Here is a 288358-nt window from a genome sequence, read left to right on the forward strand (position 1 = left end):
CATAATGTCACTTGTCGGTGTCTGCACCTGCTCAACATTGCTGGGTGCCACTGATGGAACTGCTTCTATTGAAATGATGTCACTTGTTGGTGTCTGCACCTGTTCAACATTGCTGGGTGCCACTGTTGGAACTGCTTCTACTGAAATAATGTCACTTGTTGGTGTCTGCACTTGCTCAACATTGCTGGGTGCCACTGTTGAAGCTGTTCAAATACTGGTGATGAAATGTTATGAGACTGCTATTTGCACCTGTTGACCATTGCCAGGTGCTACTGTTGGAACAGTAAACTACTCTGAGGAGTGCTACTTGTTTATTGAACTATTGAAAGGATTTTATGTGAATATTTGTATAAACTGATTTTTTTGTGTATTTACTGTTCATGAAATGTTATGAGACTCTTACCTGCACCTATTCGCCATTGCTGACGCTATTGATTGAATTGTTTAACCACATGATACTTGTGTAAACTATTATGTAAAATCACAGGTATACAAGCATTTGTATTCCTTACTGTATTTTATATATTAGGTTATTGAAGGGTCAGTGCAAAGCCAAAATTTATTTGGTTATGTGACATTTACTTATTAATATTATCTTTTATTTTTACCTGTATTTTTTTTACGAATTTGGTGGTATTTTCACCACCAATGCTGGCAAAAATACCATCAAATTCTAGCCCGTGGAGGAGGGGCATATGAAAGGTGGCTACACTGAGTCACAGCGCCAGAGATGGCGCCAAAGAGTTTTATTCCGCCGCCTCCACTGGCAGTGTTTGTTCAGGAGTTGTGGTGGTTAGTGCTTTGCTGAGAGGATGTCGATAGCTGTACTATTTGAGGCCATGTCGTGTGCAGTTGTTTTGATGGGCTAGACAGCAGATGTTGTTCGAATGGGGATGTTGTAATGATCAGAGTGTATTTTTGGTCAATATATGAAGGTAAAAAACATTTTTTTTTATTTTTTTTAAATTTCATAATTAACAATGTCTCTTGGTCACAGGTTCAGTCAACAAAGCATCTGGCTTGTGTTCATGTATTAGAGTGTAATTCTGGTTCCTATGTGCAATTATAGTATTTCTGTTTTTTTAATTAATTCATTGTAAATGGTATTTAAAATATCTTGTCTTATTGAGGAAGAACCGTGCCAGATGTGTACGTTGAATCACACTTCCACACACAGAACAGTTACACTTGTGCTTTGTTGTTCCGTAGTTTTTGTTTCGTAGCTTTTATAGTTGCTGGTGACTTAATTAATTAATTGTGGTAACGGAAATTTCCTCTCATTCTTTGTTGTTATTCTATGCTGTCAGATTGCGTACTAATACTAGTCAGGGCCAACCGTTTACGAGACTTCGTAATCGGACATACAGCTACAAAACTTGAAAATATTTGCATAATATTTAAATAAGCCCCCATGCAAAGTAAAGTAGTGAAACAATACTGAGCTTTTGGGTGTTCAGCCGAGATGTTTTTTTTCCATTTTCTGCACAATATTTCGACGACCGACCCGTCCGTATTCTTCAGGTGCTACGAGTTTTGCTGTTATATGTATTCGTTACCTGGAACCCAACCAGACTGTGAGCTAATTTCATAGTCTCCTCAATTCTGCACACTGCAATTTCACTGACATCGATTTGTTGCAGAATCACGGATCATATTTTGTGTTGAGACACAATAACCTTTCTAGACTGTGGGAAGCTCATCTGCAGAAACCAGCACGGTTTTAGGAAACATCGGTTATGCGAGACACAGCTGGCCCTCTTTGTGCATGAAGTACAACAGGCTGTAGATACCGGCTTCCAGATTAATGCCATAATTCTAGACTTTCGAAAGGCGTTAGACTCAGTTCCGCACTGTCGCTTGCTAGAAAAAGTGCGCTCTTACGATCTATCCGATGACATACGCGATTGGATAGAAAGTTTTCTAACAGACAGGAAGCAGTATGTCGTCCGGAACGGGGTGACTTCAACAGTAGCAAGCGTAACTTCAGGTGTGCCCCGTGCAACGTAATAGGTCCACAGCTTTTTACGATTTACATAAACGATCTGGTTGATGGTACTGACAGTGGCATTAGACTGTTTGCCGATGATGCTGTAGTCTACAGGAAAGTAGTATCACACGAAAGTCTTGAACAAATCAATGAGGATTTGCAGAAAGTAAATGCGTGGTGTAATGACTGTTAGTTATCTCTTAATATTATTAAGTGTAACATACTGCGTATAACAAGGCGAAAATCCCCTTTGATGTACGAGTACAAAATAAATGCCCAGCCTTTCGAAGCGGTTTCATCCGTCAAGTTCAAATGGCACTGAGCACTATGGGACTTAACTTCTGAGGTCATCAGTCCCCTAGAACTTAGAACTACTTAAACCTAACTAACCTAAGGACATCATACACACCCATGCCCGAGGCAGGATTCGAACCCGCGTCCGCAGCGGTCGCGTGGTCTCAGACTGTAGCGCCTAGAACCGCTCGGCCACTCCGGCCGGCCATCCTTCAAGTATCTGGATGTGACTATTCGAAATGATCTCAAATGGAATTATCAGATTACACAAGTAACGGGCAAGGCAAACTCTAGATTGCGGTTTATTAGTAGAATCCTGAAGCGATGCAGTCCTTCAACAAAAGAAATCGCTTACAATACGTTTGTTCGTCCAGTCGTAGAGTATTGGTCGTCTGTATGGGACCCTTATCAGTTGGGTCTGATTCAAGAGATTGATAAGGTCCAAAGAAGAGCGGCAAGATTCGTGACTGGTACATTTAGCCATTGCAAGAGCGTTACAAATCTCATAGAAAGTTTGAAGTGGGCACACTTGCAGATGGACGACGCGCTAAACGGAAGGGGCTGCTCACTAACTTCCGAAATCTGATCTTCGCAGAGGATGTAGAGCACATATTATTACCACTAACTTTCAAATCGAGCAATGATCACCATTCAAAGATAAGGGAAATTAGAGCTCGTACTGAGGCGTTAAGACAGTCGTTGGTAAATACGACTTTGGCGCGAATTGTGCCCTCTGCCACACACCGCTTGGTGGCTAGCGGAGTATATAGGTAGATGCAGATGTAGAATTATGTCGTTCAAGAAACTTGGCGTTTACATCACGTTGCTGGTCTCATCGTATTTCATTTCATGATGGCTTGGTTGTTTTAGTCGGAAGGGTGGCTGATGCTCCTTGCTTCTCTCCTCGTGTGTTCTGACAGTTTGTAAGACACGGCACATTCGCACGGAATGCAAACACACCCGGCTTTCGTTCACCTACATCGTCTTTAACATTACAGTGGATACTTCTTATATTAGTTGAATGGAGCGAAATACCTGAATGCCATGTCTGCGCACGAGTTTGCCTCTCTCTTCGTGAATCGATTAATTTCTTCAATTGTTTCTCCTGTATATAACAATATAGTAAATCCAGAAATATACTCATTACTTTTTACATTCTTCTCACTATTTACAATGAGATGGTAGAAAAATAGAATGTGAAACGTAATTAATAATTATAAAGTCATTGATGCTATTGACTGAAATTGTAAGTGACAGTTTGAAGTGAATAACTAAACACACTGAAATGGATTACCTATGATGATATACAAACCCTCTGGGAAGCAATACTGTCGCAATATCTTTGCAGGCACAATTCAACAAGTCACCCTTAACGGAACACAATCGATGTATGTAAAAGTAATTTTAGGAGTACCTCAAGGAAATGTCATTGGATCATTAGTAAAATATATGCAAACGATCTAGTGCATTACGTCGGAAAATCTGTGACGCTTTATGCAGCTGATTCAATTGTCTATAAGAAGTTGGGCGACGACAGAAGTCTGCAGCGTACTGCAGGACGACCTACAGACGTACCATTCTCCAGCTCTCCTCTCCTACCATTGCGTACGAAATCGTACGGAACACATAGGAATAATCTTGAGGAAATGTAATTCATCCATGCAAGATGTGGCTTAAAACACACCTATTAGACTGATCCTTGAATAATGTGCATCAGTCTGAGTTCCTTACCTGGTTGGATTAACAGGAGAGATAGACAAAATACTCGAAGAGCGGCGCTTTTCGTCACAAGGTTATTTAATTTGTGCGAGAAGCATTACAGAAATTCTTAACTAATTCCAATTCCAGGCGCGATGTGCAGCACGGTAAGGTTTTCTAATGAAACTCTGAAATAGTATGTTCCAAGTAGAGTCGGACAACGTATTACTTCCTATGAAATGTGCCTCGCGATGTCATCAGAACGAGAAAATTCGAAAAATTTGTGCAAACAGAGGTCTACCGACAGTAATTTTCCCACGCCTAACTCGCGGAATGGAATATGGAAGAAGGGTTGGGACCCTCCGGCACACACCAACTGGTGACCTGCGGAATGTAGATGAAGATATACTACTTGTTGATTTTGTATGAACAGACAGCATGAATGATGGTTTGTGTGTGTGTGTGTGTGAATTTCTGCACAATGTAAGATACACAATATGTACATGTAGATATACAGCAAATCCTAAAATTAGCATCTTCACTACGTGGCTGTAGTGTCCACTGCTGTAGTATCCATATCCTTTTTAATTATTCATGGTATTTAAAATCTGGCTACATAATTACATGCATATAGAGTGATTTAAAAACTAGTAAAAATTATATTTGACAAATTTTGTATCACTCCCTTCACATGTAATAACTTTTTATGTCGTTCTGTAATATTCTAGTGTACATCATTTGTATTACAATGATGAACCGAAACATTACCACCCCTACTTAAAAACATATTGTCCCACTTTTGGAATTGGTTCTGCGCGGCAAAGATTCGAAAAGTACTTAGTAAGTTTTCATAGGTATGTCGCCGCAGATGTCTTTACACAAGCCACGCAATTCCCTTGAGTTATGGGACTGTGGTTTGTGGGCACGGAGGTGGCGCTCGATAGAGTCTCCCAAGGGAATGGTCCAGACCAGCACATCGAAACCTACCCTGAAATTTTTTACACAGGAAGAATACACCATAAGAAAGGCACTGTCAAAATTTTAGCTGCTAAGCCGCAATGCAAGTACACTTGTAAAAATGTTAAAGTTACCCATTTTTTCCACATGGAGAACCGCTTATAACATGTGTTTGTACAGCCCTTCCTGCATAGCACGCAAGGCCAAAGTACACAGTCAGAATTTTAGGGTAAAAACCACACCAAAAAGTCCCAAACCATGATTTTTTCTTGAATAACTTGCAGTACAGATCGACAGCTAAATTGCTGAATATGAAACTGTTACACAAGTGAATAGCAGGGGAAAGAAAATCAAGACAGTGTATGATGTTGCATAACAGATGGTTTCCCTCAATAGGTACTTTAATTTGTTGACATTAAATGTTTTATAAAAATTCTCGTAGCATAGTTTTCTTGTGATAATTTTTGAATAATGTATATTTTACTCACAATTAAACATTTCCTTGTTTGATCCCTATAGTCATCAGAAAATGCGGAGTCTCTATTGGGCGATGGAAACAAACATTTTCATTACTCCAGGCACATCTTGTAAATTAAAAATTCATTCATTCAGGCACATCACATTTGTGACTAGTTTTGTTTACACGAAAGTGGACTGGGGTAAGAAATGATCGTGGCCGCTGCCCTGCATATTGTGCTACGTACCAGGCATATTTGACCAAATTCGTAAAATGTGGAGATGCGAACTGACAATGTAGAATGGATTGAAATTTAATAACACCGTTCTGCTGATAAACCTGAAATAACAAATAGCTAGGGGAAATTACATTGTATGACAATTTTCTGAATAATGCTTCACACTGTTGAACTTTTTGATTAGTGAGACTGAATTAAGCTATTAGTCACGGGTGGAAGCCGAATTACATTAACACTGTCTTCGTCGTCCTGAAAACAGAGGTGTCGTTACGTCTAGGCCAGGAGTCCAACGAAAGCATTGCATTATTTTCTGCAAATGCTACGAAGACATTTCGGATGTTATACTGTAAATTATTCTGTCCGATTTTTCCAGATTTTTGGAAGTTGATTACAAGATTTTTGCAAAGAAATACTCCTTTCTTTAAATTTTTGGTCATCATTTGCGTTGATGATCCTGAAGAGAGACATAAAGCTGGGGAAATGGTTATCTACGAAATGGTAACCTACTGATACTTATCGCTATCAGTGTTGTGCTGGAATGTGTCATCGACTTTACTAGCGACTCTATCTTTTTTATGCTCAAAATGGTTAAGTGCTGTTTGCATGCAGTTCTTGCATGAAACCTGACTGACTGGCTTTATACACATCATTTTAGGGGATAACAAGAAGCTTAATCTTCATGTAAACTACGAGTTTCTCTCTAGTATTACCAGTGAATGACATCTCCTCTACATGTTACATGAGGTACAATTCGAATTTCATTTGGGTGCATATTTCCTATTTTGTATAAATATTGTTTTCATTTGTACAATTCATGTTTATTTTTTATGAAATGAAGCTGCCTTTGCACATTGCTTAGGTTTAAGCATTTTCTGCCTCCTTCATTTAACCAAAAATTTTACAGACTTTTCTTTATCAATGAAAGCTATTACTATACAAATTTTCTTTGGGCTTGGAAGGTGCTCTATTTCTGTTCTGGACTTGAATTAGCATAATAATTACCATTCAGACCACATTTCACCAGATCGTATGAGTGGAGCCACAACCTCACCTCTGCATGAACTGCGTCATCACTTCCCTTGTGCTTATCACACCCATAGTCCTGTGTCTATGGTACAGTGGGCTTTTCGAACAGTCTTTTGGCTGTAGTATGGCGTATCCAGACACGATTTGATGTAAAAACAAACGCCATTCATATGACCAGGCGACATGTTAGTGGTATATTTAAGAGAATTCTGGCGCCAAGAACATATTTCTTTAAAAATTCTTGAAATAAATGTAAAGTTTTAGTTTTGGTATCTCACACAATCAAAAAGTTATATAGTCCAGGAAACGAATTTTTTATTTTAAAAATCAAACATCTAATAAATTTTTTCTTAATTAAGTTCTCTAAGATAAGTGCAACTGAAATTCTCAAAAGGTACATTTCAGCTGTAAATATTTTAGTTTTTAAAACTCTAAATTTTTTCCCTATAAATAATAGAAAAACAAAATCTACTTAACAGCTGATCTATTTCAAAACTTATTGTAAAGGAAAATGTGGATTATGTTATACTGATTTAGAAAATTATGTTCATTCAAATGTAACTAGCAAGATCTACTGGAATATATTGATTACTTTAATATGAAAGAAATGAAGAAGAGGGAACTAAGATACAAAACTATTGAAGAACTCTGAGCAGTTTGTAAAATGAGAAATTAAAAAAAATATTCTTAACTTAATAAACAACAATTAACCAATCTTATCAATACATCTGGGGGTAGTATTAATACTATCGATAATGAGAATTATTTTCAAAAGCTTCTAGTAGATAAAAAAAACTGAAAAATATTTCAGGTTACAATTTTCTAGATGATAAGGGTTTTTTAACTACCTAAACAAATGAATAGAAAGCTTCTGCTTTTAAACCTAGAATAATACTTAAGAAATTAATAATGGCGATAATACAGTTGAACCACAAGAATTATTTAATCACATTAACAGAGAAGTAATCACTAATTTTAAGAATGTCTTAATACAAAGAGGAATGATTAAAACTAACAGGAAATTTTTACTGTAATATTAAAAGACAAGACAAAACACAAGAATTTAATTTTAAAGCAAATAATGAAGTGTTATTAACAACAACTAATGTAGAAGATTAATATCAAGAATAAACAAATAAATTACTAGCTGAAATGAAAGAAATGCAAAGGAAAAAGTGTGATTGTCTTTATTTTATATATATAGTTCAAAATTATGTATTAATAGACACAAACCAATTGCAGTTTCTTTTATATTTGTTTAAAAAAAATTAAAAGGAAACAAGCTGTAATTTACGTAAAAATACAGATTAAAAAAGTTCTGTTAACTGATTAAAATCAGCTTTATATCCCGTAGATTGTGATGGAAAAAGACTTAGTAAATATAAAAATGTTTGAAAAGAATTAGATGACATGTTGGAAGAAGAGATAGTTAATTTTCTTGTTCAACTAACAGATATTACAAAATTGAAGAAAAAGTCAAATATTTCACTTAATGTTTATGCATATGAATAACATTATAAAGAAGAAACATTTATTCTACATCCTCCTCAGTCCAAAAAAACTAAACTAGAAAAGTATTTTAATTTTTTTTTAATTCGACATAAAATGATTCTCAACATCATTGGATAAAAAATTTATCCCGATTATTAGTTCACAAACAAGTGAGTGCAATGGCAAAGTTTATCCATATGGTAGATGTTAAATATACTTTCATTCACAAGAAAAATTAAACAATCACGAGAAAGATTGTACAGAACATAAGAAGGTAAAAATAGATATGCCTTTAGAAGATGCAAAATTTGAATTTAAAAAATTATAATATTTCAATTATGAGTAACTTCTGTAATTTATACATATTTCGAAAGCTTCTTAAAAGCTGTTAACACTTGTCAACTACATCCTGACATAGCTTATATTAATAAGTATAAAAACCATATTCCATTTTCATTTAGTCTTAGAATAAAGATTCAAACAGTGATTATAAAGAATCTGTAACATATACTGGTAAAGATGCAGCAAAAAAGTTTGTTGAAATGTTAAAACAAGAATCTAGAGAAATTGTTGAAATGTGTGAACGAAATATCCAATGATAATGAGAAATGAAGAGAAAATAAATTTTGAAAACTGAAGAACTTGTTTTATTTGTGAAAAAGAATTTAATAAAGGAGGGAAAAAGTAAGTGATCATAGTCATTTAACAGGAAACTATCCAGGATTGCACACGTAGATTATAATCTTAATTAATAAAATTTCAATATTATTCCAGTTTATATTCATAATTTGGCAGATTACGAATTTCATTTGCTTAACAAAGAATTAGCAATAGATAATTGAGCTAATAATGCTATTCCAAATAATGAACAAAATATATTTCCTTTCATAAAAAGGTTGAAGATGGATTAACATTAAGAGTTTTAAATACATTTACATTTATAGGATTAACAACTGATGAATCATCTTCTAATCCTAGGAAAGACCAATTTAGGGAAACAACAAAATTATTAAAAATGAACAATTAGATTTAATGATTAAAAAGGGGCTTGTCATTATGAATATAATAATTGTGAAGGAAAAGTAAAGGAAACCAAATTACCTAATAAACAATATGTTTATTCTAGACTCAATAAATCAAACATTTGTGATGAAGATTGTAATCATGCAGAACTAAAGTGGAAAAAATTTAATATTAAAAAGTTAGATGAATATACATATACAAAAAAAGTTTTGCAACACCTCGGTTATCAGAGTTCCGGAACCTGTACAGAAAATTGGAATAGGAATCAACATATACATCATATCCATCCTTTTTATTGCTCCTGAATACCACACATTGGAAATTGTACCACCATACAGCGAGATCTTCAGATAGGGTGGTCCAGATTGCTGTACACACCAATACCTCTAATACCAAGTAGCACGTCCGCTTGCACTGATGCATGCCTGTATTCATCATGGCATACTATCCACAAGTTCATCAACACACTGTTAGTCTAGATTGTCCTACTCCTCAACAGCGATTTGGCATAGATCCCTCAGAGTGGTTGGTGGGTAATGTCATCCATAAACAGCCCTTTTCAATCGATCCCAGGCATGTTCGAATGGGATCATGTCTGGAGAATATGCTGAGCACTCTAGTTGAGCGATGTTGTTGTCCTCAAAGAAGTCATTCACAAGATGTGCATGACGGGGGCGCGAATTGTCGTTCATGAAGACAAATGCCTTACCAATATGCTGCCAGTGTGGCTGCACTATCGTTCAGAGGATCCATTCAGATATCATGCAGCCGTTATGGCCCCTTCCATGACCACCAACGGTGTAAGTCGGGCATCCATAACGCCACCCCAAAACAGCAGGGAACCTCCACCTTGCTGCACTCGTTGGACAGTGTGTTTAAGGCGTTCAGCCTGACCAGCAAACACGTCTCTGACGACTGTCTGGTTGAAGGCATATGCAAAGGGAACATGATGCTACTTCTGAGTAGTCCATTCGACATGTTGTTGGGCTCAACTGCATCGCGATGCATGGTGTCGTGATTGCAAAGATGGACCTCGCCATGGACGTCAGCCTATTGTGCACAGTTTGAGTCGTAACAGGATGTCCTGTGGCTGCGCAAAAAGCATTACTGAAGATAGTGGCGTTGCTGTCAGGGTTCCTCCGAGCCATAATCGACTGGTAGTGGTCATCCACTGCAATAATAGCCCCTGGGTGGCCTGTGGGTGGCATGTCATCGACAGTTCCTGTCACTCTGTCTCTCTTCCATGTCAGAAAAACATCGCTTTGGTTCATTCTGTGATGCCTGGACACTATCCTTGTTGAGAGCCCTTCCTGGCACAAAGTAACAATGCGGACCCGATTGAATTGAGTTATTGACCATCTAGGTATGGTTGAACTACAGACAACACAAGACATGTAACTCCTTCCTCGTGGAATGGCTGGAACTGATCGGCTTTCAGACCCCCACTGTCAAATGGACGCGGATCATGCATTGTTTTTTACATCTTTGGGCAGATTTAGTGACGTCTCTGAACAGTCAAAACAACTGTGTCTGTGATACAATATCCACAGTCAATGCGTGTCTTTAAGAGTTTTGGGAACTGGGGTGATGCAAAACGTTTTTGATGTGTTTACGAAATTATATAACGAACCTCACCATTTAATACTTGTAGACATTATTGAAAATTTTAGAGATCCTCATACTAAATCTTACAAACTCTACCCATCTAATAATTTTACAATTTTGGTTTATTTTCTTGTACTATGTTAAAATGACATCATTTTATTTCTTGATATGATTTTATTTCTTGAAAAAGACATTCAAAGTGGAATTTCTCAAAGTATTAAAAGATATGCTAAAGCAAATAACAAATATACAGAAAAAGAATCAAATTGTTTCACATATTTCGATATAAATAATTTATATGGTTATGTGGTGTCTCAATTTAGAGAGTTCAGTTAGTTAGAACCAAAATATATTTATTCTGAAAAATACGTAAAATATCAGATGATAATAAATATGGTTATATTTTAGAAGTCAATCTAGAAAATCCAAAAAATTACATGATTTACGAAAAGATATATTATTAGCACCAGATGGAGGAAATAAAATTATTAATAACATTAAATAATAAAGGAAAACTATGTATTACATTACAGATATCTTCCCGTGTGGAGTTGATAGTCTCCCATCGGGCACCTCCCCAGGTGGCGGATAGGGGAATGCTCTCCAGATATGGAGGGTACCAGGGAAATAAAATACTCAGGGTGGACCAAAACTATCAACCAAAATCCACTAACGTCTGCCTGGTATCCAGCGGTTAGGGGTCAGCATCTGTTCGCCTAGCTGGTGCGGCTGCAGCAACCTTCTTGATCTCAACAATCAAGTCGTATTTCTCGTGATCTTTCCTCGGAAGGATCAGCACCAAGTTAATTTTCAACTTGAAAACCAAACATGATGATAAGACAAGGAGTGAATCCACTACCCCACTCACCAGTCGCAAGGCTGGCTTTACCTGGTCATCAGATTCCAGGGGACCAGGAGCATCATGTTATGCCTAAGGTTAAGAATCAGATGACGTCCAATTTATTACACACAAAACAAAGACACTTCATTGGAACACTTAATACTAATACTCTTTTCAAACTAGGCAAGATCAAACAACTTACAGATGTGCTGCAAAAATTCCAGATCAAAATCCTTGCAATCCAGGAAACACGATTTACGGATGAAAACCATTTTGATACAGACAACTACAGGATCTACAAAGGAAAACCAGCAGTTAAAACTAATGAGAAAGGACTCAAACAGTTTGGTACTGCATTTGCAGTCCGCATATCTATCAGCGACTCTGTTATTGACTTCCAGTCTGCCTCAGAACGTATATCAACGCTCTCTGTCAAATCGGCCAACAAATCATATACCCTGATCAACGCACACACACCCACAAATAACTATAACATTAAGAACCACCAGAAAGTGGATGACTTCTGGAATGACCTTGAAGAGACGACAAACAAAATTGCCAAACAACATGTAATAATCTTGTTAGGCGACTTTAACGCACAATTGGGCAAAGAGAAAAAATACAGGAAAATCACCGGAATCCATACAGTTCACAAGAGAACTAACAAGAATGGGGAAAGATTGATAAGCTTTTGATAAAATTTTGGCCTTGTAATTATGTCAACACAATTCAAAAAACCCAACAAGAAACTGTATACTTGGAAGTCGCCCACCACAATGTTGGGTGAATTCCAGATAGACCATGTGGCCATCTCCAAGAGTAACACAGCAGAAATACTGAATGTGAAAACGAAAAGAGGATTTTTTGACTCAGGCCACCGTCTTCTACAGATAAAGACCAGATTACAACCCAACAGAAAAAAGCCAAAACTAAAGTGCTGAGACCAGACCCCGAATACATAAAACTCAACAAGGAAAACATCTTACAGGAAATTAGTCAGACAAACACCACAAACTGGACAGAACTTGTAGACATCCTCAAATCCACGATGAAATTGGGTCAACCCCCGAGAAGGAGAAAACACAGGTGGTGGAATATAATATGTGACCAAGCAATAGAAGAAAGGACCAATGCCTGGAAAAACTTCAATAGCCACAAAATATCAGAAAAATGGCAACACTTTCTAGTAATCTGAAAACAAACATCGAAAACTATTCGGAGGGAAAAAAGAAATTATGACAAATGGCGACTAGATGAGATAGAACAAGACTTTAAGAAGAAAAACACCAGGAATTTTTATAAGGCGTTTAAAGAACATATTGCGGGATACCAGCCACCCAATCTTAGATTCAAGAAATCGGATGGTTCACTAGAAACTAACATGAAGAACAACTGCCAAATCCTCGCAGACTATTTCAACAAACTTCTTAACTGCGAAAGACCTACAGAGGATATTCACTACCAGACGTATACACCAAATCCTGACGCTAAACCGCCAACCATCAACGAAATAGTAGAAATTATCAAGACACTGAAAAACAATAGAACCCCAGGAGATGATGGAATTATTGCAGAACTATGGAAACTAAATGATGAAAGATTAACAGAAAAAATTCACAAAATCATATTAAACATTTGGGAAACAGAACAGATCCCTTCTGAATGGAAATGCGCACTCATCCATCCACTCCACAAAAAAGGGGACAAAAGTGAACCAAATAATTACAGGGGTATCTCACTCGCACAGGTCACATTTAAAATCCTATCAAAAGCTCTGACGAATAGATTAGAAGAACAAGCTGACCCACAAATAAGAGAATACTAGGCTGGTTTTCGCAAGAGACGATCATGCATAGAGCAGATCTGGAATCTAAAAATGATTCTCCGGATGAGAAACACCTGAAACACGGTGGTCACTTTTGTACATTTTAAAAAGGCCTACGACTCAATAGACAGAGTAGCGCTCTGCAAGACGCTGGAATAAATCAGCATTGACAGAAAGACAAGAGCAATCATTTGGGAAACATTAACTGACACAGTCTGCAAGGTTAAATTTATGGGGGATATCTCGGAACCATTAGAAATCCAAACTGGAGTGCGACAGGGTCACGGAATTTCACCATTACTCTTTAATACCATTCTTGAAAAAATTATCAGGACATGGGAAAAAGAAGTCAAAGGAATCCAATTGGCATTAGAAAAGATAATAGATTCAATGTGAAGTGTTTAGCTTAAGTGGATGACCTTGCAATCCTCACAAATAATAGAAAAGAAGCCACTAACGCAATAGAGAAGTTACACAAAATTGCACATAGAACCGGCCTGCAAATCTCATATGAGAAAACCTAATACTTAGAAAGAGTGCCACAAGACAGATTGCCTATTGTGACAACCCATAGTAAAATCGTACAAGCACCACATTTTTGGTACCTGGGAGAAATCATCCAGCCATCAGGGATCAACCTAAAGGCCAATGAGGAAAGAATAAAAAACTACAGAAAGCATATAAACTCACATGGAACTATTATAACAAAAAGTCCATATCCATTAACGCAAAATTGAGGGACTACAACACTGTCGTACTTCCGGAGGCATTGTATGCATCTGAAACAACACAAATAGGTGGGCAAACTAAAATCAAACAAATAGAGAAACAAGAAAGGAAAATTCTCAGGAAAATTTTTGGCCTGATACAAGAGCAGGGAATCTGGAAGAAGAGACCAACATCAGAATTATATGAATACACAGACAAGATTACAGATACAATAAGGAAAAGAAGAATGCAGTTCTATGGACATATCCACAGGATGAATGAAAACAGAATTTCAAAGCGAATTCTTAAAGTCATCAACTCAGGCAGGGGAAAAACAAAATGGATAAAAGAAGTTGCAGAGGACCTCAGACAAGCACACATAACAGTAAATGATGCAGAAAATACAACTGAATTCAGGAACATCATCAAAAAACATAAATTTGACAACACATCACGGAAGAGACCAGGATGCAAATGGACAGTGGAGCGAAAGAAACAACACAGTGAACACATGAAGAAAATTTGGGCTCAGAAAAGACATAAACAATCATCATAAAGGAATTAATGTTCAAACACTCTCTTAAATGGGAATAATCGAAAATAATAATAATTACAGATATCTTTAACAATGTTTAAATCTTGGTTTAAAATCAACAAAAATTCAAACGATCTTATCATTTGAACAGTCAGTTTGGTTGAAAAAATATTGACTTTAATACAGAAATGAGAACTGAAGACAAAAATAATTTTGAATAAAATTTCTATACATTGTTGTGTAATTCAGTATTTGCTAAGCAATGGAAAATATTAGAAAAGACAAAATATTAAAATAATAACAAATGCAAGAAAATACATGCAGTACATTTCAAAACCAAATTATGAACATACTACATCACTTTCAGAAAATTAAGTTGCAGTGCATATGAAAAAAACAGTAAAATTCAGTAAAGCAATTTATATATAACTGTGTGTTCTAGATATTTCAAAAATAAAATGTATGATTTTCATTGTAATCAAGTGAAACCAACATAAAGTGTAAATATTGAATTATCTTACATGGATACAGATTCTTTCATTTATGATATAAGAACCAAAGATTTTTTGGGATATAAATGAAATGTTAAACAAATTTGACAGAAAAGATTACTGAAAAGATAATATTTATAAAATTTTGCAGGTAAACAAAGAAGATTTAGGAAAAATGAAACAAGTAATTGTGGAAACATTAAGTTGGAGATGTCAGTATCAGATCGAAAATGTATGCTGATAAAGTAGAAAATTAAGAATACAGAAAATAAAGGAGTTAAACAATCTGCTGTTGAAAAAGAAATTATATTTATGATTATAAAATTTATTTAATGATAAAATAAAACATGAAATGTCTACAGTCGAATGTAATAAAATTGTTTTAAGTTATGATGATGATAAGCATATTATACTACAAGAATGAATTATTACTTTAGCATTATAAAACAATTATGAGTGATAATTAAAAATAAGTTAAACAAGATTAACTAAAATTGATACTAAAATAAAAAAATAATTCTGATCAGTTCTCAATATTTATTCATGACATGCAAATTTTTTATGTGTTTTCAAATTTATTTTACAAACAAGTTTTCCACAAAAACATTCAACTTGCTGATAATATTTTTCTTCATGGTTTTACTAATCAAAATCTTTTTTATGTTTTTTGGTTGATAATAGTTGCAGCTATGAATATATTTAGTACAATTTTTAATTTTTTTTTACACTTTTCACAAGTAAATTTTTTTATTCCAGTTATTTGTAAGTTATTTTATATGTTCATATCTATCCTCCCAATACTCTTTTTGTTTCTTTTTTATACAATCTATACACCCAATATATGAAGGGATAACCTTATTTGTAAGTTTCTTTGGGTATAACTTTGTTTTTCTTTTTGGCACAATTATTGTATTTACACTTTGCAAATATAAAGAAAAAATTTATTATAATTTAAAAAATAGAAATTTAATAAATTTTATTATATGTATAACGATTCATTTATAGATCTGAAAAAATAAGAAACTTACATATAGCGATAAAAGAGTGTTAATGATTATTAACAGAAATTGTAGTCTGAGGTTTAAAGGCAAAGACATTCCATACATTTTGAATGTAAACACACAAAAGAAGCTATTAGAAAAAAAAGGTGAATATGATTCTACAATATTAGAAAATTTTGAAGGTGTCTTGGAGTCACCCTTACAAGAAATAAATAAAGTGACTTTATGTTTGACCTCTGCTTAAGACAGTGTTACTATTCAGGGCACATATTGGTTGAAAGCATCGATGATGGTTGTTAATCAGTTGAAATCGATTTGCAAAAGTGAATAAATAAAACAAGATTTTGCGACTGATTGCTGCTGTTTGGTAATTTTAGATTTACTTGTTATTTAGCTTATATGTTTTCAACTGTGTTACAATTATGCTGAGAAAGATGACATTTTCTGTGCTCTTACATTACATTCTCGATGTGTAACATCTTTGTGAAAGATGTTTTTCATGAGATGCTCAACGATTTCAGTGTTTCTCAGCCTTTTATGACTCACGGTACATCCAGACTGGCCGATACTCAACATGGCACACTAAAATGCCTGTCTCCTGAAAATTGTATGACTCTTAATATAGTAACGAATTATTATGTGATCATGTAATCAGTTATTATTATTATTATTGTTATTATTAAGCAGGAATAGACTCGCACATTTATTGAAAACTTATTAACTTCAGTTCTTTGTAGAAACCAGACAATTATAATACGAATTTTAAAGTAAATATCTCTATTTATTCATTCTATGTGAACTTGTGCCTGTTTAGTTGCACCAAGATGGCTTATTCATGGCGGAATCCTTGACAAAGTGTCTCATTTCTTCATTGACAGATCTTCATGTTCTCTGTTTGATGTTTTAATTTTGGTCATCGTCCAAAAGCAAAGTTTTTACAAATATGTAGTTGAAAATGGTTAACACATTAACTATTTATTGGCAACCAAAATCGGTCCAAAGGCACTTCGAAAAATAATTGTATCAATAATCTATCAGCTTTCAGACCTGCCATTTCCTCTTGTAAACCAAAACTAGAATTTAATAGATGTTTCAAATCCACAAATAGATCATGAACCTCGTTAAATCTTCAACACATTCTCCAATTTTTTTTTTGAATTCTGCTGCAAGCACTAACTGTTCTTCAGTTAAATATATCAACATCTTTTTATTGGCAGTAAGGGGCCAGACAGTTAGGAACTTCTCACGCAGTCTCTTTTCAGGTGCCTACATCCACAAATTCAACAATTTAATATATCCTTGAAAATTAGCGACACTAGTCAGGATATGTTCACTTGCACCTTTCGTTTTCCTTTTAAGTCAATTTCATTGTACGAAAATACTAGAAATGCAGTATATGCTACCTTGGATACTCATTCACCTTCTGCACATAAATCCACATATTAATGCACCTGAATGGCCAAAATGCGTCTAGTCCTCTAATCTGTAAGTTAAATCATATGCATTAACACTTTGCCTCCAGATAATCTTCGTACTTCTGTTTGTAGCTGAAGTATAGTGTGCTATGATCCATTTCTTGACACAAAACATTATAGAGTCGCATATTTAGGGTCAACGATTTAATGAAGTTCACAGCTATTACTGCTTCGTATATCACAATTTTTGGAGGAGTTGGGAAGGACTTAGCAACAATGGTTTCGCATTAAATGAGGTAATAGTCGGTTCATAAATTAGGATTTACTTCGCATACTTCACCCATGAATCCTTTCAGAAAGCCTGTCATAGAAGTGGCTCTGTCTGTACAAACACTAAGGCAATTCTCCCACTTTAATTCATTGTGGAGCGAACATTGATTAACTGCACGAAATATTTCTCTACTGATTGCTCCTTCGGAAAGGACTCGCCAAAGTGAGAACTTGAGACTGTTCTTCATTTTCTGCTTCAAAATGTCTTCGATGCAAATGGACATGTCACTAACTCGACGGCTGATTGTGTTAGCAGGGAGAGGAATTTTTGAAATTTCGGTAGCAGCGTCTGAATCGAGCATTATTTACTGTTACTTTACATCCGGCAATTAACAACGTTTTTTGTTGTTGTGTGTGGTTGTTTGACCTTTACGACAAGTTCAGCTATCTGTACTTTTTGAGGAACACATACTGACTTAGTTAGCAGCTTCACTTGCTTCTTGTTTTGTTCCAGTAACCGACGAAAATAATTCATATCTTTCCGTAACAGAGAGAAATGTTGTGTTGATGAACATCGTTTCAGTCTACTAGCAACAATAGCAGCATGACCAAGATTTTCACTACACACAACACACTTGGGGACTGGGCACTTTTTGTCACCACAGAAAAAGGAAAGACATTCTGTAAGATAAATAATTATCACTTTATGGCCTTTGAACAACTTCCTGCCTCTTTTTCTTTTTCGGGCTCGATAGTTTCGTTATTTGCCCTCGTGACGAACCACTCAGGACAATGAACTTGACCACACTAACATTTTTATGAAAATACTGGTGTAGCAATAACAATATTCGCACTATTGCAGAGCACAGCTGTGATAAAACTGAGCTGAAATACTCAAACAATGTGAATTCCAGGATAGAATAGAAACACTATTGTCGAACTAGAGTACTGTATTGTTGTCAGACAAAGTGTGGGTCCTTTAGCGGCGAACTAAAAGAGCAATAAAGTTTAAAAAGCAGCTATTAACTGGAAAAAACATCAAAACAAGTCAATAAACATACTGAGAGACAGACATTTTTGCTAATCTCTGGAATTTTAGTGAATAGCCTGTACGGCCAACCGTACACAGTGGAAGCGATGTTAAAAAGTAGCCTTCGCCTAGTGGAGTAACCGGTACAGTGAGATGGGTGAAAATACAATGTACTAAAGATGCCGAAGTATAACAACAATGTTGAGTACATAAATTATATTTAATTTCTACGAAAACATAACGGTTATCAGTATGTAGTAAATAATTAAAGAATAAACATGTATGTCCTTACTCAAAATCAAAGGAAGTAAGTTGCAATTTTTCTTTAAAAAAATAAAAATTCGCTATCTGTCTAAAATCGGAATCCCTTAATTTATTACAATAATTTGTAAATGTCTGCGTCACACCCTTCATTTTATAGAGGGACACCGGCACACCTGTCACGGTACACAGAACTGTTGTCTAGCGACTGCTTAGTAATTCAGAAAACCGCGTGATGAAATAAGTTAATACTCTACAGCATCTATAATTTGTGTTTATCACTGATTAAAAAAAAACGGAAACGTAAGTGTTGACATTTCTACAATGCAGTGCAACTGCATGAAGAAATGTCAGTGGAAATGGTATCCGAGTGGGAGGAAGTGTGTCGTGCTGTGTTTTTGCGGGAGGACTCTGCTGGTTGGACCCGTGAGATAATGTGAGACTGAGCTGGCATCCAGCTGACAGGCGGCAATGTTGTTGCTGGCTGTCCAAACAAACAAACGGCCACGTAATCTGCTGAATAGCGGAGCAGAGACGCCTGCGTCCTGCACAGCGAGTGGGACCGAGGGACCGAGCGAGGAAACTCGTGGACACGTCGTGGCAACCTGCGACACTATTTCATCGCAACACACGATTCAAGCCGCTCCGGAGTTTCTTTGCGCGTGTAGTTGCTTGACTAAATCCAAAGTACTGGATCCGTCCCACTCTAAACCTTGCTTGTAATAGAGCATGCGGATTAAAGTTAATAATTTTGCTCTGCTCTTTTTCTTTCCAGTGACAATGGTCGTAACTGTAAAGTTGTAAAGAAACGATGTACACCGACAAAGGGACAGAATGAATAGATCAGTTGAAACATATACTTAAATCCTTCCTACATCTAAATACATAGTCCACAAGCCACCATACGGTGCATGGCGGAGCGTACCTTGTACCGCTACTAGTCATTCCCTTTTCTGTTCCACTCGCAAACGAGGGAAAACGAGGGAAAACAACTGTATATATGACTCCGCAAGAGCCCTAATTTCCGTTGTCTCTTCTCAACGGTCCTTACGCGAAATGTACATTGGCAGCAGTAGAGTCGTTATGCAAACAGCGCAAATGGCGGTTCTCTAAATTGTCTCAGTTGTGTTTCACCAAAGGAACTTCATCTGCCCTCGAGGGATTCCTATTTGAGATCATGAGACATCTCTGCAACGCTGACTGGGCTGATCGAACCTACCGGTAACAAGTCTAGCAGCACGTGTCCAAATCGCTTCCATGTCTTCCTTAACTGAACTGGATCCCAAAACCTCGAGCAGTACTCGAGACTAGGCCTACTTGTTCTCAATCGCGGGAGTTGGCGCAGTTCAGAGCACAATGAACTCGAGTCCGAGAGAACGACGGTTCAAATCCCAGTCCGTGGTTTTCCTAAATTGCGTAAGGAAAATGCCGGTTTGTTCCTCTGAATAGGAAGACTTCCTTCTCCGTTCTTTCCTAATCCGTGCGCGTGCATGTGTATATGTGTTTCTGTTTTTCAGACGTTCAACAGCAGGGTTATCAGCGCCCTGACATATGTTAAAAAAGACGAATGTGGATACAATCGTTAAAATTGTTGCGCACAGTGAGGATGAAACGTACAAAATGACATTCATGTACTCACATCCACCTCACTCGTGCTGACCCACACAATCACTTAGTCTCACAAGCACCAAGATAATGGAGAATGGGTGAAAGGTGCTGGACTAGGGTTTAAAACACAGCGACAGAGGAGCTAAAACAATGACACAGGGAAACGTGATCGGTTGACCAGTTACAAAAAAGCATGGGTGAGCCAGTCAATCCGTTAACACATTGAGACCATCTCCTTAAAATCCTTAGGAAACGTTGGAAATTCACAGAACTTTAAAACACCAACCACTACGGTTTGAAAGGGACTTTGTGAGGGATCCACTTGTACGTGGAGAACGATTTTGTACTATTTCCATGAAAAATGACATGAAATGGTTATCACATGTAGAAGAGATGGCCTTGAAAATCTCTTCGGGTTTGCTACCGGATCCTAAAATCAACTTGACTCGATATTTCGGCGACCCAACTGGTCGCCATCTTCAGGAGAATGCTGCTTCTGCTGATGAGTCCCGCTGAGAACTGTTCAGCGGGACTCATCGGCAGAAGCAGCACTCTCCTGAAGATGGCGACCAGTTGGGTCGCCGAAATATCGAGTCAAGTTGATTTTAGGATCCGGCAGCAAACCTGAAGAGACTTCCAAGACTTATTACGACAGGAAAGCCAACGTAATCACAGGAGAGATTGTATCTTTGATACCACGGAACCAAAGATGTTGCCTGAGTGGCAGAATCTATTGTAAGTAGGTGCGCTCAGTTCGCAGTAGTAGTTGCCGTTGTACTCTCTTAAAGGTAGGATGTAAGACTTAAGCTAGTGGCTAGCTGTGAGAATTTAGCTGTTGGCCTACGAACGCAGCATAATACAGATTTGTAAGTTAATGAAATTTTGTATATTTAGTTTTAAGTAGGCAGCAGCGCAATGTGAATTTTGCTAATTCTAACAGTATTGTCCCTTGAGTGTAGAAGAGAAGTATTTGCCATCATATTTAATGTATATGTTGATTAGGTATACCTAATTTGTAATATTTGGTGTGTTTTGTAATCCTGATACGGACAAGTTCAATTTTGGACTCTATTTTGTCAAACGATGTAAGACGTTTTGTCATGTGACTATCCAAGTACTGTTAACTACATCAGTAAGTGAGAATTGTATAACAGTTGAGAAGTTCACTGATTTTGAAGTTAATGTAAAATGTTTCACATCAGGTTTTGTGAAGGAGAAACTTTATTTTGAATACAATTTTTGAACTAATGAATTCGGTATTTGCATATCCCCTTATCAGTACCTCATCCTCCTCCACATCGTATTTATTTAAATCCAATGCATTTTCTTAAAAGAAATGATGTCTTAGTCGGAGTAAACAAAATTTAATGTGCCAGAATCAGAAAAGTATTAATTTTTGTAACAGTTTCAATGCGGGTAGCATCGCACAGCGCTGAGCCAATATCCAAAGTTATCCCTGAACATTTGAAAGGTTATTCATTTATCAACCAATATACTGCCATTATTTGTATGAAGCTATTTTACGGCCGGCATTGCACTTCGCTGAGCCAAGATTGAATATTTTATATTCCTATTGTGGAGGGAACAGACTACCAAGATTACATCCGTTGCTACTCAAGAACTAAAAAAAGTAATTCATTGTTTATTTGCATTAGGAAGTTTATCAGTTTATTGCATAGGGCCATAGAACTCGGTGCTCACGAGACTGAGTAAATTTCAGAGGGATTGATTTCATTATAGGCGTTACATACTGGTTTTCCAGATTAAGTTGTTTAACTTTTCTTTGGATTACAGTAAAACTGATTAAGCACACCCTTTGCTCAACAACACATTACAGAGTAGATTTCTGTAACACAAACATTATGCATTGTATATCCATTAACAAACATGAATAAATATTTTTTAAACAACGTTACACTAAAATATATTTATAAAAGGACGTTAAAAACTGAAAATAGAGGGCAGGCCTATCAGCAAATCTGCCGCTGCTCTCTGATATGAAAATGTAACACAGTGTAATAAACGTGGCGAACATTGATTTTTACGCCACAAGCACCACACATTGAAGTGTTCTATCTCCGGGGCAAGAAGCCATGTGTCATAGGGCTATGGCCTATATGTAGAAGAGTATGAAGATGAGTAAGAAGTACCTCGTCTTGTGCTCCGTCTTTAGCGACCTCTTACTCGGCGGTATGTTAAACTCTAATCTTTCTTCCTTCCTTGGGTCCCTAATGGAAAAATCTGAAATAAATAATACAGTGGCGTCGCCAAAGTTATGAATCACCTAAAAAGATACCACTAAGAAATGTTTGTAAAAAGGTAACCTTACCTGTCACGTGAAGAATACATCATGTCAGGATGGCAGTTTTGCGCATATCGGTTTGGAGACTATCGAAGCGATACCACCTATACCTGTATAACAGAAAATTAAGTACAGTACATAAACAGATAAGTCGGCCTTAGCAGCATAATTGACTAAAAGTCTTTCAGAAACATCTACTTGGTCAATGAACAGACACTGCCGACCTTTGAAACGCCAAGTCTCCTGTACATATGTATGTAACATGCACTGGCAACCCTGACATTGCCTGGGCATTCATTTGACTAACTTTCTGTTAGAAACGAAAACAAAAATTAACTGTGTTTGCAGGTTAAATATAGAAAAAAATCTCATGTCCATGTGTTCTCGGAACTACTTCTGAAATTATGAAACAGTTATTATACGCTGGGTGTAGTTGCTTTGGCTGTCTACAACGCGATTTTCTAAACGTCGCTATTGCAACACTTCTCCATAACTTTAGAGACGGTTATTGGTTTCGCCTCAAGCCATTTACGCATCGCAGTTGAAATCTGTCAAACTGCCAGGTGTCAAGGATTCCCTTAAAAGTCCTCGACTCTATGACAGTAAGGAATAAATGCATTAAATTTTCGTGCCTGATGTTGCATTTTTCACGCTTCTCAGTGATTATGTCGTCATATCTCTTGAATTATGTGTCGTACAATGGTATAATTTTGTAGGAACATTCTGCGGCATATGTGCATACTGTCTGCAAAATGTGTTGCGAATAGAGTCAGTAGCAAAGATGTAATAAATTAATTTAAAAGTCATCCACAGAAGAGGCAGTCTTTCACGCCTTTCAGTGTTTATGATGCCATATCTGCTGAACTCTGATAGGGAGGTGGTTATTAATGTGCAGCAAGTTTGGGTGAAATCTCTCGATTTGGTTTAGGTGGAGGAGACCTGGAACATACATACACACACACACACACACACACATATATATATATATATATATATATATATATATATATATATATATATATATATATATAGGGTGAGTCACCTAACATTACCGCTGGATATATTTCGTAAACCACATAAAATACTGACGAATCGATTCCACAGACCGAACGTGAGGAGAGGGGCTAGTGTAATTGGTTAATACAAACCATAAAAAAAAGCACGGAAGTATGTTTTTTAACACAAACCTACGTTTTTTTAAATGGAACCCCGTTAGTTTTGTTAGCACATCTGAACATGCAAACAAATACGTAATCAGTGCCGTTTGTTGCATTGTAAAATGTTAATTACATCCGGAGATATTGTAACCTAAAGTTGACGCTTGAGTACCACTCCTCCGCTGTTCGATCGTGTCTATCGGAGAGCACCGAATTACGTAGGGATCCAAAGGGAACGGTGATGGACCTTAGGTACAGAAGAGACTGGAACAGCACATTACGTCCACATGCTAACACCTTTTTATTGGTCTTTTACACTGACGCACATGTACATTACCATGAGGGGTGAGGTACACGTACACACGTGGTTTCCGTTTTTAATTACGGAGTAGAATAGAGTGTGTCGCGACATGTCAGGTCAATAGATGTTCAATGTGGTGGCCATCATTTGCTGCATACAATTGCAATCTCTGGCGAAATGAATGTCGCACACGCCGCAGTACATCTGGTGTAATATCGCCGCAGGCTGCCACAATACGTTGTTTCATATCCTCTGGGGTTGTAGGCACATCACGGTACACATTCTCCTTTAACGTACCCCACAGAAAGAAGTCCAGAGGCGCAAGATCAGGAGAATGGGCTGGCCAATTTATGCGTCCTCCACGTCCTATGAAACGCCCGTCGAACATCCTGTCAAGGGTCAGCCTAGTGTTAATTGCGGAATGTGCAGGTGCACCACCATGCTGATACCACATACGTCGACACGTTTCCAGTGGGACATTTTCGGGCAACGTTGGCAGATCATTCTGTAGAAACGCGATGCATGTTGCAGCTGTTTGGGCCCCTGCAATGAAGTGAGGACCAATAAGGTGGTCGCCAATTATTCCGAACCATACATTTACAGTCCACGGTCGCTGTCACTCCACCTGCCTGAGCCAGCGAGGATTGTCCACGGACCAGTAATGCATGTTCCGTAGATTCACTGCCCCGTGGTTTGTGAAACCCGCTTCATCGGTAAACAGGTAGAACTGCAATGCATTCTCTGTTAATGCCCATTGACAGAATTGCACTCGATGAGTAAAGTCATCACCATGTAATTGCTGATGCAGCGACACATGAAACTGGTGAAAGCGGCGACGATGCAGTATGCGCATGACACTACTTTGACTCAGTCCACCGGCTCTCGCAATGTCCCGTGTACTCATGTATGGGTTCATGGCAACAGCAGCTAACACACCAACTGCACCCGCTTCTCCTGTGACGGGCCTGTTACGGACCCATTTGCGTGCCACGACCATACCTGTTGCATACAGTTAGCGGTAGATGTTTTGCAATGTGTGGCACGTTGGATGCTCTCTGTCCGGGTACCGTTCCGCATACACCCTGCAGGCTTCACCTGCATTTCGTCGACACTCGCCATAGATGAGTATCATCTCCGCCTTTTCAGAGTTCGAATACACCATGGTCACAGTTCCTACAACACTACACTATCACAGACGTCTGATAACACGGTGTACTACAGTTGGTCTGCGTGCGGAGACGAATGCAGAATAACAATAGCAGCAAGCGCTACATGCGGACACTGCGACAGCTAGACCAAACCACAACAGTGCACTACAGCTACACTCGTAAACACGGTCGTCATCGTAAACATGTCCCTGCAGATGCTGCTCGCCGACAGTGGCCCGTGTTTGTTACAACACGCAACTGAACGTCGGAGGTTTCAAGCGTCAACTTTAGGTTACAATATCTCCGGATGTAATTAACATTTTACAATGCAACAAACGGCACTGATTACGTATTTGTTTATATGTTCAGATGTGCTAACAAAACTAACGTGGTTCCATTTAAAAAAACGTAGGTTTTGTGTTAAAAAACATACTTCCGTGCATTTTTGTATGGTTTGTATTAAACAATTACACTAGCCCCTCTCCTCACGTTCGGTCTGTGGAATCGGTTCGTCAGTATTTGATGTGGTTTACGAAATATATCCAGCGGTAACGTTAGGTGACTCACCCTGTATATATATATATATATATATATATATATCCAACCGTTAGATGGACTGACTCACAAGGAGGATTTCTGTGTAGTATCATTTATTTTCAATACCTCTGACAAGCAGACCACTTCTAAATATTTAGAGCTGCCGTCTCGAATTCGGGGCCGGTAGCAACGTCTGATAGCGATTGAGGGCACTGATAAACTTCTAGTTGAGCCTAATAATAGCAAATCTTCTTCGGTAACAACTTCAATATAAATAAATTTAAAAAAAGATATAACCGATTTAATGATACTTGCAGTAGAATACAGATATTTTGCGAGCAGTGTCGAGATGCAGTGAAAATTTCCACACGGTGCGACTTCTATTAAAAGAAAAAAAGGAAGCACGTTGGTCTTTTCTGGACTGATTGTCATTTTTCTTTCCTTTCTTTTATTCAATTTTCGCATCTAAGGCGTTGTCGTACCAGTTAAATATGTCAGAGCCGATTGTGAGTGATTGCAGCGATTAAGCCGTCAGTTCCCATTTTAAAATTCCCTCCATTTTGGGCAACTATTGCATGTCGAATTTTTCTGTAGCTGCATTTCTCTGCATTTCTGGGTCGCGTAATGAGCTGAGGAAGGAGTAAGTGATTTTCTGTGACTCCTGGTTAGGGGTCGTTTCTGTTCCTAAGAGAAGAGGCACAAAGAGTCAGAGGGATGTGCATACTGCTTTTCAATATATACGCTGTGAAAAGCAGTGTGTGACGAAATAGTTATATCGAGTTTTCAAAATAACAATAGTATACCACAAAAAGAAAGAGAAACATGGTGAACAGTGTGAAGAAGGTCAGAACGCAAAGTTGTGCTTATATGTCAGTAATAAAGTGGTAGTGCGACCTCCAAACCAGATGAGAGGAAACGAAGATCAGCAAATCACCACACTGATGATGACTTAGAATAAGAAAAAGGCGACACACGCCTGGGAGAAATAAATTAAGTGGCAGCAGGAAAAGGCGGTTTTATTTACAAAAGAAGTATAATCGTAAACATTTTTTTCAAATAAGAGATGACAATAAACTTGTCGCAAAATATATAAACGTACAATACATTAAGTTGCATATTATAAGTCTTAGGCTAGTTTAGCCATGCATCGTCGAAGAGAAAATCAATTTACAACATTGATCGCATTACTGCGCCAAGGATATGCAGAAATCAGATTTTATGTAGCACTGACGTTATTTGATGTTATTAACGGTATGTACGCATAAATACACCTGAGTCGATTCTACTAGGAAATTAGTTATTGGTGTAAAGGGAGTTTAGGCTCCTTTCCAAATGAATTTTAAGAGTAGTTAAACCTTTTATGACTGCCGGCAAGTTAATGAAAACATGTGTTCCTGAATAACACGCTTTTGGACTCGGAAAACCTTAGCTTCGCTTGTTTGGGTTGCCTCAGAAATAAATCACAAATGGGATTATGAAATGAAATTAAGGGAAGTACGCTTGCTTTTTTTATTCTTAAATCGTCGTTCTCTAACAACATAAGCATTGCAAGAAAAGCTTTGTTTAGGGGCTTCAGCGGATCCGTAGTATGCTCATCCCATTTGAATTTGCTGTCAAGCTCCTATCGCACGAATTTAACACCGTCAGTCTTTCCCATGTGCTTTATGCGGGTACTGGGGAGGGGGGTAAGAGTCCATTACAAGTTCTGAACAGCACATACCGTGTCTTTTTCGAAATTAAAAGATGAAGTGCACTTAACCAGCCCCATTGACATGATGAAATGATATAATTCAGCAATCTATGTTAGGTCATTACATACGTTGCCATCTATCATTAAGCTCGTGTGTTACTAGTAAGGTTATCTGTTGCGCACAGAATCAATTTTAACGACCAGGTTTAATTGTATAGGTTCAGGCCATTTATAGACTCAGATGTCTCACACAAGCCGAGGGGCACGCAAATAAAGTGATACGAATGTAAATTTTGTTATAGTATCCTGCTTCATCTTGTACCCTATACTACGCATCACTCTTACAATTACAAATAATATTGCAGTTAATCTTTATAGAAGATAGGATTTTATGTGGATGAACATGAACAAAAAGAGTGGAACTGTCTGAGACAAATGAGAAGTTAACTGCTAGATAAATGGAAAATGAACACTTTCCGCAAAACGTAGCCTCTAATATTCATTGTCCTTGGGCCAATGGGGAACAAAGCTATACTTTCAGAGAGAACAAGACATACACACAGAGGGAATAGAATGAAATAATTATATAAATGAAAGTAAATTTCTAATATAACACGTTTTTATGTGGAAAAAAAGTATAAAATAATTTCTCGTAGCCTCACAAAGGTTTCTAACATCATAGAAATAGTTATGAAAATTTGTGATGATGAATTTTTAGTATTTAAGAAAATGCTTGTAACATTGAAACGAAAAATGGTGGAGGGATGTAACAGACAACTGTTGGGAGGAGAACTTTTCATGCATCAGTTATGTACTGCATGCACCACATGGTTTCAGTTTCCGTTATAAATCTTATAACTATTTAAATGAATGGAGTCCAATCATTTATAGAGCTCAAATGATTCATCCAAGTCCAGCGGCAAGTAAATAATGTAATACGGCTGTAAATTTTGTTTAAATATTCTAGCCCTAAACAAGTTCCTAATTCCATACAGATAGTTCTGAAAATTTGTGACTGGGAACTTTATATGGCCACGAAAAACATGGGGTGCTTGCAACAGAGAAAGGTAGGAAGTGAACTATTCATGCAGCAGTTATGTACTGCATGCACCCCACGGCTTTTATCGTAAATTTTACAAGAATTTTCGTAATCATTAATGATTCACACTCACAAATTTGCAGTACTATCTGGATATGGTACGAATCTGTATAGCACTAGACGACTTCATTTCACACTTTTTAGTGCTGTATAAAACGTTTCATATTACTAAATTATTTTCATTTAAATTATTTTTTGCTTTTTAGTCTTGCTTATTTTTAGCTTCTTAGTCTATTCTTTCAGCGACTCATTTGCGACTGCATTGCACCTTGCGGCATACGCAGCAACAGATTGTTTCTGACGAACAAATTTAGAGTTCATTGTCTATCTTTACCTGCTGTGTCTGCTGATTTGTATTTGCTTTCGAGAACGTCAGTACTCCAGACACAAAAACTTTTATTTCAGGGCAGATCTCACCTTCCATTCTCAGGTAAACAGTGTGTAGTCATGATAACAGGTTCGTGCTAGCAAGTGCATTAAATTTAAGGGTTACCTTCTTCCGTGTAGAGCGGAAATTTATTTTTTATCGATTTTCCAAATCTGACATTGCACTTGATATCACGCAACATTCATAATGTACTTCGCTACTGAGATTCAGTTAAATAGTTTTCATTGAGCACACAGTTACTTTTGAAATTTAATTTGATTCATTTTCTATATATCAAATTTTGCATTTCATGAAGCGTAATGTATTATTTCACGACACTTTTCGGATGTGCAACACAGACCTACCAACAGACAGTTTAGCTCAGCAGTTAAATACGATACTTAACGTAAACATTACACGAGGAGAAAGTTTTTGGAATCAATTTATTCATTTTTCTCACACACAGAGTATATTTTTCTACAAAGCTTACAACGTATATACCGGATTAGGATGAAACTACTCCAGTCGTCTCTGAATTATATCATCCATTTTCACCCTCACAGTCAGCTGTAGGGTTATACTGTCACGTTAGTTTTTTTTCCAGGCTGCAAGTGATATGTGTGCCAGGTTCGGTAGAAATCGCTTCAGACGTTACAGAAGTTCACTGCCAACCGAATGAGTGTCGCAGACTGTTTCTGCAGCGGATGATTTACGCAGCTAAAGCAGTGGTTCCCAACATGTGGGTAAAATTAAATTTTCTGAGGGGTAAAAACTAAACGATACAATTCTGTTTCAGTCACGAAACTAAATTATTTTCAAAAGATCATTAATATTATCGAAGTTTTCTAAGACTCTAATACTGATTATATAAGTTATTAATAATTACTTTTTCTCAATTAGTAGCATTAATATGATGGAGGTTAAAGGTTCCTCACATAGTCCACCCACAACACACATATGTCGTGGTTTGTCCCGTACATTTCTGATGACAAAAGTGAGACATTTACGTAACAAATGCTAAATCTCTCAAGAAAATGTCTTCTCCAAGTTGTAGTTAGTAACTGTAGTAGTCGAGAAATTGCTTCAGCGCTCGCTTCGAGACAGATAAATGAATTAATTGACAGCACGACACAGAAGTAACTACGTAATGGCTACTACAGTGCTGTACACAGTGTATTATTATTATTAGAGTGGTTAGACACAAAGCATTAACAGCCTTAGTCACCCAATTTCTGACAGTTCGAAATCAAAGAGTGCAGAAATTAACTGATTTTATAAACAGTAAAGTATAGTGCACACATCTGAACCTATTGGATTTTAAATGGGGTTACGGTGTGCAGGTCAGACAAGTGCAGCAATGGAGAGGAGTACTGCAGGGGAAGTACGTTTTGTAACAAGTGTCTACCATCTCTGTGGATAGTAAGCTTGATTTTCTGAGAAGAACTTATAGGTAGCACTTGCGACAAACCACGAATTTCTTCATTATTCATTCTGACACACACCCAAACACACAAAACACACGCACACACAAACACGAACACAGACACAGATACACACACACACACACACACACACACACATACACACACACACACACACACACACCGTGCGCGCTCGCGCGCATACACAGAAAAATTAGATATCATTAATCTTCCATCATTTTAAAAACAAACATGTTCCAAAGAAGTCTTTGACTCTACAGTTCAGTTAGGTGGTGAAGTTGGTGATAATGTGCGGCTGGGGGCGACAGACAAAGGCGGTGGGATGGAAGAGTGCAGGAATGAAGTGATTTATAAACAGTAAAGTAGAGTGCACACATCCGAACCTGTTGATTTTAAACGGGGTACTAGCTTATGTCTAATTGCACTCAGGGGTAACGGTCTAAGAAAGGCTGGGAACCACTGCTGTAGGAGCTGTGGCAAAGACTGCTAAGCACAGCCATCGTGCAGAAACTCCAATTGGACAGGCGGTGCCTGGCGTTATGCTTTTTTGTCACTCCGTTTTCGTCTCGACCTTTTCTATCGCACGTAGTAGTTCTTCCGTCTGCACTACTGCAAGTATTGCAATGTCATCCACTTCTGAGCTTCGTTTAAAATTCGGGTCTCTAGTTCATCGGCAGGTTAGTTTAAAATAAATTGCAAAACTTGTACCAAGCAGACAGACGGATAAGAAATCGACCTAATAAAAACGTGGTAAAAAAGTATGTGCGATCTTGCAGTATCTGTTTTGCTAAGAAGAAGGATGAAATGTTCCTTCGATCATGCATGCGTGTCCGAAAGAACAGGCATTGTAGCGACTACAGCCGTTATGAAATACATGAAATGTATTCGAAACTACGATTGTGAACAACCATCTGCTGTATAAGGGAATGACGACAGTGATATTGGTCCCGGATGGGACTCGAACCAGGATTTCTCGCACACACAACCTGCACTCGTACATCCATTATGTAATTCATCTGTGGGGGAGGACATTTTATTTGAAAGTTGATGTCTGGTGTAGGTGGATAAATACGATATTGCAGCGCCTGCATTGTTGAGAAGAAAGAGGCAATGTTCATTTGGACGTGCATGCTTGGGTCGCATTCACTGTCTTGTGGTATATTTCAAGGCATAAACCGTGTTCATAATATTATACGAAGTCTCAGGACTACTTTTAAATGAAGTGACCGCTATCAACTTTATGTGTATCCCTCGTACATACGCCACATGAACAGACACACTAACATGCAATATGCAATTTCGTTGTCCACATAATAGAGTCTTTAAATAGTAAAATGTCACGAGTAGGAATATTCTCTGACTTATCCAAAGCATTTGATTGTGTGAACATTATGTTAGAGAAATTACAATTCTATGATATAAATGGAACAGCATATGAGTGGTTTAAGTCATATCTACAGAACAGGAAGCAAAAAATCTCTTTATATGCTTCAAGTGATTCAAAGGAATTTGCCACTTCATCTAACTGGGGTGAAATTAAATTAGGTGCTCCACAAGGTTCGATAATGTGTCCGCTCCTGTTCTTGATATATGTGAATGACCTCCCTTCTTATGTGAAACAAGATGCTGAACTGACACTGTTTGCTGATGATACACGCATAATTATTAATCCAGTAAAAGAAAGTCCGATAGAAAATGATACAAATAAGGTCTTTGGAAAAGTTATTAATTGATTTTCTGCGAATGGGTTTGCTCTGAACTTTGAAAAAACACAGTACATCCAATTTTCTGCTGCAAAAAGTATAATTCCTTCAATAAACATAAAACATCAAAAGAAGTCAGTAGCCAGGGTAGAGCATACTAAATTATTGGGTGTACATATAGATGAGGATCTTAACTGGACAATTCATATTTTGGATCTCCAAAAGCGACTAGGTTCAGCAACTTTTGCGATCAGAATAACTGAGAATTTTGAGGATATAGAAATACTTTGCATACTTTCAGTCTCTGATGTCATACGGAATGATATTAGGGGGTAACTCAACATTTAGACAAAAAGTATTCACTGCTCAAAAGAAAGTGGTTAGAATAATGTATGGGGTTCATTGAAGCACATCTTGTAGGCATCTTTGTAAAAGATTGGGAGTTCTTACTACAGCCTCACAATACATCTACTCACTAATGAAATTTGTTCTCAACAACATGGACCAGTTTGAAAACAACAGTGACATTCATGATTATAATACCAGAAAAAAGGAAGACTTACACTATCCTTTGCTCAACCTATCTTTGGCACAGAAAGGGGTAAAATATGCTGCTATAAAAATTTTCGACAAATTACCAGATGAAATAAGATGTCTGACAGAGAGAAGTAATAGCTTCAAAAATAAATTGAAATCATGTCTTTGTCAACTCCTTCTATACCATAGATGAATTCTTGAATGGAAATAAATAAATCTATAAATATTTTGTGCCATTTAATGAAATGGGGTAAATAATAGAAGTATTAATCTTTGTATTTCATATGTGCATTTCTTGTGCACTTGACACATTCCACATCATTACGGATACCGTGCGATTGATCAACGGAACACGCAACCAACTAACTAGCTACTAACTAACTTCGTAGGTACAACGGCACAACAATGAAAATAGAATGGAAGAAGCAGCAGCCGTCCTTGAAGCGCGAGCACGCTGGGCAGCGCGACTTTTCTCCACAAAGAGCTCTGGTCCTTCCCTCTGGGAGAGCGGGCCACGTGCGGTGACCACGTGGTGGGCGGCGAGCGGAGGGCCAGGTGCGGATAATAGAATATCGACGCGGCGCGTGGGCGCTGGGCGAGGGCCGGCTGGCTCTGATTTACGGGCTGGGCCGGCAGCAGGTGCGGCCCGCCTGTATTCCAGTAAGGGGCGGCAAAGCAGGCGGCCACGGGCTGCAGCCAGATTCAGCCTCTGCGGTGTCGAAGAGTCCAGCCGTATGCTACTTGCAGTGTGGCACGGTAAAGTGGTGCGAGGCCGATGCCTCTATATCATGTGCCCTGAGATCAAACGTAATGGACCACAAATACATACACTGACGAAAAAAACCACATCACAAAAAATAATTAATGTAGAATAATAAAAATTTCGTGAATACCAGCCAGGGTAGCCGAGAGCGCTGACGCGCTGCTTCCTGGTCTCGGGTAGGCACGCCGGCCCCGTATCGAATCCGCCTGGCGGACTAACGACGAGGGCCAGTGTGTCAGCCAGCCTGGATGTGGTTTTTAGGCGGTTTTCCCTATCCCGCTAGGTGAATACAGGGGTGGTCCCCACGTTTCGCCTCAGTTCCACGACTTGCAGACTTTAGTGACACATTCGCACTATTCCATGGACTACACGAGACGCAGACAGTCGGGGTACACACATTCCGTCCCAGGTGGGGGGGGGGGGGGGGGGAGAGGAGGAGGGTAAGGGGTGGCGCCAGGAAGGGCATCCGGCCACCCCTTAAAATTAACATGCCAAATTCGGTTACCCATAACAGCAGACCCGCCAATCGGGATAATTGCTTGAAAAGAGAGAATAAAATTTCGTGAATACATATGTCTACATAACATATTTAACATTGTAAGATCACATATCACTGTAAGAGCGAGATGAACCATTACAAATGTGAAAGGCTGGTGTAACATCCACGAGATAAATTTTAGCTACAGTGCGACGAGAGGAAATGATGCCTCTAACAGTTATAAACATTATCTATTCGACATATAAAAAAAACAGTGAAAACGATGATAAATATTAATTATTTATATAATATTTTATGATGTAATTGGACATATCGATGTGTATCACACAAAGACAATGATAATTGTAAATTCCTTTTATGAGCTGCGTTTGTCTTCCTTTGTTTTTACCTTTTGTTGGATGGCTTTTGTAGGTTGCGGACGCACATCAAACTGAGGTCTGTTAAGAAATTGTAATTATTTGTTAATTATTACTTGAGAATAGAGTTCATTATTATTATAAATATGAGTGAATAATTATTTGTAACTTTAATTCCTCTCTCAGTAAGCATTATCTGTGTTAATTATTTCTTTCCGCTGCAAGGAGCGCAGCCATTGATGATAGCGATTTGTATCGCGTTTTTGTCTGTGTTTTCCTTAGAAAAAAATCAAATGTTTGCTTGATGAAGTCTAAATAGTGCACAATACGAAAGTAAAGTTTAATAAGCATTTCAAATACTTATCGTATTTGCAACTAACAATAGAAAGTCTCTATCAATTGTCTGCCGCCATCTTATCAATTATCTCAGCCGCAAATTCAAATTACGCAACTCTGCAGACATAAATGCCGAAGGTAATACAAATGTATAAAAATGAATGTGCACCAGTGGGTCCGAACTCATTTTAATGAAAATAATTCGAATCAGATTGGTTCTTTAAAAACAGTGCTCACAGCACGATCGTTATAACAAACTTTTCTAGCTGATGTATGGAGCCGAAATTAATTACGCACGAGTTGCGAAGAACATTGTTTCAGGTAACATACGTCAGTGTTGTGCGCGGCTGATATTCGGTGGTTTTAATGATCATTCTGCTGAAGATAACTGTTTCCATCACAATCCATAGTTGTATAGAATATGTTGTATCAACTGTGATTTAGTGACGCTTACACAACTTACAGACAACACTTTAACACGACGTTAACTTGGAGTTCTTTAGCAACTTCACCAAATCTTTAGCCGGGAGAAAAATTATTTACTAATTACTCAATGTAATAAAGTAAGATTATCATTTTCGTTTACAAATTAGTTAAATACCAAACCACTGAATAACTCAGCGAACGCCACACTGGTACATTAATAATCGCTGTAATCTACAATGTGTCGAATGCAAGCGTGCAAAATGCATGCATTGTGTTGTACAGGTACCGTATGTTTGTGGGATGGAGTTCCATGTCTGCCGTAGTTGGTCGGTCAGTATCGGGGCGGTTAATGCTGTTTGAGGACGACGCTAGAGTTGCCGTCCAATGATGTCCTGTTTGTGTTCGACCAGAGACAAATGTCATCGAATAGGCCAAGGCAACATGTCGGCAACCTGTAGAGCATGTCGGGTCACAACATCGGTATGTGGGTGAGCGTTATCCTGTTGGAAAAGACCCCCTGGTATGCTGTTCGCGAATGGCGGCATAGCAGGTCGAATCATCGGACTGACATACAGTTTTGCAATCAAGGTGCATGGGATAACGACGAGAGTGCTCCTGCTATTGTACAAAATCGCACGCAAGACCATGATTCCAGGTGAAGGTCCAGTGTATCTAACACACAGACAGGTTGTTCGCAGTCTCTCAACTGGTCTCATTCTAACCAACACACAGCCATCGCTGGTACCGAGGCAGAACAAGCTTTCGTCATAAAACACAGCAGACCTTCACCCTGCCTTGCAATGAGCTCTCTCTTGACACCACTGAAGGCACAAATGGCGGTGGGCTGGGGTCAGTGGAACCCACGCTACAGGGCGTCTGGCTTGGAGATGTCTTTGAAGTAACCGATTTGTAACAGTCCATTGTGTCACTGACAAGGGGAGGCCGCCAATTGTGAAATTCAGATTCGATTCATACTGCGCATAATAAAAGCTCATGGCCAGAGGTTTAATGTGGAAAAGCACCAATATGCACTTCTCAGCCGTTGTCGAGAAAATCGACAGTTAAAAGAAACCGTTGCGGTGAAATACTCTCTACGATTAATAATTTTCTACAGCGTCGTGGTGCAGCGGTAAGCGCTAGGGTTCGTAATCCGAAAGTCACCGGATCGAATCTCGCGCTATGCAACCTTTTTTTCTAGCATTTGTTTTTTGTAATTCAAATATATATATATATATATATACTCGTGGAAATTGAAATAAGAACACCGTGAATTCATTGTCCCAGGAAGGGGAAACTTTATTGACACATTCCTGGGGTCAGATACATCACATGATCACACTGACAGAACCACAGGCACATACACACAGGCAACAGAGCATGCACAATGTCGGCACTAGTACAGTGTATATCCACCTTTCGCAGCAATGCAGGCTGCTATTCTCCCATGGAGACGATCGTAGAGATGCTGGATGTAGTCCTGTGGAACGGCTTGCCATGCCATTTCCACCTGGCGCCTCAGTTGGACCAGCGTTCGTGCTGGACGTGCAGACCGCGTGAGACGACGCTTCATCCAGTCCCAAACATGCTCAATGGGGGACAGATCCGGAGATCTTGCTGGCCAGGGTAGTTGACTTACACATTCCAGAGCACGTTGGGTGGCACGTGATACATGCGGACGTGCATTGTCCTGTTGAAACAGCAACAGCATTCTTGGCTAACATCAGCTCACAACGTTGAATCTTCGGGGTAACTAACGCTCACGACAGTTACGGCGTGTATTTAAAGCAATCCTGATTTGCTTCCTCGTAGTCGCGCTACTAGCACCACTCTTGTGCGAAGGGCACAAGATCTGAATAGACATCACCTTTCAGACGTAGAAACACGCCTACCAGCTTTTCGTTTACGGCCCACAAATGCTTGTTGCGATTTTGTTTCGCTCAGTGTGTACAACGTACAAAAGTTTTCTGCGTAAATATGGAAATTTCTTGATCGACTTACTTCAAATTTTTACACGATGGTGTAATACGAGGGTCACTTCAAAAGAAATGCACACTATTTTTGCAAAATTACAGTTTTCATTCTGCATGTGTGAAAGTTTTACAGTGTGTAGATACATCCTTCCCGCTTGTTTTTAAACTTAGTTAAAGCTGTTCCCGTGAGTGGCACCATCACAGCATGCCTTCAAGGTGGCTGCTACACTTGACGTTCGTCAGAAGCAACGTGCCGTCAGAGAATTCCTGTGCAGTGAAATATGAGACAGTGGGAAACAGCCACAAGAGGTTGAAAAAGGTGTATGGAGATGCTGCTGTCGATCGCAGTACAGTTAGTCGGTGTGCAAGCAGGTTACGTGATGAAAGCAGGCACGGCAATGTTGAGGATTGTCCTCGCAGTGGCAGGCCTCGTACTGCACACACTCCAGACAGTGTGCAGAGAGTTAACGAACTGGTCACTACTGACAGACGCATCACAGTGAACGAATTGTCACGCTACGTTGGGATAGGGGAAGGAAGTATTTGCAGAATACTGAAAGTGTTGCCCTTAAAAACGGTTTGTGCCAGGTTGGTTCCCAGGATGTTGACAGTGGCTCACAAAGAAACAAGAAAAACGATGTGCAGCGAACTTTTGACCTGGCTCCATGTGGAAACTGCAAGACTCTCTTCGTGGAACAAGGTTTGAAGATAATCACTCCCTTGTGCACGCTGCCAAACAGTGGCTCAAAAAAAATGGTTCAAATGGCTCTGACCACTATGGGACTTAACATCTATGGTCATCAGTCTCCTAGAACTACTTAAACCTAACTAACCTAAAGACATCACACAACACCCAGTCATCACGAGGCAGAGAAAATCCCTGACCCCGCCGGGAATCGAAACCGGGAACCCGGGCGTGGGAAGCCAGAACGCTACCGCACGACCACGAGCTGCGGACAGTGGCTCCAACAGGTTGGTCCAGAGTTTTACCTCGCGGATATACAGGTGCTGGTTCCAAGATGGCGTAAGGCAGTTGAGAGGGATGGAAATTATGCAGATAAATGAAAACCTTTTTCCTAAAGGCTGTATTTACACACTGTAAAACTTTCAAACATGGATTTTAAAAATAATGGTGTGAATTTCTTTTGGAGTGACCCTCATATACTCAGACATTTATACACTTTTAAACAACAATGTCCAGCTTTTCTGTTAAAACTGACTGTGAGAAAGAAAATGCTCTGCTGAAAAAAACTGCGTTTTCATTTTCTTTCTCGCAGTCAGCTTTACCTGTGACAGCAGCGCACTTACACATTAGACAAATTGCTTCTCTCGTATATATGCTTTCTCGTACGTATAATGTTAAACAAGAATTGTGTAATGAGCTTGGTACTGTGTTTTTCTTCCTCGCAATCTGTTTTGGAAGTAATCAGAAAAGTTGTATTTACCACTTATCGGCTTATGATTGTTAATTTTAAGATGATATTCCTAATAATTTCAATATTTGTGCAATAATGTCACAAAAAATATACCTTCACCCATTTTGCTCCATGAGTGGGGCAGAGCGAGAAATACGCACGCATTCTTTCGAAAAGATGTAAAAGACACATAACATACAGTTTTATTTTCTCCGCGTTGGGTTTTGTGAACTCGGCAGTCGATAATGAATGTTGGTGAATAACGTCACAAAAGACCAGTCACAAAAGATTCTAAACGGTTTCTATTTTAGGACCATAATCAGTATCGAACATTCAAGCTCATCTACAGATGGCTGATGTTTCCAGTTACGTGATTGATATCAGCAGCAACATTTCGGCAGCTACGGCGTCGCACGAGAACATTAGAATATTTAGTGCCACTTTTACTTTGTTTGGATGGTAAAAAACACGGTATTACGTCTCCATTTACTTAGATATAAGGTGATACAGTAATATGTAGTTACATATGGTTCAAATGGCTCTGAGCACTATGCGACTTAACTTCTGAGGTCATCAGTCACCTAGAACTTAGAACTACACTGCTGGCCACCGTAAATGCAACACCAAGAAAGACAAGAGGTAGCACAACAAAATTTATTTTGTAGATAACATGTTGACCAAGTATCAAATGATTACGTTTACAGACGTCTGTGACATGTGGTTCCTGCCAGAATCAGTAGCCAGAGTAGCCGCCATTGTTGGAGATCACCGCTGCCACACGTCTCGGCATTGAGTCAAAGAGACGTTGGATGTGTTCCTGGGGTACAGCAGCCCAAGCAGCTTCCACACGTTGCCAAAGATCATCTGGTGTGGCAGCTGGGGATGTAATCTGGGTAACTCGTTGAGCAACCATGGACCACATGTTTTCTATCGGCGAAAGATCTGGAGAGCGAGCCGGCCAGGGAAGCACTTCAATCTGGTTATTGACGAAGAATCTTTGGACAATGCGTGCCACGTGTGGTCGCGCATTATCCTGTTGAAATACGGCTGTGGGTGAGCCCTGAAGGTAAGGAAGGACAACTGGCTCCAGCACCTCGGATATGTAGCGCCGGCTATTTAAAGTACCGGCAATGCGTACTAGAGGCGTGCGAGAGTAATATCCAATACCGCCCCATACCATAATACCCGGTCCAAGACCAGTGTGGCGGTGCATAATGCAGCTGTCCAGCATCCTCTCTCCACGGTGTCTCCACACTCGAATCCGACCATCGTGGTGCTGCAGAAAGAAGCGTGCCTCGTCAGTAAAGACAACGTCATTCCATTCTGCCGTCCACATCCGTCTGTCATCACACCATTGGCGACGGAGACGTCTGTGGTTCTGCGTCAATGGTAGACGAAGCAATGGACGTCTTGCGGACAGACCACTCTGCTGTAAACGGCGTCGAATGGTACGCGCAGACACTGGATGATGCGTTACAGACGCAATGTGCTGTGCTATGGTTCGGGATGTCACTGAGCGATCCGTCACTGACATGCGCACAATTTGCCTGTCAGCACGTGCAGTGGTGCACCGAGGTGAATGCGATCGACCACGTCGGTCCGTCGTACCCTCCTGCATCCAACGGTCACATATCCGCATTACAGTTGTTTGGTTTCGTCCAACACGACTAGCGATTTCTCTGTATGATAATCCACAATCTCGGTAAGCCACTATCCTTCCTCTGTCGAACTCGGATACTTGATCAAACGATGTTCGCTGTTGTCTACGAGGCATAACTGATCGTCTTGTGAAACAACCACAAGGTAAACACACGTGCCGAACGTACACTCGTCGAAATCGCCAAGCCTTAAATGGCGCTATGAGGTGGTGCCACAGGCGCGCATGATGTGCATCTGTGCTGAAATTCTAATCAGTTGCATATCTCATCGCTGCAAACCCATGGTGTAAATATCACTTGATTCGGATGCTTCCTTCAGGGTGTTGCATTTACGGTGGCCAGCAGTGTAATTAAACCTAACTAACCTAAGGACATCACACACATCCATGCCCGAGGCAGGATTCGAACCTGCGACCGTAGCGGTCACGCGGTTCCAGACTGAAGCGCCTTTAACCGCGCGGCCACACCGGCCGGCTAGTTACATATATTCTGGTGGATGGTGTTTGGTCTTGCCATGGTGCCTGTACTCTTGCAGGGTACTTTATGGAGTAGGGGCCATGCAAGACGAAACATCGTCCACTGGAGCATATGTAAGTGTATACTACTGTATCACTCTACGTCTAAATAAATGCGGACATAATAGCGTGTATTTGACCATCAAAACATCATGAAAGTGGCACTAAATATACAAATATTCTACTGCAGTGCTGGACCTGACGACATGCTGCTGCTGGCAACACTTGCCTAACTAGGAACATTAGACACCTGAAGATTGGCCTGGATACTCGAAACCGGTTGTAGCTCTAAAAAAAGAGAAAAAAAGGCATTTTAAAATTATCTCAGTCTTGAACCTGACTTGACCGCGATTAGTTTTATGTGGCCGTTCCACTTTAAATCGTTCTATGTGAATACTCATAGATATTTGGTGGATATGACTGCTTCCAATAATTCTTCTACAATTTTGTAATCATCCAGTGATGGATCTTTCTGCCTATGTATTGTCAACACGTTACATCTCTTTATGTTGAGTGATAATTGCCCATTCCGGCACAAGGTTCTACCCTTTTCAACTTTTCCCGCACTTCACAAAAGTTATATAGCGTTAGCGAAAAGCTCATGCAAATTCCGACGTTATCCAGTAGCTCATTAATATACACTGAAGAGTCAAAGAAACTGGTACACCTGCCTTATATCTTGCAGCCTCCCGCGAGCACGCAGAAGTGTCGCAACACGACGTGGCATGGATTCGACTAATGTCTAAGTAGTGCTGGAGGGAGTTGACACCATGGATCCTGCAGGGCTGTCCATAAATACGTAAGAGTAAGAGGGGGTGGAGATCTCATGTCAACAGCACACTGCGAGGCATACCAGATATGCGCAATAATGTTCATATTCAAAATTTCAAATCTTATGGGACGAAACTGCCAAGGTCAACTGTCCCTAAGCTTACTCACTACTTAGCCGTGCTGTTAAAGGCGCTGCAGTCTGGAACCGCAAGACCGCTACGGTCGCAGGTTCGAATCCTGCCTCGGGCATGGATGTTTGTGATGTCCTTCGGTTAGTTAGGTTTAACTAGTTCTAAGTTCTAGGGGACTAATGACCTCAGCAGTTGAGTCCCATAGTGCTCAGAGCCATTTGAACCATTTTTTTTACTCACTACTTAACCTAAATTATCCTGAGGACAAACACACACACCGATGCCCGAGGGAGGACTCGAACCTCCGCCGGGACGAGCAGCACAGTCCATGACTGCAGCGCCCAGACCGCTCGGCTAATCCCGCGCAGCTAACGTTCATGTCTGAGGAGTTTGGTGGCCAGCGGAAATGTTTAAACTCAGAAGAATGTACATGTACATGTAGATCAATTATGAGACATTAAACAAGCAAATATTATTGGCACTTAGAGATTAAGCAATTTTGATAAGTGCAACAGCGCTCCATTAATTTACGGCGAAAAGTGGGATTGTAATATTAACTCAAGTTCACGACTCAAAATTTAGCAATAATGAATTTTTATGTTTCTGAAGCTGTTGCCGAGTGCAACGAGTGCAGGCTCTTACAGTTCTAATTGAAGCCCGTTGAACCGGAGCTGCTTCTACTTCGCAGTGAAGTGAAGATCATTGCGTGGCTCTTCCCCCATCCAATTAAGCTCATCATTCCTTCCCCGCAGTTTTAGCCGATTAATTAACGCAGTCGCAACTCCGGCTTTGTACTAGTAGGCAGTCTACGTACCCACTAGTCCCAGACATCTGGATACTTCAACTGCTGGATAACAGCAGACAAATTTGATTCGACAGTATGACGTGTTTCGCAGAATACATGCTGACAAATTAAATCTGAGGTTGTCGAACTGGAGCATGCAATCCATTTGAATACATTTTCTTGTGCACAAATGTCCTGACTGTCTTTGGTGTATTTATGGCCGTTCAAGTATAATGTATGATCATCAGAACCAGTGTCTTGTTAAAGCAACACGTCAAGTCGTCGTCGTGGTTAATCCCATTCTAAATATCAAATCCATATGGGTCACTTTCACTTCCGTACACTGCTTCTAATGATGGTCACTAAACTGGAAGTGTGATCAGAACACTTCTAACATCAGAGGGTATGCATAGAAATGTCCATGAGAAATTTTACAGCTATAGTGCTGAAAGCTTTTAAAATACAGTGTAATATCTTGCATGTACATTGGGTTGTACTATCCAAGTGTGTTCATCAAGTTCTATATTGCATATACACTTGAAATGACGAAAGTCATGGGATAGCTATATACACATATACAGATGACAGTAGTACATCTACATTTATACTCCGCAAGCCACCCAACGGTGTGTGGTGGAGGTTACTTTACGTGCCACTGTCATTAACTCTCTTTCCCGTTCCAGTCGCGTATGGTTCGCGGGAAGAACAACTGCTGGAAAGCCTCCGTGCACGCTCAAATCTCTCTAATTTTAAATTCGTGATCTCCTCGAGAGGTATAAGTAGGGGGAAACAATCTATTCGATACCTCATCCAGAAACGCACCCTCTCGAAACCTGGACAGCAAGCTACACTGCGATGCAGAGCGCCTCTCTTGCAGAGTCTGCCACTTGAGTTTGCTAAACATCTCCGTAACGCTATCATGCTTACCAAATAGCCCTGTGACGAAACGCACCGCTCTTCTTTGGATCTTCTCTATCTCCTCTATCAACCCGACCTGGTACGGACCCCACATTGATGAGCAATACTAGAGTATAGGTCGAACGAGTGTTTTGTAAGCCACTCTCCCAATGAATCTCAACCTGGCACCCGCCATACCAACAATTAATTTTATATGATCATTCCACTTCTAATCGTTCCGTACGCATACTTCCAGATATTTTACAGAAGTAACTGCTATTAGTGTTTGTTCCGCTATCATATAACCATACAATAAAGGATTCTTCTTTCTATGTATTCGCAATACATTATATTTGTCTATGTTAAGAGTCAATTGCCACTCCCTGCACCAAGTGCCTATCCGCTTCAGATCTTCCTGCATTTTGCTGCAATTTTCTAATGCTGAAACTTCTCTGTATACTACAGCATCATCCGCGAAAAGCCGCATGGAACTTCCGACACTATCTACTAGGTCTATTATATACATTGTGAAAAGCAATGGTCCCATAACATTGCCCTGTGGCACGCCAGAGGTTACTTTAACGTCTGTAGACGTCTCTCCATTGAGAACAACATGCTGTGTTCTGTTTGCTAAAAACTCTTCAATCCAGCCACACAGCTGGTCTGATATTCCGTAGGCTCTTACTTTGTTTATAAGGCGACAGTGCGGAACTGTATATCGAACGCCTTCCGGAAGTCAAGGAAAATGGTATCTACCTGGGAGCCTGTATATTTTCTGGGTCTCATGAACAAATAAAGCGAGTTGGGTCTTACACGATCACTGTTTCCGGAATTCATGTTGATTTCTACAGAGTAGATTCTGGGTTTCCAGAAATGACATGATACGCGAGCAAAAAACATGTTCTAAAATTCTACAACAGATCGATGTCAGAGATATAGGCCTATAGTTTTGTGCATCTGCTCGACGACCCTTCTTGAAAACTGGAACTACCTGTGCTCTTTTCCAATCATTTGGAACCTTCCGTTCCTCTAGAGACTTGCGGTACACGGCTGTGAGAAGCAGGTTATTTCGCGTATTTTGTGTAGAATCGAATTGGTATCCCGTCAGGCCCAGTGGACTTTCCTCTGTTGAGTCATTTCAGTTGCTTTTCTATTCCTTGGACACTTTTTTAAATGTCAGCCATTTTTTCGTTCGTGCGAGGATTAGGGAAGGAGCTGCAGTGCGGTCTTCCTCTGTGAAACAGCTTTGGAAAAAGGTGTTTAGTATTTCAGCTTTACGCGTGTCATCCTCTGTTTCAATGCCATTATCATCCCAGAGTGTCTGGATACGCTGTTTCGATCCACTTGCTGATTTAACGTAAGACCAGAACTTCCTAGGATTTTCTGTCAAGTCAGTACATAGAATTTTGCTTTCGAATTCACTGAACGCTTCACGCATAGCCCTCCTTACGCTAACTTTGACATCGTTTAGCTTCTGTTTGTCTGAGAGGTTTTGGCTGCGTTTAAATTTGCAGTGAAGCTCTCTTTGCTTTCGCAGTAGTTTCCTAACTTTGTTGTTGAACCACGGTGGGTTTTCCCGTCCCTCACAGTTTTACTCGGCACGTACCTGTCTAAAACGCATTTTACGATTGCGCCGCGTGCACAAGATATGAAAGGGCAGTGCATTAACGAAGCTGTCATTTGTACTCGGGTGATTCGTGTGGAAATGTTTCCTACGTGATTATAGCCGCACGACGGAAATTAACAGACTTTGGGGCGAAAAGGTAGTTGGAGCCAGAAGCAGAGGATATTTAATTTCGGAAACCATTAGCGAATTCATCCTTCCGAGATCCACAGTATCAGGAATGTGCCGATAATATCAGATTTCAGCCATTAACTCTCACGGACAAAACGGTGACCGACGTCCTTCACTTAACAACCGAGAGCAGCCGCGTTTGGGTAGAATTGTCAGTGCTAACAGACAAGCAACACTGTGCCAATTAACCGCAGGTATCAATATAGGATATATGACGAACGTGTCCGTTAGCACAGTGCGGCGAAATGTGGCGTTAATGGGCTGTGGCAGCAGACGACGGACACGAGTGCCTTTATTAACAGTACGACATCGCCTGCAGCGCCTCTCTTGGGCTCGTGACCATATCGGTTGGACCATAGACGACTGTAAAACTGTGGCCTGGTCAAATGAGTCCTGATTTCAGCTGGTGAGAACTGATGGTAGAGTTTGAATGTGGTGCAGACCCCAAGACGCCATGGAGGTGGTGGTTGCTCCATAACGGTGTGGACTGTATTTACATGGAACGGGCTGGGTCCTCTGGTCAGACTGAACTGATCATGGACTGTTCAGTTTCTTGTTTCCAAACAACGATGGAATTTTTCTGGATCACAATGCGTCGTGTCATCGGGCCACAGTTGTAAGCGGCTGCTTTGAAGAACTCTCTGGACAGTTCGAGCAACTGATCTGGCTACCCAGGTCGCCCGACATGAATCCCTTTGAACATTTATAAGACACAATCGAGACGTCGATTCGTGCACAAAATTCTGCACTGGCAACACTTCCGCAATTGCGGATGGCTATAGAGGCAGCAGGATACAATATTTCTGCAGGGGACTTGCAACGATTTGTTGAGTCCATGATATGTCAAGCTGCTTTGCTATGCCAGATAAAAAGACGACCGACACGATATTAGGAGAAATCCCACGACTTTTGTCACCTCGGTGTATACTACCTGACAAAAAAGTAAAATATCCTGAAGACATGGTCGGACGTCTATGCAACGTCTTACAAGTACACATCAGCACGTTTGTAAATGATGAGAGTTGCAGTTCTCTGTGACCTATAGAACAACTACCACGGTGCATTAATGTTGTTCGTATTCTGGATTGTTATCAGGTTTGGTAGGGTTATGCCCCTTATTCGTGTGAGGCAGCTTTACCTGCTGCTGACAGCCTTTGAAAGGGGATTCATTGTGGGTCTCTATTTGGAGGACTTGTTGAATAGTACGATATCTAGATTCGTGGGGCATTCGGATGTAACGGTGGTCTGATGTTGGGCTTATGGAAGTGTGAGGGCATGCATACTCGTCATCATGTCTCTGATGGACCACGGCTGACCCCACAATTGAGGATGGTCATATTGTGCACCAAGAACATCGTAGCTATTCACATCTGCGTCTCCTGACTGTTAACAAGTAAGAGACTGTATGCAATATTCTGTGTCATCCCACAGCATCAGTCACAGATTAGCTGCATCCAGATAGGGAATTACTGTCCCATGAGCATGTACTTAAATACCAAAGGCAGGTCTGAAATGGTACCATGACCAGCAAACATGAACTGCTGCAAATGGCGTTACATTGTATTCAGCAATGTATTGAAGTTTAGCACTATCCCTGCGCTGTCCCTATCCATTGGCGAGTATGACAGCGGCCAGGGTAGTGGTCAGATTCTTCTAATGTTTGGAAGAGGCACACCATTGTTACTCCTGGCGTCATGGTATGGGGAGCCATCGGGTACAACTTGAGATCATGACAGATAATGATTGATGGAACACTGACGGCACAACTGAATGTCATGAACATTCTGCATCCTCATGTGGTATCTCTCATGTGACAGTATTGTGGTGCAATTTTTCAACTGGACATTGCTTGTACAAACAAGGCATGTATCTCTTCACGGTGGTGAGGTACTTCCAAGGCTAACAAGCTCGCCATATTGAGAGATTGCAGGGGACTCTCACTACTGATTTGGTGTAGAGAATACGATCTAAGAAGATTTGACATCATACATTGTGATGAAATGGCGGGGAGCAGTTATGGTCTTGTTTGCGTGCTCTAGGGAAAGAAATATAGTAAGCTTTACCTGCATTCAAAGGAACAGGGTGCCGACTTAAACGACTGTAGTAAAAGCACGGCATTGGTGAGGTGACAAAGCGCGTTTTTCTGGGGAACGATGAAGAGACATTTCCAGACGGCTACATGCAGCGGTCGCATTGTGCAAAACGCACTGGCTTTGGTGCCAGACGTCCAGGTATATGGCCTAGAGCCGAAAAGTCGCCGACAGCGCATTGTAGGCCTTGTTATCTAGCAGGTCTCCAAAAGAATGCAGACTGTTTCAAAACGTCTTTTGTCAATGCGAGTTTATGGCCGTTTCATGCAAACTTTGAAATGGACGCAACAGGGGAGATAATAAGCTGTTTATGGAGGGCGTGCTTCCACTCTTTATTGTGTTAGCAAAAGGCTCGGAAAACCTGTGGGAAAGAGGCCGCGAAGCTGAATTTTTTTCCGTTTTCTGCCAATTAACTTTAAGTCTCTGATTGGTCAAATTGGTTTGCAGTGCAAAGACCATTCATCGAGCTTATAATGCCGGGCTCCAGCTCGTGATTGATTGGCTTGTACGAAACTGGGGGAAGTCATAAAAGAGAAATGGGCTTTTGGAACTGAGCTGAGGAGGCAACACACAGAGAAAGGGAGATCGTCACTCTTGAACAGGTCTCCTGTACTGGCGCTTCACTAGTAAAGAATTGCAGGTCTCTACCTAAACGGTGAGACTTGTGTCCTTTACTAGGGTGCGAGTTAGAACCTGTGCCAGTCACCTTCTGAACCATCAGAGGTCCTGCTTATATCATCACGGTCACAACGAGTGACGTGTGGGTGTACTTATTTGTCTTGAGTCGGCCGTCTAAACATTAGACATATTCCGACATGTACAGTCGTGGCACGGAGTCAAATTGGTTTGGCAGACCAGCAAACAGGTCCACCTGCACACTGGAATCAGTCGGAGTTTCAGAGGCTCTTAGGGAAGTACCTGCATTCTCAATTAACCGAACGCGAGACCGCGTACTTGCATTTTTCGGGAACGCGCATTTAATAACAGATTTCCGCCATCCATGACTTCAGTCGCTGAACGCATCGTAGTGTGCCGCCTTGACCAGTAGGATGGTAAAGTATTCGCTGCTGCGAAGTAGGGCTATAATATCTACTTCTCAGCACCCTTTTCTTTCAAACCATATTTTTCCTTTTTTTTTGTATGGTAGAATAAAGATGCTTGGTGGTGGCGTAGTTTGATGCCATAACCTGGATTCACGTGTATGAAGTGAGATAGAGCGAGTAGTGTTCTGGTTAGTGTCGTGTGTCGATCCCCAGCAGATCACTTCGTCCACCATAGATCCCATTTTAGTAAGGCTTTTGTTAAATAAGTATTTTTTGTATGATGTTCCTTTAATAATTTTGTTGTCTTGTCTTGTTTAATATCAATAAATCTATTGTGAATTAGACTACAACTTCTCCCTGACTTCTGATTATCAGATCCTTCGCATTTTTATGGCTAAGGAGTAGCTTTTTCATTTGGTGTCCACTGCGTTGATCTTTTACTTCATTAACCGTAATCTTCTTTCAATATCTATCCTGGATAGGACATGTGTTGGACCAGGGTTTAAACGAATTGTAAGCCTAACAGGCGTCACAAACTTATGATGCCTTCGAAAATAATGAATCAGTAAACGTATGAGTACTAAATGAGACATGACTTACAATCACTTTTATTTATTCAGAGAAAATTATTCAGATAACAACTGATATAGCTACAGTGGCAACATTAATATGGTAAGACTCTGGCATATCTAACACAGGGGTCAGGGGGATGATGCTAATAAATCATGAAAGTTAATTAATTGTAATTGTGAAGCGCCCAGTGGTCGCTGTGATTTTGACTGAAAACATATTGTGCAACAGAAGGGAATACGTCACACCTGTGGTTGGAGTTGAAAGCAGATAGTGGATTGATTCGAAATACAAATGTTCAGAGCAGAGCTTGAAGTGATCGAGATGTTATAAAATACGGCTCAGTCTCACCAGGTTGTTGTAAGTGGAGGCTAAAGTGGCTGCAAAATCATTTGTTAATGGGAAAATCAACCAATGGCGAAGTGCAACTCAGCCTGAAATTTCTTTAGGTCCCTCGATCCATCAGCTCTGGTGGCAATACTCTGTGACGACCAAGTGGAATATCCAGGCTCGAATGAAGGAAACTTTGCATTGCCATGTTTTGCATTTCTTACTAAACTAAAATTGGCTGAGCTCTGGATCTTCTGGATTCCAACCAATAAAAAAGCCCTTTAGAACACAATGGTGCCCTCCTTGTTCTCTTCTTTTGGTTAACCAATAACGTTTGTCCTGTCGTCTTACAAAGAAAAAAGTCGCTTCACTCTGTCTCTGTCTCTTTCCGTCTCCAATGAGGCGGTCTTTGTCTGCACAGCCGTACTGCTCCTTCTAAACTGTAGTTTAGTTCAGTGAGCCAGTTCTTGCGATTCTGACATTGTATAAAGGTTTTTTTTTTTTTGTGGAATGAACATGTACAGGCAGAAAACTGCTGATATCTATTCCATTTTAGAGCTGTTTATCTGTAGCATCCGGTGCTGTCTAGAGAATACACTTCCTGCTTTTATGCACAGTACTGTATTTTGTTAAAACATTTCTCTCTTTCCAGTATGTAAAATTATGGTGGCTGAAACTTGCACCACGGGAGATCCTATCCGTGCGTGCCCACAAAGCTTTATACACCCCAGGGTGGCGTCACAAAGAACTGCCTGATAATGGGCTAATGGTCCTTGCCTGTCCCTCGAGACACCTTTTGCAAAATGACCCTAAGGGTGGTGGCCAACTCTTACTGACCCTGGCAGTCCACGTTCTTTTTGCACCGTACAGAATGCTTACAACATTCTCTCACATCTACGAGGTATGCAAATCCAAAGCGAGGGTAAAAGAAGAATAAGGCTAGATTAGGCAGGTACCGACAATAACTGTTGCTGCTGTTTATCTTATTCCTTGTTGTCAATTCAGTATTCCAATAAAACAGGTTTTTCTTTATGAATTTGCATACGTTACGTAATTGTTTCCGAAAAATGGTCGCACAGAACCAGTCTGGATATAAAGACCATCCCAGTGACAGTAACCAGGATTCCAAGGTCCAGTTACAACAGCTGTGGACCAGTTTGCCTTAGGAGATATGACACTTCCCAGTCGAATCAATCCATGCATCCAGAGAGGGTGCAACGTCACATTGATAAAGTGGCCTCTTACTGCCAAGTTCTTTGAAATTTTTACTCGGTTTTGTAATCACTGAAAGGACATCACACACTCTCTCAACCTGTGAATTTTCATTTCGTTTCCTCCTCCCCTTCTGTCCGCAGCTCGTGGTCTCGCTGTCGCCTTCTCGCTTCCCGAGCACAGGGTCCCGGGTTCGACTCCCGGCGAGGTCAGGGATTTTCCCCTGCCTCGAGATGACTGGGTGTTTGTGTTGTCCTTATCATTCATGCAAGTGGCAAGATTGGGATTTTGTACGGGCGCTGATAACCGCGCAGTTGAGTGTCCCAGAATTCAAACATCATCATCATCATCATCATCATCCTCTCCTGGATGCTTCACATTTTTGTCGGGATGTGTAAATAAGAAGTACGTACAGAAGTAAATATCGTTATCCCATTATAGGCTAAGGCCACTTCGTTATTCATATTCGGCGTGATATGTGACAATTATTTCAGATTGCCTAGCTCCTTCAAAAATAACTTCATAGCTTATACTGTTCATACATTTACGTATTTATTTGTTTCAAGAAATTTGTCCTTAGAGGGTTGGCATACAATAACGAAGCACACTCCATAACTAAGAAACGTACCTACCAGATTAAGTTTGCAAGGCTATGTTTTTCAGAGGATATCGTGCCATTTCTTATGCATTAGGACATTTCTCGCATCTCAAACGCCAAACTAGTGCTTAGTGAGATAGATAGGAACTGCAACAGCTATACTCATGGTATTTGCTACTACGTTCAATGGAACACTTCATCGAGTACAATGGATCCATATTTGAGCTATCACTTGCAACTAGGACTTTGACAGTTTGTGATCTTGGCATTGTACTGCATGTTTTAAATGTGCTATACGGTCTCAGCGACACATATAATCTTCTTGTTGACTGTTTCTGACAGTATTATTACGTCGATAGGCTGTACGTAATAATGACCAAGCCGTATATAACGCTCCTGCTCTCACCAAAATGTGAGTAATAGATCTATGTAGGAAATATGCGGCAGTCCAAAGTTGAACTTAAAATCAAAGCTCGTGATGTGTATTATTGAACGGTAACACTTTCAGTGAAGTTCAAGGAAATTTCGATTTTGTTGGTGCTTTGGTAGAGATCTTTTATTTTTATTTGCTAAATACGCAAAGGAACAAAGTACTTGTGACTATCCACTATAATTAAGAGAAATCTACATAATTTTGTTTCAGTCTCTTGCCATCAAGATGAAAATTAGAGCGACTGTCGAAATTTCATGACAATCGTCAAGCATTAAACGCGAGGGGTAATATAGACCATTGGATTCTAGTTTTTAGAAACAGTTGGCCAAAGCGTTGACTGTGATCTCAAAGATACCTTAAAATGAGGGGTAGCAAACAGGAAGCGGTAAATCCTATGAGGCAGCAGGTAAGGTGTGACTTATGTTACGTCACAGCAACTTCCAAATTATTCGCTTTTGATAGCAAATAGGTCACTTTATTCTGATCGGAAATTTAAGGTCTCTTATTTATATGTAGTCGTGATGCAAAAAATACTTGCAGACTTTTTAATGCGTACCGGTACTTGATCTATACTCGAAAATAAGACTCACCTCACATCCCTGTACTACATCGTTTGTTATTATCAGGGAAGATTGACTCTAGTGAGTAATCACATCAAATCTTCTTCTGTATCGTTTGCTCGATACCTATTGTTGCTGAGCTGTTGTTTTGCGTAAGAATCATATTCAAAGAAAATTTCCTCGTTATCCAGATGAATATCTATGCAAATATTGTGTTAAGTACTTGCCGTGAAAATGTAATAATTAATTGCGGAAGCTTTCCGTTTGGGTCATGACCATTTAAAACGCAATTTTTCTTATAATTATCATTTTATGATGACTTTTATTAGAATGTGCAGTCATTTATTTCCACGAGGTCCAATAGCATTTCCAAGTACAGTTCTTCCGAAAGGAAACTTAAGTGATAGTCATGCCTTTTTATTACTAGATTCTGAATTTAAAGTCAGTTTCACTACAAAAGTTATGGTGGGATTAGGGATAGGCGAAACTGGGTTGGAGACCACACCATAGTCTAGACGAGGAAAGTGTAGGAGGGTGCAAATGGTTCAAATGGCTCTGAGCACTATGCGACTTAACTTCTGAGGTCATCAGTCGCCTAGAACTTAGAACTAATTAAACCTAACTAACCTAAGGACATCACACACATCCATGCGCGAGACAGGATTCGTACCTGCGACTGTAGCGGTCGCTCGGCTCCAGACTGTAGCGCCTAGAACCGCACGACCACTCCGGCCGGCAGTGTAGGAGGGAAGGGAAGGATGAGAGCTATTGTGGGGGAGGAAAGATTGTGGTTTAGGTCTGGTAGGAATGGTAAACATCAGAGAGAATTTCGTTGTCTGAGTTCGGGAGCCCGTTAAACGTACGTAGGGAAAGGATATGGAGTGAACGTAGGTGTAGTTTTGGTATGATAAAAGTGTGGAATCATACTAGGCTTTGAAATACGAGGGGAAACAATGAGTTATTGGGGTTGAGTCCACGGCATGTAATGTATAGACAGAGGTGTTCAATATGTGTGAGGAGGGCTGAGGAAAGTGATGAGCTTGTATATTCTTACAGGGGAGGGTAAATGGATGCAGAATTCAAGATGGAGTGGGTGGTGTTGAAGGATTTGGAAGAAATGACAGAATTTTGATGCAAAGAGTAAGTAGGCTGCAATGGTAGAGCGGAGAAATGGACAGATCAATGTTTGGTAGTTGTAGCGGCAGGACAAAAATCTCCATATTCTTATTAAAATGCCTGTTAGTAAATCGAAATCACAGGCCTTTCTGAATACCTGAACGACGTGTGTGTTTGTACCGTGCCGATTTGTACTCATAGCGAAAATGTAATGCTTATATATTTACGTCCATATGCTTGAAAACCACCGTGGAGTGCTTGGCAGAGGGTACTTCCCATTGTACCACGTTTGGGGGTTTATTCCCTTTCCAACCGCGTATGGACCGACAAGAATGTTCCAGTTCTCTCTGCGCGCCGTAGCTAGTTCCATCTGGTCTCCTGGTCCCTAAAGCAGAGATACGTAACAGACAATAGTATATTCCTGGATTCTTCGCTTATATTGATCCTGAAATTTTGTACAGGAGCCCCTATTAGTTCTATATTGTATGAGTCTAACACACGTGGGCAATATTCTAAGATGGATCGAAGGAGTATTTTGTAAGCAATCTCCTTCGTAAACGCAGTGTATTTCCCACTATCCTACAAAAACAACTGAAGTCAGTCACTTGCTTCATCTACACTTGAGCCTACGAAATCTGAGCCGTGGCGGCTGGCGCTAGGGTGTTCGACTTGCATCGCTGGTATCGATATTCGGCTGTCCTGATATCTTTGACTGCTCACACGGTGGGTTTTCCGGTCGGCGTTCAACGAGCCAACTTATGTTGAAAACAATCACGCGTCCCTAACCGTGGTGCATGGGACTCGCCGTGCTCGCCGCCCTTGTCGTTTGGCGCGCACCGGATGTACGGTGCCGACCATTTGACGCCTTGACGTGCAAAATTGTGGTGGGTTCATCGTCTCACGCTGAACAACTTCCTAGCTCGTAATTTGCAAGCTACAAGTTACGTATGACTTTTATTCTGTGTTTAACTAAGAAGATTGTTGACACTTATTGTGGCATGGGTAGTTGCCGGAGATGGTTCTGAACTTGGTTCAACAGTGGCTATTCTAAGGAGGCTGATGTTCCTGATTTCGTTTATCATCATCTGTGGAGTTTGTGTTTTAAGTGGTTTTCACGCAAATTTTGTTTTAGGACATATTGTCCGCTTTGGGACTGGCAGCAGTTGTTTACGTGCCCAGCAGACATGGAGTTAATGGTGTAATCCTTTGTCACGGCAGCATTTGGTATGTTTATTTAATGTTGAAAGTGCCTTAAGGCAACTGGAAGTGATCTCTAAGTTTCCTGCCAATTTACTGGGAGACTGGTCATGTTACAGTATTGCACCTTAAGAATTTGGCGGCGTGCTTATTATATATTCGAGTGTGGCGGTGATTTGACCTTGTTTTCATTGCAATCTATTTGTGCTGCAGGCCATTTGTTAAGACTGCTAGTTCCCTGGCGTCGAAGCGGTTATGGATTCTTGTCAGGACCGCTCATTGTGGGGCCGGTCGGATTATATTAAATATATACCGCCTGCTATGTGGCCCTGTGCACAAGCCGTGCGGAGTGAACGCTCTTATTGCCTGCCCGACGTAGCGTTATTGCTTCCTAACACTGCTATGGGCCTTAACGCTGTTCTCTAAAGTTAAGTGCTATTTGGGAATCACCTTGTTAATATTAGCGTTTCTGTAGGTCATTTTATTGGTTGAGTTATTAACAGCCCTTCTTATTTAACACTTACGTTATACATTTGTGTATTTTTAATGAAATTGCAACTTGTTATTATTCCTGGGTGCAAGTTTTGCGATCTTGGTTGGCCCACTTTGTATTTTTAGTAAAGCATGCTTCATTGTGGACCTTTATGTGGGCAGTTCAGTTTTAAGATCTCTATGTTGTTGATGAAGTTGTGGTATTATGTAGCTGTGTAACTTTGGTTGGAAGTGTATAGTGTTATTAGTCTCTTGAGATATGGTTAAACAAGAATGAATGTTTGTGATTGATTATTCACCGTGCCTACTATCAATGATTTTGGTTGCGGACGCAAAATAATGATTCTTATTCGTGTTTATGTGATTCAGTCAAAGTGTAGATTTGTGTATTGCATCAGTTAAGAGGGCAAATGTCCAAATTGAAGTTTTTTTATAAAGTCTGCTTTGAGTCACATTAAAACTGTAAAAGAGTCACAAGCTTGTCCACCACCAGTGATCCCGGACTTCCTATTTCCTTTAAATAACTGTGGAGAGATTGTAATTTTGATTTTCTAAAGAATTTGGTAGTGCCACGGTTCAAAATCATTACATTTTACGTCCCCACAAATTGTTGCATCCAGGTATTTGGATGAATTGATTGATTCCGGTTCTGGCCAAAATTGAAGACATAGATGTTTACGTTTCCTGAAGTGCACATGTATTCATTACTGATATTTAAAGTAAATTTTCGGTCTTTGCGCTACTTTGAAATCTTATCGAGAACAGCCGGAAAATTTGTGCAGCTTTTTTTTACAGATAGCTCTTCATTACATGCAGCTGCATCATCCATAAAGGGTCTTGAGGCTACTGTTAGTATTCTGTTGTCTGTCAAGTTGTTAACATTGAACGTGAACAGCAAGGGTCCCAACACACGTTCCTGGAGCACGCCTGAAATTGTTAATCGTAGACTCGTCACCCAAGATAACGGTCTGTACGGTCTTTTCAGCTGGTTCTCAACGCCACTGACACTAATAGCTATATCACTGGCTTCTCAATAGTAAGTTGGGGCAAGTTTTTCGTATGTTCCTCAGCGAAAGAACATTTGAAAACGAAGTTCACCAATTCTGCTTTTGCTTTTATACTCTCACGCTATGTTAGTGTCTCGCCCATGAGTATGTGAACACTAAATTTTGTGGACTTAAAATTTCCGCCTCAGTATTTCACTGATTACCAATAGCCGCCTTAGAAACGAATGTCGAAAGAGGTAACAGGCAGAGATTTTGTTCGGCGATGACTGGTCGTGCCCCCAGCTAACACTGGGAAGGGGACAAGCGTATCAGAGACCGAAGTGGCGAACCTTAGCGGAAAGGATACCGTTTGCTGGGTCAGTGGAGCTTGTGTGCTCTCCGCGGACTTCCCAGCGCTAGTGACGTCACCGTCTTCCCAGGAAGCCTGCCTTAAGTAAACACAGTTGCAGCGGTTGCGAGGGAATTTTTCTGAGCTGTCTTCTTTTCTCAGTTGCGGCACGTGTTTGATACGAATTGCGGGAATCACGCATTTGCTGACAACAGGCTTGGGTGATGTCAGCGCCCACCTCGGAGCTTGCACCATCATCGAAAACAACACAACTTTCTGTAAATCTCATACCACGTCGCAGAAATTTAAGAAACTGCGACCAAAGGTGGAGAAGCCGAAGAAAGGAAAGATAGAAATGGAAAGACCAACTGTTCGTATCCCCAAATTTTTCTGTTTGTAGCAGCTGCAGATGCTTTTCTTCGGAGCTGATCATGGCTATTTCACACTATTTGGTAGCTTATAAAAAGCGTTAGACAATGTAAAATAATGCAAAATGTACGAAATTTTCGGAAAAAATAAGTGTAATCTATAGAGAAAGACTGGTAATATTCAAAATGCATAATACCGAAGAGGGAGTAACAGGACCAAGACAGAAATAAACACTATAATAAAAATGGCATAAACAATTTATGCAGGCTTTCTGCGTTACTGTTGAAACGTAGATTGAAGAAGGATGGAGCAAGGATTGAAAAGATGTTAACTATAAGATTCTCTGATAAAATTACTGAGGAAATAAACTGAAACTGACAAAGAATTATAAGATCTACTGTTCGCCCCGATAGCAGCCGGCACAGTAGCTCAACGTGTTCAGTCAGAGGGTTAGTTGCCCTCTGTAATAAAAAAAACTGATTTAATCGATCAACGACGCACTTCAATGGGTGTCTTACGACGACCGCCCCGAGCAGATGCAACGAACAAAAGCGAACAAAATGAGATTTAACAAAAAAAAAATAGCTGAGTGGTCAGCGTGAAGGAGCGCCGTCCTACAGGCCCGGGTTCGATTCCCAACTGGGTCGGGGATTTTCTCCTCTCAGGGACTTGGTGTTGTGCTGTCTTCATCATCATTTCATCCCCATCCGGCGCGCAGGTCGCCCAATGTGGCGTCGAATGTAATAAGACCTGCACCAAGGCGGCCGAACCTGCCCCGCAAGGGGCCTCCCGGGCAATGGCGCCAAACGCTCATTTCCATTTTTCATAGGATCTATTGAATGGAATGAATAGTCTAATGAACACACACTACAAAAAAGAGTAAGTCAGAGAAAGACGAAAGTAATGAGGACTAGCAGAATTGAGATCAGCGATAAGTTGGCCCCATGTAGTAGATGAAGTGAAAGAATTGTTCTAACATGGAAGCAAAATAACGCCTGATGGAGGAAGCAAGGAGGTCTAAAAAGCACACCAGCACAGACAAAGAGGACATTCCTCGTTAAAGCAAGTCTGCCAGTACCAAATGCAGGAACTAATTTCTGAAAGTGTACGTCTGGAGCACAGCACTGTACGAAAGTAAATCATGTGGACTGTGGCAAAAATCGGAGAAGTAGAGAATCGATGTGGTGCTGCAGAAGGATGTAAAAAATTAAATGGAGTGCTAAGAAATGAAACGAGGAGGTCCTCCGCAGAATCTGTGAGGAAATCAATATAAGAAAACCACTGACTAGAAAAAGGAACAGGATGATAGGACCTGTGTTAATAAAGCGGAGAATAACTTCCATAGCACGAGAGCGAGCCATATCAGGAAAAGCTGTACGGGTACACTGAGCTTTGAGCACACTCTAAGACAAAATAAGATGTGGAACGAAGGAATTATCCAAATGGGACGCAAATCGATAGATGTTACGTACATGCGCAGACAAAGAAACGACTGCAGTTTCGGAAAAATTTAAGAAAAAGAGCTTCACAAACTGAGCATGTCAGTTACAAGTCAGTCCACCTCTGACCTTTATGCATGCAGTTATTCGGATTGGCGTTGACTGACACAGTTTTTGGATGATCCCTGAGGCATATCGTGCCGATTTCGGTCCGATGGCCGTTAAATCATCAAAATTCCGAACTGGTTGGAGGGCCCTGCCCATAATGCTCCAAACGTTCTCAATTGGGAAGAGATCCGGCGACCTTGCTGGCCAAGGAAGGGTTTGGCAAGCACGAAGACAAGCTGTGGAAACTCTCCTCACGTGCAGACTGGCGTTATCTTGTTGAAATGGGACCACTGTATGACTTACCATGATGGGCAACAAAATGGGGCGTAAAGTATTGTCGACGTGCCGCTGTGCTGTATGGGTGCACCGGATAACAACCAAGGAGGCTCCCTACGAAAAGAAATGGCGCTCCTAAAACTATCACTCCTGGCTGTCGGGCCGTATGACGGGCGACAATCAGGTTGGTATCTCACTGCTGCCCGGAGCATCCCCAGACGTACTGGGCCTGGTTCTCATTGAACGGAGTAGAGCTGATGAGTCCAGCTTCCAACTGAGCCCCGATGCCCAGCGAAGACGCGTCTGGAGACGTCCCAGAAAGCAATGGGATACCACCTTGACTATGACTCGCCAAGCGCCAGACAACCAGGAGTGATGGGCTAGGATGTCATTTGTTTTCATATCAGAACCCCTTCGGTTATCATCTGTGGTACATTTACAGCATTGCGGTACGTCGACGAAGTTCTACGCCCCATTTTGTTGCCCTTCAGGGCCAGCCATTCTGGGCTTGCATACTCGTATCAGCAAGATAACACCCACCCACAAACAGTGACAGTTTCTACTGCTTGTCTCCGTGATGGCTATACCCTACCTTGACCAGCAAATTCCCCGGATCTCTCTGTAGCTGAGAACGTTTGGAGCATTATGGGTAGGGCCTTCCAACCAGATCTTGATGTTGACGCTTTCACTCGCCAGTTGGATAGAATTTGGCACGATATCCTTGAGAAGAACATCCAAAAACTCTACCGATCAGTCCCAAGCCGAAGGCCAGGGGTGAACCAACACGTTACTGACTTGCTCAATTTGTGACGCTCTAAAAATGGTTCAAATGCCTCTAAGCACTATGGGACTTAACATCTGAGATAAGCAGTCCCCTAGACTTAGAACTACTTAAACCTAACTAACGAAAGGACAACACATGCATCCATGCCCGAGGCAGGATTCGAACCTGCGACTGTAGCAGCAGCGCGGTTCCGGACTGAAGCGCCTAGAACCGCTCGGCCACAGCGGCCGACCTGTGACGCTTTTTTTCTTGAATAAATCATCCGGTATTTCTGAAATTGTAAACATATCTTTGTCTATGCATGTACATCACATTCCGTCCCTTGGGATAATTCCTTCTTGGCGCGTCTTTCTTCAGTCTTAGAATTCGTGTCCACCACATAATTAATGACGTCCCATTAGGATAATTCCTTTGTGGTGCGTTTTTTTATTGTTGGAATGTATGTCCATCAAATAACTGCTGACGTTGGATGTAGGTAGTACCCTCTGATGAAGTTGTCGCAGGAGAGTAAGACGTAACGGGCAGCGTCAAGCAAGTCAGAAGACTAGAGGCCAAAAATTGATCAATAACTAAAATAAATAAACAACGACACTGGTGGTGACGGGGTGAATAAGTGTTCAGCTGAAACAGGTACGGTATTACAATAGAAACTCACGAGCTCATCTGCGAAGTCAATACCAAGTGTAGAAGGAATGGATGAATGATGGAAGGAATTTATAGAAGAGTTGTATAAGGGAAAGAAACTTGAAGTAACACTGTGAAGAGCAAACAGAAGGTAAGTGAAAATTAAATGGACGATGAAATAGGACGAGAAGAATTTACCGAATCAGTCGGTGGTTGGGGTATTGGACTGGAAAATGAAACACTAAAAGTTGTATTTGAGTTTCGCCATTTACGAAGCAAAATAACGGACGATAGTAGAAATAGAGAGGATACGGCAAGGTGGAGAAAATCTGGCAATATAAAAAAAAGCGTTTTTGAAAAAGAGGAATTTGTCAACATTGAAATTTCAATTCTGTGATGGGATGTATTTTCTCAAAGTATGTGTATGGAGTGTAACCTGATACTGAAGTGAAACGTTGCCGATAAATGGTTCAGACAAGAGCGGAAAAGAAGTTTTGAAATGTGGTGCTACTGAGGAATCCAGAAGATTAGGTGGAGAGATCGCGTAACTAATGAGGCATCGGTTGATAAGACATATACTGACGCAGCAAGAAATCAACTTGTTGATGATGGAGGGAAGTGTGGGGCTAAAAATTTGTATAGGGGCACTGAGAGTTAATTACAGTAGGCAAATTCAATGTTGAAATGGTTGTGCAGACATGAAGAGGTTTGCACAGCAGACACATGCACGGAGAGCTGCATAAAACCGTCATCGGACTAAAGACCACAACAACAACATAAATCTGAAGTTTCTTTCTGCTGGGAAACAATTCTATCTGGTTTTATCTGTGTTCTCTTAAAGTACCGTGAAAAAAAAAATAAGAGCAAAATTTTTCCCCTTTGAACACTCGTCCTATTAGGGTCCAATTTAGATAATACTTTCAGAGTCTTGCAGGAGTAAAATTAGGAAATCCTGAATTTTTGTTATGAATTTTGGCTTCAGAACTGATAACATCGTCTCTCAAACTGGTTCAAATGGCTCTGAGCACTATGGGACTTAACAGCTGTGGTCATCAGTCCCCTAGAACTTAGAACTACTTAAACCTAACTAACCTAAGGACATCACACACATCCATGCCCGAGGCAGGATTCGAACCTGCGACCGTAGCAGTCGCACGGTTCCGGACTGCGCGCCTGGAACCGCGAGACCACCGCGGCCGGCATCGTCTCTCGTTGAGGGACATATCGAGTGAGGTTTCCCACGAGATGAGACATTTTGAAGTTTGCGTTCTATTTATAAAAAAAATAGTACATTACTTCGTGATTCTAAAGCAATATTTGTTCTATCACCGTTCAAGGAGCTTGTGGTGAAGATGCAGAACTGTGCTCCAATAGCACTAGATGGTACCTATAATATGGTGCCACTCCGGGGATATACAACAAGAAGTGGCGACAATATTATCTCTATGTCTCAAAGTGCGGCCTTTTTATGTTTAATTTGGTTTCAGGCAGAGCTCATTTCACCAGCTGCAATTACTAAACGCAATGATACAAACAAGTCACTGGTGTGATTTCATTAGAAAGAATAACACATGTTGTTTGTTGTTGTGGTCTTCAGTCCTGAGACTGGTTTGATGCAGCTCTCCATGCTACTCTATCCTGTGCAAGCTTCTTCATCTCCCAGTACCTACCGCAACCTACATCCTTCTGAACCTGCTTAGTGTATTCATCTCTTGGTCTCCCTCTACGATTTTTATCCTCCACGCTGCCCTCCAATACTAAATTGGTGATCCCTTGATGCCTCGGAACATGTCCTACCAACCGATCCCTTCTTCTAGTCAAGTTGTGCCACAAACTTCTCTTCTCCCCAGTTCTATTCAATACTTCCTCATTAGTTATGTGATCTACCCATCTAATCTTCAGCATTATTCTGTAGCACCACATTTCGAAAGCTTCTATTCTCTTCTTGTCCAAACTATTTATCGTCCATGTTTCACTTCCATACATGGCTACACTCCATACAAATACTTTCAGAAATGACTTCCTGACACTTAAATCTATACTCGATGTTAACAAATTTCTCTTCTCCAGAAACGCTTTCCTTGCAATTGCCAGTCTACATTTTATAACCTCTCTACTTCGACCATCATCAGTTATTTTGCTCCCCAAATAGCAAAACTCTTTTACTACTTTAAGTGTCTCATTTCCTAATCTAATTCGAGTGAACAAAGTAGATTGTGCAGCTGGTTGCTGATTATGTCAACAAATAGAAATACGGCTGCTGCTGGTGGATAAAATAATAAAGTACGTAAATGTGACTGCTCCATTGAAATAAAAGCCACGAAATTTTAACATAAAATCCAGTTATAGAAGCACATAATGAAACACTAGTGATATCCTCAAGATTTTTAAAGTTTGAAGATATCTCTATCCTTTTCACAAAGACGAATGAAATAGCATATAAATTTGGCAATGGTCCTATTTGCCCCACCTTCAGTGCCCGAAAAGTCAGGAGTCGTGGCAACCAAGAGACCTGGTAATGGTCGTTGGTCTTCTACCAGAAATAAATACTTGACACCTGAGGTGGTCAGCAGGCTCATCAAGTTCATTCGTTTCGCTAGACCTCAGCAACTGCTCAGGAGTAGGCAGAGAGCGGCTGGTATGTTGAGCACAGACGCTCACAAGCGAGCCGACTCGGTCCTTCTCGTCGTGGAGGGGATACCGACGAAGTATGGCAATCAGCGAGGTGCAATGAAAACGGCATGTGTGACAAATACACACTTAGTGAATACGTTATCGCGTGAACGTAATATTTTGATCTTTGTGTTTTCTTACCCTCTTATTTATAAACATCAAAGTATCAGAAATCGACAATACTGTTCATGATTTGACAATATGCATAGAAGTAGATCTCTTGTTTGCCACAATTATATGCAGTTTATGACCTCCTTTCATGACTGTTCAACGAAAGAAATAATATTCTTTACGATATTTACACGAAAAATAAAATTTAAGATAAATTGAATCGCTTATTGCTAAAAGGGAATAACTCCTCGAGAACTGAAAACGCATATTTTGCTGGTTTCGTTTTAGTGAGACTTAGATGCATCGTTTGGAGCGAAACGGAACACCATCACTGCCATGCCGCTTGTAAAGAGCTAACTGAAATTTTTCATCTGTTCGTAATAGGGGACTATTTCAGGAGTTGTCACGTTTGAGAAATAAAAGTGTGGCGGGCCTGGAAACTTGCTGAATCAGCTGGTGATTTTTATTGTAAATTATGATTAACTACAGCACAGTAACGTTAAGACGAGCAGCTCAGAGTTTGAAGTTTCGGACAATAATGGGAAAAATAACAAGCCAGCGAAAGGAATATCAGCTTGATTACTTGTTAGTATGCTATATTGTTGTATTTCGTGTACCACAAAGACTTCCATTGAGTTACAGTAAGGACTGTTTGTACTGTATAAAAAGTGGACAGAATTTCCAGTGAGAATGACGTCTGTTGGGCTGTGTCACACGTAGAACCCCCACTTCCATATTTGACAGTGCAAGAAATTTGTTATATCGGGCAGCTGTTAATTTTTTATAATGAGATACAGAAACAGATGAAGGTATAATTTGATATTATCATTTAAGCCGATGTAAGAAAGGTCCTAATGAAATGTGCACGTTTCTATGCTATATGCATCGGGAACTATATCCCACAAAACATAAGAGAACTTAACTTGTTCGGCACTCCATGGAGAGGCCAAATTTGCAATCATATGATAATAAGATTTTTACTGATCTCAACGCATAGTGGCGATATGACGAAATATACCACTATTTCCCCATTACTGGGCACTGTTATCCATCTTCTGACTGCGACTCTGGTGTTGTGAAAATGAAGTTTTGAGTGCTTATTGCAGATCAGTATATGACTTGTTACTGAATCCAGCCGTCTTGGTCGCTTTACAGTTAACACAGAAAAACAGTCGAAATAGTGTATTTTAGTTCATGGATCCTCCATGCAAATAGGTTCTCAAATTAGATGAAAAGGCATTCGAAAAGGAATTTGCACCCTTCCCCGGCAGTTTCTGTAATATGAGTACGGTTCAGGAAAGAAGGGGCTAGTAATTGATAAGCCCATACCTTTATATAAGTGAAAGCCAAGACACATTTTCCCAACAAGAAAATTTTGCTTAAACAGAAGCATGTTATGAGAAAGTTCCCATAAACAAGAAAAAGAAGATACATATCAACCCACTACCTTACTACATTAATTGGTCCTAATATCACAGTCATATTACAATTACTCCAGCTTAATTGCTAACACTAACACTACAGGTATGTTAATTCTAATCGTACTATTATTTCATCACTACAGGCATTTCTATTCGACTATTACTCTGTTGTACGTGTATCTTGGTTGTTAGTTGATTGTGAGTGGCTCTCTTAAGTTGTTATTGTATGATGTATATGCAACTATCTATACCTAACTAATCTACACTACCTGCAGCGTTACAGGTGTGCTAGTGTTTAACAAACCTATGTTGTTGTTGGCCTTTGACCACCGAGTTTACCACAGTGAGCGTGCCCCTGGCACTGGGCTGGCCGGAGACGTTAATCGCTGCAGTGCTATTCTAAGGGGTTTTTCTTCCGTAGACAGTTTGCTGTTTATGTGTTTACCTGTGGTAACATTTATAAAATATATCTTTTGTGTCAGTTCACGTTAATATATATATTCCAATTAAATGGCGATGAATGTTTACTGTTCCTCATGGTGCGAAAGTATTATCAAAACGAGTAAGTTCTACCAGTTAATAATATTAGGAAAATTGAAACGCTGCTCCGAAGAAGGAATGAAAAGCAGAAGAACTTCCTTCTTAATTTTCTATGAATTGAGAGCTAATAGTGCCCTGTTATCCAAAACTTACACGTAAAAGAGGGCCTGATGGCCCTAATCGCATAAGGGTAAATAAATAAATAAATAAATGTTCTGAAGTTATCAGCTTCCTTGCATCAGGGCCTTTGTTGCATGTTATACATATAGGTGTAGTCAATTTTCAACTACGCTGTCCTGACACATTAACCTGTCAAAAGCCGAATTCCCACCTTTTGCAGCGCGGAAGGTACTTACACGTATGTGGAGCCATACCGACTTTACTGCCGTGGCCATGTGTGGAAAGCCCTATAGAGGTGGTTTAAGCCTGGTTAGTTTGGTGGTGCTCTTCGAACCACTTCTAGCTGTGTCACATGTTGCTTGTCCTGCTGGTAGAAGCCATCGTGTCAAGGAAAAACAAACTCCATGAAGGAGTGTAAGTGGTCCCCAAGAATAGATGGACACCCTTGTTGGTCGACTATACCTTCCAGAATGACGAGATCACCCAAGGAATGCAATGAAAACATACCTCAAACCGCAACGCTCCCTCCTTTCAGACTAGACCCTTCCAATAATTGTTGCAGGGTGTTTGCTCTCAGTGCAATGGAGCATAAAACGTGATTCATCCGGAAAGGCCAACTGTCACCACTCAATGTACATGTAATTGTGGTATTGGAATGTAAATGTTAACCTTCGACGGTAACTGCCATGACTGCTTGAACGAGGCGCCAGCTGCGGAGGCCCATTCGCAGCAAGATCAGCTGAGCAGTTGCTGAGGAGACACTGTTGGTACCCCTTGGTTCTCGGTTCATTGGGGCGGTCAGATGCTCAGCAGTTGCACGTCTATTCGCCTGTACACGCCTCCGCAGCCATCGTTCACCACTGTCATCTATGGCCCGTTGTCTCGGTGCCGGTTTTGAGTAACGCCATTTTGCCGTTCACGGTATTCCTAAACCACAGCGGCACGTGAACAGCTTACAGACTTAGCCGTTTTGGAAATGCTCTCATCTTAGGCACGAAAACCAACGATCAGATGGACGTCAGATAAATCGCTCCATTTCCTCAGTACGACAAGGGCCACATTGTTTTCCGTGTCCCTCTCGATATGTTTTATATACCGTCCACTGCTAGCGCGACCAGCTTCCGTCTATGAGTGGTTATTGTGCGTTGAACATGTGAGTGGATCCTCTGTATTTTTATTTTATTTCGTGAACCAATTACTGCTGAAATAATGCAAAGATGGTATACTCTCTGCCAAAAGTCGATTACAGACCGTTTGGTTAGTTAGTCTTTGACGCTCACGAGAAGCCATGTGTATGGCTTCCTGAAACTGGAGCAAATCACTGTGTTATCTACTAAAGCGAGGTATGGGTCAAGCTTTTGAAAGGGTTGTCATATGCTGTCTTGGAGCAAGTGAGACGTATTGTGTTAAATGATGGCGGTAGCTGTGCTTACTACTGGGTGTGGAGGCTCGTGTTATTGAGGTGATTCATTCGTTGCATTGCCTGTTTCAAAGTGATTCCATTAAGTGTTTGTGTGGTACTTATATTTCACAGTCAAATTGTCATTGATTTATGTAGCGAGATTCCTGTGAACACTGCGAGCGGAAACACACACAGTGTGCCGTTCCTGGATCATTCTCTTACGTGGTCAGTAGTCACGTGCCTTGATACGAAACCTGGTACAAAATCTGAAGAGTAGTTCAGTCACTCCCCCATTCTGTTTGCTTTATTAAATGTTTTATGTAATGTATGGCATTTATGTCACATATGCTTGCATATCTGGTTTACTTGCAAACAAAATTTGTTGATACGTGATGATGTCCTCCCCTATTTACTATGTTTTGAAGTACTGTACAGCGTAGAACTCGCCCATCTTTTCTCATTTAAACTTCCACGGTCATTGATTTGATATTTAAGTCTGTTTGCATAACTTTGATTCTGTCACCATCACATGACTGTCTATTAAGAAATCCAACTTTATCAGACATAAGTGAAGCATTTGCTCTTTTGTCTGACATTTCATGTCATGGATGGCATTCCCTTTTCTAAGAATTACACATTCCCGTTCTGCTGCATACATTTACAGCAAACCAGGTAAGTGATGAGCTAATGCTGCTTGGAGGGTCACTGTACATTAATATTAAAAAGGCGTATTTGTACAGTTCCATGTTTGTTATAATCACACAAACAGAGACAAACATCCCCATTATACCGCAACTGGCTACACATTGGGTTGCTAACATATGTTCACGATTACTGAAGTATTAGAATTCAAATGGTTCAAATGGCTCTGAGCACTATGGGATTTAACTTCTGAGGTCATCAGTCCCCTAGAATTTAGAACTACTTAAACCTAACTAACCTAAGAACATCACACACATCCATGCCCGAGGCAGGATTCGAACCTGCGACCGTAGCGGTCGCACGGTTCCAGACTGCAGCGCCTAGAACTGCTCGGCCACTCCGGCTGGCAGTATTGGAATTGATGTTCTTACTAATTGGTGTTCAACCTACTGGTACTATGCCTGGTACTTTTCTGTTGCGAGATAATCATTGATATGTTTTGCTTAGTTAACTTCCACTTGACTGAATCTGATTGTGTTAATCAACTTACTAGCCTTCTCCCCTCAGCTTCGCCTGGTTATATGTTTGACAAGTATATTGAATACACCTCCTCCTACTAAGTGTCCACTTCTTCCTCTCTCTGTCTGTCCACTTCTTCTGCCCATCTCTATCTGTCTGTCTCCTCCTCCTCACTTTCCCTGTCCCTTCATCTCCACCTCCCCCTGTTTGTCCATTATTTCCAACCCCTCTATCTGAGCAAATCTTCAACCCCCCTGACCCCTCTGACCCTATCCTCCAAGTTACATGTTGGAGACTAGGAAACAGTTTCTTCCTCCTGACATATAGGCTTAACTTCAAAGCAGGCAGATTCAGCATGCCAGTTCTGTTCCCACAAAATGTGCCTGTTGTGCGTGGCAGCCTATACACCAGAGACTGCAATAAACACGTTTTTGTCTGTATCTCTGCTTCTTCTGGAGGTAGGAGGTTGTAAACCCCACAATGCTGATATGAGACCTGCTGTTTCTGTGCCAAATTTCGTTGGAATCGATCCAAGGGTTTGGGAGGAGATTCAGGATATACACACATACACTCTGCTTCATATGTGTAACAGAAGACCACAGGGGTCATTACTTTATCGATTATAGGACACAGTTAGTTCTGATCAGAGCATATTGGATTTACCTTGCGCTAGAAAACCGATGATAAAACAAAGCAGAAACTTTACAGTATTAACAGGCACAAGCTGTGGTACAATGTGGAAGTGGAATGGAATTGCTAGGTTAATAAAGGAGCTCACACCATGAAGGAGAATACATGACACAAACAAAAAACGCAAAGAAAATCTCTGTAATTCCACAACTTGGTTTTCATAAAAGGTTAATTTTGAATATTTATTTTAATAGTTTGTACATGGACTATATACACGTTGTTAACAGCAGACCATGAACTATACATAGGGAGATAAAGCTTTGAAAAACGCATTTTAGTAAAAAATTAGTAGATTTCACATCTGAATGGAGTATGTGTTATGTGTAGAATAGAAAGCAGAAAAGGAAAAAGTTATTCATGTTAGGAGTGGCATTACAACAAGTGAAGTTATTCCATCTTGTTAGGTTTTATAGGGATCTATCAGACTTATTTCATACGTTTGTGTCACTTAGTGGTGCTGTTTTTTGCTTTTCGAAGCCTCTAGCAACCTGTATGTGACGAAAGCGAAACTCAGGGAAGGAAAACAGCTGTCTTCCTTTTTCTTTCGGTCACCACAGCTATGTTACGTCATCATACTTCTTGTCTCCTAGCCCTGTGCGTTGATTCTGTGTGCCTAATTTGAGTGTGTGGGACGATTTTATTTTCTCGTGGATGAAGGGGGGCAGTTTTACCAACAAGCAGAGACAAGTACTTTTGTTGGCATCAGGTAGCAGTGGTTTCTGGCTTAGCTTTCCCCCCCCCCCCCCCCTTTGGTTTCCGGAGCAGACGTTACTGGTTAGTCGAATCACCAAACGCTCTTGTTTGAGCTTTTCGTAAGTCGGATTGTGTCTCTTGTTGGTACTCGGAGATGCAGATGCAGGTATTGGAATGGTCGTGGTATACTTTAATTTTGTTATAGCGAGGTTCCAGTCTTAGAACGTTAGGAGAAATTTTATGTTATTCGTTTTGAGCATGTACGCGAGTAGTATGTTTCCATAGATCGTTTGGCTACTAAGCGGTGTGGTAAAACAAAGGAACCACGCTTAGTTAGGTATGCATCAAGCTGATTCACTCATTAGGTATGTTAATGGGTTCTTTTTGCACTTAAAACAAAATTTTGGAAGTTTAATTGGGTTTTTCTTTCAACTACTTTTCCGTGTGTTATTGTGATTGGAACGATGTCATTTTGCTTCCGTAGTCTTTCATAAAGGTTCGCACCTTCAGTGCGTGTGTAGAATGTGGGTCATTTTCATTAAGATGTTGTTCTTGTGGCTAAATAGTCGGGTTTCGTACTTCGTTTGTTCGTCAGCTTCTGCCACTTATTCTCTAAATTATACTAAGGTACTTATTTATACTCACCACTGAATTGTGCTTAATTTAGTTCCTGGAATAAATACCTGTTCATGTAATTAAATTTTGTCTGTTTTTTGATTTCCGATTAAATGTCATTTCGTGATTTTCTTGCATGGCTGTTTTCTGTAGACCCATGTGTTCTTCAATTCACGTTAGATGATATTGCTTTCAGCATTACCTTGTTCTCTTTCTATTACGTAGAATGACTATCCACGTGTGTGGCTAAATTTTGTCTGTTTTTCTGACCTCCAATTTTACGTCTTTTCATGAGTTCACATACGATTGTTTCTGTCTGCCCACCCAGTAATCAGATTATGCTGTAATCTATTGGTTTCTTTCTTTGATGCTTAATGAGTACCTACGTGTGTGCCGGGATAATATTATTCATTATTTTTCTTAATTAGGTGAATTTTTGTGGATTTTGTACTTGTTCATTGTGGTGACTTGCTTTTCTGTCCAGTCTGCAGTAGTTTCAGTAGATAGAGTGGTGCGGTAACTTTGCTCTTGCTAAATCTGTTTTTGCATGAATAACCGTGGATTTGATTCCGGGTTTGATCATTTTCCTTATGAATCCATGTGCTTCCTACCCTGCACCGATCCCAGGTTCTGGTTGAATTAAACTCGAGTACATTTCCCATAATTGATTGTTGACGGTTAGTCTTATTATGAGCGTAGATTATAGTCTTATGTGGAGTATTGGCTGCCTCATGTCGGTTTTGGTTTCAGTTGGAACAGAAAATAAATTTGATTCGTGCAACAAACGCTAAGTCTAATACTTTGTAAACTACGTCCCTACCTGGTCCATTCAGATGCTATTAATGAATAAAGCATCTGACCTAAATTTACATCTACGTCTACATCTACACGGATACTCCGCAAATCACATTTAAGTGCCTGGCAGAGGGTTCATCGAACCACCTTCACATTTCTCTGTTATTCCAATCTCGTAAATCGCGCGGAAAAAAGGATCACCTATATCTTTCCGTACAAGCTCTTGTTTCTCTATTTTATCATGGTGATCGTTTCTCCCTATGTAGGTCGGTGTCAACAAAATAGTTTCGCTTTCGGAGGAGAAAGTTGATGATTGGAATTTTGTCAGAAGATTCTTCCGCAACGCAAAACGCCTTTGTCTTAATGACGTCCATCTCAAATCTTGTATCATTTCAGTGGCACTTTCTCCCGTATTTCGCGTTGCCCTTCTTTGAACTTTTTCGATGTACTCCGTCAGTTCTAGCTGGTAAGGATCCCAGACCCCACAAAGGTATTCTAAAAGTGGACGGACAAGCGTAGTGTAGGCAATCTCGTTAGTAGATCTGTTACATTTTCTAAGTGTCCTGCCAATAAAACACAGTCTTTGGTAAGCCTTCCCCACAACATTTTCTATGTTTTCCTTCCAATTTAAGTTGTTCGTAATTGTTGTTCATAGGTATTTAATTGAATTTACGGCCTTTATATTTGACTGATTTATCGTGTAACCGAAGTTTATCTGATTCCTTTTATCACTATTGTGGGTTACCTTACACTTTTCGTTATTTAGGGTCAACTGCCAATTTTCGCACCATACAGATATCTTTTCTAAGTCGTTTTGCAATATGTTTTGATCTTCTGAAGACTCTACTAGTCGATAAATGACAGCGTCATCTGCAAACACCCTAAGACGGCTGCTCAGATTGTCTCCCAAATTGTTTATATAGATAAGGAACAGCAAAGGGCCTATAACACTACCTTGGGGAACGCCAGAAATCACTTCTGTTTCACTCGAAGACTTCCTGTCAGTTACTACAAACTGTGACCTCTCTTACTGGAAATCACGAATTCAGTCACGTAACTGTGACGATATTCCATTAGCACACAATTTCACTACAAGCTGCTTGTGTGGTAGAGTGTCAAAAGCCTTCCGGAAATCCAGAAATACCGAATCAATTTGAAATCCCTTGTCAATAGCACTCAGCACTTCATGTGAATAAAGAGCTAGTTGTGTTTTACAGGAACGATGTTTTCTAGGCCCATGTTGACTGTGTGTCAATAGACCGTTTTCTTCGAGGTAATTCATTATGTTCGAACACAATATATGTTCTAAAATCCTCCTGGATATCGACGTTAACGGTATGGGCCTGTAATTTAGTGGATTATTCGTACTACCTTTATTGAACATTGGTGTGACCTGTGTAACTTTCCAGTCTTTGGGTAAGGATCTTTCGTCGAGCGAATGGTTGTATATGTTTGTTAAGTATGGAGCTAATGCATCAGCATACTCCGAAAGGAACCTAATTGGTATACAGTCTGGACCAGAAGACTTGCTTTTATTGAGTGATTTAAGTTGCTTTACTATTTCGAGGATATTTACTTGTACGTTATTCATGTTGGCAGCTGTTCTCAATTCGAATTCTGGAATATTTACTTCGTCTTCTTTTGTGAAGGCATTTTGGAAGTCTGTGTTACTAACTCTGCTTTGGCAGCAATGTCTTCGTTAGTATCTCCATTGCTATCGCTCAGAGAATGTACTGATTGTGTCTTGCCGCTAGCATACTTCACATACGACCATAATCTCTTTGGATTTTCTGCCAGATTTCGAGACAAAGTTTCGTTGTGGAAACGATTATAAACATCTCGCAATGAAGTCCGCGCTAAATTTCGAGCTGCTGCAAAAGATCGCCAATCTTGGAGATTTTGCATCTGTTTAAATTTGGCATGTTTGTTTCGTTGTTTCTGCAATAGTGTTCTAACCCCTTTTGTGTACCAAGGAGGATCAGCTGCATCGTTTGTTAATCTAGTTCGTATAAATCCCTTAATTTGCTGCTTTTTATTTATTTAATCGTGTCAGAAACACACACTATAGTGATAGTATTTCTTTGAATTTAAACCACATCTGGTCTTCACTTACATTTGGAAGGAGTGGACATTGTCACTCAGGAAGGCGGCAAGTGAATTTTTATCTGCATTTTTTCGTTTATTATTGTAGGTTTTTGGGGTTGAAGTATTCAGTCTCGCTACGAAAATCCTGTGTTCACTAATCCCTGCATCCACTTTGATGCTCGTTATTATCTCAGGATTATTCGTTGCTCAGAGGTCAAGTGTGTTTTCACTACCGTTTACTATTCACGTGGGCTCATGAACTAACTGCTCGAAATAATTTTCAGAGCACAATTTCGGATGATGTTTTATGCGTTACCTCTGTATTTAAGTATGAATTTTCGCCAACATATCGACGGTAAATTAAAGTCACCGCCAACTATAACTGTATGAGTCAAGTACATGTTTGAAATCAAACTCAAGTTTTCTTTGAACCTTTCAGCAATTGTATCATATGAATTGGTAGGTCTGTAGAAGGATCCAATTGTTATTTTATCCCGGTTGCCAACAATGACCTCTGCCCATACTAACTCACAGGAACTATCTACTTCGATTTCGCGACAAATAAACTACTTTTAACAACAAACACGCCACCGCCAAATATGTTTAGATTATCCTTTCGGAACACCGTTAGGTTCTTCGCAAAAATTTCTGCTGAACTTACTCTCCGGCTTTGCCCAGCTTTCACTGCCTATAACGATTTGAGCATCAGTGCTTTCTATTAGCGCTTGGAGCTACGACAATTTACAACTGATATACGGATGGTTCCTGTATCTGCGTCCTTCCTTTGTTTGGCTTGCACCCTTTGTGAGTGAAGCCCTTTTTGTGTTTTTCAGAGCTACTCTAACCTAAAAAACCGCCCAGTCTATCACAAACAGACCCATGTAGTCGCCTCGTGCATATATTGGACTCCTGACCTATTCAGTGGAATCCGAATCCCTACCACCCTATGGCGCAGGTCGAGGAATCTGCAGCCTAAACGGTCGCAGAACCATCTGAGTCTCAGATTCAGACCCTCCACTCAGCTCTGTACCAGAGGTCTGCAATCGGTCCTATCGACTATGCTGCAAATGTTCAGCTCTGCTTTCATCACACAAGCAAGACTGGCAGCCTTTACCACTTCTTTCAGCCGCTCGAAATTAGAGAAAATCTCTTATGACCCAAAGTGACAAACAGCATTGGTACCAACGTGAGCCACCACTGGGAGTTGGCTGCACCCTGTGCTCTTCATGGCATCTGGAAGGACCCGTTCTACATCTGTAATGACTCCACCGGGTATGCACATGAAGTGCACATTGGATTTCTCCCTAATTTAAGTTGATAAAGTTGCGTTTCTGTCGCCTAAATTGAATTTGAATACTGATAAAACTTGATTAATGGCCAAAGAGAGTGAGTTTGTCTCCCAATAGTCACAGGAGATCTTACATAGCTCAGAAATAAACTTTCAATTGAATGGGAATAGGCAAACGGTAGCGTTGAGGCAAGGGGGGGTGCAGCACCACTCTGCATTGTTGTCAGATGTATCCAAGATGGTGGCGATGACGTCATCCAAGATGTCGGTGTGTAGACTTGGCAACAGTGCATGATGTCATCCAACATGGCTGCCATGACGTCATCCAAGTTGGTGGATTTTGGTGGGACGTTTGAATTTTGGTGGGAAGAAGGTCAATTGAGCTACCTCCTCTAACCTAACCCCTAAAATGGGAAAGACGTTACTTGGCTTGTAAATTGTAAGGATGATTTGGAATCTTTTATATCACAGACATCGGTATTCGAGAGTGGAAATATCACTCTCCTCTATTTGTTTCTAGTAATTCAGTGGTTTACAGCATACTGCACCTCGCTAAAGTTTGGGGTTCGTAGAGAAATAGTTTCCAGTCTACTTGTATATCTTGGGAATTATGTTGCGCCAGCGATCGGTAGGATGCTACCTAGTTCTTGATATAGAGAAGTACCGTGAAAATATGTCTGTTCTTAGCATGGAAACATCCCCCAGGCTGTGGCTAAGCCATGTCTCCGCAATATCCTTTCTTTCAGGAGTGCTGGTTCTGCAGGGTTCGCAGGAGAACTTCTGTAAAGTTTGCAAGGTAGGAGACGAGATACTGGCAGAAGTAAAGCTATGAGGACGGGGCGTGTCTTGTGCTTGGGAAGCTCAGTTGGTGGAGCACTTGCCCGCGAAAGGTAAAGTTCCCGAGTTCGAGTCTCGGTCCCGCACACAGTTTTAATCTGCCAGGAAGTTTCATGTGTGTTCTTGTAATCCCCGAGCATGGAGATGTCTGTAGAAAAGCGATCAGGTTCGGATCAGAAACAGTAACGCATTTGTGGCAAGGGGAAACGATCTCGAGTTTGTAGAACAGTTCTGAGAGTGACTTGGGTCGGCTGACGGTGCTGTGATGTAAAATTGATGTTTTGTATGGTGGGGGATATGCATTGCATGTTTACTAGATCGTGGTGCTATATTGCTCTGTTGGGTTTCGTGGACTAATATTCAAGCTCCTGTTCTCGGTGGGAGAGTAGTGTAAATGAGTAAGAGTCTTTCTGTATTTGACGATATGTATAACACTTTGGGAGGTTTAGTTGTCGGTGCAAACGGTGCTTCTCTAGGACTGGGGAGCATCGGGACATATAGTCGATGTGAGTGTAGGCATAACATATTTCCGGTGCTGTACAGATATAAAAGATAACTGCACTGTTTGTGTAAAATGTGTATGTATTATATTGTAAAGTTACTGTGGCGTACAGTATGAGATTTTCACTCTACAGCGGAGTGTAGATATGAAACTTCCTGCAGATTAAAACTGTGTGCCGGACCGAGACTCGAACTCGGGACTTCTGCCTTTTGCAGGCAAGTGCTCTACCAACTGAGCTACCCAAGCACGACTCACGACCCGCCATCACAGCTTTATTTCTGCCAGTATCTCGTCTCCTACCTTCCAAACATTACAGAAGATCTCCTGCGAACCTTGCAGCACTAGCACTCCTGAAAGAAAGGATATTGCGGAGACATGGCTTAGCCACAGCCTGGGGGATGTTTTTAGAATGAGATTTTCACTCTGCAGCGGAGTGTGCGCTGATATGAAACTCCCTGGCAGATTAAAGCTGTGTACCGGACCGAGACTCGAACTCGGGACCTTTGCCTTTCGCGGGCAAGTGCTCTACCAACTGAGCTACCCAAGCATGACTCACAACCCGCCATCACAGCTTTACTTCTGCCAATATCTCGTCTCCTACATTCCAAACTTTACAGAAAATCTCCTGCGAGTTTGGAAGCGAGTTTGAGAGCAGAAAGGGTAATACGTGATGGACTGAGTTATACTGCGTTATTTTCATAAATAGGTTCTGTTAGGGTAAGAATTTTCATGCAGACAAGCTGAGATATCAAGAAAGCGGGCCTTAACTATTTCTGGCACACTATATAATTCCCGAGAGGTCGATTTGGCTCTTATTTTTTACAAAGCCATGTGACGTAAGAATAACATTGAGAACCTTTTAGATGGCGAGTCACCATGGAAGTGTTTTGCAGCAAGGTGTCAGTGACGCAGCTTGTATGTTCCGTTAGGGTGAAAGCAATCTGTCTTATTGTCATCAACAGTAAAAGCAAGTGCTGCTCGGAGGTGTTTGCGTAAGAGTCCGATGTGACTTCACCTTGGAATTCTGTGACATCCCTTTCACATGCGTCCAGCGTCAGCTCGTGGCTGTGTGCAACCCCTGGAGCGTCTGCGCTCTTGCCCATTCACGTCGGCCGCAGTGTCTAGGTGAATACGTATTTAGATAGGGATTTCTCAGGTACCAAGTATGAATGGGATGTTGCCGCCTCATGATTGCGGGACCTGAGTGAGGGCCTGTGCGTGGTTTGACAGCTGAAGGACACGTCACTTAGCAGGGGCTGCCGCTACTTCCTGTGTGCTCTCCTGGATGGGGGGTGGCGGAGGGTGCTTGCGTGCATTGATTGCATTATTTTCCAAGTAGGTCTGTAGGCTGTGCTATGTGTTATTTCCACAGTTTATGAGTACTGAGTATGTCTATACATCACTGTGCTGCATTATTTAGGAGTCTGCAAGTGTGAACTGTAAATATTTCGTTAATTTAGGAGTGGTTTGCGTGTCTGCAGAGTGTTATTTAGGGGTAGTTTACAGGTCTGTGGGCTGTGTGGCATGGCGCCAGCATGTGTTTCGTACCACTGTGATAAATATACTCCATCCGTAAATAAAATGTCCCAAAATAAATAGAGTACACTCCTTCCTTACTCTCCCCAGGCGCCCTGCTCAGGCTGAGTCATTCTCGCGCCATTTTCCCCCTACATATCATCATCTCAGATTATTCCCCCCCCCCCCCCCCCCCACACACACACACACACACACACCATCTTGGGTTATGTCACGAAATGGATGACGTGCTCTCTGGTTCTGGAACTGAGTACTGGGTCCAGACCTTGTGGTGAACACACTGATTGAATCCATCTTGGATAACTGTACATGGCTGCCAACTGGGACGAAAGCCCCCTCTAGTGCCTGGAATGTGTACTAGGTCAGTTGGAGTATGGACCTCAGGGCGAGCACACTGGATGGTGGTGCTGCCTCTAATTGTTTAAATAAAGACTGATGCATGATTTTGACAGTTGAAAATTAGCAAGTATGTTTGCAGAGTCTTTTAGATGGATTATTATTTTGAGAATTTAAGAGTTGTTTGGCTCTCTGGACGTAAATGTATTGCGTTATTTAAGAGTGGTTTGCATGTCTGTATGCTGTGCAATGCGTTATTTTAACAGTTTACAATTAGCAGGCATGTGTGTGTAGAGCATTATACACCAGTTATTTAGGAGTAGTTTGCAGGTCTGTATGCTGTGGGGTATGTCAGAGCATTTGTTCTGTATCACTGTGATAAATATACTCCATCCCTAAATAAATTGCTCCAAAATAAATAAAGTACACCCCTTCCTCTCTCCACCACCCCAGTGCAGGCTGAGTCCTTTTCCCACCAATCCCTAGGAAAATGTGGTGGCCGGGTGACTTAGGTTAGTGGAGGTGAGCTTTGTTTCCCGCAATTTTCTTGGTAGCGAAACCTCAAGTGACCTTTCTTTACTGGCAAAATTCAAACTTGGCGCCAGTTCGTAGGCGGAGCTGGCGGTCGGGTGAGTGAGGTTAGTACAAGTGTCCTTTCTTTAGCGCCATTTTCTTAGCTTAGCAGTGAAACCACAAGTAACTTTGTTTACCATCATAATTCATACATGGCGCCAGTTCATAGGAGGAAGCGGCAGTCAGGTGACTTAGGTTAGTGGAGGTAGCCCAAGTGACCTATCTTCCCGCGATTTTCTTTGCTTCGTAGAGATAATTGGGGTGTGATGCATTATCCTGTTGGAATTTTAACTTGACGCCATTTTTCTGGGGAAGGTGAAGGGGTTAGGATAGTGAAGGTAGGTCAATTGACTTTCCTACCGCCAAAATTCGAACTTCCCGCCAAAATCCGCCATCTTGAATGATGTCATGGCAGTCATGTTGGGCAACATCATGCACTGTTGCCAAGGCTACACACTGCCATCTTGGATGACGGCATCGCCCCCATCTTGGATACATCTGGCAACAATGCAGAGTGGCGCCGTACCCCCTTGCCCCAATATTAACGATATGTTTCACTAAGCCATAGAACACAGGATCCACTAAATTCTATAACCAGTAGAAAACAGCTATCTTTCACTTTTCGCGTATAGACCCAGACTCAACAGTGGGTTAGAACTGGACCAGTCCTGTTATTAAGATAAATGAATGAAAAGTAATACAACATTTAGGAGTGAGTCCAACTTATTTCATAATGAAGCCTTAGTTACGACGACACACGAAAGCAGCTTCTGTACACGGAACTTGATTTTGGAACCCTCTTGTAAGATATATCTTTACGCAGGACTGCTTTGTAAATCATTTATCAGTACTGACTGAGGTTCATAATACTTGTAATTCAAATGTACAGTTTACAGCTATCGCGTGGAACTTGGAAGTAGCCTGTGTAATTTACTGTCAGGTTACGAAACGTTAGAATCTATTTAGTGCGCATAAATATGATGTAGAAGACGACGACTTACTCGGAAGTCTCTCTCGACTCTGACTTCTTTAACATGATTTTATTAGGTCGCTATCTTTTTGGTTTTTCTGATCGTCAAAATTTTAACAATTGATTTTAAACTAACTTCCAGATGAGCCATAGGCTAGAAACGTTCAGAGCTGGATGTAAATGCAATATTAACTTGCTCTTCTGTCAGGTGTGTGGCGGAGGATAACTAGTTTTTCTGTCTGTCTGTCTTTTCAGTACAGATTTTGCAGTTGATTTTCAACCAACTTCTCGATGAGCTAGAGATCTGAACCTTTCAACGTAGCTGTGGAGTGGATGACAATGCAGTGTTAACTCGATTTCTTGTCTGAAGTGTGGCACAGGATGCTTTGTGTGCCACTGCTATTTCTTCAAAAAAATGGTTCAAATGGCTCTGAGCACTATGGGACTTAACATCTGAGGTCATCAGCCCCTAGAACTTAGATCTACTTAAACCTAACTAACCTATGGACATCACACACATCCATGCCTGAGGCAGGATTCGAACCTGCGACCGTAGCGGTCGCGCGGTTCCAGACTGAAGCGCCTAGAACCGCTCGGGTAGGGAAGACATAGCAGACGCGGTGTACACGTGTGGCCGTGAGGTCATATCGAAAGACAAAGGCGCCAGTCTTCAGCCTGGCGTACTTCTTTGAGTAAGTGTAGCTTTTTAGCGGTTGCGCTGCCTTTGCTGTGAGCAATTTGCGAAGTCTATTCCGCAGCTGGTCCTGGCGGAGGTTCGTGTCCTCCCTCGGGCATGGGTGTGTGTGTGTTTGTCCTTAGGATAACTTGTGTTAAGTAGTGTGTAAGTTTAGGGACTGATGACATTAGAAGTTAAGTCCCATAAGATTTCACACACATTTGAACATTTTTTTCTATTCCGCAACATGAGTTGCTTCTTCAGTAATTTGGCTTATTTCGATCTTCTATCCGTTCTTAATTTGCATTTGCGAGCTGCGCAGATTTGGAAAGCGAATCACAATTCCGTGCCAGACTTCCATAGCGTTTGAAATATCAACCTGTTGTTAACACTAATCGCTGTACCTGAATGAGCTCGACTAAGCAATAATTTATTTTACTTATGAACACATTAGCGTGCATGTTTGGTTTTGCAAAACTTTCTACAGATTTTTCCAAAACGAACTTTGGTTGTTGTATTTATTTCGTTCTATTTAAGCTTTCAACGAATGATTGTTTCTATTACGAAGCAGCAACATTCTCCTGTTGATTGTACAGAATGCTTATCTGATTTAAGGTGTTTCTCAACATTATTTTTCTTTCTCGACCCAATTCGGTATTTGCAAAATCGCAAAATTTTGTTTTTGACTCATCTTGGACATTCATAGCCATGTGATGCATACTTGACAACTGCAAAGATAGAACTGACGAGGTACATAGCATAGATGTCGAACCAAAAATAACTCTATTCTTACATCAGGGGAAGACTTGCGCTGGGGTAAAATAAGTTGACAGGTTTTATTTTCTGGTCACTGTAGTGCAGAGAGCAGACACTGTAAACTGGCAGTTAGCTAAGAGTGTAGGCAAACTAGAATTATGACAGCCAGAGGGGAGAGAAAAGCTACGTCCTTCAAGCAGGGCAAGCAGCCTGCATCCATGTTCTGTATTTCTGCCAAAGTGGAAATCATATATTGTCATAGGGATTGCCTACCGCTTCTGGTGTTGTGTGGGTCGTAATCGAACGCCATGTTGGGATAGGATTAGTCTCTTCACTCATTGCAAAATAATAAAAGAAAACAATAAGCAACACACAACACTAATGCTAGGTATCGGTCAGCGCACTGGAGTCATATTCCGGAGAACGACGGTTCAAATCTGTGTCAAAGCATCTAGATTTAAGTTTTTCATTATTTATTTAAATCGCTTAAGGCAAATGCCAGATTGATTCCTTTGAATGACCACAGTGAATACATTTTCCCATTCTTAACCAATCCACCCTTGCAGTTAGTCTCTTATGATCTCATTGTCTACAGAACTTAAAATCATAATCTTACTTCGTTAATGGCACTGCACAATTGCTTGCTGAGGTTTACAATGTCACAGACGATGTAGTTGATGCAACCAAATTTCAAAACATCCACCATTATGAACTGCCAAATTAAAATGTCCATGTAATACCAACTTTTGAGCTTGGTCTAGCAGATGAACCCAAGCGTTTCTTTGTTGTAATATGCTAGGTTGCACATCTAAGCCCTACGTTACATTACATAGCACTTGTTTCATATAGACCATTCAGCCACCCACATCCACAATCGGCATGGCACCAGGGCATCGATGGAACTAAGACGTCACTGCCTATAGCAGTCTTTATTTTACAAACACGTTCTTATGAACATTGTGTTTCCAAGTTGGTTGTCGCCAGTTGATGTCCAGTACCAGTAATCGAAAACGTTTATACGCTGAAGATAAAGGTGTTTAAAACTCTCTCTGATGAAGTTGTGTACGACTACGTACACAACAGTAAGGAGATGTGGGCTACAGAGTGGTGTAGCAACTATCTTTGTAGGAAAGCTGGTCAGGACAGAAATGGTTAGCGAACAGGTTAACACAGTAAAGAGAAGATTTATTTAACTTGTATTTCTCGAAACGTACGAAGACCCATTACTGTAATGCAGCAAGAAGAGTCTGTCTCTCAGTGTCAACAAAGGAAGAGAGTCTGTGAACAAAGCACGAACGAGGGTATCGTAGCGAAGAGACTTCAAGAGCAAGTGGAATATCTGACATCTGCCGGCCGTTCTACAGTCATGCTCATAAATTAATGATAATTTCAGAATGTGGTGCCACACAACGTGGCACTACACAAAACTGGCGCTAATAGCATAGCCCCATGGGGAACACACACGATACAGATCTTTAAGTCCAGGGTATTGGTGATAAGTTGAGAAAACTGCCTGAAACACATGTGTTACAAAACGCCACTGTTTCATGTGCATGCACCCCGACATCAGTATGGGATATGATCACCATGCACACATACACAGGCCGCACGACGGGTTGGCATACTCTGGACCAGGTGGTCGAACAGCTGCTGGGGTATAGCCTCCCATTCTTGTACCAGTGCCTGTCGGAGCTCCTGAAGTGACCTAGGGGTTTGAAGACGTGCAGCGGTACGTCGTCTAAGAGCATCCCAGATGTGCTCGATGGGGTTTAGGTCTGGAGAACAGGCAGGCCACTACATTCGCCTGATACCTTCTGTTTCAAGGTACTCCTCCACAATGGCAGCTCGGTGGGGCCGTGCGTTATCATCCATTAGGAGGAAGTTGGGACCAACTGCACCCCTGAAAAGGCGGAAATACTGGTGCAAAGTGACGTCCCAATACACCTGACCTGTTATGGCCCCTCTGTCAAAGACATGCAGGGGTGTGCGTGCACCAATGATAATCCCACCCCACACCATCAAACTACGACCTCTACACAGGTCCCTTTCAAGGACATTAAGGGGTTGGTATCTGGTTTCTGGTTCACGCGAGAAGAAAATCCAGCGAGAATCACTGTTCAGACTATACCTGGACTCGTCTGTGAACATAACCTGGGACCACTGTTCCAACGACCATGTACTGTGTTCTTGACACCAGGCTTTACAGGCTCTCCTGTGACGTGGGGTCAGTGGAATGCTCCTTACAGGTTTCCGGGCAGATAAACCAGCTCTGTTCAGGCATCTGTAGACTGTGAGTCTGGAGACAACTCCTCCAGTGGCTGTGATAAGGTCCCGAGCAAGGCTACCTTCAGTACTCCATGGCCGTCTGCGGGCACTGATGGTGAGATATCGGTCTTCTTGTGGTGTTGTACACTGCCTCCAGTCGACCTAGTATTCTACATCTCATAACGTCATCAATATGTGTTCTTTGAGCCATTATCAACACACAGTCACCATTACCAGATCTGAAAACGTCTGCACACTTACTCGCTGCACCATACTCTGACATGCACCAACATACGTCTGCTAATGTAGACTGCTGCCAGCGCCTCCGTGCGACGACCGCAGGTCAAATGCACCGCATGGTCATACCCCAAGGTGATTTAAACCCACAAACCGCCCACCAGAGCGTTGTTTCAGCATGTATCAGCATTATCCTCAATTTATGAGTATGATTGTATATTGCAGCAACAGCGGGCGCTTGTGGTACGCAGCCCATGGAGGGGTGACTCAACAGACGAGCACCATTATGTCCACCCAAGCCCGCACGATCGCTATTGGCGTGTGACGGAGTTTTGCAATTCAGCTGCCAGCTGTGACACTCGTGGGTTGGTATCGATATGTGATACCACAAATGGAATAGTGTATGAAACAGCATTTATTAGATGCCTCACCTTTCGCATTTTGAGGTAGAATTGGCATTTATATTCGATTTATCACAAATGTGGAAGTTTTAGATCCCTATAATAAATTAACATCCTCTGCTGCTCATTCATTTTGGTTCAAGATGCAGGTTATATCAATTCGCCTCGTGAAATGACTAGTATTCCCACAAGCCTCAATACTAGGTTCCGTATAAACATGTAGTCCGCTAATAATGGAGAGAAGTAGGTGGAAGGGGAGACCATATTTCTCATACAACTTGTATGTTAATAAACATGAGACCTCTCCTGCCCATACGTTTAGGTTCAGGATGTATATTATAGCTACTCATCTTGATGAAACAGGAAACATTTACATTGTTAAAACACTCCAAGCGAATGCACTAGCTCACTGCCTGCTTTAAGCTAATGCAGACAGAATTCTAAATAGCTTTGAAAAGCTGAGCAGTACAATAGGTAAGACTAACAGGTTTCAGGAACTGACAGTTGAAGCTCGGAGTCGTGTCAGATAACGCTGCTGCGCAAACAGCAGTTCCCCTGCAGTATCGCATCGCGTGCATTGTTTAATCCCTATTGCGGCAGCAGCAGCAGCATCAGCGGGTATGTACACTTGGTCTAGCGGGTCCGCTAATCCCCTGCGACTGCTGAAGCGGAGCGGCTGTTGAATGGGCCTTGCTTGCCCCAGCCGACCGTCTGCAGTTCAACGGCGCTAGCTAGCGTCACACAAGTGCGCCGCTGATGGAAAACCGCGGGGAGCCCGCCGCGGCCGTGATTAATTATTGAGCGACTAATTAGTTGGCTGTGTGGGGTGCGACTGCGGGAGCGTGGCGCTTGTTAAAACTTTCACTGCGGACGGGTCGGGGGCTGTAGGATCCGGCCGGGTTGCCTCCACAGAACGACGCGTTCTGGTTTATTTGTCGTGTTAGGTTATGAAGGACGGGTGTGAACTTTATCTACGAACTACGTGACGTTCTTTGGGTGTACACACATACTGTCAAAGTCATCAGAAGGTGAATGTTCGAGGGTACCTTGTACTACTGCCAGTCATTCCCTTTTCCGTACCATCCGCAAATGGAGCGAGTGAAAAACGACTTTCTGCAAGGTCCAGTCACATTAACGTGACCACCTGTCAAAAGCCTCAATAATCACCTTTCGCAGCGCCATCGTACAGAAAGAGAGTCACCAAGATTCTGGAAAGTACCGACAGGGATAGGGAGCCATGCTGACTCCAATACCGTGTCTAACTGCGCTAAGTTTCTCCGCCGAGGATCTATGGCGTCAACATCCCGATCGAGGTGATACCACAGATACTCGACCGGGTTTAAATCCTGGGAGCTTGGTGGCCAAAGGAGTACAGTAAACTCATTCAGGTGCTCTTAGAACCACGCACGTACACTGAAAACGTGTGACATGTTACACTGTACTGCTATTAGATGCTATCGTGCCGAAGAAAAACAGTATTCATGTACACTACTGGCCATTAAAATTGCTACACGACGAAGATGACGTGCTACAGACGTGAAATTTAACCGACAGGAAGAAGATGCTGTGATATGCAAATGATTAGCTTTTCAGAGCATTCACACAAGGCTGGCGCCTGTGGCTACACCTACTACGTGCTGACATGAGGAAAGTTTCACACCGATTTCTCATACACAAACAGCAGTTGACCGGCGTTGCCTGGTGAAACGTTGTTGTGATGCCTCGTGTAGGGAGGAGAAATGCGTACCATCACGTTTCCGACTTTGATAGAGGTCGGATTGTAGCCTATAGCAATTGCAGTTTATTGTATCGCGACATTGCTGCTCGCGTTGGTCGAGATCCAACGACTGTTAGCGGAATATGGAATCGGTGGGTTTAGGAGGGTAATACGGAACGCCGTGCTGGATCACAACGGCCTCGTAACACTAGCAGTCGAGTGACAGGCATTTTATCCGCATGGCTGTAACGGATCGTGCAGCCACGTCTCGATCCTTGAGTCATCAGATGGGGACGTTTGCAAGACAACAACCATCTGCACGAACAGTTCGACGACGTTTGCAGCAGCGTGCACTACCAACTCGGAGACAATGGCTGCGGTTACCCTTGACGCTGGATCACAGATAGGAGCGCCTGCGATGGTGTATTCAACGACGAACCCGGGTGCACGAATGGCAAAATGTCATTTTTTTCGGATGAATCCAGGTTCTGTTTACAGCATCATGATGGTCGCATCCGTGTTTGGCGACATTGCGGTGAACGCACATTGGAAGCATGTATTCGTCATCGCCATACTAGCGTATCACCCGGCGTGATGGTATGGGGTGCCATTGTTTACACGTCTCGGCCACCTCTTGTTCGCGTTGACGGCACTTTCAACAGTGGACGTTACATTTCAGATGTGTTACGACCCGTGGCTGTACCCTTGATTCGATCCCTGCGAAACCCTACATGTCAGCAGGATAATGCACGATCGCATGTTGCAGGTCCTGTACGGGCGTTTCTGGATACAGAAAATGTTCGACTGCTGCCCTGGCCAGCGTATTCTCCAGATATATCACCAACTGAAAACGTCTGGTCTTCGGTGGCCGAGCAACTGGCTCGTCACAATACGCCAGTCACTACTCTTGATGAACTGTGGTATCGTGTTGAAGCTGCATGGGCAGCTGTACCTGTACACGCCATTCAAACTCTGTTTGACTCAATGCCCAGGCGTATGAAGGCCGTTATTACGGCCAGAGGTGGTTGTTCTGGGTACTGATTTCTCAGGATCTATGCAACCAAATAGCGTGAAAATGTAATCACATGTCAAATCTAGTATAGTATATTTGTCCAATGAGTACCCGTTTAACATCTGTATTTCTTCTTGGTGTAGCAATTTTAATGACCAGTAGTGTAGCAATGAACATGGTCCCCAGGGATAGATGCATACTTATGTTCATACGTTGTGCGTTTCCAAATGACGGGATCACCAAGGGAATGCCATAAACATTTCCCAGGCCGTAACACTGCCACCTCTAGCCCGGAGTCTTTGCTTTCAGACGTAAACGCCAACGGCCTTCTGTCCGATGGAGCATAAAACGGTACTCCACTGAAAAGTCGACCTGTCGCCAATCATCAGAGGTCCAATTGAGGTATTGGCGTGCAAATTCCAGCCTTCGTCACCGATAAACAGCAGTCAACATGGGTGCATGAACCAGGTGTGTGCTTCACAGGCACATAAACAGCAACGATTACTGAATGGTCGTTGAGGAGACACTGTTAGTAGCCCCTTGGTTCATTCGGGCGGTCATCTGCTCAACAAGTCCACGTCTGTTCGCCTGTTCACCATAGCCGTCATTCATTCCTGTCATCTGTGGCCCGTGGCGCACCACAGTTGCCTTGGAGCTGGTATTGGACAGCGCCATTTTGCAACTTTAACCACAGCAGCATACAAGCAGTTTACAAACTTCCTGTAGTCCTCAGCTCTCCTCATGCAATTATCACGCCTTGAGTCCCTTAAAACACACCTTAAAGTTTCGAGGATTCCTGTAGGATAAGTATGTGCAACAGGCAGTTGCGGACTGCTTGACGAAGCAGAACGCGGTGTTTATCTTCAAACAGGTTCGTCGGTTGGATGATTATCTCAGTGCCCACGGCGATTTTGCCTGAGTAGCATACCGATTCTGGACTGTAGACCTTCGAACGAAAACTTTTGATCGCCTCTCACGTTTTGATTCAATAGCACAACGAAAAAGAGATATTCTCTATCGACATTTAACAATGCTATCGATAGGTTTAATAGATTTAAGGGGCTGCGGAAAGGCTCAAAATCATGAAAAGTTCAATTTTTACTTTTTTGCGTTTTCTGAATCTGCAGACTATTACCTTTTAATAGATATATAATTTATTCAATTCCGAAGACTACAACTATTTTTAAATTTTTTTTGAAATGTGTTCTACATGGGCGTGACCCACTGTGGCGCTGTTAAACTGCTGTCAAATGGTGTTATTATTAACGTCCGTGTTTATCAGGTACATTTTAGTGATGTGAGATAAAGTATGTGTTGTGGCTAGCCTGTGATGGTTCAATATATATCGCTGGTGTGATTGTCGATTGTTTCATGTTTATTTACTCTGTCGTTGTCTCGAAAATATTCGTAATTAATTCTGTTTCTTGAGTCTCTGTTTTGTTGAAGTATAATAATGAGTAAAAGTAAAGTTATTAGAAATCCTCTGAAGGCTTTTAAGAAAAGGAGAAATGTTGGAAAGCCAAAGGTATGTGTTATTACTGTAAACAATAAAGACGATAACCAAGTGAGTGAACCTAACCTCTCAAGTACTCCTGCCCATAGCAGTCAAAGTGGGAAAGAAAATACTTCACAGAAGAAGCTTAGTTCAATGAGTGAAAACTATGAATGTTTTATGGGCGAATCGGATGTGAATGAAATATTTGATATGTCGGTTCTCAAAGGAATTTTTTCAAACTGTGTAAGATGTATTCATTGTAGTGAAGTTGGTCTGGAACTCTCCATAATAAAGCACGTAGGACTTGCTAGTGAAATACAACTGAAATGTGATAAGTGTTCATACATGACCACCTTTTGGAACAGTGTTGCAGTAACTGCAACTGAAGAAAATGGTAGCAAAATCTACGACCACAACAACGAGCGATGCTTGCTTTAGACAAGGAACGCCTTCGGGCTGCAGACAGGGCTGTAAAGAGTCTAGAAATACAAGCAAGAGTAAACAGGAGGAGGAACAAGAGGAAGCTGGAGGAGAAGTTTGCAGAGGATGAAGATAATCCATCCTATGGACCTGGAATGCACTAAAAAGTTAATCCAATCTTTTTCGCTCGATTCCCAAAACTTTTATTTTCTCATACTAATTACATGTTTTCTAAGGATCTTCCAAACATATTTGTTTCAAACATTCAGTAAATGTTACACAGTACCTTCTGCATAATTTAACACAGCCTTTTTCCAAAAAACTGTATATTTTTGAATATATAAATAAAAAAATTGCAAAAAAATGTTGTGAATTTTCATTACAATTGAAAAAAAATCATCTTTAATAACTGAACTAAAATTTCGTAAAATCCCTGTGTTAAGCTGTAGCCCATATTCCAATAAATAATCTGTAAAAAGTTCAACTTCCTACCTCAAATACTTTGTGAGGAAAGATGTAATTTATAAGCGTTATTTTAACATTGCAAGTATAGGGCGTTCCGGAGCCCCTTAAACTATCGATAGCACTGTCGGCTTCTGTCCGTCCCTACTTAAGACAAGAAAAAATATTGTACAATGTTGCCCTTACCCGAGTGCAGACACGAAGCATTGGATTCAAGACAGCGGTTAGGCTAATTACAGGACAACGCGTACCACAATAACAGTGGTAAAGGGAACCGAGCCGAAACCAATGCAGGAACGGTAACGGTAGTGGGAGTGGAAATATCCGAAATACATCCCATCAAGGTTATGGAAGTAGCCATGCACGGGAAGGTAATAACCGACAGCATTTCGGAAAGAAAAGAAGGTATAACAATCGGTTACCGGAATGACAACCACAGAAATAATCAAGGTAACATCATTATTCCACAAACATGGCCAAACAACGAACAAACGAACTGGGAATCGAATACTACACCTCGAAACAGTGGGCAACACCATTCGATGCAGAACATCAACCCGAACCAAAGAAATAAGAATAACAGTTATAATACTGCGAACTGGCGGGTACAAAACCATCCCGTGAGGCTAAATGAAGTGATTGAAAGTAATCACCTTTCAAATAGCTGCCAAAAAACTAATAGTGATCGGGAACAGTGTAGGGATCAATAAGCGAAAACAGATCAATCTGATTCATTACAATAACTGTGCTGTTATATGTGATGAATTGTTCTGTGAGGAAAATACAGTACAGTAATACACGGTACCTTTGAAGCGGAAGTAGCTAGAGTACCTACAGTAGTAATAACTGACAACAGTGCGCCGCGCGGGATTAGCCGAGCGGTCTCAGGCGCTGCAGTCATGGACTGTGCGGCTGGTCCCGGCGGAGGTTCGAGTCCTCCCTCGGGCATGGGTGTGTGTGTTTGTCCTTACGATAGTTTAGGATAAGTAGTGTTAGGGACTGATGACCTTAGCAGTTAAGTCCCATAAGACTTGACATACATTTGAACGTTTGATTTGACAACAGTGCATCGGTGAACGTTATTTCTTTTAATCTGTTTAAACAAATATGTGAGAAGGGTGCACCACCCACATTTATAGTTCAGAATTGTAGAATTATTGATGTGATAGGCACCAGGGCGAAGAACATTAGTTGGCAGACTAAGTTGGAAATATTGACAGGAAATGGAACCTTACACTGCACGTTCCTGGTGGTTGAGAATCTGCCAGCCGACTGTATTATTGGCGTAGGGTATCTGCAAGAGAGGGACGCAAAAATCGTCTTCTCAGTAGAAAAATGCTACACCTATAGTACAGCTGATGGAAAAAATATATAATTCTGGATTTGCTCAACACAAAAGCTCGCCATGGCAAATTCTGCAAGCCAGTGAAAATCAAGTTTGTAGGTACTGAACCTCCACTGACAGGCGTAGTTCAGTTGCTATAGCCGATGTAACCAAGTATGCTAATGTTGACAACAAGAAGCAAGATCCAGGGGCAATAATTTAGAATCAGATTACTTAAGTGAGCAGCAGAGAAATCAATTATGCAATATCTTGTATAGATATCTACATGTCTCTGCAGAAAAACCAGGCATAATAAAAGGATATATCACATGCATGTTAAGCCCCATGAAATGTTTTAGCACTCAACTTACTCGATTCCCTGGACCAAGAGAGTCTGTAAACAAAGAAATCAAGAAAATGCTAGAACTGGGAATAGTACAATCATCCTTACCTTCATGTAGTAGTCCTCTATTACCTGTAGCCAAGTCAGTGGTTTACACTTAGTACTGGATGCACGAGCAGTCAATAAGATTATAATACCCGTCAAACAAGGCCAGAAAACCTAGAACAACGAATACAGACATTTTATGGTGTGCAATATCTATCTTCAATATATTTACGAAGTCCGTACTTGCAGATTTACTATCTGAGGAATCAAGAATATATACCGCATTCACTTCCAACAGCAGAAGTTACCAATTTCGTGTAAATTAGGGGTTTATACCCATATTAACATATCGAAAAATTTAATTCATAAATATGACATTTGTATTGTATATATCTGGGTAAATATTTCATTTCAGTTTTCATGTACGTAGTAGAGCAAGTTGTGAGACGAAAAAAACCTCAAAGCAGTTTCATGGATATTGTAAAGAGAAGCTGAAATGCATTTAAAGGACACTAAATATTGACTTAGGCAGAACTCCATTTTTCTTGTGAAGCCGAAACGTTTGTGAAGACAGCTTACATAGTAAACTGTAAATAGCATTATAGTTTCCAGAATGAGATTTTCGCTGTGCAGCGGAGTGTGCGCTGATATGAAACTTCCTGGCAGATTAAAACTGTGTGCTCTAGTAGAGCACTTGCCCGCGAAAGGTAAACGTCCCGTGTTCGAGTCTCGGTCGGTGCACACAGTTTTAATCTGCCAGGAAGTTTCATATCAGCGCACACTCCGCTGCAGAGTGAAAATTTCATTCTGGAAACATACCCCAGGCTGTGGCTAAGCCATGTCTCCGCAGTATCCTTTCTTTCAGGAGTGCTAGTTCTGCAAGGTTCGCAGGAGAGCTTCTGTAAAGTTTGGAAGGTAGGAGACGAGATACTGGCAGAAGTAAAGCTGTGAGGACCGGGCGTGAGTCGTGCTTCGGTAGCTCAGATGGTAGAGCACTTGCTCGCGAAAGGCAAAAGTCCCGAGTTCGAGTCTCGGTCGGTGCACACAGTTTTAATCTGCCAGGAAGTTTCAGCATTATAGTTTACGAAACAGGATTTGTAGATAATGCTTTAGTTTTAAGATTATTTATTTATCCTTTAGCTCCAAAGTATGTGATTAGTTGTAAATAACAATGCCCTATTCTTGCCAGAAGTACATGTCCTGCAAGCTCAAGATAAAAGTTTTGAGTAATAGTAGATGTACTCACATTCATAAATAGTAAAGGACATATTTTCTATAGGATGATGTCCTGTGTCAGTGCTTTAGCCAGCAGACAAGGGGCTCAGGTCATCTATCTTGCAATTAAACTATGTGCTTACATTTGGCACTTACTGATGTCACGCATTAGTTTTGCGTTTTAGAGTTATTTTTTGTGTGCTGTCTTATCTCTATTGTATAAGATTGAGAAGGGCCCTTGAACTGGGTTTACCTTAGATGCCATATAGGAACAAAACACATATGTGTAAAGCACGGCCGCACAGCACGTAAAATAATGACTAAACACAGTTTGCATCTCGAATTTTCAAATATATTAAAAAAACTGATATAATTAATGTTAATGTACAGCCATGTTCCAATGTAAATATTAAACAAGTAGTGTAAAGTAATGTTATATCCAACGATTCTCCACACAGCGAACAAACAAGCTAATTTGGACGTTAGATGAAACGCATAGCTTGAGTATCACCGCAATTTGACTAAAAAGACTGTATTAATTGGAAATGAGTAACACAACGAATGCCAAAGTCAGTTCTATTAAAGACTTTCAGAGAAAGCCGTAGTAGGTGATCTTTGTGTACAAATAAACAAAACTGTACAACTGAACTAGTATGTGAAAACAACAAACGTACTAGTGTTGCGATGTACATAATAACATTGACACTTACCTTCAGTGAAGTGTTTACTCACGCGTGCAGGTGCAGCATCCTGTGTGGAAGCTCTTAGGTAAAGCACAAGTAACCGTTCTAGGAAACTCACACTGCTATGAACCGGAGTGTACATAGCGTGCAACGTAAACCGCACGTCGACAGTGTTCCGTATGAAGCTCTGGATTGTCGCAGTGGGTTGTGAGCCACGTGATCGCCCAGTACTTGCGGTACTCAAAAACATGGAGATTTGTCACCGCTAACCTATGAACGCACTTTCAGTGCAAATAGTGCTAGCGTAATATGCCAATAAATAAACAAATAACAATCAGGATGCAGTCGGAAACAAACAATAATGTGGACAAAAGTAGAGATAGCAAAACTTCACTGTGATAAACAAAAATCAAACAAAAGAAATAAATGAACAGAATGAAATGTAAACTATCACCACGAACATAATATACAAACATTATATGCATCCATAGGACAATATATGTACTAATATACCCTCTTTCAGCCGAACAACATAATTTTTTGCCTGTGTATTAATGCTTAATCGATAGTATTTCATGTTGACCAAACCAAAGATGCCTGTCCTGTGGAAGATCAATACTTAGCCGGCTGTATCTCATAACCAGCTGCAAATTCTGGCATGTCTTCCCATGTTCCTGTCCACACCTGAGTGTCCTGGCATCGACAATCATCGACCAGCAAAAACCGTCGTTCTAACAATCCGTCGCAAGGTATATCATCGCATTTACAAATCATTGTTCTCTATGTTGTCAAATTGTGAATAATTCTTGATCGAAATCTGTTTTGTAAAGACTTAGGATTTTCACTTGTGAGAAAGAACATTTATGACAAACTCACATAATGAGCCTTTAAATGGAAAAACTATATGATAACAGACTCTTATGAGAAAGAATTGTTCAAAAACTGAACATTTTATATAATAATCCCGTCTGAAATGTGTTATCATGAACATTTTATGGGCTTCAGAACTTAATGTGTTTTCAGAATGAGATGACAAAATACCTATGAATTTCTGCAATATTTGTACTGTCTTGTAATATGTAAAATATTATTGTACTTTGCTATCCAAATATTGAAATAATTTTCAGTGAAGAAACAGAGTGAGGAATGTGTTTCCATCTCTTGGTTTTTTACCCCATTTTCCTTGGGATCATGCCTGAATGGGTGGAAAAGTAATTACAGTCGGGGAAAAAATTAGAACACAGGTCTCAGACAAATAACAAAGGCAACAGTAAGGTGTAAATGAGAATATAAAGTACTCAGCTAATCGCCCTTTTTCTGAAATGAAAGACGAAGTATCTATGTTGCATGTAAAACCATGAACTTATGCCCATGAACTGTGAAAACAACAGTGAAATGACTTTAGTTAAATATTGATCTCCAACAGTCAAAACAGTGTGACCTCAACATTTAGTGGGCATTTTATAAGGTCCCCAACGTTTACACGAAATATACCCAAAGCAATGTCACTATTCAAGACACCTCTGGGTTATGTATAGACAATCATACAAAGATCATAATGTGTAATTAGTGTAGATAGCAATGGAACAAGTGCACTGTTCTCTGTTTGGCTCTGCTCTTTCTTGCTCTTTTCTTTCTGCCATTGTGCTTCTCTCTCACAGTTAGTTTGATTCATGTTACGCAATTAATTCTGTGGATTCGATGAAATGTTCGTAGGAGATCATTCTTGGACTTTACTTAATTATTTGCTACTGGAACTGTTATTGGAAATCAGAAAATCACGTACGTGCATTTGATTATAATGTGTTTCAATTAGAGGATTTTTGTTTTAAATATTAGGCAAAAAATGTTTGCAGTGTGGAATAGTGTAAGCTGATTTTTATTTCCTTAAAGTAAGTTCAACCTGTGCTTCCTTTACAGATACATAATTTTGTGGATTTCCGTAAGTATGGAAGCATATCTTTTGGTTATTATAGTTGCGTGTGCCATTTCATCTGCTGTAGTCTTTTGTTTGGAAAATACGATAGAACCTGCAATAATTTTAATATTACAAAATCTGATAATCAGTTTAATGGTAATTTCTGCAGAGATACATATTTACATTCGCGGTCAGTAACAAATATTATCAGAAGATTTGCTCTCCAATCCGAAATTGTGGCCTGTTGCTACTTTCAGAAGAAATTGCATTGAATTTCATAAACATTCAGAATTAAGTCAGTTATTTAATGAAAGAGGCCCAAGTTTCTTTTAGTGATGCCGTCATTCTTTTCATTTCAATATAAAAATAGTTCACAGCCTGAAATTGCCTTCCATATGAATTGCAAGAAAATAATTAAATGACAATTAGCGGATCTGAACGGTGGAATGAGGTTGTGAGGGACCAGCCCGAATCTGTAGTGTCCTTCCAAAAGTTGACATCTTGCTACCTAAAAGTTTTTTGATGTACACAGCAAGTACATATGATTTGCAGACGAAAAGACCTGTACCGTCCTTTCGTTTGTCCAATGATTTAATCGGTTTTTAAGACCAAAATGTATTCGGAATGAATCGTCACTCTGCAGCGAAGTGTGTGCACTGATTTGAAAGTTCCCAGTAGATTAAAACTGTGTGCCGGGCCAGGATTCAGATCTAAGACGTTTGCTTTTCGCGGAAAAGAGCTCTACAGACTGAGCTACCCAAAGACGACTCTTTACCTGTCTTTACAGCTTCACTTTCTCCAGCACCTCATATTACGGATGGGAAAAGCGACCAGTTACAACCGATACTGGTATTTTAGTTATAAACAATAGGTATTTTTCAGTGTTTATGTGGCCTCGGTTATAACAGGTATTTTTCATAAGGTTACCTTTCATTAGGAAAGTTGGTGCACTCAGCGACTGTGGTATTATTTATAAATAATAGGGCGCAGCTTTGTATTATAGAATGGCACAGGCCCTAGTCTGGGAATTATGTTTAGAAGTGACGTAGCAATGAGGTAAAATACTTCATTTGCTTTCTCTGCCATTCCTATGAAATAATGAAAGAGGACTGAAATAATGGTAACAATAATAAGTTAAAAACTAAGAAAAATGTACAATTAAAAGACGAAAGTAAATGATCTGCTGCTTGTGTCTGTACAATCTGCCTTTATCTGCTTGTAGCCTTGAAAACGGGCCAATTAACACAAAAAGAAAGTTCTTCTACCAAGAGTGGTATGATCTCCCTTACTACGTGATGTTTGAGGAGAATTTCAAAAAATCAGTATCAGTAGGGTAAACTAATGATTTTTTTATAGAGTCCAAACACTTATCAGTTACCGAAAAAAGCAGCGTAACGTGGACGGACTAAATTTTCTTTTATTTTCATATTTTATTTAATATGTTGATTTTATATATCTTGAAAAAAGAGAGACACAATTTTTAAGTCTTTACTCGACTTCTACATTAATTACAGGAAATAATAGGAATAAAATACCGAAAATCGATTATTTCAGATACCGGTTATTTTGAGCGGTTTTAAGTGTCCGATTAAACTGGCGTGGAAAAAGATCGGCATAACCGAAAACTGATAGTTTCAGCGATAATCGCCATCCGTACCTCATCTTCTAAGTACCAAACTAGTTCTAGTCATGGAAGTTAACCACGAGAAATTCTGTGAAGTTAGCAAGGTAGGAAATGAGGTACTGGCGGAAATAAGGTATGAGGGCGGGTCCAGAGTAGTATACGGGTAGCACGGCCGGTAGAGCACTTCTCCGCGAAAGGCAAAGGTCCCTTGATTGAGTCTTGGTCGGGCTCACAGTTTTAATCTGCCAGGAAGTTTCGAAGTGTTTTGCTTACAATAACCATCTGTGGAAATCACCTGTGAAGGAACGGGCAGCTGCGCCCGAGTGGCGACTGAGAATTCTGTGCTTGTGTTGACAAGATGCGGCGGATATATACAAGGAAAAATATTAATCGACCGCAATGTTATAGCAACTGGGAGTGAGAGCGCTTCGGTAGCTTCATAATGAGTTTTTATCGTGATATTTCACGAGGACACGTTGAGCCACTTGATAGTTATGCACAACTGTCTTGAAATCATTCAAATTGCGACGCGCCACCACTGAACTTGTTCACCGTACTTGTTTAGTGTTGAGGAGAACAGCAACGGAAGGTCAAGCGCAACAATATCATGGTCGGATAGTATTTCTCATTCGCTCAATCGCCCCACAACACTTCGATCAGAGAAAGTATGGTGTCTTCGATGTAGCAACGTACTTTCACTTGGTTCACGACTGAGCTTTTATTAGGATCTTGGTAGCAACGAGCTTCGTTTATAGGAAGCAGATCCATGAAACCATTATAATGCATTCATTTTAACTTTTACAATAGTTTTTTTTGTGTCCTTCTGGCTGATCGTTTGTGAGCTACAGGAAAATAGCGACAGCTGTGTAAATATTCGTTTACACGAAAAATACTACGGAAATTTTCGATTCCTTTCAGCGACATCTGTATGTCATTTTTATTTTCTGCCATATTGCAAAGTCACCATTTACTACACTTACAAACGTCAGGAGCATTTTCTCTGATGTTTCGGCTGATACTTGCGATTTCGTTTCTGTAACGTGTCATCCCAAATGTGGCCAGCTCGTTTATCTGATTTTACTCTATAAGCGCACCAAATACACAATTAGTCATTCCCAGGAGACATCACAATAATACCCCGCAACACCACCTCTAGCTATGGTAATAGCCTCAACATGAAACCTCTGTGAGGCCCAATTCTATCCAAACGGAATCAACTACGACCAAGTGCACCACAGACTACGGTTCACTGAGAACAGGGAACTGCGAATATCATTTAACACCCCTAAGCCGGTGCAGCAGTATTTTACCCTTTCGCATTGATTCATGTATCAACAGAAAACATCACGCTGTGGGCGAGGAGCACTGCGCTGTGGCAGCTATAATGTTCTGATGTGTCCACGAAAATTTGCAAACTATGCGGTCTGACGTTCTGAATATCAGAACGTGGGAAACTTGATTATCGCAGCGCCGAAATCCCGGCAGATTTCAATGTGAGTTGCATCCGTTCACTGGTCTGGCTAAACCAATTTGTCACACATCAGACGGCTCTCTAAGGACGGAAAAGTTCACTCGTGCAGCACTTGATATGTCCGAGACGATTTGCAAAATGGTTCAAACGGCTCTGAGCACTATGGGACTCAACTTTTGAGGTCATCAGATCCCTAGAACTTAGAACTACTTAAACCTAACTAACCTAAGGACATCACATACGCCCATGCCCGAGGCAGGATTCGAACCTGCGACCGTAGCGGTCTCGCGGTTCCAGACTGTGGCGCCTAGAACCGCACGCCACTCCGGCCGGCGACGATTTGCAGTTTCACTGCTGTTACACTTGGAAACTACTTCTAACTCTTAGTCCGCCACGAGGTACAGACCACCACTAGAGAAAGACCTGAAGTTCTCCACCAGGGGAGGACCAGAAGACTAAAAAGGAAAAGAATCACCACCACTTTCCACCAAGCCTCGGTAAGGGAACCGAATTAGTAAAACCAAAACCGCCTACACATTATACATAGCAATCGAATTATCCTCTACTAATAGAATATAATAATTCCAATCCCAAAGAAAGCAGGTGTTGATAGATGTTAAAGTTACCGAACTATCAGTTTAATAAGTCACAGCTGCAAAATACTAACGCGAATTCTTTACAGACGAACGGAAAAACTGGTAGAAGCTAACCTCTGGGAAGATCAGGTTGGATTCCGTAGAAATATTGGAACACGTGAAGCAATACTGACCTTACAACTTATCTTAGAAGAAAGATTAAGGAACGGCAAACCTACCTTCCTAGCATTTGTAGACTTAGAGAAAGCTATTGACAATGTTGACTGGAATACTCTCTTTCAAATTCTAATGTTGGCGGGTTAAAATACAGGGAGCGAAAGGCTATTTACAATTTGTACAGAAACCAGATGGCAGTTATAAGAGTCGAGGGACACGAAAGGGAAACGGTGGTTGGGAAGGGAGTGAGACAGGGTTGTAGCCTCTCCCCGAAGTTACTCAATCTGTATATTGATCAAGCAGTAGAGGAAACAAAAGAAAAATTCGGAGTAGATATTAAAATCCATGGAGAAGTAATAAAAACTTTGAGGTTCGCCGATGACATTGTAATTCAGTTAGAGACAGCAAAGGATTTGGAAGAGCAGTTGAACGGTAGGGACAGTGTCTTGAAAGGAGGATATAAGATGAACATCAACAAAAGCAAAACGAGGATAATGGAATGTGGTCGAATTAAGGCGAGTGATGCTGAGGGAATTAGATTAGGAAATGAGACACTTAAAGTACTAAAGGAGTTTTGCTATTTGGGGAGCAAAATAACTGATGATGGTCGAAGTAGAGAAGATATAAAATGTACACTGGCAATGGCAAGGAAAGCTTTTTTGAAGAAGAGACATTTGTTAACATCGAGTATAGATTTAAGTGTCAGGAAGTCGTTTCTGAAAGTATTTATATTGAAGTGAAACATGGACGATAAATAGTTTGGACAAGAAGAGAATATAAGCTTTCGAAATGTGGTGCTACAGAAGAATGCTGAAGATTGCATGGGTAGATCACGTAACTAATGAGGAGGTATTGAATAGAATTGGGGAAAAGAGAAAGTTGTGGCACAACTTGACTCAAAGAAGGGATCGGTTGGTAGGGCATGTTCTGAGGCATCAAGGGAACACCAATTTAATATTGGAGGGCAGCGTCGAGGGTAAAAATCATAGAGGGAGACCAAGAGATGAATAGACTAAGCAGATTCAGTAGGATGTAGGTTGCAGTAGTTACTCAGAGATGAAGAAGCTTGCACAGGATAGAGTAGCATGGAGAGCTGCATCAAACTAGTCTCGGGACTGAAGACCACAAGAACAACAATTGAATCTCCCCTCTTGACAGTTCTGTTGGCCTGATAGCCAAGCCAGACACAGCACCGAGGTTCCCACGCTGGGGGAGCAAGCCTCCAATTTTCATATCCTGAGAGGAGCCAATCAGCGACTCCAAATCTCTCTCTTGTCTGAAAAAAGAAGGTTTTAGTCTAGGGAGGCGTCGTTCTCACGGTAAACATGGCCATATTTCCGCAAAAAATATCTACCTGAGTGGGACCACAGTCCCTCACTTATAGAGAGATCTAATCTTTCAGGGACGACTATTTCCACTTCCTGAGAGAAGGCTGTGAAGCTTCCCAGACAGTCGTACCAGTGCCTCTCGATAAGTCAGATTGCGTTGTAAGAGGGATTAATTCAGGGGAGAATTTGCGTAACGTATACTCCAATGTATGCTTTAACAATCAGAGAGCACTCCTTTTCTGATCTGTGTTGTCTTTTTTGCGTAAGATTTATCAGTTAGTTGTAGTTAGAAACAGATTAATAAACCTCATCATTATTTTGTAAACTTAAATACGCCCTTATTCTCGTTCATACTCCCTCAACTAATCAGTGTTTCTATTTTATTGTGGTGGTACGTGGGTACACCAGTAGTTTAAGGTTCAGTCTTATTAAATTAATTAATTTCGTTATTAATTAGAGTTCTGAAAGCGACCACAGGCATAGGCAACAAACATGCCACAAGTATAATAACAAATTCATTTACAAAAATTAAGGATGTAGCTTGCGATCTGAAAGTTATTGAGAAGATAATACTTTTCTGTAAAAGTAATAACATTTTGCATCAGTCAGACATATATTTATGATTCAAGCAAGCGACGTCTTGCAAAGACATCAAGTATGAAAGGACGAGGGCAGTTCACAATAATTTTCTCATAGTCTGCATTTATCCAGACACGATCAACCAACTGGCATAACAAATACTTGTTTCATCTTGGCAGGCAACATGTTTCCATTGATTTACTGTCGATTCTAGATGATTCCATGCCAGTTGCAATGAATTTGATGGTGTCGTTGGGTCAGTTTGGGAACACGTAGCGATTGTCTACTGCACAGCCCCATCTTCCGTAATTTGTACTGGACAATTTACTATGAAACACCTTTGCTGCACAGTACCGTACTCTGTCATTACAGCACCACAGTTCGTCTGCCATCATGCTTTACAGAGCGGGTATGCTTCCGACCTCCATGCTCTTTGTCGAGACGTTGACCTCCAGCAACTTTTTCGCTTACTCGTAGTTTCACTGTCTTTCAAATACTTCCCGCGGATGATCACTACAGTAGCACGTGGACAATCGATTAGCTTCACCGTTTCCGAGATGCTTGTTTCCAGGATCTGGCCGATAAAAATCTGTCCTTCGTCAAAGTCGTTTATTTCAGTGTATTTCTCCATTTGCGGCCCGTATCTTCGGTAGAATGAGTATCCACTCATCTGTACTCTGGTTATGAACTTTCCTGGCCACATCAAGTGCCCACAAGGCCACCACACGCAGTTTACAGTCGCTATAATATGTTGGGTCGTCTGTATACATTTTTAAGATGATGTAAACTACACAGCTGCGTTGTACAATTGCTCGTAGAAAGAAGTTATGTTCAGGAGATACATAGCCCAGTCACATTTATGTGACCACCTGTCGAAAACCTGAATAACCACCTTCTGCAGTGTGGACGTGCAGGAAGAGAGTAAATAAGATTTTGGAAGTTACCTACAGGGATGTTTAGCCATGCCGACTCCAGTGCCGTGGCAAGCTGTGGTAGGTCTCATGGATTAGGATCCATGGCGCGAATATCTGTTCGAGATGGTCCCACAGATTCTAGAGTGGCTTTGGCAGCCAGGGGAGTGTGGTAAACTCATTGTGCTGCTCTTCGAACCACGCATGTGTAGTGCGAGCTGTGTAACACATTGCCCGTCTTGCTGGTAATGCCACTGTACCGAGGAAAAGCTAACTGCATGTAGACTGGACATAGTCCCCAAGGGTAGATGCGTACTTGTGTTCATCCATCGTTCCTTCCAGACAGAGATCAGCCAAGGAATGCCAGGAAAACATTCCATCCTGGAGACTCACAACATCGTTGCAGAGCCATACACGCCAGCAGCCATCTGCCCGATGAAGCACAAAACGTGATTCATTTGAAATGGCCACCTGTCGCCACTCAGTGGGTGTCCGGTTGCGGTATTGCCATGCCACATCCGGCCTTAATCACCAATGAACAGCGATCAGCACAGATGCAAGAACCAGGCGTCTGCTGGCAGCAACGTTCGCTGAACAGTTGCTGAGGAAACACTGTTGGCAGCCCCTTGGTTCATCGGGGCGATCAGTTGCTCAACAGTTGCACGTCCAGTCGCTCGAACGCATCTACACTGTGGTGTCACCGCCAGACACCACACTTTCTGGGTGGTAGCCTTGAAATCGGCCGCGGTCCGCTAGTATACGTCGGACCCGCGTGTCGCCACTATCAGTGATTGCAGACCGAGCGCCGCCACACGGCAGGTCTAGAGAGACGTCCTAGCACTCGCCCCAGTTGTACAGCCGACTTTGCTAGCGATGGTTCACTGACAAATTACGCTCTCATTTGCCGAGACGATAGTTAGCATAGCCTTCAGCTACGTCATTTGCTACGACCTAGCAAGGCGCCATTATCATTTGCTATTTATCTTGTGATGCATGTACCGTCAGACCGATGTTAACCAATTATGGATTAAAGTTAAGTATTCCAGAAGCTCCGTACTTTTTACTAGACTCTTTAACTGTTCCAGACCTCACGCCAGCCTGCGTGAGCTTAAACGCGTGCCTTTCGGCTACCTCCTAGTGGCATGGCTGTCTTGCCAAGTCACAACATACACAGCCGTCGTTCACCCCTGTCGTCCATGACCTTCGGTGCACTACAGTTGCCTCGTCACCCGTTTCAGATAGCACCATTTTGCGATCAACGCTATACTTTAACCACTGCAGAACACGAGCAGTTTGCAGGTTAGTCGTTTCAGAAATGCTTCCATTCTTGGACCGAAAGCCAATGATCATGCTCTTTTGGACTTCAGATAAATCGCTCCGCTTATCACAACGACAGTCCTGTTTTCCGCGTCGCTACGAAACTCTTCGCCTTCCACTGTTAGTGCTGCCAGGTGGTTATTGTAGGTTGACGTCGGACGTATACGATGGTCACATTAATGACTGGACCGTGTACTAGGCTGACAGCGTTTTTGCGGTAGATCTGTAAAGAAATTTGGGACTAGAAATTTATTTAAAAATGTTTAACATTTGTTACTTGACTGTTGAGACTATTGAACCGTTGTCTATGGTGAAATTAGAGTAATCTGAGAAAATTATGTAGGTATATGAAGATCGAGCGCATAGCATAGCACTGTCTATTGCTTCAAGAAGACGATGTATCGTATGTTAGTAGAAGTTAAGTCTGCACCTACTATGAGTGGTACAGTGTAGCTGCTGTTTTCGTATTCCTTCTCACACAATTCTGGGCTCAACGTACATTGTTTTCAACGACGTACCTAATAAACCAGTTAGTTACATAGAACAAACATCCATTTCTGGGTGCTCTTGCTCCACTGACGGACTTGTTCCCATACTTCCCGCTGTATAACTTAGGACTCATTCACTCGTGTTTAGACCGGTATTCCTCGGCAAAGATTGATACATTTGCCGTTATTCGTCATACCCTAAAGTTTGTCTATTCATCCCTTTGTGTAGGTTGCAACCTAAAGGACTTTCTGGCACACGTTTTGCGGAAGTTCACAGAGTAGGAGAGCAGGTTTTAGAAGTCCATGCCTTATTTTCTATGTATAAACTGATGAAACCCAAAACCCGACAGAGATTTTCCAAGCTGCCTTCTGGGGCCATATCGATGTCATAACAACCAACACCAGTTAATGTACTGCAATTTCCTCCCCTTGCCACAACTGTTCAAAGATCCTTCCAGTCCCTCGATGTCTGCCTCCGTAGATTACTAGTATTTTTCTCTTTCTCTGTCTTACGTACTCTTTTTCTAGAAGAAAAAGAACCGCAGCTGCAAGATATGATTACGGAAAGATGAGCTGGCACTGAGCTAACCGCTCGGGTCTGCGGTTTTGTGGTGCAGGGAATACTGTGGCCTTGCGTAATCAGAGAGAAATGTAAGCGCCCATTCCGAAGCCAGTGTATCCCGTTTCTGCGTGGTGACGCTATTCGGCGCAGAGAAACTCTAAGATTGACTTTCAGAATAGCGGCGAATATGTTCTTCTTTCACTAGTCACGTTGAGACATATTTACGCCAGACTGCACTTGAAACGTTCGAGAAAGACGGCGGAATGGTAAGAGACTCGACACCCGTTCGGGAAGACAACGGCTCAAATACCGCCTTAGTCATCCAGATTTAGATTTTCCATGGTTTCCGTAAATCAACTAAACCAACTGCCGCGATGGTTTATTTGTCCCTGTCCTCCCCCAATCTGAGCCGTCGTTCTTATAACCTCGGCGTCGACTGCGTCTTAAATTCCCTCCCTCTTATTTCTACATTAATGTTTGAGACAAGTACAATTTTTTTCAAGAATCCTACGTCTAACCAATATCTGTATTTTTTAATTTTGCTTCAGCGTAATTGGTCTTCCTTTGCAAATATTATTTTTCCTCTTTTTCAGTTTTGACAATTAGCAGCTTAAAATTCTCGTTTGTGCTATTTTTGATCGTTTTCTTGTCGAACCGATGTCGAAATCTGTATTAAACAAGGTGCGAGCTGTACGGGATATAATCATCAATGAATGGCTTCAGCTGTAAATGGGATACCTGATGAAATTTGTGGACTCTCTTCCTGGCGTCAGGGGGTGAGGGGGGGGGGGGAGGGAGTGGTTACAGGATTGCCTCCACTAAACACATACATCAGCCACTCTATCCGTACCGTCCCCCCGCATCTAACATGAGAATGCACGGAAATTTACCACTTCCAACTGTTTGCACAAAAGCTCAGTTTACAGCAGTGTCCCTTAAATGGCGTCCTACTCCCATTTTCCGCCAACTTATCACCTTGGCAAGAGTCTATCGCCTGGTCTAGGTAAAATGTTTTGTGGACCAGCCAGCACCTTTCTATCCAAGCCTAAGCGGAAGGAGGAGAGGATTTCTGCCAGAAGTCCCTCTGCAGGTATCATCCACTGGGCGCTGCCGCCCAGAATCACTCATACAGCCAGACCGCTGCACTCAGCATTTATGGCCACCAACTCATCTCTTTTCCTGTTCTCCATCGCCCTCACTCAGGTACAAGTTCTCTACAGGTGACACATGCAGTTATAAGAACATTTGCCCACAATTTCCCCAGGTCATAAACCACATATACCAAATGTAGTACTGAGGAACACCTGGATCATGACCTAAAATATGAACGTTAAATTCACTGACAGTGTTGAGAGTGACACGCAACCTCTTATCTTCCACTGACAAAGACAGCATTTTTCAGTAGGATAATTAGCCTTGTTACAGCGGCTGACTCGTACTACAATGGTTTAAGGAGCATGGCTATGAATTCACGTTAATGACTTCGTTACTAAATTCGTACGATCTGAACCTGATGGAACATATCTGGGACTCTATGAGTCTCTAGCTCGGCGCTCAGAAACCACTGACCCACAATTTACGGGAACTGCTTGGCCTGTGAGAAGGCGTCTTATGCCACACACCTCCAGAAACTTGCGAAGAACTTACTGAATCCATTCCGCAAATAACAGCTGCAGTATTACGTTCCAAAGGTGGATTAAACTGCTTTTTGGCAGATGATCATAATCAATTGACTGATTAGTGTGGATATGGAGAAAATCATTGCGTTTACACAGTGACTTAAAATTCATCACGATATATTAACTGTACTGCTGCTGCTAACTGAGTGTTTTATTGATGAATTGTCAATAAGAATTCTAGATATTTCATTCGACTGTTTTGTGGGAAAGTATACAAATACATTACCCTGTGGTTTTCACGAAATCTCGAACCGAACGAAGTAGTGGCGCTGCTGGATTTTGCAGAAAACTATTCGTTTATGGTTTACGATGTTTTTCATTGTGAGAGCAATCACACTAGTATTCACCCTGTTAGCGTACACTACTATCAGCACATGAGGACGTTTTTACATCTCAATGCTGGAGTCTTAAAAACTTAGTAGGCACTTTCCCAGTTTTTCCTCCGTAACGAGAAACAACTAGCGAGTTCGTGACAATCCGTCTCCTCTACAGAGCTGATAAAGGAGGAGTTAGATTGCTTTCTTACATTATAGTGGAACAAAATATTTTGTACAGTCTGATGAAAGTTGCACTGTTGGCCGTTAAAACTGCAACACCATGACGGCGTTAGGCTATGTATGTCAAACTGGCATTAAGTATACTACGTGCTTGGGTTTGCAAATGGTAAATGTGGTGTCACCGCCAGACACCACACTTGCTAGGTGGTAGCTTAAATCGGCCGCGGTCCATTTAGTACATGTCGGACCCGCGTGTCGCCACTGTGTGATCGCAGACCGAGCGCCACCACAAGGCAGGTCTCGAGATACGAGATAGCACTCGCCCCAGTTGTACGACGACTTTGCTAGCGACTACACTGACGAAGCCTTTCTCTCATTTGCCGAGAGACAGTTAGAATAGCCTTCAGCTAAGTCAATGGCTTCGACCTAGCAAGGCGCCATTAGCCTTACATAGTTTGATAGTTATCGTATGAAATGTCTCATCAAGAACGATGTATACAACAAGGATTAAAAGTTAAGTATAATAGCAGCTACGTGCTTTTCTTGCTACCATTCATTACTTATCCTGTTTCAGACCTCTATCTAGCCTAAGTGAGATTACGCGTGCCTTTCGGCTACTTCAGTGTGGCGTAGCTGTCTTGTTACGCCACAACAGTAAACATTTGACTACAACCGCACAAAGTACCGAGGGGCTTTCAATAAGTAACGCAACACATTTCTTTCTCGGCGAATTTCAGTTGGAAACACGCGGAATTCTTGTAGGACATTGTGCAACATCTCCACTTCAGCCAATGTAGTTTCATGACGTTCCGACAGGAGGTGGCGCTATACTAGCCTCCAAAACGGAGTATGTAACGGATGTCCGATCCAAAGAGACAGTTCTCAGTGAGTTTCTTTTGGCTGAAAACTAGAGCATTGCAGACATTAATAGGCGCTTGTAGAATTGTTATGGAGACCTGACAGCGAATGAAAGCACGGCAAGTCGTTGGGCGAAGCGTCTGCCATCATCGTAACAAGATCGCGCAAAACTATCCAATCTTCGGCGTGTCGGCCGACCACACACAGCTGTGACTCCTGCAATTTTGGAACTTGCAGACACTCTCATTCGAGGTGATCGACGAGACACAGTCAAACACCTCGCTGCACAGCTTCTCCTTCTCCATGACATTGCAAGGCATCACACAAGTGATAGGAACTCACAAAACTTCATTGGACTGTTTTTTCTGATCCAGTCTGCAGCACGGAACGTGGACCTTTCGACTTCCATCTGCTTGGCCCAATGAAGGATGCATTCTATGGGAAACAGTACGTGGATGATGAGGAAGTTATTCATGTAGCAAGACGTTGATGCGACGTCGACCAGTAGAGTGGTACCATGTGGGCATACTTGCTCTCCCAGTAAGAATGCTTTAGGCAGTCGCCGTGAGTGGAGATTACGATGAAAGGTAGGGTTTTGTAGCCAAAAGAGTGGGGAATAATTTGATGTATCGTAATTCTGAATGAAACCAACCAGCTTTCAGAAAAAAATACGTTATATTTCTTATTAACGCCCCTCGTAGTTTGGAGCAACGCCATATACATTCTGTATATTGGGAATGGGTTTCACACTCATGAACCGTATTTCAATGTTGTTTGTTTATAAGAAGACAGAGTTATGCCTCGTATAAGAGGGAGGGACATCTACCAGCACCTGCTGCAGTTCTATAGCGACAAAATCGTGGCTTCTGGAGACTGTGTCGCTCGGATTGGTCGGGATACCAACACTGGCAATCGAATATGGAATTTTTGGGAGCAGCAGGGCCGTACTCAACGATGTGCAAGATCTAATTGATCCCAGCTGACTAGTGCCCGAGACGATAGACGTATTAACGGCACAGAGTACCCTCTGCCACGCACCATATGGTCGCTGGCAGAGTATGTATATAGCTCGTACAGTAGATCGTTCGTTTGACTGTGCAGGGTCATACAATCCCGTGACGTACCTTGACTTAAGGAGTGAGGTTGTTGGCAGCAAGACGACTACCCACGCAGACCATTCGACCACGAATGGGCAATCACTAATGGGGCTTCTCTTGACGTAGCAGCAGAGGCAGAGGCGCGCCGACAATGGTGCACCCAACTCCAGTACTTGGCACAGAAATAGCACCATTCCGTCGTTCCAGACGAGACCAGTTTTTATGTCATCGTATACACCACGTCATAAAAAGTGTCCGGGCACCTGGCTGAAAATGACTTACAAGTTCGTGGCGCCCTCCATCGGTAATGCTGGAATTCAATATCGTGTTGACCCACCGTTAGCCTTGATGACAGCTTCCACTCTCGCAGGCATACTTTGAATCAGTTGCTGGAAGGTTTCTTGGGGAATGGCAGCCCATTCTTCTCGGAATGCTGCCCTGAGGCATTTCCAAAACACCCCAAAAGTGTTCTGTAGGAATCAGGCCAGGACTGTGAGCAGGCCAGTCCATTACATGGACGTTACTGTCGTGTAACCATTCCGCCACAGGCCGTACATTATGAACAGCTGCTCGATCGTGTTGAAAGATGCAGTCGCCATCCCCGAATTGCTCTTCAACAGTGGGAAGCAAGAAGGTGCTTAAAACATCAACGTAGGCCTGTGCTGTGATACTGGCATGCAAAACAACAATGGGTGAAAGCCCCTTCCATGAAAAAGACGACCATGCCGTAACATCACCGTCTCCAAATTTTACTGTTGGCACTACACATGCTGGCAGTTGACGTTCACCGGGCATTCGTCATACCCACACCCTGCCATCGGATCACCACATTGTGTACTCCACACAACGTTTTTCGACTGTTCAATCGTCCAATGTTTACGCTCATTACACCAAGCGAGGCGTCGTTTGCATTTACCGGCATGATGAGCAGCAGCTCGACCTTGAAATGCAAGTTTTCATACCTCCCGCCTAACTGTCATAGTACTTGCAGTGGATCCTGATGCAGTTTGGAATTCCTTTCTGATGACCTGGATTGATGTTTGCCTATTACACATTACGACCCTCTTCCACTGTCGGCGGTCTCTATCAGTCAACAGACGAGGTTGGCCTGTTCACTTTTGTGCTGTCCGTGTCCCTTCACCTTTCCACTTCACTACAACATCGGAAACAGTGGACCTAGGGATGTTTAGGAGTGTGGAAATCTCGCGTGGAGACGTATGAGACAAGTGACACCGAATCACCTGACCACGTTCGAACTCTGTGAGTTCCGCGGACCGCCCCATTCTGCTCTCTCACGATGTCTAATGACTATTGAGGTCACTGATATGGAGTACCTGGCAGTAGATGGCATCACAATGCACTTTATATGAAAAACGTATGTTTTTGGGGGTGTCCGGATTCTTCTGATCACATAGCGTAGATAGACGTATTCACGATGGAACGTTGCCACATTGCAATCCTTCCCGTCCAATGGCCCCAGCATCTTGGTGTTCTGGCGTCATTTATCGGTGAGTATACAACACGATCATCTCTTCTTAGCGTAGTTGGTAATTTTGACAGCAGATATTACGTTTCTGGCGTGTAAAGGACGGTACTGTACACCATCTTCAAGGTCTCCATGACTATGTTTCGACAAAATAACACAAAGTACCAGGTTTTCAAAGGTGCTCCGATCCAACACTATACAGAATGTGTTCTAACGTTTTCCTCGTCAGCTCACTCACACATTTAAAACGTAAGGTCAGGGGTTGCCGACACTATTACGCAACTACAACTGATCAATTCTGGCATAGAGCTGAAGTAGCGTGGAATGACTAGGCTGAGTTCGTCTGAATGCTCAGCGAGGTTCGAGCCCGTCCGTGGTGGTAATACTTTGTCCTTTATGTCAAACTATCCAATATATTTTACCATACAATGACGGAAAAAAACGCAACACCAAAAAATAATTAATGTAGAGTCATAAATTTCGGGAATACATTTGTCTTTGTAGCACATGTAAGTGATTGACATTGCAAGATCACAGGTTAATGCAAGAGCGAGATAGGCCACGCAAATGAGAAATTCTGATACAATAACAACCAACGTAGTTGGCAGAATGTTGAATGCTAGCATGCAAACGTGATGCATTGTGTTGTACAGGTGCCGGGTGTCAGTTTGAGGGATGGAGTTCCATGCTTCTTGCACTCGGTTGGTCAATACAGAGACAGTTAATGCTGTTTATGGATGCCACTGGAGTTCTTGTTCGATGACGTCCCGTATGTGTTCGATTGGAGACAAATCTAGTGATTGAACAGACCAAGGCAACCCTGTAGAGCGTGTTGCTTTACAAGAGCGGTATGTGGGCGAGCATTATCCAGTGGGAAAACACCCTCAGGAATGCTGTTCATGAATGGCAGCACAACAGGTCGTATCACCAGACCGATGAACAAATTTGTAGTCAAGATCTGTAGGATAACCAAGAGATTACTCCTGTTATCAAAGGAAATCGCACCCCAGACCATACCTCCAGGTGAAGGTCCAGTGTATGTAGCACGGAGAGAGGTTGGTTGCAAACCCTCAACAGGTCTCCTTCTGACCACCACACAACCGTCACTGGCACCGAGGCAGAACCAGCTACCAGCAGAAAGCACAACAGACCCAGACCCTATTATCCAATTAGCTCTCGCTTGACATGCAATGACGGTGGTTTGGGATCAATGGAATGCACGCTACAGGGCGTCTGGCTCGGAGTTGTCCTTGAAGTAACCGATTTGCAACAGTTCTTTGTGTCGCTTTGGTGCCAATTGCTGCTCAAATTGCTGCTGCAAATGCAGTAGGATGCATCAGAGCCTCACGAACACGATGGTCTTCCCTCTCAGTAGTGCCATGTGGCCATCCCGGGTGTGGTCTTCTCGCAGCGGTACGTTATCGTGACGACTGCAGCCAACAATCATGTACAATGGTACATTCCAGCCAGTCCTTTCTGCAGCATAGCAGAAGGAACATCCAGCTTCTCGTAACTCAGTTACATGACGTCATTCAAACTTAGCGAGTTGCTGATAATGGCGTCTTTGTCGCCTTTGAGACATTCTTGACTAGAATTAACGCACCATGTCCCATCTCAAAGGTAACTAACGCCTATGACCGTTACAGCGTACATTTAAAACAAGCCTGATTTGCATCCTCATAGTGGCCACTCTCACGTGACTGGCGTGAAATCTGAATAGATTTCATCTTTCAGTTGCAGATACAGATATACCAAATTTCGTTAATTTCGCACAACTCATTCTCGGTGCTACGATTTTCTTCCGATATTGCGTACTCTCGCAGCTATTCTATATACGCATAATAAGCAAAATTTAGTTATTCCCAATTCTTCCTTATTATTGACCTACAGTGTATTTATTATTTGGCATTTGTCACGTGCTGCTGTATAATGTGGTCAAACTGGTTGTCATGTGAATCTTCGGTAAGGGTCACAGGAGGGCGATTTCGTGCAAATTTACTGTTTACTCGTGTGCAAGACTTGGCTACAAAATAAAGTGACAGTAGTGGGAACTCCACATGACTAAGTGTGTAGAGAATATAATATTTTTGATGTGTGTCTGGTGAGGCGTCAGGCATTTATGTTAGAGAAGGTTCCAGGCAGCGGTTGGCGCAGCGGAAAGAGTAGAGAATGGTTAGCAGATGGTCGTGGGAAGAATGAAGGATGTTTTGGACGGAAATACTTACGATAGATGGGACGGGCAGGGAAGGAAATATGTGTTGTTTGCATGACCGTGGTCTGGAATTTCAGACGTCAGTCAACGTATCTTCTCAGTTTGCAGTGAGTCAGAAGTAAAATGGCATCTGCTCAACAGAAGGCGTTTTGTGTGCTGCAGTTTGCAAAGAGTGATTCAGCAATTTCGGTCCAACGTGGTTTCATCGGCGTTTTCGTATTGATACACTTGCACCCAAAAACATTCGTAGTTGATATCACCAATCTGAGGAGATAGGATGCTTGTGCAAAGGTCCACCTATCACTTCTGATGACATGGTGGAAAAACTTCTGCAAATGTTTGAGCCAGGTCCACGAAAGTCTACTTGCCGCTGAAGCAGAGAACTGACAATGCCTCATACGACTACCTTGCGAATTTTAAAGCGTCTATAAACCGTACAGACTACAGTTGGTGATAACTCTTCTGTTTGGTGATAAAAGGGAACGGATTGATATTACCAATGCTCTGCTAGAAGACATGGAAGGCAATATAGTTTTACCACAATTAATTTTTGGCGATGAAGCAACATTTCATGTCAGCGGTAAAGTAAACCCACATAAAGTACAAGTATGGCAACTTCAGAACTCTCACCACGTTATTGAGCACGAAAGGGACTCGCCTGAAGTGAATTTTTTGTGCCATTCCTCGTGGAAAAGAGTATGGTCTCTTCTTTTTTGAGGAAAACACAATAACTGGAATGAGATATCTTCAAATTCTACAGAACTGGCTTTTCCACAAACTGAGGAGAACTCCGATAACTTCGTTTTGCAATGGGAATGAGCTACACCACACTGCCACAACAAGGTACGTCAGTTTCGCAATGACATTCTGCCTCGACGGTGCATAGAGTGCATACACGGGACACCGAGACACCGTCCTGCATTCTTGGCCTCCAAGGTCGCCAGACATGACCCTTTGCGATGTTTTCTTGAGAGGATATGTGAAATAAAGTGCGTTCATCTCTCCTTTACCTCATGACATAGAAGGAGTGGAGGACAAAATAACAAGTGCCAAAAATTCTGTAAGTAACTTGCCAATAACTTTACGGAAAAGGTATAGCATACTGCGGTGTATACGAGTGAGTTTCATCGTTTATATTTTTCATTTGTAATGTAAGTAAAGTAATAATTGAAAATAACATGACTCTCGGATTTCCGGAATGCACTCGTTTTCCAGCGGCAAACACTGTCTGAAAACAACGAAGCAATTTAGGGGCGGGTTGCTAGGTTTGTTACTGGTAGGTTCGAACAACGCGTAAGTGTTACGGAGATCTTCGGGAACTCAAATGGGACCGTAGCAGTCGCGCGGCATAAAATTAGATGCTTTTATTATTTTACAGTAGATTCCATCGAAAAATCAGGGGAAGCAGTAATTTTGTCGACGTCTTGGACACGTTAATTGCGCTGCGACGTTCTTTTCGAGAGACACTATTGAGAGAATTTAGAGAACCGACATTTGAAGCTGGCTGCCGAACGATTCTACTGCCGCCAACATACATGGAGCATAAGGACCACTAAGATAAGATACGAGAAACTAGGGCTCATACCAATCACACAGACAGTTGTTTTCTCATCGCTCTAATTGTGGAACAGCGAAAGTAAACGACTAATTCAAATGGCTTTGAGCACTATGGGACTTAACATCTGAGGTCATCAGTCCCTTAGAACTTAGAACTACTTAAACCTAACTAACCTAAGGACATCACGTACATCCGTGCCCGAGGCAGGATTCGAACCTGCGACCGTAGCAGTCGCGCGGTTCCGGACTGAAGCGCCTAGAACCGCTTGGCCACCGCGGTCGGCTAAACGACTAGCAGTGGTATAGGGTACCCTCCGCCACGTACCGCACGGTGGCTTGCGGAGTATCTATGTAGATGTAGATGTAGATGTAGATGTAGAAAAGAAGATACAGTGTGTAAACTTTATGACGAATTCACCTATCGTATAGATGTGTTTCGTGCTGCTGCAGGTGGATACATAGTGCATCTGTAATATCATAGCTAAAGGTTTAAGACCTTGAAATATTGTGCAATTCACCCCATATTTGTAGTATGTTTTGATTAATACATACGAAGTTTTGAAATCAAGTCTGTCTTTTTGAAACATCCTCTAATTTCATAAAAGGCATTGAAAGAAAAGGCAAAGGAAAATGTGACACCGGAAATAAATTTCCAGGAAATAATTATGAGGCGTACATCAGAACTTCGTACATAAAATTAGATGGTTCAAATGGTTCAAATAGCTCTGAGCACTATGGGACTTAACTTCTGTGGTCATCAGTCCCCTAGAACTTAGAACTACTTAAACCTAACTAACCTAAGGACATCACACACATCCATGCCCGAGGCAGGATTCGAACCTGCGACCGTAGCAGTCGCGCGGCATAAAATTAGATGCTTTTATTATTTTACAGTAGATTCCATCGAAAAAACAGGGGAAGCAGTAATTTTGTCGACGTCTTGGACACGTTAGTTGCGCTGCATTTTTGAAATTACATCGTTGTTTTAAAGCTGGAGGAAAGAAAACTCAGTTTACATTTGTAACATATTTGCTGTCATCGCACAGATTGACAGCAAAAAAATGGTTCTGAGCACTATGGGACTTAACATCTGTGGTCATCAGTCCCCTAGAACTTAGAACTACTTAAACCTAACTAACTAACCTAAAGACATCACACACATCCAGGCCCGAGGCAGGATTCGAACCTGCGACCGTAGCAGTCGCGCGGTTCCGGACTGCGCGCCTAGAACCGCTAGACCACCGCGGCCGGCTGACAGCAAACTTCGTGTAACATCTCACTTCGCCAAATATTGACTAGGATAGCAGGTGATGTACAGTGGAATGTGTTTTGATGCAGCTTTCTCGGGATGTTATTTCTTTTTCTCTCTCAATGTGGTAAGAGCAATTTTGATGCATTTTGATCAGATTCTTTAGACACTGCATTGCTGCAGTGGCGGAGCCCATTTCGAGGAAATCATTTTAATACTTCACGATGGCAATCCTTCTTCATCTTGAAAAATATGGTGTAATAATTGTGGACTTGTTTCCCTTCCACATTACTCAAAGTAAGAAAATTGTTCTCTTGCACGTACAGCTCCATGACATCAGTGAAAACATATATGTTGGAAATTTCTCAGAATCTTACGAAGAAATGCATTTATACATTTTGCCGTTTACTCATTCACTTTCTTTTTTTTTTAATTCTTCGGCCCAAAAGGACCTGTACACTTTAATGAGTTTACATAGACCTTCTCCAATGACTTTAGAGAGAGGGTATAGCATCTCAACTTTATACGAGTTCGTTTCTTTATTTATATTTTTTTTATTTGTAGTGTAAGTAAAGTAAAAATTGTCAATAAAGAGAAGATTCCACTTAGGTACTGTAGCCCATGACCGTCAGATTTCCGGTCTGTACTCTTCTTCCTGCGCCAAACACTGTCTGGAATACTAAGCTAACGTAAGAGGCTCAAATTCTGACAGACACGCTCCAAAAACGTTATTTTATCTAAAGTCTTGGCCATCTAGAAGTCCAACTTTCATTTCTGGCCAAGCGCACCATGTAACATAACTGTGGACGAAATTGGTGATGACGAGTAGGTGCGGTCCTCTTGCCAGACAGCAGGGAGCTGCCTGCCAACACGGGCAGAGCGCAATTTTTCAGCTGTGACTGTCGACAGTTAAATGGCGTTCCAGAATTGCCCGATAATGGATTAGCGCAGGCATGACCAACCTTTGGTGACCGACGGGCCAGATACATATACTTACTTCAGTTCACAAGCGCCAGAGATTTTCACTTGCCTCGAGATGACTGGGTGTTTGTGTTGTCCTCATCATTTCATCATCATTCATGAAAGTGGTGAGATTGGGGTGAGCAAAGGTTGGGGATTTGTACGGGCGCTGATAACCGCGCAGTTGAGCGCCCCACAACCCAAACATCATCATCATCATCATCATCATCAGTTCGCAAGCCGCCTGGTCATGTTGAGACAACAACGTTCCTAGCGCATAAAACGAAATCTATAGTGTCTGTGAGTTTAACCTTTATGAGAAAAGAAGGAACATTAAGGTTTAACGTCCCGTCGACACCGAGCTCATTGGAGATGAGCTCATGCTGAGAGTGTTTCAAGGGTTGGAAGGAAATCGGCCGTGCCCTTTCATACAAACCACCTAGGTATTTACCTGGAGTGATTTCGGGAAATCGCGCAAAATCTAAATCTGGATGGCCGGGCACGGATTTGAATCGACTTCCTCCCGAATGAAAATGCACTGTAATCTATAAGGGATAAAGCATCTATACGACTGGCACATTTTCCCGACACGGCACACCAACAAATTATGCCCCAAAACACGTATTTTGAAAGTACATTCATTTTAGAATCATCCGGATAGGAACCAATTACGGGCTGGATGCGGCTTGCGGGCCGGATGCGGCTCGCCGGCTGCATGTCTCCCACCCATGGATTAACGTCTCAGAACTACTCGAACACTGAGAGTTAACTGACGTTTTGTTGTGTCGCATTGGCAACAGCGATCAGGATCCATGGGACGTTGTGAGCTCTGATTGAAGGAAGGCTGTTCTGAGGCATCAAGTGCCAGCTTATAAGTAATTCTTACCAGTCTTTAGTTAGCAAGTACCACTATATTGTCGGACGGAACTTGTGTTTTCCTCACTGACATACTGAAAGGGATGGATCAAAGCAATCAGGTGGGTTGATTGGCGACTCCATGGAGGGCTGTGTGCACAACGACCATATATGTTAAATTAAAAGGAAGGTCAGCGTTGGCCGTAATATTGATGTTTTATTGATAGCAGAATCGATTTTAGATCACTTAGTGATCATCTTCAGTGCTGTACAAATTAAATTAAGACACTGGTATCAAGTTATCAATAACCAAAACAGAGAAGCGATTACAATCACAATCAGGAGGATGCAATATTTCTTGACCTCTGAAAAGAATGTGACTCTACACCACACTAACGATTATCATCAGCAGTACGGTTACACGTAGTGTTAAATAAAGTATGTGACTGGGCTGCTGATTTCTCGTTCGAGAGGCTGTGTATTGGATGGAGGGTCGTCGATATATATGAAAAAAAGTTTTGCAGCACCTCGGCTCCGAGAGTTCCGGAACCTGTACAGAAAATTGGATCAGAAATCAACATAAACATCATTTGCGCCCTTTTTATTGCTTGGAAGTTATGCCACCACAAGCGAGACCTTCAGAGGTGGTGGTCCTGATTGCTGTACACACCGGTACCTAAAAATGTTCAAATTTGTGTGAAATCTTATGGGACTTAACTTCTAAGGTATCAGTCCCTATGCTTACACACTACTTAACCTAAATTATCCTAAGGGCAAACACATACATCCATGCCCGAGGGAGGACTCGAACCTCCGCCGGGACCAGACGCACACACCGGTACCTCTAATACCCAGTAGCACGTCCTCTTACATTGATGCATGCCTGTATTAGTCGTGGCATACAAGTTGTTCAAGCCAGTGTTGGTCCAGATTGTCCCACTCCTCAACGGCGATTCGGCGTAGATCCCTCACAGTAGTTGGTGGGTCACGTCGTCCATAAACAGCGCTTTTCAATCTATCCCACGCATGTTCGATAGGGTTCATGTCTGCAGAACACGCTGGCCACTCTAGTAGAGCGATGTCGTTATCCTGAACGAAGTCATTCACAAGATGTCCACGATACGGGCGCGAATTGTTGTCCATGAGGTCGAATGCCTCGTCAATATGCTGCCGATATGGTTGCACTATCGGTCGGTGGATGGCATTCACGGTTCGTACAGCTGTTACTGCGTCTTCCATGACCACCAGCGGCGTACGTCGGGCCCAGGTAATGCCATCCCAAAACAACAGGGAACCTCCACATTGCTGCACTCGCTTGACAGTGTGTCTAAGGCGTTCTGCCTGAACGGGTTGCCTCCAAACACGTCTCCGACGATTGTCTGGTTGAAGGCATATGCGACACTCATTGGTGAGGAGAACGTGATGTCAATCCAGAGCGGTCCATTCGGCATGTTGTTGGGCCCATCTGTACCGCGCTGCATGGTGTCGTGGTTGCAAAGATGGACCTCAACCATGGACGTCGGGAGGGAAGTTTCGCATCATGCAGCCTATTGCGCACAGTTTGAGTCGTAACACGAAATGCTGTAGCTGCACGAAAGTCATTATTCAACATGGTGGCGTTGCTGTCAGGGTTCCTCCGAGCCATAATCCGTAGGTAGCGGTCACCCACTGCAGTAGTAGCTCTTGGGCGGCCAGAGCGACGCATGTCATCGACAGTTCCTGTCTCTCTGTATCTCCTTCATGTCCGAACAACATCGCTTTGTTTCACTCCGAGACGCCTGGACGCTTTCGTTGTTGAGAGCCCGTCCTGGATTAAAGTAACAGTGCGAACGTGATCAAACCGCGGTATTGACCGTCTAGGCATAATTGAACTACAGACAACACGAGCTGTGTATCTCCTTCCTGCTTCCTGGTGGAATGACTGGAACTGATCGGCTGTCGGACCCCCTCCGTCTAATAGGCGCTGATCATGCATGGTTGTTTATATCTTTGGGTGGATTTAGTGACATCTCTGAACAGTCAAAGGGACTTTGTCTGTGATACAATATCCACAGTCAAAGTCTGTCTTCAGTAGTTCTGGGAACTGGGGTGATGCAAAACTCTTTTTGATGTGTTTATATACATCGAGTCTGTTCTTTTGGACCTTTCAGAAAAAACCCTGTTTCTGAACCAGCGGCCATACAGATACTATTCAATGAAATTAGCCACATTGGATTCTCGAAATGAATCGATAGTAACAGGTGGAAATTTGTACCAGACAAGGACTCGAATCCAGTTCTCACATTGAACGCGAAGGGTTGCTCTAACCGTCTTGCCAATTGAGCATTCTCCCCATCTGGCCCAATTTTCCAGCTTATGAAACACTACTAACCTACCGTCACCAACTCATGAATCCCTCAGTTGACATTTCGGATTCCCGCAAGAGATCGGATTTGGTGGGCATTCACACTGAAGGATGATCATTGGTTGTCGTGTCCCTACATCCATAACACAAGGACCACCAAAACGATTGTGTTCGACATTCCTGGGCGTGCCCACATATGGCGACAGGTGGGAACAGGTAATGATCCTACGAATGTTGTCGAACATGAGTGTTATGATGGGGAGACATAATGTTGCATGGCAATAGTGACCTCCCAATCCTTGAACACCTTCCACTCCCCGGTCAACGTTATTGTGACACTGTACTTCATGCGCGTGGGGATGCATTTGACTCTGACGTCATTTTTATCGATCACAATGGGTGACCGCATCGAACCAGCGCGAGAAGCTTTTGGGAATGGGAGAATATTCGGGGAATGTACTGGCATGGCCGTTTCCCCTAATTGAAACCAATCGAAGACGTGTGGAATATTTTGTTCAGATTTTTAGTAGCACGTCTACATTCATCAACGACCACCCAACAGTTGTCAACTGCGGTGTTGGAGGTATAGCATACCCCAGGAAAAAAAATCCCTAACTAACCTTGTGGCCGGCATGGGAGCAGGTTACAGACCGTGAACTGCTGTCTATGGTGATCACACATCCTATTAAGAACCATATTTCGCCATTTGTAATATCGAGGGGACCGTGGTAAATAGCGGTGGCTTCAGTGAAGGTGACAAGAATCATAGGATACAGATGACGTTAGTATCGGATAGACGAGGTGTAGAAGCACGGTACAGTGTCGGAGCTGTCATTTGCACTGAGGTGATTCACGTCAAAAAGTTTCCGACGTGGTTTCGATTGCAGTATGGGCATTAACAGACTTTGAACGCGGAACGTTAGTTGAAGCTAGACTCATGGGATATTCCATTTCGGAAGTCTTAGGGAATTCAATATTCCGAGCGCCACAGTGTCAAGAGTGTGCCGAGAATACCAAATTTCAGGCATTTCATCTCACCACGGATACAGTGAACGAAGGCCTTCATTTAACGACCGTGAATAGCAGCGCTTGCATAGAGTTGTCAGTGTTAATAGATAAGCAACACTGTGTAAAATAACCACAGAAATCAGGAATCTATGTGGGACGTACGACGAACATATCCGTCAGGACAGTGCAGCAAAATCTGGTGTTAATGGACTTTGGCAACAGAAGACCGACGTGAGTACCTTTGCTAACAACACAACATTCCCTGCAGCGCTTCTCCTGGTCTCGTGACCATATCTGTCAGACTCTAGACGACTGAAAATCTGTGGCCTGGTCAGATGAGTCCCGATTTCAGTTGGTATGAGTTGATGGTAGTGTTCGAATATGGCGCAGACCCCACGAAGCAATGGACACAAGTTGTCAACAAGGCACTGTGCAAACTGGTGGTGCCTACATAATGATGTGGGTCCAACTGAATGGATTATTGATTGGAAATTGTTATGTTCGGCTTCTTGGAGACCATGTGCAGCCATTTATGGACTTCATGTTCACAAACAACGATTGAATTTTTATTGGTAAATTGACCCTAAATAACGAAAAGTGTGAGGTCATTCACATGAGTGCTAAAAGGAACTCGTTAAATTTCGGTTACACGATAAATCAGTCTTATCTAAAAGCCGTAAATTCATCTAAATACCTAAGTATTACAATTGTGAACAACTTCAATTGGAGGGAACACACAGAAAATGTTGTGGGGAAGGCTAACCAAAGACTGCGTCTTATTGGCAGGACACTTAGAAAATGTAACAGATCTACTAAGGAGACTGCCTACACAACGCTTGTCCGCCCTCTTTTAGAATACTGCTGTGCGGTGTGGGATCCTTACCATATAGGACTGACGGAGTACATCGAAAAAGTTCAAAGAAAGGCAACACGTTTTGTATTATCGCGAAATATGGGAGAGAGTGTCACGGAAATGATACAGGATTTGGACTGTACATCATTAAAAGAAAGGCGTTTTTCGTTGCGACGGAATCTTCTCAGGAAATTCGTCACCAACTTTCTCCTCCGAATGATAAAATATTTTGTTGACACCAACCTACATAGCGAGGATCGATCGCCAAGATAAAATAAGGGAAAACAGAGCTCGTACAGAAAGATAAAGGTGTTCATTCCTTCCGCGCGCTATACGAGATTGGAATAATAGAGAATTGTGAAGGTGGTTCGATGAACCCTCTGCCAGGCACTTAAATGTGATTTGCTGAGTATCCATGTAGATGTAGTAATGAAATGATCGTGTGTGATTGTTGGCTAGGAGGCTCCATCCACGGAAGTTTGCCCGCCGGGTTGAAAGTCTTCCTCCAGGCGACACCACACTGGGCGACTTGCATGTCGGTGATGATGAACGGTGAAGAGGACAACACAACACCCAGTCCACGAGTGGAGAAAATCTCCAGTCCGGCCGGGAATCGAACCCAAGCACGCTGCATGGGAGACAAACAGGAGTTAAGCAGGTGTGCATGGGGTGCAAGCATGTTACCACCCATCTAAGCAGGCGGACCGTTTTTATGCGTGAAAACGAGTCATGTAGCCGCTCCACAATTGTTTGCTATTGGTTTTAAAAATATTCTGGACAATTCGAGCGAATGATTTGGCCACACAGATCGTCCGAAATGAATCCTATCGAACACTTATGAGACATAATGGAGAGATCAGCTCAACCCGCCACGGTAGGCGCGCCAGCCCCGGATCGAATCCGCCCGGCGGATTAACGACGAGGACCGATGTGCTGGCCAGCCTGGATGTGGTTTTTAGGCGGTTTTCCACATCCCGTTAGGTGAATACCGGGCTGGTCCCCATGTTCCGCCTCAGTTACACGCCTCGCAGACATCTGACCCCTTTCGCACTATTCCATGGATTACACTAGACGCAGACAGTTGGGGTACACTAATTCCGTCCCAAGGGGGTACGGGGTGGCGCCAGGAAGGGCATCCAGCCAACCCTTTATCATTAACAAGCCAAATCCGATTAACGATGGCTGACCCTGCGTAACTGAGGGAAAAGGCTCAAGCGATAGAATAGGAAAAAAAAAAAAAGAAATGGATAGATCAGCTCGGGCAGAAAATCCTACACCGACAACACTTTCGCAATTATGGACGGCTGTGGAGGCACCATACCTCAATATTTCTACAATGGCTTCCAACGACTTGTTGAGTCCATACGACGTCGAGTTGTTGCATTACGCTGGGCAGGTGGTGCGACACGATATTAGGAGGTGTTCCATGAATTTTGTGACAGAGTAATTTATGTTTGTCTAACTGGTATCTTACATTTACTATACTGTAGTAGTTCTTTCTATGTATCGTCCAAGTTTCATCGAGCTTCGATACTTGGCAGTGACACATGATGCGAAATTTACTTTCTTTCTTAAATTCTGCATGTTTCTTTGTTTCTTTCTTCCTCGGGCCTTTGTCCCACTCCAACGCGGTGTCGGCTTTGTTATGACGGATTTGGCAGTGTTAAATGGCAGAGGGTGGTCGGATGCCCTTCCTGACGCCACCCTGAATCCTCTGGGATGGAAGTAGTGTATCCCAGCTGTCTGCGTCTAATGTAAGTCATGAAATAGGGCGAACGTTTTTCAGTTGTCTGTGACTCGTGTAACTGAGGCGGAACGTGGGGACAAGCCAGGTATTCACCTAGCGGGATGTGGAAAACCGCCTAAAAATCACATCCAAGCTAGCCGGCACACCAGCTCTCGTCGTTAATCCGCCGGGCGGATTCGATCCGGGGCCGACGCACCTACCCGAGTCCAGGAAGCAGCGCATTAGCCTTCTCGGCTACCGTGCCGGGTTCTTAAATTCTGCATGTCTTGTATACAAAATCGGCTTACGTCTTTGGTTGTGATAGACGTGTAAAGCAGCCGTCCTAAAGCCACGCCGACCGCAGGGCTCCTCATTTTCCGGACGGAGTATAGCGAGCAGGTATGGGTAGGGCAGCTGACTGGTCTCGGGACGTTATTGGTGAAGGAGATCCCGCTGTTGGGAGGCATCGCGCGCCGGCGGTGGCACTCCCTGCGCACACAAAGGAGCCGCCATTGTCGCAGTCCGCCGCGGGCGTCTCATTAAAAGGGAGCCGGCGCTCGCCGCATCCTCATCCAGCAGAAGAGGACACCCCCACCTGTCGTGTCGGCTCCAGGTGCGCTCTGGAACAACGGCCGGGCTGCCGCTGCTCGAGATTCACAGTGACTACGCCTAAGGTCAGTCCAGTCGTAGCTGGCGAATACTGCACGTGGTTGTGAAACGTCTCCTTAGAAAAATTATACATGACTGTGCTTGAACTGACACACAATATTTTTTAGCGCAACGCAATCTGACTTTCAATAATCCCTACAAAAGAATGGCCCTGACTAACATTAACCTATACCTTTCACAAATCACTTACCTCACAAAAATCTTCGTTACTCGAACTACTGCAATACAGCGAGCGCCAATACTGCCAGCTAAATAAGAGATTCTAACTACTGAAGACACTAACTACTGATAGGCAATGTTAGCAAATGAAAGATTTTGATAGAAAAGAAACAATGAATTTACCTTAATAGTGTTCAAAAGTCATAATATATATACCAGTCCATGATATCCAATATTACAAATTTACTCTTTCTGATGGACACACGTCCAGATCCTCCGCTCTCAAAATTCCGCCATCTCTCTCCCCACATCCACCACTGCTGGCGGCTCACCTCCAACTACGCAACGCTACGCGCTGTTAACAGCCAACTGCCCAACACTACAATAACTATTATTGCAACAATGTCGACCAGCCTCAGACTGCACACAGCACAGTCAGTGATTTTCATATAGAGCGCTACGTGGCGTTACGAATAAAAAACCTATACAGCCTACTTACAGTTGAACACCAATAATGTCATGCTGAGGCGTGACCTTGCATTTGTGGGACGGTAGCGTAATTAATTATTGTCAGCACGTGTCTTACTTATCGATGGTTCCGGATTTAATTTCGCTACTAGGTGCTGAGGATTGCACCTAACTTACCTGCGAAGAGTTATTGGATTATTCAGTTGCCCCTATCAATGATGTTTTATGCAACCTCAGCTGACAGGACAATGTTGTTGCCCAGTTCGCTCTGGAGATGTCAAACAAATTGTCAAAATTTCGCGGAATAATATCTTAGGCCTATATTACAATGTTTCTTATGAAACTACTTTAGCACATTAACGCGACGAGTCGTATATTAATCTTTTCAGTTGGTGGAATAGCGGAAAGTTGTCAGTTCCATGCTTCCAATTTTGATATCTTCGGTTAATTTCCTTGTTTCCGATGGTCAATCACACTTTATAAGGCAACATTTATGAACCATTTACGAAATATGAACTCCATAAACGGAATAACTTTTCAGAGACATGACCTCTATGAAAAAAAAGTAACACTTGGATAAGTATTACAGAAGTAAGGCATACCTTGGTTTAAAAACACTCAAAAAATGTTCAAATGTGTGTGAAATCTTACGGGACTTAACTGCTAAGGTCATCAGTCCCTGAGCTTACACACTACTTAACCTAAATTATCCTAAGGACAAACACACACACCATTGCCCGAGGGAGGATTCGAACCTCCGCCGGGACCAGCCGCACATTCCATTAAAAATACTCTCACCTATATTTCTACAATATGATTCCATTCACTAACAGTCGCCCAAAGCTCTGGGAGCGAACTTACATCAATTGCGTGGCTGTCGCCTGTCTGGATACTGCTCCAGATACAGATGTAGTGCGGGTTGCATAAAACAACATCGGAAGGGGCATATGAAATACATATTACAGCAGGATCTTCCCACTTTATCAGCCGAATTATGGGGCACTTATTCGTATCTCTACTAGGGGACTGTATTCGTATCTCTACTAGGGGACTGTGTACAATTTGATCATGTAACATGCAGCGACTAATAATTGCGGTTGATTCGATTATCATTTCAAGCTGAGAATGAATACCCTTGCCCTTATTTGTTTGCATTAAGTCCCTGAATATGGAATATTGAAGTTCATTTAAGATAAAGTTAGAATCTTCAGTCTCTTATTTATTATGACCTCGTTCTGATCGTTAAAACAAAGTATAGACCTGTCTTTTCATAAACAGCAGATCAGACCCAGCTGTCGTAACGTTAAAGAACCAGAGATAATTCCTAACTGCAGTGTATCAGTCACCACACTCACTGATAAAGTCAATAAGGCTATCTGAATAAATACACTTTCTGAATTTAATCCTTCTCGCAGTATAATCACTTTACAGGAAATGTACTTCAGTCACTCTCCACTGTCAGATAGTGCCTTGTGGCTGTCCTAATTTCCGATGACCAGAGGCTGTAGTCTACCAACTCTTGAGCGTCATCATTAGTAATTACACTGAAGCGCCAAAGAAACTGGTATAGGCACGCGTATTCAAGCACAGAGATATTGAAACAGGCAGAATACAGCGCTGCGGTCGACAACGCCTATTCAGGCAACAAGTGTCTGGCGCAGTTGTTAGATCGTTTACTGCTGCTACTATGGCAGGTTATCAAGATTGAAACTCACTTAAATCTTGATAACCGGCAAGTGAGTTTGAACGTGGCGTTATAGTCGACGCACGAGGTATGGGGCACAGCATCTCCGTGGTAACGATGTAGAGGGGATTTTACCGTACGATAATTTCACGAATGTACCGTGAATATCAGAAATCCGGTGAAACATCAAATCTCCGATATCATTCCGGCCGGAAAAAGATCCTGCAAGAATGGGACCAACGACGACTGAAGAGAATCGTTCAACGTGAGACAAGTGGAACCCTTCCGCAAGTTGCTGCAGATTTCAGTGCTGGGCCATCAACAAGTGTCAGCGTACGAACCATTCAAGGAAATATCAACGATATTTTCGGAGCTGAAGGCCCACTCGTGTACCCATGATGACTGCATGATACAAAGCTTTACGCCTCGCATGGGCTTGTCAACACCGACATTGCACTGTTAATGACTGGAAACATGTTGCCTGGTCGGAGGAGGCTCGTTTCAAATTGTACCGAGCGGATGGACGTGTATGGGTATGGAGACAAACTCACGAATCCATGGACCCTGCATGTCAGCAGGAGACTGTTCAAGCTGGTGAAGGCTCTGTAATGGTGTGTGGCGCGTGGAGTTGGAGCTGGAGCGATATGGGGCACCTGATACAACCAGATACGACTCAGTTAGGTGGCACGTACGTAAGCATCCTGTCTGATCACATGCACCCATTCATGTCCCTTGTGCATTCCGGCAGACATGAGCAATTCCAGCAGGACAATGCGACATCCCACACGTCCGGAATTGCTACAGGTACACTCCTATGAGTTTAAACACTTCCGCTGGCCACCAAACTCCCTAGAAATTAACATTATTGGGCATATCTGGGATGCCTTGCAACGTGCTGTTCATAAGAGATCTCCACCCTCTCGTACTCCTACGGATTTATTGACAGCCCTGGAGGATTCGTTTTGTCAATTTTCTCCAGCACTACTTCAGACATTAGTCGAGCCCATGCCACGTCGTGTTGTGGCACTACTGCGTGCTTACGGGGGTCCTAGACGATACTAGGCAGGTATATCAGTTTCTTTGGCTCTTCATTGTATTTTGACTTGATACGCTTGATCGATGTTAAAAATGAAACTTTTTGGCAGGTTAAAACTTCGTGCCAGACCGAGACTCGACAGTTTTGCTATTAGCGGACAAGTTCTCTTCACCCTCCAAGGCTATGGCTAAGCCATGTCTACACAGTATCCTTTCCTCGACGAGTGCTAGTTCTTCAAGTATCGCAGGAAAACTTCTGAAATGTTTGGAAGATAGAAGATGGAGTACTGGTGGTAGAAAAGCTGTGTGGAGGGGTGGTGAGTCGTGCTTGTGTAGTTCAGTCATCGGCATAGTAGCTCACCGTGTTCACTGGCAGCGGTAGCTGACTTCTCTAATAAAAAAACTGAGTGAAATAATCAACGATGGACTTGAAGGGGTGTCCTGTGACGTCCGCCCTGACGGATGACGAAAAAAATGTCAAAAAGACGGTATGGTGCTTGCCCGCGAAAGACAAAGAACTGGGTTCGAGTCTCGGTGTAATACGCAGTTTTAAGCTGCCGGGAAGTATCAAATCAACGCTCATAAATTTGCCATAAAATCGCTTCACGTGCACCTTTACGTTCACTTAAACACTTTTAACAGTTTTATTACTGAGAACATTACATATTGTTTAGCCAGCCGCAGTGGTCGAGCGGTTCTAGGCGCCTCAGTCTGGAACAGCGCGACCGCTACGGTCGCAGGTTCGAATCCTGCCTCGGGCATGGATGAGTGTGATGTCCTTAGGTTAGTTAGGTTTAACTACTTCTAAGTTCTAGGGGACTGATGATCTCAGATGTTAAGTCCCATAGTGCTCAGAGCCATTTGAACCATTACACCACATTGTTTGTTATTTAAAACTTGAAAACAATTATCTACACTCCTGGAAATGGAAAAAAGAACACATTGACACCGGTGTATCAGACCCACCATACTTGCTCCGGACACTGCGAGAGGGCTGTACAAGCAATGATCACACGCACGGCACAGCGGACACACCAGGAACCGCGGTGTTGGCCGTCGAATGGCGCTAGCTGCGCAGCATTTGTGCACCGCCGCCGTCAGTGTTAGCCAGTTTGCCGTGGCATACGGAGCTCCATCGCAGTCTTTAACACTGGTAGCATGCCGCGACAGCGCGGACGTGAACCGTATGTGCAGCTGACGGACTTTGAGCGAGGGCGTATAGTGGGCATGCGGGAGGCCGGGTGGACGTACCGCCGAATTGCTCAACACGTGGGGCGTGAGGTCTCCACAGTACATCGATGTTGTCGCCAGTGGTCGGTGGAAGGTGCACGTGCCCGTCGACCTGGGACCGGACCGCAGTGACGCACGGATGCACGCCAAGACCGTAGGATCCTACGCAGTGCCGTAGGGGACCGCACCGCCACTTCCCAGCAAATTAGGGACACTGTTGCTCCTGGGGTATCGGCGAGGACCATTCGCAACCGTCTCCATGAAGCTCGGCTACGATCCCGCACTCCGTTAGGCCGTCTTCCGCTCACGCCCCAACATCGTGCAGCCCGCCTCCAGTGGTGTCGCGACAGGCGTGAATGGAGGGACGAATGGAGACGTGTCGTCTTCAGCGATGAGAGTCGCTTCTGCCTTGGTGCCAATGATGGTCGTATGCATGTTTGGCGCCGTGCAGGTGAGCGCCACAATCAGGACTGCATACGACCGAGGCACACAGGGCCAACACCCGGCATCATGGTGTGGGGAGCGATCTCCTACACTGGCCGTACACCACTGGTGATCGTCGAGGGGACACTGAATAGTGCACGGTACATCCAAACCGTCATCGAACCCATCGTTCTACCATTCCTAAACCGGCAAGGGAACTTGCTGTTCCAACAGGACAATGCACGTCCGCATGTATCTCGTGCCACCCAACGTGCTCTAGAAGGTGTAAGTCAACTACCCTGGCCAGCAAGATCTCCGGATCTGTCCCCCATTGAGCATGGTTGGAACTGGATGAAGCGTCGTCTCACGCGGTCTGCACGTCCAGTACGAACGCTGGTCCAACTGAGGCGCCAGGTGGAAATGGCATGGCAAGCCGTTCCACAGGACTACATCCAGCATCTCTACGATCGTCTCCATGGGAGAATAGCAGCCTGCATTGCTGCGAAAGGTGGATATACACTGTACTAGTGCCGACATTGTGCATGCTCTGTTGCCTGTGTCTATGTGCCTGTGGTTCTGTCAGTGTGATCATGTGATGTATCTGACCCCAGGAATGTGTCAATAAAGTTTCCCCTTCCTGGGACAATGAATTCACGGTGTTCTTATTTCAATTTCCAGGAGTGTAGTATACGAGCTATTTGTGGTTCGGACTAATATCGATCGATACAAAGCTCAGTCAGTTCTGAATATAAATCGTTTCATATAATATTTTTTCGTAAGTTAACATCATTAAAACCAGTAAACGTAGCAAATAAGTGCAGCTCCCGGCAACTTCTTGTTTCCCGTGGCCATGGGCTCGTTAAAGACTAAGAGGGGCATCGCCAGCGTCTTGTATGCGGTTAAGATCACCTTCGGCTGCCACTTCGTTGTTGCGCCCCTCATGGAAAAAAATACACACATTTGATAGTTTTATATAAAGTTTTAACGTTAACTAAAGAATCATTTAATTTATTACCTAATAATTAAAATTACTAGGCAATTATCTTTACTTGCCACATGTCGTTGCTGTGATCAGGCTCTCAACGTTATAGCGGAATAACCTGTGTTATTGCAGTAAGACCGGAAAACTTGTTCGTGCTAACATCTCAGCGGAGAAGGAACCTTACTTCTTAAAACAAAAGTCCGAAAAGCTATAGCTAAAAAGTAAAGTAACAATGCACCTGACCTTATTACCACCGAAATCATCAAAGCATCTGGGAAAGCGGATTTGGAAATCATTCATGAAATATGTAGCAGCATACGGAATGACGGAACATCGACAGAAGACTGGACCACATTGATAATGATTCATTTTCACGAGGAGGGACACAGATTGTGAGAACTACAGAATTATTTTATTTATTTTACAAGTCGGTAAAATCCTTATAAATGCCATCCATGAGCGCCTGAGAGACATAAATAAATGCCATCAGAGCAAACTGTGTCTGCATAATAAATGAACACGAGAGCAGATTCTCAATGACAAATAGCTAATTGAAAAATGTAGAGAATTCAGAATAAATTTAGTTCTTGGAGTATAGCAAGGCTTTCGGTTGTGTTCCGTAGAGGGAACTAATCACTGTGCTAGCAGATATGGGTGCACCTGTTCACCTTGTTATCCTTATTATAAATCTCTACTCGATAGCAAGGCAGTAATCAGACTAAACAAAATAGTTAAAAACTCTTTTGAACATTGGAAGGAGCTAGAGATGGGTGTTTTCTATCGCCAGTTCTAATTAACATCTGTAGAAAATATGTTATGAGAAAAAACCTTCATGGCTCTCCTGTCGGCATCCGAACTGAAGGTTGAAGAATCAGTAACTGAACATGCACTGACGACACCACGTTGTGCACTGAAGCACAAGTGAAAATGAAGGAATTGCGGGGTAGGGGAAGAGAGAAAGAAAGAACTTGGGTTGTTTGTGAATGAGAAAAAGCCCAAGATCATAATAATTCAAAGAAGTAGGTCACTACCACCCATTAATGTACTATTAGAATATGAGGAAGTTGATCTCTTTGTTTACCAGGGTTCAGTGAGTCACAAAGAGATACTCTACACAGAAAACATAGCGTAAGATTATTCTGGGTAAGGAAGCTGCATAGAATCTGAGTGACATTTGGTACTACCGAACAGCAATTAGCCATACTGAATACAGAATGCTGAAATCTCTGGTGTTTTCAGTTTTTATTTATGGGGCTGAAGACTGGACAAAAGAACTGATACTTTAGAGATATGGACAGAAGGATACTGCCGAAAATATTCCGGGGTAATGAGAAGCGCCGGCACGAAGATGAAGAACGTAAGAGCAGAGAAGGCTGTGAGACGATGTCAGCTAATATCCCATTGACTAGGACCGCACCAACGATAGGAGCGGCCTCTCTACGAAGAGAATATTAGTTCCGCTTCTGCTACAGTAGTAGACCAGCAATAGCAGAGAGGATCAGAAGAGCAGTGATATTAACGATAGCAGTGACTTATGAAGGACTGTGAATAACTTGCGTGGATATTGTATATAGCGCAGGACTTTGACTATTTGCATGTCGTAAATCGCTTGCGACACCATTGTAACCCAAGTGCTGTCATTCTACGAGGCGTGTTGGGAACATTTGAAGAATGGATCCGCTACTGCTTACTGGTTTGGTGGGCAGGTATTCGGAGGGTAGGGAGTGAGTCATTGCCTTGTCCTTGAACTTCTTCTGACAGGAAACTGTGTTTCCTTTATTCAGTTCGTTGTGGCAGCTGGCTGAGTGTGGGTGTGTTAGAGCTTGTTGCCGGATTCTGTTTGCGTGAAAATGGGCGTAAAAAAGGAGCAACAAGTTTGTGTGAAATTTTGTTTTAAAACCGGGAAATCAGCTTCTGAGACTTACGAACTATCAAAAACAGCTTTTGGAGATAATTGGATGAGCCAGTCAAATATTTTTGTCTGGTTCAACAGGTTTAAAAATGGCCGCGAATCATTTCAAGATGAACCACGGTCTGGCCGTCCTTCCACCTCAAAAACGAATGAAAATGTTGTGAAAGTTCGCGACTTACTGGACTATGATCGTAGAGTTACAATTAGGGATATGGCTGATGTACTTAATTGAAGTTTCTATGCAGTTCAGTCAGTTTTAACTGAAGCTTTGAACATGCATCGAGTGTCTGCAAAATTCATTCCACAAGTGTTGTCAAGTGACCAGAGACAATACCGACTTGAAGTGTGCCAAGAACTGAATAATTGATTAATTGGACTGAAAACGACCCAGATTTGTTAAACAGGGTAATTACAGGTGACAAATCGTTGGTATATGGATATGATCCTGAAACCAAAATGCAGTTTTCGCAGTGTAAGACTCCAGGTTCACCATAACCGAAAATAGCACGGCAAAGTCGGTCAAAGGTGAAGACACTGTTGGTGACTTTTCTGGATTTTACCGGTTTGTGGACCATGAATTTACCCCTCGAGGACAGACAATTAACCAGGAATACTACAAATGTGTCCTTGAGCTTCTGTGCGGAAAGGTGTGGAAGAAGAGGCCTGCATTGTGGAAAGATAGGAGTGGGGCGCTACACCATGACAATGGTCCGACTCATCGTGACTTCTCCATCGTTTAATTTTTCACCAAATTCAAAATTCCTCTGCTTCCACGACCCCCATCCCTGATTTGGCCCCTGTGGAGTTCTGCCTCTTTTCTAATCTGAAATTTTCACTGCAAGTGGAAGCGATTTGGCTCGATTGAAGACATCCAGGCAAATACGGAGAGCATCCTTAACACACTTCAGGAAAAAAAATTTCCAGGAATGTTTCCAAAAGTGGAATCACCGTTGGAGTCGGTGTGTCGAGTCAGAAACTGACTATTTTGAAGCAGATGCATCACAGTATCACGTAAGTACCACTATTGTACAATTACAAGCCTATTCTTAATACTATCCCGTCACACCTCGTTCTCTTTTGTAATAAAAGCTACTGATGTGATTTGCTTGAATTGTTGTACAGCTATCCGAGAAAGCAGCATCCTTTAGCATCCCATAAAATACGAGTGGGCAGCACACCACAGAGAATGTCATAGATGGTCAAACGAACCAAAAAATCAGTCCTTCAAGAACTCAGTGCGGATATCTGGTTGTCCAGTATTTGTTTCTAGCGAATCCTGCAGTTCTTTGGTCACGTTGTTTGACGACAAGAGGATAACATGGAAAAGATGATCATTCAAGAAAAAGCTGGAGTGATTGCAGTGAAGAACACAGAGACAATGGATGGGCTACATAAAGGAGGAGACAAACCAAACAACGGGCAGCTACTCAGAGGTGCAGAAGACTGGGAACAGTGGAAACATTGTTAAAAGGACCCTGTGATGGGTCACCAACTATCAGCTATGATAGACTGTAATGTACCTAAATACACCGAAACAAGAAAGAGTAATATTATTTTTCCTTTTGTTTTGACGATAAACTTTATTGTTGTTGTGATGATGTGATATTGCAGTGTCTATGCTATTCCGAATTACGATGTTACTTCAGGTACTGCGGCAACTACTAACGTCACAAAATACATGAAGTATATTCGCAGTTTCGAATATGCACAACCATGAGCTGTATAATGGAATGACAACGGAAATTTGTGCCAGACCGGGACTCGAATCCGGACTTCTCGCTTATCGCGGGTCACTTTACCATTTGGCTAACCGAGCACGACTCACGTGCGCCACCCAAACTTCCATATGTCTTCAACCATGTGTCTACAAACTGTATTCGTGCATCCATTACGTATATTCCCGTACAGGGGAGACAGTTTGCTTGAAAGTTGCTTTCCAGGTGCCTGCGGGTAAATATGTTATTGCATCGTAATTCAGAGTCATACAGGCACTGCAGTATCATATTTATCCGTCGACACCGGGCAAGCAACTTACAAGTAAAATGAGTCCCCTGTACGGGAATATACATACACCCTCATACATTAAGGATGGTGAAACAACGCTCTGGTGGACTGTTTGCGGGTTTAAATCACCTCAGGGTATGACTGTGTGGTGCATCTGGCTCAGAGAACACATGTTGATAACGTCTGAAGGGGTAGAATACTAGGGCGACTGGAGACTGGTCAAACACAGCATGTCGTAGCATGGGCCCTCCATGTGCCACCAAGTGTGATCTCAAGATTATGGCAACGATTCCAGCAGACAGGAAACGTGTCAACGCGCTATAGTACGGGACGTCCACAGTGTACAACACCACAAGAAGAGCGATATCTCACCATCAGTGCCCGCAGACGGCAAACGGATTACTGCAGGTAGCCTTCCTCGGTACCAAACAGCAGCCACTGGAACACTTGTCTCCAGACACACAGTCTACAGACGACTGAACAGACATGGTTTATTCGCCCGGAGACCTGCAAGGTGCATTCCACTGACCCCTGGTAGGAGAGCTCGTAAAGCCTGGTGTCAAGAACACAGTACATGGTCATTGGAACTGTGGCCCCAGGTTACGTTCAAAGACTTGTCCAGGTATTGTCTCAACAGTGATTCTCTCGGGTTTCCATCTGGCGTGAACCAGATACCAACCCCTTAATGTCCTTGAAAGGGACCTGTATGGAGGTCATGGTTTGATGGTATGGGGTGCAATTATGATTGCTGTACGTACACCCCTGCATGTCTTTGACAAGGGAACTGTAACAGGTCAGTTGTAGCGGAACGTCATTTTGCACCAGCATGTCTGCCTTTTCAGGGGCGCAGTTGGTCCCAACTTCCTCCTGATGGATCATAACGCATGGCCCCATCGAGCTGCCATCGTAAAGGTGTTTCTAGAAACAGAAGATATCAGGAGAATGGAGTGGCCTGCCTGTTCTCGATAACTAAACCCCATCGAGCACGTCTGGGATGCTCTCGGTCGACGTATCGCTGCACGTCTTCAAACCCCTAGGACACTTAAGGAGCTCCGACAGGCACTGGTGCAAAAATTGGAGGCTACACACCAGCATCTGCTTGGCCGCCTGATCCAGAGTATGCCAACCCGTTGTGCGGTCTGTGTACGTGTGCATGGTAATCATATCCCATATTGATGCCGGGATTCATGCGAAGGAAACAGTGGCGTTTTGTAGCACATGTGTTTCGGGACGGTTTTCTCAACTTATCACCAATACCATGGATTTAGAGATCTGTGTCGTGTGCGTTCCCTATGTGCCTATGCTATTAGCGCCAGTTTTGTGTAGTGCCATGTTGTGTGGCACCACATACTGCAATTATCCTTAATTTATGATCATGAGTGTACATAACGGATGTAGGAGTACAGGTTGTAAACACATGTTTGACAACATATGGAAGTTTGGCTCTTGCCATGAGTCATGCATGGGTAGCCAAATGGCAAGGGGACAGCTCACGATAAGCAGGAAATCCGGATTGGAGTCCCGGTCCGGCACAAATTTTCATCGTCGTCATTTCACTAAAAAGCTGATGGTTGTCCGTATTCGTAACTGCGAATACATTTCGTGTATAAAGTTCATTATCTTACAACAGCTTACGGTAAACAGTAGAGAGAAATATGAACGAAAGAAATAATTTTTCTGAAATTGCAAATGAAGATTGTCAAGGAGCTACATTCAATTTTTTTCAATTAATTTGTTCTGCCTGTGACGAGAGGTTGAGAGATCTGGCTGTACCGAGCAGACATAGCAGAGCTGTATAATAAAATGCATAGGAGATAAATTTTATTTGTTAAAACAAAAGTTTTTACTTAGTTCTGTATGTGTGTGTGAAATATTATGGGACTTAACTGCTAAGGTCACCAGTCCCTAAGCTTACACACTACATAACCTAAATTATCCTAAGGACAAACACACATACCCATGCCCGAGGGAGGACTCTAACCTCCGACGGAACCAGCCGCACAGTCCATGACTGCAGCGCCTGAGACCGCTCGGCTAATCCTGCGCGGCTTACTTAGTTCTCTGTGAGATTATGAAGGAAGACATTTGATGTACAACAGCCGCTAAATCGTTGAATCCAGGCTACTCGAAAATAATAAAAGATGTGTTAGGTGGACCACAAGCTATTCAAAGGAACTGAAATGCTTCGAAATGCAGAAGTAACAGCCGATCTTATCTATTTGCAAGCCCATCGCTAACAACATTTATCCCGAAACCACAATATACAAAAACGTTTAGATAGTATGTACAAAAGATAATTGTACAACTTTTGACGGCCTGGGTGGCCGAGCGGTTCTAGGCGCTACACTCTGGACCGCGCGACCGCTACGGTCGCAGGTTCGAATCCTGCCTCGGTCATGGATGTGTATGGTGTCCTTAGGTTAGTTAGGTTTAAGTAGTTGTGAGTTATAGGGGACTAATGACCTCAGAAGTTAAGTCCCATAGCGCTCAGAGCCATTTGAACCATTTTTTTGTAAAACTTTTATCTCAATTTTTTTCTGTTTTTGTGTGATGTGCCTTAAAACAATGTAATCACACACTTTTTTTTCACTTCGTTAGAAGACAGAGTAATAATAACAAAGGTCGTGTATCTTTTACCAATGTGATCAAATTCTATAGTGATGTAGAATCCTACCAATGGTTTTGTCCCCTTCAATTACATCTCAAAATATCTGGTTTTGGAATTTATTTCTGACACTTACGATGCGATAACCGTCAACATACATCTTAGTGCACAAGAAGGAACTTGCAAGTAACACCCGTTAACAACGAAACACAGGTAGCAAGCAAAGAACGTGTTAGCAACCGAAAGTAACACATGTTTCACGCTCTCATTTCATCTAATCGTCCGTGAAACTTTCGCTAGATGGCGTAAAATTACCGTTCCCTAGCGAGATATTTTAGACTTAGTATTCCCCTACTGTGGTGGAAAGAATATCCAATGACAGAAACAAAAAGTATGATTGTCAATAGATCAATATTAGGCGACGATTAATGATACATCAAAACATAAAAGAGAAATACAGACAAGTATCTGAAAGTGAATATTCAGTCAATCTGTTGATTACCCTCCGTAGTAAGCAGCGAGATGTAACATTAATGATGAGACATACAACTCCCATAGCTTGTTGAGTTCTGCAGAAGACCATAGGAAAAGTAGTCCATAGAAGCCATGCCCCCAAACCTCTGCTAAAAGGATCTAATTGGCAGTCCAAGGTGCAGCGTTAAGGCTAGCTATTGCCTTTTTGAAACTACACTTGTAAAAAGTTGACCCATTATTCGAATATGTGTGGAGAAATAATTGAAATGCCTCCTAATAATTTAAATTCTCTGTTGAATTATTTAAAATACGACTTTTTGGGATGCCTTAATATAGTCCAATAGAGGCTCATCTTACGGCTTCAAGCTGAAATTATAATAGATTCATGCCTGTACTGCCACACCTGATAAATAATAGTAGTAGTAAGTACTAGAAGAAGGTGAGTTCTAAAACAGATAACAATCTTATCTCAAGGTCATGCACACATATCCAAAGAATGCGTCCCCCTCTCCTCTGTCCACGTGTCTCAGGCAATTACACGAGCTATTTTGGTCAGGATGTATCCTGATACGTGTCACGTGTCCCTCCTTCCGCCACCCACGCCTGTAGTGCACTTGTGTGTGTGGTATATTTTGTGGACTAGCAAGACAGCCAATCCACGAGGACGGGAGGTCGAAGGGCACGCGTTTTAGCTCACGCAGGATGGCGTGAGGTCTGGAAAATGACAAGGAATTGAGACTAGCAAAAAAAGTACATAGCTGCTGGAATACTTAACTTTAATCCATAATTGGTGAACATCGGTCTGACGGTACATGCATCACAAGATAAATAGCAAATGATAATGGCGCCTTGCTAGGTCGTAGCAAATGACGTAGCTGAAGGCTATGCTAACTATCGTCTCGGCAAATGAGAACGTAATTTGTCAGTGAACCATCGCTAGCAAAGTCGGCTGTACAACTGGGGCGAGTGCTAGGCCGTCTCTCTAGACCTGCCGTGTGGCGGCGCTCGGTCTGCAATCACTGATAGTGGCGACACGCGGGTCCGACGTATACTACCGGACCGCGGCCGATTTAAAGGCTACCACCTAGCAAGTGTCGTGTCTGGCGGTGACACCACAGTATATCCAAGATCTAGCAAATAATCAAAAACTATGGGAAAACATTAAAGAGGTGGAAAAGACCCTCCCTCTCCTTTTCTTATTACTTCAGTTACGTGAGTTTCGTCATTTGAGGTCTGTACACTGTAGTGAAAAGATTATGAAGCGCCAGTAACAGCAGTGATCAGCAACCACATCCGACCGTAATAAAAAGAAAAGGGAGACTGCCACATTCGAAAGTTAAGTATTAGTCCATACATCCCTCTCATTTTAATCAGTTATTAATAGTCTATGTGTTTTTTTAAATACTTCGATATTTATTTTTTCATAAATGAGTATTTATTTATTAATATTGTATATGTGTTTGGAGAAGCATAAAATTTTCCTGTTTCTGGAAATGAACACTTATCTTTTAATGTTCTGTGTGTTTTTTCTTAGGATTTTTTTTTTCTAACAGTGCGACAATAGACGAAATGTTTGACCAGGATATGCATGTGTTCGAGATTATATTGCCTGCATCACCACAGCGGCAGAGCATACTCAGCCTTCCTGATTTATCGGATCTTCCGATCCAGCATCCTGCACCACCACAGCCACAACGGAAAACTGAATCACAGGATCAGGAAACGCAATCGGCGTATGCAGGCCGGCAGCAGCATGTATGATATACTGTAACTGTTCCCAGACATTGAGTTTCTGCTGTTGCTATCGTTACCGCCACTCGTCAGATTGCTACCATCGGTTACTTTACCTATCGAAACGAAGTTATTCTCTATAACGCACAATCTAAATGCGAATGTAGAACAGTTTGGTTGCAATTTTTTTCGCGGTTTGTGCTTTTAATGTAGTGGTAAAGATAGGAAATCCTAAATATATTGACAAAAATGTAATGCTTTCACATTACAAATGGAAAGTATTATGTCAGAATTTTCCAAATATATATGCAATATTAAACGATAAAATGTCTCCTGTGTTACTCAATTATCACACGCAATTATATATGAGCTTTGGTAACTGCTGTTGTATCTGGAACGTTATTTCCATATGTTACATGCATCTTGTGTGATTAGGGTATATACCAAGCTTTGGCAGCCGTAGGTGGATAATATTGTGCTCTCAACGTACGACGAAGTGCAAATGGATGTCATCACAGAAGATTTTGCAAAAATTAGCATGCCTGCTTCACTGCAATCGATGTGTATTTTAGAGTGTACATAATTACTGGCTTTAGCAATTAGCATTGGATATAATAAAAGTTTTCTTCTGGGTTGACATTTGCAAAGGAGATTATCTATGACTCGGTGGGGAGGATCCACGTTATCGGTGAGTGCTAAAGAAACTTGCTACAATAGGCAACAAGAACTCAAATATTCTTGTACATTTATGCACAAAATATAAAGAAAATTTGGAGAAACAAATAAAACATGGTTAAAATACGAATACTAAATGGGAATACAAGATACCTGTATTTATACAGAGGGTATAATCGAAAATTACAACATAAACTGCACGACTTTAATGTAGGCACCAGATATATAGGTGATGGATGGCAGGACACGTATACTTTTAAAAAAGAAGTTATACAGAGGGAGTAATCGGAATTTGTGGTAGGACTTTAATGTAACCACTGGATACAGGCGGGGATGACGCCACATATATATTCTTTAATAGTGGAAAGACGGGTCATTCTAGACACATGGTGTCAATACGAAACTGCCATATTCATCTACACATCGGTTATACTTCATCAGTAATAGGCGTATCGAAAAACATGTAACGGGGAACTGCTGGAAACCACTTTCACAAAATATAAAAAGCCTTTAGCTATGTCATAATAAGTGGAATTAGCCGATGTTAAAGTGCATATTCTAATGGATCAAGTAGACGATTACCTCCTTTTGAAAGAGGCTATATTGCAACATTTTAACAAAATGGAGATGGGTGAAATCTGACATCAAATCACGAAATCACGACTTCTGTGAGCGGGAGGAAGATTACCAGGAAAGTAACAATGCTGTTCACAATCCATATAGACTATTAAGATTTGCAAAAGTTATAACTCAGTTGATATGGTACTAGATTATAAAGCAAAAAAAAAAAAAAAATTAGCATTGTTAGAGTACTGCAACTGACAGCGATAGCTTCAAACGAATGAAGACAAATTATAGGTTAACGTCCCTTTAACTAGCTATACTGTAATGAGTGAACACATTTTGTCTACTGCCATATCCATGATTTAGATTAACAACTAATACTATTGCTCGGTATTTGTATAATTTTAAGTCAATTATCATGAGTTTAGTCATTTTTTGATGCTGTATTGAGCAGTATCAGTGCTTTTGACACACATACAACTGACTGATTTGAATATTCTGCATAGTTTACTTTGTGTTAGAGACACACATTCGCAGATTCTATAGTCAGGACCTTGGAGACGCACAAAGACGCGCTCCAAGTGAATACCATCAGTATCTATCACATCACATTGTGGTAGGTAACTGCTGCCACTGTGAAGCATCAGAGCCACCCATCAATACCATCTACCTGACAGCCAGCGAGCACTTTTTGGCATCAGACGGTTTTAATATTCAACAATAGTTTTAGTTTAATAATGGAACTTTTTAATTCAATAATTTACATTTGTTTCACCTTACATTAGAAGAGTCAGACATAAATATAGAAGATATTTTATGCAGTCATGTCAAACATAAGAGACTGTAAAACTGATTAGCTTTATATTACATATGAAGAAAGCTCACAAGTAAGCAGTTAAATTTCAGAAAATTTGTGATGGAAGTAGTTTAAAATTGATAAATATACACAAAATTTTTATGTTCAGAACTAAGAATGAAAACACAAATATATGTGTGGAATGAAAGAAAAATATTCTGTTAAGCAACTAACCAACAATCGTAAGTATATCTGTCGGCAGTTTTCCAAGGATAAAAAAGTATATTGATATTTTTCTAGTTGTTAAATTAGTCAAATGTTTCAGAATATAATCTAAATCTATTGGCTAAAGTTGACAATCCACAAAATAGTTTTTGAGAAAATGTTGATATATGGTAAGTCTTTGTAAAGTTGAGTTTTGAAAAACTCCTTTCACCACTAGCTACAGATATAAGTAAATTCTGGAGAACTCATTGGACTGTATATTGCGAAAAATACCACTTACGTTTCTCTCTTCATTGGCTGGTGAAATTTGAACCCAGTTAGATGGAGATTAAATTGTAAAATTTATGTTTCAAATATATTTATACCAATTAGGACAATATTTGTTGCTTATGTCAGTATCTGCTTGTAGCCACAAATTAACAGTTATCTTACAAGCGACTCATTTATAAAGCAGTGTTGACTGGAACGTTTTTCCTTTTATCATTATATAGTTTCGCGGGTATCAGAAATAACTACTGATTTTGATGCACCACGTATTAAAATCTTGCATTTTGGCGCCTATGACATCCCTCTCATCTTGGTGCCAGGTGGCTGCTTGTATCACTTTGGCTCATGATCTGGAGAATTGCATCTTAGCATTCTGCGGCAGTGTTGAATCCACATGTCTACACTGCTTGCTTTGCCCCTTTCTCTCAAGATGATAGTGACACACACAGCAGTCGTTGATGATCATTAGGAGGCTAAGCAAGTCATAATGACTGGCCTGAGATCGTTGCTTCCTCGGTTCGGCGGATTTTTTGAGGAATGCGAGCAAGCGCGGATCCCAGCAAGCGATCTTTCTCATGTTCAAAATATTGTGCGGGATGTTAAACACTGATGCGTGATTAATGATTAATTTTTATTTTTTTTCTACTGTTGCCACGGTGGAGGTTCCTTTTGCCACACAGAGAGATTAGTCACCAATTCAGACTCGTGTGAAAAAGGTAGAAGCATCTGCGTCACCTAATCACTGGGTCATATGATAACAACGAGCATTAGCTTGCGCGGTGCCCCATGAAAGACTTCTCCGCGACGCACTTGCGTATCTGTCATTTACTCCCTCCCCCTCCCCCTCTCTCTCCCGCCCTCCCCCCCTCTAATATAGACGATACACCTTTTTCACGTTTAAGAGAACTGTAAGATTCGTCGGAGACGTACTACCAGTATATCGAAAGACTACTACAACAGGCCTGCTGGGATAGGAAAATTATTCATGAGAGAAGGAATCTTAATAGGTGTGGTAATTAATAAAATGTTAATAATAAAAACTAACTTACCTATGGGAATCACTGGAATTTAACGAAATCGAAATTCAGACAAGGTTTACAGATACTGCTTAGGATGCACATTTCATTGTATTCATCACTTCAGTCTGCTCTATATTCAAATGAAATTAAATGATGTTCATGGTATGGGCAATACGGGTTTCCGGTTTTCGTAAACTCTCTTTTCCTTGCTTTTTGACGAACTGTTTCATCAACAATATCATAAAAATTGAGTTTTTAAAACACGCCGTGTTCAGCCAACAACACGGCAATGGAAGACAGGCGTCCTTGTGACATGTCGCTCCTGAGATAATTCTTGACCAGCTTCAGACGTGGAAAGCTCCTTTCACTGGAGGCGGCGGTCACTGGCACGATTAGCAAAATTTTTTAGGCAATATAAATGCTGGGAAATGGGTTTCCGGTTTCATTTAAGTATTCCAGTAATAGCACTGAAGTTTTCATATGCATGGGCAACATTTCTGTGAGAAGTTTGATTTCTGTCAGAAGTTCTGACGCAAGAATGTCTTTTGAACATTCACCGTTTATGTTCACACTTAGCTCTTTCTCAAGTTGTCACATAATATTTTCAGTTCTTCTTCCTGTATGTGTCTTGAACTTTCTGGAAAAAACAAAAAGCCGAATATTTCGGAAATCTTACCGAGATGCCCAAGCCTTTCTCTCAAACTTTTTAATACCGTGTCAACGACAGGGTAGAAAAAATCAGTTTTGCATATCTCTCCGTAAGTTGTGCCCTGCAGCCCTGCCGTCACTTTCATATCCAAATTGCAGTGATAGTTCTCTGTTACATACACCAGTATGTAACGTATTAAATTTGAAAGTTGTTTCAGAAAAACTTACTTTAGTTTTCCAATCTATCTGTAATACCAGTAGTTTTAAAATTATCATCTTCTTTGCAGGGGATCCCGTGCGTTTGCACCGTTTGCACATACCGAAGACCAGCCCTGTATATCGGAAGTTGGGATATAATCAGGTATTTGTCTTTACGAGTTGTAACAGTCTTTTTTTGGCCGTTAGACCATGAAGACAGCCGACAAATCTCAGTATCGCCATGAGGCTTGATAGTGTCAGATGCGTTGTTGTTCAGCGAAATGATTTGTTAGATTTTGTGGTTGTGTATCTTACCTTTTGATATTTCGTCCTCAGCAAGGACCTTATGCCGTCTTATTGCAATTTGAAAGTTGTAATACAATGAATAATAGTTTAATAGGCTTCTTGAGCATATGCCGTACTAAAAGATACTTCATCTTCTTTCTGATGCAAAAGGAATTTTGTGGATAAGGTACAGATTGGGTAAAACGGGGTAGAAGCAATGGGGATTATTGAAGAGCTATATTTTCATTTGAGATGGGACTATTAGACTCCTTATACGATCAGGAAATGAAGACATGCTTTAGCAGCCATCCAGGAAGAGTGAAAGTGCAGTACCAAACAGCTCAGTTGTTCGGACTTGCATGTACTTGAACAGCAACAATGCAAAATGATATATCTGCGTTTAAAACACTGGTGCTTTCCCAATTAACGCAAATGCATTTGGCGAAGAAGAATTTGCACCATCAGAAGGTATAATTCCAAATTCCCAGAACACAACAGAATTAGATGCTGCTTCTTCTCCACATCCTTGTCCGTCGATTGATGTGCAAACACTGTCTTCACTCACTGTGTTAGCGGAGAGTGTCAAGCCAATTCCTCGTTATGAGATGACGTCATGAACCAGGTGAAGAGGAAAATGCGCCTTGTCTACGGAGTCTCCCTGGAAAAATGAACTCAGTGCAACAAAAGAATCTTCTCGACAGGTTAAAGTGTATTTTAGAAGGACTCCGGGTTTAGACCATTAGAAAAGGTCAGAAGAGTCTGAAGACGAATGGGGCAAACAGCTCTTCTGATGATGAGAATGAAACGCATTGTCTTCTTTGGGACGAGACCTACTAGCTAACAAGAAAATCAGACGGTTGGATGAAGTACTTAAAGCGTGAGAAGTGGGCCCATGAGGACTGTAAAGTGTGGATTGGAGATGACTTGCATGAGTCTCGGTGTGTCCCATGCCTCAGACAGAAAATATAGCATTGCCCGTTTGTACCCCAAAAAGTATAACCGTATACTGCACAGTGCTGAGATACATTAAATACAATTTAAATTATTAAAAATATTTCCTCATTGTTCATCTATCTTGTTCTTTCCTTGTTTGTTTTTCACTGAAATAAATTTGAAACCCCAACAATAAATATTGTCACCGTTATCTAGCTTTCTCGTTAGCTACCCGATTATACCCCAAATTCCCCTACGATGGTGCACTGTTGCCGTACATGTGCACCCGGTCACCATAGATTATTGCAGTGTTGTTTTCCTTCAAATGAGGAAAACTAATTATTGCCCGATAGCCGGCCGAAGTGGCCGTGCGGTTAAAGGCGCTGCAGTCTGGAACCGCGAGACCGCTACGGTCGCAGGTTCGAATCCTGCCTCGGGCATGGATGTTTGTGATGTCCTTAGGTTAGTTAGGTTTAACTAGTTCTAAGTTCTAGGGGACTAATGACCTCAGCAATTGAGTCCCATAGTGCTCAGAGCCATTTTTGAACTGCCCGATATCCAGCTTTTGTTTTTGCTTACCTAGAACTGTGCGCGAGGGTTTCAGCGTGCACCAGGACTGCAGACATGTACCTGCCAACAAATACAATATAACTATATTTCGTAGCGAAACAGCTAGCGTATCTGTCTTGTGTGGGGCAAAACGCGGGTTCGATTCTGGGTACCTCCTCAGACTTTTTCTGAGGTAGGGAGGTCTGGTTTGGGGTGCACGCTCCCATTGAGAGGCCAAATGAAGAGCAGCTTGCAGCTTGAATAAAGAAGCAGCGGCATCGTCAGAATTCATCTACTGGCAGTGACTGCTGCAGGAACTGTCGATATGCTGATCCAAAGTCCCTTGATGGTAGATAATTCGTCGTACTGCCATGCAGGCAGCAGGCAGCCAGTCGCAGCAGGTCTAAGGACTAATCCGTGACTGGTGTTTACTTTTTTTTGTAGTTGATAACTGGATCTACAGCAATATTTTGGCGTGAAAGGATCGAAAAGGAAACGACATGCGAAGGACTTCCAGCCGCACAGGGCACTGTGGCAGTGCAACGGCACAAGTTGAAAATTGGTGACGGACCGGAATTCAGATCCACATGCTCCGCTACTATGGAACGGTTGGCTTAACCGCCTCGGCCATACGGACACTCAGTGCGTCAGATCCGAATCCCCAAATTTCTGCTCGCGTCATTTCAATGACACACGCCCACTAACCCCCTACTCCCAGATTTATGATTTCTGTAGAAGTTCAGACGTTGGTTGTGCGTCCACACAAACTTTTTCATTTAAAAGCCGTCGCGCGCGTAGAATTATGAATATGAACTGTATCTGTTCTGTCGGCCATGTCCGATGGAACAGACGCCATTCATCTTTATAGTACTTAGATCTGTGTAACTACCCCCTTGCATATTTTAGCGACTCCCTTCTGAGAATCGAGCTTTTTCCAGTTGGAGAACAGTGGTTAAACTACAAGCCACACTTAGCCATGGCATTAAGCTTCTGTCAGTATACCCCTTTGACTCATTAACATTTTCTAAGCGAAGGGAACTATGATATACATTAAAAGCAGCAAATGATTGAAGGAGACCGTGGATTACGACAAGCATAGTAATGAATAATCTCGTGCTGTGGAGCTGAACGAGACATCTCCAAGTTATCTATGAATGGAGTGGGAAAACTGCGCGATTTGATAACGCCCCAGGTCTCCACTTCTGCCGTGAAATATGTTTTTGGTATACCAGACCAAATTCTCTTAGTCGCCCGCATGTTAAAAGCCCCTGAGGAGGTCTCCTTATTGTTTGTAAAATGAAAACCCGCTCTTCTTAACGAAAAAAGATCTTTGGCAAGAAATGATGTGCAAATAACTGCATACTTTTGATCATTCTTGATATTCATAACATTTTTTCTACAGTTTTATTGAACCAAAAGCGATTTTGAAAATGGTAACGATGTACAAAGGTATACAAAACCTGAATGACTGCCAATGCCTGTAGCGAAATTTTCTGCAAATATGGCTCGGAAATGTATCGGTTGTTTCAGAAAGGACTTTACAATTTTGAAAACTCATTGAGCATTTAACTTGCAGACATGGTTTTAGTGCCTTTTTTACAGCAAAATACATTAAGTTTTTTTACGGTAAACTTAAACTGGTTCAATGTGTCTTCCACTGATTATCCAGCGCACTTCCCACCAGAAACTGATTTCTCGTCATACTCGCTATAGCTGTCAGGCATGTCTTGTTGTACTATTGAGATAGATTCTAGCTCTGAGCTCTGGTAGAGAATGTAGTAAGGGTGGAACAAATACGGTATCCTTGATGAATCCCCAAAAGAAAAGTCAAAAGGTATTCAGTTCAGTGAACATGAGGGCATGCTACTGCCGCGCCTTAACTTTCCACTTATCTGGAAAGCAGACGTTTAGGAAATTCCGGACGTAAGAAAGGTAGTGTGCTTACTAACTTTACCACTTAAGTGAAAAGTCGACTCATCACTAAAGATAATCTGTTCAATGAAATCTTCATCTTATCCAACCGATGTTACATCTGCTTACGAAACTCCTTACGAGCAATCTTCCTATTGTCTTTTAGATCTTGCGCCATTTTAAATTTGTATAATTTGAGATGCAACCGTTTTCTTCATACACATCAAATAGTTATATGTTGGACTCCCAGATCTCGTTGAGTCGACTTTGTAGGACTGTTCATTAAGCTTTGTCTCATCTGCTCTATGACATCTGAGGATTTGTTACGTCTTACTGAACGTTTAGTTTCATGAAAACACTTACGATACTCAAACTATAGGGGCACAGGGAGGGTCTTGGCCATATTCTGAACTCAAGAAACGTTGCACAGCTGTCACAGATTTCGACTCTTCAAACAAAACCAAACAGCGAATACACTCGGAATTGGTAAAGGTAGCTATCTTCGCTGCAATTCCCACTACCGCTTGTGGTGGCGCGTTTTCTTACTAGCGAACCATCTTCTGAGTCAAAACTAGAGCTGTGTTACCTTCAAGATGACACCAAGAGGAAGTCTGTAAGCATTATGAATAAGTTTGTGCGAATTTTCATAGCTGTAAAGTCCCTTTTAATACAGTTTGTACTGCTTTTGAGTCCAAAGTCTACTGACACATCGCAAAAACTTTTCAAACAAGACTTAACGTTATCGAAAGTGTGCTCTTTGGATGATTTCGCCGTACATACTATCGCTACAATATCTTGAATGAACTATGAAACAGTAGGTGCTCCCTCATTACGTGGACAAACTTTTTATTTCCAATCGTTTACGACGTTTTCACACCTCAACTACAATGTGCTTGACGTTAATGAAATTTCAGCTAACATCAGTTCATCAAGGGGTACTCTAATACATCGATCAGGGATCACAGTGACGTTATGCAAATACCGTGTAACAAAGCCTCTAGCCTTGATAACGATCAGAACTGGGTAAGGAGGAGAGTCCACAACTTTCTTCATGAATGCCATGTCTAATTCAAGTCACTTACTGGTGTTTAGACCCCAGAGAGCTATCAGGCTGCGTGGAAGTTGATAGCCACAATGTCTGATCAAATCGCGGGATGGTAATTGGAGCTAGACGTATGGGACATTCAATTTCGGAAATCGTTAGGAAATTCAATACTCGAAGATCAACAGTGTCAAGAGTGTGCCGAGAATACTAAACGTCAGACATACCTCTCACCACGGACAACGAAGTGGCCGTCGGCCTTCACTTATCGACCGAGATCAGGGCGTTCGCGTATAGTTGTCAGTGCTAACAGATAAGTAACACTGCATAAAGTAATCGCAGAAGCCGGCCGGTGTGGCCGTGCGGTTCTAGGCGCTTCAGTCCGGAACCGCGTGACCGCTACGGTCGCAGGTTGGAATCCTGCCTCGGGCATGGATGTGTGTGATGTCCTTAGGTTAGTTAGATTTAAGTAGTTCTAAGTTATAGGGGACTGATGACCTCAGACGTTAAGTCCCACAGTGCTCAGAGCCATTTGAACCAGCCATTTAACAGCAGGAATCAATATGGGACGAACAATGACAGTGTGGCGATTTGTGGCGTTAATAGGCTATGGCAGCAGACGACTGACACGAGTGTCTTTGCTAATAGAACGACATTATCGGCAGCGCCTCTCCTGATCTAGTGATCGTATCGGATGGACGCTAGATCACTGGTCAGATCAGTCCCAATTTCAGTTGGTAAGAGCTGAGATTAGGGTTTGAGTGTGACGCAGACCCCTCGTAGACATGAATCAAAGTTGTCAACTAAGCAGTGTGAAAGGGGTAGTGTGGGCTGTGTTTACATGGAATGGACTGGCTCCTCTGGTTCAAGTGAACTGATCACTGACTATAAATGGTTATGTTCGGCTACTTGGAAACCATTTTGAGCCACTCATGGACTTCATGTTCCCAGACAACGATAAAATTTTTATGGATAACAGTCCCCATGTCACTGGACCACAATTAATCGCAATTGGCTAGAAGAAGATGCTGGACAATTCGAGCGAATGATTTGGCCAGACAGATCGCTCGACATGAATCCTATCGAACATTTATTTATTTATTTATTGTTCAGTGGGACCAAATTAAGGTGAAGTCTCCATGGTCATGGAACGAGTCCATACATGAAATTACAACACGATATTAGAAACAGATAAAATGAAATATAAAAAAACATATTCAGGTGACAAGTCGTAAGTTTAAATGAAGAAAATCAGCAATGTAACACTGGAATTTGCTTAATTTTTTAGCTCTTCCAGGAGCTCCTCGACAGAATAGAAGGAGTGAGCCACGAGGAAACTCTTCAGTTTAGACTTAAAAGAGTTTGGGCTACTGCTAAGATTTTTGAGTTCTTGTGGTAGCTTATTGAAAATGGATGCAGCAGAATACTGCACCCCTTTCTGCACAAGAGTCAAGGAAGTGCATTCTACATGCAGATTTGATTTCTGCCTAGTATTAACTGAGTGAAAGCTGCTAACTCTTGGGAATAGGCTAATATTGCTAACAACAAACGAAATTAAAGAAAATATATACTGTGAGGGCAATGTCAGAATTCCCAGATTTTTGAATAGGGGTCGACAAGACGTTTTCGAACTTACACCACATATAGCTCGAACAGCCCGTTTTTGAGCCAAAAATACCCTTTTTGAATCAGAAGAATTACCCCAAAAAATAATACCATACGACATAAGCGTATGAAAATATGCAAAGTAGACTACTTTTCGTGTTGAAGTGTCACTTATTTCAGATACTGTTCTAATGGTAAATAAAGCAGCACTTAGCTTCTGAACAAGATCCTGGACATGGGCTTTCCACAACAGCTTACTATCTATCCGAACGCCTAGGAACTTGGACTGTTCCGTCTCGCTTATAATATGCCTATTCTGTCTGGTCAAAATATCGGTTCTTGTTGAATTGTGAGTTAGATACTGTAAAAACTGAGTCTTACTGCGATTTAGCATCAAATTATTTTCCACAAGCCACGAACTTATTTCATGAACTACATTATTTGTTACTGTTTCAATATTACACACAAGATCCTTCACTATCAAGCTGGTGTCATCAGCAAACAGAAATATTTTTGAATCACCTGTAATACTAGAAGGCATAGCATTTATATAAATAAGAAACAGCAGTGGCCCCAGCACCGACCCATGGGGAACGCCCCACTTAACAGTGCCCCATTGGGACTGAACATCACTACCACTCTCAATATTGCGGAGAATTACCCTCTGCTTTCTGTTCTTAAAGTAAGAGGCGAACCAATTGTAAGCTACTCCCCTTACTCCATAATGTTCCAACTTCTGCAGTAATATTTTGTGGTCAGCACAGTCAAAAACCTTCGTTAAATCAAAGAAAACACCTAGCGTTTGCAACCTTTTATTTAATCCGTCCAAAACCTCACAGAGAAAAGAGAATATAGCATTTTCAGTTGTTAAACCATTTCTAAAACCAAACTGAACGTTTGACAGCAAATTATGTGAATTTAAATGCTCCAGTAACCTTGTATATACAACCTCCTCGATACCTTTAGCAAACACCGATGGCATAGAAATAGGTCTATAATTGACAACATTATCCCTGTTTGCCTTTTTATAAAGAGGCTTCACTACCGAGTACTTTAATCGGTCAGGAAACCGACCACTCCTAAAGGAAAAGTTACAGATATGGCTGAGAACTGGGCTAACATACATAGAACAATACTTCAGTATTCTGGTAGATACCCCGTCATATCCATGAGAGTTCTTGGTCTTTAGTGATTTAATTATTAACTCAATCTCCCTCTTGTCAGTATCATGGAGGAGCATTTCAGGTAACAGTCTCGGAACACTTTTTTCTAAGAGCGCTATATGATTCCCTGTTGGGACTAGGTTTCTATTTAGTTCACCTGCTGTATTCAGAAAGTGATTATTAAATACTGTACATATATGCGACTTATCAGTAACACGGACATTCCCACTACGCACTGATTCTATATCCTCGACCTGTCTCTGCAGACCAGCCACTTCCTTTACGACTGACCATATGGTTTTAATTTTATCCTGAGACTTAGCTATTCTATCTGCGTACCACATACTTTTTGCCTTCCTAATAACATTTTTAAGCACCTTACAATTCTGTTTGTAATGGGCTGCTGCATTTAGATTTTGACTGTTTCTAAAGTTTTCATATAATTGCCACTTTATTCTACAAGATATTCTTATCCCTCTAGTCATCCACCCAGGCTGCCTGTTTGTGCTAGTACCCTGTTTTAAACGTTCTAACGGGAAGCAACTTTCAAAGAACATGAGAAAAGTCTTGAGAAAAGCATTATATTTATCGTATACTGTATCAGCGCTATAAACATCTTGCCACTCTTGTTCCTTTATAAGGTTTACAAAGGTCTCTACAGCAACTGGATCAGCTTTCCTGAACAGCTGATGAGTATATTTAACGCGTGTTGCAGCACAAAAATCTTTTAAAGTTAAAATTTGTGCATCATGATCTGAAAGGCCATTCACCTTTTTGCTAACAGAATGCCCTTCTAGTAATGAGGAATGAACAAAAAAGTTGTCTATGGTTGTTCTACTGTTCCCTTGGACTCTCGTTGGAAAGGATACGGTTTGCATAAGATTATATGAAGTAAGGGGTCTACCAGCAACATAATTGAGAGGTCAGTTACTACACAAAATCCTGCACCGGTAACACTTTTGCAAATATGGACAGCTGTAGAGGTAGCATGCCTCAATATTTCTGCAGGGGACATCCAACGACTTGTTGAGTCCATTTCACGTCGAGCTGCTGCACTATGCAGGGCAAAAGGAGGTCTGACATGATATTAGGAGGTATCCCATTACTTTTATCACTTCAGTGTATACCACACATTTATGAACTTAACGTTGTGTGAAGAGCGGCGTCAGTGGATTGTACTGGACCATAAACGAGTGATGTGGAGAGATGAATGACGCCAAGCACTGTGGCAATCCAGTGGTAGGGTTTGGGTTAGGGAATGCCCACAAAAACGTTACCTGCCACCATGTGTAGCGTAGACAGTGAAGTATGGAGGACAGGATGTTACAGTATGGGGATATTTCCGTGGTTAGGGTGGAGTCCCTTCATTTTGAGTTTAAGAAGATGTAATGTGCGAAAGGATACGAACATATTGCACAGCACTGTGAGTAGAGGGTCTAGGCCAGCGTCAGTCCATTTTGTTAGTGCTGATTGCCTACATCTGGGGCAGGTATGCACTCAGGGGCAAACCTACTGTTCTCCTTTGATTGACAGGTACTTAGCCTATTGTTCTTCTTTGATTGACAGGTATTTACCCTCTTGTTCTACTGAAAGGATCTCTACTTTTGATTGACAGGTACTTAAACTATTGTTCCTCCATCCCATCTCACTCCCATCCTGAGGGGGGAGGGGATTGGGAGGGGGTGGGGGATTTAAAATTATAAGCAGAAGCACCCTATAAATATCAAGTTACAATTTATTCAGAGGCAGAAAGAAACAAATTTTTGAGCGTATGAGCTTTCGGGCTGAGAACCTTGCCACTCCCTTGTGACACGGCCGTAGTCATTACTACTTACAACAACCTCTGAAAGACTACACTGGTGCAATCTGCAACACACCAGATTACCTTCAAGTAAAAGTTTTAACAATTCACACAAGCACACAAACTACACACCCTTAGGAGGGATGGAAATGGTACAAAACACTGAAATTAAAAGATTACCTTGCCACCGAGGTTGCAACTTGATTTTAACTTCTAAGAAAAGTCTTATGGTGAAAGGGTGGCAACTTTATATACTAAAATGATCATTTGAATAAAAGCCTATAAAATGCAATCTTATATAAAATTCTACAAGTTGCCCAAACAAATTAAAATGTTCTACAGTACACAGATACCGCCGCTCAAGATGATAGGCAAGATCAAAACATATTTCAGGTTTTAGGCCGTTACACTCCAAGCAATAAATTCGTTAACACACCAAATCCGACAAATATGGCAGAGGCAGCTCCGAACGACAGACAAACACTAACTGCCTAACAAATGCTGACGAGGGACAGACGAGCAAGCTAGGGACGAGAGACTGACCAAGAAAACAAGTAGAATTTAACGAGAGTAAATGACAGAACATATCACCAATCACCTAACTTCTAATGAACTGCGATTTCTGGAGAAGACCTGGCGCAGCACCCCCAAATCGCTCTCCCGAACCGTCTGCTGGCAGCCGCTTCATCAGAAACAAGAAGGCGCAGCGATCTCCCGTCTTTCCTGGTGCGCACCAACCGACCGACAGCCCGCTGCTCCGTCCGCGACTGCTGCTCTGTCGCGACTGCACTGCTGGTGCGTCTCCCACTTACTTCCAGACACACGACGGCGGAAATACTGGCTCGGACCCAACCACGCAGAGGAAACACGCCCACTGGCAAAACGTCATCCCTGCACCACGAAAGGGCCTAGCCAAGCTCCACAAGATGGTAACTGAAGGGGCCCAGAAGCGCTCGGAGAACCGGTTACACCACGGCGTCGCAACTCTCACCGGCCAGACTGATGTCGTGGGTTGACTCCTGTTGCTCTCGTGTCGACCGCGAAGGCAGTATCCCTCGCTACACGGCGCGGCCCACTGGACTCACGTGGCGACCTCACATGCGCCGACGCTCAAAACGGACAAGTCACCTTGTGTCTCAGTGCGCGACCGACCAACCAATCGATCCAACCGCCAATGACCATTGCCCAAGCAACTCGAGCAGACTAACTCCGGACGACAGGCAGACACTAACTGCCTCACAAATTCGGACGAGAGACAGACTAGCAAGCTGGGGACGAGAGATTGACCCAGGCTGATTGACTGACCCAGACTGACCCAGGCTCACTCCGACTGACTAACTGACGAGCTCATAGCACCCCTTAAATGCACGTGAACGGGCAACTTTTCCCCTACCCACCAGAGGGAGACACCATAGCTGCGATTGCCATAGCGGCGCTACCGCCAGAAACGGAGGGCGACTGCTTCACACAATGCGCTGCGGCGGGCTCTTCAAAACAGCAATTTTTTACCACGGCTCACCTTCACCGGACTTTGGAACAGTGGCAACATCCAATGAATTCCGGTTTCAATTGAATCGAGCTAATAGGACCAACTGAGTGCAGCGCATACTACAATTAGCTATGGATGCTGTATGTCAAGAAGTTTGTGCACAGGCAGGTCGTGGCTCTGCTATGATCTGACAAGAAGACCGCCCCTATCGTCGATTTCGTCCAAATTTATCGTATATACAGGGCTTGATCAGAAATGTAAGTGAGAAATATAGGTGCTCCAGATGGCCAAGAGTTTAGAAAGAGCAGTATTTATGGCGCGGGTCAGATGAGGAATGAGCCAAGTACACCGATAAGCCAAAAAATTATGACCCTGGCCACTGCGACGTTGGATGCCGCCTGGTAGCGTTGCGGGCACGTGACGCAGGACGGCGGAACACTGTACCGAAGATATGGGCTGCAAATGGGGAAATCCATTGAGATTATTACACTACTGGCCATTAAAATTGCTACACCACGAAGATGACGTGCTACAGACTCGAAATTTAACCGACAGGAAGAAGATGCTGTGATACGCAAATGATTAGCTTTTCAGAACATTCACACAAGGTTGGCGCCGGTGGCGACACCTACAACGTGCTGACATGAGGAAAGTTTCCAACCGATTTCTCATACACAAACAGCAGTTACCCGGCGTTGCCTGGTGAAACGTTGTTGTGATGCCTCGTGTAAGGAGGACAAATGCGTACCATCACGTTTCCGACTTTGATAAAGACCGTATTGTAGCCTATCGCGATTGTGGTTTATCGTATCGCGACATTGCTGCTCGCGTTCGTCGAGATCCAATGATTGTTCGCAGAATATGGAATCAGTGGGTTCAGGAGGATAATTCGGAACGCCGTGCTGGATACCAACGGCCTCGTATCACTAGCAATCGAGATGACAGGCATCTTATCCGTATGGCTGTAACGGATCGTGTAGCCACGTCTCGATCCCTGAGTCAACAGATGGAGACGTTTGCAAGACAACAACCATCTGCACGAACAGTTCGACGACGTTAACAGCAGCGTGGACTATCAGTTCGGAGACCATGGTTGCGGTTACCCTTGACGCTGCATCACAGACAGGAGCGCCTGCGATGGTGTACTGGACGGCCGGCCGAAGTGGCCGCGCGGTTAAAGGCGCTGCAGTCTGGAACCGCAAGACCGCTACGGTCGCAGGTTCGAATCCTGCCTCGGGCATGGATGTGTGTGATGTCCTTAGGTTAGTTAGGTTTACCTAGTTCTAAGTTCTAGGGGACTAATGACCTCAGCAGTTGAGTCCCATAGTGCTCAGAGCCACATTTTTTTGTAGTGGACGACGAGCCTGGGTGCACGAATGGCAAAACCACATTTTTTCGGATGAATCCAGCTTCTGTTTACAGCATCATGATGGTCGCATCCGTGTTTGGCGACATCACGGTGAACGCACATTGGATGCGTGTATTCGTCATCGCCACAATGGCATCCGGCGTGATGGTATGGGGTGCCATTGGTTACACGTCTCGATCACCTCTTGTTCGCATTGACGACACTTTGAACAGTGGACGTTACATTTCAGAAGTGTTACGACCAGCGGCTCTAACCTTCATTCGATGCCTGCGAAACCCTGCATTTCAGCAATATAATGCACGACCGCATGTTGCAGGTCCTGTACAGGCCTTTCTGGATACAGAAAATGTTCGACTGCTGCCCTGGGCAGCACATTCTTCAGTTCTCTCACCAAATGGAAACGTCTGGTCAATGGTGGCCGAGCAACTGGCTCGTCACAATACGCCAGTCACTACTCTTGGTTCAAATGGTTCAAATGGCTCTGAGCACTATGTGACTTAACGTCTGAGGTCATCAGTCGCCTAGAACTTAGAACTAATTAAACCTAACTAACCTAAGTACATCACACACATCCATGCCAGAGGCAGGATTCGAACCTGCGACCGTAGCGGTCACGCGGTTCCAGACTGAAGCGCCTTTAACCGCACGGCTACACCGGCCGGCCACTACTCTTGATGAACTGTGATATTGTGTTGAATCTGCATGGGCAGCTGTACCTGTACACGTCATCCAAGCTCTGTTTGACTCAATGCCCAGGCGTATCAAAGCCGTTGTTCTGGGTACTGATTTCTCAGGATCTATGCACCAAATTGCGTGAAAATGTAATCAAATGTCTGTTTTAGTATAATATATTTGTCCAATGAATATCCGTTTATCATTTGCATTTCTTCTTGGTGTAGCAATTTTAATGGCCAGTAGTGTATTACGCAAAGCCTGTGAACGTGTATCTCGAAAATGGCGAAGGTGGCCGAATGTTCACATGCTGCTGTCGTGAGCATTTGCGGAGAGAGACAGAAGGATAGTGGAACTACCACTGCGAGCTAAGTGGTTGGACGTCCACGAATCTTCACAGAGCGTGAGGTTCAGAGGCTTGTCTGCTCTGTGTAGGATAGATGGTGAGATGGTGATCTGTGGCATCTCTGCCGAAAGAGCACAATGCAGGTGCACTCACAAGTGTTTTGGAGAACACTGTTCATCATTCACTGTTGAACATGGAACTCCGCAGTAGACCACCCTTGCGTGTTCACATGTTGACCCAACGACATCGTCAATTACAATTGCAAAGGGTACGGGACCATCGGAATTCGATCCCTGGTCAACGGAAACGTGTCGGTTCTTCGGGTGAATCACATTTTTGCTACACTAGGTGGATTTTCGTCTCCACAAATGCCGTCGCCAACTCTAGACGTGCAGCGTTCCACAGACGCAGGCTGGTGGGAGCAGTATTATGCTATGGGAGAAATTATCCTGCGCTTGCGTATGACCTGTGGTAGTAATCGAAGACACGCTGACAGCTGCGAACCACCTGCATCCCCTCATGTTTGATGTCTTCCCCGATGGCGATGCCATCATTCAGCAGTATAAATGTTCGTGTCTCGGAGCCAAAACCGTGTTACAGTGGTTTGAAGAAGATTACAGTGAACTCCCGTTGACGTTTCGGTCACCAAATCCGCCATATGTAAATCGTATGGAACGCATCTGGGTCACTAGGGGGGGGGGGGGGGGCTATCACCGCGTATGGAAATAATTTTATTATTTACGCTAATTACATGACCTATTCGTAGACATCTAACGCAGCATACCTCCACAAACCTACCAACAAACAGTCGGATCCCTGATACGTAGAATCAGTGAATTATTTCGTTCCAGAGACGGACAAACAAGTTATTAAGCAGGCAGTCACAATGTTTTGGCTCTTTAGTGTATGGTAGAGTAGTTTCCAGACGGCGGTTCACGGACGGTAGACAGTACAGACTGGTGTCTAGAGGGTCGTGGGATCGAGTGTATACGAGGAAATACTTTTTATTTCCAATTTTTACGTCACTTACAAGTCAAATAAACCTAAATAATGTTCATTATATTGTATTTATTCTTATTTTCATAGAAAGTATGAAAAGGAAAGATGAACGGAAGTATGACACTGTAAATAATTTTTGAGAAAGGGATTGTAAGACATATACGACAACTTCGCATATAAAATTAGATACTTTTATTATTTTACATTTGGTGATTTACACGTGCTGGGGTGATAGCCTTAAGGCAGAGGAAGCAGTAATTTTCTTGCCATCCTGCACATGTTTTAAAAATCACATTTTTACTTACATAGTGATTTTAAAGTGTCTGTAGAAGTACCAACTTGATTACAATTCATAAAAGGTTCACTCTCATCGCACTGTGTGGAAGCAAACCTTATGTAAACGCATCATTTCACTGAATTTCGGCAATGGAATCTATGTTGATGTAGTCTTCTCAGAATGTGACTTTTTTCTGTTCTATGAAGTAAGAGCAGTTTTGAAAGTTTCTGATCAAAATTCTTCACCGGATAAAAATTGACATCGCAAGGTTGCACTAGCGAGTGCATTGGTGCGGCACTCACTTTTAAATTACACAATGGTAACCCTGCATATTCAGAAATTCGTTGTATAATTGGGGATTTGTTTGTCCTCCTTATGAGCCAGTTAACAGAAGAAACTTGTGCTCCTCCACATAAAGCTTCATCACGTAAGCTAAACATTTTTTTGTATAACGTTGCTTTTAGATTCCCAGATTTTGATGAAGTAATGAAAGTTTTTATCTATTTTTCCAAGTATATTCTACCAAATTTTCTTTTGATTTTGGTTTTCACTACTTTTTTGAAAATATGAATAAGCAAAACATTTCACCATGGCTTCAACATTCTTCATGTGCGTCACATATATCGCATGCATCTCCTCCTCCCCCTTCTTTGCGCCCATTGATCCCTCCTTTTCCTCTCCTGCCCACCTCATCCACTAACGTGTATCAGTCAGTCGCCGCCTCCCCAATCTGTCTCTTCATTTCATCCTCCCCCTCTCCCTGCCTGTCTCCTCCTGCATCCTCTCTGGGCATCTCCTTTACACCCCTGTATCTATGTTCACGTGCTCCTCCCCCCTCTCTCCCAGTCCATATTTTTCTCTCTGTCCATCTCCCCTCCACTCTCGTTCTATCTCCCGTGCTTCCTCCCTCTCTCTCTCTCCTTGCCCTCCAGCTCACTTTCCCCCAATCCATCCCCACCTGTCATGTCCATCCCTCCTCTATCAATCCCAGTCTTACCCCAGCTTTGTCCATCCACACATGTAGCCTCACAAAAACAGGTTGATGAAGCAGACCTATGCTATTCCACCACAACACTCCTGTAGTGCAAGGCAGCCTACAAGTCATGGGCTGGGCAACTGTTTCTTGCCTCTGATACATGGGCTATCCTGCAATGCTGGTAGATATGAGAGTCTGATATTATTTCCACTCAACATGACTATCGTACAGAGCAGCCTATATGACAGGGGTTGAAAAAATACCTTTTTTGCTCATGTATTCACTCCTATTGGAGCTAGGAGGTTATAAACGACGCTCATGAAGTTTGTTGTTTAAGTACCAGATTTGGTTGAAATCAATCCAGGGGTTTAGGAGAAGGTCCCAGATAAATTTACAGTCTACTTTATATTTTATTATTATTATTATTATTATTATTACTAACGTTAATTCCCCATTAAGAAGCACGCTAAAATACAATCAATTTTCATGGCATTTTTCCTGTGACTTTCTCCTTCTCCTCCCAAAAACCTCTTGTATATTCACTGTGTTTCTTCTTCCTCTCTTTTATCCACTTTTTTCCTGTTTTCTCCTCTTTGGGCTTGTGCTGAAATATCTGTTTTCTGACTTTTTTCTCTGTATTTTTCCCTCTCTGTTATGTCATCTGTGGAGCTGTTCAGTTTTTGTCCTTGGTCAATCTGTTTTCGTTTATCCTGTTTGTGTGCATAGAACTTTGACCTTCTTTTCCTGATGTTGTTTATAATCGTCTCTGTCTGTTTGTACAGTTCTTTTGTTGGTCTCTTTATCCATATTCTGTCTTCCTGAACTGGTCTGTAGTTCTTTCCGTCTTCTTAATTTTCGTTCCTCCCTTGATTACTGTTGTTTCTGAGGAGCAGAAGGCCTCTGGTAAGACTACTTTACTGTAGTGTCTTACTTAAACATTGATGGAAATACTGCTTCACGGAGTGACCGCGCGGTTTAAGGTACCATGTCACGGATTGGGCGGCCTCTCCCGCCAGAGGTTCGTGTTCTCCCTGGGGCATGGGTGTGTGTGTTGTTCTAAGCATAAATTAGTTTAAGTTAGTTTAAGTAGTGTGCAAGTCTAGGGACTGATGACCTCAGCAGTTTGGTCCCTTAGGAATTCACACCCATTTGAAAATTTGATAGAAATACTTCATTTATTGTAATGGTTCCATGTAATTTTGTATGTTTTTTGGAATTTTGTGGTCCTTTCTTCATTGGATGTTGCGTTCAGTCCTGTTTTTTTAATAATATCTTCCAGGCACTATATTTTTGTGTTGTCTTTCCATACTTTGTTACCAGTGAGTATCTGTCTGTGGATTTAGTGTCCATGTATTGCGTTTTTCCATGTGAGATTTGTAATCCTGAACTGGCTGAGATTTTGTGTTGTATCTCTAGATCTTCCTTAGCTTCCTTTCCTTATGATGATCGCTTTATCATCAGCAAAGGCCAGATATTTTATGCAGGCGGTTTTACCCTTGTCTCTCCCCAACTTTACCCCATTGACTCCTTTGCCCCATGTCCTGATTATTTTCTCCAAAACCGAGTTAAATAGAATAGGTGACAGGCCATCTCCCTGCCTCACTCCTGTATTGATTTCAAATGGTTCCTGGATCTCTCTCATAAATTTCGCTTTGTATGTTGAACCATGGACCTTGCTGTTGGTGGGGAGGCTTGCGTGCCTCAACGATACAGATACCCGTACCGTAGGTGCAACCACAACGGAGGGGTATCTGTTGAGAGGCCAGACAAACGTGTGGTTCCTGAAGAGGGGCAGCAGCCTTTTCAGTAGTTGCAGGGGCAACGGTCTGGATGATTGACTGATCTGGCTTTGTAACACTAACCAAAATGACCTTGCTGTTGTGGTACTGCGAACGGCTGAAAGCAAGGGGAAACTACAGCCGTAATTTTTCCCGAGGGCATGCAGCTTTACTGTATGATTAAATGATGATGGCGTCCTGTTGGGTAAAATATTCCGGAGGTAAAATAGTCCCCCATTGGGATCTCCAGGTGGGGACTACTCAAGAGGACGACGTTATCAGGAGAAAGAAAACTGGCGTTCTGCGGATTGGAGCGTGGAATTTCAGATCCCTTAATCGAGCAGGTAGGTTAGAAAATTTAAAAAGGGAAGTGGATAGGTTAAAGTTAGCTACAGTGGGAATTAGTGAAGTTCGGTGGCAGGAGGAGCAAGACTTTTGGTCAGGTGAATACAGGATTATAAATACAAAATCAAATAAGGGTAATGCAGGAGGTTTAATAATGAATAAAAAAAATAGGAGTGCGGGTAAGCTACTACAAACAGCATTGTGAACACATTATTGTGGCCAAGATAGACACGAAGCCCACGCCTACTACAGTAGTACAAGTTTATATGCCAACTAGCTCTGCAGATGACGAAGAAATTGATGAAATGTATGATGAGATAAAAGAAATTGCTCAGGTAGTGAAGGGAGACGAAAATTTAATAGTCATGGGTGACTGGAATTCGAGAGTAGGAAAAGGGAGAGAAGGAAACATAGTAGGTGAATATGGATTGGGGCTAAGAAATGAAAGAGGAAGCCACCTGGTAGAATTTTGCGCAGAGCATAACTTAACTGTAGCTAACACTTGGTTCAAGAATCATGAAAGAGGGTTGTATACGTGGAAGAACCCTGGAGACACTATAAGATATCAGATAGATTATATAATGGTAAGACAGAGATTTAGGAACCAGGTTTTAAATTGTAAGACATTTCCAGGGGCAGATGTGGACTCTGACCACAATCTATTGGTTATGAACTGTAGATTAAAACTGAAGAAACTGCAAAAAGGTGGGAATTTAAGGAGATGGGACCTGGATAAACTGAATGAACCAGAGGTTGTACAGAGTTTCAGGGAGAGCATAATGGAACAATTGACAGGAATGGGGGAAAGAAATAGAGTAGAAGAAGAATGGGTAGCTTTGAGGGATGAAAAAGTAAAGGCAGCACAGGATCAAATAGGTAAAAAGACGAGGGCTAGTAGAAACCCTTGGGTAACAGAAGAAATATTGAATTTAATTGATGAAAGGAGAAAATATAAAAATGCAGTAAATGAAGCAGGCAAAAAGGAATACAAACGTCTCAAAAATGAGATCGACAGGAAGTGTAAAATGGCTAAGCAGGCTTGGCTAGAGGGCAAATGTAAGGATGTAGAGGCTTATCTCACTAGGGGTAAGATAGATACTGCTTACAGGAAAATTAAAGAGACCTTTGGAGAAAATAGAGCCACTTGTATGAATATCAAGATCACAGATGGAAACCCAGTTCTAAGCAAAGAAGGGAAAGCAGAATGGTGGAAGGAGTATATAGAGGATAATATTATGGAAATGGAAGAGGATGTAGATGAAGATGAAACGGGAGATATGATACTGCTTGAAGAGTTTGACAGAGCACTGAAAGACATGAGTCGAAACAAGGCCCCCGGAGTAAACAACATTCCATTAGAACTACTGAAAGGCTTGGGAGAGCTAGTCCTGACAAAACTCTACCATCTGGTGAGCACGATGTATGAGACAGGGGAAATACCCTCAGACCGCAAGAAAAATGTAATAATTCCAATCCCAAAGAAAGCAGGTGTTGACAGATGTGAAAATTACCGAACTATCAGTTTAATAAGTCACAGCTGCAAAATACTAACGCGAATTCTTTACAGACCAATGGAAAAACTGATAGAACTCGACCTCGGGGAAGATCAGTTTGGATTCCGTTGAAATGTTGGAACACGGGGGCAATACTGACCCTTCGACTTTTCTTAGAAAATAGATTAAGGGAAGGCAAGCCTACGTTTCTAGCATTTGTAGACTTAGAGAAAGCTTTTGACAATGTTGATTGGAATACTCCCTTTCCAATTCTGAAGGTGGCAGGGGTAAAATACAGGGAGCTAAAGGCTATTTACAATTTGTACAGAAAGCAGATGACAGTTATAAGAGTCGAGGGACATCAAAGGGAAGCAGTGGTTGGGAAGGGAGTGAGACAGGGTTGTAGCCTATCCCCAATGTTATTCAATCTGTATACTGAGCAAGCAGTAAAGGAAACAAAAGAAAAGTTCGAAGTAGGTATTAAAATCCATGGAGAAGAAATAAAAACTTTGAGGTTCGCCGATGACATTGTAATTCTGTCAGAGACAGCAAAGGACTTGGAAGAGCAGTTGAACGGAATGGGAAGTGTCTTGAAAGGCGGGTATAAGATGAACATCAACAAACGCAAAACGAGGATAATGGAATGTAGTCGATTTAAGTCGGGTGATGCTGAGGGAATTAGATTAGGAAATGAGACACTTAAAGTAGTAAAGGAGTTTTGCTATTTGGGGAGCAAAATAACTGATGATGGTCGAAGTAGAGAGGATATAAAATGTAGACCGGCAATGGCAAGGAAAGCGTTTCTGAAGAAGAAAAATTTGTTAACAAATAGTTTAGACAAGATGAGAATAGAAGCTTTCTAAATGTGGTGCTACAGAAGAATGCTGAAGATTAGATGGGTAGATCAAATAACTAATGAGGAGGTATTGAATAGAATTGGGGAGAAGAGGAGCTTGTGGCACAACTTGACTAGAAGAAGGAATCGGTTGGTAGGACATGTTCTGCGACATCGAAGGATCACCAATTTAGTATTGGAGGGCAGCATGGAGGGTAAAAATCGAAGAGGGAGACCAAGAGATGAATACACTAAGCAGATTCAGATGGATGTAGGCTGCAGTAGGTACTGGAAGATGAAGAAGCTTGCACTGGATACAGTAGCATGGAGAGCTGCATCAAACCAGTCTCAGGACTGAAGACCACAACAACAACAACATGTTGTATTTGTTAACGATTCCTGGATTAGTTTTCTGATTTTGTTCTCCACCTTCCTTTCTTCCAGCGTGTTGAAGAGTGTTTCTCTATCTATGGAGTCGCAGGCCTTCTTGAATTCCACGAATGTGATTGTGGTATTCCTGGACTTCCTTATTCTCTAGCACCAGATCTGTTCGCAGCATTGATCTTCCCTTTCTGAAACTTCCTTGGTATCCTCCTACCTGTGGATCTATTTGAGTCTCTATCCTATTTAACAGAGCTTCTGACAGAATTTTGTACGTCACAGACAGTAGTGAAAGTCCTGTGTAGTTATTAGGGTCTATTTTGTCTCCTTTATTGTGGAGGTGGTGTATTATAGCTGACTTCAATTCTTCTGGTACCTTTACTGTTTCCCTGATGTTTTTGGTGATTCTGTGTATTTTGGGTGTGATGTGTCCGTGCTCTAATTTCCAGTTTTCCGCAATCAGTCCATCTTCTCCAGGTGCGCTGTTATTTTTGAGTGATTTTATTGGTTTCCGATTGTCTCGTGTGCTAGCGGTTTGGTATTGAGGTTGGGTTCTGGCTTCTCGAACTGTAGGATCTGTATCGGTTTACCAGGTTTTATACTTCTTTTTTTTTTATTTGTCTAGAGTGGTCTGTCCTGTCCCTTGAAGTATAGGCTCGGTGGTTTGGTATCTTGTCATATTTTCTCTGAATGTTCTGTGAAAATTTCGTGAGTTGTTTTTGTTGAAGTAAACTTCTATCTCTTTCAGTCTGCTGTTTTTATAACCTCTATTGGATTATTTTCGAGGTAGTCTTCTGTATTCTGTTGAATTCTTCACATTTCTCGGATGTTCTATGAATGTTAAATTTCTTCCAGACATTCATTCTGACTTCTACGACTTTGTCACATGTCTTGTTCTTCCATCTGCATTTCCTTTTTTTCGGTGGTTGCCTAATTTCATCAGTCCCTTAACTTTTTCTGACAGTTCTGTCTAGTCATTATTGTTCATTTTCTTAATTTTTTCTATTACATTACTTCTTTCTTGTTTAGTTGTTGGTACTCTGGGTCTGTTCGGAAATTTCTGTTGGTTGTCTTTATTTGTTTGCTGGGTATAAATTTTGTTAAATATAATCACCCTATACATAGTGTGCCGCAGTAGATACACCGTTCCCGTGAGATCACCGAAGTTAAGCGCTGTTGGGCGTGGCTGGCGCTTGGATGGGTGACCATCCAGCCGCCATGCGCTGCTTGCCATTTTTCGGGGTGCACTCAGCCTCGTGATGCCAATTGAGGAGCTACTTGACCGAATAGTAGCGGCTTCGGTCAAGAATACCATCATAACGACCCGGAGAGCGGTGTGTTGACCCCACGCCCCTCCTATCCGCATGCCCCTCTGAGGATGACACGGTGGTCGGATGTACCCGGTAGGTCACTCGTGGCCTGACGACGGAGTGCTGTATATAGGTTGATTATATTTAAACTTTCAAACCGCTGTAGAAATAACAACACTGGTCAAATTACAACGGAATATTATCGGAGAAGGGGGAAAACGTAAGGCAGAAGAAAAAAAAAATGTTCAAATTGATCAGCAGATGGCGCTGTATGTGTCAGAATACGTAAATGAGAACACCTGTCATGCGCACGACTCACGAAAGTTGTATAAACACGCTGGGTACACGGCTTTTCCTCCTTTCGCGTCTGCTATGTTCGCCATGACTGTCTGAATGAAGGATCGCGCTCTGCTTGTAAAGCTGTGTTATAAGAATAATGACTGTGCACACGTCGCTCTACAGAAGTTCCGGGCACTGAATGGTTTGAAAAAGGCAGTGGATATGGAGAAAATTATTCGGAAATTCGAAGTGATGGGATCTTTTGGTGTGCAACCTGGTAGACGGGGAAAACGAATTGATTCGACATCAGTGGAGACAGTGGCCACAGAAATGCAGGAGGAGACGAGTGATGATGTGCAAACGTGTAGTGCACGGAGAATTGCCCGAAAATTGGACATACCCGTGAGCACGGTGCGTAAACTCCTACGAAACATCCTTCTCTCCTATCCATTCAAAATTTCCCATGTGCACCAGTTGCTTCCTGTTGACGTGCGAGCAAGAGAGACCTTTGCTTCGGAATTTCTTGCTCGCATGGAAGTGGACAATGACTGGCTGTGGAAAATTTTGTGGACAGACGAAGCCCATCTTAATCTGACAGGATATGTCAATATACAGAATTGTCAAATATGTACAACGGAAAATCCACACGCAATCCAACCAGTAGCACTTCATCCTGAAAAGGTCGCTGTGTGGCGCTGTTTATGGCATCATTTACCATAGGGCCTTATTTTTTCGAAGAGACAGGTGCTTCCGGTCCTGTTACCTGTACCGTCACTGGTAAGCGCTATGCGCAGCCACGTCATTCCTTCTCTCCAGTAGCGTGGACGTGTGGATAAGATCATTTTTATGCAAGATAGCGCTCCTCCGCACATTGCAAATCCAGTTAAGTGGCTGCTGAAGCGCCATTTCGGAAACGCTAGAATTATAAGCCGCCGTTTCCCTGCAGCATGGCCGTCGCGATCACCGGATCTTATTAATCCGTGTGGCTTCTGGCTATGGGGCTATCTGAAAAATGTTGTGTTCAGTGTTCCGACTGCAAAGTTATCTGCATTGATGGTACACATGGTACAACACATTCTGAAGGAGACCCCGGAAGCACTTCGATCAGTTGTGGAACATGCTGTTTCTCGATTTCAACTTGTTGCAGAAAATGGTGGACAGCATGTTGAACAGGTTTTCGCCAGTCACACAGAAATTGATAATCCTATTTGATTTTGATTCATGCTTTTTATGCGGTTTTCGGCCGCAGGACGATTAAAAACCGATACTTTCCATCCGATGTGATATGACCCTGGTGGATGGGCATACGTAACTAACAGTATCACAGGCCGGCCAGTTTGGCCGTGCGGTTCTAGGTGCTACAGTCTGGAACCGCGTGACCGCTACGGTCGTAGGTTTCGAATCCTGCGTTGGGCCTGGATGTGTGTGATGTCCTTAGGTTAGTTAGGTTTAAGTAGTTCTAAGTTCTAGGGGACTGATGACCACAGATGTTAAATCCCATAGCGCTCAGAGCCATTTGAACCATAACAGTATCACAGCTGTACACACATGCACAGTGAGTAGTACAGTATGTTTCATCAAACGTACACCTTACGTACTGTTATATCATTCGTTTGTCATTTGCACTCGACCACTATTGAATTATGATGCTTACAGCGCCATCTATTGCTATATTTTGTAACTATTTATTTTTCTTCTTCTATACGTTTTCCCCCTTCTCCGATAATATTCCGTGGAAATTTGACGTCATTCTGACCAGTGGTCTTATTTCTACAGTGGTTTGAAAGATTAACTTTAATTATAATCACCCATATACAAGCAGAATGCGTCTGAGATCTTCTCTTAAGCCGCTGGATCGATTTCAACTAAATCTGGTACACAAGCAACAATCTTCATGAGTATCAGCGCTGTGGGGCTTAAATGCCTCCTACCTCCAGTAGGAATGAGGATATGGGCAAAAATGGGTGTTTTTTCAGCCTCTGCAATATACACTATTGGCCATTAGAATTGGTACAACACGAAGAGGACGTGCTACAGACGCGAAATTTGACCGACAAGAAGATGATGCGGTGATACGTAAATGATTAGCTTTTCAGAGAATTCACAAAAGGTTGGCGCCGGTGGCGATACCTACAACGTGCTGACATGAGGAAAGTTTCCAACCGATTTCTCATACACAAACAGCAGTTGACCGGTGTTGCCTGGTGAAAAGTTGTTGTGATGCCTCGTGTAAGGAGGAGAAATGCGTACCATCACGTTTCCGACTTTGATAAAGACCGTATTGTAGCCTATCGCGATTGCGGCTTATCGTATCGCGACATTGCTGCTCGCGTTGGTAGCAATCCAATGACTGTTAGCAGAATATGGAATCGGTGGGTTCAGGAGGGTAATACCGAACGCCGTGCTGGATCCCAACGGTCTCGTATCACTAGTAGTCGAGATGACAGGCATCTTATACGCATGGCTGTAACGGATCGTGCAGCCACGTCTCGATCCGTGAGTCAACAGATGGGCACGTTTGCAAGACAACAACCATCTGCACGAACAGATCGACGACGTTTGCATCAGCATGGACTATCAGTTCGGAGACCATGGCTGCGGTAACCCCTGACGCTGCATCACAGACAGGAGCGCCTGCCATGGTTTACTCAACGACGGACCTGGGTGCACGAATGGCCAAACGTCATTTTTTCGGATGAATCCAGGTTCTGTTTACAGCATCATGATGGTCGCATCCGTGTTTGCCGACATCGCGGTGAACGGACATTGGAAGCGTGTATTCGTCATCGCCATACCGGCGTATCACCCGGCGTAATGGTATGGGGTGCCATTGGTTATACGTCTCGGTCACCTCTTGTTCGCATTGACGGCACTTTGAACAGTGGACGTTACATTTCAGATGTGTTACGACCCGTGGCTCTACCCTTCATTCGATCCCTGCGAAACCTTACATTTCAGCAGGATAATGCACGACCGCATGTTGCAGGTCCTCTACGGGCCTTTCTGGATACAGAAAATGTTCGATTGCTGCTCTGGCCATCACATTCTCCAAATCTCTCACCAATTGCAAACGTCTGGTGAATGGTGGCCGAGCAACTGACACGTCACAATACGCCAGTCACTACTCTTGATGATCTGTGATATCGTGTTGAAGCTGCATGGGCAGCTGTGCCTGTACCGCCATCCGAGCTCTGTTTGACTCAATGCCCAGGCGTATCAAGGCCGTCATTACGGCCAGAGATGGTTGTTCTGGATATTGATTTCTCAGGATCTATGCACACAAATTGCGTGAAAATGTAATCACATGTCAATTCAAGTATAATATATTTGTCCAATGAATACCCGTTTATCATCTGCATTTCTTCTTGGTGTAGCAATTTCAATGGCATTTCAGTTTATTTGCACCTTAAGTAACGCAAAAATTGAAAGTAAAAAGGCTTCCGTATAGAGTCTAGCCTCCTCGATCACTGAATTACTCCTTCCACCGGCCAATAGCTACTTGGAAACTACGCTGTCAGAAATGGTTTGTGCCTCGCCCAAACTGCGCCAAAAATGCTTTTTTTTCTAAACACTTGGTCATCCTGAGCTCTCCCGTCAGCTGTGCCTTCTGGCCGTGCACTACATACACTACAATTTTCACGAGCTCGGTGATGAAGGGTAGGCGCAGTCCCCTTGTCTGTTGAATCGAGCTACCCGCTGCATACTGTATATGAGTGTGGGGTACACCCCATACAGCTATGGATGCTATATATCAACAAGTTTGTGTTCAAATGGGAAGTGGCTCAGTTATGATCTGAGCTGCGTTCACCTGGTCGCAAATAGTCTTAATTGTCCGATTGCAGAGAACAATGACAGCTGTACATCGTGTGGGCGTTCTTGAAGACCGCCTGCAAAGCTTCCTGGATTTGAAGTATCTTGCTGCAGATATCATATTTCAGCAGGACAATGCAGGATGTAAGCACTGATTAGAAAGCATGCAGGAGCCTCTGTGAATACTCCATTGACTTTATGACCACGGTTTGTACTCCAAGGTCGCCTGCTCTCAACCCATCAGATTAATTATGAAATTCTGTCAATAACCATGTACGCTTGGCGAATCCAGCAACAATTACAGAAAAACAAGCGCGGATAGCACTGCAAGGTCTATATTTTCTTCATGTTTCGAGAAAGATCGAAACGTGACATTTCAGACGCATTTTCCTCATCCATGGAACAGCGCAAAACGTATTTTCAGTACAGGTCTTTGTTTCTGATTTATTGGTGTCAAATATTTTCAATTATGTAAACCTCAGACAGCATACATTGTACCTCTTAAAGAATCAGATTTAAAACAGCCATGTTTTAAGTGATACACCCTTTATCTTATTCGAACGTATTAACTTTTACTTGCACACTTGTTGTTGCCTGATTGCAAAACTACTAATACTTTACCTTTTCATTACCCTGTTACTTTGTCGTCTGTGCCAGGATCACAATAGCATCATCAAACTTCAAAATTTTTATGTCTACGCCACGAGCATCAATTCCCTTTCTAAATACTTTTTTTGCTTTACTGCTTTTTCAGTGTACGGACTGAATGACACGGGGATACGTTGCGAACCTATCTGACTCCCTTTTCAACTACAGCCACTTTCTCAAATCCTTCGATTCATATAAATGCAGCCCGGTTTCTGTACAAGTACAAGATAATCTTTCACTATCAATTCCGTTCAGATGCTGTACCAAATTTATTTGCCGCCGAAGAAAGACTTTCGCTCCCTATATTTTATACCTGATTCTTCACTATTATGAAGAATGTACGGCAGTAAACATTGTGAAAAGCTTTCTCCAAGTATATACATCCTACAAATGCAAGGCTGTCTTTCTTAAAACTAAGACAAGTCATAGTTTCAGTATTGGCCCGCGTTTTCCCTTCATTTCCCCGGAATCCAAACTGATCTTCCGTCAGGACGACGGCAGTTGTTCTATTCTTCTGTAGATAATTATTCGCGGTAGTATTTTGCAACCATGGCCTACAAACAATTTCATTCGCTAATAATCATTGCTGTCAGCACTTGCCTTACGCCTCCCCACCAGCACTACCGTCGATTCTTTAAAGAATCGACATATCATGTACAAAACAGCTCCATTTTAAGAACAGCTTGTTTCCCAGGCATACCGATGTTTATTATGCCATATCTTCTGAATTATATGTCGTGAGGTGATATAATTTTGCAGGTGGTATATGTGTATATAGCCAGCGAAATCTTTTGCAAGTAGAACGAGTAATAAAGCAATCGGTTAATAAATTAAGACGTCGTGCCTGACGCTGAAGTTTTACTGTATAATACCAAAATTGTAGTAAGCGATAAACTTCTTTCCTGTCATTTTTTTGTTTTCAGAGACATAAAGTTTCAAAAAGGTTGGAACTTATATGTTAAAGTCGTTGGAAGTCACTAAGTGCACTCATTCTCAAACATCGGATGAATGTAATGTGGGTTATTTGCGCGTCGTGATTTATGCTGCCTCAAGAGATACAAACAGTTCATATGTTAAGTATCTGACTTACTGTGTTACACCTTTAACATAGGGTAATTCTCTTAATTAATGAACTATGACAGTATTTCAAAAGTATAAATTCGATCAATAATTGAATCTGTGGAAAAGGTCCTGTCGGAGCGCAGAAAAGGCGAATACGTTCCTCTTTAATGGACTCTGACAGAAAAGTGGGGAAACGCCTATCTCAATCCTGATTCCGCTTTTCTCACCAAAAATTTTGTAATGCGAGCTTATCGGCACTTAAAAAAAAAATATAGAACGTTCTAAATCCTTTACCCCAGTCTCTTTGTATTTAAGCATTCATACTAATCGCTCACTCTCAGTCTCAGTGTTTATATATGTGTCTGTCAGATTGTTTCCTTTTTCTCCCATTGGCATTGCCTTCTCTCTCACTTGCAGTGACTCATTTTGTCTTTCTTTCCCACTGCCACTGCCTCCACCATAGTTCGGCAGCTCAAAAATCCTGAGAGGATTCAACTTATTTTTTCCCTATAACCACATAAATAAATTTTCGGTCCAAATTCGCCCTCCCCTATATCTGCGCGCTGGTTTGCCAGTATGGAGAGTCCCCGACACTACGTGTACCCTCCACTCATCTTTCCATTGTCTGCTCTCTCTCTCTCTCTCTCTCCAGAACCCCCCCCCCCCCCCCCCCCCGAAGCCCATTTATGGACCGCACTCATCTGTATTTCTCATTTCCACTGCCTCTTTTCCTCCATCCATCTCTCTTATTGTTTTACTGCCACTGTCTCTCACTGACCATTAATATCTCCTCCCTGTTTAGCTCCCACAGCTATTGTTTTCATCCGTCTCTCTTTCTCTTTCAGTGCCACTTTTGCTCTCCGACCATCACCGTCTCCTCTCTCTTTCTCTCACACTGCCACTTTCTCCTTTCTCTTCTGCCATCACTGTTTCTCCGCTACTCTCTTTCAGCACAAAAACGCTGAATATTTTCGGATGCCAAAATTTTTGGTGAGGTAGGCGTAGCTAGTTTCCCATTTTTCTGTCAGATTCTTTTACAGAGGAATGTTTTCGCCTTTTTTTGTGCTCCGACAGGAGCATTTTTCAGGTTTTTCCCCCTCTTTTCCTTGCTACGGTAGGCTATGCTACTTCTATTCAACGAATACTATTGGTGAGTAAATTGTAAGAGTTTATTTATATGTTTCGACACTTTTATAAACTTTGAGACATATGAACAACGAATAAGCACTTATAATATAAGATTGTTATAAAATCGTTTGCCTTATATATTCTTCTGTGTAGTTTGTTCATCGATAGCAATTAATCGGAAACGCCAAGCTTATGATTTATAACTTAAACGAGTGACAATATTATCGGGAATACTTTTTCTGAATTCGCAGGCTTTTCAAAAAATGGTTCAAATGGCTCTGAATACTATGGGACTTAACATCTGAGGTCATCAGGCCCCTACAACTTAGAACTTCTTAAACCTAAGTAACCTAAGGACATTACACACATCCATGCCCGAGGCAGGATTCGAACCTGCACCCGTAGCTGTCGCGCGGTTCCAGACTGAAGCACCTAGAACCGCTCGGCCATACCGACCGGCCAGTCTTTTCAGTTTTACACAATTTTTGTCAGTCATTTTAATTTCTTTCCAGGCATGTTAAGCCAGTTTTTGGTAGCCACAGTGCCACTTAGGGCATATTTGTATAGGCGTGAAGTGCCCGTTGCACAGAGATAGTGCATCATAAAGTCTTGTTGGTGAAAACAATCTGATATTGTTTGGTGGTCTCATAACCCTTGCTATGACCTTAGAACCCTTGCCATGTGTTCATTGCAACAGTTCAATCATTTTCGCCTCAGATCGAATATTACGTAGGTATTTTGGGTGCGTAAGTATGGTAACTTTGATCGTCTGGTTCCCGGTAATGAATAATGATACCGAAACAAGTTTCAAGTTTCCCTGGGAATATCATCTTACGCACATATGGTAAAAGTTTCGACGATTTTCCCGGAATACAAATAATAGAAGTGGCCATTTCCACAACTGAAACTTTCTGTACCGAAAAATCATGAGTTTTCGGGATTATCTCAGGAACTGCCCATGAACAAATAGTGCTTTTCAAAGCCGCCGAAGGTCTGGCCTTGACCACGTCTAAAGCAGAACCAACGGATGTTCTCAATTTTCTTGGGCTAGGGAAAGTGTGTAAGGTTAAACTTTTACCCTGCATTGTAGGATGGCTACAGTATGCCCGTTCTTCCGATAGGCATATAAAAAGTCAGTAGGCCAAGGGCTATTCAGAAAACATGACCCCTCATCTCTGTGATCAATAGAATCCAAGATGTGACCGCCAGATAAATTGTATTTTCGGGCGTGGCCTTTTGGAACGTATTGGTACCGTGCTGTCTCGTGCACGGCCGGATGAAATACTAAAAATCAAATTTTTGTTGCCTCCGGAAGCCGTTTGATATGCAACTTGGAATTGGGATTGGATTCCGGGGCGAGTGTTACACAGTTTAATAATATAAATAGAACAGATTTGTATGTATATATCTGTGAAGATATTCCTTTATAAAAGCCGGCTGTGTGGCCGAGCGGTTCTAGGCGCTACAGTCTGGAACGGCGCGAGCGCTACGGTCGCAGGTTCGAATCCTGCCTCGGGCATGGATGTGTGTGATGTCCTTAGGTTAGTTAGGTTTAAGTAGTTCTAAGTTCTAGGGGACTGATGACCTCAGAAGTTAAGTCCCATAGTGCTCAGAGATATTTGAACCATTTGAACCTTTCTAAAATAGTATGACTCTTTCGTAAGTGAAAGCTTTATATTTCTACTCGTAAGTGAATATTCACAGTGTATCATTCGCAACTGAGTCATGGTATCGTGAGTGAAGGCGATATTTTGCGCCGAATATATTGCTAAACTGTCTGCTCCACAGCTTCTCCCACGCTTCTTGTGGGAAGGCCACACGCAGCTGCCGTCCTCCTGCCTGGAGATATTCCAGCAGATGTGTGGCGCGATGAGAGGGAAGGAGCAAACGACACCCTAAAACCACAAGGCGCTGCCGACAGAGATGGCTGTTTCCGCTCCGGTAGCTGCCACCTTCTTGTGGCGGTCATGCGGCGGCAGTCAGCTCGTGGGAGCGTCGTGGGGCTAAACAGACCATTTTCTAGTGCGTGCTCTGCACACAGTTCGTACTTCCAGTTCATTAGACCAATATCAGACCAACTGTGTGATTGGATAGAAAACTTTCTAGTAAACAGAACACAACACGTCATTCTGATCGAAAGCAAGTCTTCAGACGTAAAATTAACTTCAGACCTGCTCATCTGTAGTGTTACAGGACATTACTTTTAGCAAAAATCTATGTAAACGACCTATTAGATGATGTCGGAAATTCCACGAGGTTTCTCGTTGATAATGCTGTTGTGTACAGAGAAGTAGCGACGCTAGAATACTGAAGCAAAATGCAGGAAGACCTGCAGAGGACCGACGCTTGGTGCAGGGAGTGGCAATTGACACTGAACATAAAGAAATGAATGTACTGCGTATACACGGTGAGAAAGATACTTTATTGTGTGAATATAAAAAATTGTAGAATTATCACTGGAAGCAGTTACTTCCAAAACAGTCTAAAAGTATGCGTACGGAACGATTTGAAGTGGAACGGCCACATAACATTAATCGTGAGTAAGGCAGATGGCAGACAGATTCATTGGAAGAATCCTTACGAAATGTAGTCCATCAACAAAAGAAGTAGAGTTCCACCAATACTTCAATATTTCAGGTTCGTCCGGGATCCATACCAGATAGGGTTGGTGGAGGAGATAGAGAATATCCAAAGAAGAGCAGTGCCTTTTGCTACAGCTTCGCTTAGCAAGCGCGAAAGCTTCATGGACATGCTCAGCCACCTCCAGTGGCAGGCATTGCAAGAGAATACTGTATCACGCTATGGTCTATTGTTAAAATGTTTTGAGCGTTCATTACTAGAAGAGTCAACCAATATATTGCTTTCTCCTACGTGTACGTCTCACGAAAAAACATGAATATAAAGTTAGAGAGATTCGACCCCACATCGAGGCTTACCAGTAATCGTTCTCCCCGCGAACCAACGTAACTGGAAACGGAAAAGGGCGAAGTGACACTGCCACAAAAGTACCCTCCGCCACGTACCGTCCAGTGGCCTTAGGATCGTAGTTGTGGATGTGCCGTACATACACTAACAGGTGAAATTAGACGTTAAATTCCAGTATTTTTTCGAATAAATCACTTCCGGTGGATAATACAGGTGCAGTCACGGTATAGTGTATTTTATAACACTCGAATGGCATGAAAGAGCAGAAGTAGCTGAGAGGGGAGTGCGACAGGGATGTAGCCTATCCTCGATATTATTCACTTCGCATGCTCGGCAGGCTGTAAAGGAAACCAAGGGTGAAAACGGAAAGGAAAGTAAGTAGAGTTCAAAGAGGAGAAATAAAAACTTGGAGGTTTGCCAGAGACAGTGTAATTCTGTCAGAGACAGCAAGTACTTGACGGATCAACTGTACAAAATCTTGAAAATAAATGACAAACGGCTGTTATGTCCTTATCCGAATAATGTACCAAGGTCGTGGCTGACGTGAATGCATTGAAATAACAGCTGTTTATCAGCTGTGTATTAAACTCAGTACAGCTACTGGGGACGAATCTCCATTCAACTTGATTACAATTGAAATGTCAGTCTTTTACCATACCTAGAAGGTGCTCCTTGTGACAGAGACCATGAAAGTCGAAGTGGCAATGAGAAAGGATTTGGTGTAGCGATATGGTCGCACGAGCACGAGGCTTGCAAACAGTCCCACGCAGGTCCAGCGAAGGGGGCTCCTCAGGAGCGACTTACGGAGTCTGGTGGAGTCTGGTGAATACAAGGTGAACCCATGCTAACCCAAAACGCTATCCACTGCACGGACTGCAAACCAAAACTCCTACACTACTGGCCATTAAAATTGCTACACCACGAAGATGACGTGCTACCGACGCGAAATTTGCGCGACAGGAAGAAGATGCTGTGATATGCAAATGATTAGCTTTTCAGAGCATTCACACAGTGCTGGCACCGGTGGCGACACCTACAACGTGCTGACATGAGGAAAGTTTGCAACCGATTTCTCATACACAAACAGCAGTTCACCGGCGTTGCCTGGTGAAACGTTGTTGTGATGCCTCGTGTAAGGAGGAGAAATGCGTACCATCACGTTTCCGACTTTGATAAAGGTCGGATTGTAGCCTATCGCGATTGCAGTTTATCGTATCGCGACATTGCTGCTCGCGTTGGTCGAGATCCAATGACTGTTTGCAGAATATGGAATCGGTGGGTTCAGGAGGGTAATACGGAAGGCCGTGCTGGATCCCAACGGCCTCGTATCACTAGCAGTCGAGATGACAGGCATCTTTACCGCATGGCTATAACGGATCGTGCAGCAACGTCTCGATCCCTGAGTCAGCAGATGGGGACGTTTGCAAGACAACAACCATCTGCACGAATAGTTCGACGACGTTTGCAGGCCGGCCGAGGTGACCGAGCGGTTCTAGGTGCTACAGTCCGGAACAGCGCGACCGCTGCGGTCGCAGGCTCGAATCCTGCCTCGGGCATGCATGTGGGGTATGTCCTTAGGTTAGTCAGGTTTACGTAGTTCTAAGTTCTAGGGGACTGATGACCTCAGAAGTTAAGTCCCATAGTGCTCTCAGCCATTTCAACCATTTTTGACGTTTGCAGCAGTATGGACTACCACCTCAGAGACCATGGCTGCGGTAACCCTTGACGCTGCATCACAAACAGGAGTGCCTGCGATGGTGTACTCAATGACGAACTTGGGTGCACGAATGACAAAACGTAATTTTTTCGGATTAATCCAGATTGTGTTTACAGCATCATGATGGTCTCATCCGTGTTCGGCGACATCGCGGTGAACGCACATTGAAAGCGTGTATTCGTCATCGCCATACTGGCGTATCACCCGGCGTGATGGTATGGGGTGCCATTGGTTACACCTCTCGGTCACCTCTTGTTCGCATTGACGGCACTTTGAACAGTGGACGTTACATTTCAGATGAGTTACGACCCGTGGCTCTAACCTTCATTCGATCCCTGCGAAACCCTACATTTCAGCAGGATAATGCACGACCGCATGTTGCAGGTCCTGTACGGGCCTTTCTGGATACAGAAAAGGTTCGACTGCTGCCATGGCCAGCACATTCTCCACATGTCTCACCAATTGAAAACATCTGGTCAATGGTGGCCGAGCAACTGGCTCGTCACAATATGTCAGTCACTACTTTTGATGAACTGTGGTATCGTGTTGAAGTTGCAAGGGCAGTTGTACCTGTACACGCCATCCAAGCTCTGTTTGACTCAATGCCCAGGCGTATCAAGGCCGTTATCACGGCCAGAGGTGGTTGTTCTGGGTACTGATTTCTCAGGATCTATGCACCCAAATTGCGTGAGAAAGTAATCACATGTCAGTTGTAGTATAATATATTTGTCCAATGAATACCCGTTTATCATCTGAATTTCTTCTTGGTGTAGCAATTTTAATGGCCAGTAGTGTATATCCTGACAGAAGTAGTTACGTGCATGTGACTGCAGTGTTTGCCAGATTGCCGATCTTAAAAGTCAATTTACTGCCACAAAAATGTTCAGGACGAAATATTTTGAGAGATATTTTTGTGTAGCTAGTATGTGAGGAATCGCGCTTCAAAGTCAGAGTTCTGAAATTGTCTGTAAATAAGACGGCATTCGTTAATTTAGTTGGTGCGAGATAAGGTAGGTTAAGTACAGAAATTCGTCCTCAGTGGAATAGTTGAGTCGAAAGCCATGATGAGTAGGTGTGCGCTGCAAGGTGTTGAAGGATTCCTCGGTGGTGTTTCCTAGAATTTTGCTCAAAACTGACGTGAGGCTAATAGTTTGATAGAGGATTTCAAAAAGGGTGGTTTATAAACTTTTAAAAGAGTAGGACTTGGAATGTTTTCCATTGCTCTGCGTAATAACCTGAGTGGAGAATGATATTGTAAAGAATGACCAGGGTTTGGTGACAGATTTTGGGATATTTCTTGAGGTGGTGGCAGGCAATTCTATCATGACTAGGAGCAGGATGACGCTTTTTAGCGAGTGTTTGTCTTGTGTCTTCAGCTGTTATTGGTGTGTTTAGCCCTGTTCATGAAGTGCTTTCTAAGTGCTGGAAGTTTGCTGCAACAGGTGGGCTATTTGCGTTTGTTGATTCATAGATATTATGATGCTTCGAATTATCAAAGTTGAGGGCTTGAGGAATGGTGAAAGTGTTTTCCAGGAAGGATAGTATTTGGCTTTAGTGAGGTTGTCACCAGGGTGCAGTCTGTTGTTGTGTAGCATGCCATGTGAGGGAGTGGTTCTTTTTTATTCTTGAGAGCCGATGGAATGTTTTCCGGTACTTTATAGAGTTTATAGGTGATTCTTTTAATTTAGCGCTTGTCATGTGTCAATCCCGATGTCGTTTGACTTGTAAGTAAATGGGAACATGTCGCTGTAGCTTTCGACCGTGTGTGAGCGTGTTTTGGTCATGAGTACGAAGGGGTTATCTGTAGAGAAGACAGGATTCGTGGAGTACAGCAAGAGCACCTGAAGGGAGAGTGGGTGAGTCGTAGAAGATAGTTCGGTGTGGGATTTGTTGCGTAAGTGCATTGTAGGAAACCACATCACACTGCATGTCGTCAGGACTTGAAGGTTGGAGTCATGCCTTTCGATTATGAAATGGATTTAGGCATGGTAAGCACTCCAGTCTGGCGGTCCCTCTGTTTGTCAGGGTGGATGATTAGGACATGGTGGGGCTAGTCTGGTAAACGGTACGAGATCCGGAGTACAGGTAGACGATCAATTCATTTGGGTACAGGTCTTCTACAGCGACCCTCTTCTCAAGAGGTTAGGGGTAGAAGTAATGGCATCAGGAGCAGTATCTGGGTCAGGTCAGGGAGTGGGCCGGGATGTGGATTTCATGGCCAATGAGGATTCTGTTCAACGCCACTGCTGTTTTGCGGCAGGTGTGTAGAGCGCAGGTTAAGGCCAGCAGCAGTTACATACATGTTAAGAGGTCTGATCTATGTGGGTTAGGGAATCATAAGGATTGTGTGGTTAACTCTTATGTAGACAGCGGTAAGGGTTAATGTGGGTTTTGGGAGAAAGATCAGCAGCCCCTCCCAGAGGCTCTCATCTGAAGATGGCACCCGACTTTCGGGAAGTATATATTCTTGGCAAGATTCTGCAGAATAATTCAAATTTTGCACAGAGAACTCTAGAACTATAGTGTATCTCTCAAGATGTTCTCCTACGTGTACGTCTCACGAAAAACCATGAATATAAAGTTAGAGAGATTCGACCCCACATAGAGGCTTACCAGTAATCGTTCTCCTCGCGAACCAACGTAACTGGAAACGGAAAAGGGCGAAGTGACACTGCCACAAAAGTACCCTCCGCCACGTACCGTCCAGTGGCCTTAGGATCGTAGTTGTGGATGTGCCGTACATACACTAACAGGTGAAATTAGACGTTAAATTCCAGTATTTTTTCGAATAAATCACTTCCCTTCATATTAAAAAGAAGGTATATTATTCTGGATTGCTCTACAATATACAAACAGTTGCACTCCCGATAACTATGCCCTCCTTCGGCACTGTCTTACATACGTCACAGTCAACCATACCTTCCGCTACATCTTCTACCAAACTTCTGTGCATGGTACATTTCCAAATCATACGTTTCCAAACCACCACCACACACTCACCTTTTGCAATATGCTTGTGACACCTACTCTCACGTACCTCCCTGCAATACGAATCTGCTCGTCGAGTGATGTGATATGTACAGACTTCAAGTAAATCCTCAGAAAATTCGTCAACACCTTCGATCACATCATTCGACGTCTCTGTAGTCTAGATTAATCCCGCCCCCTCCCCCCGCCCATCTACAGCAATCCATCCCTCTAACTAACACAGCCAAGTACTTAGGACCAATCCTTGACAGAAAATTAGGATGGAAAGCACACTTGCTTACTGTCCAACACGAAGCCCGAAATCAACCGAAATTATGAATGAAAACTACTAACAGTGCGCTCCTCCGTTCTATATCATTCTTCCAATTTCCGCACCCACAAATCCATCATCTAACATCCCAACCTGAGCCAACAATGCCTGGATCTCCGCCTCCTCTAAATTCTACAAGTTCCTCGAAATCCTGGAATGACGCGCACTAAGACTCGCCTTCTGCATCTCCCTAAATTCTCCAACTCACAATGTATACCAACCCATAGCTTCTTCGCTTTCTGCAACGCCTTCAGACACAATACATTAATCGAAAATGCCAGTCCTAGTATACAGTATACTACCCATAGATCACCAATCCAAGTCCCTGCTGCTCTAGGACATCCATATCTTACCTTTCACACACTTTCATGTCTTACCCATCCTCTCCCACAGGAACTTCAATTATCTTCCGCTACCCTGCGATAAAACCAGTCCCAAGACAGACACGTCTTTCCAACCCTAGTCACAACGTTTCACCTTACACCATCTCTCAATTTTCCTCACTCTCCTTTCCTCCTACTCCATGACTCTTAGTTGCTATATGTGGTTCCACAGTACCACATATTCATACTCATAATTCCATTTCCATCATGATCATATTCATTTTAATTTACTTTGATCCATTTGATCCATTTTTGTAGTTTTCTTCCGTGTCTGTATTACTTTCGTAATAATAAAGAACAACCACCTTCAACCACAAATCGTGATTTTTATTAAAATGCACGATTATTTCGAGGTCTGGGGGCCTATCTTCAGGTGCTTTGAACGTATGCATCAATCCCACATTTCGTTCAATTCCGGGCCTGGCAAGATTTCATTGTTGTATTACAAAACGCCAAATTATGAAATATAAGTTTATAAAACTATGACAAATCGAAAAGTAACTTACTGTCTGTAGTAAGTAGTAGGTGTATGGTTCTGAAGAATGTTTATGTACAAATACACATTTCCTATTAAACAGCCCATCTGCAGAAATATTTTCACGCAATACATTTTCGAACACATTTTAAAATTAGTCAAAGAATTTTGGCTGTGAAGCTGCTGCATTTTTACAAATACAAAGATACTGTTTACAAGATGTTACATTATTATTTACATAGATGTCCTAAATAATAAAAATATTTGTGTGTTTGGTAAATGTGCCTGTGTCTTGTGAAATGGTCACATTATTAAATACTTGCTTTTGAGGAAAAAAATCAATTTTAAAATTATTGAAAAAATTGTGACTGCCAAACAACGTTCATTCAAAATATTGTCAGAAGCTTTTTCTTTATATAACATTATTTCTAATTGTTCTAGCAGATCAAGCTTTTGACCATTGTTTTCTATGTGCACTACAGTTAAGCTCTTATGGATGTCACTTAGCCTGTGTTGTTAAGGTACATGTGGTTAGCTATTGCAGATTTGTGAAAGTGGTTAAGTCTAAAGGATTCAGAGTGTTCTTTGTAACATGTATGGAAAGTTGTTCCCGTTTTGCCAATGTAAAATCCAGGACAGTTGTTATACTGTCATTTGTATACTCCCATTTGTTCTGTTATTGGAGAGTTTATGTTAACTGTGTCAGGAAAGTGGGGTCCCAGTTTGTTATTTATGGAGAAAGAAATTTTAATATTGGTGTTTCAGAATAAGTCAGCAATTTTTTGGATGGTGTGCCTAAATAGGGAATGCTTGTGAATATACATGCAGTGTCAGATGTTTTTCTTGTAGTGCTTCTATTAGTGATGTTGGCCTGTATTTTGTTTGATAGTTTGTCAATTGAGTTTTCAGAGTATCCATTATATCTTGGAACTGTTTTGATGCTATCAATTTCTTGTGTAAGCGCTTTGGATTTTAATGCCCTGTTTAGCATAGACCTAAATGCAGCATACTTGTGTGGGTTTGAATGGTATAATGATTCATGTATTGCGATATCAGTGTAAGCTGCCTTCCTGTAAATGCAAAATTTGTGTTCTTGCTGTTGATTAATAATTGTTACATATTATTACATAATCATTTTCATGCATCACCAGCATCATCATTATACCATGGCAGCAATAACGTTAACATCAGTGAGTTTGTCTTACCTGCAGTATGAACCACTTTCTATTTCAATAACTGTAAAAATTGTCCACAATATATTTTTTAAAAGACATCATTTATTGTCATCTGCTTTCATATTTTCTAAATGTTCTTCTGATTCTGGATAGCATTTGTCTAAAGAGGTCTTATCCGATGCCTCGCCGCCTTTTCTTTCGGAACTGAAATAACAACAAGGTAACAAACAGCCATACTTTCAGTCATTTCCAGATGGCTCCGTCATTAAGTTGGTGATCCCTTTATGTCTCAGAATGTGTCTTATCAACCGATCCCTTCTTTTAGACAAGCAGTGCCACAAATTTCTTTTCTCCCCAATTCTATTCTCTGACTCCTCATTAGTTAAGCGATGTAACCTTCACCATTTTTCTGTAGAACCACGACCGGCCGGGCTGGCCGAGCGGTTCTAGACGCTACAGGCTGGAACCGCGCGACCGCTAAGGTCGCAGGTTCGAATCCTGCCTCGGGCATGGATGTATGTGACGTCCTTAGGTTAGTTAGGTTTAAGTAGTTCTAAGTTCTAGGGGACTGATACCTGAGAAGTTAAGTCCCATAGTGCTCTGGGCCATTTTTTTGTAGAACCACGTTCAAGAAGCTTCAATTCTCTTCTTGCGTAAACTGTTTATCGGCAGTATGTCACTGTCATATATAGGTACACTCCGTACAAATACTTTCACAGAAGACTTCCTAAACCTTAAACCTATATTCGATGTTAATAAATTTCTCTTCTTTAGCAACGATTTTATGCCATTGCCAGTCTTCGTTTTATACCCTCTCTACTATCTATCATCAGTTATTTCTTTGCTCATATAGCAAACTCATATACTAATTTAAATATCTTGTCTTCTAATCAAATTCCATCAGCATCACCTGATTTAATTCGAACAGATTCTATTGACCTTGTTTTAATATCTGTTGCTGTTCATACTACAGCCCCCTTCAAAACACTGTTCATTGCGTTCAATACTCTTATGAATCCTTCGCCGTCTCTGAGAGGATTACAATGTCATTGGCAAATTTAAAAATCTTTTATTTGTCTCCCTGGACTTTAATTCCTACTCCAAATTTTTCTTTGGTTTTCGTTATAGCTTGTTCATTGTACATATTGAATATCATGGGGATTAGGCTACAGCCCTGTCTCACTCCATTCTCAACACCTTTTCATGCCCCTCTACTCTTATAATTGCCGTCTGGTTCCTGTAAAAGTTGTAAGCCTTTCGCTCCCTGTATTTTACTGCTTCTACATTCAGCTATATGCTCAGTTATACCTTTATTTATTGGAGTTTTCTGGTATTTCGAGTAATTTAGCCTCCGTTTGTACGAAGATTCTGTGGCGTGATATTTTAAAATACGAATTTTTTAAAGGAGATTTTTACACGTAAAACTACATTTAATATCGAGATTAAGAGACGTATTTCGTCTTAATCTCTTAAATATGGGGCAACCTAAACGTACTGGTTTCGTACGGTTTCCCTTACACTGGCTCACTGTTTTTCTGGGGCGACTATATATGCCTAAGCGGCGCCGCCGTTCCTGATTTATTCATCTCATTTCGCCTAAACGGCAGGCCCTACTTCTTCTGCTTTACCTGAGCCGACCCGCCCTTTACCTTTTTCCCGTAAAGAACGTCAGCTTTATGAACGGGCAGAAGCGTCATGAGAAGAAATTCGATGGAGCAGCCGTCCAGTTCTGCGCTCCGCATCCTTATTTATGGTGTCGTTCCGCCCAGCTTCCCCGGCGTCTGCATAAATTTGAATAATACCACCTCGGTCCCAAACAAGTCGCGCCGGAGAGGAACGAGTGTCGAAACGAGGACGACAGTTGATTAAGGATCGGCGTCGAAGAAAAGAAATTTGGAAGACGCACGCGAGACTTATAAATGTTCCTTTATTTTCCTACTATCGTCGAACAGGAAATAATAATCATCAATATCTCGCCATTTGACTTGCAAGTGAAAAACGAAACTTTAGTTTATTACTTTTACAGGCCGATGGTAGGATCATCCATTTTAATGCACTGAAATTTGTGGCAAATCCGAGCAACCTGGGAAGAAAAACATGTGTAACGGAAACGGAGGGAAAGCTACTTTTTTTACGTTTGTTACTGTTTCCATTAGCTCTGTTATTTGTATGACGTACCACACTTCATCAGATGTCAACGGCTTTTTTTTCTTTTTTTTGTAAAATTAAGTTGAAATGTCCATGCCGATACCATACTCCGCGGACTGCGAGTACATGCACGCGCTAGAAGGGAAGAACTTGTTGCGATTAATCGCTACTCACTTCTGTTTATTACAAAAATTTCAGAAATACGGTAAACATAGGAAAATAGTTACACAAATTTCAAGAGAGAAGTAGTGATGACTGTACGGAATGATTGAGTAGATGATCGCCCATGGTCACTGAACACGTTGTACTAAAAGATTAAGAATAAATGTGAGCTAATAGCCTTTTAATCATCAGTTTAGTTAATGAACAAACGCCATAAGTGGCTTATCTAAGATACTCCAAAATCGCATCAGAAAAGGATAAAGGATTTTGGTGCAACTCTTAATGAGCACTTACCGGAATTACCTTTTTGCCTGCAATACTGGTGAACGAACTGACTGCCGAACAGTAACAGAGGAAAATGTTTTCTCCTAAGTGACAATATGGTACTGAGTAGACATTGTCGATCAGTGACGAATCAGAGACTGCCTTCTTCGAGAAGGGAATTTTTTCATCTTCGTATATTACTCACTGCGAATTACCTGTAGATGAGTTAAAATTAATGGATAGGCGCCTATTGAAAGTACAAAAGATAAACGACTCAATCAAGTGGGTAATGGCTTACTTGAAATTACTAGTGACAAAAAGTCTCTGTACGAAAAGTTTAAAGTCCAATTCAGACAATAACTGTCTATCGGAATCTGTTGTATCCACTGCGTCAGAGGAAGAGAGATCGTGCCACCAGCTCAGTTCCGTGTGTTGATTCGCACTGCAGATGATGGTTCAGATGGCTCTGAGCACCATGGGACTTAACTTCTGAGGTCATCAGTCCCCTAGAACTTAGAACTACTTAAACCTAACTAATCTAAGGACATCACACACATCCATGCCCGAGGCAGGATTCGAACCTGCGACCGTAGCGCTCGCGCGGTTCCAGACTGAAGCGCCTAGAACCGCTCGCCCACAGCGGCCGGCTGATTCGCACTGCAGTTTCGAGGTACACTGGTGCGGGTATCTAATTAGCAACAAATTATCAATTGTTACTGATTGCTTGATTAAGTTTTGTCATTTTGTGTACGAAAACATAAAAAAAAAGATATTAGTGAATCACGCAGTAATGTGCGAGTTTACTAGTAAGCGTGTATTTTCGTCACTTTTTTGTATAATTGGATATATCTGTATGCGAATTTTATCTTAAACTTTTTTCTTGTGATTTTCGTTACAGTGACGAAATTGGTTCTTGATCGACCTCTGTTTTCTTTATCAGCTTCTCTGCAATAAACACGGACGAAAGCTATTTTGAGGCTATTATTCGATGCAGTCATCCTCTCCCACAAGTTTCTAATTGGAATATTCAAATAATATCAGTTCATTATGGGACACGTAATGTATCAAAGGTGAGTATTGCAGTCACAGCCTCATTAGCGCGCAATCAGTGTATTGCTACGGTACGTGGCTCAGCACCACGACACAACTGCAATGCGACGCGTTGTTACGTACCTCCAACTTGAAAAGACCAACAACATAAGGATAAAATCACTGATAGGCCATAATTAAAAATCTCCGCCAACGTATTTTGAAACACACCGTTTATTTAAGCAAATCTGATACAAAAATATGAGCGTATCTCACTACATCTGCTCTGCTCAAAATCCACCAAGAATACACAAATTATTCGTATATCTACATCGGCATTTTTTATTTCGAAACGCCTCTGCTTTGATGTGGAGTAGCTTTCATGTCACCTATTCGTATGCGCTACGATAGTCACTTTTCAGCATCAAATACAATACTGGCCATTAAAATTGCTACACCAAGCAGAAATGCAGATGATAAACGGGTATGCATTGGACAAATATATTATACTACAACGGACATGTGATTACATTTTCACGCAATTTGGGTGCATAGATCATGAGAAATCAGTACCCAGAACAACCAACTCCGGCCGTAATAACGGCCATGATATGCCTGGGCCTTGAGTAAAACAGAGCTTGGATTGCGTGTACAGGTACAGCTGCCCATGCAACTTCAACACGATACCACAGTTCATCAATAGTAGTGACTGGCGTATTCTGACGAGACAGTTGCGCGGCCACCATTGACCAGACGTTTTAAATTGGTGAGAGATGTGGAGAATGTGCTGGCCAGGGCAGAAGTCGAACATTTTCTGTATCCAGAAAGGCCCGTACAGGACCTGCAACATGCGGTCGTGCATTATCCTGCTGAAATGTTGGGTTTCGCCGGGATGGAATGAAGGGTAGAGCTACGGGTCGTAAGACATCTGAAATGTAACGTCCACTGTTCAAAGTTCCACCAATGCGAACAAGAGGTGACCGACACGTGTAACCAATGGCACCCCATACCATCACGCCGAGTGATACGCCAGTATGGCGATCACGAATACACGCTTCCAATGTGTGTTCACCGCGATGTCGCCAAACACGGATGCGACCATCCTGATGCTGTAAACAGAACCTGGATTCATGCGAAAAAATCACGTTTTGCCATCGTGCACCCAGGTTCATCGTTGAGCACACCATCGCAGGCGCTTCTGTCTGTAAACAGCACAAACCATTTAGAGTGCCACTCTATACAATCCCATTAAGCTACAGGAATAAAGTATTCCAGGAGATATCTAAAACGTTAGATGACGATATTATTGAACCAGCTACCTCCACATATAACAGCCCACTCCATATTGTACAAAACGAGATGGGAGCATCTGGTTAGTGCTTGATTCCAGACAGATTAACACAATCATAATCACTGAGACAGATCGCCCAGAAAAATTAGAGGAATTGATATAAAACTTCCACGGTGCTAAGATATTTTCATCAATTGATTTACAGAGTAGTTTCTGGCAAACAGAATTGGCCCCAGCATGTAGACAATTTACAGAATTTATCGTATTCGGTAGATGTTACCAGTTTAAACGATTGCCATTTGGTTTAAACATATGATCAGCAGCGTTTATTAGGGGATTTAATACTATACACAGTGATTATAGAAGAACCCTCTTGGGAACATCACAACGACACATTAAATCAGTTTTTACAGATTATGAAAGAGCATGGGGTCACAGTAAATATAACAAAATCCAGATTTGGAAGGCGAGAGGTCAAATTTCTAGGACACATAATTTCAGAGAAAGGGGTAATGCCCGACCCAGGAAACTAACGGCAATCAAAGAATTCTGTACTCCATATAATAAGAAAACTCTCAGAGGATTTCTAGGTCTCACCGGATTCTATAAAAAATTTATTTGGATCGACTCTCTCGCAACACCACGCCTATGTGCATTGACTGGAAGAAACACTCCATGGGTATGGGATCAACAAGCCAATGAAGAATTTTTAAAAGTGAAAAACGTACTTACAACAGCACCGATTTTAGCACATCCTGATCTAACACAAAATTTTTGTATGGCCACTGATAGCGCGAAAACAGGTTTAGGAGTTGTTTTATTCCAAGAATACGAGCAGACAGGGCTAAGATCATATAGAACAATTGCATTTGCCAGTCGTGTACGCACAAAAAGCGAGAAAAACTATTCAGTCACAGAGCTGGAAGCATTGGCCATTATATGGGGCTTCCAACATTTTCGATACTTCCTATTCGGAAGAAAAACAAAAGTATACACTGACCACAAAGCATTAGAATTTCTGTTATCCGCCAAACTAACTCATGGGAGGTTAGCCAGATGGATGTTAATACTACAAGAATTTGACTTCACTATTACACACATACCAGGACCAGCGAATGTATTAGCAGATGCTGTATCACGATGTCCACGGGGTGCATCCAATAACATAGGTATGGAAGCAGCAGAAGACCAGTTTACAATGTACTATATGAAACAAGTACCTTTCGAAAACTACATTACGACAGCATTGAAAAACATAGGCAAAGAACAGGACAAGGATCCCGAAATACTAGGAATCAAACACAAGTGGAGAAGTAAGGATTTTCCAGACATTCGACAGCACTATCTCGTAAAAAACAATGTTTTATTTTTTAGACGAAATGTTGCAACGAATAAATGGTTAATTTATATCCCAGATGAACTAATTAATAAGTACATATGGAATACACATTTAAGTAATGGCCACTTTGTACCAAAGAAATGCTTTTTAAAAATAAAACAAACAAGCCATTTTCCTAATATGGAAAGACGAATTAGAACAGTATTAGTCAAATGCAAAAATGTATGACAGCTAAACACGTCACTTTCCAAACCAAACCACCTATGTTTCCAATAATCCCTAAAAAATTAAAACAAATAGCTGCAACAGATTTGATGGGGCCCCTCCCACACACAAAAATGGATATATTTTCATATTTGTCGTTTTGGAACTTACTTCTAAATATGTTACCTTGACACCATTAAAACAGGCAACAGGTCTTACAGTAAGTAAAGCATTTAGACAAGATTTTCTCAGACAGGTAGGTCTAGTGGAACGAATAATTTCGGATAATGACCCACAATACAAATCAGTGCAATGGCAGAACACGTTAAAACAACACAAAACAAAACCCATCTACATATCTAAGTACAAACCTAGCGTAAATCCAGCAGAACGATCTATGAAGGACATAGGCACTTTATGCCGATTATATGCAGGCAAAAGACACAACACTTGGGATATATACCTTAAAGATTTTCAAGAAGTTATAAATGAAATGCCACATAGCTCTACACTACTACCTCCAGCTACTGTACTTAAAATATTGAACCCCCAAATATAACCAGCGAAAATGGTAGATTTCCTATTGTACCATGTAGATAGCACAAACAAGTCTTAGCAACAGCACTCTCCAACATCAGAAAGGCAGCCATTAAAAGAAAAGAAAGAGAAGATAGAACAGCAATTAAAAGAACATTCTCAGTAGACCAGAAAGTATTTGTAAAAACACACCATCTCTCCAGCAAACAGAAACACAAAATACATAAGTTTTACGCTGCATACAAAGGACCTGTCATAATTAGCCGAATTGCTCACGATAATGCTGTGGAACTAATGAACCCAAAAACAGGCAAAATCTTAGGACTTCACCATGTGAGCCATATCAAAAAGTTTAAAGATTAATTTTATTACTGGTAAATAATCAGCACAATATTTCAAGGTTATGTTGCAGATAAGATCGTCAGGGGAAAGAAGATTGAAGAGAGAGGAAGGTGGGAAAAAGAAAGTAATTTCAATAAAAACAAAACTAACACCAATATTACCATAGATTAAGGTGAAGGGATAAAACGTAGATAGTCTAACAGCGTGAAATACTAAAATGCTATATACCACAACACTACACAAAAATAAAAACGAATTTGGGGATTCTTGTAGAAGTTAAGACTCAAAATATCTTAGAATTATAACATGGAAAGGGCGCCGAAATTTGTAAAGCTCTTTAAGAAGGCGTAAAACAATGTAGGTACTAGACATATGTTAAATGATTATAAGTAAAACTTTTTGTAAGAACCATTGTAAAAACTCCAGCAAAGATCAGATGCAATGACCCACAAGTTGCAAGGCGAGAAGTATCAAGAAAGAAAAGGACGTAATTAGCAAGACACTATTCCTACAAGGCAGAAGCGTTGAGAGAAGGGAAAGGACAGCGACCGGTGCAGGGACTGACAAGCAAACACTGGACTTTCACTGCTCGTAAACCCCGGGACGCCCCGACTCAGCGGAGTGAGCAAAAAACGGCCCGACCAGAAGACTGCTTGGGCAAGCCACCACTGGCAAAAAAAATATGAGTAAAAGTCACAATACTGCTATTAAACAGCATGCTGATACACAAAACTGAAGAAAACTTCCACAAAGTATAAATGACAAGCCCAAACAATTTATCAAACTGTTAATAAGAGGAGAACTTCAAAGCGACTAGTTATCAATAAATAATTCCATATCCTACCCAGAGAAGAACCAAGAATCAAGTAAGAAGCAGAGAAAAAGCAGGACGAACAGAAGTTGAAGATTCGCAAGATTGAAACCAAGAAAGAAGATGGGTGAAGAATAGACGACATACCTTCCCAAATCCCTAGCCTATGTAGTGGTGTGGACATGTTGGGAATGTGGATCTCACGGGGAGCGTGCAAGGGATATGTCCCTGCAGACGCACTATCTTCTGTGCCTGCAGTGGCTCAGATGGATAGAGCATCTGCCATGTAAGCAGGAGATCCCGGGTTCGAGTCCCGGTTGGGGCAAACATTTTCAACATGTCCCCAATGAAGTTCATCAACGCCTGTTTGCAGCTAGGGTGTCCATTTAATTATCATTTCATTTCTAGCAAAGCTGCATGGTCATCCATGGTAACTGTTCTTTCGGGAACAGATACTACCATCATATATAGTTAAAAAATATGGCTTCCCAGCCATTGACCTTCTTGTGTGAACGCACACGCTATGTCCGAACTCGCACGGGACTTGGTAGATTAATCTACCACAAGTAATGAGTATGATGGGCAAACATCTATTAGGCACACTACGAATGTAGTGGTGTGGACATGTTGGGAATGTGGATCTCACGGGGAGCATGCAAGGGATAAGTCCCTGCAGACGCACTATCCTCTGTGTCTGCGGTGGCTCAGATGGATAGAGTGTCTGCCATGTAAGCAGGAGATCCCGGGTTCGAGTCCCGGTCGGGGCACACATTTTCAACATGTCCCCAATGAAGTTCATCAACGCCTGTTTGCAGCTTGGGTGTCCATTTAATTATCATTTCATATTGTAAACTAGTCGTCTGCGAAGTATTACAACGAAAAACGACCGCTTTCAGCGACACATAACGATGACTTTCACGCATACAAAGCCAGTAAACCATGAGATTCTGCATTCACAGCTCCATTCCATTATGGGACCTCCACAACAGCAACAGACACTTGCAAAGCCAACAAGGAAAGACGAACAAAGCTGTACATCAAATACTTACCGACATCCATCTCACTCAAGTCCATCACCTTCGTGCAAAAACATTCGCCAACCTCATGCTTAAACATTTATAGGATTGTGTGAATGTGTGAAATCAAATTATGTGTTGTAGGAATTGTACAAAAGAAACCTGTGAAAAACTAAATAAATTATGAACACCAGACAACTAATAAACTACAAAATAACAGTCATTGGCTATGGACTTAAATAAAACATAGACTATCGATAAAAATAAGTCATTAGTTCTGAAGTGGACAGTATATAAGGAACAAAAGTAAGGCATAATAAACACTAAAACTATATGCCACTTATTTTCTCCTCATAAAAATAAAAGAATAACTATATTTTACTGATTTTCTCCTTATAAAAACAAAGAATAAAAAATTATCTTGTTGGATGTTTTCTCCATTTTTTTAAACATTTATACCATTTGTTAGGATAATATCTCAATACTTGTGTATGTATATTTATTTGTCAAAGCAATTCTTGGAAATAATTCTTATTTGTTAGTGGAACAATGTTGAAATGAGCGTCTAGAAACAAAAACATTTTACTTGTACATGTTATTTAGAAAATGTGTTAGGAATAGATTTTACTTAATTACTACATTTATAAAAAAAATATTTCTAAGAAAATCGATGTGAAAGACTCCTCACTTTCGATAACAAACTTCTCAAAAAACAAACTTCACACTTAAATATAGAAAGAAAATAATTAAAAATTAATAATAATAATAATGATATAAAAATATTCTTCTCTTGTCAATATAAACATATTTTTGAGAATAATGTGGAAGAATATAAAAATATAAATTAGTAATACAAACTAGCATAGAACCAGAATAACGTGGCTGAACAGTAGGCAACAAAATTTAGATAAAGGAATAATTTTTGACTGACTTAGAGAACGATTCAATCATTGTCTAACTTCAGTGGAAAAATTAAGTTCGAAGGGTGGTGATATGTAAGGTGTCAGGCAAATCCAACACCTTCCATGAAAACCCTGACATGATAAGCAAATCCAGTAGTATGGCACATAGCTCCGAATAAATCGTGACATTAAATTAACCAAAGTAATACGAGTAACGAGTGAGCAAATGGAATACCACAGACTAACACAAGAATGCCTAAATGCATGTCATACCTTCCCACCGTGAGACAGACACAGTTCCGAGGGGAGAAACGAGAACAGAAGCCGAGAGCAGAACCGTGTTAAGCTAGAAGGCCCTACGATAAGGGGCGGACACCCACGTCTCCAGCTAACACTAGGACCACCCCCCAGCTTATGTTAAAAGCTAGAGCCCTCCAGAAGAACAGTATAGATCTTACGATAACACAAAAAGGGCCACACCAGCCGCAAGTTTTAGCGTGAGACTTTTTCGCGTCTCTGTTAGGTTGCAAACGTTAAAAACATTGCCCCACCACGAAAAGTAACCACCAGGACCACCCCCCAGCCCATGTTAAAAGATAGAGTCCTCCAGAAGAACAGTATAGATCTTACGATAACACTAAAAGGGCCACACTAGCTGCAAGTTTTAGCGTGAGACTTTTTCGCGTCTCTGTTGCGTTGCAAACTTTAAAAACATTGCCCCACCACGAAAAGTACACTCCTGGAAATTGAAATAAGAACACCGTGAATTCATTGTCCCAGGAAGGGGAAACTTTATTGACACATTCCTGGGGTCAGATACATCACATGATCACACTGACAGAACCACAGGCACATAGACACAGGCAACAGATCATGCACAATGTCGGCACTAGTACAGTGTATATCCACCTTTCGCAGCAATGCAGGCTGCTATTCTCCCATGGAGACGATCGTAGAGATGCTGGATGTAGTCCTGTGGAACGGCTTGCCATGCCATTTCCACCTGGCGCCTCAGTTGGACCAGCGTTCGTGCTGGACGTGCAGACCGCGTGAGACGACGCTTCATCCAGTCCCAAACATGCTCAATGGGGGACAGATCCGGAGATCTTGCTGGCCAGGGTAGTTGACTTACACCTTCTAGAGCACGTTGGGTGGCACGGGATACATGCGGACGTGCATTGTCCTGTTGGAACAGCAAGTTCCCTTGCCGGTCTAGGAATGGTAGAACGATGGGTTCGATGACGGTTTGGATGTACCGTGCACTATTCAGTGTCCCCTCGACGATCACCAGTGGTGTACGGCCAGTGTAGGAGATCGCTCCCCACACCATGATGCCGGGTGTTGGCCCTGTGTGCCTCGGTCGTATGCAGTCCTGATTGTGGCGCTCACCTGCACGGCGCCAAACACGCATACGACCATCATTGGCACCAAGGCAGAAGCGACTCTCATCGCTGAAGACGACACGTCTCCATTCGTCCCTCCATTCACGCCTGTCGCGACACCACTGGAGGCGGGCTGCACGATGTTGGGGCGTGAGCGGAAGACGGCCTAACGGTGTGCGGGACCGTAGCCCAGCTTCATGGAGACGGTTGCGAATGGTCCTCGCCGATACCCCAGGAGCAACAGTGTCCCTAATTTGCTGGGAAGTGGCGGTGCGGTCCCCTACGGCACTGCGTAGGATCCTACGGTCTTGGTGTGCATCCGTGCGTCACTGCGGTCCGGTCCCAGGTCGACGGGCACGTGCACCTTCCGCCGACCACTGGCGACAACATCGATGTACTGTGGAGACCTCACGCCCCACGTGCTCAGCAATTCGGCGGTACGTCCACCCGGCCTACCGCATGCCCACTATACGCCCTCGCACAAAGTCCGTCAACTGCACATACGGTTCACGTCCACGCTGTCGCGGCATGCTACCAGTGTTAAAAACTGCGATGGAGCTCCGTATGCCACGGCAAACTGGCTGACACTGACGGCGGCGGTGCACAAATGCTGCGCAGCTAGCGCCATTCGACGGCCAACACCGCGGTTCCTGGTGTGTCCGCTGTGCCGTGCGTGTGATCATTGCTTGTACAGCCCTCTCGCAGTGTCCGGAGCAAGTATGGTGGGTCTGACACACCGGTGTCAATGTGTTCTCTTTTCCATTTCCAGGAGTGTATAACGTTTCTCATTGGATAGACAGGATTTTTGGAGGCGGAGCTTAAGGTAAACATTGAGACCCTGATTGGTCAGATGAAAACACAGCCAGATAAGTTTTTTAAACCAACTTCGGTAAATTGTAGTTACGAGAAGTTAGAGTTGAGTTGCTTCCAAGACGGCGAGCTGGATGGAGCTGCGTCGCCCGACGCCCCCTGATGCTGCCTAACCAACGACAAGGTAATGAACGCACGCGATGCCGCATAACAGCGCATAAAGCTTCACTCAGAACTGCAGAAGTCTCATCTGTTACATCCCCTTTTTACGTAATACTAGTGTCGATCGTCAATTAAATCTCATGGTATTCACTTTTGCTACGTAAGTTAAAATCTGAAACGCGAAGATTTTTCTGTTATATAATCATTGAGAACCCACATCAGCCACTGTCATTTACAACAAGTTAGATAAGTAATTAAAGATAATTGAGGGTCACTGTAGACCATTTTGATAGTTTTCTCTTTTGTGAAACTTAATTTAAACCTAGATTATAGACGTGATATGGCATAGGTCATCCTTCGATCCATTGTAGAACTTGGAAACCCACTCAGGGAATATTCGTTCACATTTTTGTTGAACGCAGATGGTTTTTATCATCCTGTACTAAAATATTTCCTTTTATCAATAGTGCAATTTATAAACAATGTTTTGTGAGTAGAATAAAATTTCCAATGGTAAACTTAACTGCTTTTTCGACGTTATTTTACCAGCTAACTAAAAATAGGAAAGACTTGAACCCCTTCCACTAAATTTAGTTAGTATTAAGATTCTTTTACAGGGAGTGCGGTGGAGCTGACGCTGAAATCATTAAGTATTTGGTTATATCATCACTAGTCTCACTGAACTCTTCTGAACTCTACATGTCATGTGTGGTCTGGCGTCTCCTTACCAGCAACAGGTCCCAGGTTCAAACTAGTCAGTTCCCTAAAAAACACGCTCAGAGCGTCGTTGCGCGAAAGTAATAGGGAGACACGACTTAGAACAAACAGGCACCACGCAGAATGTTATAATATGGTGTCTAGATCATTTTGCAATTGGTCTTGATCTTCTGATGAGTGAATAACAACATGACCTGCAAACAATGTAAGCTGGCTGCTCCAATTGCTGCTTACATCGTTCATGTACACTCATGCTCATAAGTTAAGGATAACTGCAGAATGCGGTGCCACACAACGTGGCACTACACAAAAATGGTTCAAATGGCTCTGAGCACTATGGGACTCAACTGCTGAGGTCATCAGTCCCCTAGAACTTAGAACTAGTTAAACCTAACTAACCTAACGACATCACAAACATCCATGCCCGAGGCAGGATTCGAACCTGCGACCGTAGCGGTCTTGCGGTTCCAGGCTGCAGCGCCCTTAACCGCACGGCCACTTCGGCCGGCGGCACTACACAAAAATGGCGCTAATGGCACAGGCACATAGGGAACACACAAGACACAGATCTGTAAGTCGACAGTATTGGCGATAAGTTGAGAAAACAGTCCCGAAACAAATGTGCTACAAAACGCCACTGTACCCCAACATCAACATGGGATTGATCACGATGCACACGTACACAGGCCGCACAACGGGTTGGCATACTCTGGATCAGGTGGTCGAACAGATGCTGGGATGTAGCCTCCCATTCTTGCACCAGTGCCTTTCGGAGCTCCTGAAGTGTCGTAGGGATTTTAAGACGTGCAGCGATACGTCGACCGAGAGCATCCCAGACGTTCTCGTTGGGGTTTAGGTCTGGAGAACAGGCAGGCCACTCCATGCGCCTGGTGTCTTTTGTTTCAAGGTACTCCTTCACATGGCAGCTCGGTGGGGCCGTGCGTTATCATCCATTAGGAGGAAGGTGGGACCCAATGCACCCCTGAAAAGGCGGACAAACTGGTGCAAAATGACGTCCCGATACACCTGGCCTGTTGCAGTTCCTCTGTCAAAGACTTGTAGGGGTGTACGTGCATCAATCATAATCCCATCCCACACCATCAAACCACAACCTCCATACAGGTCTCTTTCAAGGACATTAAGGGGTTGGTATCTGGTTCCTGGTTCACGCCAGATGAAAACCCGGTGAGAATCACTGTTCGGACTATACCTGGACTCGTCCGTAAACATAACCTGGGATCACTGTTCCGATGACCATGGACGGTGTTCTTGACGCCAGGCTTTACGGGCTCTCCTGTGACCAGGGGTCAGTGGAATGCACCTTGCACGTCAATGTGCGAATAAATCATGTCTGTTGAGTCGTCTGTAGACTGTGTCTCCGGAGACAACTGTTCCAGTGGCTGCGGTAAGGTTCCGAGCGAGGCTACCTGCAGTACTCCGTGGTCGTCTGCGGGCTCTGATAGTGGGATATCGGTCTTCTTGTGTTGTTGTACACTGTGAACGTCCCGTACTGTAGCGCCTGGACACGTTAACTGTCTGCTGGAATCGTTGCCATAATCTTGAGATCACACTTTGTGGCACACGGAGGGCCCGTGCTACGACCTGCTGAGTTTGACCATCCCAATCGCCCTAGTATTCTACCCCTCATCACGTCATCAATATGTGTTCTTTGAGCCATTTTCATCACACAGTCACCATTAGCACGTCTGAAAACGTCTGCACACTTGCTGCACCGTACTCAGACATGCATTAACACTCCTCTGTATATGTGGACTGCTGCCAAGGCCACCGTGCAACGGCACCAGTTCAAATGCACCGCACGGTCATACCCCGAGTAGATTTAAACCCGGAAACCGCCCACCAGAGCGTTATTTCACCATGTATAAGAATTATCCTTAATTTATGAACATGAGTGTAGATCAGGAACAGCAGAGGGTCTATTAAACTTACTTGGGGAACGACAAATAACACTTCTCTTTTACTCTGTTTTACGTCGATTACTATTACTGAAACTATACTCCATGCGAGGAACTGTGTCAAAGGCCATCGCCCGTGTGGCCGAGCGGTCCTAGGCGCTACAGTCTGGAACCGCGCGACCGCTGCGGTCGCAGGTTCGACTCCTGCCTCGGGCATGGATGTGTGTGATGTCCTTAGGTTAGTTAGGTTTAAGTAGTTCTAAGTTCTAGGGGACTGATGACCTCAGACGTTATGTCCCATAGTTCTCAGAGCCATTTGAACCGTTTTGAAAGGCCGTCTGGAAATACAGAATTTCTGCATTACCTATTTGCAGTTGTAGCCTATTTGTTGTGAGGAACGTAGGCTTTTGTTCGCCCTTTCGACTTCTTTAGAGCACGTGGATATCAACATCTATTTTTAACTTAATTATCCAAGTTGAAAGCGACCTGTCTCAATGCTCTTCCACTCATAAGACTTTGCTATAGTAAGTAATAATAATATTTTGTAATTTTATTTTGTCTGTCGTAGCCAGCGGCCTTGCCGCAGTGGTAACATCAGTTCCCGTCAGATCACCGAAGTTAAGCGCAGTCGGGCTGGGCTAGCACTTTGATGGGTGACTACCCGGTCTGCTGAGCGCTGTTGGCAAGCGGGATGCACTCAGCCCTTGTGAGGCAAACTAAGGAGCTACTTGATTGAGGAGTTGTGGTTCCGGTCTCGTAAACTGACATACGGCCGGGAGAGCGGTGTGCTGACCACATGCCCCTCCATATCCGCAACCAGTGACGCCTGTGGGCTGAGGATGGCCCGGCGGCCAGTCGGTACCTTTGGGCCTTCGTGGCCTGTGCGGGAGGAGTTTTGGTTTAGTTTTATTTTGTCTGTCGTAACCGGTGAGGATGTAAAGCAAATGGTTGTATTTTCCCACAGTGAATGTTATCCTCAGTGTGAACGTTGATTACATTCCGTTTGAGTACAGTTGGGATTTTTCGAGTCCATCATCCTCCTTCCAAGCGGAGTGGCACAATGGTTAGCACACTGGATTCGCATTTGGGAGGACGACGGTTCAAACCCACTTCCAGCCGTCCTGATTTTGGTTCTCCGTGATTTCCCTAAATCACTTCAGGCAAATTTCGGGATGGTTCCTTAGAAAGGGTACGCCCGACTTCCTTCCCCATCCTTCCAGAACCCAATGGTACCAATGCTACCAATGACCTCACTGTTTGGTCCCGTCCACCAAATCAAACAACCATCCTCCTCACTAGTTTTGCTTTAATGAAACTTTTCACGTGTTCTATACCTCCACCTGTGTTCTCTGAACAACCACATTTTCAAAACTTATTGTATTCGTTTTTAATTTTAAAAAAATGATTCAAATGTTTCTAAGCACTATGGGACTTAACATCTGAGGTCATTAGTCCCCCAGAACTTACAACTATTTAAACCTAACAAATCTGAGGACATCACACACATTCATGCCCGAGGCAGGATTCGAACCTGCGACCGTAGCAGCAGCGCGGTTGGGGACTGAAGCACCTAGAACCGCTCGGCCGCAGCGGCCGGCTTTTAATCATATTTAGAGTGCGGATGAAGTAGCATGGGCCTAACTAACGATTAAAATTATAGTACGTAAGAATTGTCAGAGATATAGGTAAGTGTATGTCGCTGTGGACTTCGGGACACGTGCCGGCGGATAAGGAGTCAACGGGATAACTTCTGACACCACACAAGCTCAGCGTTTTTTAGATTATTAGGTAGCGTAGGACACAGACGGAAAAAACGTTTGCCTTGCACAAAATGTATCTACAGGGCGCGAAAATCAATTTCACCAAACGTTTAGAGCAGAAAACCAGCATCGAATGAAGGAATTCGAATATAGGAACTATGGGTCGCAGTTGCATATTTACTACGCTTCATGCATCATCAGCTCCAGTTGTGTGACGGTTTTGTTTATGTTGGCCGGATGTAAACACACTTCTCTTTACTCACTAATGCCTCATAAATATACCAAATACACTTTTGTTTCAGTTGACAGACAAGTGAGAGAGAAAAGTTCGCCGGCCGAAGTGGCCGTGCGGTTCTAGGCGCTGCAGTCTGGAACCGCGAGACCGCTACGGTCGCAGGTTCGCATCCTGCCTCGGGAATGGATGTGTGTAATGTCCTTAGGTAAGTTAGGTTTAACTAGTTCTAAGTTCTAGGGGACTAATGACCTCAGAAGTTGAGTCCCATAGTGCTCAGAGCCATTTGAACCATTTGAGAAAAGTTCTTTGCTGGCTAATAAACATGATACAGGTAAGAGGCACATTGTTCGTACAGTTCAGTTTGACCAAGATGTGTTATATCGCATACAGCTAGATCCAACGACAAGTGCCAGACGAATCGCTTCATGAACTTGGTTTGTACAAACGTCAAGTCTGGAATATCGTTCATGAGATTGGTCTACATCCTTTCCAGCGACAACAGGTACCAATTGTGGGTCCCGACGACTTCTCTAGGCGTTTGGAATTTCTAAACTGGTTTCTACAGCGAGAAGCACAACAGACGCATTTCCCTGAACGTGTGTTGTTTACAGACGAGGCTTGCTTTACCCGTGAAGGTATTTTCCATTTCACACAACAGCCGAGTTTATTCATGAGAAATACTCATGCAACGTACGACAATATCATAAAACATGCTGTAAAGATGTGGACGGGAGTTGTGAATGACTCTTTCATTGGCCCCCAAATGTTATGATTGAATGCTCCATGTACTTTCTCTTTTTGTAGCAAGTATTGCCTCCAGTTCTGAAGGATGTCCGCCTGCGTAGCTGAGTGGTAACTTGTTTGCCTGTAATGCATCTGGCCCGGTTTCGATTCCCGGCCGGGTTGCAGACCTTTTCCGCTCGTGGACTGAGTGTTGTGCTGTGCACATTGTCATTCATCATCACCGACACGCAAGTCGTTCAGTGTGCCGTCACCTGGAGTAACACTTGTAACTCGGCGGCAGAACTTCCCTGGATGGGGCCTCCCGGCCGTCAATACCACATGACCATTTCATTGTTTTCATGGACGATACATGGCTTGGAATTTAGCACAACCTTCGGTTCTAACATGACAATGTAACTCCACATTTTGCACATGCTGTCCGAGGTCACCTAGACAGGACATTTGCTGGGAGATGGATCGGACGCGACGTGCCACGTTCGCCAGGCTTCACACTGCCGGATTTTTTCCTTTGGGGTGCCACGAAAGACAGCGTGTATGCAACACCAGCGGAGGTTGAACAGGACTTGGTGGTTAGCGTTAGCGCAGCAGCAGAACTGATTCAGAGTACATCTAGTTGTATTTTACTGAACACGCCAGTCTCTGCATCACCGCTATGTTAGACGCCAGCGTGAAAACGGTGGTGAGTCTGAACATAGGCTTCGACGTACCCATATTAGATAAGTGGTAGCAAGTCTGTGTACAAGAGTATACTCATTTTTCATTTACTTTGACCTGTTCAGGACATGTTGCAAATGAAACAATCGAATGTAATTGTTTCCATTTATAAAGAGGTGCTGTATAATACGTCAACTAAGTATGATAGATGTGTATGTAACGCTCTAAGTTCTTCTTGTTCTCATTGCCACGATTAGTTAGTCAAAATATTTTGTTCAGGTGTACATTTACTGCGGATTACTTTTCAAAAAAATGGTTCAAATGGCTCTGAGCACTATGGGACTTAACTTCTGAGGTTATCAGTCCCCTAGAACTTAGAACTACTTAAACCTAACTAACCTAAGGACATCACACACATCCATGCCCGAGGCAGGAGTCGAACCTGCGACCGTAGCGGTCGCGCGGTTCCAGACTGTAGCGCCTAGAACCGCTCGGCCACACCGGCCGGGTATTACTTTTCATTTTCGGTACAAACGTCCATATGTCAGATTTTAAATACTCTCATGTAGTGCCGAAAATGTGCAACTGCAATTAAAATTCCTTCGTTTGATGCTGTCTTTCTGCCTTACACATTTGGTCAATTTGTTTTTCCGCACCCTGCCTAAGAAATATTTTATTTATATACATAGTGATTACATACAGAAAGTCTATAGTGCTGGTTCTAATTTCAGTTTTCTTGTTGTGTGCGTTGCTTAAGTACTTGCTACTCCAAAATTTTAGTCTTCGTAGTCACAGTGCTTTCATTTACATGCGGGTCAGATTTGACATAAACGGGTCATATTTCAGGGCATTTAAAATAGGGCCACAATCTCATATGAAATGCAAGGGCAAAGTTAGAAAGGAGGGCAGACTTTCAGTTTATTTTAAGACAACTGAAAACGACGTAGTAGTAAAAATATTGGTGCTGAACTGAGTACCTAATCAATGGTAAGGGATATGTAATGAGAAAAATAAAAATGAAAACACCTCATAAAACCACGAAACAGGGCGGAAGGAGTTACGTCGCGGCCGGGGGACGTGTGATATACGATATTACAACTGCTAGACATTATAACTGCAGCACCACGGGTTTTCGAATGACTCTCGATGTAGGAATTTTTTTAAAGAAAAGACTCTCCTGTTATGCGACACTGACAAACACAAATAATTAAAAAATTTCGCATGCATATTTTATAACGTCAAGGGGAATATTTAACGAAAGATGATAAGTGAGGCTCGTTTGATCATTGATAAATCCGGCTCCAATCCTCTCGGTGACGGCTTCTGAAAATTACAGATAACACATATAATTCATAATTTTATTCAGAAAATTTATTTCATCTAATACTACTAAACAAAACACATCTGGATACTTAAATTTTAAACTCTTATTACGTAATCAGGCACTACATTACACTTACAAATGTTCTACCTGTGTAATTGTGGAGTGTAGTGGACGGCGATACGGCTGTAAATAATGTACAACATTATACACCTTTCGTTCTTTTAATATTTTGTAACATTGGAAAAGCATATTTTCTCCGACTGCGTTTATTGTTTTATTTCGATATTTGAGGACCCATACTTCTTATGTCATGCTCATTAATCTTCTTTTATTTCTGAAAGCCTATGTCTTTGTATTTTCGAGTTGCCAGAGTGAAACACAGTATGTGACTAATTAAGTTTCCACTTACCAGTTGTGAGTAGAGAATTTTGGTTTCATCAACATCCAAAACTGTTAAAAACCCATTACGATTCATTATTTATGAAATTATATAGTTATTCGAACCTAACAAAAATGCAGTTATTATTCGATATAGTGTATTCTAGACACGTGTTATCCGTGAACAAATATCGATTTGACTGACACTCTGTGATTTGTCGATGTAAGAGTGTTGTATGTTCGGTCTAAGTTACTCTCACTGAAAGGAGTTGATACTGAGCTGTGGAGGAGAGAAGTTTTATTGTAACCGTGTAATCATCATCATCATCATCATCATCATCATCAGCCAATTCAATCATTAAATGATGTGGCCTCTTCGAGTCTTGGATTCAGTTAGGCTTTCAGCAGTCTTCTCCAAGTGGGACGGTCTTGGGCAGTTCTCTGCCAGGTGTTACCAGCGGTCTTCTTGATGTCTTTGTTCCATCTGTGTGGTGGTCTTCCTCTAGGCCTCCGGTGCTCTTTCGGACTCCACTCCAGTATTAGCTTCGTCCATCTGTTGTCTTTTCTTCTTGCCATTTCAAGGAACCTACTGTCTCTAAGATGTCATTAATCTTCGTCACAGACCGGATGTTATCTGCCCTTTTCCTATCCTTTCTTGTATAGCCCAACATTGATCTCTCCATGGCTCTCTGTGCTGTCCTAAGTTTCCCTTTTGTAAATGAGTTCAGTGTCCATGTCTCGCAGCCATACATCATCACAGGAAGAATGCATTGATCAAATACTGCTTTCTTCAGATATACTTGCATTTTTGATCTTAATACTGTTCAATTCTTCCGAAATGCTTGCCAGCCAAGCTCGATGCGTCAATAGATTTGTGGCCTTATGTCTCCCTTCATAATTATAATCTGGCCAAAGTAGACATATTCACTGACCTCTTCTATTAGACTGTCCTTGACTTTCACATCTCCAGCTGGGACCCATTTGTTGGACATTACTTTTGTTTTGGAAAGGTTCATGTTCAAGCCAACCAGCTGACATTCCGATGCAAGATCTGTAACTAAGTTTTGGAGCTCAGCGAAGTCTTTGGCCAGTAAGGCAATATCATACGTCATTTATTTTCAGGTCAACGAGCAACATTAACTACTGCAGCGGAAAACTTAAGATGAGTATTATTGTCAACTACTGACTTTTACAACGTAAAGTATTAGTATGATACATCTAGCATATATCTGCCGTCTGCAATATCTTTAAAACAGTTCTACATCTTGTGTGCACAGATAGATTTAAGTGTTCTTTTATTACGACAGTTATTCAGCAATTTTAATTATACGGCAGGACAGTGTAACTTTAGAAGTTGACAGTATCGAAGTTTATTTTATACTTTTTAGCTTCAACTGACGCGTCTACAGAAAAAAAGAAATTCAGTCATGTAAATTCTGCTTACTATTAAAAAGTAATAGTGTAAGGGGATATGAAACAAATATAGAACTGGCATGAAATGTACTACTATAGTCTTGGATATGCAAGGGCCCAAAGCTAGTAACAGTCACAAAATCACATGCATGCGAAGTGCCCGTACCTCCCAATATCGAATGCTAATTGGTATGATTTGTTTTAGCATATACAGGTGTTACAAAAAGGTACGGCCAAACTTCCTCACACACAAATAAAGAAAATTAGTCATGTGGAAGCGCTTAATTTCCATGTTAGAGCTCATTTTAGTTTCGTCAGTATGTACTGTACTTCCTCGATTCACCGCCAGTGGGCCCAATTGAAGGAAGGTAATGTTGACTTCGGTGCTTGTGTTGACATGCGACTCATTGCTCTACAGTACTAGCATCAGGCACATCAGTACGTAGCATCAACAGGTTAGTGTTCATCACGAACGTGGTTTTGCAGCCAGTGAAATGTTTACAAATGCGGAGTTGGCAGATGCACATTTGATGTATGGATTGCCGCACGGGATTAGCCGAGTGGTCTAAGGCGCTGCAGTCATAGACTATGCGGCTGGTCCCGGCGGAGGTTCGAGTCCTCCCTCGGGCATGGGTGTGTGTGTTTGTCCTTAGGATAATTTAGGTTAAGTAGCGTGTAAGCTTAGGGACTGATGACCTTAGCAGTTAAGTCCCATAAGATTTCACACATATTTTTTTGATGTATGGATTAGCACGGGACAATAGCCGTGGCGCGGTACGTTTGTATCGAGACAGATTTCCAGAACGAAGGTGTCCCGACAGGAAGAGTTCGAAGCAATTAATCGGCGTCTTAGGGAGCACGAAACATTCCAGCCTATGACTCGCGACTGGGGAAGACCTAGAACGACGAGGACACCTGGAATGGACGAGGCAATTCTTCGTGCAGTTGAAGATAACCCTAATGTCAGCGTCAGAGAAGTTGCCGCTGTACAAGGTAACGTTAACCACGTCACTGTATGGAGAGTGCTACGGGAGAACCAGTTGTTTCCGTACCATGTACACCGTATGCAGGCACTATCAGCAGCTGATTGGCCTCCACGGTTACACTTCTGCGAATGGTTCATCCAACAATGTGTCAATCCTCATTTCAGTGCAGATGTTCTCTTTACGGATGAGGCTTCATTCCAACGTGATCTAATTGTAAATTTTCACAATCAACATGTGTGGGCTGACGAGAATCCGCACGCAATTGTGCAATCACGTCATCAACACAGATTTTCTGTGAACGTTTGGGCAGGCATTGTTGGTGATGTCTTGATTGGGCCCCATGTTCTTCCACCTGCGCTCAATGGAGCACGTTAGCATGATTTCATACGGGATACTCTACCTGTGTTGCTAGAACATGTGCCTTTACAAGTATGACACAACATGTGGTTCATGCACGATGGAGCTCCTGCACATTTCAGTCGAAGTGCTCGTACGCTTCTCAACAACAGATTCGGTGACCGATGGATTGGTAGAGGCGGACCAATTCCATGGCTTCCATGCTCTCCTGACCTCAACCCTCTTGACTTTCATTTATGGGGGCATTTGAAAGCTCTTGTCTACGCAACCCCGGTACCAAATGTAGAGACTCTTCGTGCTCGTATTGTGGACGGCTGTGATACAATACGCCGTTCTCCAGGGCTGCATCAGCGCATCAGGGATTCCATGCGACGGAGGGTGGATGCATGTATCCTCGCTAACGGAGGACATTTTGAACATTTCCTGTAACAAAGTGTTTGAAGTCACGCTGGTACGTTCTGTTGCTGTGTGTTTCCATTCCATGATTAATGTGATTTGAAGAGAAGTAATAAAATGAGCTCTAACATGGAAAGTAAGCGTTTCCGGACACATGTCCACATAACATATTTTCTTTCTTTGTGTGTGAGGAATGTTTCCTGAAAGTTTTGCCGTACCTTTTTGTAACACCCTGTATACTTACGTGCATATTAAGTGTCCAAAATATCGATATGTTCCCCATCATGCTGTAAACACATTTTCATACGGCTCCATGTTCTTCTTGACAGCGCCGGCTGGAGTGGCTGAGCTGTTCTAGGCTCTACAGTCTGGAACCGCGCGACCGCTACGGTCGCAGGCTCGAATCCTGCCTCGGGCATGGATGTATGTGAAGTACTAAGGTTAGTTACGTTTAAGTAGTTCTAAGTTCTAGGGGACTGATGACCTTAGAAGTTAAGTCCCATGGTGCTCAGAGCCATTTGAACCACTTTTTTTCTTCTTGACATATTTTTGAGCATGTCCGGTGTTAAGTGCGAAATGCATCCTCAACAGCATTGCGCAGTTCTTCGTTTGTAGCATAACGAGTTGTTATGTGTGGTCTGGTCAGGACTTCTTGGTAGCCATTTTAAGGGAGGTGGTGCTACTAGTGGACCACGACCTACCCGCATTTCGGAGCTCGCGCACTACAAGAGCGTAGTGAGGAGGCGTTCCGTCTTGCTGCCACCATGAGCGATCTGCAAGACCCCTATCCTCAAGCTGAGGTATTAACCATGTTTGTATCTTGTGTAAATATTCTTCGACATTCACAGCCCCTCTAAAGGCGTACGGTCCAAGCAGATGTTATATAACCGCTGCACATATCATTACTGTGCTGTGTAGTGAGGATTCTCTTTCGTCCAACCTACAATATTTGTAGTACATGAGCTGCGATAAATGGCACATTCATCTGAAAACATAATCTTGACACCGTTCACTGCATTTGGATATTGAGCTAACAAACACGGTACGCTAAACCGCGCCCATTCCGTTCTATACCCGATGACTCGTTTGTCAACGTCGGTCGAAATGGTCTCATCTAAAGGTCTTTTATCATGTAATCTCGCATTCGTGTCCTCGGTATGCCCAATCCCGAAGCGCGTTGACGTGTTTGTTCGATCGAAGCAGAGACTCCGGCACATGTTTCTCCTCGTGTCTTCTTCCTTCCTCTCCGCAGCCTGTCTTTAACATTGCCAAAAGCAAAAGCATGTCTTTCCCAATCCAGGAGTGTTACCTTTAGCGGTGGAGGATATAAAATCTTTCCTGAAATGCTCCCTTAATCTGTCTCATTGTCTGCCCCGTTGTTGCCGTTTGTGTACCCATACACTTGACACTAAGCGCTCCACGATAGTGTAATTGTGACGCTCACGCCTACCATGGCTGTAAATTAAATCTCGACTAACTACCAGCCTGCATAATAACATTTGACTTGTTGATACTCAACAGGGGTAACAACGGTGCTGCGACTTCTGACCCACCCTTTACATTGTCTAAACTTACGCAGCGAGTTTCTAATTGAGAAAAAGCATTTTGTGTTTTTTTTTTTTTTTTTGAGAGGTCGTGTTATGCCTCGTGTAAGAAAGGGAAGTGACTACCAGTATGTGTCGGAATTCGACAGGTGCAGGATCGTGGGCGTACTAGGGCAGCGGTGCACCGTTCCGCTAGACGGCTGCTCCAGTGAATTGGACTCCCAAGAGGCCACAGTCACCGCCACGCGACTAGCGAAAGAGAGGCAGACTTTTTTTCATCCCACCTGGATAGGTGGCGTGTGGGTCTGCTCCTGTAAACTGAAGGGTAGGCTGAATGTAGGAAGCGAGTAGGAGCAGGTGAGGTAAAAATCTCGGTACTGCTTTTAAAGTAAAAGATGTTTACTCTAGGTAAGACAATAAATACAGGGTTAACATAGCTTTGACTATGATGAGCACGTAGGTGCGAAGCCGGATGTATCAAAGCTAACACAGGCAAAATCTGTAGTGGCTCGCCCACTATGAAGATGAAACAATGTTGGTTGGTCGTCTGCTCGGAATCAAATGGGCAGAATCTGGAGCGGCGCTCGTAGAGCTGCACAGCGCCGGCTAGAGGGCGCTGTCGTCGGTGTCGGTGTCGTAGTGCCAACCCAAGAACTTGTACCTACACTGTGGCATCGTAGCTATCGATACTACACAGACATACCGATCGTTTGGCCGTGTTGGATCGTACAGCCACGTCACGTAACCTGAGTCATGGAGCGGGCTTGTTTGCGGTAAGACAAATACCCACGTGGACAGCGCAGCATGTTCGGAACACCACAGATCCCCAGCACGGCGACCATCGTTACGGTTTACCTTCACGCGGCAACAGACACACTGGACAGAGTGCCACCGCTTAGTCTTTTCGGACGGCTCGCGCCTCTGAGTACAACGTCGTGATGGACGTATCTGCGTATCGAGACTCCGAAAAGAACGAATGATTCCAGATTTCGTTTGTTAACATCTTATGGGTCCATCCCCTGGCGCGACGACATTATGGTGCCGTTGGGTGCACAACATGGTCGCCTCTGGTCCGCATATCAGGTAATTTTGACAGTAACCGAAACATTTGTGACGTGTTAATGCCGGTGGCTGCACCCTATCTTCGAGGTCTTTGAGACTTTATCTTTCAACAAAATAGGCCGGCCGGAGTGGCCGTGCGGTTCTAAGCGCTTCAGTTTGGAATCGCGTGACCGCTACGGTCGCAGGATCGAATCCTGCCTCGGGCATGGATGTGTGTGATGTCCTTAGGTTAGTTAGTTTTAAGTAGTTCTAAGTTCTAGGGGACTGATGACCTCAGATGTTAGCTCCAATAGTGCTCAGAGCCATTTGAACCATTTCAACAAAATAGCGTAAGATCATACAAATGTTGCTCATCCTATCCCGCTCTACTTTGGTAGAAAGGATGATCGTCTGCTACAGGCAAGTTCTTTAGCTCTGACACTCATTGACATTATGGACAGGCGCATCACAATTGATGAACTGTCTACAGCTGGAGCACCATGGAATCACGCATGAAAGCTCTGTGTACAAACCTTCGCACACTCTTAACCCCAAATCACCTTCACATTAAATTTTATTTTCCGCCTACTACAATGTGTAGGCAGAAGACGTAACGTGGCTGGAAATTCACTGTCCTGCAGTGTATTTATGAGATATAGGACTATTATCCAAGAGAATATCTGTAAAAAAGAATGTGATATTTCAAACTGAGAGTACGGGAGGATTCTCGAACATATTCTCAGTTCGAATATAATGAATTTCCTTGAGACAGAGAAGTTGCTGCCCATGCATCAGCACGGCTTTAGAAAGCATCGCTCCTGCGAAACGCAACTCGCCCTTTTTTCACATGATATCTTGCGAACCATGGATGAAGGGTATCATATGGATGCCATATTCCTTGACTTCCGGAAAGCGTTTGACTCGGTGCCCCACTGCAGACTCCTAATTAAGGTACAAACATATGGGATTGGTTCCCAACTATGTGAGTGGTTCGAAGACTTCTTAAGTAATAGAACCCAGTACGTTGTCCTCGATGGTGAGTGTTCATCGGGGGTGAGGGTATCATCTGGAGTGCCACAGGGAAGTGTGGTAGGTCCGCTGTTGTTTTCTCTCTACATAAATGATCTTTTGGATAGGGTGGATAATAATGTACAGCTGTTTGCTGATGATGCTGTGGTGTACGGGAACATGTCGTCGTTGAGTGACTGTAGGAGGATACAAGATGACTTGGACAGCATTTGTGATTAGTGTAAAGAATAGCAGCAAACTCTAAATATAGGTAAATGTAAATTAATGCAGATGAATAGGAAAAAGAATCCCGTAATGTTTGAATACTCCATTAGTAGTATAGCGCTTGACACAGTCACGTCGATTAAATATTTGGGCGTAACATTGCAGAGCGATATGAAGTGGTACAACCACGTAATGGCAGTTGTGGGGAAGGCGGATAGTCGTCTTCGGTTCATTGGTAGAATTTTGGGAAGATGTGGTTCATCTGTAAAGGAGACCGCTTATAAAACACTAATACAACCTATTCTTGAGTATTGCTCGAGCGTTTGGAATCCCTATGAGGTCGGATTGAGGGAGGACACAGAAGCAATTCAGAGGCGGGCTGCTAGATTTGTTACTAGTAGGTTTGATCATCACGCGAGTGTTACGGAAATGCTTCAGGAACTCGAGTGGGAGTCTCTAGACGAAAGGAGGCGTTCTTTTCGTGAATCGCTACTGAGGAAATTTAGAGAACCAGAATTTGAGGCTGACTGCAGTACAATTTTACTGCCGCCAACTTATATCTCGCGAAAAGACCACAAAGATAAGATAAGAGAGATTAGGGCTCGTACAGAGGCATATAGGCAGTCATTTTTCCCTCGTTCTGTTTGGTAGTGGAACAGGGGGAGAAGATGCAAGTTGTGGTCGGGGTACCCTCCACGACGCACCGTATGGTGGATGCGGAGTATGTATGTAGATGTAGAGATTATATCTTTAAAGAAAATTAAAATCCGATGAGAACTAAACAAAACGGACCCTGTATCGTAGTATCTGAGAATGGATATACAGCGTAGGAAAAGAAATGACTGAATGAATATATCAGGTTCCTGCCCAGGAGGAGGCAACTGTGTATGTAACGTGGATATGTAAGAATATGGAAATCATACCAAATGGATTCGCATTTTTCAAATCTGGACTGGTGTCATATGAAAAATTGCGCAGGCCGGGACTCGAAACCGGAGTTTTTGCTTATCGCGAGTGAGCACTCTGCCAGGACCGACCCAAACTTCCATGTGTTGGGGAGTCTGCAGCACTTAAGGTCGCACATTTCTGTAGGACATTTGTAATATGAAGATACCGACACTGTATAACCACAAACATTGTAACCATGAATAATATAGCCACGCCTAGACGGTCTGTAATGACAATAAAACATTCGTCTCTCCCTGTGAGACACACACGAAATGTGTGAGCACAAGGAATGTGGACTCCAAGACATATGGAAGTTTGGACCTGTTGTGTACATAGTTCCGCGTAGTCATCGTGTACACAACTTTCTCACTAGAGCGCGCCCCGCTAAGCACAACAGCGCAGGCGTGGCGCTCGTCCATCTCCGCACTACGAGATGGCGCTGCCTTAGAGATGGACCAAATTCTGCTTCCGCCGATCCGCGTATTAATATGTAACGCAGCCAATGAGATTGCTGCTAACGTAGAACCTTTTCTCCTCGTGGATCACACTCGTGCAGTGATACATGAACGCGCGAGGTATTATAACGAGTGTACAGACCTCCGATTAGTCAGTCTGCATTAGTCTGTACGAGTCTGCATTTATCTGCACCTGTCTGTACCAGTCTACATTAGTCTGTACCAGTCTATAGTCAAGTTTCAGTCTCCACCTAATAAGATTACCATATTCCTGTACATAGCCATGAAGATAAATGTATAAACACTTTGATAAAGTATCAGAGATATATGAGAGAGTAAGATTAACGTACCAAGACCAAAGGAACTTCAGATTGTCAATTTTGGTCACTGTCAATCTGCTACTCTAAGCATGCAAGTGGCATTTCTATCGTCTGACCTAACGGCACAAGATAAACACGCCAAGATAAGACCACGAGACATATTGCTGACACCTGCCTACTTCGTTGGAGCGACAAGTCAGATAATCTGATGGTGTGTGTACCGAGGTCTTACAGTACGCACACCACAGGATCGTTGTAGGGGATGTGCTCGGATGGCCGAAGTTGTTAAGTGAGAAATCCTGTTTCGACTCTCAGCACAAATTTTCATGTGTTGCAAGTAGCTGACGTCAATCCAGATTCACAAAATGCGACTCCATTTCATAAAATTAACCGAAGCTCTAATGGTGAGAACAGTGTCTGTTCCATTACACATGCATGCATGCTGAGTCCGAAATATATAGGTATTAAGAGAAATCAGAGCTCACATGTAAAGATTTCAGTGTTCGTCTTCCCCACATGCTGTTCGAGAGTGGAACCCAAGACAAGCAGTCTGAAAGCGTTCCTGTGATCCCACTGCCCGGCACTTAATAATGAACTGCAGAGCAGTCATGTAGATGCAGACATGCATGTAGCGAACCATAGTGCCTTACTGCACCGCTTACCGTTGGTGTGGATGTACACACAACTATCACGTTTATATGCACACAGAGGCCAGAATAAAGAGCGGAGTGATTTCTCGTTGATTTTCTAGCGCGGAGTTGACCACAGAAGACGTGAGAGCGCAGCGATGACGGGTTAGCCACGGGCAGACAGCTCCGGCAGTGCGAGTTTCGGAAGGAAACCTTATAAGGAGGGCACGCCCTCCGCACTTCCCACGACCGACGTTTGCATGGGAATAGCCGGTGAGCCAGGCGCCTCTGAGATCCTGGCACGAGGCCCGGTTCCCCCATCGTGTACTAGGACGTCCAGGGACTGATTACTGGTAAAAACGGGGATCATGATTGAGAGGCTATGCTTTGTTAAGCTTATCGGCGCGCGACTGGTCGATTGTAAGCGTAGTTATTTACACTTATATGTCACTAAATACAAAGAGTTTTGCCAAAGTATAGTTTCACAAATTAACGAATTTATGACATTCTAGAAGCGGGAAACTAAGATGAGTACGCAACATATATTTTCAGTAACAATGAAAAAGGCATAGATATAATTTGTGTCAGTATCCTGAAATATATATATATATATATATATATATATATATATATATATATTTCACTTGAGCTCTATCTGTTAGCATAAAGTCGAACCGGAATCAAGTTATCTCTCAAATCCACTTGTCCTGTGAAGTCCTTTTATGCAGTATTACAGGTCCAAATCTCCATCTGAGCTAATTTGAATGGTTTCAATAATATACATAAACCTTACATAACGTTTATATTATTATTAAACACAAAAGAAACGTGTGTAGTGTGAATATGATCGTTCTTAATGTTGACACCATTTAGTTATCAGAAAAGAAAATGTACAGCGACACCCGAAACTGTCATTCCAAGCTACCGCGACTGTGCTAGTAACTGCTCTAGATCGCTGATAAACTCTCCAGTACTGCCCACTTTCTCCTGAACTTTCCTTTGTTGGCCTGTAACGACATTCTTATGGCGTTAATAAATTACAAAAGTTTCTTGTGGATCAAATCATCACTTGCAGCATTTCCAATGGTACTGAAGGCCAATTTTCGGTAAAATTTGGACAATCGAAACAGAATTCGGAGGCCCTCACAGATCGCCGTCCTGTTCGCTTTGAAATCAGCTTTATGATATATTTACTGAATAAAATGCTGTCCCGATTCCAATAAATGTTAGTAATGCTCGGAATGATTTATAGTAATCAGTTATATAGAGCTTGAACGCCTGAGAAAAAGTATGGAGAATTAAATAGAATTATACCTACACTGCTATTGCTTCCATTAGATTTCATCAGGATAATGAGTAATTCACGACTGAAACATAAACCACACAAGGAGATCCATTATGCCACAGCTGTTCTTAGCAGATGTGGAGGAATACTTTCGGAATGTTAAACTGGGAAAATGGAGGACTGTGACTTAATGGGTCGAATTCGAACTGCTTTCAACAGAATTGGACGGTCTTACGCCAGAATGAGCCAATTACAAAAATCACCGTTTGAGATAATTGAGTCTTAAGTTCCCGACAGTACTGTATATCGGATAATTTACTTTGGGATTCAAATTGGAGTAAATTACATTCATTATAAACATTTCTCAATATTTATTGCTTTTTAAAACATGAACCACAAATAATTAATTACAAATATTATTGTTATTGTAGGTCATAAACAGCATTTGGTACATATTTTTAAAGTTTTGTTTCCTTACGGAACTGTCTTAATACTAGCCTTTTACAAGTTTAAGTAATCACAACTTCTTCAAAATATGTTGATTTTTAAACTTTTCAAACCAATAGTAAGGTATTGAGTATTATTTTGAAGTATTCCTTAAACATGGTGATAAACTTCATCCACATAGTCATCTTTACTAGAGTCTCCTGCTTGTTGGCTGCTGCTTGGTAAACTATTATAAAATTGATGGGATATTGGAGGAATTAGACAAAGTATTGATTTAGCTTTGTAGCAGTCAATGGTTTTCGTGCAGGATGTTTCAATTTTAGAAATATGTTATGAAGCTCAGTTACTCGGCCTCTAATCCTTTTTGTAAAGCTGACCTAGTGAAACTTCATTTCCTGATTGTGAGTGTATTGAATTCCATAATATTTGGATTTTCTTTACAGACACGGATATATCTCATATTCATCCATGAGACACGGTGACTTTCAACATTTTTTTCTGATGGTTAATGTCGATGTCACGTTTTCTGAAGAATAAAAGTATTTTGTTTCCATCCCTACTACTTCAAAAGCTTATTTTTTAATTCTGCAAGTTTTTATTGTATTTTGAAGCTAACTAGGGTGATAAATATGTTGATGCTTCCTAATTTTGTTCTGAATATGGCCGAAGTCAGTATCGTTGGGCAAATAACTATGTCCTGGAATTTTAAATTTTTAACTTTCTGAATGGATCTGTTTACTTTAGCACTATCAATACACAGTGTGTTGAGAAACATATCTTTACACACTTTAACATCACCTGAATTTGTAGGAATAAAATAATTTCTAGATGAATGTCTTTTGAAGTTTTCAGAACTAACCCTTCTGTCCGTCGCTGGCACTGATTTCACAGATAGTCCAAGTATTGTACATTGTGTTTCGAAAGATCCCTCTTTGTAATACGGATCGAAAAATCGTCTTCGCTCTTCCACAGAAACTTTTTCAATACATTTATTTTTGCAACTGCAAGAGTATTCTTTAAAACTTTTTCCAGGTGTATTTCTCCCTGTTGTTGAAACATACGATTTCCCACTGTTTCTTCATATTTTTCTTTCATTCTTCATCAGTTTCCCAGGTTTACCATTCTTCTTGAATTTTCTTTTTCTGGATTTGCTCACACCTCCTGAAACAAAAAAAATTGAAAAGTTAAACAAATTTTTGTTAATGTTATTCCAGCACTTATATTTCGTGACAGATCATTGACGAGAACAGCTCAAGTCACATATAAGCGCGTTAACAATGCGCAGCTCTGTGTTATTAGTTAAAACTTAATGTTTAATTCACGCTATCCCAGAAGATAATTAATAAGATTTCTCACAAGCCAGACCGAACCAACTCCATTAGCGTCTCTGTCTAAATACGCTAGATTTCACTGTACATCAGTCACATAATGCCCTCTTTTGAGCATAGTTCGTAGATTAGTACTTAGTTGTATGCTGAAGACATATATGGCAGCATCTCAATGCTTCGAGTAGTTGGTTTATTCTGGCATATGACAAATTATGTGAAAATTACGAGTATAGGTTACAATCTATATTTCATTATTTAGTAACAAAATTTCAAGAAATTCTATGAATTTACATACTATCACTACTTGATGAGGGCAAATAATCACCACTTGAACCACTTTCTACATCCAAATCACTGTTTTCAGCACATCTGACACAAAGTCAACATTTTGGGCCGCCATTTTGACAACTGACTTAGTTCACTTTGCTGAATGAAGTGTTCGTTAATTGTTCAGGCACAAGTAGTGCCAACGTAGTATACTGTGGCCTGCAATGCCTGGAACATTAGGTCACTCTGGCATAGAGTATCGATTATATCAAATACGTTAAAAACTGGATTTCGCCAATTTGTAGTCAGTTCGCTCTGGCGTAAGGCCGTCCAATTTATGAAATTATGAATTTAGGGCTTTGAAGATAAAGACTGCATGCGTAGGAAAAGAAGTGAACAGAGAAGTAAAAATAAATGTCTTGGGTTCCTTTAGTAAACTAAACAGAGTTTTGAACACTAGGGCTTCGATGCACCTGGACTAAAAATTTACAATTTATACGTGTTACTACTTTTTATCTAGGGCTGGGAGATATGCGCTTCTACTGTGACAGCTAGTGAAAAACTTAAAATTTCTTAGCAAGCAGCGGAGAGATAAATGTTGGTAATGAATGAGAAAGACAACAAAACAACCCAATTGATTAGGGAACAGATTCGTATGGAAGGCGTAGCTGGGAGTGTAGTGAACACTAAAAAGATGCGGGAGCGATATGTATCCTGGCTAACGGGTAATAGTTGGGCCAGGCCAGTTGTTCGCTGGGTTACAAGAGAAGGAAGGTGATTACATGACGTCAGACAACACGCAGGATCGACAAGGGTACAGTTCAAGACTGTAATGTACATCACTCGACATCAGTGCCAGAACGATAATGACAACAACAAATATAACAGGCAGCCTGCTGCATCATCTAGAACCATTCTTACTGCGTAACATAAAGGCACTATTAAATATGAATATTCCCACTAACACCACGCTTTGATGGAACAGTTCATTGATGGTTAAGTCGCTAGTGTTACATCACTGAACTCAAATAGTCTGTAGTAGTCTTTTCAACACATTGTTCACCACAGCGGCTTATCACATCTGTATTACCTGCCAGTCGCTTCTGCCTCTAGAGATGCATTAGCGGCGAGTTGTGGTATGGATTCTCCACAGCGAACAGGGACTCAAGAATGTTTACTCGACAGAAATGTTCTTTATTACTTGAAACTTTCCATTGTGTACTTTGACGATAGCAGCCCGGAGCCACTCATTGTTACCACTAGCTCACCGCTGATACAGTGGCGTGTGGTAGCCTGCACCGACCTTGCTGGCGCTAATCGTCTTGTGAGCATTGGCGCCAAACCAAGTCAAGCCAGGTTGTGGAATGCCATCGGCGTTCTGTGACGCTGGTGAGAAGTACACGGGTCAGATCTTGAGCCGTGGACCCTTGGAGACTGGCTAGCGTGTCAGGCAAACGCACGCACTGGGTGGTACGTCACGGCGGGTCCAGTTCGTATTCTGGAAGAATCAGGGCTAGGTGATGGCTCATAGATCAGTGGTTGTTAGAGTTGCTTGATGAGTAGGGTATCCACGTATTTGACTGGCACATAGACTACATCAGTCGAATTCACACTGCCGAAGGAATGCCGCTACCAGATGAGCTGGGGGGGGGGGGGGGCATTTATAATCCTTCCAGCGTGGTGTGTTACGAAGATAATATAACGTTCTTGGCTGTGTAAGCCAGAATTGTGCTACACTGTGTAGTTACTAAGTCAGCCACTGACAACTGGACATTAATGTTGCAGTGTCCTGCTACAGGTCTATCGCAGCACCCAGCTGGCTAGATGTTTTAGTCTTGGCTGGATGCGAAGGTTTGCTTGAAACTCGTGCCAGAATACTATCATTAACCACTTCTGCCACAGCATACAACTCATACGAGGGTGAGTCAAATGGAAACCTTAAATATTTTTTAAAAATATTATTTATTGTGCAGAAGTGGTACAAAGCTGTATCACTTTTCAACATAATCTTCCCCACGCTCAATGCAAGTACTCCAGGGCTTACAAAGTGCATAAATTGCTTCAGAAAAAAATTCTTTTGGTAGTCCGCGCAACCACTCATGCACCGTGTGGCGTACCTCTTCATCAGAACGTAACTTCTTTCCTCCCACTGCTTCTTTGAGTGGTCCAAACATATGGAAATCACTTGGGGCAAGGTCTGGTGAGTATGGTGGATGAGGAAGACACTCAAAATGCAGGTCTGTGATTGTTGCAACTGTTGTACGGGCAGTGTGGGGCCTTGCATTGTCATGTTGCAAAAGGACAACTGTTGAAAGCAATTCACGTCGCTTTGATTTGATTGCAGGCTGCAGATGATTTTTTAGGAGATCTGTGCATGATGCACTGGTGACAGTGGTCCCTCTAGGAATGTAATGCTCCAAAATGACGCCTTTTTCGTCCGAAAAGAAAGTCACCATAACCTTCCCTGCTGATGGTTCTGTTCGAAAGTTCTTTGGTTTTGGTGATGAGGAATGGCGCCATTCCTTGCTCGCTCTCTTCGTTTCCGGTTGGTGGAAGTGAACCCAGGTTTCCTCCCCAGAAACGATTCTTGCAAGGAAGCCATCACCTTCTCGTTCAAAGCGCCGAAGAAGTTCTTCACAAGCATCAAGACATCGTTCTCTCATTTCAGGAGTCAGCTGCTGTGGCACCCATCTTGCAGACACTTTGTGAAACTGGATCACATCATGCACAATGTGGTGTGCTGACCCATGACTAATCTGTAAGCATGGTGCAATGTCATTCAGTGTCACTCGGTGGTTTTCCTTCACTATGGCTTCAACTGGTGCAATGTTCTGTGGAGTCACAACTCGTTGTGCATGACCTGGACGAGGAGCATCTTCCACTGAAGTCACACCATTTTCGAACTTCCTACTCCATTCGTGGACTTGCTGCTGTGACAAACATGCATCGCCGTACTGAACCTTCATTCGTCGATGAATTTCAGCAGGTTTCACACCTTCACTACGCAAAAACCGAATAACAGAACGCTGTTCTTCCATGGTGCAAGTCGCAAGTGAGGCGTCCATCTTTATACTGATACTGCGACGGTATGTGTGCATCTGCACTATGCTGCCACCTACAGGCCATTCTGCACGCTGTTTGTAGCACGATTACCAACTTACAGGATTTCGATTTGTTATTACAAATTTAAGGATTTCATTTGACTCACCCTCGTACACAGTATAACGCTCATTAATTTCTCTTTATGGGTGGTTCATCACTTTGATAATGAGTCTGGACTGTATACTATTACACAGAATTTTTCAGAAACAAGGAATCTGATATTTATAAGGGGCCTTCAAAAAGTTTCCGGTAGGGGCAGTTACTGCAGCGTTTGTGCAACATAGCGCGATTGTGATGTGCTTATATAAGCACCGACATGTACGCAAAGGATTAGTGTGGCTTTCGTGTCTTTCAGACACGCATGTGATAAATGCGGAAACGTGGACGATGGTGATGTTGTTACCAAATGTGTCCAAACAGTACCAACGTGCTGTTATTCTTTTCTTGTCTGCTGAAGAAAGAATGTAGAATGTGTAGAGGGCAGCACGTATCTCGAAAACCACCGTTGTGCAACGGTGCACCAAGTTCCGTGCTGTTTGTTAATCGACACAAGACGCCAGTAAATCTTGGAGGCCAGCAGAAGTTATGCCATCTCTTGTAACACACACTAGAGCACCCGCCCTATAGTTCTGATCTCTCTCCCAGGGATTATCAGGTCATCAGCCCTCTAAAAAAGCACTTGAACGGTCAACGGTTCCTGTCTGATGAGGATGTGCAGTATGTAATTATGTTCTTCTTCACGCAGCAGGACACGATGCTTTACCGTACGAGTACCTCCAACTTGAACAATCAGTAAGAACATTTTCTCAATTCTCACGGCGATATTACCTGATTGTTATACAAATTCTGGACTGTATGGCCTTAGAAGGGAAACGTTTTGGCCGACCCTCATATTTACAATGATAATGTGGATTCTTGAACTACCGCATTGATATGTTCTCGTTCCCTGACGTTGAACATGTATTCTGACACTCGCTAGTGCCAATAGACCGCTTGTTTGTCTATGGACAAAGTTCAATCTAAGATACCATATTAAAAATTGTCTAATAAGTCTTAAACAGTACACCTGCGACTAACGCAAAAGTGAAAACTGTGGTGTCACTGCCAGACACCACACTTGCTAGGTGGTAGCCTTTAAATCGGCCGCGGTCCGTTAGTATACGTCGGACCCGCGTGTCGCCACTGTCAGTGATAGCAGACCGAGCGCCACCACACGGCAGGTCTAAAGAGACGTACTAGCACTCGCCCCAGTTGTACAGCCGACGTTCATAGCAATGGTTCACTGACAAATACGCTCTCATTTGCCGAGACGATAGTTAGCCTAGCCTTCAGCTACGTCATTTGCTACGACCTAGCAAGGCGCCGTATTCATTTGATAATTAATATTATGAAGCATGTACCGTAACGAGAGATGTTCTACAATTGTGGATTAAAGTTAAGTATTACATCATCTACGTACTTTAATTGAAATTCTCAAGACATTGTTCTGTTCCAGACCTCACGCCGGTCTGCGTGTATTTAGACGCGTGCATTTCGGCCTCCTGTAGCGACACGGTGTTGGCTCTTGAGCCAACACTACAAAAACAATAACAAGCAAGAAAGGTAGAGGCAAGGGAGAAAATGGAAAAGAAATAGAATGTAAAAGAGAATTGCTGCATCATAATTCCTTGACTATTGTCAAAAGAGTCGGTGGCGAGGTTCGCTCAGCGGCAGATGGCCGGTCTCGATTCAGCGGACCTCCCCACCACAGTCGGGAAGTTGAAGGAACTGGAGATTAGTGCCATTGCGGATAGCGTCTACTGGAGAGGAGGCGCTGGTAGTGTAACGCAGCAACTGTATTCGTTTATTGCTATAAAATGAGAATCCATTCCCAACGTCGTAGACGTGTGAAATATAATATAATGGAATACTAATCAAAACGCTTCTTTTAGCGGATAATATTTTATGTTAATTGAAAGGGGGACATTTCAGTTTGATGGCGTGCTAATTCAATAGTTAGAGCTGGGCGATACTAGGTCCTTAGCTCAGGTTACGACCCATTTCTTTCTTCATGTTCCAGATTTAGGACAGCGTGTGTTAGAGGTAATCAATATATATATATATATATATATATATATATATATATATAGGGTGTTACAAAAAGGTACGGCCAAACTTTCAGGAAACATTCCTCACACACAAAGAAAGAAAATATATTATGTGCACATGTGTCCGGAAACGCTTACTTTCCATGTTAGAGCTCATTTTGTTACTTCTCTTCAAATCACATTAATCATGGAATGGAAACACGCAGCAGCAGAACGTACCAGCGTGACTTCACTTTGTTACAGGAAATGTTCAAAATGTCCTCGTTAGCGAGGATACATGCATCCACCCTCCGTCGCATGGAATCCCTGATGTGCTGATGCAGCCCTGGAGAATGGCGTATTGTATCACAGCCGTCCACAATACGAGCACGAAGAGTCTCTACATTTGGTACCGAGGTTGCGTAGACAAGAGCTTCCAAATGCCCTCATAAATGAAAGTCAAGAGGGTTGAGGTCAGGAGAGCGTGGAGGCCATGGAATTGGTCCGCCTCTACCAATCCATCGGTCACCGAATCTGTTGTTGAGAAGCGTACAAACACTTCGACTCAAATGTGCAGGTGCTCCATCGTGCATGAACCAAATGTTGTGTCGTACTTTTAAATGCACATGTTCTAGCAGCACAGGTAGAGTATCCCGTATGAAATTATGACGGTGAATCGAGGAAGTACAGCCGGCCCCGGTGGTCTAGCGGTTCTGGCGCTGCAGTCCGGAATCGCGGGACTGCTACGGTCGCAGGTTCGAATCCTGCCTCGGGCATGGGTGTGTGTGATGTCCTTAGGTTAGTTAGGTTTAAGTAGTTCTAAGTTCTAGGGGACTTATGACCTAAGATGTTGAGTCCCATATTGCTCAGAGCCATTTTTGAGGAAGTACAGTACATACTGACGAAACTAAAATGAGCTCTAACATGGAAATTGAGCGTTTCCGGACACATGTCCACATAACATCTTTTCTTTATTTTTGTGTGAGGAATGTTTCCTGAAAGTTTGGCCGTACCTTTCTGTAACACCCTGTATATATATATATATAAGGCTCACCGGCCACTTTACCATCTTCTTCTTCTGTGCGGATGCACAAACAGTGCAACGCGCTTCGAGTAATGAGTATAATGGGCGGGGGCACTACAAATGTAGTGCGGGACAATACGTTGAAAATGCGAGTCTCGCGTGAGGCGTGTCAGATGTAAATCCCTGCAGTCGCGCTCTCCTCTGTGTCCTCGGTGGCTCAGATGGATAGAGCGTCTGCCATATAAGCAGGAGATCCCGGGTTCGAGTCCCAGTCGGGGCACATATTTTCATCTGTCCCCGTTGACATATGTCAACGTCTGTAAGCAGTTAAGGGTTGTAATTTCATAGTAATTACATTAATCCAAGAAACTCTTTCATTCTGCGTGTGACCAAACATGTGTTCTGGTGAGCAGTATTAGTGCCAATGTCTCCGCAGGGTGTGTACCATGCCAACAAGGAGAATATAACGGGCTTGAGCGCATGATAAGTTCAGCAAATGCGAGTGTAGAAATTAAGTTGGAATTGGTAAATACCCGGTAATCGTCTCCTTGCCATTCATGGATGGAATTGCACGACGATAACCAGGGAACGTGTTGCTATCATTGTAGGCAGTGACGCGTGTTACAATTAGTCAATGAACGCCATACAGTGGAAGAAAATTTGGGTCGGTACACGATGAGTAAACATGCCATCGATCCACGGGTCAGCTAAAAGCCTCATGGTCCGTTGAACGATGTGCTTCACCGATGCCAAGAATTTAATTTAAATGCTAGGAAGTGGCGTGTGCAGATTTTTTTTAAGTAACAGAATTGTTTCACGTAGTTTTGCCATCATCATTTCCTATATGACGTGTGGAGGCCATTTCATAGTCAGCTGAGCAGTTGATAATTGCATAACCATATTTTTATTGTCCAGATATGTGTCTGATTGGTGCATGAGTGTACATGATTCGATTTGTGTGTTGTTGAAAGTAGTTAAAATCTAACGTTGTGAGGGCACACACATATCCTGATTTCAGAATTTAAAAAAAGACGATAGTCAATATTAGGACTAAATAAATGAATAAAGTTAGGAACGTGTCTTTGATACATCGCGGGAGCTTCACGTCGTGCGATATGTTTGTGAATCATATTTGAGCAAGGACGCCTTGCGTCGCGTGGGATGAAGGCAGGAAATGTCGAATATCAGTGCCTGTAATAAAAATGTTACTAGATAGGTAAAACTTTATTAAATAAATATTTGTTTCATTTTGAAACTGAGAATTTGTAAAGATTAATAATTCTGTAGCATTCCCATTTTTCCCGCCATGTTAATTTGCCATAATCAAAAGCTACAATCATTGACGTCGACTCTGGCATGGTTAAAGTAAATATAGAATGGTTCAACGAACATTCGCGTTTCAGGTCGGTAATATTAGGTATAAAATAATAGCGTTTATCTGCTGCGCGACAGACAACAAGAAATAAAATCAAACTTGCTGATAGAAAATTAACTTCTGTATTACCACATATCGGGAATCATACACAAATTTAACGTCGCACCTGAACCTCTGAGAATTTAATGTTATGGAACAGGATACATTAGATACAAAATACACGTCACAGGTCTGAGGGGCCCCCGCAGATGCTCACGAGCAGGAGTACCGAAATGTAGCCTGAATTCACTAATCGGAGACCGCAACATAGGGACAAGTAGCGGAAGCTTCTCCGAACCATTTTTTTTTTCAAAAAATTCAACAGGTCTCCGCTCAATGTGTCCGTTTTCTGCTAAGTAAGGTTCTCCATGCTGATTCCGCCTCAACTAATTTCCCTTCGTCACTAGTTTCAGCTACCCTTTGAATTTGATGGCAAGTCAACACGATACTTATTTCCTGCGTCATCACCTGCGTGACAGAAACGGAACTCAAAATAGGGTCTCACTTTCAAACTCACCTTCAGATCCGAAAACAAGTTAACTGTTTACTGAGGAATTTCCATTCATTTGGTTTCTATACCTACATCGGACAAAACTGTTATCTTTGTCCACGTCACTTCCCTTCCTCTTGGCCAAAATAGGAATTAGTTTGTCAGTAAGCTCTTCTCGGCAGTCACTGATGTTACGTTCAAGAAACTGATAGATTATCATTTTCTTGTAGCTTAAATGCTCAAAGAAAGTTTTGAAAGAATTTTTAAACTGACTTACTCCGATCCTTTCAGCAAGAGTCCATGATAATGTTATCTAACTCGAAATATTAAGTGACTACGGTTAAACTTTAGCAAGCAAAACGTAAACTTCATTTGTTTTCTTGAAAGAAACAGATTAGGTAATATTAGCAAGGAATTCTGCATGGTTCACGAATTTAGACAGATACTCGTACAATGCAATTGTATTTGTCGTCTCTACGACCTGAAGTTAAATATCTAAGAAAACGAACGTTTAAACTCTGATACTTACCGACGAAATTTCGTAGATGACTTACGTGAAGACGTCGCTCTCATCAGCAACTTGCAACAACTGCACTTACCGTGGAACGGAAAATATTATGTAAGATAAGAGAATAAAACGTGACGGTACAAAGCGATACGTATTTCACGTTGAAACAAAGCCGTTAAATGCGACGATCTATCATAGGAAAGCCAATACTGGCTATGAATATGCAAAGCCACGTAGTTTAATGCTGAAGCAACGGCAGTTATTAATACAAGAAAACGACAAATACTCATGAAATTGTTCTACCAAGCAGTAACGGAAGAACCTTCTTTTGCAAAGATGATCTAAATTACTTAATCGTATAACGATTTCACGAGTTTACCGTGAATATCAGGTATCCTGTAAAACATCAAATTTCCGATACAGCTGCTGCCGGAAAAAGATAAACAGCCACATGGACGACTACAAATCGTTTCAAGAATTGTTTAAAGGCCAAAAACTGCTTGTTTTAAAACACATACTAACAGTTCAGAGAGAGAGAAAGATTGAAAGCCACGGATGCTCACGGATGTGTAAAGCACAACTGGATATCAACACCCACATGGGCATTTGTTTACGAAATAATGCTTCGATCCATTTCACATTGAGCAAATACGTGACGTGAGAACATACTTCGCACGCACATGGCCAGAAAAACAACAATTCCTGCAAGAAACGTAAGCAAAGCACGCGTGAATAGTGCGGTTTAAGCCAAGAGCATGCAGAGATGTCAGTCAAATATACACTGAAGCGCCAAAATATCTGGTATAGGCATGCTTATTCAAATACAGAGATATATGAACAGGGAGAATACGGCACTGCGGTCGACAACGCCTATATAATACAACTGTGTGGCTCAGTTGTTAAGTCGTTTACTGCTGCTACAATGGCAGGTTATTAAGATTTAAGTGAGTTTGAACGTCTCGATATAGTCGGCGCACAAGCGATAGGACACAGCATCTCTCAGGTAGCAATGAAGCTGGAATTTTCTCGTATAACGATTTCACGAGTTTACCGTGAATATCAGGTATCCTGTAAAACATCAAATTTCCGATACAGCTGCTGCCGGAAAAAGATTCTGCAAGAATGGGACCAACGACGACTGAAGAGAATCGTTCAACGTGATAGAAGTACAATCCTTCCCCAAATTGCTGCAGATTTCAGTGCTGGGCCATCGACAAGTGTCAGCGTGGGAATCATTCAACGAAACATCATCGATATGGAGCCGAAGGTCCACTCGTGTATCCTTGATGACTGCACGACACAAAGCTTTACGCCTCGCCTGGACCCATAGACACCGACATTGGACTGTTGATGATTGGAAACATGTTTCCTGATTGTACGTGTCTCGTTTCAAATTGTATCGACCGGATGGACGTGTACGGATATGGAGATAATCTCATGAATCCATGGACCCAACATGACAGCAGGGGACTGTTCAAGCTGGTGGAGGCTCTGTAACTGAGTGAAGGGTGTGCAGTTGGAGTGATATGGGACTCCCTGATATGTCTAGATACGACTCTGTCAGGTGAAACATACGTAAGCATCATGTCTGATCAAATGCATTCATTCATGTCCATTGTGCGTACAGACATTCCACACGTCCAGAATTGCTACAGAATGGCTCCAGGAACAGTCTTCTGAGTTTAAACACTTCCACTGTCCACGAAGCTCCCCAGACATGAACATCATTGTGTATTTCTGGGATGCCTTGCAACGTGCTGTGCTCGACCTCCTCGTACTCTTACGGATTTCTGAACAGCCCTGCAGGATTCATGGTGTCAGTTCCCTCCAGCTCTAATTCAGACATTAGTCGAGTCCATGCCACGTCGTGTTGCGGTACTTCTGCGTGCTCGCGGGTATCCTGCATGATATTAGGCAGGTGTACCAGTTTCTTTGGTTCTTCATTGTACAAAGCAGGATGACGAATCTGCAGACCGGTGTTCAGCGTCCACACAGCAGAAAGTTTGACAGTGTTGTTTCCATTTAGCCATGCTCCCACCTAGCCGAAAATTCGTAGCAAGTCGTCTAAATGGCTCTCACAAGGCAAAGTCCCTGACCTGCGCAAGATATACCACATGTAACCCCTCAGAGATTATGTGGCAGCCAGCCAAGTATTGCAGCCTGTCCGAGGTACGACGCAAAAACAGCAGACTGGCAACCTGCGCGTTTATGAAACAAGTCGGCGCGAATAGCCAATGTGTTTCAGAGTTTATTTCACCTCATCACACCATGCTTATAGACATAATTGTCCTACAGATGGTGTCTCTCTTCACCAGCAAGGCATCAACAATGGGAATTCCATTAAGCTGTGATCAGATGTACTTTTTGTCCCATAGTCGCAGCTGAATGTCTGCCTTCTTTCAACTCTACGTTGACACTATATGTAGGTGCAATGACCCGTACTATCAGATAGTGGGCAAGACCAGAAATTAGTTGTAAGTGAAGCATCTGCAAGCTCTCACTAACCTTCAGAAAGAAGCACTAAGAGCACATTTTCCAGTCACAGACGGCCATTATCTGATCATCGCACAAACTGATGTATGAAGGACATAGTGATAGACATTCCTGGCGTAGATAAGCAAAATTATCGCCAGGTCCAGATGGAATCCCGGATGGGTTTTCAGGACGTACTGTATGGCATTGACCCCTTACTTAGCCTAAAGTTATCGCGAATCTATCGTCCACAGCGAAGTCCCAAGGAATTGGAAACAAGTACAGATGACTCCTCCATATAGGGAGGGTAAAAGAAGGGTCACTTAAAATTACAGATCTGTATCCTTAACATCGGTTCACTGCAGAATTTTTGAATAAATTCTCAGTTTCAATATAATCAATTTCCTTGAGCCAGAAAAGCTTCAGTCCACTGATCGGGATGGATTCAGAAAGCCTCGCTCTTGTGAAACTGCGCTTGCCCTCTCACATGATACCCAGCGAACAATGGATGATGGACAACAGGCAGATTCCATATTCCTAGATTTATGGAAGATATTTGACTTTTACCCCACTGCAGGCTGTCATCAAAAGTATGTGTACGCGGAATAGATTCCCAAATATATGAGTAGCTCAAAAGCTTTGAGAGAGGATGAGTCAATCTCTTACTTATTTTCATATTCAAGGTGTGGTGTGCGTACTGTAAGACCTTCGGTACACACACCATCAGATTATTTGACTTGTCGCTCTAACGAAGTAGGCGAGTGTCAGCAATATGTCTTGTGGTCTTATCATGGCGTGTTTATCTTCTGCCGTTAGGTCAGACGATAGAAATGCCACTTGCACGCTTAGAGTAGCAGATTGACAGTGACCAACTTTAAACAGAACTTGATTACTTTTCACACACATTTATTAAAATAATAACAAGCATAGACATTACGTAACTTGATTCTGGATGCTGTTTACAATTGACAATCTGAAGTTCCTTTGGTCTTGGTACGTTAATCTTATTCTCACATATCACTGATACTTGACAAAGTGTATATTCATTTATCTTCATGGCTATGTACAGGAATATGGTAATCTTATTAGGCGCAGACTGAAACTTGACTATAGACTGGTACAGACTGGTTCAGACAAATGCAGACTCGTACAGACTAATGCAGACTGACTAATCAGAGGTCTGTACACTTGTTATAATACCTCGCGCATACAGGTATCACTGCGCGAGTGTGATCTGTGAGGAGAAAAGGTTCTACGTTAGCAGCAATCTCATTGGCTGCGTTACATATTAATATGCGGATCGGCGGAAGCAGAATTTGGTCTGTCTCTAAGGCAGCGCCATCTCGTAGTGCGGAGACGGACGAGCGCTGCTCCTGCACTGTTGTGCTTAACGAGGCGCGCTCTAGTGGGAAAGTTGTGTACGCGCTGACTACGTGTAACTATGTACACAACACTAGGTTATTTTTCAAAGTTGGTATTACACCCAAAGTATCACTACTGTAAGACAATATAAAGTTTTCAACATGAGCAGGCATTGGTGGGAGCGTGTACAAGGTTAATGCATGAAGAATCTTTATGTTGGCTCTCCTTCAAATAGTATTTTCTGTAGTTGAGAACAAGCGGGCAGTTTGGTTATTTAACAATAAATTTTATAGTGGAAGTTTGGGAACTGGAAGCCTTATGCAGCTTTTGGGGAGAGGATCATCCCGAAGCACTTACCAGAGACAGAACGTTGGTACCAAAAATTTATGGTACAGCTGTGCTGACAAAACTATCCGGATTTACCTGTTATAGTCTGTCTGTAAACTCAAGAGCGAACAGAGCTTTTGGTGGGGGAAGTAATCTTTCCCGGAAGAATGCTGCCACCGGCCTACAGGGGCACCCAAAATGTGTTGCCCGCTACCTGTGTAGCAATGTAGATCGGCGTGCATTGATATACGTCGTTTCTGTTCGTGGGATCTTAGTTGCCGGGGTCAGTAAGTTAACTTTGTATACTTACTGATATACTTCGAAATGGCTCTGAGCACTATGGGACTTAACATCTGAGGTCATCAGTCGCCTAGAACTCAGAACTACTTAAACCTAACTAACCTAAGGACATCACACACATCCATGCCCGAGGCAGGATTCGAACTTGCGACCGCAGCAGTCGCGCGGTTCTGGACTGAGCGCCTAGAACCGCTAGACCACCGCGGCCGGCTGTTATACTTCGATATCCGGAAGTGATGGATAATCGCCTAGCATTGCAAGAAAATGTGCAGAGTACGAGGAAGAGGCGGTATTTGCGGAGTAACGAGCGTTCGATCGTCTCTAATCTTATTACAGAGTGTATTAAAGAGGCGACCCAAAAAGAACTGTTGGCTAATATTACCAGTCCCAATCAGAAGACTGCAATTTATGCAAACGTCAGCCTCGTCCAATAGGATGCGTAAGGAAGGAACGCTGCATGGTTTAGTGGAATCGTCACGAAGGAAAACTAATAATCTTGGGAGAAAACCGATCATTATATACAGTTTCAAAATCACGTAAAACCTTTGATGCTTATGGAACACTAAATTTCTATCTCTGTCACTATTCACCTCATTCTGAGACATACCGCTTGAAATATGTGCGCATTAGCTATTCTAAACACTGCTGAAATTTTCTTTGAAACATGTGCATTGATTCTGGACATCTAAGCAAAAAGCCTGACATACGAGGTGTGTTCATATATTAATTTGTATTTTTTGGTAATAACTTTATCTACAACAATGTTATCCTCTTCAAAATATTCCCCATTACATACTATACACTCGTGCCAGAGCTTTTTCCAATTCCCGGAATTCTTAAGGAACTGTTTCTTCGGGATAGTTTATAGGTCTCTTAACAGTGCATTTGTAAAACCGCTGTCCTTTAAGGCCTGCTTTGAAATGTACTAGTTGTATGCCCTTGGTTCACTCAGAACAGGCTCCCCAAATGCAATATTTAACATTTCTAAAAATTTCATACACTTTATTCCATTTCTATAACAAAATTTAATACAGATTCTCTAATCTGATCTGATAATTGTTGATGCTACCAAAACACATGCAACCTTTTTGACAGCTGGCAACAGAGTAAATACCCAATATGCATAACATTGCACACATACTTTTGAGACATGTTTACGAAGAAAGTGACAAAAAATTAGTGCAAATCGGACTAATACAACACACCTAAATTATAAATTTCTGCTTACTTTTTAAAAACTCTTCTTGTTGCAAAAATTATTAAGTTTCAGTGCATTCCTTCAAAGAAAACTTCTACCTTTTAGTAGAAACATAAAGTAAAAACAAGCCTCAGATTCGATAGATTCACTGCATTATGTAGCGTTCGTTTTACGAATAGCAGTAGAGGAACATACAATACATTCACATGTACAAGCATTCGGTCTATGTTTGTAGTATAATCCTGCCTTCCATTCTTATATTATTTACTCTATAATGTTGTGTTCCGGAAGAAAGCTGTCGTTTTTTGTATTCCTTATTGTCTTAATGCATTTGTCGAAAAATGAACGCAGCCGAGACGTATCTGTACACGGCGTCGCCACAGATTTTAAGCGCCCGCGCGGCAGGGTCGGTACTACGTTGTGAAACAGCCTGTAGAAGCGCCTCGTGACGTAGCTGGGTTGGCAGAGTGGGGACTCGCTCGCTGGATCTTCAGTTTACCGACAGACTATAGGTCTCTCATTAGAGACAGGGACGCAAGAGAGAAGTAGGTCGCCTGGCCAAGGTTTATTTTCGACAGTGTTCTAAACGTCCACTGCGTAAAGTGACAGTGATCATAAACATTCGCGAATTTTATGTTCACGTTGGGATGGGTGCTATCGAGGGGGGCATCAGGTGGTGTCGTCCCTCAAAACGCTTTTGATACCGTTCCCCATAAGCAGCTTATAATCAATTTGCGTGCCTATGAACAATTGTTTCAGTTGTGTGACTGAATTTGTAATTTCCTGTCGGAATGATCACAGTTGGTAGTAACTGATAGCAAATCAATGAGTAAAACAGAAGTAATACCTGGCATTTCCCAAGGAAATGTAATAGACCCTATGCGGTACCTAATCTACATAAGCCATTTAGGAGACAATCTGAGCAGACCTCTTAGAATTTGCGGATAATGCTGTCGTTTACCATCTTACAAAGTCACCATATGATCAAAACCAATTGCAAAGTGATTTAGATAAGATATCTGCATGATGCGGAAAGTGCTAATTGCCTCTAGATAACGAAAACCGTGAAGTCATTCATATACTGAAAGGACTCCACAAAATATCAATTACCCGATAAATCACAGAACTCTAAAGGCTGTGACTTCAACTAAATACTTAGGAATTACAATTACGGCAAACTTAAATTGGAACTGTGACATCGACAATGTTGTGGGGACGGCGAACCAAAGACTGTGATTTATTGTCAGAACGCTTAGAAGGTGCAGCAGCTCTGTTAAAGAAGAGACCTCCTGCACCACACTTGTCCCTCCTCTTCTGGAGAATAGTTGAGGCGTGTGAGACAGACAGGATTGACGGAGGACATCAAAAATGCTCAAAGAAGGGTAGATCGCTTTGTATTATCGCAAAATGGAAGGGAGATTGCCACGGATATGATACTAGAATTGAGGTGGCAGTTATTAAAACAAAGGCGTTTTTCGTTCTGGCAGGATCCTGTCATGAAATTCAGTACCAACTTTCTCCTCCGGATCCGAAAACATTTTGATGGTGCACATCTACACAGTGAGAAACGATCATCATAAGAAAAATAAGAGAAATCAGAGCTCGCACGGAGAGATACAAGTATTCTCTTTTCCAGGTCTCTGTTCGAAAGTGGAACAGTAGAGATATAGCTTGAAGGTGATTCGATGATCCCTCTGCCAGGCACTTAATTGTGAATCACGGAGTAGCCATGTGGTTGTTGATGTAGCAGTCGTCATGTAGGCTCAATGCCTGGCGTGATGGTATGGGCATGGAATTGGTTGGGTACAGAATACGATCACAGGTGGTTCACATAGCCGGTAATTTGGACACCACCTATCAGATTTCTAGCTTATGAAGCCCAGTGGCAGTTACGTGCGTTTGAGGTCTCCATGACCTGACACTCAACAGGATAAAGACGAGGGCCGTTCAAAAAGTTATACAACACATTTTTTTTCGTTCGGCCAATATAGGTTGAAAAATGCTTTTTTTTGTGGAACATCGTAGAACATTCCCGCTTCAGTGCCTATAGTTTCATGAAGTTCCAATTGTTGGGGCGCTATACACAGCCCTCAGAATGGTGTCTGTAACCATAGAGGTGTCATTACAGTTCTTTTCTCGGAAAACCAGTGCATCGAAGGTATTTACAGGTGCGTGCTGAATGTCTACGGAGACATAGCAGTGAATAAAAGCACGGTGACTCGTTGCTCGAGGCGTCTGTCATCATCGCAGCAAGGTCGCGCAATCATGGCCGATCTCACACGTGCCACCCGATTGCATACAGCTGTGACTTCTGCAATGTTGGAACGTGCGGACACTCTCCTTCGAGGTGGTCGACAAATCATAGACACATCGCCGCACAAGTGGACGTCTCTGTTGGTCGTGCTGGCATACTCGTCCACCATTTGCAATAGTCAAAAGCTTGTGACGGCTGGGTTTCTCCCCATCTAAAAGAAGACCATTAAAGAACAGCAAGGGACCATTTGGGTGGAATTGCTTGCGCTTTACGAGGCTGATCGTGACAATTTTTGTCGATTATCGTCACAGAACGGCGCTAAACCATCTCCCGTCCGAAGCAGAAGTTCAAAGTCGCACCCACAACCGGTTAAGTCATGATGATGGTCTTCGAGGACTGTGAAGGGGATATTCCGTTTGATGTCGTCCCTCAGGTGCAATGATCAACTGTGAAGCGTATTGTGCTACCCTCAGGATACTGAAGAAAACACTTCAGCGTCTTCGTTGCCACAAAAAATGCAAACGAATCTCTCCTTCTCCAAGACAACAGAAGGCCTCACACAAGTCCGCCCATCCAACAGAAGCTCACAAAACGTCATTGGACTGTTCTTCCTCAACCATCCTTCAGCCAAGATCTCGCACCTTCCATCTGTTTGTTCCAATGAAAGACACACTCCGCGGGAAGCAGTGCGTGGATGACGAGGAGGTTATTAGGTTACTGACGCAGCAAGGCGTTGGCTCCGACGTCGACCAGTAGTATAGTACCGTGAGGGCGTACAGGCCCTCCAGCAAGGTGGCTAAGGCCGTCGCATTGAGCGGAAGTTATGTTTAAAAAAGAGGGCTCTGTAGCCAAAAGGGTGAGGGATAATAAGGTTTATTGGGACCCTGAATAAAGCCAGCCTCCTCTGATATAAAAAAGCGTTGGTTATTAAGCGCCCCTCGTAAAACCCCATGTGGGCCTTTCTGTTCTGAGCTGCCGCGATACAGAGAGGATAAAGTTTTCAAAATCCAAGCTCAGTGCCGAGGATGGCGCGCCGCCACTTGTTAGCAACTACTGTTGATTAACTCTGATACAGAGTCGCAGCAGCGTGGAATGATGTACCCGAATCTGTCATCCAAGCTCAGTTTCAATAGACGTCCAAGCAGATTAGAGCCTTTGTTACTAGCAGAGGTGGGAGCTCGGTGTACTAAATTACACATTCTCGATACCTCCAAATCACCTTCAAATTTAATCATTCGTCCCTCCTACTAATTTCGTTATTAGCTACGTTTCCTGGTGTTACAGTCTCAATCGCCAACAGCGTCCTGTGGTTGGAGAAAAATTGTAAACAACGTGACAAATGTAGACTTGAACATAAATGAAGATGCTTACCAAGCCTGCGGGTTGCGCTGCCGTATTTGACAACGGACGGCACCTCTGCAGTGTCCTCAATAAGTTATTTCTTTCAACCGTGGTCAGAAGAGTGTTATGTGTAGTTCTGTGTGCATTATATCGGACGTAAGTAATTCTAACGTGGACAAATTGTTGGTGATCGTTTGGCGAGTGATTTCATAATCAATGTAGCGAAAGTGTTTCGTTTTTCGAGAGGCACAGATCAGAGATTAATACCGCATACAGTGAAAGCGGAAAAACAACATCTGTTAAGTTACACTGCGGGTGGAAGTATATGTTGAGTGATCGTGACAGATGATAATTGAAGACGTTTGCGACGAAAAATAAGAGGACGGCAGCTGCTAAAATCACAGCAGAACTGAATGTTTCACTCACGAACTCTGACACACCAAAGCAGCACGAAGAGAGCTCCATAATCAGGAAATTATATAGTGAGCTAGAATTCGAAAACCACACATGAGTAATCCAAATGTTCGCAACAAAAAATGGTATTGCCGAAACCATAAAGCCGGGACTACGGAGCAATGGTCTATTTTTATGAGGGCGAGGATGAGTTGTTGCATCTTCCCTGTCCACCATAATCACCAGATTACTGGGCGTCCGTGGTCTACTTTTGAGAGAACGGTGTGTGATCGCTATCGACCTCTACCATCATTATTTGAATGTACTGTTGTTTTGCAGGCACAATGGCATAATATTACCTTGAAAACCATGAATAACCTTTATTTATCCACTTTGAGATAATTGGAAGCTGTCCTGAATGACATCGTGTTTCCTGCACCATATTACGTATAATAACGTGATTGTCCTCTCCCGCATATGATAAGGTGATTGCTTATTTCTATATATTTCAAAGTCGCTGTATCAAATTGTAATAATTTTGCTTGCACATGGGTTGCCTGGTATAATTTTATACTGATTACTTTGGATGCCAACATTTTAAGTTTGGCTTAACCGTGAGCCGGCCGCTGTGGCCTAGCAGTTCTAAAGGCTTCTCTCCGGAACCTCGCTGCTGTTACTGTCGCAGGTTCTAATCCTGCTTCTGGTATGGATGTATGTGATATCCTTAGGTTAGTTAGGTTTAAGTAGTTTTAAGTCTAGTGGACTGATGACCTCAGATGTTAAGTCCCATAGTGCTTAGAGCAATTTGAACTTAACCGTGACTCTACTGCACATTAATCTGAAATCGCAAATATCTTCCATCAACTACCTTAACTCGAAAATTTGTTACACGTTTTGGCGCTTTATGCATCTGTCATCAGGTGGATTCACTTAAATGAACATAATAGATGATTTGTATGTACTACACTTTCCTTAAGTTAAGTGCACAAACGTTCCGTAAACCACAGCATAGTTTCCCGAATCGTGTTTATGTTAGACACTTTATTATTTTCGGAAGCATGTAATGTAAATGCGATTCCGGAAAGCCGTCTGCGATTAATGAACGACAGTGCAACATGTTGCTCATAAAATCGTACATGCAAGGCATCTACGTTACGGTAGTTTAATTGAATTCATGAAATGTATTCGCAGTTGCAAATACGAACAACCATCAACTAAATAAAGGAAGACGACAATGGAATCTTGTGCTAGACCGTGGCTCCAACCCTGATTTCCCACTTTACGCGAGTGATTGCCGTAACTGCTTTGGCTATCCGCGCGCAACTTACGGCCCGACCCAAACTTCCATACGTCGTCATTCCTGCGTCGCATCCTGTCATTCTCATACAGCGGAGGACATATTAATTTAAAGTCGCTGTCCGGTATCGGTGGATAAATAAGACATTGCAGTGTGTGTTGTTAAGACAAACTATACAATCTTCCTTTGTTCTTCACAGCACTGGCAGAATCGTAAATGAATTCACCTGATGATAGAGGTATGAACCAAGATAAAGAAAAGTGATAGATTTCAGTTATTTGTGTATTTCAATGGAAAACAGGATGCCTTCGCAGAAAAAAAGGTAATGTCAAAAATGGTTCAAATGGCTCTGAGCACTATGGGACTTAACTGCTGTGGTCATCAGTCCCCTAGAACTTAGAACTACTTAAACCTAACTAACCTAAGGACATCACACACATCCATGCCCGAGGCAGGATTCGAACCTGCGACCGTAGCGGTCCCGCGGTTCCAGACTGTAGCGCCTAGAACCGCTCGGCCACTCCGGCTGGCAAAAGGTAATGCCGAAAATGATCCAAGGGAGATTTGTTGAATCTCAGTTGGTGGAGCACTTGCCCGCGAAAGGCGAAGGTCCCGAGTTCGAGTCTCGGTCCAGCACACAGTTTTAACCTGCCAGGAAGTTTCATATCAGCGCACACTCCGCTGCAAAGTGAAGATTTCATTCCAGCTAATTTTCTTGCTCATAACAATCAACTGCTTCAGCTAACACTCTAATATCCGACATCTCCTACACAAATGGAATTGTCGAAGATTGGGCAATTCTCGTTGCACAGCTCACAGTGACTCAGAACGTGGAGGCAACCTGCGCCTTGCAGTGGGCTGGAGAGATGGCATCGGGAAGCCGTCTGTCAGTTTCCGGAGCGCGCCTCATCTCCTCTGCACGCCCCATCTGCCGCCCTGGAATGTGGGTCGGCCTTACACCATTTGGCGCCGGTCATCGCTAGGGTCGGTCAGCGAACTGGCCGCTATCTACAGCTCAGGCCGCAGTGTCCGAAAGTCGTCCCACACACACTCACCGAATTATGTCGCACGATGCAGCAGCTTCGCGCTGGTTACACGTCAAATCATAGTCAAATTTGGCATCTCATTTTGCCATAAACGCAAAAGAATCGACGAGATCATGTCGTAATACCTAGGAAAAGAAGTAGCAAAACAGTTCTGGCAGAGAATGTTTCCATATGCGATTAAGCTTGTGTGGTGTTTGGTATATACACTACTGGCCATTAAAATTGCTACACCAAGAAGAAATGCAGATGATAAACGGGTATTCATTGGACAAATATCTTATACTAGAACTGACATGTGATTACATTTTCAAGCAATTTGTGTGCATAGATCCTGAGAAATCAGTACCCAGAACAACCACCTCTGACTGTAATAACGGCCCTGATATGCCCGGGCATTGAGTCAAACAGAGCTTGGATGGCGTGTACAGGTACAGGTGCCCATGTAGCTTCAACACGATACCACAGTTCATCAAGAGTAGTGACTGGCGTATTGTGACGAGCCAGTTACTCGGCCACCATTGACCAGACGTTTTCAGTTGGTGAGAGGTTGGAGGATGTGCTGGCCAGGGCAGCAGTCGATCATTTCCTGTATACAGAAAGGGCCGTACAGGATCTGCAACATGCAGTCGTGTATTATCCTGCTGAAATGTAAGGTTTCGCAGAGATCGAATGAAGGGTAGAGCCACAGGTCGTAACACATCTGAAATGTAACGTCCACTGTTCAAAGTGCCGTCAATGCGAACAAGAGGTGACCGACACGTGTAACCAATGGCATCCCATACCATCACGCCGGGTGTTACGCCAGTATGGCGATGACGCTTCCAATGTGCGTTCTGCGCGATGTCGCCAAACACGGATGCGACCATCATGATGCTGTAAACAGAACCTGGATTCATCCGGAAAAATGACGTTTTGCCATTCGTGCACCCAGTTTCGTCGTTCAGTACACCATCGCAGGCGCTCCTGTCTGTGATGCAGCGTCAAGGGTAACCGCAACCTTGGTCTCCGAGCTGATAGTCCGTGCTGCTGCAAACGTCATCGAACTGTTCGTGCAGATGGTTCTTGTCTTGCAAACGTCCCCATCTGTTGACTCAGGGATCGAGACGTGGCTGCAAGCTCCGTTACAGCCATGCGGATAAGATGCCTGTCGTCTCGACTGCTAGTGATACGAGGCCGTTGGGATCCAGCACGGCGTTCCGTATTACCCTCCTGAACCCATCGATTCCATATTCTAATAACAGTCATTGGATCTCGACCGATCCGACCTTTATCAAAGTCGGTAACGTGATGGTACGCATTTCTCCTTCCACGAGGCATCACAACGACGTTTCAGCAGACAACGCCGGTCAACTGCTGTTTGTGTATGAGAAATCGGTTGGAAACTTTCCTCATGTCAGCACGTTGTAGGTGTCGCCAACGGCGCCAAACTTGTGTGAATGCTCTGAAAAGCTGATCATTTGCGTATCTCAGCATCTGATTCCTGTCGGTTAAATTTCGCGTCTGTAGCACGCCATCTTCGTAGTGTAGCAATTATAATGGCCAGTGGTGTAGGAAGAGATACTGGCTGAAGTTGAGCTGTGAGGGTGGAACACGAATCGTGCCAGAATGGTTTAGTCGATAAGAACCTAAAACAGGAAAAATTCTGGCTTCCAGTCATGGTCTGACGCGAAGGTTTAGTCAGTTCACCGTAGACATCTGACGCCCAACAAATTGGGCTATTTTCTGTGGCTATCACCTAGCTTCCCGTAAGTTCACAATGGAGTCCAGCCGAATTTTTCCCGAGATTGCTTGACATCAAAGTCCTGGTCCGTGCCGTCCCTTTGCGTTCCGTTGACGGCATGAATGAATGCCACCATTTGAAATGCGTTACAGAATGTCACGACGCTCTTTTCCATTACATTCCGTCTCGTGACAGGATCGATCGAATTCAATATTTTAGTCGAAACGATTCTTTTACTCTAACATAGTCATCATAAACAGCACTGCAGCAGAGTGCCCATTCCATGAAACTCGGCTGCGGTTACCGAGTTTACGTTGTAGTAATGCCAGTGAGCACACACAACTGCCATCCGAAAGAGGGCTTTCGACAAGCGCCGAAGTCCTGCTGCCCAAACAAGGATTAAAAGGAATTAATCAGCACTAGACGTGCGACTCAGCCGCTACATACAGTGAATTTAAAGTCAGTTTAATTGCCACACTTCAGCTTCAATAATTTTCGCTTAACTATACACATATGGACAATATAGTAGGATACTTTAAGCATTCGGTAGCTAAAGGATCTGATTCACAATGTCAATGTTTCTGACTTTCAAAACATAGTATCAAAGATCTCTATTAGGCCTACGCCTCAATATCCCTCTCTCCTCTTAACGACATGAGAATAGATCCTCCAACTCGAAAGGAATACCGAAGTCGGTGAGCATGAATAATTCAGAGTGAGAAAGAAACTATTTGATTCAAGATTCGAACAATGTAGAAAATAAAATGGGCACATTACTTGAGATTTCTATTCTGGAAGTTGATGAATCATTCCTATATGAAATGTAGGAAATAAATCAATAAAAAATACGATAAATGAAAAGATTCAAATTCATAAGGGTAAAAGGAGAGAGTGGAAGGAAAACCCGAAAGCGTTTAATTTGAGGATAATTAATGGTGGATACAAACTGATTACATGTAATTTTAAGTAAAACGTAGATCATTAATCTACAAGGTGTAGTTGAAAAAGGTGTATCTAGTGCTGAAGAAAGGGCAGGTGCCACGAAAATGTGCCAGACGAATCAATTCACTCCTCTTCCGCCACAGAAGTAACCTTTGAGACATATTTGAAATTATTAAAATGAGTGAGTGGTTTATAGATTAATGGATATTCAATGTAATATCACAAGCTACGAAAGAGTAGACTTATCATCAGATAATAAGAATTACACCGTCCGTCTGGAAGCAAACGGAAAATGTACATGATCTCTTGCTATCATTCTGACATCTCACGTTTATAGATTTTTGACTGCAATAATACACGGAAGAGCAGAAAGACTGTGAAGATGTATTGCACGTGTATTACAAGGATACCACAAAAGCAGTACTGACCCTGAACGAGTTTAGAAAGGAAGGCCAAAAGGGCAAAAAGCTTGTCTACATTTACAGCCTAAAAAATGCCTTAAGATGTAAGGTAGAAAAACCCTGAGGAGAATGTGGATAAAGACCAAACACAAATCAATAATCTTCAACATACACAAAACGCAGCAATAACTAAACCAGAAAACCAAGATATATATGTTTTTATTATTTATTTATTGGCCTCTGGATACACTAACACAGCCATCCACCTGACGTCGTTGTTATTTAACTTGAACGACGAATGCTTTAGTGCCAACTAGGACGTGAGCCTGACCGAAATCGAAATGGTGCCGGCGGATAAACGAAAGTTGATATTGTACGTCGGCCAGGCCGAGTATGGTTTTCAGACGGTTTCCATGCTCGTTTAAACATATTCCAATCTGCTTTCCAGAGTCTGCCTTAGTAAATCCGATACACAAACGGCTAAAATACGATAAAACAAACAGCAAAGTTTACAATATTCCCTCCCTTAGTTCAACTGTTGTCAGGAACGACACCGGGCCACAAACGTTAAAGCAAAATAATTTATTCAAATCATAAAAAAAGAGGACAACGAACGATGGGATAAACACTGGGAAAGAGAGAGATATTAGTGTCACAGCGTTCAAAAGGGATAAGGGTCCCAGCTGTAAGAAGGAAAGTCTTTGAAGAACTGTTGAATGGTTTGAGCGGATTACTTAGCAAACAATACAGGTTAATGGTAAATACAGCAAATACCAAAGCCATGAACATTAGACAGAAAGTGCATTACTGTTTCCTAAATTGCAAATTGGACAGCCGCAAGATCGCATCCTAACTAAACTGCCATCTATTGTTTCGCGAAATTGCAGCTAGCATTGGATGGGATTCCATGACTGGCATGCAGATATGGGACTGATAGGTTCAGGAAGACAATACATAATGTCTTGCAGGTTCTTAACAGCTCCACATGACTATTGCCTAAGAGGACAGAAATATTTTTCGCTTCAGACGCTCAGGAACGTACAGTAACGTCACATATCTTCAATCAGGACTCTACATGCTCGATTTATTTCGTGCGACTTTTCATCCATGCGACTAGATATTCAACTGACGTGACTCTGGTCATGCAGCACACCACTAATACTGTGTTTGAACATTAGCCGGCCGCGGTGGCCGAGTGGTTCTAGGCGCTTCAGTCCGGAACCGCGCGACTGCTACAGTCGCAGGTTCGACTCCTGCCTCGGGCATGGATGTGTGTGATGTCCTTAGGTTAGTTAGTTTTAAGTAGTTCTAAGTTCTAGGGGACTGATGACCTCAGATGTTAAGTCCCATAGTGCTCAGAGCCATTTGAACCATTTTTTGAACATTAGATGACTCTTTTCCCTGCTTATCTGCATTAACTTACATATTTCCACGGACATCACTCAACTAGAAATTCTGTCGAATTCATCCTGTATCCTCCTACAGTTATCCAACGATGACACCCTCCCGTACACCATAGCGTCACCAGCAACCAGCCGTTAACTGTTGCTCACCATGTCCGTTCAATCATTAATGTATTTAGAGAATACGAGCGATGATATCACAATTCTCTGGGACGCTCCTGACGGTACCCATGACTCCTATGAGCACTCGCCGCATAGGACAACGTACTGGGTTCTAAGTCTTCGAACCACCGATGTTAAATATATTGGCCTGTTATGTGGAATCGGTCTCTTAACCTTATACATACAGGAGTCACCTGTGTTTTTCTGCAGTCGCTTGGGACTTGTCTCTGGCAAGACATTTGCGATAAATGCAAGCTAAGTAAGGGGCCAATGCCACAAAGTACTCTTTGTAAAACCAACCTTGTATTCCATACGTACCTGGTGGCTTATTTCTTTTCCAGTCATTCAGTTGCTTCTCCACCCCAGAGATGACTTTTACTATGTCCTCCGGATGTTTGTCTGTGTGACTGTCGAGCAATGGTGTGTATGTACGAACCTCCAATGTGAATGATTTCTTGAATGAAAAATTCAAAACTTAAGCTTTCTTTTTGTTGTCTTCTATTTCCACACTGCACTGGCCGACTAGTGTATGGATAGAAGATTTTGACGAACTTAGCAATTTTACGTAGGACCATAAATTTCTCGAGTTCTCGGCAAGATCTTTTGCTTATGTATGACGCTGAAAGTGGCTGTATCTTTGGAGCATCCATCATCTCACAGACGCCCGAATATCTACAGATTATTACCTTTGCCATTTGTGCATTCTGTACTGCAAAGTCTCTGCTTCCTCGGTAGTTACCAAATTTTATTATGAAAGCCGTCCTTAATTCATTTATTGGGCACATAGGGCCTATTTATCCATGGCGCAATTTACAATCAGTTTAAAATTTCCCCATAAGTCGTCTACGTCCATCATATTGGAACTAAATGATGTTCATTCATTGTTCAAGTGGGATGAAACCAACTGCTCATATGATCTTTCAAGCATAAATACTCTCCTATTCTTCTTGATGGGTTTATTAACTTTAGTAACTATCTTCGCTATGATGACATCACGATCACAATCCCTGTGTATAAACTAGCACTGTAGATAACTTCAGGCTTGTTTGTAGTTATAATTCTAAGACATTTACATTTCATGTGAGATTTCGAACTAGCTATCAAGACTTTCGGAAAACGTATTCAAAAGAGCTTCACAAGATTGTCTTTTCGTAGCACCCGCAACGAATCCACATACGTCCCTGTTTATAATTAGTAGTTTAAAGTCACTTCCATCTAATACTGCATGATCTGGACATTTATACTGAGGATAGACATTTCTGTGAATGATTCTACAACTATTACGGCGGAACCGAGTGGCCGGTAAGTACACACAGTTAATCCAGAGGAGAGGGTCTTCTTACAGTGAACGATTAAGCCATGGCATTGTCTATCTTCTGCAAGCCGTTGCCTTCCCCGAGCTGTGCCCTGACTTACTGTCTATGTATGGGTTAGTTAGCGCGCTTCGGAAAACGCTCATGGGTCCTATACATAATTTTTACTTATAAATATTCACTGTGATATTTTATAATATGTAGACTAAAAGTACATACTTGCAAGCTTCTATCAGCAATCTCGTTTTGGTGAAAATTTAGTTTACTTTAGACTGCACTTACAATTTTATGAGGATTCAAAAATACAAAGCAGTTTCTCAATTTCCATGCTAAAAATCATTTCCAGAGGCAAGAGGAGTGACAAGGGACGCGGAAAAATTCTGTGACAAAGTGAACAACAAACGTCGGAACTCTGCATTTGTAGTGTGACATTAACCACTTGACCACCGAGCCATACTTTTGGTAATAAACAACCATCAGTTTTGGATTCTTGTCGTCAGCCATTTATAATGATGTAGCAATATTCATCAATCTGTGCAAACATTATCTGTATTCTACAGTCAGTACGCACATATTTGTGGATGCACCAGCAACAGCTCAGTACCAACATCTGGGCAGACTTTACTGATGTCCATCTACATGAAGTAATTCTTCTTCACGGATGCCTTAACAAGTATATCTAGAAATCCTGCAGAACGCGCGGTGTCTTGTGCTTAAGGTTGTCCCATTGAAAGTAATAACGTTACTTGGTTGAGCACTAGATCACTTTCATCCTGTAGATCGACAATAGTCTGTAAGATTATCCTAGAGTTTACTGAAATTACATTTTTTCAACTTTTTCTTGCGGGTACACCTGAAAAGCGTCATTATTCTTAGCTATCGGTTGATATACGAACTCTTGAAAACATTATCATTCAGCTTGTGGCACTGTTCAATATCAGGTTGGAATATTGTAACGAGTAAATACTCCATTATTTAACGCGTATGCTTGAAATGCATCATATGTGGGTAGATAGTGAAATGTAGGGTGAAGGGGCCACTCGAAGGGAAATAGAATTTTCACCAAACCGTGCTTATTGATAGAAGCTTAACATTCGCTAATTTTTAATCTCCATATTACAAGGTATCAAGTAAAAGATATGTTGAATAGAATCTGTAATCGTTCTTTTTTGGAGACTTACTTAGTTGCCAGTTTTCCCAACCTAATAGTGTAAAGGGACCAGAGTGGAAGTACATACTCCGAAGTGGACGGCAACACTCTTTCGGCCGCAGTAATGTCACCGGCTTGACATTTTCCGTTAAGTGCAAACACTTTGCTGTTCTCGGAGTGAACTGTGAACGGTTTCAACCACATTATAAGTATGCTGAGTAGGATGAAACGGTTTGAAGGGTAACTGTTTGAAGGGTATAAAAATATTTCATTTGACCTTATTAAAAGCTTGTATTTTAGCCATGGAGGTGGGTTTCCTAAGACTAATATATTAGTATGATGTCTTTGCCTGACACCTCAACTTTTTGTTAAAACGATGAGTAAAACAATGAGGTATTTCCTTCCGCTCTGCCAACTGGACTGCTAATCACCATAAGCCTTTCACTGTGAATCCATAAAATCTCTTTTCCGTTGCGAAAACATAATCGAGGATTTTTTTTACTCTTTATTGAAAGCACTCTGTAATCGTTTTACCATATCTTTTTTTCCCTAGAACTCATGATTTCACCGTACTATGTGGGACACGAAATTGCTTTGCTGCTATAAAAGAAGCAATCTTATCATTCTTTATCGCCTCAATCGTATATTCCATTGCCTCAGGATTCCACGTTTCTTGCTCTGATTTCTGGGCATATTTTCTACAAGTTTTCATGCCCTAATATCTGAAGAAATACCAAGGAGACGTAGCACACCGGATTTTTATATTAGGCCAAATATGCCAGAACAGAGATGGTTTTAAGTGATATCAATTAATTAATTCAAAATCGTCACAGAGGGACAGACTGACGAAAGAAAGCTTTGTATGTAAAAAGATTACACAACGTCGTAGTAGCAGGAGGGGAGGTGATACGTCTACGTGGCACGTGCCAAGTGGCGGTGGACTTGGCCGAAATAAAATAGCTCTCAGGGACCAAACAGACCTTCTGCTGTTAACAAAAGTAGTTGTAAATCAGTGCTTGCTCCAGATAAGGTTAATTATCTGTGAAAGTCGAATATGGAAAGACCTTTTAGGAGAAAAAATACCACCGTCCTGTCCAAATAAGGCCAAAAAAGGCTACGTCGCATTTGGTGGATAGTGAACTACAAGACAGCAACGAACTGAAGCATTTTCAATTACCCAAACTAACACTGGCATACAAAAAGAAGATTCAGTATAGGCAACACACAACATAAACTTACTACTTACGACCGCATACCTCAAAAGTTTCACAAATGAATTGAATAAACAAAAAATTTTAGTAGCTGGGCTCCACGAAATGAGAAACACGATGGAGGAGCCGCCAGAATCACAAGGATATAGAATTTATAATGGAAAAACAGGACAGAGGGTTATTGATCAATGTCCCCAATTTAGAACTGGATTTATAGTAAATATAAAAATAACAAATTCAGTAACTGATTTGTCAATCAATATCGCCAAGAATTGTAATTCTGACTTTTAAAGCAATGGATAAGACCTACACAATTAAAAATGCTCATCATCCTACGAATGAAAAAAAATCTCTAATAAAAATGGAGGAAGAAGTAGGTAATTTTGATACCTTCTCGAGCAAACTGTGAATAGAAGAAATAAAAGGCATGTAAATATCTCATTGGGAAACTTTAACACCCAGTTAGGAAAAGAAAGGAAATATGAAGATGTAATTAGAAAATAAAGTCCACATAACCTTACAAACAAGAATGGTCAAAGATTTGTAGAACTCTGTGGAGAGCGCAACCTTATATCTAAATCAACATACTTCAAGAGGAAGGCAAATAAACTTAAAACATGGAAACATCCAGATTGGAGGAAGAGGGACTGACGGCTAGACCATGTCTGTATAGACAAAAATGTTCATAAGGAAATCTATTATGTTCAAGTATTGAGAGGAGTGGACATGGGTTTAGATCGGTACTTAGTTACAACTAAAACGAAATTCACTTCTTTAAACAAAAAGAATGGAAAAAATAATAAAACGACAAGGAGCTACTGCGTCACACATCAGCACCACACACTAAGCAAGGTTACATACATATATTAATCGTTGTTCCATAGATCATGAATAAGATATTTCGTAATGATGTGGAACGTGTCACTTTAACGTAAGTTTTCTTTACACAAATTAATTATTTTTTTTTTTTACAGTTACAACTTCATTTAAAGTTTCAAACACACAAAACAGAAGAAAATGCCATAAACCTCAAAAATGAAAGGAAAAGTTTCAAACAAAACATTAGAAGAATTGAGAGAGGTATGGAAAGCTGAAGATGGAAGAATGGCACATAGCTTAAAGAAAATGCTGAAGTCGAGGTAAAACCATTTAATAAACTTTTGAATTGTGAAGAACCCAAAGAACTTTTGCAAATCGAGGTAAATAACCCAATTAAAGCCGAACCTGACAAATTAGATCCCCCCTCCCTCCAAACTTTCCAAAAAGTCTAATGAGTCCTCAGAGGACAAAAACATTATAAAGCATGTGTAGAAGCTCAGGTTTTTGTTCAAGTTTGGTAATATTCAAGTGACACAGACAAGACCACCTTACACAAGGCTCTACCAAAAATGTGGATAATGGAACAATTCCCTGAACGTTGGACCACGGCCCTCATCCACCTACTACAAATGATGGAGGATAATAGCAGTTCAAACAACCACACCGTAATCTCTCTCCAAGACTGCACATACTAGATTTTATCCAAGATCCTATATGGAAGAGTCTAGGAGCACCTAGAACAGGAGTTAGGGAAATACCAGAGAGGTTTCAGTGCTTGGAGAACCTGTGCAGATCATTGGTCTAAATTTGATTATGGCTTACTACAAGAAACGTAACAAATGTCCGACAATAAGATTTTTCTATATTTTAAGTAGGCATATGTCTTCATAGAACTTCAGTACTAAAAATTTTAAGGAATCTGGGACTCCACCCAAAATAAATTAGCAGGACTTACTCTAACAAACACCAAGTTTCGACGAGAAATTTCTGAACCATTCGTTACAAAAACAGTCTCACAAAAAGATGACTGTCTATTACCATTATTGTGCATCTGTGCACTGGGACACATAAAGAGAGAATGCTACAAGGATAACAGCAAAAAACATAAGAACTGGAAGTGCTAAAAATGCTGTAAGTTTGAACTGATTGGGGTCTGTTGATGATCTCGCTTTATCAGTCAATAATGTCCAAGAAACCAGCCAACAAGTTAAATCACTACAAGAAATAGCACAGAAAATTTTTCTCAGTACATCATTTAAAAAAAGCGATTATGCTAACTGGCCCTCCATTTGCAAACAAAGTACAATAGTAGAACAGGAAATCTAAATTGTTGCTAAATTTAAATATATAGGTGAAATCGTAACTTACGATCGAAATGAGAAACCATCATGGAAAGACAGAATAAAAAAATTGAACATAGCAAATTACATTACCGAAAACAGATACAACAAAGAAACGCTATCTATAGATCCAAAATCAAAACGATAAAAGCGGTTAAACAACCAGAAGTACAGTAGAAAGTGACAAAACACTAAAGATAGAAAGGATAATGATGAGAACATGTGTAAATAAACAATATCGCTTAAATGGGGATTGGAGAATACAGTAATGAAACAGTTCATTACAAAATAAAACCAGAAATGAGCACGATCAGGATGAAACGTATCTCATTCTTTGGACATCTGATAAGAACACAAGAGAACAGAATTAGAGAGGGAACAGTAGAGAAGCTGTAGATCAGTAAGAGCAATATTAAACGATCACAGAAACTCCAAATTGCAGTAGGTGACCTAAAAACAAAAGAGAGGAACTAGACTACTGCAAGGTACACAAACCAGAGTACGAACGAAGATCAGTAAAACGGCTCCAGGAAGAGTGATCTCAGACGAAGAAAGAAAGAAAATGTCTGAAAGAATGAAGTATTGAGCGGATAGAAGAGCAAAACATCCTTCTCATAATAATAAATAATAATAATCCTTGTATAACCACTGTACTGTTGAATTGTCTTCTTGAATTATTATTGATCTCTATTGTATAATTGAATGAGAATAACTCGTATAAACCTTTGTACAACAGACTAGAGCCGCCCAATGAAGGCCATAACATAAAACAAAAAAAGAGGATTTAGCAATTAGTTTGTCGTATTATGTGGGATACGTGGAAGTAACTAACTTGTAGTGGGGAAACAGAATAAAAATTGACTGTTGAGAAAAATGGCCACTTGGTCACTTTTCCCTACGAGTAGTGTGGCCATTTTTCCCGATCACATGCCATGTGGAGATTAGTAGTTCACAGCTTAACCTCAGACCGAAAGAAACAACAAGGAACTACATTTGTAAACAAAAACATGCTGTTCAAACACTGACAATGTAAATAAGTATTATTCTACCTTAAAGTGAGGTAACGGTAATAATATAAATGAGTTGCCTTCTACCTGGCGATTGAAAATCATATAAACTTTTATTGAGAAACAGTGGAGCAAGCTTCCTCTGTCATATTCGACGACAACGATGGTGAATGTGGAACTAGTCTGATTACGCCTTCACAGGCAGCAGCACTGTCCAGCTAAGAAGTATGCAATGGTCATTTTTCCCACGCTGGCCACTTTATCCCATCTTGCCCTAGGCTAAATTATCGGACTCGAGATGATATTTGGTATCGATATCGACACAGCATTTTATAGATATGTCGGTAATGTTGGAATAAGAGAGTCGATATCGGTGATACCACAAAATATCGACTGCTTACGTAGTTTCTCGGTTGTCAGAAAAGTCCTCCATTGTTCAACTCGTGCATAACATCGGCTTGAATAGATGATATATCGTTAGAGCGTTGGTCTTTCATATCAGTTTTTGTACTTTGTCGTTTTGGGGTAGGTTCGTATTGATAACACCAAATCTCGTCACTCGTGATGATTTTTTTCCCAGAAGAATATTGGCTGCGTTTTGTATTTCAATCAAGTCGCGGCAGGCGTCCACGCCTCGTAGTTTATGTGCGGGAATGCACATCTGTTGTTCACAGTTGTCATTTCAAGCTGTCACGTGAGAAGTGAAATCAGTCTCGGACTTTCTGGATGAACAGTGCATGTAGCATATTACTTTTAAAATCGGGTAAGATATGTGTATGGTACCCTCGATTAATAACATTTATCACTTTTAAGCCCCCCACGCCACGTCGTCAAGTAGGCACAGAGCGACCTTAGTAACCTAGGACGTCGCTTTAAACCTCTGCTGTCAGAAACAGTGGAAAATCTGCTGAAGTTCACCTGACACTCCTGAGCGCTTCAGCCACAAAGGAAATGGTGTTACGTCGTGTTCCTATTTTCTGTCTCTTTGACGTCGAAAACCCTCGGGGAAGCACTTTGTCTTTGTTACTTTGCAGGACTGCGTTGGTCTCTTGTCTCCACGTCTTCTGCCTCATTTCATTTGCGCTACCCTTTTCTCTGCCACAGTGCATCCACCCCCCCCCCACTTTTTTCTCTCTCTTTCTCTGCACTTGCGTCTCTGTCATGCACCGATCGGTCTGTACCTATAAGGAAGCAAGATCAGAGTTCAGCGTCCCGTCGATAGCAGGGTCATTAGACGCCGAGCACAAGCTCAGATTGCTTCAAGGTTGGGGAAGGAAAACAGCCGTGCCCTTTCAACGGAACCATCCCGAAATCAGCCTGGAGCAATTTAGAGAAATCACGGGAAACGTAAATCTGGATGGCCGGATGGGAATTTTCAACGTTCGTCCTCCCGAATGCGAGTCCAGTGAGCTAACAATATCTAGAGGCACCCATTCACAAGCAGCTTCTGCTTCAGCAAATATACTGTGACTAAAGTAACTGCAAGCAGTAAATTTTGCTGATTTTCCCACTCCACCTTTTGGGGGATAATGCCTCTATCATCAAGTGCACACATTCAAATTAACGAGACGTAGAAAATTTGTATATACTCTTTTTTGGGCAACCTGTGGCACTTCGTTTCTATGATAACAGGCTGTTCTTCTCGTCGTGTAGACACTCATTGTCTAAATTATCTGTGTATGAAGTTTATGCAACTTTTCTGGAAATGATTTATCGTTTCGTTCACGATACGCTGTTGCAGCGATACGAGACGGTAGAAAAGATAGTTGCGCACTCCACAGGTGACAGATGGTTATGCCGTATGGACTGGGAGTGTAGGAAAGCGACGCGAGTGCGCTAAGTTGTCATGGAGCGACAACAGAACGTAGGAAATCCCGTATCGGATTTGCCACCAAGATGGTTCGTCCAGTATTAATATTAATGCTTAACTGTTATGTAACCAATCTGACAATGCTGAAAGCTTTACCCTTAATCTTACCCTATATAATTATAATTTTAATTATTGAAAACTGACGCACAGTATTTAACAAAAGAATTAATTTAATGTTAGGAACCGATCACGAAAGTGCATCCTGCACGAGAAAGCGGAAAACCGTGAGGCACTGTCTAACGTAGTCTAGTTCTACTGACGGTGGTGAGAACACGTATTAATCGCGAGTGCTTCACTTCACTTAAGAAACTGTTTTAAAGTTTGACTTTGACTAATGGAACGGTACACTGAACTCCTGAAACATGGAAACAGATAATGTGCATTATTTTGTGAATATTGTGGTGCTCGATGATAATCAGATTCCACGATATTTACTGTTTTCATAAGTTTCAAAGTTGAGATTGGCTCTCATATAGGACTGTCTGTGGCAAAGGAGATTTTCCTCGTTTTTTATATCAGTAAATGGTGTGGCATCCTACTTGTTGAGACATTATAGTAGCGTTGTTGTAGGGTTCCCTAAATCCACTCCAAACTTGACTGTTTCAAATGGCGTCTTAGAAGTTATGGCACATGGAAAAAAATTAGTGGGGATATCGAGACAGCTTTAGAAGATATGCGATAAGCAAGGTGCCTCTTAGTCATTTAGTAAAGAATCGACTGCAGTTTCCTGGGATATACCTTGGTGGTTCATTCAACACACCTCTCCATATGCAGCGTTCTACAAACAACAGCTTGCACAGTTATCAGGTCCGACACAGTACTGCGCCATCCCAGGAACTTCTTCTCTTTTTTCGTGCAACAATTTTTATTAAGAACGAAGCGCTACATATGTGTCTTTAATTTGAACGACTGCACTTGAGGATATATGTATAATTTTCCGAAAAGGAAAAATTAATAAAACATACTGGTTAAAGTTTTACAGTTATTTAAGTATTTCTATTGCCTTCGCGACAGTCTCTGATGGGCATGGGCCTTAATAACGTATTTATCACATTAACAAATTGGTATCACAACCTCTTGTTCAGAATGTAGTGCACACCTGTACTGAAGAGGCAATTGGGATAACTCTTTTCCATACCACATTTTGTGTGGTACTACCAGAATGGTATTGACATGTAAGTCAAAAGGACAGTAAAAACAACAGTTTCAGTACAGGCTATTTTATTCAATTATTAAAATTCCTAGCAGGTCATATGACACTTCAAATGATACATTACGTTTTCGTCAACTTCATTCAGGTGAACTGACTCTTCCCTTCATTTATTTATGTTTTGTGCTGGTTTCTTCACCTTTACAAGTCTGACACAATCATTCTTAACAGTTTTTGTTCCAAATTCCAGTATTAACCACTTTATAAAATTTTCTCTCTCTGCCACTGCCTGCATTGCTATATTTTAGAATCCTCTATGCGTTTGCTGATTTTCCATCGTAAAATCAGTTCTTTTAATAACATTTCAGTATCTGTCTACTTTTTTTTAACAGTTGTCCACCTAGATTTGATATCGCTCTATTTCCATTAACAAGAACACATCTTTCTACCTGTTGTTTTACTTTTGTAGTGAAAATAGTATAATGTATGTCAAATATTACAGAGATGGATAAAATTTCTGCAATATTATTTGAATCACATATTATCACAATCACACGCTGTATGAACATTTTATCATTCAAAATCTCTTTCTGTGGGCACTTTGAAATATTGGTTCTTTTCTGTTCTTAATCGTCATTCACTGCAAAATTTTAAGATATGACTGTAGCGTATTAAAGGGTGTGCTTTGTTTCGCAGACACCATGGAAGTTCATTTGTCTTTCATTATGCTTCCTCTCATTACTAAACACAATGTCGGAATTGCAAAGAAGAATGAAAATTAATAGATAGGCCTTATAACAGTCATGGTGAGGAGGCAGATGCGATAACTTTAATGATGTAGTACCTGGTACCAGGCACCAATGAACTGTGTAAAGTAAACATTTTGTGACTGAACACCAATAAGGCTGGGAGCTGTGGTGTAAACGGTTAAGCTCCACCAACCTTACCTCACATGGAGCAGAAATATGGCACAAGTAAAAGATAAAAACGATAAAAACAGCTTTAGAATTTTAAAATACAATGTTATTCGTAAGTACCTCCTGGGTTTCAGAAGACAACTGTGCGAAAACTAAAAAAACATACACAAGAATCACATTTGTAAGCTGATAGAGCATCTCTCGAAATATCTGTTGTATTTTAATCAAGTAAAACAACAAGCTAACTTTAGAAGTGATTGTACCTTTCGGAAGTTACAAACAACATTAAAGAGCAGTGCAGTGAGTACAAGATAGCAGTATCAGTGTAATTCATAGCTTTTGAGAAAATGAGAAAACTAATGGTCATTGAGAAACGAAGCACTGTTTCAAGGTAGTACACCTAAGAATACACATATTTCAATTTTCAATATCCCATATATATAAGTACACACACTCTAAGACAAGGAAAAGAAATGTACACAGAGGAATTATCCGAATGGGACGGAAATCGTTAGACGTGATGTCCTTTTACTGACAAACAAATGGTTAGAATTTCAGAAAAACTGAATGATTTGTTCAAGAGAAAGAAATTCACAAATGAGCAAGTCAATAACTCGTTGATCCTCCTCCGGTACATATGTAAGCAGTTATTCGGCTTGGTATTGGTTGATAGATTTGTTGGATGGCCTGAGGGATATCGTGCCCAGTTCTACATCTACATCTACATCCATACTCCGCAAGCCACCTGACGGTGTGTGGCGGAGGGTACCCTGAGTACCTCTATCGGTTCTCCCTTCTATTCCAGTCTCGTATTGTTCGTGGAAAGAAGGATTGTCGGTATGCTTCTGTGTGGGCTCTAATCTCTCTGATTTTATCCTCATGGTCTCTTCGCGAGATATACGCAGGAGGGAGCAATATGCTGCTTCACTCTTCGGTGAAGGTATGTTCTCGAAACTTTAACGAAAGCCCGTACCGAGCTACTGAGCGTCTCTCCTGCAGAGTCTTCCACTGGAGTTTATCTATCATCTCCGTAACGCTTTCGCGATTACTAAATGATCCTGTAACGAAGCGCGCTGCTCTCCGTTGGATCTTCTCTATCTCTTCAATCAACCCTAACGGGTACAGATCCCACACTGCTGAGCAGTATTCTTCCAATGAATCTCAGTCTTGCATCTGCTTTACCGACGATCAACTTTATACGATCATTCCATTTTAAATCACTCCTAATGCGTACTCCCAGATAATTTACGGAATTAACTGCTTCCAGTTGCTGACCTGCTATTTTGTAGCTAAATGATAAGGGATCTATCTTTCTATATATTCGCAGCACATTACTCTTGTCTACATTGAGATTCAATTGCCATTCCCTGCACCATGCGTCAATTCGCTGCACATCCTCCTGCATTTCAGTACAATTTTCCATTGTTACAACCTCTCGATACACCACAGCATCATCTGCAAAAAGCCTCAGTGAACTTCCGATGTCATCCAGCAGGTCATTTATGTATATTGTGAATAGCAACGGTCCTATGACACTCCCCTGCGGCACACCTGAAATCACTCTTACTTCGGAAGACTTCTCTCCATTGAGAATGACATGCTGCGTTCTGTACAACTGACCCTTTAGATATTCAACCCTGCCCATAATGCTCCGAATGTTCTCAATTGGGAAGAGATCCGGCGACCTTGCTGGCCAACATAGGGTTTGGCAAGCTCGAAGGCAAGCAGATCCTTGATTGCTACTTGAAATTGGTCCTGACGATGTAACCTCTTGGGTTCTAAAGTCCATCCCAACAGTAAATTAAGTGAATTTCTCTAACATTTTCCATATGCTTCTTGAAACCTGAGTTACTAATTTATAAAAATATTTTTCTAAATCACAGACTGCAGATGCCGCCATTTTGGTGCTTCAATCAATATAACCCTTCAGCCATCATGTCTGGTGGAAGATGCTGTGGGCGATTCTAACTAGTTTCATCCCCAACCCCAGACATTACTGGAGTTTCCAGTAGTGCAGAACGTATCTCTCCTGATAGATGGTTTCTTTCTCAGATCGAAAAACCTGGGTGGGAAAATGATGGGCTTTATCACAACGATATTCCCAAAACCAAAATACAGGAGAAAGATGCCTTATACGAGTAAGCAGTTGATTGTCCTACTTGTTCGCTGACATTGGATAGGAAAGCGGGAACTCCACCCCTGTTATCTAACGGGGAGGCTCCACTCGCAGCCGACAACGCATGCAACTTGAGGTATTAATTACCATGTCACTACCCGTCTTATACTATAACTTGAGTGGGTGTGATACTCACTTCCTTGTTGAGCAGTTGGGCGATTTCTGCTTAAAATATGACAAGGTGTCATTCCTCTCACCACTGAAAAGTACATTGCATTTTCCAAGAGTATCATGCCCAAAATAGCACTCTGCTTCTTTGGTTCGCTACGTCTCACGCCCGTGTCTCTTTAGAAACTTACTGAGACGATGCATCTGAAGGATATGCTTATCACCAAAGCAACACATCCCGATGATGCAAAGTTTCGGTTTGTGACGAAGAAGGGAGTCTTTCCTTACGAATCCCTAGATAAGAGCAAGAGAATTCTTGAAACTACATTCCCCGACATAACTGCATTTTCTAACAAACTGACAGGCACTGCCGCAGTGAGTGAGGAATATAAGCATAGAGTGAATGTTTGATAGGAGTTGAGTATCCCTGATTTAGAGAAATACGTAAGATTATACGTGACGTACCAACGTACGTCTCCTCGTTGACGTCTTTGAGAAGTTACGGTCTCTACGCCTGAGTACATAATTTCTGGATTCTGCCTTCTTTACACCGTACCAACGCTTACATAGGACGTAATGCTAAGGAAGACGGGAGTCGATATCGAACTATTGACCAATGTTGACATGTTATTCTTCTTCGACGCGAGATTCGCGATGGGCTTTGCTAGTGCATGCACAGGTCTGTCTAGGTGAATAATATGCTAAGAGAGAGGAGGAGTATAGGCCATCTTCATTTTAAGCTACATCCTTTACGTGGCTCTAAACAGCCTCTACAGCAAGCCATGCAGCAATCTATGCTGACTGGAGGGTTTCAATGGATGTCCGAGGGGGAAATCGCCAGATTGACGAAAAAGATCGTATACGTGGCTAAGGATTCTGATGAGAGACATGTCTGAGGTAGACCTGGAATACCCACCCACTTGCATGACTCATACAGTGACTTGCCACAGTGTCCGGAATGCCTAGTTTCGCGGAAAGGCCCCATTCCCAGTTTCATCTGCTAGGTGAAAATGCTGGGGAACGAGAAGAGAGATATTCTGCTCCACAGAAATCTCCAGCAATGTATCAGTCACGAAACGAGGGCTGGGGCAGTGTATGATTTCTAAAAAGATTTTTATAAATTAATGAAGAACTGAATTTTCGGAAAAACAGTGAAAAATGTCAGGGAATACCGTGAAATTCATTTAGTTCACCGCTGGGGTGGACATTATAGCGCAAGGGATTACATCGCCAGGACAACTTTCTATTGGGCCAGCATTTTCACTCAAGGAATAGTCGGTGCGGGGATGGATAAGGTTTTAGAGCAGTTCACAATGCCTATTTATATTGCTCTTCTGTGGGTTCTGGATCTCTCCAAACACCACGTGTACCGCTGTCACTATGAGTTCGCAAAGCTAGACTTCACTGATCCCAAATTACTTCATCTGGGTACAGGCAGTTTCAACTACTGGGTGAAGGCCTACGATCCATATGAAGTTATTACGTACAATCCTGAACCATTCGACACATCTGGATATGCAACCAATAATACTTATGGCATATCACCACAAAACAAGAAGGTTATTGGTCTCATGAAATACGAAGCGAACGTTTTGCAGAATGTGCAGTTTGTGGGTGTAAGGTCGGAAACATAACCAAACATCATAAATGCGCGTGCTGTTCAGAGGCTATGGGCGTGCATCATGCAGCCTTGAAGACTATCTCGATGGACGATAACAAGAGATGTCTATTCGAGGTCGTTGGCGCCGCTCCACATATGATGCGACAAATAGTCTTTCTGTCGCTAGACCATGAGGTATATATTTCATTGCACTAAAGGGTAGGGTTGTTGTATTATAACAACAAACGGTTCATGTGGGAAGACGAGAAAACAACTCTCCGTCACTGTCACTAGTTCTTGAATCATTGAGTGTGTGGCTGGTTAATTTATTTGTAAATAGCGGATGTATGTGCAGAACAGATGAATGAACCTCTTTTCATAGTTGTGTATATGTGTGAACGATGGTACACTATGTATGCGTGGAAATAATGTACATACTATGTTTGTTTGTAAATATTGTACACATATTTGTGTGTATGTATGGGTTTTCATCACCTACCATTGCCCATATATCATACAATGTATAGAAAGTGATCTGAAATAAATGATTAAATGTAAATAATGATCAGTTCAACTGGAGAGAAAATGTTTAAAATGTAAAAATTGTTTAAAAGACTAACAAGTGTATATAGAAACCGACAAAACAAAATGAGACATGTAGTATACAATGCCTTCTAGTTTTAGTGTACCTGACAGTATCAGTTTTGTGGTAAGAAAAACAGCTTTGAAAATAAAGCAACGTACACATGTCGTAAATAAATTGCTTTGTAAATTGTTATTCATCAGAAAAAAATTGTTTTGTAAATAAATCGACGAAAGAAAAAAACTTAGTAAAGAAAATCGAACAATGCTACTAGCAATTGTCCTGCAAAAATGAAGTTGTTATTAATAAATGGTTAGTTAATTTCTTATGTCACTGTTATTATTTTGAAACCCTAGAATTATTATTATAATTGCTTGGTATAAAAATGTGAATCTCTCCCATGGTCCACGGACCAAGAGTGAAGAGGCATATGCAACTGAAATAATTATAAAGGGTGTTGAGGGAGAGGGGCAGCATGAATTTGGTTGATCCATGGCGGAAGACGAGGGATTTAATGTGCAAGCGTTGAGTGAGAGATAGGACGGGTTTGCTGCCAATTTCATAACCCACATGGCCACATGACCAGTAACGACTTACGTCAAGACCTTGAACATAATTAGTCCAATTGCCTCAGGTGCGTGGGTAGGACAGAAGCTTCCCTGGGTCCACTTGAACTATCACCAGCAATTTCCACGGGTGGGAGGGGGGTTGTGGTTGATCTTGAATATGACTAGCTGGAGTGTGTAACCTAACAACGGATACCCACCTTATTTTGTGAGTAAACTTGTTATTAGAGCGTTATCTTGTCTCGTACCCCCCACTATTACCGTTACTCATGTTAAGTAGCCACGCCCAGCAGCTCGTCCTCTGGCCAGTTTCCATTATGTGGGGGATGGTTGGATTTCGTAATCCTTGTTAACGGTTTGTCGCGGGAATAACTGAGTGATATTCCCAGGAAAGCCATTGTTATCTGGCAACGGCCCGAAATAAATATCGAAGATCCCAGACAGGCAGCAGCTCTTTACAGAGAATTGGTGTTTGTTGTAACAAAACATGGCCAGTGGGAAAGACTGAATGCTGTTCTAGTGGCTGGTTGGCTGGCAGCGATAAACTTTCTTTCTTTTTTCTTTTTTTAGTTCCTATGGGACCAAACTGTTGTCATCGGTCCCTAGGCTTACACACTATTTAAACTAATTTAAACTAACTTACGCTAAGGACAACACACACACACACACACACACACACACACACACCCATGCCCGAGGGAGGACTCGAACCCAAGCTACGCTACACCGCGCGGGTACCCCGCGCGGCTCAGCGTTAAACGTTAAACAAATGTCGTGGAGATGGTCGGCGCTCGTAAAACCAAGGGGTCAGTTGCGAGCCCTCACAGATGTATGAAAACTCTTGCGGTATCTGCAGCGGGGGTGGGGTTTCCAAGTGTACCCCCGAAGTCAGCAGCTAGTGATCCTTAGTGTTCAGCAGTTTATTTATGATCATTTTTCGAATACAGAAAGCCTACAAGAATCCGAAGGTCAGTCTCGTATTTAGGAGAGGAATACTGATAGAGATAGTTACAGGTTTGTTGGTGAACAGGCACATGCTAAGTAGACAGGGGACTTATGTCATATAGCAGAACCAGTAGCTGACCGGGAGTGGTGTTGAATAAAAGGGACTGATCCGGCGAGGTTCAATAGAAGCCAAGGAACTCACTTTGTTTCTGTGGAAACTAAGAGGTTTTTACCAACTGACTGAACTATATTCCTGTTGCTTTCTTACTGATACTATCGGCAGGAGTTGCTAAAAACCATATGAAGACAGTGTGAGGACTGTTAGCGGCGTAGGTGTTCCAGTGCTGTGGTTTTATCGCGAAAGTTTCCTTTAACTGTATTATTACGAGGTAGTTTAGTAGATAGGAGAGAGAAGCTAATTTACTGTTTGAACCTAGGATTTCGTACTATGAGTCTGCTCCAATTATGATCACCTAATGAAGACTTTCTCTGCAACAGCTGCCAAAGCATTGGATTTCTTTTGCATTACGACGCGGTCATTCACACAGAAGAAATCAATATATTGTCATCCTTGAATCTGAAGCCTTAATTTCCTGCATACGAATGCGCTTCACCACTGCCGCTACTCCTCTGTTACTGTAGGTTGCTCCAGCCAAGACCTCCTACAACGTTTCTTTTCTTGTTGATTGCGGCTGGGTGTCAGTGTAATTCATATTACGCGACGGAATAATGAGAGAAACAAGATTCGGTGGGCGGGGCAGGCTGTGCGAGCATACGCGTCTGAGTGCTTGTTCTCCAGTTCCCCACACATAGGATGGGATGACAAAGAAGCTGCCTCATGCATGGAGGAACATTTACCTTTGTCTGCGCACCAATGGCTACGTTCAAAGGCATTCGCTCGTCCGTTCCGTTTTCCAGAAACCCCACACGTAGCGCCGCGCCAAAATTTCCTGCTCGCCCTTGGCTACTCGTTTCTCATCCACTGCGTTAGAATACAATCCAACATAACATGGAGAGACTAGTGCCTCCTTGCACAGTGAACTGTTTTATGAGCCAAAATGGGCATCACGTTTGTGATGAAAAGATCATTGGGCTAAAAAAAAAACTGCATGAAAATGAAACGAAACATTAATTCCGAGACAATCAGAGTGTCAAGCTAGAGCGTTCCATGGAAATCCAGTGTTACTGTATAATAATATTGTGCAATATCTCTTAAGTTCTCCCCAGTCTGCTCAATAAAGAAGGACAATTGCTGTTAACACTTAACTTTTTCTTTACTGGGACCGCAGCGTACATAAGACCAAAATAATACATTTTCTTTCAGCTGGTACAAGGTCAACTGCAAGTTATTTTATTTAACTCGTGTTAATTACACTGATTCGCAAAAAGATCATTGCGGTTTTCAAGTGTTCGTTTTGAGATGTTATAACTGTTATAATATACTTACGTCAATGTGTTTTCTGTATAATATTACATTATATTTTACTTACTTCTGCATGGAAAGATGTCCGTAATGTGTCTTGGATGGAGTTTTCGTCTGGTAAAATGTCATTACTAGAAATCACGTAGTTTCTTTTGCAGCATACTTTAAGTGATCTTATATAGCACTTTTTACAGTTATTTAACAGTTTCGGTTCAATCGATGATTTATGATAAGAGAGTAAATTGTGACAGTAAGCAATCAAGTTTGTACTTACACCTGAAAGGACAAAATCATAAGACAGAATAAATCTAAAATGCTCTTTAAATCCGTCACAAAATAATTGAAGATCATGGCATCAACAGTAATATCCAGTTCACCATGGAGGTGGAAAAAGATAATGCATTGAACTTCCTCGACCTCCGTGTCCACCGTAAACGAAATGGATGCCTTGGCCACAGCGTCTACAGAAAACCCACCCACACGGACCTGTATCTGCACGCCACCAGCCATCACCATCCAGCACAGAAGCGCACAGTATTGTAAACATTGGTGCATCGTGCAAGAGTAATTCAGACGACGACAACCTGCCCCACGAACTGAGCCACCTACGCAAGGTTTTCAGGAATAACCGCTACAGCACCCATCAAGTGAAAGAAGTGATTTCTGGGAAATATCAGAATAAGACCACCGACGAAGAGCAGGAAAAGAAACTTGCTCTGCTGCCATTCTGTGGCTCTGTGTCGGGCAAGATAAGCCGCCTGTTGAAAAGACACAAGATCAAATCAATCTTCAGGCCTCCAACAAAAATCCGTCAATTACTGAGACCATTTAAAGACGATGTCGGTCTCAGAACACCTGGAGTCTACGAAATACCTTGTGAGTGAGGCCAGAAGTACATCGGACAAAGAGTGCGTATTGTGGAACAACGCAGGAAATTCACAAAATAATAATTGTACGTATATAGCAGTAATGTAAGTCTACTTACATTATGCACTTCCATAGCATGACATGCTCGTCTGATAATACGACAGGATCTGAACTTTTATCTATAACATAGCACCTAGTTTGTCATGTATGTTACTGCTGTAAAATTTTAGGCAGTGACACTCCTTGATAATGCTTGACGTAACTGTCATATGGAGTAAATATGGAACTGACAGGTCCAGGAGTCCACAGTACCTGTCTTTTATTTCTAATGCTATATTTATGTAAGTCTGTCACTCTTATTCATATAATTATGTAAATTACAAATTTTCAAAATTGACTTGTGAAGGTAGAATATACTAGAGGTATAAGATTGCTAAATAATCCAACACACCACGTCAAATTAGACAATTTTTACGTGCAGGACATAGACTTCAAGCCAAAATTATTCGGTTAAAACGCTGTTGAAATTTTGTATATTCACCTTATTCTGTACGTCTGTTTGTTAATTCTTACACGCAATGTCGACAAAAGCCAAACATATAACATATCAAGGTTTTATAAAATAACACACAGTGATTGTGATAAATTTTATGTTGGGAAAACAGGGAGAAACTTCAAAACGAGATTTGGAGAACATACCAATGTTAGTGAAGCCAATCCCTCAGCATATAGTACTCACTTAAGAGAAAACAAACTTTCTGCTAATGATATTAACAGCAAGCAATCTGCTAATAGCATTAAAAAAACATCACCATTCACCACAAAGTAGAAAAATACATATTATTAAATGTTCTACAAGAAATTAAAATATAGACACACATGACAAACTAACCAGAAAACATACTTAACGAACAAACAAAGTTACAGAATAAGATGTATATACAAAATTTCAGTAATGTTTTAACCGAATAATTTTGGTTTGGAGTTGATGTCATTCACCTAAGAATTGTGTGTTTAGACTTAATATGTTGGATTATCTTACGGTGGTATAACTTTCGTATATTCAGTTGTTAAAATTTTAGTTTACATGATTGTATGAGTATAAGTAATGTAGCCTCTGTGACCTGTCAGTTCCATGTTTACTGTGTATTAGAGTTACGTCAAACATTATCAAGTATTGTCACTGCCTAAAACCTGACAGCAGCAACGTACATGACAAACTGTGTACTATGTTATAGACATATTTCAGATCCTGTCGCATTAACTGACAAGCACGTCATTGCTACAGAAGTCCATGATGTAAACAGACTTATCTTACTGCTACACATGTACAGTTATCATTTTGTATGAATCGATGGATATACAGTTGTTTGTTCCTCTGTATCAAATGCCACTGATGATAGGTTAGAAACCCAAAAACAGGTTTTGACAAATAAAACATTTCTAGTGCAGATCATGGTGTTTAGAAGGTACCTTTTAATAAATATCTGAAAGCTGCAGAGCACCAGGCATTCAAGATTTTTACTTTGAGTAGCGCTAGACACTTGGTGCGAACTGCGTGACGACTAGATTGGTCGGCACTGTAGATTAGATGTTTTGAAATTGGCTATTTTGCTCGTTGATACTCTCTCGGGCGCACCGAGCTCAGACTTGGCGTGCTCGAATTTGAATGTTCGGAATGTAGCGGCTGTGGTCGATCGAGGCACCGCGGGAGAAATGGTTCTGAGCACTATGGGACTAAACTTCTGAGGTCATCAGTCCCCTAGAACTTAGAACTACTTAAACCTAGTTAACCTAAGGACATCACACACATCCATGCCCGAGGCAGGATTCGAACCTGCGACCGTAGCGGTCGCGCGGTTCCAGTCTGTAACGCATAGAACGGCTCGGCCACTCTGGCCGGCCACCGTGGGAGAGACGGCGCCCGGTTTGGCTCGCTCCCCGTTCTGTGTGCCTGTAGGTTTGTGTTGCTTTTGACACACGCCCACCAGATATCGGAACTGTACTCACTTCAACTTAGCTATGCGGTAGACCTATATTTCTCGACGTATATTTCTAATTGTGACGTCATTATGATCGATATGAAAGAACAGCTTGCTTTAAAAAGTAAGGAAAATTTGGAAATGGTTTACAGTATCACAGGAAAAATAAGTAACTGTCAGCTTTGGTAGTGACGGTCGACCCCGGAATGAAAATGCGCGGGACTGTTCTCTGAAACATATCTGCTCCACTGATACAGTGAATTTTACCATGAAAGAAGTTACAAATCTAACGGGACCTAAACTGTCTCGTAAATATTCTCTGTTAGCTTTGTAATCATAATGAATTGTTAGCATATCATCTACTTGTTTCGGGTCACGTATGCTTCGTCTGTGCGAGATAAGGTTCGCTACCCACTAAAATGTGCTCCACTAGCCAACATATGTACTACAGTGCTTTGGCTGGTGAGTGCGGCGGACATTCTCTCGGCTGCACTAAATAAATATTTTCGGATACCTAAAAAACAGAGTGAGATAGTACTGTCACGTTATAATTTTTTTAACTTACATGGAACTGATATTTCATCACAAATTTGACGCACAGTGTTTAACGCCTCATCTCTGTGACAAACGGACATCATTTTTAATAACGTGAATGGCAGCCACAGAAATGTTCTATCATGTGCAAACGTCTGAATTTTGAATGTCTGCTCTGTGAGACGCAGACAGCACATTTCCATCGCTTGTAGTTTATAATTAAGAGACGTCAATGTATCATTTGGACTGTACTGCCAAAATGACGCTGCGCACGCGTCGTGTATTTGACAATAAAACAGGGTGTACAGTAATTTAAATGTGACCTTGTATCTTCAGGTACTGCTTTAGTATAACTGCGCCCATAACAAAACAAACTGAACTGTAGGATTTTCTCACCTTCGAACACTTTTGTTGCATCTTTTAATGGCCCTGGAATTGTATCTTTTCAGTATTGTTGTCATAACCAATAAATTTTTCAGAGACGACCATCTCCGCAAGCATTTCCATGATTTTATCATACAGACTGACGTCAGACTACAGCATTCTAAGCAAGCTGTTCCAGTGAATCTGCTTTTATTGCTTCAAGCTTGTAATGAAAATGTCTCCCAAACACTACTACGACCATCATCTTTCGCACTCAGAATATAGTCCTTGGAATCAAGTTCCGCTTTCGCACTCTCCTTCATCTCCCGTTCACGTGCTATGACCCTGTTGCGGGCAATCGATCGCTGATCGATTCGAGCACGTGACGCTCAAACGAGCTGCCCACGTCCAAAGTGGCTATACTGACATATGTCGAACTTTCATAGAACTACGTGTACCGAGCAACTTGGGAGAGCATAGACAGTATAGGTAACTTGTAGGTAACTGTAGAGTTGAAGAGATGCTGGCACTGGACGGTAACAGGATGACAACTGACTGATGGCTGAGTGATGACTAGGTGATGACAGGGTGGTGACTGGCCGACAGTCGGCTTGCGGTCGCTTAGATCACGCGCTCGGTGTAAGAAAGTCATCCTGTGAACTATTTGACGGTTGCATCAAATACACTCCTGGAAATGGAAAAAAGAACACATTGACACCGGTGTGTCAGACCCACCATACTTGCTCAGGACACTGCGAGAGGGCTGTACAAGCAATGATCACACGCACGGCACAGCGGACACACCAGGAACCGCAGTGTTGGCCGTCGAATGGCGCTAGCTGCGCAGCATTTGTGCACCGCCGCCGTCAGTGTCAGCCAGTTTGCCGTGGCATACGGAGCTCTATCGCAGTCTTTAACACTGGTAGCATGCCGCGACAGCGTGGTCGTGAACCGTATGTGCAGTTGACGGACTTTGAGCGAGGGCGTATAGTGGGCATGCGGGAGGCCGGGTGGACGTACCGCCGAATTGCTCAACACGTGGGGCGTGAGGTCTCCACAGTACATCGATGTTGTCGCCAGTGGTCGGCGGAAGGTGCACGTGCCCGTCGACCTGGGACCGGACCGCAGCGACGCACGGATGCACGCCAAGACCGTAGGATCCTACGCAGTGCCGTAGGGGACCGCACCGCCACTTCCCAGCAAATTAGGGACACTGTTGCTCCTGGGGTATCGGCGAGGACCATTCGAAACCGTCTCCATGAAGCTGGGCTACGGTCCCGCACACCGTTAGGCCGTCTTCCGCTCACGCCCCAACATCGTGCAGCCCGCCTCCAGTGGTGTCGCGACAGGCGTGAATGGAGGGACGAATGGAGACGTGTCGTCTTCAGCGATGAGAGTCGCTTCTGCCTTGGTGCCAATGATGGTCGTATGCGCGTTTGGCGCCGTGCAGGTGAGCGCCACAATCAGGACTGCATACGACCGAGGCACACAGGGCCAACACCCGGCATCATGGTGTGGGGAGCCATCTCCTACACTGGCCGTACACCACTGGTGATTGTCGAGGGGACACTGAATAGTGCACGGTACATCCAAACCGTCATCGAACCCATCGTTCTACCATTCCTAGACCGGCAAGGGAACTTGCTGTTCCAACAGGACAGTGCACGTCCGCATGTATCCCGTGCCACCCAACGTGCTCTAGACGGTGTAAGTCAACTACCCTGGCCAGCAAGATCTCCGGATCTGTCCCCCATTGAGCATGTTTGGGACTGGATGAAGCGTCGTCTCACGCGGTCTGCACGTCCAGCACGAACGCTGGTCCAACTGAGGCGCCAGGTGGAAATGGCATGGCAAGCCGTTCCACAGGACTACATCCAGCATCTCTACGATCGTCTCCATGGGAGAATAGCAGCCTGCATTGCTGCGAAAGGTGGATATACACTGTACTAGTGCCGACATTGTGCATGCTCTGTTGCCTGTGTCTATGTGCCAGTGGTTCTGTCAGTGTGATCATGTGATGTATCTGACCCCAGGAATGTGTCAATAAAGTTTGCCCTTCCTGGGACAATGAATTCACGGTGTTCTTATTTCAATTTCCAGGAGTGTAGTTCCGGGTTTTAGTAACGTCTGAGTAGGCAGACTATTGGCGGATGAATGGCCTATTTGAATGCGTTGTACGAAAGCACAAAATAGTTACTGGTATTAGCGCCATCTAGGATGCGACTAACCATGCTATTTGTGTCTTTACACTCTCCTCAGAAACTTGCAAGACTAACACTCGTGGAAGAAAGGATATTGCTGAGACAAGCCTTAGCCAGCAACCAGGGGGATATTTTAATAATTAGTTTGGTTCGATATTTTGGGCTATCAAGAAGCTGCTGCCGTGGTAATTATTGTACTTCCTTTCAAACGGAAGGTGAATGAAAATCTTCACAAATGACATAGAGGACAATGATGTTGAAGTATATAAATAATTGCCAGAACTTTTTACGTGTTAAGGTCCAATCAACACTTGATACTTTTGAGCCGTGTGAGGCTCGTGTTCTTGCCGTTCATAACTTGGCCTCCTGTGATAGCGGTAGTGGCGTCTCATTTCCTTCTTGAATTAATGGTGCCACTGAGTTTGCTAGTATTGTTTGTCCACGAGTGGCAGCAGCAGCAGCCAGTACTGTAGCACTAACTTTGATGCCATGGCTAGTATTTCCGGGTAGCCATGTGTGGTCAGGCAGCTCGGCTTCGGACGGAGCAGTGAGGAGGTCCTCAGCGTGAGGGCAGACCGGGACTGCTAGCGGCGTGCAATCACTGTCGGATCGAGGGGCCGTAACCGAGGACCGAAGCCAGGACGTTTGAAGTTAAGTGAACCGTATCCCCCACTGTTTGATATCTCGCTGTTGTTTGCGTGTTGCTGCTCCCAGGCTCGGTGAGACCAGCCGCAACAAGTGGAGTCTGCCTCGTTGGTGGAAGCTATTAGCCGCCTTCTTCTCCTTGATGTTACTTTGGATTTAGTATTATTCTTATTAGTGAAGTGCAACCAGCGGTATTTTCTGCCTTGTGGCCGCTAACTCCACAGTTACCTGCCCTGGAGGTTAGCGTACCTTTCCGGCAGTGTACCTTTCCTCGTCATGTTGAAGCTGTCCGACATGGCGTGTAGTTCGACAGCCTCTTGAACTGTACTGTGCATATGTTTTCGGGAGATCTACCTTGGTTCTAGTGTTTCCTTCGGCCTTGGCTGTCTTTCTGAAGACGTGGCACTGTCTGTCTCTTCACCCTTGCCTAAAAATATTCCGTCGTTGTTCCGGTGATCGGATGTTAGGTGGATCGGTTAGACGGTCGGTCGCCGCGTAAGCTACCCCTAGTGTGAGCTGTCATCCTGTTACGTGAGTACAACTCTTGGCTGCTTGTCTCACTGCTTACACAGCTGTCGTCACCTCCCTCAGGTCGATGCAGGGAGCGCTGTCTGTGGATCACTCCGTCTTATTTGGACGAGTTGTCATAATTGTTTAAAATTTACTCTAATGTAAATCCCCACTTGTAACACTGCTTCTGGGCTTCAGCCGACAAATAATTTTCAATCCTGTTTTAGTACAGCCTTCAACCAACACTATAGCTTGTTACAAGTTATTAAGATTAATAGAAAGGGTTTTAGTATTTTTAAGGAGTAATTGTCCATCTTATTTGTAATTCAGGCCTTCAGCTGTTGTGTATTCTGAAATTGCTGCTGGCCGTCAGCAATGAAATGTTCGTAAATTGCTTGTGGCTTTCAGCCGACAAATAGTTTCAATAATGTCTTGACAAGGCCTTCAGCCGTCACTATAACTTGTTGCATTTATTAAGATTGTTAAAAGACTTTTGGTGTTTTTAACGTGTAAATGTCTACCTTATTGATAATTCAGGCCTTCAGCCGTTGTGTATTTTTGAAATTGCTTCTGGCCTTCAGCCGAAGAATAATTTTGAACCCTTCTTAATCAAGCCTTCAGCCGTTGATTGTGTGTAACATTGCTCGTGGCTTTCAGCCTTCAATAACTTCCAATTCTTCTAATAAGGCTTCCAGCTGCCAGTGAAGTAAAACGTTTTAAAAATGATTGTTGACAGTTTTGTTTTTTAAAAATAAAGTGTATGTGTTTTCTGTGCAACCAACGGTAACTGATTAAGCCCCGCCCACACCTTTCCTGCACTCCCTAAGTCCCACGTCTCAGCTTTACTGGAAATGGTCGCTGCTATTGTTGCTCTTAAAGAATAATTATAATTACTTTTGGAAAAAAGATAGTTTCTCGTAGCTGTAGGCTACCGCACTCTGTGTTTGGTGTGTAACAATACGTGAGAATAATTCTTCATTTTAGGGTTTTTAAGTTCATCTGGCCTATACCCCGTGGTCTAGGGTAGCGTCTTTGATTCATAATCGAAGAACGTCTTTGGTCTCTGGTTCGAATACCGCCGCTGCCTAAATTTTGATTAACAATCAGGATTGGCGGCCGAAGACTTTTGGCATAAGAAGTAACCCTCCTTCTACCAACGGCCTTGTCAAAGAGGGCGGAGGAATGGTCAGCGATTCAGGGCACTCTTTTGTTCCAGGGGTCGGAAACTGCCCATAAAGGCGGAAGAATCAGCAATGAAGAACGGCATGAGGATGCAGAAGGCAATGGAAACCACTGCGTTAAAGATACGTAGCGTGTATCCACAGGACATGTGGCCTGTAATTGAAGAAGTGTCGTGATGACTCTCCATTGGAAAAAGATTCCGGAATAGTCCCCCGTTCGGATCTCCGGGAGGGGACTGCCAAGGGGGAGGTAACCGGCAGAAAGACATTGAATAATCAACGAAAGGATAACATTCTACGAGTCGGGGCGTGGAATGTCAGAAGCTTGAACGTGGTAGGGAAACTACAAAATCTGAAAAGGGAAATGCAAAAGCTCAATATAGATATAGTAGGGATCAGTGAAAAGAAGACAAGGATTTCTGGTAAGATGAATATAGAGATATCAACAGCAGCAGAAAATGGTATAACGGGAGTAGGATTCGTTATGAATAGGAAGGTAGGGTACAGAGTGTGTTACTGTGAACAGTTTAGTGAGAGGGTTGTTGATATCAGAATCGACAGCAAACTAACATCGACAAGGACAATTCCGGTATACGTGCCGACGTCGCAAACTGAAGATGAAGACATAGAGAAAGTGTATGAAGATATTGAAAGGGTAGTACAATATGTAAAGGGGGATGAAAAGCTAACAGTCATGGGGGACTCTAATGCAGTTGTAGGGGAAGAAGTAGAAGAAAAGGTTAAAGGAGAATATGGGCTTGGGAGAAGGAATGAGAGAGGAGAAAGACTAATTGAGTACCGTAAGAAGTTTCAGCTAGTAACAGCGAATACTCTGTTCAAGAATCACAAGAAAACACCAGGTGATACTGGAAGATTTCAGTTAGATTACATCGTGGTCAGACAGACATGCCAAAATCAGATACTAGATTGTAAGGTGTACCCAAGAGCAGATATAGACTCAGATCACAATAAAGTAGTAATGAAGAGTGTGTTGTGGTCTTCAGTCCTGAGACAGGTTTGCTGCAGCTCTCCATGCTACTCTATCCTGTGCAAGCTTCTTCATCTGCCAGTACTTACTGCAACCTACATCCTTCTGAATCTGCTTAATGTATTCATCTCTTCGTCTTCCTCTACGATTTTTACCCTCCACGCTGCCCTCCAATGCTAAATTTGTGATTCCTTGATGCCTCAGAACATGTCCTACCAACCGGTCCCTTCTTCTTGTCAAGTTGTGCCACAAGCTCCTCTTCTCCCCAATCCTATTCAATACCTCCTCATTTGTCATGTGATCTACCCATCTAATCTTCAGCATTCTTCTTTAGCACCACATTTCGACAGCTACTATTCTCTTCTTGTCCAAACTATTTATCGTCCATGTTTCACTTCCATACATGGCGACACTCCATACGAATACTTTCAGAAATGACTTCCTGACACTTAAATCAATACTGGATGTTAACCAATTTCTCTTCTTCAGAAACGCTTTCCTTGCCATTGCCAGCCTACATTTTATATCCTCTCTACTTCGACCATCATCAGTTATTTTGCTCCCCAAATAGCAAAACTCCTTTACTACTTTAAGTGTCTCATTTCCTAATCTAATTCCCTCAGCATCACCCGACTTAATTAGACTACATTCCATTATCCTCGTTTTGCTTTTGTTGATGTTCATCTTATATCCTCCTTTCAAGACACTGTCCATTCCGTTCAACTGCTCTTCCAAGTCCTTTGCTGTCTCTGATGGAATTACAATGTCATCGGCAAACCTCAAAGTTTTTACTTCTTCTCCATGAATTTTAATACCTACTCCGAATTTTTCTTTTGTTTCCTTTACTGCTTGCTCAATATACAGATTGAACAACATCGGGGAGAGGCTACAACCCTGTCTTACTCCCTTCCCAACCACTGCTTCCCTTTCATGTCCCTCGACTCTTATAACTGCCATCTGGTTTCTGTACAAATTGTAAATAGCCTTTCGCTCCCTGTATTTTACCCCTGCCACCTTTAGAATTTGAAAGAGAGTATTCCAGTCAACAATTTCAAAAGTCTTCTCTAAGTCTACAAATGCTAGAAATGTAGATTTGCCTTTCCTTAATCTATTTTCTAAGATAAGTCGTAGAGTCAGTATTGCCTCACGTGTTCCAACATTTCTAAGGAATCCAAACTGATCTTCCCAGAGGTCGGCTTCTACCAGTTTTTCCATTCGTCTGTAAGAAATTCGCGTGAATATTTTTCAACTGTGACTTATTAAACTGATAGTTCGGTAATTTTCACACCTGTCAACACCTGCTTTCTTTGGGATTGGAATTAATATATTCTTCTTGAAGTCTGAGTGTATTTCGCCGGTCTCATATATCTTGCTCACCAGATGGTAGAGTTTTGTCAGGACTGGCTCTCCCAAGGCCGTCAGTAGTTCCAATGGAATGTTGTCTACTCCCGGGCCCTTGTTTCGACTCAGGTCTTTCAGTGCTCTGTCAAACTCTTCACGCAGTATCTTTTCTCCCATTTCATCTTCATCTACATCCTCTTCCATTTCTATAATATTGACCTCAAGTACATCGTCCTTGTATAGACCCTCTACATACTCCTTCCACCTTTCTGCTTTCCCTTCTTTGCTTAGAACTGGCCTTCCATCTGAGCTCTTGATATTCATACAAGTGGTTCTTATTTCTCCAAAAGTCTCTTTAATTCTCCTGTAGGCAGTATCTATCTTACCCCTAGTGAGATAAGCCTCTACATCCTTACATTTGTCCTCTAGCCATCCCTGCTTAGCCGTTTTGCACTTTCCGTCGATCTCATTTTTGAGACGTTTGTTTCCTTTTTGCCTGCTTCATTTACTGCATTTTTATATTTTCTCCTATCATCAATTAAATTCAATATTTCTTCTGTTACTACTAGCCCTCCTCTTTTTACCAACTTGATCCTCTGCTGCGTCCACTACTTCATCCCTCAAAGCTATCCATTCTTCCTCTACAGTATTTCTGTCCCCCATTCATGTCAATTGTTCCCTTATGCTCTCCCTGAAACTCTGTACAACCTCTGGTTTAGTCAGTTTATCCAGGTCCCATCTCCTTAAATTCCCACATTTTTGCGGTTTCTTCAGTTTTAATCTACAGTTCATAACCAATAGATTGTGGTCAGAGACAACATCTGCCCCTGGATATGTCTTACAGTTTAAAACATGGTTCCTAAATCTCTGTCTTACCATTATATAACCTATCTGATACTTTCTAATATCTCCAGGATTCTTCCATGAATAAAACCTTCTTTTATTAAAACTACTCCTGCATTACCCCTATTTGATTTTGTATTTATAACCCTGTATCCACCTGACCAAAAGTCTTGTTCCTCCTGCCACCGAACTTCACTAATTCCCACTATATCTAAATTTAACCTATCCGTTTCCCTTTTTAAATTTTCTAACCTACCTGCCCGATTTAGGGATCTGACATTCCACGCTCCGATCTGTAGAACGCCAGTTTTCTTTCTCCTGATAACGACGTCCTCTTGAGTAGTCCCCGCCCGGTGATCCGAATGGGGGAGTATTTTACCTCCGGAATATTTTACCCAAGTGCACGCCATCATCATTTAACCATACAGTAGAGCTGCATGCCCTCGGGAAAAATTACGGCTGTAGTTTCCCCTTGCTTTCAGCCGTTCGCAGTACCACAACAGCAAGGCCGTTTTGGTTAGTGTTACAAGGCCAGATCAGTCAATCATCCATACTGTTGCCCCTGCAACTACTGAAAAGGCTGCTGCCCCTCTTCGGGAACCACACGTTTGTCTGGCCTCTCAACAGATACCCCTCCGTTGTGGTTGCACCTACGATACGGCTATCTGTATCGCTGAGGCGCGCAAGGCGCCCCACCAATGGCAAGGTCCATGGTTCATGGGGGGGCAGTAGGCTAAAGTTTAAGACATTAGTCAGGAAGAATCAGTACCGCAAGAAGTGGGTTACGGAAGTACTAAGGAATGACAAGATACGGTTGAAGTTCTCTATAAGGAATAGCTCAGTAGGCACTACAGTTGAAGAGGAATGTACATATCTGACAGGGACATCACAGAAGCTGGGAAGGAAAACATAGGTACAAAGAAGATAACTGCCAAGAAACCATGGTTACAGGAGAAACACTTCAATTGATCGATGAAAGGAGGAAGTACAAAAATGTTCTGGGAAACTCATGAATACAGAAATACAAGTCGCTGCGGAATGAAATAAATAGGAAGTGCAGGGAGCTAAGACGAAATGGCTGCAGAAAAATGTGAAGACATTGAAAAAGAAACGATTGCCGGAAGGACAGACTCGGCCTACAGGAAAGTCCAAACAATCTTCGGTGGCAATAAATGAAGGGGGATAACATTAAGAGTGCAACGGGAATTCCACTGTTAAATGCAGAGGAGAGAATGGATAGGTGGAAAGAATACACTGAAAGCCTGTATGAGGGGAAAGATTTGTCTAATGTGATAGAGGAAGTAACAGGAGTCGATTTAGAAGAGATAGGGGATCCAGTATTAGACCAGAATTTAAAAGATCAATTAAGGCAGAAGGGATAGATAACATTCCATCAGGATTTCTAAAATCATTGGGGGCATTGGCAACAAAACGACTATTCATGGTGGTGTGTAGAATGTATGAGTTGGCTACATACCATCTGACTTTCGGAAAAGTATTGTCCACACAACTCCGGCAAGAGCTGACAAGTCCGAGAATTATCGCACATTCCCCTTAGCAGCTTATGCATCCAAGTTGCTTATAAGAATAATACACAGAAGAATGGAAAAGCAAATTGAGGATGCGCTAGGTGACGATCAGTTTGGCTTTAGGAAAGGTAAAGGCACGAGGAGGCACTTCTGTTGTGGTTAAAAATGGAAGCAACACTAAAGAAAAATCACGACACGTTCATAGAATTTGTCGCCTTGGAAAAAGCGTTCGACAATGTAAAATGGTGTAAGATGTTCGAAATTCTGAAAAAAGTAGGGGTAAGCTACAGGGAGAGACGGGTCATATACAATATGTACATCAACCAAGAGGGAATAATAAGAGTGGACGACCAAGAACGAAGTGCTCGTATTAAGAAGGGGACAAGTATGTAGCCTTTCACCCCTACTGTTCAATCTTTACATGGAGGAAGCAATAATGCAAATAAAAGAAAGGTTCGGGAGCGGAAATAAAATTCAAGGTGAAAGGATATGAATGATATGATTCGCTTATGACATTCTATCTTAAGTGAAAGTGAAGAAGAATTACATGAACTGCTGAACGGAATGAACACTCTAATGAGTACAGAGTATGTATTGAGAGTAAATAGAAGAAAGACGGAGGTAATAAGAAGCAGTAGAAATGAGAACAGCGAGAAACTTAACATCCGGATTGATGGTAACGAAGTAGATGAAGTTAAGGAATTCTGCTACCTAGGCAGTAAAATAACCAATGACGCACGGAGCAAGGAGGACATCAAAAGCAGACTAGCAATGGCAAAAAGGGATTTCCTGGCCAAGAGAAGTCTACTAATACCAAATGTCGGTCTTAATTTGAGGAAGAAATTTCTGTGAAAGTACGTCTGGAGTACAGCATTGTGCGGTGGTGAAACATGGACAGTGGGAAAACCGGAACAGAGGAGAATCAAAGCATTTGAGATGTCGTGTTAGAGACGAATGTTGAAAATTAGGTGGACTGATAAGGTATGGAATGAGGAGGTCCTGTGCAGAATCGGCGATGAAAGGAATATGTGGAAAACACTGATGAGGAGAAGGGATAGGATGATAGGACATCTGTTAACACATGAGAGAGTGACTTCCATGGTACTAGAGGGAGCTTTAGAGGGCAAAAAGTGTAGAGGAAGACAGAGAATGGAATACATGCAGCCAATAATTGAGGACGTAGGTTGCAAGTGCTACTCTGAGATGATGAGGTTAGCACAATAGAGGAATTCGTGGAGGGCCGCATCAAACCAGTCAGAAGACTGATGACAAAAAAAAAGTTCATCTGCCCTAGCATCCATAAATGTCAACAATGATTTGTACATTTCGGTGCACTGTGAGACCCACACGGATAAATGCGTGCATTTGCTTGTCGATTCCACGATTCAGAGACACACTGATCCAGGACCAAATCCGCCCAGCGGATTAATGACGAGGGTTGTTGTGCTGGCCAGAGTGGATGAGGTTTATATTTTGTTTTCCATATCCGAATAGATGAATATAGCACTGGTACGCATGTCTGGAATCAGTTTAACGCTTCACAAACATTTCGATGCCGTCCTCATACTTTTGGAATGTATAACAGAAGACGCAGGCAGATGGGCTATGCAAATTTCTTGTCATGGGCAAAGCCCAATCATCGAAGACCAAAAAAATGTCGAATAGCAGAAAAATCGTCTAATTTAAAATTTTTGTGCAGCGGTTGAAGGTAGTTTCTTGACCAGCATGCTAAAAATCACCACTAGCCAGGAGTGAGCGTTGGGTGGTAGGGGGTTTACACATTTTTATGTTTGCCTTGAATACTTGAAAACAACAGCTTCTGGAGAAAACGTTTGCTAATATAAGAATAAACTGCATTAATTTTCCTACAACAAAAGGTCCTTTTCAGTTTTTCCAGGGACTAATAGTTTCCGCGATGTCTAAAAACCAGATAATACTTTGGGACATAGTGTTCAACGAAAGCCGACGTACACAGATCGGTATCTGCTTTCTCAGGGTTGTCATCCACCACACCAACGCAGTGGCGCCCTTAGGACTTTGGTACGCCGAGCATATATCATTTCCGAAGCGGAAAGCGTAACCCAAGAACTTTCGCATCTGATGGCTGTTTTTAAGGAAAATGGATACTTTGAAAAGTAGATTCGTCGGGCTGTGGAGTTTGGACCATCGCTTGAGGTGCATGAAGGGCAACACAGATCGGTGGCCTTTATTCCTTATGCTGTGGGCATGTCGTTTAAGATTGGAAGATCATTAAGTGTGTGTTCCGTCCACCTCCTAAGATTAGGGCATTACTCGGCCCTGTGAAAGATGATTTGGGAATTAGGAAACCCGGTGTATACAAAATTCCGTTTCAGTGTCGGAAGGCCTGCATCGGCCTGTTCGATTCGCACAGTTTTTGTGCAGTGTGTGGAACATCACCGTCAGACGAGGCTACAACAGCCGGAAAAATCGGCAGTAGCAGAACACTGCTCAAATGAGGGACACAATATGAGATTTAACGAAACTGTGGTAGTTGCCTAAACTTCCGGTTTTTGGAACAGTGTCTATAAAGAGGCAATTAAAAAAAGGTTGACGGATAGCATAATTAACAGAGACAATGGATTTCCTCTTAGCAGGACGTGGAGTCCTGTACTATCCCGCATCAAAACAGAACGTTCTTCGGTGCGACCAGTCCGAGCGTTCGAAATTCGTCCCTGCCGGCAGTGTTGTACTATGGCAGAAAAACCGAAGAGACTTTCAAGATTTATTACGCCGGGAAAGCCTACAAAGTCAATATTTGTTGTTGAATGAAATGGGTTAAGAACAAATGTTAAATATGTGTATCACATCCAACTTCAGTATAGCCGTATTGCGGAGCAAATTGTGCTTTGATTATGTAATAGGGTGGCGGGTTAGAGGATGTGAGATAGAAGCGCAAGGGAACGTAGGTGAGTGGAATGGGGTTATGCAATTCTCTCTAACAGAGGTTTGCAAACTGAAGAGGGAGCAGCTGATTCCTCACCCTGTCTATGTCACCAGAAGCTTATACCACCCCTTCAGCAGCTCGCCTTATGAATCTCTGGCGATGCAGCGCACAGCCATGCCCGGGGGTGTTTATCTTGCACAAAGTACGTAAACACAACATGGGCGTTCCTCCGGAAAAGGCAATTTCCCCACCGCGATTGCTGCTCGATTTCCAGTTTACACACAGACTATATCTCCCTAACGTTTCCTGTCCAATTCTCTTAACTGAGCAGACAAAATAACTCCACTGAGCTCGTGTTTAGACAGTGGATTTATTTTCCGTTTATTTGCAGTTATCAGGTGAGCTGTCATGTAGAAAAGTTCTGTAGTGGAGCTGTGAACTGTGAACTGTCTACCACACTGAAGAGCCTGTAGTAAGTGTAACGTGACGCAAGTATGTATTCGAAAACGGTGATTTCATTATCTACATCTACATACATACTCCGCAAGCCACCGTACTGTGCGTGGCGCAGTCCTGTGCCACAGCTACTCAAATAGATGGTTCAAGTGGCTCTGAGCACTATGGGACTCAACTTCTGAGGTCATCAGTCCCCTAGGACTTAGAACTACTTAAACCTAACTAACCAAGGACATCACACACATCCATGTCCGAGGCAGGATTCGAACCTGCGACCGTAGCGGTCGCGCTGTTCCAGACTGTAGCTCCTAGTTAAATAGAGCGTTGCAAAAACATCTATATGCCTCCACGTGAACCCTAATTTCTGGTATCTTATCATCGCGGTCTTTACGTCAAATGTATGTTGGTGGCAGTAGAATCGTTCTGCAGTCAGTTCCAATTGCTGATTCTCCAATTTTTCTCAGTAATTTTCCCAAAAAAAAAAAAAAAATCTCCTTCCCTCCAGGAATTCTCATTTTAGTTCCCGAAGCATTTCTATAACTTGCATTTTGCTTGAACCTACAATTAACAAGTCTAGCAATCCGCCTCTGAATTGCTTCAATGTCTTCCCTTAATCCGACCAAAAGTGGACACATAACAATTGCAAATAACCACTCATTTAATAGACTGAGAATAACTCCACTACATAAGCACGTCCTCGTCCAAGTTATTTTGCCTATTTAGGTAACTGGATATGACATGCTAGGAAGATATAAATTGTCCGCAAAATTAAAAGGGAGCAGCGGTTGTTGCCTTTCTCGTAAGAACGCCACAGCTGCCAGACGGGATGATAAGAAGCAGTTTTTGAAATTATTACAACAATAAAAGTCAATTTCCCTTCCATCAGTGTACGACAGTGTGCAGACGTTTACGTAGAAGCTATACAAATGCGTTTGTTTCGTTGGTACTATTAGTAACTCATATCTGTATTCCATGTAGTGTTAATGTACTTTGTGGAAAAAAAATATTTCCAAGCACGTTTGTCCATTGCGCCACCAGTGATTTATAAGGCTAGCGTTGGACATCTGGTACAACTTCGTCAAACTCCCTGCTGTATCCTTCTTGTGACACAGTGGGGTATATAGAGTGGAGAATCACCTCCGCGCTCATCAGTTTGCAGACCTATGAATGATCGAGGTACAAGACCACACTACATTCCCTCGTGCATATACCCCCCACCCCCAATTCCTCCATCCTCCTACACTTCCTGAACACAATTTTTATCTTAATCCGGCTCTACGGACTGTGGTAAACACATTTACTATCTGTTATTAAACCACTTTCTTTAAAAGTAAACATTCATTTTATATCATTAAAACACTATTTTTAGTAATCAGCGATTATTTCATCCCCTGAAACGCGGCAGTTACCACTCCTAGAGAAAATAATGAGTAGGACTTTTCTTATAGGAAATTTGATTTAGTTTATTTTTGCACGGAGAAATAGTTTCGTTAGAACCCGCGGTTTTCCAATTATTCAAGAAAAACGTACAAAAGTGACCTTTAATTGCCCCATACCTCCCCATTCCCACGTTCACACCCTACCCATGGAAACTTTTAGTATGTTGTTCTTGAGACTCCCTCCTACCACTACACAAAAATATGCGACTACACGATTTTATTCTCTAATTTTCCTTCGTGGACAGAACTAGGAACAGGTACTGACAGGAAGGGAATTGTGTCACCCTCTACCGCTAACTATGCCAAATCCAGAATAATATGCCGACCCAAAAAGAACAGGGGATAGGGACAGGAAAAAGAAGTAGTATTTCTAATTTGAATCTTCTTCTCTTGAATTTATTTTAGTAGGTACACAGAACGCCGAACACAAAAAAAGGTCCAGATACAAGGAGGCACGTAGAGTGGAAAAAGGCAATTGTCAGTATTGACACTAGACGGCACAGTATTTCTCTCAGCGCAGTATATTTCACAAGCTTTTCACTAGTTCAATGCTACTGCGCATCTGCTGAGCCTAACACACACAAGTTCAGTGTTTTTATACAACCAGAAATATTGAGGAATGATATTGACTATTAGGATCCGTTAACATCGTAACAAAATAAGAAACTCGATTTTCAACGTGATTCTCGCGAAGTATCTCCGTGATAGCGATTTCTGAGACTCATTTTGTGGCGAGCGTTTTCTTAGGTACAGACTGGGAAGATGTTCTTCAGTAGTGACGTTTATTGAATCGATTTTGTGGGGTACCATTTATATGGTGTTGGATTCATTAAATTGATGGCAGTTACATTTTTCAAACACAATTAATCCGCTTATGTACGACAATCGCTGTCAATAAAATTAAAGGAATATGTGCCTTAGCTGGCAATATGTAATCATAGCACATTATAATTGCTTTTATCTCTAGATGAAATTTACTTTTTTGTCTATTGTTTATTAAATTACTTAATACGTTGTTACGGAATGTGTACACTGATATTCCTGTCATTTCCATTACAAACTAAGATTTAAATTCGATGTCGATTACAACACTACTATTGTACCCTAGTCCTACGGCTTGACTGGTAATACTGCATAGAACGATTCGCAGATTCCTTTTGCCTTCCATTTTCCGAGTCAACCGCGTCATCTCCAATACTCGAATTTTATTTATCTATTTGAACGAAAAAAAGCCCTCTGAAATAATTCTATGGTGCCTTTTGGAGCATGAACGTTTGGTCTACATCTACATCTGCACACATACTCCGCAAGCCACCGTATGGACTACTAGTCCTTTCATTTCCTGCTCTGCTTGCAAATGGAGCGAGACAAAAATGACTGTCTATATGCCTCCGTATGACCCCGATTTTCTCTTATTTTTTAATCGCTGTTCTTGCGCGAAAAGTACGTTGGTAATACTAAAATTCTCAATATCGTTTCGGGAAAAAAACGTCACCTTCCATTCAGTGGTTCCCATTTGAGTTCACGAGGCATTTCCGTAATAACTGCGCGTTCATCGGGCTTTCCGGCAACAAATCTTCGCTATTGGCCATTAAAATTACTACACCACGAAGATGACGTGCTACAGACGCGAAATTTAACCGACAGGAAGAAGATGCTGTGATATGGAAATGATTAGCTTTTCAGAGCATTCCCACAAGGTTGGCGCCGGTAGCGACACCTACAACGTGCTGACATGAGGAAAGTTTCCAACCGATTTCTCATACACAAGCAGCAGTTGACCGGCGTTGCCTGGAAAAACGTTGTTGGGATGCCTCGTGTAAGGAAGAGAAATGCGTACCATCACGTTTTCGACTTTGATAAAGGTCGGATTGTAGCCTATGTCGATTGCGTTGGTCGAGATCTAATGACTGTTAGCAGAATACGGAATCGGTGGGTTCAGGAGGGTAATACGGAACGCCGTGCTGGATCCCAACGGCCTCGTATCACTATCAGTCGAGATGACAGGCATCTTATCCGCATGGCTGTAACGGATCCTGCAGCCACATCTCGATCCCTGAGTCAACATATGGGGACGTTAGCAAGACAACAACCACCTCCACGAACAGTTCGACGACATTTTCAGCAGCATGGACTATCAGCTCGGAGACCATGGCTGCGGTTTCCCTTGACGCTGCATCACAGACAGGAGCACCTGCGATGGTGCACTCAACGACGAACCTGGGTGCACGAATGGCAAAACGTCATTTTTTCGGGTGAATCCAGGTTCTGTTTACAGCATCATGATGGTCGCATCCGTGTTTAGCGACATGAGGTGAACGCACATTGGAAGCATGTATTCGTCATCGCCATACTGGCGTATCACCCGGCCTGATGGTATGGGGTGCCATCGGTTATACGTCTCGGTCACCTCTTGTTCGCATTGACGGCACTTTGAACAGTGGACTTACATTTCAGATGTGTTACGACCCGTGGCTCTATCCTTCATTCGATCCCTGCGAAACCCTACATTTCAGCAGGAAAATGCACGACTGAATGTTGCAGGTCCTGTACGGGCCTTTCGGGACACATAAAATGTTCGACTGCTGCCCTGGCCAGCACATTCTCCAGATCTCTCACCAATGGAAAACGTCTGGTCAATGGTGGCAGAGCAACTGGCTCGTCACAATACGCCAGTTGCTCGCTTGATGACCTGTGGTATCGTGTTGAAGCTACATGGGCAGCTGTATCTGTACACGCCATCCGAGCTCTGTTTGACTCAATGCCCAGGCTTATCAAGGCCGTTATTACGGTCAGAGGTGTTTGTTCTGGGTACTGATTTCTCGTGATCTATGCACCCAAATTGTCTGAAAATGTAATCTCATGTCAGTTCTAGTATAATACATTTGTCCAATGAATATCCGTTTATCATCTGCATTGCTTCTTGGTGTAGCAATTTTAGTGGCCAGTAGTGTAGCAGTACGTTTCAGAACTGTTTCAACGTCTGCCTTTAATTCGACACAAGAATGGGTCACACAAGAGTTCTACATAACGTCCTTTTTATAGATGGGCAACATTTTCATAAAATTGCCTCAATATCCCGAAGTCGACCATTCGTCTTCCCTACTACCGTCCTTATTTGATAATATCGCCATGCAACGTTACACCTAGATATTTAATAGACGGGACTGTGTCGAGCAGCAGACCACCAATGTTGTATTGGCACATTATAGAATTTTTCTACATCTGAAACAAGTTGCCATTTGTCACACCAGTTAGAAATTTTATCTAAGGCACTTTGTATCCTCCTGCAGTCACTGAACAACAACAGCTTTCCTTTCACTATTGCGCCATCAGCAATGAGTCCCAGATATCTGTTCATTCTACCCGTCAGGTCGTTTATGTGTATAGACAACTAGAGCGGTCCTGTCATATTGCCCTGAGGCACTTCTGACGGTATCCTTCTCCCTGATGAACACTCGTCACCGAGGACAGCGTACTGGGTTCTATTACTCAAGACGTGTTCGGGGGATCCTATCATATGCTCTCCGCAAATCTAGGAATGTGTAATACAAATGTTTTAAAATATATTCCCAGAAGGTAAATATTCAGTGTGATTGTCAAGAATTCTGTCGTTGCTTCATCTAATCAAAACAAATATCTGAATGATAGTGAATAGTTGATGTTAATGTTTTTAGACTGTTTTCTGTAACGGTGTCACACGCAGTTTATATGCTAAATACGCAGTCTGTTAGTGATAACTTCAGAGTTCTGCACAAAGAATGTTTAGCAAAGCCTATTACGCCCTACAAAATTCACGCTGTGCTCACCCTTTCTTTCATTGGCCAACTCATGTTTGGAATTCCCCAGATGAATTATTTACTAGCAACTTTCGTTTTCCCAGAGTAACTCCTTCTTCATCTACTTTGTGAAGACATATTTACCACAAATGATACTATTAAAATCATTCTACATTAACTGTTAGTTTGCAGATATATCTGCCAGACTTTGCGAAACTCTCTGTCCTGCAGTGTCTTTAGGTTTTAAGGTCTCTGAGCACAGATCTGGCTCGTCCACTCTGTACTATCACTAATCCTGCAGACCAGTGAGCAGGTGAGGTATCTCCCATGATCCAATGATAGCAATGACGCAATGGGAAACGTCTGGGCCACATTGTACGATGATATGCGTTCCTTTCTCTGTCTTTCGCCCTCCTTTTGGATAAACGTACCACAATTTTAATCACTCATTGTCATTTAGCTCGCATATTTCTTGTAAGCCAAGCTTCGGATCCAGTTGTTTGATTTTACATTTCACACATTTCTTTATCTTATTTATCTGCTAGCATTTGAAGAGTGTCAATAGACAGGATTACAGCGCAAAACATTTATTTTTCACTGATGTGAATCTTCCTGGAAGATTCTAGCGGATACCGATCTCAGTTCACAGCCTTGTTTACGTACCTGCTGCTCCTTACATATAAACCACCATCTAGCAGTCAATCACGATTGGACACTTGTACTACTTGTCAACATTTTTTTTTACTCTCAACGTAAATAGAAAACTCAACAGTGTATCTACTATTAAGTACACAATTACAGAAATTTAAGTTTGGAGACGAAAGAAATGAATATAACTATAAAGCAAAGAATAGAGCATCTGCACCATGTGACATCTTCAGTAGCCTCATGCTTTCTCACGCCACCGGCTTAGTCGGCTGTTTCATTAACATTATTAATTTAAATCGTCCCATTAGGCTAACGGAAGAAAAAAGACTTGTAAATGTTGTGAAAAGCTAATTACATTCACATTTACAGTTCGATCTAAATTACCCCTTACAAGGACTATAGCTTTGTACTAAGACATCCAGACAAACAAAACGTTTCAGTTGTTCATTTTATGCTGCTAAATTTCATAATATTTTGAGGTAAAATTTCACAAAATTCAATTTTATATTGTGTAAGCCTTTTATTTAATATTCAATGACGAATTCAGCCAAAATCCTGGCCTGATAGATCAGAAGTGTGCTATATCAATTTCTTTGTATCGACTTCACCTACGACACTATGGTACGTTATAAACAGGGATAGTTTACACACACACACACACACACACACACACACACACACACACACACACACAATACGTTATTCTCTTCATTGAAGTGACTGTTTCTTTCAGCATCATCATTCGCCCTGACATACGGCTAGAAGCGTTTTCAAATGGCTGGAACAAAACGATCAAGACATCAGAGTATTTTAATGAGCGAAAAATTGTAGTGTATCATGACCCAGTTGGACTGTGTGTATCATCAATCATGTACTTTTTAGCATCTGTGAGATCCATTGGTGATAGCGTCCACTCATCATCGTCCAATTGAAGCAGTTTCCGCTCGTCAAGTGGTGTTCCTTCTGTGTATGGCTAGTTGTTTCTAATAGTATAGTATGCAGCTAGAAAATAGTGAATACTTCACAAGAAAAATACTATTGTTTGTGGGACGAAAATGAAACCAGGGTTGAGGGTAGATCATCGACAGATTTTTTCATTTATAAAAATAGTCATTTGGCAAAGTCAGTTGTATGAAACTTAAGGTAAGTCTCATAAAAATCAGACAGATTGAAAATTCTCAAATCGTACCTTGGACAAAAAGAAAAAAAATGCATTTGGATTTCCTGTGGCTAAGAAATGTGTTACTAGTTCATTGTGTACAAGTTTATAATTCATACACAACATGATTCGAATAAAGCCTTGTAAACAACACGAGAATTTGCTACAAGACTGAGTGTCATCGAACTTAACAAGTAAGCTTAGCGATGGTATGTTTCCGAGCTCAAAAATGAGTTTATCCTGAAACTTTTCGTCAAAAATGAAAACTGGAGAAGATGCAATGTTTTATTTGAAACAATCGATGAAATTATGTGTGGATTTCTAACGTGCTGGATTAATTGCAGGACAGCAACCTGTGTTAACCAGTTCGATAAAGGAAGAGCCACAGTTGCAATAATTACTTTTTATTTAACTGAGGTCTAGATACTCGTTATCTGAACCCATTTACAAATCATCCTGCAAAAGTTAAAATTACCGTTTATCCAATAAACTGTTCCAAAAATTATTGGGTGCATGTAACAAGATACAGAACGTATCGTATCGGGATGTACATACTAGACAGGCTAAACAGTGTTTTCCGAAATAGCAAATGAATCATGTCAAGACTATACATACATGTGTAACAAAGTCTAATTTAGCCGTGAATTTATAACTGATAGTCTACTTCCACTGCCACTGGGAAACCTCAGGTAGGGAGCGCCTTATCAAGATCTAGGAATGTCTTTATTACAACTTTCAGTCATCAAAGATAAAACTATTAATACAATAAAAGTAAAAGTCAACTACCTGACAGTATTCACTGTGAACGACAAAACAGTGTGGAAGGAAGTCAGCATGACATTGAAAAATCATTATTATTTCCGCTTTTGTATTTGTATCTGTAGTAGAGAGACTCTGTCAGCTGACGTTATGAAACAGTCAACACAATCCATCAGACTGTGCAGACTAAAAAGAAGAAAAAGCCCCTTCTCTCGACATGAAAAAACAAATATTCATACATATACAGGTCAGTTAAGTCATATCACCCATTGTATCTCCCCAACCATAATAGATACAAAGATGCCGTTTCGACAGTGAGTTGCAGGGACAGGGGTTACTTGAATACATCACATTTCGTGTTTGTGCTATTTTTTATTACAGATATATGAAGCCGTCTTTGGTTTTTTTAAATGGAAACCTATGTTAAATTTTAGCGAAACAATGGGCTTAAAAAAACGGTTTCAAATACGTGTGTATCGTAATATTTAGGTGAATAGTTTTCGAGACACAGATATGTTCCCGTATCGTATTCGCCCTTCGAAGTGGCGTTGTCCAATGCGACCTTTCCTGTTGTGTAGAGTACATGGTAAACGCCGCGAGTCCGTCCTTGCACAAATACGCCCATTTACCAGACAGTAGTAACAGATACTGTGATACTTTGCGCAATAATTAACTGATGATGACGCGCAAATATTTTTCAGTTATTTGACAACTGTGATACCAAAATAGTAGACAATATACAGTATTAAAATACTACAAGATGTTAATACATTTTAGGTAACAGCAATACAAATGTAAATGAGGAGGCCCTTATTGGTCACAATTATTTCGTACGTATTTGTTTTTTATTTGAAAATATTTACTATTAATCACAATATGAAGCAAATACACACAAAGATGCAAAATACATACTGTACATGATACAAACCTTTCCTGAAGCATGTGCTCAAAATGTTTCCCCTCTGGTGCAATGCACATTTGTAGTCGCCGTTCGAATGATTTGTGAACGGCTGCGAGGGAGTCACGTGAGATATCAGCGCACGCTTCGATGATACGTTGCTTCATATCGCCTGGAATAGTTGGTATTTGAGAATACACTAAGTAAGTAGTCAAGAAACTCGAGACTACACAAGTTCAATAAAATGGAGTCAACCACACAAGATGAAACTACTAACGAAGTACTTTTCACGAAGAACCAGTTAATATATATGTTATCATCAATACCATATAACAAGAACGCTATGAAATAGCAGATTTCCGCACAACTTTGAGGAAGTTAATTGATCAGTGTAAGGAAACGATTTAGTCTTTTTTTATTGTGACGATTAGGTACGATAAACTAGGACTTACCTTAAGTACTTTAGTTTACAGGCTGTTGCAAAACAGTACCGACACACTTAGGGAGGTTGGAGACGGTGTCTTGAGGAACAAATTTATTATAGTGACCCTTATCCAGAATCGTCATTCAAAAATGGCTACAAAGCATTGGTGTTGGGGGGGCTAGCGCCTACAGCAGTAATCGTAAATTTCTCTAATATTCCGCGAGACCTAGAAAGCAATGGACACCGGCTCCCAAGTTGAAGCCGTGTTAAGTGACTCCCAGAAGACGTTCGCTACAGCTCTGCAATGTCGATTAATATACAAAATACGAGCATATGGAATATCAGACCAGCTGTGTAACTGGACTGAAGAGTTCCTAGAAAACAGATAAGAGGCATGTTATTCTTATCGGAAAAAAGCTTCGGGTATAGCTCAAGAGAGTGTCATAGGGCCATTACTTTTGATTTAATAACGGAATGGATAACGTCAGATGCTGTATCAGTCTTCTCGCGGATGACGCTGTTGTATACACTGAAGTGGCAACACTATAAAGTTGTAAAGAAATGAAAGGAGGCCTAGTTTCGACGAATGCTTGAATTTTGCTTTTCAGTCTGGGATCTGTACCAGCAAGGATTGATGGATGACAGAGAATATCCGGTGAAGAGCTGCGCCCTTCATTACAGGCTCATTTTTTAACTGCCCGTCGAGAGAGTGCAGACGTTACAGGAGCGTGCGAACAATGCATCTGACGTAATGCTAGTTGGCCAGATTTATTTGAAAGAGTGCGTAATTCACTGTGAAGAAGGGCTGCAGGATGCGTCAGAATGCGTAGTAGCTACATGCGGCATTGCCTATAGTGTCTACTTCTATATAGTTGAGAGATGGGAATGAAGGGGAGACTGGCATTTATCTCAAAAGATATTGGTTACCCGGACATATACGAACTTTTCTTCCAGTTTTGATCGACACTACCTCCTGTAGGAATATATGATTTTTTTTTTAAATGCCCTATATAGTTTCAAATGGTTCAAATGGCTCTGAGCACTATGGGACTTAGCTTCTGTGGTCATCAGTCCCCTAGAACTTAGAACTACCTAAACCTAACTAACCTATGGACATCACACACATCCATGCCCGAGGCAGGATTGGAACCTGCGACCGTAGCGGTCACGCGGTTCCAGACTGAAGCGCCTAGAACCGCACGGCCACACCGGCCGGCGCCCTATGTAGTTTGCCATTTGCAACGAAATGATTAATTGTGAGGTTGGTTGTCGAGTTAGCAAGTCATTTTATCTTTAGACGCTATTTTTTTTTGCTTGAAAACGTTTAGTTACAATTTTTTGTGGTTACTCACAGATTTTTCCTTGTCTGCATGTAATCTCTCTTAGAAATATGCACAAAAAGGCGGGGTATGGTTTTAATTCACAATATTCGCAAGCTAGAATATATTTCACAAAACACAGTGTTGTATGCCAGATCCCTGTTGATGTCCACTGGCACCTCATTTGAGCTTTGTTTGCTCTCTCTCTCTCTCTCTCTCTCTCTCTCTCTCTCTGTGTCTCTGTGTGTGTGTGTGTGTGTGTGTGTGTGTGTGTGTGTGTGCGTATACGTATGTTTGTGTGCGTGTGTTAATTTTTTATCCGTCTGTGTTGCACGTTTTGTTTAATTTCTTCAATGAGTCAAGTAGTTTAGTTTTTTATAATTTGTTATCCTTCTGCTACTTCCTCGTATTGGAGACAATTTTATTCATTGGCCTGTATTTTAGATTTTTTGGATCTGGATCAGTTGTGGTTAGGTGGTGGTTTCTGCGTGGCAAGCTACCGAATAATTTAAATAAGCTCCTGCGAAACAGGATATTCCAGAGAACTAAGTTAATAATTATAACAGATGCAAAATGTTATTAGGGCTAGTTTTCTTTCGATAATTATTACTTGAAACAGTTGTCGGTTTACAGATTGATTATGGAACAAACGTGCTGCCACACGTTTGTCCAAAAAAGACGTCTGAGTAACAGGCGATCTGAATTCGCATAATTTCGTCAATACTGTTTTGTTAAACCCCGTGTGTTACAAACGAAAATATGTTTACTTACTCCACGTCTTCGAAGACCGTTCACTTAGAAGAGGGGACATGGGCATATTAACTGTTTTGTAATTACATGATGTTTTGTTTTTCTGATAGATTCTTCAACACTGACGATTACGTCATATTGGGCCTACACAGCGAACAGTTCATCCATCCCAGTGGTCCCCAACTTGGCGGTAATTACCTCCATTGAGGTAAAATAAAAATAAAAAAATTAAGGGGAAAAAGCAAAAGGATTCGATGGTGTTTGGGTCTGGAACCTAAATTATATTTGAAAGATCATTACCATTATCACTACTACATAAGTCTGCACTACTGACTGCTCAAGTTACCAATAATTACATCCGCTACAGTCGCAGGTTCGAATCCTGCCTCGGACATGGATGTGTGTGATGTCCTTAGGCTAGTTAGGTTTAAGTTGTTCTAAGTTCTAGGGGACTGATGACCTCAGATATTAGGTCCCATAGTGCTCAGAGCCATTTGAACTATTTAAATAATTACATATTTCTCAAATACTAGCATTAACGTCTGATACAGTGTAGTGAAGGTTACAGCCTGTGAAACGGATATAATAATAACATCTTCATGATCCACGTCCTGATAGCCACTGCACACATACTATATACTGTCATACCATGCATCTGTGACAGTATAATTGAGATTTATACGAGGCATATCCTTAAATATCTCATAAAAATACTTCCAGGAAACTATTGTACGTAGGTAGTTCCCACAATGGATGAGAAACTGATTCATTATTCAATTCGCAACAGATAAAAGAACTGATGGCATTAAAAAACAATAACTATGGAACTGGTACTAACTGCAGAGCTTTCTGTCATTTCAGAAGTAGTCCTGTAATCAAGTGGTTCGCAAATAATAAGCATAGCGCACACATTTTACTTAGTTGATTTTCAATGAGGGTTCGGGGAACGAGTGAAGCAAGTGTCGCAAGGGAGAGCAGTGCTGCAGAGGAAGCATTTTTTGTAACGAGTGTCCATTCCCAATGTGGATAGTCAGCTTTCTTTCCTGAGAAAGTGTTGTAGGTAGCGCTTTAGATGCACCGACAGTTTTTTCATCGGTACATATCATAAAATGGTTGTGCATAAATGTGTACGTATGTACACATCTATAACGTTTCCCGGAACATAACCGAAGTTAAGCGCTGTCGGGTTGGGCTAGCACTTGGATGGGTGACCTCCGGTAGGCAGAACGCTGTTGGCAAGTGGGGTGTACTCAGACCTTGTGAGGCCAACTGAGGAGTAGCGGCTCCGGTCTCGTAAACTGTCATACGGCCGGGAGAGGGATGTGCCGACCACATACCCCACAACATCCACATCTAGTGACGCCTGTGGGCTGAGGATGACACATGAGAATATGTTCCACATATCCTCCTTAACCACTGAACCGGTTTAACCCAAACTAAATACACGTATCACTTACTGTCTGGGCACACTCGCTGGTGGGGTAAGTACCACCTACCAATGAAACGGGCGAGGTCTGGGTGAAAAAGTAGTATAGCCCACGACGCCCCAATTCACAAGCTTTATACAAAACTGAAAGTACTTAGTGACTTGCAAAAAACTTTACACGTAATTTTAAACCATTAAGAAACTTTCCCGCTGACAACTGTCACAAAATATGACGAAAATAAAAAAGTTATTCGTGTACTACATTTTCGCAGTTGAATGCAGTAAAACTGTTAGTCATGACGTTTTAATTTATAACTTCTCTGCAACTAACAGTATTCACATATATCAGTGAATGTACCTGCAAAATTATGCACTACTGGCCATTAAAATTGCGACACCATGAAGATGAAGTGCTACAGACGCGAAATTTAATCGACAGGAAGAAGATGCTGTGATATGGAAATAATTAGCTTTTCAGAGCACTCACACAAGGTTGGCGCCGGTGGCGACACCTACAACGTGATGACATGACGAAAGTTTCCAACCGATTTCTCATACACAAACAGCAGTTGACCAGCGTTGCCTGGTGAAACATTGTTGGGATGCCTCGAGTAAGGAGGATAAATGCGTACCATCACGTTTCCAACTTTGATAAAGATCGGATTGTAGCCTACCGCGATTGCGGTTTATCGTATAGCGACATTGCTGCTCGTGTTGGTCGAGACCCCAATGACTGTTAGCAGAATATGGAATCGGTGGGTTCAGGAGGGTAATACGGAACGCCGTGCTGGATCCCAACGGCCTCGTGTCACTAGCAGTCGAGATGACAGGCATCTTATCCGCATGGCTGTAACGCATCGTGCAGCCACGTCTCGATCCCTGAGTCAACAGATGGGAACGTTAGCAAGGCAACAACCATCTGCGCGAACAGTTCGACGACGTTTGCAGCATGCACTATCAGCTCGGAGTCCATGGCTTCGGTTACCCATGACGCTGCATCACATACAGGAGCGCCTGCGATGGGGTACTCAACGATGAACCTGGGTGCACGAATGGCAAAACGTTATTTATTCGGATAAATCCAGATTCTGTTTACAGCATCATGGTGGTCGCATCCGTGTTTGGCGACACGCGGTGAACGCACATTGGAAGCGTGTATTCGTCATGCCGGCTAGAGTGGTCCAGCGGTTCTAGGCGCTACAGTCTGGAACCGCGTGACCGCTACGGCCGCAGGTTCGAATCCTGCTTCGGGCATGGATGTGTGTGGTGTCCTTAGGTTAGTTAGGTTTAAGTAGTTCTAAGTTCTAGGGGACTCATGACCTTAGAAGTTAAGTCCTACAGTGCTCAGAGCCATTTGAACCATTTTTTTGTATTCGTCATCGCCATACTGGCGTATCATGCGGCGTGATGATATGGGGTGCAATTGCTTGCACGTCTCGGTCACCTCTTGTTCGCATTGACGGCACCTTGAAGAGTGGACGTTACATTTCAGATGTGGCTCTACCCTTCATTCGATCCCTCCGAAACCCTACATTTCAGCAGGATAATGCACGACCACATGTTGCAGGTCCTGTACGGACCTTTCTGAATACAGAAAATGTCAACTGCTGCCCTGGCCAGCACATTCTCCAGATCTTTCACCAATTGAAAACGTCTAGTCAGTGGTGGCCTTGCAACTGGCTCGTCACAATACGCCAGTCACTACTCTTGATGAACTGTGGTATCGTGTTGAAGCTGCATGGGCAGCTCTACCTGTACACGCCATCCAAGCTCTGTTTGACTCAATGTCCAGGCGTATCAAGGCCGTTATTACTGCCAGAGGTGGTTGTTCTGGGTACTGATTTCTCGTGATCTATGCACCCAAATTGCGTGAAAATGTAATCACATGTCAGTTCTAGTATAATATATTTGTCCAATGAATACCCGCTTATCATCTGCATTTCTTCTTGGTGTAGCAATTTTAATGGGAAGCAGTGCATCATTCCATGACGCATAGATCAGGATATATGAGGCTACAGAAACTGAATTACGTGAAACAGTAACTGCAAATAAATACTAGCAACAATTTATTTGGGTGGGGTGACAACGTGGACAAGGAAGGGTTGGGGAGAGAAAGCCGTGGACAGACAGCGAGTGGGATGGACATGAACAGAGATACGAGGGAGGAGGAGGTGGACACAGTGAGAGGGATTCGGAAATGAACAGGTAGGGAGAGAAACAGATGGACAGAGGAGGGAGAGAGGAGATGGGCAGAGAGAGAGGGAGGAGGGGGGGGGGATGAATAGCTGTTGTCTGGTTTTATTCTGGGTTAATGGTCTCTGAAACGTTGGGTACCACCGATCTAACCTGATACTATATGTGGACGAGCACTGCACCGTGACACGTTCGGAAAAGATGAGAACGGCGCCCACCGGACTGAGTGGAAAAGTTGTGCCACGGCTGCGAGGGCGGTTACGCCTGCGGCGCCTCCGCTTCCGCCTCCACCGCCGCTGCCGCTGCCGACGCCGGCGCCGCCCCGGGCCGCCTCCTGACATTTCGCGCGACAGTTTGGGATGAGTTGTCGCCATGACTCGGCGGAGCAAAGTTGCGGAGCTGTAGCGAGATGGCGAACTTTGTACACGTGTCGAGAACGCTTCGGGGATTTCCAGCGGCTCGGGGATCCGCCGCAAAGGCCGCGCCCTCATCCCTGGAGGGCCCTCTTCCGTGTCCTGCTGTATGTCTCGCACTTTCAGCGGGATCTCCGAGGGCGAACGTTACCAGGGGGAAGGCGCACAAAATTTTCATTTTCTGCGTTACCGCTAATCCTTTCGTGAGTGAATTAATTAAAATTTTGCATATTACTGTAAAAAAATGATTTCTTGCTTTTTGAATGGATATTGAGTCATGCTCTTAAATTTAGACTGTTGTTTATAGTTTTACAGTTTTTGCAAGTGGGACATACATACGTGCCACTGGATTCGAGGATGAATAAATATTCCTCTAAATTTATTCCTCCGTGAGTCCAATGGGACGTATACGTTCTACTTAAAATCTCTTATTATCACTAGGGATTAGGATCTGTAAAAGGAAACGAAGTATCATTATTACGGCAAACAAATTTATTTGTTGACATCTCAATTTTTCATGACGTTTTTCAAAACATGGCTGAATACATACTGCTACTTTTCAGTAGGTACGTATGAAATTAGAACTCGTCTCTTGCTTCTGTGTGCAGCATTGTCTGCATTGCCTCCTTGCACTCCTTGCTGAAAGTAGTTTACCAGCTACATACAAGCGCACTTCATCATCCGTACAAAACGCTGTGTATCAGCACTAAAATCACGGGATAACTAGCTAGTTACAATTTTCTCAGTTGCTCACCACCAGAAAATCATCAACAGTTGTGACACACACGCGGAAAAGTTTTCAGCGGTCCAGGATAATGTTTGCTTCATTATAATTCCAGCGTTAAATCAGAAAGTCTCTTTGTAATCTGGGTATTAATTTCAGTCAGTGTTGACCTATTCAGCCCCATAAAACATATAAATACATAGAGGTAGCCTAATTTTCAAACTGGAAACTATACGAACGTAAAGCACATAGGACTCTAAAACAATAGTAAAACATTTCCATACCTGAGTAGAAACATGTTCCATTATACATACTACGCCATCACATGTGATGGTGCAGCCGGCCGGGGTGGCCGAGCGGTTCTAGGCGCTACCGTCTGGAGCCGTGCGACCGCTACGGTCGCAGGTTCGAATCCTGTCCCGGGCATGGATGTGTGTGATGTCTTTAGGTTAGTTAGGTTTAAGTAGTTCTAAGTTCTAGGCGACTGATGACCTAAGTCCCATAGTGCTCACAGCCATTTGAACCATTTTCTGTGCTGGTGCAGTGTTACAATCTCAGCTATATCCTGCCCTGCGTCCATAGCAGACTGGAACCTGAGGAGAGAGAGAGTGCTACTGGCAGTGAAACGGTGGCATCATCTTTCTTATCTTCTTTTGGACGTTGCGAAAGTAAACAGTGTCATAATGTGGAGCTGCAATAATGGAGGAAAATGTGATCCACTTTCTTTTCAACTTGCTCTTGTAAGCCAGCTTTCAACGGAGAGAAATATAAACAGAAGGGGAACGCAAGCGTTCATCACAAAAAACGAAGTAGGAGTTTATGAAGTTTTGTTTCGTATTAAATCAAGGGAAGTACGCGGTCCAATCACATTAATGTGATCACTGCCTACGTTGGATGTCTACATTCAATAACCACTCAGTCAGAAGGTTGCAACACTAACAGAGGAAGGTACCCATAACCACGCTATGGGGACTTGGAAAACAGTGTAGTTATGGTCGTGAAGCACAATCAGA

At 42.2% G+C, this 288358-nt stretch overlaps 1 non-coding gene across 1 annotated transcript; it reads left to right on the forward strand.

Moving 5' to 3' along the window:
• Positions 1 to 187270: 187270 nt before the first annotated feature.
• On the forward strand, positions 187271 to 187345 carry Trnat-ugu (transfer RNA threonine (anticodon UGU)). The gene has a single exon. It is a non-coding gene; the product is annotated as a tRNA-Thr (tRNA).
• The last annotated feature ends 101013 nt before the right edge of the window (positions 187346 to 288358 follow it).

The sequence above is a fragment of the Schistocerca serialis genome, chromosome 8 (genome assembly GCF_023864345.2).
Source record: "Schistocerca serialis cubense isolate TAMUIC-IGC-003099 chromosome 8, iqSchSeri2.2, whole genome shotgun sequence".
Lineage (NCBI taxonomy): Eukaryota > Metazoa > Arthropoda > Insecta > Orthoptera > Acrididae > Schistocerca > Schistocerca serialis.